This window comes from Ruditapes philippinarum, unplaced genomic scaffold (assembly GCF_026571515.1).
Source record: "Ruditapes philippinarum isolate M1 unplaced genomic scaffold, ASM2657151v2 ctg1018_1_1_1_1, whole genome shotgun sequence".
In the NCBI taxonomy this organism is placed as follows: Eukaryota; Metazoa; Mollusca; class Bivalvia; order Venerida; family Veneridae; genus Ruditapes; species Ruditapes philippinarum.
Genome location: NW_026857866.1, coordinates 1 through 207764, shown reverse-complemented (window position 1 = coordinate 207764; position 207764 = coordinate 1). Strand labels below are relative to the sequence as shown.

The window sequence follows — 207764 nt, the reverse complement described above, 5'->3', positions numbered from 1 at the left end:
AATTGAAATAAGATTACTCTGTGTCTAGACTATTAAACATTAAATTACATAATGTGCATTTTGTAATTAAAATTTGACCTAATAACTAATACTTTCATTTTTATTTTTTATGCCCCCACAGAGTGGGAGCATATAGCGTTGCACTTGTCCGTCCGAGTGTCCGTCCGTCCGTACGTCTGTCCGTACGTCCCGAAATCTTGTGAACGCAACTCCTCTTAAACCGGATGGCAGATTTTGCTTAAACTTCCAGGGATGAACAACCTTAATGTGTAGATGGTAGTAAAGGGAGGAATTTTTGCTGTGACCAAATTTAACAGAATTATGGCCCTTTGTTGATTTTTTCACTATATACTATGTAGAAATTTTGTGAACGCAACTCCTCTTAAACCGGATGGCAGATTTTGCTTAAACTTCCAGGGATGAACAACCTTAATGTGTAGATGGTAGTTAAGGGAGGAATTTTTGCTGCGACCAAATTTAACAGAATTATGGCCCTTTGTTGATTTTTTCACTATATACTATGTAGAAATTTTGTGAACGCAACTCCTCTTAAACCGGATGGCAGATTTTGCTTAAACTTCCAGGGATGAACAACCTTAATGTGTAGATGGAAGTAAAGGGAGGAATTTATGCTGTGACGAAATTTAACAGAATTATGGCCCTTTGTTGATTTTTTCACTATATACTATGTAGAAATTTTGTGAACGCAACTCCTCTTAAACCGGATGGCAGATTTTGCTTAAACTTCCAGGGATGAACAACCTTAATGTGTAGATGGTAGTTATGGGAGTAATTTTTGCTGCGACCAAATTTAACAGAATTATGGCCCATTGTTGATTTTTTCACTATATACTATGTAAAAATTTTGTGAACGCAACTCCTCTTAAACCGGATGGCAGATTTTGCTTAAACTTCCAGGGATGAACAACCTTAATGTGTAGATGGTAGTAAAGGAAGTAATTTTTGCTGCGACCAAATTTAATAGAATTATGGCCCTTTGTTGATTTTTAGTTTTCAACTTTTGGCACATGTAGTCCAAAAAATATTTGACCTAGAGTCATAAGATTGACAGAACAGTGGCGTTTGGGGGCATCCGTGTCCTATGGACACATTTCTAGTTTATTTTCAAATTTCGAGATTGTGTCTATAAGTTTTAAGTTTCCTACACAATCGAACAAAAACAAATTCTGTATGAACCAATTTTTTAATAACTTAACATATACTAATAAATTATTTATTAATTAATTTACCAATTATCCCTGGTATCAAGTGATGTGATATGTGGTAGCATATAAGTTATATCTGAGTTGAGGATTGAATCCTCCCTAAGCCGGTGCTAGGAAAGTATAAGAGATGTTACATTAATTAATTTTGATACTAAACATGCAAATAATGTCTTTTCTCAGTAACTGCTTTCTTTTGAAAATCAGTATTTATGACTTATAATTTTGACACTATATGAACGGTTGTTTGTATATAAAACCCTAGCAGAAAGACCATATAGTTGCTTGTCAAGAATCTTTATAACGGATTTATTTTAAAGCAAACTTCCTATATTAGACTCGGAAAAAGTGAAACTAGCCATTTCATAAATTGACAGCAGCAGCGAATATAGTTTATATAAAAGTCACGATTATCCAATGAAAAGTTACGTTTTCAAACGTGCAGTATTATAAATAAATAAATAATTATATATGATAAAAAAGCATTATCAGATGTCACAGAACGTAACTGGATGAGTTATTTATTTGTTATATGGATGAGTTATTTATTTGTTATGTATAGTTTGTAAAAGAAAGTATAAGTGTGTGTTAATATTACATCAGAACATTAAAACGTTAGTTCGCAGGAAAACACATTGCAAAAATAGCCAACAGTGTGACGTTTTCCGTCAAAATACACGTCAATTAAAATATACGTCAAGTAAATATGGTGATATATGAATATAAAAGTAAAAACAAATTAACATATCACAGATAAGTTTATAATCGTAAATGTCAACATGACACGTGTGACCTTGAGGCATATTTCAGCACACATAAAACATCATTGTATCGTTTTCACTTTTGATTGTTCTTATTTGCATCAGTCAGAACGCTACTTAAACTGTAACTGACCAATTCATTCCAGGTAGTCCTTTAGATTTGGTAAATACTTTCTATACTTGTATGTGTTTATTTCCTGTATAGCAACTGTGTTCTTTCATTTCCTCAGGGTTAATCTGAAATAAAAACAATATAAAGCAGAAAACATTGTAAAAGGCAAATTGTTTTATTATCATTTAAATTTGGATTCTTTTACACTTGTCTCGGTGAAAGAAAAAAATTAATATTTTGAAAAAGCATTTTTGTTATAGTTGAATAAGATTTTTGTTTTGCCTATTTGCACGGCTAAATAACGACACGTTAATTATAGCTATAGCTAGCGTGTAACTTATTCAGAATGGAAGCTGAGTAACGTCATTGTAAATGACTTATCTACGATCCGATGCAAAGTCTAAAATAAAACCAATAGAAAAAGAAGAAAAAATATTAGAAATGCAATGGAATATCGTTTTCCTAAACACTTTTTTTCTAACCGATAATTAGAAAATAAATTTAAAAACTTCGCTTGAAGTAGATTCTACACTGGTTTGGCAAAACACCAGTGTAACCGCACCCAGACTTTATGTAACATCGCCCTACCCAGTGCCGCCAAACCTACAGTAAAAAATGACGGATTCACATTTCGTGTTCTGTACTTTTCATCATAATAACTATTTAAGTAAATATCTACACTCTCTGCCCACAACATCACCGGAAAGGGACAATTGTGAAGTTAATGCCAAATCGTGAGAAGTATTGTGTGAAAGTGTAAAATGATCAGTAACCAATAACTTTTTCTGTGCAATGCAACCTTCATATAGTTCCCGATGGCTGAATTCAATATGCATCTATACTGTTATTGACAGACTTATTTTAAGCAGGAAATATCGCATATCTTTAAAATGTTAGTTTTCTTTACTTGCAGCGTCATGGGGAGCGGTCGCTGCGTCATGGGGAACGGTCGCAGCGTCTCGGGGAACGGTCGCAGCGTCACGGGATCGATCGCAGCGTCAGGGGGAACGGTCGCAATCACCAAAGAACATCAAGAACTAAGTTCACTGAGTACTACAAAAAAGAAAGACATATTAATCGCAATAAGCTACGAATTTTTAATATATTACCATCATTAAGGCAGACCTTTTTGCATCAAACTTTTGTACGTCATAATTCAGGGTCTATTCATGCAGCGTTTTTGTAAATTACATATATTAAATATTTGCTTTTACCATCAGAGTTGTTTTCCGTTAAAAGACAAAATCAAAGCAAATTACCAGTAGGGAGACCGGGACAAAGTATACGTCCCTCGTGACTTCCTTATATTTGAAAATATTTGATTGCCATACATTAACGTGGGAAAACACCAGCTACTTTCGAAAACGGGAGAAAATTGTACCTTTTATATTATTTATTTTGAAGCTCAATTTTTAAAGGATTTGAAAATCTTTAAAAACAAGAAATTATATAGTGATATCTCATATTAGAAATTGTTAGAAATAGTTTATACGCGGGAGATCAGAAACTTACTAGTGAATAATGAGTGAAGTATTTTATTAGTGAACTATCATAAGTTCATGTGACAGCAAAGGGCAAAGTGGATCAGCATGGTCGGGCAAACTTAAACAGTGTTTGACTTTGCCCCCGACATACTATTTAAATATAAAAACAATCGTTTTAGGATAAAAATGCGTAGTTTAACATAACTGATATTATCATCATTGATTATTTTATTTTTTTTGGTTTGGTGGTTCGAGCCAGTATTTCTACTAGGATATTGTTTAATTAACCTCAGCACACATGTTACCTGCTTTTTAGCTCACCTGAGCATATGCTCAGGGTGAGCTATTAGGATCACTCTTCGTCCGTCGTCTGTCGTCCGTCGTACGTTGTCCGTTGTCCGTTCACACTTTTAAAACGACATCTCCTCTGAAACCATAAGGCAGATCATAATGAAACTTCACAGGGATGTTCTTTGTGTGAAGCCTTAACAAAGTTGTTCAAAGAATTCCATTCCATGCAGAACTCTGGTTGCCATGGCAACTGAATGAAAAAACTTTATATATCTTCTTTTAAAAACCCATAAGAGCTAGAGCTTAGATATTTGGCATGAAACATCTTCTAGTGAGTGTCTACCAAGTTTGTTAAAAAAAGCCCTGGGGTCAAAATTGGCCCCGCCCCAGGGGGTCATTGATTTTCCCTATATGCATATAGTAAAAACTTTAAAAAATCTTCTTTTAAAGAACCCAAAGAGCTAGAGCTTAGATATTTAGCATGAAACATCTTCTTATGAGTGTCTACCAAGTTTGTTCAAATAAAAGCCCTGGGGTCAAAATTGGCCCCGCCCCAGAGGGTCATTGATTTTTCTCTATATGCATATAGTAAAAACTTAAAAATCTTCTTTTAAAGAACTCAAAGAGCTAGAGCTAAGATATTTAGCATGAAACATGTTCTAATGGGTGTCTACCAAGTTTGTTCAAATAAAAGCCCTGGGGTCAAAATTGGCCCCGGCCCGGGGGTCATTGATTTTCCTTATATGTGTATAGCAAAAACTTAAAAATGTTCTTTGAAAAAAACCCAAATAGCTAGAGTTTGAAATGAAGCATGAAACATCTTCTAGTAAGTGTCTACAAAGTTTGTTCAAATAAAAGCACTGGGGTCAAAACTGGCCCGCCCCAGGGGTGTCATTGTTATTTACTATATGTATATAGTAAAAACTTAAAAAATCTTCTTTTAAAAAACCCAATGAGCTAGAGCTTAGGTGTTAGGATGAAACATCTACCAAGTTTGTTCAAATAAAAGCCCTTGGGTTAAAATTGGCCCTGCCGGGGGGGGGGGAGCGAGGCGGAGGGAAGATCATTGTTTTTCATTATATGTGTGTATTAAAAACTTAACAGCATGAAACATCTTCTAATGGGTGTCTTCCAAGTTTGTTCAAATAAAAGCCATGGGGTTTAAACTGGCCCCAATCCGGGGGCCAATATACAGGTGAGCGACCTCAGGGCCATCATGGCCCTCTTGTTTAATTTGTCTTAAGTCGTTTCTGTGTGATATGCAGGCTTCATAACATCTGATCCCCTTTCAAAAGTCCATTTTGTTTAGTTCCGCCTATCGTTTTCACTGTTAGGGCATGCGTATATACCTAATGGCCATTTTTCGTGGAATGACACGGACGTGTCCATGTTATAAAACAACCTGCCAATGGTTGACTCTTGGCGAAAACTAACAAAATTGTTACTGAACATACCATTTTATAGGTAAATCTTACGGTAATATAAACAGGCCTGTCATCGTTTATTACATCGTTAATGTGTTAGTTGTACTGACAGATATAGAAACTATCCACTATTTGCTAAATAATTATCCATTATTCAAGTATTTGATCTTTTTATAAAATAAAAATATTGTTATTTTTTTAGTTCTAACAGATGTATGAATTTAATAGATAAAAATTTTCAAGTGCGGGACATAATCAAAAACTTGCACTGATATATAAAATTTACACATCTGCTACAAAAGTGTTTACATCTGTTACTTTAAGTACAAGAACCATTAGATTCTTAATTTGAAAATTTATGTTCCATATTATAGAGATGTTAATTTAATATTAATAGTAAGTAAGGTAAGTAAGGTAAGTAAGGTAAGTAAGTAAGGTAAGTAAGAAAGTAACTAACTTAGTAAGTAACTTAGTAAGTAAGTAAAGTAAAGTAAAGTAAAGTAAAGTAAAGTAAAGTAAAGTAAAGTAAATAAGTTGTTTATTTTTGATACATGTTCAAAGTCAGTCTTAAAATAAATAACAATAATATAATTGTGTACAATTAAAGCAAACCGTCCCAATGGGCATATAAGTCACACATTTGCATAATGCATCATATAAGATATAGAATGTAGAATTCATGAACAAATATAAAGTGAGGTGGTTCTAATTAATGGGAAAACAATATTTACAAAAGGCTACAGCTACAAACTTTTAATATATAGCTTTATGCAAAGTTGCGTTTATAATTATTATTATCATTATCATTTTGAGATACCACAGACATTTGTTCTGCTAAGAATAAATTCGTTTTCGTCTGCACATATAGGCAGGAACAAGATATTAAGACATTTTACATGAATATATTTTGTCATTAAGAGTTTGAGTTCGTGTTTGAACATTAGGTTTACAAATGTATTGTCTGTTAATAAATTGTCAAATGCAGTATTTCTCATATTATAAAATAAACTGTACTTTAGTAAGAAGTGCGTCTCTGTTTCCATGGCTCCGAAATCACACAGTGTACAGTGTCTATATTTTATTGAGATTATATTTCTCAAGACCTCAAGAGAACTTACGGAGGCGGTCTTCTGCAGATATGGAACACCTTGGCGTATTCAATTTAATTGCAAAATTGCTAACCACAACGCAAAGTTTATATCTGGTCTTGATGAAGCATGGTTTGTCAAAGTGTATAATCGATGGATGCCGTAGGAAATTATTTCGAGAAATGTTCAGTGACTGAACATTTGGTGTTGACGCCGGTAATCTTACGATAGATGTTGACGTCAGATTATTGTGGGAGTGAGTCCTTGTCACCAATATTTGTTAATGTAATTTTTATGATGTAAAGAGCTCTATAAAAATGATACTTTTGTGATTATCATTATATAATACTGTCTTAGTCGTGTTTAAATTTTAGATACACCTCTCAAATAGATTTAACAATATAAGAATGTCCAGGTAGTTTTGGATATCACCCCGAACATTAAACCAAGCACAATTTTCACGCATACATGTACATGTACTTTATTTTATGTTGTTCACATTATCCCTTAGAAACGAATGCAATCTTTTTTCTTTAGAAAGAGCAAACAGGAGTTTTATAACGTTTAAATAAATGGTTTTAGAGCATGTAAGATGTTTATTATCTGAAGAAAGTAGAAACGAATGTGAAATTATTTGTCATAAAAATAGTTAAATGTAAAGAAAGTAGTACTTTGAATTCCATACATAGAACTAAATCACTATTAATGTAATTGTAATTGGCAAAGATGAAACAGAAACAATTAAAGTACAGATAATTAGCCACTGGGTAATTATTTAAAAACTGTTACATATCACAAACTGAAAAAAAGATTTGAGAAATATAAATAAAAGAATTCCTGGATTATAATGGCGGGCTATCATGTCCTCTAAGTTGTGCTAGCCCGGGTAATTCTTCGGGAGAACAGTTCAGAAAGAACTGCACGGCATTTTTGATGAAGTCCCGCTTAAAGGCAGTACTTGCCTGTCGCCTTGTCAGACAGAGCACGTGCGACCTAGTTTCATGTTCACACACGTTCATGCTGTCGCATTCCTTTCTCAGAATCAAAAATCACACCAAAGGCCGTTTGGACACCTTTCTCGATGATAAATAAATAACTTCTGTCAGTAGCATCTTCGATAGGTAAACTGTTTAACATATGTGATTCTTTTATTACCTCGAACATTTCACGCGTTAGTTAAATATAATCAAGAACTTTAGCCTCTTTAAAAGGCAGCTGCATACTTTCCTAATAAAAGTGATGAAAGCATCTTACAATAGAGGGTAAGTGCACCTGTTTTAGTGCATTAACATCTGCAGAAGCATGAGATCGCATTTACAGCCCGTGCTCATGTAGTTTTATCCTCCGTTAATACATTTACGTTTTCTTCCCCGTTTATGTATACCTGCATGTACAGTTTTTATGCAAGAATCGGCGTTCCTACGTTGAGTAACAGTAGCGCTTTCGGCATGTTGTTCTTCAACTCTTTCAGATTCACTATCCGCTTGGTAACCGGCAGGAGGAGGAGAGGTATTTGACATCATCAACTCATCAACCACGGTATCGGTAATAGGTTCGGATCGGTAATGAAAAAAAGGTACAAAAAGTATGTGTCTACCGGAAAAAGTGAAGTATATAACATGCCTATCATTTACCTTCATCATTGTCCAAATCAACATCGTCGTGGTCTTCGTATGGGATGAGACGCCAATGAACACCTAATTAAGAAATTCCTTTTGGAAGAGGGGAGACAATTTTTATTTACAGACATGAACTAAATAGAAATAATATGTAACGATATATTGCCATTTATTACTATAATTTGCTTTGTTTATATAATGATTACAGATATGTATTTCTCTTTATTTCTTTTTCTATTTTATTACTAATATAAAAAATCCACACCTACTCATTATGTTTCCATTAAGCCAATAAAAAAGACCTTTAGTGAATGACCCCGGGTAATGTTGGTACAACTTTTGGTCCAACCTTTTTTGTATGTATCGTATTTATGCTTACGTTAATGATGTTAATTTATGTTAATATGTCATGTACAAAAACACAATGAAATATAATAAATCTTGAGTAAAATTCGTAAGAAAGCGGTCAATACTGTCATGCGAGTAGCTCCCGCCCTTTTCGTTAGTCTTCGAATTATGAATAATAGCCTGACAGTTCCCGCACAAAAATCGCAATCGAAACGTCAGCTTTTTGTCATGTAGAAATTATTTATATTCAAATATTTTTTGCTTTAAACGCATTTTGTTCAATTTCATCAACATGTTGCAAAACTAAAACCAAGGGCGTTCCGTATGGAACAATTTCATCACAACAGGTAGGTATCATAACGAGTAGGTATCACGGGTAGATATCATAAAAGTTAGATTTCATAACGGGATGGTTTCATATCGGGTAGTTTCATAACGTATAGGTATTATAGCGGCTATAGATATAATAACGGGTAGGTATCATCACGGGTAGATAACATAACGGGTAGATATCATAACGGGTAGCTTTCAAAGCGCCTAAAGATATCATAACGGGTAGATATCATAACGGTTAGATAGCATAACGGGTGGATATCATGAATGGTAGATATCACAACGGGTGGATATCATAACGGGTAGTTTTCATAACGGGTTGGTTTCATAACGGGTAGATATTATAGCGCGTAGGTATCGTAACAGGTAGATATCACAACGGGTGGATATCATAACGGGTAGTTTCATAACGGGTAGGTTTCATAACGGGTAGATGTCATAACGGGTAGATATCATTGGGTTTCATAACAGATTGGTAACATAGCGGCTTTAAATAGCAGGGCGTAGGTATGATATCATGCATAACAGGTAGATATCATAACAGGTAGATATCATAACAGGTAGGTATCATAGCGGCTAAAGATATCATAACGAGTAGATATCATTCCGCGTCGGTATCATTACTGGTAGATATCATTACGGGTAGGTATCATAATGGGCAGGTATCATAATGGGCAGGTATCCTAATGGAAAAGTACTATAAAAAGTAAGGACTATAACGCTTATTTTTCAATCAGGGTAGATATCATACAATGTAGGTATTATATCGTTTATGTACTAATGTACTATAAAATGTACGTACCTTAACGGATAGGTATGATAAAAGGTAGGTATCATAACGGGTAGATATTATAACGGGTGTTTATTATAACTGGTATGTATGATAACGGGAAGGTGTCATAACGGGTAGGAATCATAACGGGAAGGTATCATAACTGGTAGATATCATAAAGGGTAGATACCATAACAGGTAGGTTTCATAACGGGTTGGTTTCATAACTGGTAGATATCATTACAGGTAGTTAATAACGCTTAGGTATCGTAGCGGCTATAGATATCATAACGGATAGGTTTCATAACGGATAGATATCATAACGGATATGTTTCATAACGGGTAGGTATCATAGCGGCTAAAGAAATCTTAAGGTGAATGTGTCGTAACGGGTAGGTATCATAACGGCTAGATATTATAACAGATAGATATCAAAACATATATCATAGCAGCTAAAAATATAATTGGGGGTTGGTTTCATAACTGGTAGATATTATAACAGATAGATATCAAAACAGGTATCATAGCAGCTACAAATATAATTGGGGGTTGGTTTCATAACGGGTAGGTATCATAACGGGTAGGTATTATAGCGGGTAGATACCATAACGGGTAGGTTTCATAACGGGTAGGTTTCATAACTGGTAGGTTTCATAACGGGTAGGTATCTTAATGGCTATAGAAATCATAACGGGTTAGTTTCATAACGGGTAGTTATCATAACGTGTAGATATCATTGGGGTAGATATCATAACGGGTTGGTATCCATATGGGTAAGAATCATAAAGGGTAGATATCATAACAGGTAGGTATCGTAACGGGTAGTTTTTATAACGGGTTGATATCATAAAGGGTAGGTTTCATAACGGGTAGGTATAACAGTGGCTTAAGATATCATAAAAGGAAGGTATCATAACGGGAAGTCTCATAAAGGGTAGATATCATAACAGGTCGATATCATAACGGGTAGATATCATAAAGGCGATAGATATAATAACGGGTTGCTTTCATAACGGGTAGGAATCATAACGGGTAGATATCATAACGGGTAGGTATCCTAATGGGTTGATATCATAACGGGTAGGTATCCTAATGGGTAGGTACCATAAAAAGTAAGTACCATAACGGGCTGGTATCAATCAGGGTAGATATCATAGCCGGTAGGTATCATGAAAAGTAAGTATCATAACGGGTAGGAATAATAAAAGGTAGGTATCATAAAGGGTAGATATCATAACGGGAAGGTATCAAAACGGGTAGGTATCATAACGGGTAGGTATAATAAAATGTATGTTTCATATCGGTTAAGTACCAAAAGGGACAGGTATCACAAAAGGTAGATATCATGATAAGTAGTATCACAACGGGTAGGTGCTATAACGGTTAGGTATCATAATAGGTAGGTATCATAACGGGAAGGTATCATAACGGCTCGGTATCATAACAGGTAAGTATCAAAAATGTACGTATCATACCGGTAGAGTACCACAAAAAGTAGGTATCATAAAAGGAAGATATCATTTTGTGTAGGTATCATAACGGGTAGGTATAAAACGGGTAGATATCATAACGGATAGGTATCATAACGGGTAGATATCATATGTAACGGGTAGATAACATAACGGATAGGTATCAGAACATGTAGGATATCATAACGCGTAGATTTCATAACGGATAGAAATCATAATGGATACATATAACAGGTAGATTTCATAACGGGTTGATATCATAACGGTTAAATATCATAACGGGTTGATATCATAACTAGTACATATCATTATGGGTAGTTTCATAACGGGTAAGTATAATAACGTGTAGATATTGTAACTGGAAGGTATCATAACGTGTAGATATCATGAAGGGTAGATATCATAACGGGTATGGTATGATAAAATGTAGGTATCATAATATTGGATCACAATAATCTATGACTGTACGACCGCAAGTAGAAACACCACTGTACTTCACAATAGGTTATTCAACTGCACCTTTGAAATCAATTATCCTGTTTGGTTAAATTAATTAAGGCAAAAAATCCCGATTTTAAATATTCAAAGAAAACGTTGTTTAAAAATTATCACAGTCGGACTTATTATTTGACAGTTAAACGGTAGATCTTAACATATTCATAAAATACCTGTTTGAATAACTTAATAAAAATGTACATGCATGTATTAATTTAGGTATAATATGCCCCAAAACCTATTACAGAAAAAGTCGTATCTCTTATACTGACAACATGGTTTGGTATGTATTTTAATTTGACCTGTCTTGAGAAAACACAAAACGTGCCAATTGCCAGCATTCCATTGTCCAAACATATTAATCAAGTAAATTGACCATTGAATAAACTGACCATTTAATAAATGTGAATGGTCTATCTACATAATTTATGTAAACGAGACATAACTACTGACCATTCTCCCCAAAACTGATTTATATCACAGTAAATAGGTCAAACTGCCCTAGATAACAATGTAAATCATCGTTTACAGCTGATAATGCTAAAATATATTTTGCTGTGTCATCATTATTACCTATATGACCAACAGTTTAAAAAAATGAAAGAAAGAAATAACTCAGCAAAATTTTAATGCAAAATTTATTGAAATACTAAAAATCTGTACATCATTTTCATATCCATTTTGAACTCGTCGTTGTTGAATAACGCAAAGTGAGAGTTAGTTTTAGTACAATTAATTTTAAAGATAAACCATGCATTTTTGTACTACATTGCAATAATAAATTATTTATATATTTCTATTCTTGCTAACTTATGAATAGATAGAGATTTAATAAATATATATGTTTAAACTACATTTATTAAATTTGCAATAGAAAAGTGAAACCTGCGGCATATACATGTATAGCGTAATGGATTCTGAAATAAAGCCAAGATATAAAATATGTTTACGTGTAAATAAATTTCTTCATGTAAAATGAACGAACACCGCATACCTTATTTCTTTATAAAGATTATAATATATGTATTCATCAAATTTGTATACATTATATTTAAGGACATATATGTTGTCACAATAAAAGTTATATAATATGGCTGTCACAAACTAAATAAATTAAGCATTTAAAACAAACTAAAAAAATTAAGCATTTAAAACTGCTCAGGTATCGGTTCACCGCCATCGCCATGTCCGTTTCTGGTGGATAATGATTATAGACGTGGGGCCAGTGCATACCAATATCAACCGTCTAATCCGTGCCTCTTGCAATGTTAACTATTCAGTCAGTTCTTACTTAGTATCTTGAAATGTTTCCTAAAGTGGGGAATGGTTTTGTCCAGATTGAAAGATGGACAAGTCCATTTATGTGATTTAGCTATGTAAGAAGTAAATATTTTAAGATTTATTTTATTTATCATGAGAATAAATTAAATATGAATAATACATACTATTTTTATTTCAGTTGAGTATTTTTGTATATGTACACCTTATTATTTATATATAATCTTTATTATATACATATGTCCTAATTATAAGTGTCACTCTAGCTAAATGGGAATATTTCTATATGACATGCTATTGCAGTTACCTATTTCATACAAAAATAATAAATGTGATGTGTTAAGTCATTATATACATATTTATAATATATTAACATCACTGACATTTTTGCAACATAGGAGAATTGTTAAATCGTATATCACGTACGTAATAAAAACGCTGGATATAGAGAATTTTTACAGAGAAATCAGACGTATGTATATTATATTATTATATAATTATATTATACACATTTGTAAAAATCAATATGTACTGTATGTCTATGAACAGTAATTAAGTATTACTTACTTATTATTGATACTTATTTAATCAGAAGTGTGTATATTTAAAAAAAAAATACGGTTACCAAATTGATTGAAATAAATTTCTACAGAATGATATCTATGTTATCACTTATCGATAAAATTTCATGAAAATTTTTGCTAAAATTATAGATGATTGATTAAGGTTTTCACTTCAATTTTACATTATGCTGATAAACTTAAGTTCGATAAACTTTCAAGAAACCTGATATCTAGGAATATCTAAACGGATAGGGTTCGCCAAAAAGCAGTGTCTGTTTTTGTGAAAATCTTTAGGCTTATCAGATACGTGGGTCAGTTTAAAGCACTAACACGCAACCGCTCGTGCTTAAACAATGTCTTATTTTCAGGCAAAGTGGTGGCGTATTTATGCTTCCGTAATTTAGTGCTTAAATTTTTGTATACCTATAGTCAGTTTTAAATAAATAAATAAATAAATAAATTTTCTTCTCTCTAGATCTTAGTTAGTTTTAGAATAAGAGCTATAACAAAATGAATGAAGCGCTAAATCTAAATTATGCAAATAAACGAAAAATCGGCATATCATGTATGAAATGAGAAAGAAAAAAAATTAAGGACGGAAATTAAAAATAAATACATAAAGGTAATTGAATATAATTGAATTTTTATTGCATAAATATATAAAATGTAAATAAAAATAATTTAATTTAAATAAACTATTATTTAATATTCATGATATTTAATTGATACATAAAATATCATAACATGTGAATACAGTTTCTAGCATATAAATGACATTAATTGAGTTAAAATATACCATATTAAATAAACATAAACTATTGCATAGCCGCAAAAAAAATGCATATTGATAAAAAAAAGAAAAAAAAAAGAGTTTAATATTTACCATAAAACAAAGGGGATTGGGTTGGGGGCTACTGGTCCAAAAACACTCACCTAAGGAACTTTTCTCTGTAGTTATGAGTTGAACTAGAATTAAGTGGTCAAGGTCACTGACAACCTATCACCCCCCCCCCCAAAAAAAAAAGAAGAAATAAAATGAATTAAAGGTAATTAACGTGCATTTGTGTTATTATACAACTTTTCGTAATGCAGGCGTCACACTGTCCCGAAATTGACACAAGATGGGCATACGAATATGAAATTTTTAATTTCGTGCGAAGATAGCCCCGAAATTGGTCGACAGTCTTTGAACAGCCGAAACAAGTACGATTCCTACAGAAGGTCACGCAATCGTATCCGAGTCACACACGATTCCTACCGAAGGTCACGCGATCGCATCCGATACACACACGAAGTCACCTCAAAGATGCAATTTTGTACCAAGTAGTTTACCAGCAGGACACGCGAAGGTCACAGGATAGGTACACGACGTCGTATTTTGAGTACGATGCCTTCCTACGTGGTTACGAAGGAGTCAAGTGACCTTCACCTCCAGTTGGTATACAACCCACGGCCAACCGCGGCAAATTTCAGTTGCAGATAGTATCGGGAGCTAATTAAACTACATGTACGTTTAAACTTTATTTTGGCTCTTCATATTACTATCAAAAACTATTCTATTCACACAAAAATCTATGATAAAAGTGATGACTTTGACTATGGTATAGTAAACTATCCACATTTAGATGGAGACGCATGCAACATCTGACGGGGTATATGTATCTCAGTAAGTTAGATTCGCTAGAGCTTTTAGCAACGAGAAAGATTTTAACAAGCTAAATATTTTCATTACTAGCAAGCTATTCAAACAGGGCTACCGCTATTATAAATTACGTAAACATTTTACAAAATTTTACAATCGTAACTTTGATTTAATCTCGAAATTCAGTAGTGATTCAAAATGATTTTAATGGGGATGTCATTGTAATTTTTCTGTGGCCTTTACTAAAATTATTAAACGTTTAACCAAAAAAGGTTTTGACCCTACTTTTTAGATATACCGCATGTTTAGTGTTCAACACTTTAACAGTTGGTCCTTTCCTCTTTTGATTACATCTGACGGACCAACTATACCGCATGCTTAGTGTTCAACACTTTAACAGTTGGTCCTTTCCTCTTTGTATTACATCTGACGGACCAAGTGGGATCCTCTATGATGGACAGTTCTTAATGCCATTTTGGACTGAATTGCCTTAATGTTCGTCTTCTGCCTTGCTTCGTCGGGCCCTTGTAGGTGATTTTTTTGTTACTCTGTCTTCCTTTAAAATATTGAGTACTTTTGTTATGGTCATATGGGCACGTCTTTGTTATTTCATACTGTTTTGGTGACACTTTTGCCGGTGTCCCTTGTTGTTTTCTCGTCTACGATAAGTATTTTCCCTTTTGCCACTAGTTTTATTTATTTAATAAATCAAACATTTATTTGTTTTCTTTGATTTCCTTGTCGTTTACCATTATTTCGTCTTATGTATCATTTAAGTGATAAGCCTATCCGTGCTCTACCTTGCGCCCTGTCCGTTTTTCTAGGAGGGGGGGGGGGTCCTTTTGTGTTACTTGGTTCTTGTTGCTGGGTCGTTTGGTTGTTGCGTTCATTGAACGCTGCCTTTTCTTGTTGATCTTGTTTATCATATTTGATAAAACTTTATCATATCACCAAAGGAGGGCCTTTGGGCCTCATCATATTTTCTAAGGTGTCTTAAAAGTAGCAATGCTGCTGCTTTCTTTTTCTCGGTTGACTCATCACCAAAGCATGTAATTCTGCAGGAAATAAACTGAAAATAATTGTAAATTAATTGCAAATAATGGAAGCTTTTGATGTCTCTGTAGAGATGTGCAAGAGTGACAGATGAGGAAGATGGTCTAGCCGTTTATATGTCCACCATGATAAACATGCAACGCTTGAGCCATTAAAAATTGCTTTCTTCGGCCTCATCGTGGTCCCATCTCGATGACATCGTACCAAAATACGATGGTGACACGACGGTATTGCGGGGGCTTCACGTAGTCGTGTTCCCTTTTTAAGACTATCGGGAATCTTCGTGTTTACTTCGTATTGTCTTCTTGAGGCTAAAAATGCCAGATTGCACCGATGATCACAAGAAGAAAAGACGAAGACTACACGATTTGACAAGATGGCTTCACGACGGCCTTACGAAGGGCAAAATTGACATACGAATTCAAACCTTCGCAATGTCCTCGGGCAATTTTTTGGCATGCCAAAGATTTTGGAACCGCTCACGAAGTTACTGCCGGAGCTTGAAATAATTAGCCGGGGATCATACGATGGCAAAAGATGCCCTCACGAATGGCACGATGTTATTACGATCAGACCCGAATTTGAACATTTCCTTATTCGTGTGTCCATCTGATGCCAAATTCGGGACAGTGTGGCGCCTGCATTAGCCTCCGCTTTATCTAAAAAGAAATAACGTGAATTTAAAGGTTCAGCTTGTTGAAGCTAACCCCCCCCCCCTCTCCCATCCAAAAAAAAAAAATATAATAAAATAAAACCACGTGGTATGGGCACACTGATCATTGTGTACATGTATTAAAGATTCCGCTGTATTTTTAACCAGTTATACATAAAAATATAATAACCTTACATGTCTCACATGTAAATGTTGGCAGTTGTAAGCACTTTTAAGTGTTTTTGGCAGTTATATACTTATTTTTAGCAGACATTATATCTAGATTATAAGATATATACCTGCTATAAATCATCATAACACGAAAACTAACTAGTTAGTTAGTTAATTAACGTGACAATTAAAGTGTTTAACTATCGGCATAAATCTGCCACTACACTCCTTAGTTTAGAAAAGAGAGCAAAATTCAACGGCTGACTTCACAACAAAACCATTTTTGATACATGCAGTTTACTACTCACAGCCCCATTCCAACACGACTTTCACGTCATTTTTTTTTTTTGGTAATACAAACCGTAATGTATGGCAATGATTATTTTGATAGAGGGACAGTTTTGGCTCTATAAAGGGAAAACTATACATTAGGGGGAAATTATACTTTCCCGATTTCGGAAAAACTATCTATCAAAAAAGTATTACCTTACAGTTATGAAATACAACTTTTCCCTTAGCCCCCGCTTTATTAATTTCGTCATATCTTTCAACATTTGATTAATAAACAAATAGCATGTTCGTGGCAAATATTTTTCCAATGCAGATTTTTTACTCTCCATACATTTCCATCCCGCAAGTATAACGAGAGAAGTACATGATCGACAACGGAAAGTTATACAGCATTGAAACCTAGAACATGGTTTAATATGTTTATCATTCAAATATTGAAGGATAATGCTAAAAATAAACAAAAATCATTAGCTGATGCAAAACGTGTCGACAGGAAACTATACCATGATTTTACTTGTACAATATAGTGTGAATTGATATTAACAAGGCTTCAGTGCATGACAAAATGCGTTAAAAAACATTTTGATGGTATCAATTTTATCACAAAAATTAAACGAAGATTAACTTACTGGAAATTTCTATTCTAAACAGGGGCAATGCAATCATGTTGTCATAAATGACGCCTTTACAGTAACCTCATATCAATTACAAGTAAGGCAGCAATTGAAAAACTGCATTAGCATTTTTCTAGCGGCTCGGGTTTTACATGTATGCAAATAACCGTTTATATAGGGCCATATAACCTGTCAAAAATCTTAATAAGTAATACATGTTTATGTTTTCAATGAAATCTAAATATGGCTACAATCTTATACGAGTTTTAACGCAGAAAAGGTTTTCTATCAGAAAATAAGGTATATAAGATATATAAGTTCGACCTTTTTGTGCTTATCACGATACAATGGTTATTAATAAAAAATCGTATGAGATATTCTTATTTAGGGTAACATTAGACGGTATCCGGATAATATGACAGCATTCTTATTTATCTTCACACTTTAATAAAAAAAAAATATGGTTAATAGAAATCCTTCGCTTTTTTGTGGAGGAGGGGGGAGGGGGTGTAAAATAACACTTTCCATATTTCCGTGTTAACCGGATGTTCTTTTTCTAAAGCACACATACAACCATCATGTGGAGATACAACAAGTCCAAAACCCACCCTATTGTAAACTGTGCAACATTCATGTGTTAAATAAGTTTTAAATGGCGTATATACGCGAGTTAGTCTGTCACGTTTCTTTATTATAATAATGTTTTTGTAACATTATTTATTATTTACTAAGACTTTGATTCATATTGTGTTGATAAAAGTTGATAAAAGTGGAACTTGTTGTTATAAACATGTTGGGAATAATATAAAAACATCCGATTTTACAAGAAATATAGTCAGTCCAACAAATTTGACAAAGGCCCCAGCACGCCCAATTTTGGCCACTCCGCGATACTTTCCTTAGATGTCCCACACGTGAAGTATAGGATCGTTTTATTCACATGGATGAGAAGAATATGATTAGTGAAAAGATATGTTCGAACAGGTGGGATACAATACAACGTCTGAAGAACGCCTGAACGTACAAATTAAAGAAAGCCTTGTGTTTTTTTTTAGGTCGGGCGTGAACATGCCATTACTAAGTTTAACTTTAACTTTAATAGTTTGTCCAGGCACCCGTTTCTCCATCTCCATCGTTCAACCGCACTGCCTACTATATCTTATAATTATTATCTAAACTCTTGGTAACTCATAAATTTGGCTATTCTAGTAATGTTAATAAGTCGAAATTTCGAGTTAGTAAGTCGAAATTTCGAGATAAGTAAATCGAAATTTCGAGTTAGTAAGTCGAAATTTCGAGTTAGCAACTCGAAATTTCGAGTTAATAAAAAACATACACCTGGCACTAGTGCTCCTCCGTATAATTATATATGATATTAAGTACGGGTGGAGAAAATATCAGCTTTGGTAAAAGTTTGTAGTCAACATGATCATCAAATTTTTTGTCGGTACATTAAAGCCTGATAAGCCATAGAATAGATTGGTCTATAATAGAACTAGTATAGAAACGAATATAATAATACGTATAATATATATGTGAATATATAGCAAGAGATGTGTGGCACATGTGCGACATGTGTGATTCTAGGAAACTCGAACGCAAACATCACACCACGTGTAAATAATGTCTATCCGAAATTATATTTGTCAGACATGTGACATTCATTTTTATTTTCTAATTCGAAACGAAATTAAACGAAATTAATTAAACGAAAATAAATTATTTATTCTCTTTAAAAGCTATTAAGCATAATAAACAACGAGACATAATTAGGATTGGCCAATTGCATTTATTTTATTATATCAGAAATACAGAAATAAATTCAAATAAAAATCATGTATTGAACTTTGCCTCTTCTCACTTCATACTTGAATGAAAGCACCACCTGTTAAATATAACAGAAAATGTATTGCCATCGAAAAGAGCTTTTTTTCTTTACAACAATAGCCTGATATGATACCAGTGTATTCAATCAAATTTTAGGGGTGGGAGGGATGGGATAGGAAAATAGACATGCGAATAAAGCAATGCAACTACCTCGAGTGATTTGAAAACACCTTTCGATACTTTATATAGAAATCTGATGCACGAAAATCTCGTGCAACACAATCTTTACACAATTACTATATATTACAGCGTAACTTAATAGCTCTACCAAGAATAAATATATTTATCACACGAGTAACAAATATGAACCGTGCTAAATGTGCTCCTTCAGTATTCGTATAATGCTTAAAAAAAGCACAATCTGGATGGACTGGGACTGGATACAGGGAATCCTAATAATAATAATAATAATAATAATAATAATAATAATAATAATAATGATGATGATGATGATGATGATGATGATGATGATGATGATGATGATAATAATCCATAAACATTTTTATTGTTCATAAATAGAAACTAACAGATAACGCAATTTGTATGATCGGGTAGTTTTATATTTACATGACATCATTGACACATGTAGTTGTCATCATTTGTCAAAGAAAAAAATGACATGTAACTCGTCAAAATATAAAATTCAATTCAAATTTAAATTTAACTGTACATGTCCTTAATTGTAGGTCAGTTATGTCCCTCTTGGGCAAAAAAGTTAGTAAAATAATTCATTGATATTTAACAAAAAAAATACGCTTAAAACACTTGTTACTTATTAGGGCTGACTAATTTTTACCTACAAAAAAAACCGGCCCTTTTTACTGCAGGGCATTCTAAGGTTCTTTTAACTCCAGGGCAGATAACAGTACATGTACTTCCTATATCAATGTAGTTAACTGTACTTCCTAATAAAATGTAGTTAACTGTACTATTTAAAAAATGTAATTAACGGTACTTTCTAATATAATGTAGTTAACAGTACTTCCTAATAAAATATAGTTAACTGTACTATTTAAAAATGTAATTAACGGTACCTTCTAATATAATGTAGTTAATGGTACTTTCTAATATAATGTAATTAACGGTTCTTCTCAATATAATGTAGTTAACTGTACTTTCTAAAATAATGAAGATAACGGAACTTTTTAAAATAATGTTAGTTAATATGTAGTTAACGCAGTGCAGTTAACAGACCTAATAACATGTAGTTAACAGTACTTTCTAATGGTAACTCTTACTCACTGTTATCAACGATGCTATTAATTATACATAATGCAACTTTTGTTAATATCTTACAACATAGATTGTCAACGGTATTCTGTGTTGGAATGTTGTTTGCGGTAATATTCACTGCTAAGTTGTTAGGAGTTTCTATTGGATGGCAGTTAACAGTAGATAGATCGGCAAATGTGGATTTTTTATGTTCTTGTATTTTTCCCCCATCTATCCCAAACAAACTTTTACGGTTATAGTTTCGCGGTGCAGCTTCCTGTTCACACTAGAGTGAAAGCAACATGGTGTGCTTTTTATCATTCTACACTAGTGAATAAATGCAGCAAATTGAACTTGTGCAGGCGCTTTTAATCCATTTATGTGGAATATTTCTCCATTTCTGAACAACGGCTTTTTCGAGTTCAAGCAAATTGTGAGGGGCTACTGGTCGCTTTCTCACACGCCTGTTCAATTCATTCCACAATTTGCTGGAACTCGAGCAAGCCCTTGTTCAGGAATAGAGAATATTCCACAAGCCTTCATGAGAAACGTCATTTCTATAAAACAGGGTTGTTTACACGTTGTTATAGCCATGGGAGGACACACAAAGTATTAAAACTGGTTAACTTACAATACAGATTTAGCGGGATTCAGAGACTGTTCATTTTGTTACGATATTTACAGCCATTCTGTGATTTTTTTTCCATTTCAAAGTAGCCTATTTGTTTTACTTTTTTCTAATTTCTTGTCAATGAATTTTAAATAAAGTCTTAAGTAATAAGTAGGATAAGTTGGATTTTGCATGGTCCAAATTTGAACATAAATCGTCCACAAATAAGCAATTTACACCGAAAAAATGTAAGTGTCGGGTTATAAGTGCCTCTGAGTGTATATGCATCCATCTTTTTTTTTATTTTTACCTTTTAATAGTGCTCTTTTATCAAATGTGTTGCCGTTGTCAGATTTTACACTTGATATCATGTGATGTTATAATATTGCATTCTTTATATTTTATGTGAAATGTATTTGCATATATATGTTTATGTATTGATATATATATTTTATGTGTTTGTAATATAACAGATTATTGTTTTAATTGTAAAATATCTAAAGTTTCTTGTAATTCTACCTAAAGAATGGCTATGTACTGTTTATCCTTTATGCTGAAATGTCTGAATTATGTACAGATGTAACTATAATGAATAAATAAATAAATAAATAAATAAATCAATCAATCAATCAATCAATCAATCAATCAATCAATCAATCAATCAATCAATGATTATAAGAATGATTATATGAATGAATGAATGAATGAATGAATAGGTAAATAAATAAATATGTATCTGTTTTAATAAATATCTATTTTCAGACTGACATGCACGTTCATAGTACACTACAGGCCAAAAAAGTGTTAATAGGATACATTGTTAAATATCCTTAAAATGTGAAGTGGTTGGTCGCAAGATATGATATCGCCAAATTTAAAATAAGATGAAAGAATTACAGGAGGCGAATTCCTTATACGGGTCACTTAAATAAGGACATGTTTCACAGATTACAATTATTTTACACCTTGTTATACTAAAGCAATTAGTAGATCGCATAATGTTATCTGATTTATTGTGATATTTTAAATCATTAAAATCTGATCCACGCAAAACATATCCTGACTAGATTATTCAATACAACACGCAATGTGAATGCACAGTTACTGTTTTTAATTAAGAAACACAGCAATTTGCGGGAGAAAGAGAGAGAGATTGTTAAAATACCTTCCACCAACTACAGTGAGAAAGCGATTTTCATTGCGGAACAAAAACATTATCAATATGTTGAGTTTTGAGATCCGCCCAGGGGTATACTATTTAAAACGTATAAAGCTGTCGAAGTGTTCGCGTGGCTGTAATTGATACCCCGTTCTGTGATGACCGCTTCCTATATAAATCGTTAAGATAGCCTGCAGTGTATTCGAGAGTCATTACGAAAGCAAGTGTATCGAACAGCTGATTCTGACACGATAGCTTAAACTTTATTGAAGTGAACTAGGATATACAATGTTTTACATTAAATTAAACTAAATATATTAAAATTGGAAAATTATTAAACGCTTGCTTTACATTTGTAAAACCAAAATGAAATATCATTTATCAATAATTTGCATTTATTTATGTTTAACAATTGGCTCAATGGAAGATCTGAAAAGTGATATAAAAGTAACAGTTAAGTCTAAAGAGACGGAACCAAAAAAGGAAATTGAATCTCCAAAAGGAAACTTAGATGCTGACACAACGAAAGGGAACACAGGAACGCTAAGCCACTCGGAAACGAAACCAAAAGAAAAACTTAAAACAAAAGGAACTGAAGATAAAATAGAAAATGAATTGAAAGAAAAAGAAAATATGCAAGTGAAGAAAAAATCTGCCGCGAAGCCCAGAAAAAAATCATTTAAAACAAAATATGATATTCCACATGACTACTTAGAATATCTAAAGGAACATTACAACATCGTTGAAGATCCAGTAGGCGACTACGAGAGAATGATGGCTGAGGAATACGGCGACAAGTTCTTCGACTACGATTATGAAAATAACTACGACAAAATGCCAACTTATGATACATATTTGGACGAAGGTGATGACGAAGAACATACCAGTGAAGAAGAAATCTCTAATTCAACAGATTCACACAACGAAACGGACAGCGAGTGTAAAGTATGCAAAGTTATGGAATCGGACAAAAAGCTGCGATTAGCAACAATAAAATCTACAATACTCGACAAACTTGGATTTTCTAGTAACAATTTGCCAAATATGACTGGGAAGGCTATTCCAAAAATCCCTTCACTACGACATATGATTGAACAACAAGACATGCAGTCAGATGCTCCACACCAGCACTATGATGACTATCTCCCAGAGGACGAATTTTATGGCCAGGTGAAAAAGGCATATACGATCGCTCAAAAACGTAAGTTCTCTTTATTGTACTTACTTTATTATCAATGTTTAAACATTATAAGTATAGTTTATATATATTTATTAAAGTTTCTTGTTTTCTAAAGAGATAAAATATAACACTAGCGTCTTACCAAGTATTTTTTCAAGATTAAAAGAAACATTAAGAAAGATATTTGTTAAAGGTGTGGTAATATGCGCGATTCTATCCACCTTAACATGTTGTATCATTTTTAATATAATGAAAAGTCGTTTTTTAATTAAAGAAACATAGTTTGATATTTGAATAATACTATAAATGCGCAAAATTATAAGATTTCAAATTTAAAATTTGTATCAAAGTTTTATGAAAGTTAAATTATTTTTAACAAAATTATGACATTTGATCTTAAAAATCTGTTTAAAATATATGTTTAATGCTTTCATCAAAATCTAACTAAAATAAATAAGTTTGAATTAAACATCAATGAAACATCGACGGGCTCGCGCACATACACACAATAAATATAATTTGATGTATTGGACCGAACAATCTAACTATTCTAATATGTTTAAACAAATCTAAATACTCGAAACAATTTTATTATCCGTTTGCAAAATAATACAAGTTAATTTCTCGTAAATATTATGCAAAACAGTGGTACAGCTATTAAACAAACGTAAAACAAATGTTGATAAAGCCTGATCCCACGATTCTGTCAGAATACCTGTTTACATATAGTCACTTCTGGAAAGTATAACGCTTCAAAATAAGCATTGAATCTGTTGGCACGTAATCTGGCGTAGATTGATTGTTGCAAAATATCTGACATACTAACCCACTGCCTCATCTATGCTATGAAACACGATTGACCTTCGGATAGATACTAGTTTCCAGACATACTCCTGTTTAAACAAGCAGATCTGTTAAAGCAATATGCCTCCAGATCCATGAAAATTTTTATTAAATGTATTTAACAATAAAATATTGTAAAAGGAAATTACATATTGCAATCTACACTTGCAATCCACGTAATAGTGTGTAGTACAATTCACTTTGGGAAGTGATGATTTGACGTTGTCAAAACTTGTAAATTTTGATGCATTATAATGATGGACTGTCAAACAAACAAATTTGCCTGAAGGAACAGTGAAAAAATACAATAGTCCATTCTCACGAGAAATAAAACGCAAAACCTTTTTTTTGTAAATAAATGACGAAACCCGATTGTGAAAGCAAGGAGAATTTAATTTGAAAAAAAAAAAACCGTTCATCTCCTACAAAATATCGATACACCGTTTGTAAAAAATAAAAAAAGGAAAATATAAAAAGAGAGAAAAAAAAAAAAGAGTTAAAATCGTAATGTCGAATATCTGGAACCAACCTATAACATCCTGGTATTGGAGAGTTTTTGCTTTTTTCATGACAGTTATGACTGCCATGAAAATACATTAGAAAATTAGCCAAATACTATAATTTCCATTTGAATTGTGTCTGATGAACAGCATGAATAAAGAAACCGACAAATGCATGAATAATTTACTAACAATATTTTGTTAACTCTGTATGGAGATTACTATTACAAATTACTATGCAGAAAGCCTTTTTAATACGAGCTTTTTTGTTCAATAATTTAATGAAAACATGCCATAGCGCTTCTGAGTAATTTGAAAAAAAAATCTGTTTTTTTTTTTAAAAATAACAGCCAGTTTTTAACGATATGACAATAAATTCATTTTATTCAATAACTACAGCAAATGTTTTACAATATAAAGAACATTGTTGCCTATGTAACACTTTTGGCGGAAAGAAAATATACCCGTCCGTGCAGTATCGTCTGCGTCAATTCAGACTGTTCTTATTTTGAAATTTTCCATAAAAATGATAAATAGTTTAGTACAGACTGAAAGGCGGACGTGGTGTTTGTTACATGACAAGCAGTATATAAAGATGTGTGAACGATAGACATGATAGCGGAAATTTTAACATGATCAACGTATTTGTTAGAAAATATATTTAGGATCGGCAGAAATAACTCGATTCAACTATTATTCTCGTGTCGCGTGAAAATGCGTCATCGAGGAATCATCTTGATCAAACATGAAGTGTAATTATTTTCCTTGCATATCAGTCATGATTTTCTTCTGTTTATTCCGGTGTAATCGGGGCTTTTAATTACGTTTTTCCCGTGCGCATTTTATGAATAAAATGTGCTAGAATGACGTCATTTTGTAGTAACGTTCATACGCAACTATATGAAAAAAAGTGCTCGATGAAAATATTTTTTTTTTAATTTCTGCCCCCCCCCCCCCCGAAAGTACGATATATGTGATAATCAAACACTGGGTGCTGTCTCCAGCGTTCGGTAACTGTTCGAGCTAGATAACGGTAGTCGATGTGCCTATTTCTTTTTATTTTATGCCAACCTTTGAGCTAATGGGTTTTATCCGTGTGATAAAGTCCACATTACCCACAAGTTGACTGATATTGCTCTATCGAACTATTTTTGTAAAATAGTTGTATGTTTTTTCTTAATGATTCCGTAAATTAAAGTTAATTCATGCGTTTTGTTTTAACCGGCATATTTTTCATGTCATTATTGCAGAGTAACTCAAAACAATTTTAGAGAATTAATGAAATTGATCGAAAAATATGCTGGTCAGAACAAAAAGCAACAATTACACTGTATTGTACATCAATACAAACTTGAATTACTTTTTCTACGCAGCAGCGTTCGTGTAGCCGTTGAACATTTGAGGATGTCTTCTTTTTCCCGCGCTTTAATAAAAAGGTTACTTATTTGGCATAAAATAAAAAGAAAACGTGGGAGTGGGATATGTTTTATATCACACATGGAAGTATAGAATAATCATTCACAAGAAACACGTGTCTCTATATATTATACACGTGTTATATAACATCGGCGAATAAAGCGCGCCTTTGAATCATAATTTAAAATAAAAATCAATAATTTTGACATAAGCAGTCAATGTTATTTTAAAGTCAATGCCATACTTTAATTGTTCAAAATGCAGTTTTTGACATTATTTAAGTAGTTTTGTCTAAATATCTGTAACTAAATAACGAAGTTATCTCAATTTTAGCAAAGTTAAAAAAATAAGGTCAGTTAAAACTTGAAAAATTCAATTTTGTCAATTTTATTATTAGTGTTGTTTTGTCCAAATTTTAAGTCAAATTTATAAATTATGTAATAAGTCATCACAACTTTAATTTTTATCCTGCTTTTTCACAAGGAAATTAGGAATTTATATAGACAGACAGACAGACATTTTATTTCAATCAAAAAGGCTTATAAGCCCATGATGACATAATACAGCATATTTACAAGATAACGAACAGTGCATATGTTAAAATAAAAACATTATCACAATATAATTATGACTTTACAGGAGAAGGTCATAATAACAACTTATTCGTTAGAACGTAGAACAATGCAAATATTAATTTATGTTTGTCTTACACTCACGTACTTCTTATCTGTTAAAATGATTGCATGAATTAAATGTTCTGTTCTAGAAATGTTTAGCTACCCAAAATTAATATAATTTACCATGATGTTAATCTATGAAGTAGTGTCACAACAAACATAATTAATATTCACTACATTACATAAATCATTAAACTAAATTAGTTTATCTACATATCTTACCTCACTATTGAGCCAAGATACATAGATTATATTATATATAGATTCCTATTATGCTAATAATCCCATATTTAATCAGTCTTACCGAAACGAAACTGTAAGACCGATAGTATGGCATGCAAATATACATAATTATATAACATATGTTAGACATGTGTTTGAGATATATACTTATGCGAATATCAATACATTTCTTATTAAGATGCTTATTACAATACAATATATATTACATATCTATTTTACTTATGACTATACATCTAAAATATCAATATCTATTTAATAATTTATTTGAAAACTTTTAATTGGTATATAGAACCGAATTTCGAATATTAAAGGCATTATAGATATATATTCCAAGGTTTCGAAGAGTGTTCTTATTTTTGAATTTACAAGTTCAACCAATTTTCGCATACTAGGTCTTATCCAAAAGCGTCTATCAATATACTTTTTTCTTATATCAATAAATAACAAACATTCTAATATAAAATGATATTCGTCTTCGATTTTCCCACATCTTACACATATTCTTTCATTTAAAGGGGTCCTATGTGGCCTAGACCATCTACCAGCTTCTATCTGTAATCTATGAGAAGAGACACGTAAACGGGAAAACGCTTGACAAAATTTTTGAACATTAAAACATTCCAAATAAGGCTGAAATCTAAAAGATGATATTGTATTATAAAATAAAGCCCTACTGGATTGATTTAGTCTTGCATTCCAGTTTTGAATAAAATGATCATTTAACTTTTGTTTTGTTACAGACAAAAACATATCAACATTTCCTACTCCTTGGTAAATCCAAGCGTCAACAAATCCAAGTGAACATAATAGATTTTTCAATAATGAACACCAATTTACTTTACTAGGATACATGTCTAGATCTGATTTAAGTAAGTCGTAAACAATAACAATATATTTATTTTGTTTCGTTTGTAATATTCTTAGCCAAAATTTTATTGCTTTGTACATTTGTATAGTTTTAAAAGAAGTTCGACCTAATTTACCATAAATGAAGTCATTCTGTGTAGTTTTCTTTACACCTAATAGCTTTTTACAGAATTGTAAATGTACTCTCTCAATCGATAAATCATTAGCGAAACAGCATACCTCGGAACAATAATTTAATATTGGAGCTACAAGCTTATCAAACAATTCTAATTTATGTTTTGGGGGTATATAAGTAAACTTATACAAATATTTCTCTAATTTGAAAATAGCCTTCTGGGCTTGACCAGATAATGTTTTTTGTGCTGTACTTAATGATCCTCCTGTTGTAAACACAATACCTAAATAACAAAATGTTTTAACAATTTCGATTGGCTCATGATTAAAATAAAATACAGTATTACGAGAATTATAACCACCTTTCTTAAATATCATTACTTTAGTTTTCGAAACATTTACTTTGAGTTTCCATTGCATACAATAATCATACAATAAATTAATACTACGTTGCAAGGATTCAGCTGAATTTGCAAAAATAACAATGTCATCAGCATATAATAACATGAATATTTTAAACATATTTACATCAATTCCGTCCGCTTTATTATGAATAAATAAATCCTCTAAATCGTTGATAAACATAGAAAATAAAAATGGTGATAAACACTCACCCTGTCTTAAGCCTAGTGCGCATGCGTAGTCATCACTTAAGTTATTGCAAAACTTAACTCTAGATTTAACTGAATCGTAAATAGACTTTATTATGTTTAATATATTTCCTCTTAATCCTAAATGAATTAATTTATACCAAAGACTTTCTCTTACAACATAATCAAATGCTTTTGTGTAGTCAACAAATAAAGTAAAAAGTTGCTTCCCTTGATTAAGTACATGAGTAATTAAACCATTTAAAACAAAAATATTGTCAACTGTACTCATATTAGCCCGAAATCCCGCTTGCGCTTCAATATAAACATTATACTTTTCTGCCCATGATTTTAACCTATTATTAACTATTCGAGTGAAAAGTTTTCCTAAACAGCTTAATAACGTTATGCCCCGATAATTTTCCACATTATTAATGCTTCCTTTTTTGTGCAATGGAATAACATAACCTTCTGACCATCTTTCCGGAAAATAACCTATTTCAAAAATCTTATTAAATAATGCATAGAAAATATTATTCAAGGTGTGTTTACCTGTAATAAAAAATTGTTTAGTAAACAGTCCGGACCGCCTGATCTATTATTCTTCAGTTGTCCTATAGCGAGATTTATTTCATGAAAAGATATTCGTTCATTTAATTCCCTGAACATAATTTTGAATTCATCATTTTCATACTTATCTATAAAATGTAAAACATCTTCATCGGGTGCAAAAAAACGATCATTTGGATTATTGACAGCTTTAAAATATTTTTCAAATGTTGACAAAGATATGTTAGGTTGTTTTATGCCAGACGTTTCTTTAAGCATATTCCAATATAATCTAGCGTTTTCATGCCTACTACCTATTAATTTTTCAGTCTTTTCTTTATCATAATTATATCTACACTTACGCAGTAAAGACTTATATTCCGACCTTGCTTTTACCATATTGACCCTATTTGCCTCATTCTGGCATTTTCGATAAACATCAAGATATTTTAAAAATATACATTTCTTTTCATAACAATATTCAGTAAACCAGGGTTGTGAAGTTTCGCACTTTTTATCATTATTACTTTCAAAATTAGATCTCTTTACACAAGGCGATGCAATTTTACCGAACACATTTTCTAAATCACATATACATTCATCTATACCTTGGCTCGAAAGACTGGCCGCAATTTTACGTTCTAGCTCATCTAAACATAATAAATTATCTTCGTCTAGTAAATTTTCAACATACTGAGATTTCAACTCCGGTTTCCAAACATATTTAAATTTTTCACTATCAGATTTATTTACGGAAGAGTGACCATGTGTACTTTCAAGTAAGTTACATGTATCAAATACAAAAGAGACTGACATCAGGCAATGATCAGAAACAATATTAGGATCGTCAATTTCAAACATATCAATATTAAAAAACATAGAACTTTTACATAATAAATAATCAACAACACTACAACCTTGCCTATTTACAAAAGTGTGCTTCCCTACATTTTCATCTTTACCCTTTCTTCCATTCACTATCCGAAAACCAGTTTGTTTACAAAAATCAAGCAAATAGTGCCCATTGTTATTTACATGTCCTTTATCTTTAGAAAATCTCGACCATGCAATATCGGACTGATAATCTTCAGGCAACAAATCTATATTACAAAAATGTACAGTATCATTTTCTACAAAATCTGGCAACGTTGAAGTTCTAGAATTAAAATATAATATATATATAATATTAGATTGTACATGTATTCAGATAAGGACACTTAAAGCTAAGCATTTCAGTGCATGTGAAGTTTTTTTTTTAAATGCTCCCTAGTGTATTACTACAACCAAGCTTTTTTATTCTTTATTGTTATGTAATTCTTTTTCTACTCCCATCATACTAGTGAACTTAAAATCTTCAAAGATAGGCTTCTGCTTTATTATAAGGGTTAAATCAACATAAATAACAATTGAAACATGACTGTATTTGATATGTAACTCCTACTGAGTACATAAGTAGACACCTAACACAGCTGTATTTATCAACAGCTGGTGACAAGTCCCATGCATAGAGCTTCCAAAACCAAGGGGGTAATAAACTCTTTAAAACAAATATGCTATGTACACATTTATAACAATAAAATACTAGATGACATAAAAATCATAAGATGATTTAATGCGCAGCCTTTGTATTTTAAACTAACCAGGTTAAAAGGTTTTCTGCAGGGAAAAATCTCGAAAACTTTCAATCCAGTGTTATAATTTATGCCCCATGTTTTAATAAAACACAGATGTTAAATATACTACCCTGGTAATAAATTTTAAACAAGAGCCATATACTGACCTCAAATAAAAATAATTTTGGTTTGTAAATGATAAAAAAAAATCACAGTGCACATTGAGTACAGATAGGTAACAATCTGTATGATTCACTCACCACAGTAATTAACACAATCATGAATATGTCTTTTATCAAACAATGCTATCAGCTTAAAGGGACTCCACTGAGGTTTTTTTGACATGACGGGACTGGAAATATTTTTTTTGAGATTATTACTCCATTTGATGTCGATCTATACTGATAACTTATGTGCAAAATTTCAGATCATTAGCTCGCTCCGTTTTTCTACAATAGTTATTATAATAGTGAAAAATGACCCAAAATTGAAAAGCGTTTAAACGCTTTTCACTCAAATCGGACTGAGAATAGCACAAACATACAATTTTCAATGTATTTCATGTATATTTCTTAGCTATATTTTATTTATGTTTTCTGTTTAAAGTGCTCATGTTTATCTTTGTGAAAAATTAAAATGTTAAGTTTTAGGCCTATAAACCTCAGTGGAGTTCTTTAATAATCAAATTTGCACTATTTTAATAAATTACATATGTTATAAAAAGTTATAGTTATATTTTTCCAATCCCCCATTTTGATGAATATATTAGGTCATATCGCCTGGTCATGTTCAATCTAAAAAAGTATGTTTTTGAGAGAAAATTCCAAATTCAAAGGGAAAAAAGCAACAACATTATTTGTCATTTTATGACATCTTAAAGGGAGACACAGGCAAAATTTTCATTTCTTAGTTTTGATATTTTCATTCATTATTCTGTAAATGCCCTCAAAATAAATACATTAGATAGTCAAAGGAACAAAACTTTTCTCCATATAAAGAATAAAATGGTGGTTTCCTAACTTGACCCGCGTGGGTCAGGTTAGAGCGCTAGGATTTCACAATAGTTGTTTCAGTGAACTCGGGATAGGTTAAAAAACATGTCAAATAAATGACTTAGACTTGTTTCAATCATACAATATCCACAATATTTGTTTTTGTAACTTCAAAGGTTTGTTCGAGTTACATGACTTGTTTTAAAACTATTTGGTGATTCTATTAGTGTTTAATTTTTGTTCAACATAAATAGATATATTTACGCTTCAAACCCAAAATATATAGAACTTATACAGAAATTCATCCTGGAACTTTAAGAAATGTCATTATAGCAAGGTTTGAGTACATAAGATCATTTTAATATTTTTGTCATTATTTTGCCTGAATATCCCTTTAACTGCACTATGACACAGAATTTTTGCATTCCAAATATTGGACCATGCTTTATAAGTGAAATATAAATATAAAAGGACTTGATTGAACCAAATTATTTGTTTTATATATAATACAGTGACAGTTTTTCCAATTTTGTTTATAATAACACTAAAATAACCAATTCTGGATGTATTGTCATGAACCCAAAATGGTGAGAAAAACATTTCCATAAAAATATAATATTTCTCTTAAAATGCCACAGTGCATATTTTTCCCTTAGAAACAAATAAATTTTTACTTCTTTAGAAAGTGCAAAGATGAATTTGATAATGTTTAACTACTAATGGTTTTAGAGAATGTTAAATGCTTGTTACCAGGAAAAAGCAGTAAATGTGAAATAATTTGTCATAAATGTAGCAAAATGTAAACAAAGTAGTATTTTGACTTCCATACAAAAAAAATATTCACTGTAACTGTACTTATTGCAAAAAAGCAACAGATAAAAAAGATGGTTCAGGTAATTGGCCAATGAGTAACTTTTTGGATACTATAAAAGTACACTAAAATTAAAAGCTTTTAAGAAATAAAAATAATAGCATATCTACGGCATAATGGGCCTTTAACGGCAGGTAAAAGTAAAAGGCAGAGATCTGTTATTACAGATTGCCTCTGCTGTAAAATTGCGTGTTAAAATGTAATTCAATTGGAAAATTGATTGAATGCATGGCTATGTTGCATTTTCAGATATTGGTAAATGCTAGAACTTGTTGAATTCTTTTTTTTTTTTTACTAGTATATCATATAAAAGTCTACTTAAATTAAGTTAAAATTAGAAAGTACTTTATCTAAATTCTAATCATTTATTTTTGGAAAATCTAAAAGTACAAAATACCTATTGATGATAAAGTTATAAATGTGTCTCTGTGAATTCTGAAATTAGTTGTTGATATTATTTTTACAATCAAATATTCAAATATAGATTTTATTATTCAATGAATGTCAAACAAGCACTTTAGTTACACATTACAGGAAAATTACTCTATCTTTTTTTCCTACATGATAATGAATAATTGCCAAGATGTTACATTGGTTTCTAAAACATCACTGCAGTGGGCATCACCTTGCATGGTTTTAAACATAGGGACTTTACAATATTTCTAGTTTCTGAACCAAAAATTGAACCAATGATGTACTGTTGACATGTTAAATCCCACCATCTAATTTGATAACAGATAAGGTGATTCCCTATAAATCTCAAAAAGAAAATGCTTTCTACTGCAGGCTCTGACTCGTTTGCAAAAACCTGTTAATACTGATAAAATTTGTGAGAGGAGTAGTTCTGACAAGTTTTCTAACAGACAGACAGACAGATATGCTTACATTTGGATATACTAAGGTCACAAGTCAGGTGGCTACTCCATTTTTCTCCAATATGAGAAGTTATTTTAATTTCACCTGAACACTCACCATTTACTCTTTTTGTGGGCATACCACCACTTAAAGGGCTTTAAAAGACAACATAATTACTGTTTATAGAATTTAATTCAGGTTTCATATTTGACCTTGACAGTTAAGGTCATATACAGATCAAGGTCACTTTATACATATTTGAACATCTTATCCTTGGAGTTGTTGTGTCCAAGTATGAATATAATCCTTACATAAATAACAAAGGTTAAAGCAATTTATAGCAAAAAATAAAAACCAACAACAACAAGCATTTGATAGTATTGCGGGCAATACAGTAGTCCCCTACCGGTCCCTCAAAAAGTTCTTTAATTGTCATACACTCCTGTGTATTGCCAATATATAATGAATTTGAGGATGAAGTCTGTATTTGAAAATATCGACCACAAAACATAATAAAATAAGTTTGTCTATATCACAGTAATGTGTTAAGTTTCCATGCTTAGTAAGGAAATTATGTTTATACAACCTTGTCATATTATTACGATGTGGGATTTTAAAGTAAATCCTATAAGGAATGAAGAAGTTGGAGTGAAAATACCAGTTTCTCGAAAAAAATCTAAGTTCAAGGGGGACATAATTCTGGAAATAGTCTTGCTAGAGTATTTAACCTTCTCAAAAATGTTGAGTGATAATAAGAAACATATATATGTAGTTTGAAGTAGATACATTAGGAAATAAAGAAGTTATTTAAAAAAGACAACATTTTTTCCCCTAAAAAATCTAAGTTCAAGGGAGGTAATACTGATATTTTTTGTGCTGGAGTTATAAACCTTGTCACATATGATGTGGTTGATGACCAGAAACTTATATTTAAAGTTTGAAGTAAACACCTTAAGAAATAAAGAACATATAGTGAAAAAGCTGAAAAATTTAAATCAGAAATCTTGAAATTCAGGCTATTTGTTGCCATAGCAACCAGAATTTTCAACATAGGAAGAAAAGAAAAAGATGTGCCTAATCTCCAGACTGCCATCTACCCATTATTTTAAGTTTCATAAAAAATATTTTCAGTACTTTTTGAGTTATTACTGGATCCATTTTATGTTTTAAATTTGCCATATTATCAGACTATTAGTTGCCTTAGCAACCACAATTTTCAACATAGGAAGAAAAGAAAAAAACGTGCATAATCTCCATACTGCCATCTATCCATATATTAAGTTTCATAAAAATATTTTCAGTACTTTTTGCGCTATCGCGGGATCCAGTTTTGTGGACGGACGGACAGACAGACATACGGACAGACAGACGGACGGACAGACGGACGGAGGGTAAATCTAAAGTCCCCTCCGGTTAAACCGGTAGGGGACTAACAACAAAAAACAATCACTGAAGTCCTTCAAAAGCTATCCTGGGGAAATCAATAATTTTAGGGAAAATTTGTTTAAAAGTGGGCATACCTCTATCAATAATAAGTTGATTGCTGCAAAAATTGAACTTGATATAACATTATTATTTACATACCAATTAAGTATAAACATTAATTATCATGTGGAAACTAATGATTTCACAGACATTTTGGTTAAAAGGGTCATAGCTCTATCAATAACAAGTAGACTGCAGCGCAAATTGAACTTTACCTGTGTTTTGATATAACATACCTGTAACAAATACTTAAATGCCAAATATAATAACAATCAAAGTTATCCTGTGGAAACCAATTGTCTATGAACAGATTGATGGACAGCAAGCTATTCTTATCACTGTTTTTACTCATAACTTTAAGTTGTACGTGTAAACATCACTTTTATTACTGCAAGTTGTAAATGCACATATCACTGTTTTTCACCATCACTACAAGTTGTCCATGTACAAATTTAATAACTAGCATTACTTCAAATTGTTCCGACTTGTTCATGTACACATCACTTTTTTCCATCATCACTGTTGTATTAATGCACACCTCACTGTTTGTTATCATCACTTTAAAGTTGTCCATTGTACACATCACTTTAATCCATCATCACTGCAAGTTGTAAATGCACACCTCACTGTTATCATTATCATTACAAGTTGTCCCAAGTACATATCACTGTTTTCGAGCATCATAAAGTACATGATATTCTCTACAACAGTCAAATATCTCTGTGCTTCTGAACTAAGCGTTCTTCTTTTTAATTCCAGCACCGACCGACTTCAACATTCAAGTTCCAGGTGGCTGTTACTTCGAACTGACAGAGGCGGTGACATCTAGAAAAATAAAAGATGCCTCATTATGGATATATGTACAACCAGAGGCGTTCAAACAAAAATCTGTAGTTGAAATTTACATTTATGTTGTTCCCCAAAAAGCAAAGCCGGAGCATATACTGAAGGGGCCAGTACGATACAAGAAAACAACATCCCCTGGTTGGCTGGAATTCAAATTTGCTCATATCGTACACCACTGGATAAAACAACCTGGCGGGAACAGAGGGGTGATTATTCAAGCATTAGATGAAGAAGGGAATAATTATATCGTTACTCCTGACACAGATAGTGATGACACACTTGTAAGTTTTATTTATTAACATGAATAACCAGCTAACGTTGTTGGCTCTACTCAGGTGCCCGCTTGTGCATGAAATAATGGAAGGAAGGGCACCCAAGGTCTTCCTCCACCAGTAAAGCTTAAAAGTCTCCATATGACCTATGCTGTGAACTTGGTGCAATGTAAAACCCAACCAAATAAAAAAAAAAAGATTTCTAACATCTGCATCCTCTCAATTCCCTATACAATTCAATGTCACAAAACTGACCCTCGACCAGGAATATTTTCACCAAAGGGGCTATTTTACATTATTTTGTAGAAGATAACATAAAATAAACCCGACATGAATTTTGGATTTTGCTGCATTCTCTTAAGTATAAATTGAAAAAGACATTTTTCTACGCATTCTAATAGACATTTACAGGTATAAGATACAAATGCATATGCAGACAACTTTGAAAATTTACCAAAATGAAGAACTTTATCTCTGATCTGTATAAAGATTTAAACTGATAACTGTAGGGTATTGCTTATGAAACTCTTTGTCTAAAATGTTTCCCATTCACTTTTCCTTTCTATAAAGTACAAATATAACATATATATTTTCAGATTCCAATGTTAGAAATGTCCACAACGGAACATGGAAGTTACCAACACAGAAAAAAACGCTCATTAAGTAACATTTGTTCCGAACAGGAAAGAATAGACACTTGTTGTAGATATCCTTTAAGGGTGGACTTTGTTCAGTTTGGATGGGACTGGGTAATAGCGCCAACTGGCTATATGGCCAACTATTGTTCGGGAGAATGTAGATATAGACATATGGAGAATAATCCGCAAGCTTACTTAATTCAACAGACTCCTGATGGCAGCAGCGGGCCTTGCTGTACGCCTTCAAAGTTTTTTCCACTGGCTATGCTTTATTTTGATCATCAACACACAGTGTTATACACTTACATGCAGAAAATGATCGTCGTTAGATGCAGTTGTGCGTGAAAGTGTTCTTTCGTTAGTTTTTTTTTATTTTGATAATTAAATGTGGAAAAGTACTGCATATAGTGCAAAAACTGCATATGGAGAAATACGAAAAATACGTATGTGATATTTCAGCTCTTGGTGCATTACAAATGTTTGCCATTTATTAGTGTGTGTTCAACATAGATTCTGATCTCAACGAGTTTAAACTATTGAACGAGATCAGTCATGCTTTTAGAACTGCAATATCGACGAAAAGGCCAAACAACACAGAGAAAAGGGCCAAGAAGTAGATTCCTTAGAAAATTCATCGAGGACAGGATTATTTTCCTGTATATTGTTTCTCTGACAGACATTATATATAAACGAGCCTTCACAATGATACTTTTTTAACGTTTAAAGATTTTCAGAAAAAAAAACCCAAAAAACAAAACATTTAAAAAATATGAAAATACTATTCTGAAATATGTTTTTGATGTTATTATTATAATATGATTACAGAAAAATGATGAAAAGCAATATAATTTAAAGAAACCATAATTATCTCATAATATATTACATAATGTGGCAAGACAGTGACTTTTGGTCAGTGTTTTATATGTAAAGAAATGGTGCATAAGTTTAGGGGAAAGAAAATATGTTACTGAAAAATGTGCATACGTTAATATGTGGAGTATTTTAATGTACTTAAATATGGATCAAATCCATTTATTGTGATATGTAATAATTTTACAAGCTTTTTTTCTCGTAACTTGTAAAGAGAGTTCTACAGGTTGACCAAATTTTCACACTTTAATATAAGTTAGTGTTTCTATTTTATTTCAATTCAGGCAATAGAAAATAAATTCCTAGATTCCCATCCCACCAGCCTGGCAAAAATTGCTCTGCCTCAATGTATTTTATTTCGTAAAAAAAAAGTGTATTTTATAATCGATTTGTAAAGTCTAGTACCAAATGAAACAAAAACACTTTAGTGCCAATCAGCAATTCAGTCTGATAATTAAATCCTTATTGATTTTTGTATGTACACAAACCTCTTAAACCAATAAAAAAAATCCTGAAAAAAGCGTTTTAACTTTTTCAGCCATTACATATTCGACTGATATCAAAGTGATATTAATTGAGCCGCGTCACGACAAAACCAACACAGTGCGTTTGCGACCAGCATGGATCCAGACCAGCCTGCGCATCCACACAGTCTGGTCAGGATCCATGCTGTTCGCTAACCAACTCTATTACAAGTAAAGGAACTGATAGCGAACTTAATAATTCTCTAGTCATACTGAAAGATTTTGTTTTTTCTAGGTAGATATTTGTGTCTCTTTGGTGAAGTTATCAATTTGTGAGATATCAGAATATGAAAGGCTCCATAAAACATAACAATCAAATTAAAATATTTCTTTTTTTCTATATTATTCTTCATACATAGAATCTTTGCACAATTTGATACTTGCTTATAAAACTACAAATTCTTATATACATGTATTTCCTTTTTTGTATAAGTCTACATTGAGGATAAAAAGTAGAAAAGTAAAAAATAAGATTAACCCATCTACACTATTTCTTTAAAAAAAAAAAATTGGCTGAAAATCTAGTTATTTATTTTCTATTGCCTTATTTAGCCTACATTACTGAGTAATTTGACAGTTAAACTGTATTTGCAAGAATTGTATTTTTTATAGCATGTTTCTTAATTGTATGGCACTAAGTCTTGGTTGTCCATTTCCAAGACAAAGGTGTTTTGTTAAGTTTTTTAATAATATGTAATAGAGTTATTATATAAATGTTTTTATTTTTGCAAAAATAAGTGCGAGGTTTGATTGTGCGATTGTTTTGGTATGTATAGAGTGTAAAACAGTTATGATGTATATTACAATGAAAATCTGGTTAAAGTACTTTGCAGCAGTCAGTTATAATGAGCCGTATGTGAGGCACGTGGTTTTTTCGTGATTATAATGTCTGTTATGCCCTAAATCGTGGTATAAATTTTGGACAGTTCTCCAGTTACTGCATCATCGTGGTATAAATTTTGGACAGTTCTCAAGTTACTGCATCATCTCAGCTGTTGCATGATTTAACTTCTGTTTAACTGACACAGAATCAAAGCTAAATTGCAAAGCATTAACATTTTCGTCATTTTTTTTATAATTAACTTGTTTTAAATCATTTCTTTCATAATTTGTTGCATAATCATCACATTTACAAATATAACTTGGGGTGTCAAGATTAGCAAAAATGCTAATCGTTTAAATTGTAACATAATAACCGTGTTGACTGTATTAAACCGACCATACCAAAAGAAACTCTTAGATTTTATATATTAATTTTTTTCTTTATGACAACTATGACATTTAGTTAATATTTATTTTTATTGCGATGTGTTATAATTTTATAACTATTTTCTGTTCATGCAATAAGGAGGAAAAAAACAACAGGTCTGAACATCTCAATTAAAAACAAAATCCTGAATTTTGTCTTGATAAAACAAACTAATATATAAAATCATTTTTTGGCTATTGGTCTAATACTAACCTTGGTTACTTTTATGAATTATCTGGGCTTTTTGTTGTTGTTGCTAAAACCCAATCAAAACCCGTTTAAACGGATAAACATAACACCCCTTAATAGAATCTCAAGTAAAGGGCAATTTTTATCATCCGTAGTTTACTTTTGTCAATTTTAGAAGGTTTACGAGTAACGTGTAGGTGGGTAATGAACAGTTGTACTTCTCTTATTTACATGTATGAAAGAAACGAACACAGTTTGTCTAATTACTGGTATAATATGATTTTGGATGTCATTTGTTTATTTTAATTCGATAAAAATACAAGCATACCTTCTTTAGCACTCAAGTTCCTACATTATTGTTTTTGTTTAGACCAGTTATCAAAGTTATAGATATAGACCTGTTTGATTGATAATTGTTTGTTTATTTTTTCATGTTAACTGCTTTACTATTGGTTATAGATTTAAAATAATTTAGTTAATTGGTGCGAATGTTGACGCCATTTTGTTTATTTGTTTGTTCGATGAGTCACTATATTTTATCATATGATTTAATATTTCAAAATAAACAGAAGCAACTGTGTTCGTAGGGAGAGATTGATGGTGATTCAAGATAGCGATGAGCCTATTATTATGTTATAATAAGTGCACAAATGTGCTAAACATGTTGCTATAATTCTTATTGTTTATCATTTTATATACATTGCATTCCGAATTTTGTAAACATTTGCTTTCGGGCATAACGGTTTGTGTCTTTCAAAAATAAAGCCTGATTAAAATATCAATGTGTTATATTTTATTGAAATCAATCAATTTAAAGTGTATCAAGCTGGAACAATTTGAATTAAAAAAAAGAGCGATCAGTGATCACATGTGTTGCCTGATGATAGCCAATTGCATGTTGGAGCTACTGTGTAGCAGGAAACATTAACATCATTAACAGGCTAAAATTAAAAGCCATAACTTAGCCAAAACTATTCAACCGGAAAACCTGTTTCATATGCATAACTGCTTGAGGTATTGATTATATATATTATAGACATTTCTTTGTACAACTTTTTTTGAGACTCAAACATAGAATATGGAAACAAAATAAATATACTGTTGATTAACTTTATGAAAATATTGCATAAAATATAGCTCTATATCCTTAATGTAATTTGTTTTGTTGTATTATTTTATGATTGAGGCTATTGAAAATATCAATAATTCACACCTTTAAAATACCTATGGAAGCTTGCATTTTCTTTATAAACAAGAACATCAATACACAAAATTTCCTTCCAAGTCCAGTGCAATTTTGATTTTTAAGCTGCAAAGCACCTTTAAACATGTCACACATAAGCTTGATGCATCAAATATTTACACATACTTATTTAAAATCCATAGATGATTGACAGTAATGGACTGGACATTTCGATGTCTTTCAACATACCAGCCATGAACTTGCTATGAACTTGACCTTTTGGGTCTTGCTGGATCAAGGTAATTTAAAGTAGTAAGATTGTGGTGGCATAAAAATTCCTAGTATGACTTCTGACAGATGAGTGTGGCCTTGACCTTTGAGCTAGAGACCTAATTCTAAATGCTCACAGTCATGCTACCAAGCAGTGCCACTGGGGAAAAGTTGAAACCTTTGTTACTCGGAAAGACTTACAACCCAGATGCTTTAAAACATAGACATTGAAAAATGACTGAGAATCTGGAGAACAAATAGGAAATCTTGGGTGACATTGGACTGGATATTTAGTGTCAATTCAGAGATGCCCTTGACATTTATAATGAACAGAGTCTTTGGCCTTGACATTTATAATGAACAGAGTCTTTGGCCTTGACATTCATAATGAAAAGCATCTCTGGCCTTGTCATTCATAATGGACAGAGACTTTGACTTTAAATTTTTTAATGAACAAGGTCTTTGACCTTAACATTTATAATGAACTAAGTCTTTGCCCTTCACATTTATAATGAACAGAGTCTTTGGCCTTGACATTTATAATGAACAGAGTCTTTGACCTTGACATTTATAATGAACAGAGTCTTTGGCCTTGACATTTATAATGAACAGAGTCTTTGGCCTTGACATTTATAATGAACAGAGTCTTTGGCATTGACATTTCTAATGAACAGTCTTTGGCCTTGACATTCATAATGAAAAACATCTCTGGCCTTGACATTCATAATGAACAGAGTCCTTGACCTTGACATTCTTCAAGAACAGTCTTTGGCTTTGACATTTATAATGAACTTAGTCTTTGGCCTTGACATTTAAAATGAACAGAGTCTTTGGCCTTGACTTTTATAACGGACAAAGTCTTTTGCCTTGACATTTATAAAGAACAGAGTCTTTGACATTGACATTTATAATGAATAGAGCTTGACATTGACATTTATAATGGACAGTGTCTTTGGCTTAAAATTTATAATGAACAGGGTCTTTGGCCTTGACATTTATAACAAAAAAAAGTCTAAATGATGAAGTTGATGCTAAAATCTTGATTGCCATATTAGCTCAACACTCCTTGAAAGAAATACAAGTTAGCATTCTCTTCTACCGACATCAACAGTACAATTTATGATGATTGCATTGCAAAACAAAGTTGAAAGTGATAATGATGACATTGCTGATAATGATGATGAAAATGCTTTTAGAAATTGCTATAAACATAATATAACACTGTTGATGCTATGTTAGAACAAATTAAACATTTTGCCAAAGAAAAAATTGGGCAGATTTCTTGACTAGCCCAACAAGCAGTTTGCAACTTTGAATTTACCAGTTCGGCCACAGCTTCATGCCTGGGCATGCTGTCAAGCAGTTTACCAGTACTAGTTGCCTTCACTTTTGCAAGGAACTGATAACTTCTGTACATGCCAGAGCAGAGGTACAGTACGAATAACGGTAAAAAAGATTTCATGTTCAATCACAATGAAAGTGACCTGCACATCAAGGAATCAAACCAGGGTCACCTGATTCACAGTCTAACACTCTACCTATTGTGCTAACCGGATGGTGTCCTCTGGCTCAAAAAATTGTGTGCCAGGGCTTTTCATTATAATTTTATGATGGTTGCCTGTAAAGGCCGACATCTAAGCAATATCAGTTTGTATTATTTGGTCTGTCTTGCAGTTGAAATACTGAGACTAGGTCTAGACAAAATACACTGTATACTTAGGGAATAAGGGCAATACATTTTCAATATAATGAATTATGATTACTAAATCACATACACTACATTTTCTTTTCTCTTTTGTGTATATTTAATGTCAAGAGTTTTCTTTTTCTTGTTTGAAAACACCTTTTATCAATATTGAATTAAATGCCATCTATGACCTTTCACTGGTATACAATCCATTGTTAACACTTTTTACTAAAGTGACTTGAAGGTCATTTAATCCTTTCAAATGGTCCAAATTTAGAAGATTCATCATTTATTTTGTTAAAAGAGACAGACAACCTTGATCGCATGTCAAACCATTAAATATAGTTATAATGATGACTGTTTGTTTAATTTACTGGAGTAATGTGATAGGCTATTATAATGATAAACTTTTCACCTTGTCCACTCTGGTGTATATATCATCAAATCAGATGCAAGTATTGCCTATTTAACTTTTTGTGACCTAGTGACCTTAAATACGGGTAAATGTAAGCTTCTAATCACTTTTTGAATGCAGTATATCAAAGTGATCTATCAGCATGTTAGAATAACTACATGAATACTTGAAGTACATTTTACAGAAAACTAGGAAACACAGGGGCCTGAGTGGCCTCTAAGTAGCTCACATGACAGAATGGTATTTGTGTTTAAGCTTAAAACTAGTGTTAACTCTTACAAAGTCCTGCATAATTTTAAAGTTACCTGGACATTATAACTGTCATGTAAATAAAATTTACTATGACTGTTCAAATATCACAAATGTAAATGTTTATATGAAACTGATGACCCCAAGTTCAGCCAATTTTTTAGCTGTCAGAGGCCCAGTGACCATGGCCTTTGACCTATTGACCTCAAAATACTTCAAAGAATGAGCAACATTCAAACCAAATTTCAGGCAAGTTTGGCTTTACCTTTTGTCCAATAAATAAGGATCAGCTGCTAGTGTTAAATAATCTCCAAACCAAATCATTACACTGTGGGCAAGCGCTTTCTTTATGAAAATGCATTATTTTGACAATAAAGATAAAAGTCATTTGAAGATCAAAGAATGAACAAATACTGCATTTACTTTCCTGCAAACAAATTTTTAACCAAAGATACAAAGATTTCTACATGTATGTAAAAGCATATTAATTGTATGGCAGCAAAGTGGTTAACAAGTAAGGATCCCTAGCTATGCGCGTTCGAAACCTGTAAGGGGCAAGCCATTATTTCCTTGAGCAAGAAACTTACATTCATTGCCATGTACTGGTTGGTTCCAGGAACAGATTCGCAAGTTCGTTTATAAGCTATAAGCTTCCTACATTATCAGATTTAAATAAATTCTGTATAAGCTAAAGCAAATTATATTCTGTGTACAAAGGTTATCACAGACTTTAACCTGTATTGTCGATGCTTATGTCATCATTTTCATGGCTTTTCTGTGCATTTTCTCCTATAATGTATATTTCTATGTTCTTCTTATAAACCCAACAATGTTTCTTTAGCACACTGCTTGAGTTTTAACCATAATAATCTTGAAACCACTTGAAATTGGAGTCTACATTTAAATCACCCTATTTTGACCATGCTGAGCTGTTAATACACAAGAACTGTAATTAAAAGGACACAATGGCCCATATATTGTTGACCTGAATCAAGGCTCTCAATGACAAGGAACAATAAATATTGAGTTACTATGAATGAAAACCAGGTATTCAGTTAAATGATATCAAAGTTCAAATCTGCATCTGAAATAGCGTACATGTTAAAAGTCACTAAGGTTGCTATGGAAAAAATCTATTATTGGTATGGAAGTTACTGGTTGCTATAGAAAGTCACTGGTTGCTACTGCAGTCACTGGTTGGTAGGGAAAGTCACTGGTTAGTAAGCAAGTCAATGGTTTCTATGGCTGTCACTGGTTGCTATGGAAAATCAATAGTTGCATAATATTTGTTGCAAGAAGTTTATGGTTGCTATTAAAATCAGTAGTTACTATGGATGCAATTATTTGCCTCAGAAAGCCAATGGTTTCTATGGAAGTCACCAGTTACTATGGAAAGTCAATGAAAATCAATTGTTGCTATGGAAATCTTCTTGTAGGTATGGATTCTGGAGTCAAGTATGGATTCTGGAGTCAATGGTTGCTAACAGAAATCAATAGTTGCTATAGAAGTCAATGGTCCCTATAAAATGCATAGTTGCTATTGATATCAAGGTCACTACAAAAAAACACCGGTTGCTAAGAGATATCAGTGGTTGCTATGATATGTCAATTTTCGGTAAGTGAAGTCAATGGTTGTTAATTATGCCAGTGATTAATATGGAAAGTCAGTGATTGTAGTAGCAAATAGACGGTTTTAATGGCAAAACTGGTTGCTTAGAATTTACTTTTGCTATTGAAATCAATTGTAATCAAGTGTTGCTAAGGGAAGTCAGTGATTGCTATAATTGAAACCACTAGTTGGTATTAAAAAATGGTTGCTATAAAGTTGAGACTTATTAAACGATGCTTCATGCTAAATATCTAAGCTCTACACAATTTGGGCCTTTGGAGAAGATATTTAAAGCTTGCATATGACCCAAATATACAATGGATCAGCACCATCTGAACAAACTTTTTAAATTTCATTTAGAATGGCCTTGTGTTTACAGAGGAGATGACAATGAAAATAAATTTTTGTTTACAAGGGACTATTGGTCCTTAAAACAAACATGAACACAATAGGTGCACTCCGGTAAGCTAATAAGTGATGAAACAACAACAGATATAAATAAATTATGCATTTAATTTCATACTCATGAATATGCATAATTAATTTGCATTATGGATAAATAAAATTTATCTGCAAATTTTCCCTTTCTGTTTTTTAATAAAAATCATTTCAATTTCTAAACTGTTATTTCCACTTTAAGGATTTTGTTTTCAAAATCCAGCACTTTTTATATTCAAATTAAATATTCCTTGCAAAAAGCTCTAAATAGATAATTCAAAATGGTTCTGGTCCATTGCATATTTAGGTCAACAAGTTATAAAATTGAATTTCAAGGACACCCTCAAATCAGGACACAGATTGTTTCAAAGCATGTTTAACCTGAATAAAAAACAAAATTAAAGCCAATTTCTGCAAAACTGAATAACTTAAACATGAAGGTCAAGGTCATATTTTATGGGTCAAGGTCAAGTTCAGTTTAACCTACTTTAACCTATTTTTCAAAGGGTTCTAATGTCCAAGAAATACTACAATACATCCATTGATAGTAAAATTAAAGCCAACTAAGCAAAACCCTGATGGTCAAGGTCATTTATGTGTCTACTTCAATTTTTTTTAACAATGGGCAAAACTGGCTACATGTTTTTGGAGAATACAAACTTGGACAACAAGGACAACAGGACAGTCTTAAGCCAGAATTGCATGTCTGTTGTAAATAACAAGAACCGAATAGGTTTTGGACACAGAAAAGTATACCTCTTGTAGTTTCAGAGTTCTGGACAAAGTTCAAAGTGCAATAATTCCAAACATAGGACAAAGTTAAAAATGTAAATATATACAAAGGGCAATTATTAAACTCCAAAATTAGGCAAAGCAGAGTTACGTTTCTTGTGGAAAGCTCATCTACCAAATGAGATCTATCTACCTACAAAGTGTCTTGTTCATATCTATTATACTTTTAGAATTATGTCCGGGCAGGGTCTTTCAAATAGAATGGTCTGGAGACAGACCAATTTTACGAAAAATGCTGTCTCAGTTGAGTCACGTGATTGGGTTATCTACCGACCGTGATCTGGCATAGCACATCACCATTCAAAATCAAATTATAAGATAATGTTTTGTAAAATCAATCAAAAAATTACTAAAAACTATCTCTGACTACATTATATTATCAGTTTTTACTTTAAAAGTAACAATTTCATAGATTTGCAATGAAATTAGAAATATTTCGTTCCCGGTGTCAAGGTAAAAATCTACTGCTCATATTTGAAAATAGGTCCAAGTTTCATGAGCTTTTTTTAAATTTATGCATTGTTCTATGACAAAATAGAAATTGATTTATAGAGAAAAGATGTTATTTAATCGTATCATGTAAAAATATTATAATATTTCACGATGTTATTTGCAAATATTTGATGTTTAATTTGGTGCATTTTCAAAATGGCGCCGATTATCGGCAAATATTCTGAACAAACAATCTATGTTTTTTTTAACAAAGATGGCTTTAAAATACATCATTTCCTGAAATAGTTATCCTTTTTTCAAAAGTTTAAAGATTTTTTAATAACATCATGTCGTTAAAATTTCTATTTTTGCTCTTGTATTTAATATTCGCCCTTTTCTTGAACACTTACATAATTTGCTTATAGCAAACTATACCGATTTATACCGAGACATGTTTAATTGTGGTGAGAAGGGTTTACATAGCGTGTTTCCAGACCATTCTATTTGAAAGACCCTGGTCCGGGACAATGTTCAAAATGTGAAAATAAATAAAGGGCAGTAACTCCAAAATTAGGCAAAAGAGAGTTAAAGTTCTTTTGCACTGAACTTCTACCCAATGAGATCTATCTACCTACAAAGTTTCATGATGATATCTCTTATAGTTTCCGAAATATGTCCGAGACAAAGTTCAAAGTGTAAAAATAAACAAAGGGCAAAAACTCCAAAATTAGGCATAACAGTTATCAAGGTATCATTCTTTTGTACTGCAACTTTAACCCAATGAGATCTATCTACATACAAAGTTTCATGTTGATACCTCTTATAATTTCAGAGTTATGTCCCAGGCAAGAAAAGTGGACTGATGGACTTTGGGGAGCATAAAAAAAGTTTGTTTTATTATTGGTAAATTATTCCTTACCCTCATTAAAGTATGCCTCCTTTGACAGAAGTCCCATCATTTCACCAGAAAACTCTTTCAACTTTGGCATAACAATTGCAATATACCCATCACTCAGATGCTGAAAACATAAAGAAAATACCGGTTAAAATTTCACATTCTAATTCAATAAGGAGTCATAGCCTTTAAAACTTATTAATGCAAAAATAGCTTGAAAAGAATTATGTGTGTTTAAAGTTAAAATCTTTATCAAATAATTAATGTACATGACAGCTTTCAGGACTTCACTTGATTATTCAAATTGATTCAATTTAGTACATTTTGTGAACTGAATAAGAGCCCCTGTGAATTTTTATAATTTACCAGAGTTTGATTTTTTTTTCATATACAAGAGAGTCAAGATGGCCAAAGATCACTCACCTGATATCCATTGTTAGAAAAAGAGATAATTCTTTAAAGCAGAATTAGTAATTTGGTAAACTTTTTTTTTTGGTTATTGTTGGTAAGATTAACAAAATACATTATTGGATATTGCATATCTATAGATAGGCTATAGCAGATAATAATTTGTTCTTAAACAAAATATTATTATTGATCATTATACTAAATCACTTGCAATTCTTTTAATATTTTTTTAGAAAAGAATAATAAGAATATCTAAATGATACATTTCTTATGTGTGTGTGTGTGTGTGTGTGTTTTTTTTATATCAATATTTGAAATACCTACGGAAAATGTGCAAATTGTAGTAAATAAGTTGGATGCAGTAAATTTTTCAAAGTTTCTGTTTCCAATTAAAATCAAGGATGTATCATACATCATGAAAACAAATACAATGTTGAATAATAGAGACACCTTTATATCACAGATCAGATTGAACATTTAAATTTTTCACACATGAGTTGACCTTTGATGGATGCATAATTGTCTCTTCAAAGCTGTGCTGTGGCTTCCTTAACATAACCCACCAATTTCACATTGTTAAAACTGTAAGAATATTTTTTGTCACACTTTAAACATTTGCTCATGGATACATCAAGTAACAAAAAAAATAAAACATTTTTGCATTATCATTAAAATATTGATTTGTCATTATGGACTCGTTCATTAATTTATTTGTGAGAAAATATTTTTATCTTATATGTTTATTATGAAAAGTGTATTGTTTTTTTTATCAGTAAAATGATTTAATTAACATAATAAAGCATCAGGTTAAGATAAATATTTTCATATGTTGGATTTCACTTGCTAATAAAATGTATTCCATTTCTCTAGCATTTGATTTACCTTGACATCTTTATGCATTTGGAACTTAATATTTTTTCTTAAAAAAGAAAACTATTAAAATAAATTTTCTACAGGAGTAAATCAATAATGTTTTAATTCACATCAGTGGTGATATGCCCTGATCTGTTGCCATGGATTTTGTATTAAAATAATTTGCCCTGACAGTTGCCAGCGTTGGTGGCAACATACTATGCAGGTTTCTTCCATACAGTACTGTTTTAGCCAGTGGAAATTAACACTAAAACAGCAACATTCCATTTATCTTAATAATTTTTTATTTCTTGATTAACACCCCCGTTTAGATACTGTAGAACTGTACCTTAAAAAATCTAAACCTAAAAAAAAATCAAAAAAATTTAATCTTAGACATTACATTGTTAGCCCTTAAAATTTAAAATTACAAATTTACATCAACCATACTTGATGCTTCAAATCTCAAGGGTCACAGTCAAGGGATTAATCTAAGTTTATTTTTTGTCATCAAGAGTTGAACTCCATTTTTGCGGAAGAGCATTAGTGCCAGGTGTGTGTTTTTTATTAGCTTGAAATTTCGACTTACTAACTCAAAATGAGGGGAGCTAATAAGTGATTTTATAACATGTTACCTTTTCTATAAGGGTTGTAGGTGACTTCTTTAGGCTATCATTTGTTTCTAGCAACTGACACTTTAAACCACATGGTATATAAAACTTGCTACCATCTTCACACAACACCCTACACAATAGAGCATCTGCTGTCAAATTTTGGCCACCCTAAAATACAAAAATATAAAAATGTTGTAAGTAATATGAAAATTTTCCTATAAAATTATGAGGGAAGCAAGTAAGCACTTGCCAAGACAGATGGATCATGATGGTCTTGTTATATTTTGAAAGCAAAAACATTTTTTTCTATTATTAGAACAGTGATTGTCCCCTTGATCCTAGGTGGCCCAAAAGCAATTTCAAAATCAAAAGGGGTCATCTTTTGGCCTTGGGCAATTCCCCTCTCAAGAAAACTTAATTTATAATTATACTATGTTGTGAATGTAATGCAACCAGTTAATTACTGTATGAAGAATAGTTCTTTTTAACTATTTAGTAATACATCTGCTGTCATACTAAGGTTTCCATCAAGTTACCATTGTCATGCACTTCTTAGAAAACAGATAAAATAGTAAGTAAGTAAGTAAGTAAGTAAAGTAAGTAAAGTCTTTATTTAATGAGGCTACACATTTGGTTTCCCAATCTTCCATGTGGGCCTCAAAAACATAAATATACATAAAATACATGTATACATAATTTACATCATGGTTATACAGTGAAGTTTTCAAAATACATATACACATGAAAACACAAAATATAATAATATATTACTTTATGAAACAATAAATAATTAAAAACACAATACATATTCAAAATACATGTACAATGCATGAACATACATTACTTTACACTAAATCTATGTAAGATCAAGGTACTTGAGAGAGATTCCAACTGATATAGGATGCTTGAAATTTTCCAACAGTTTCAGATTTACGTATGGAGAGAGTTTTATTATTCCATAGTTTGGGGCCCGAGTAAGTCAGAGATTTTCTAAAAATTTCTTTTTTTGGTTTAGGTATAAATAAATCTGAATTTTTTGCTGACCTTAGGTTACGTTCATGTTTTTGGTGAATAAATTGAAATTTGTTTTTCATGTACTTTGGAAATGAAGCATTGTTTAATGATTTATACATAATGACAGCTTTCTTGTATCTTATTCTTTCATCAAATTTTATCCAATTTAATTCATTAAATAATTCAGTAGATGGGGCATCATAACTTTTGTCAAGAATGATTCTTGCAGCTCTTTTCTGAAATTTTATTATATCCATAATCTGTTCATTGCTACAGTTTCCCAGACTGTACAACAATAATCTAAATGTGGTAAGATATAAGCATTAAAGAACAGTTTTCTTGTATTTACATCAAGGTACTGTTTTATTCTTAGAAGAAGGTACAACTGAGTATTGCATTTCTTTAACGTCTTATCTACTTGGGTTTTCCACTTAAGGTTATTGTCAATATGAACACCTAATAACTTTTCAGTTTCAGTAAATTCAATTTCATGTTCTTGCAGGTGTAGTGGTTGTAATTGTTGTTTATTATTATTATTGGATGACAGGTTCATTGCTTTTGTTTTCTTTGCGTTTAGCATCATTGCATTCTGTTTGCACCACAGATTTACATTGTCAAGGTCAGCTTGGAGTTTATCATGTAAATCTTGTATAGAGAGACCTGCTGCTGTAAGAGTAGTGTCATCAGCAAAAAGATCTGCCTCTGAGGTTTTCAAATGGAGTAGTAGATCATTTATATATATGATGAAAAGCAAAGGTCCAAGGACAGATCCTTGAGGTACCCCTGATATAACTGATGCTGATTTTGATAGGTTGCCAGATACACTGACCTTCTGTGATCTATTTTCAAGATATGATGTAAACCAAGTAATTGCAGAAGAAGAAATTTGATAAAAATGAAGTTTTTGGATGAGTAACTTATGATTTACAAGGTCAAATGCCTTTGACAAGTCAAGAAAGATTGTGCCAACTAGCTTTCCATCATTTATTGCCTTGATCCAATTGTCAACAACATTTGTCAATGCAGTTTCACATGAATGTTTTGTTCTAAATCCTGATTGGGTGTTGAAAATGAAATTATACAATTCTAAGAATTGTTTTAAATGATCAGATACATGTTTTTCAAATATTTTAGAAAGTATAGGAAGAACAGATATAGGTCTATAATTATTTTTATCTGATTTGTGTCCTTTTTTGTAAAATGGTGTGACCTTAGACTGTTTAAATTTTTCAGGAAACTTACCTGTTTTGATACTCAAATTGATAATAGTAGAAATTGGTCTACATATAACAGGGGATGCAGTTTTAAAAATTTAAGCACTAATGCCATCAAGTCCAGTAGCCTTTGTAACATCTAGTGAATCTAATGCTTGTTTGAATTGGCTTGGATCTGTAGGTGGAATATCAAATTTTGGTGTATTTTGGTCAATTTTGCTGTTTAACATTTCTTTGAGTATATATTCATTTGTACTGGTTAGTGTTGTAATATTTTCTGTATTTTTGAATAAATTTGAAAAAAATGTATTAAATATTTCTGCTGTCTGTTTAGGGTCATAGACTGAATTCCATTGTCATCATTAATGTAACTAGTTTGGTGGTTTTCGGCTTTTCCACTCTTAGGTCTTTTAGATTTTTCCAAAGCTTTTTAGGGTTTTTGTTGTTTGAAGATATCTCTTGATTAAAGAATTCTTTTTTTGATCTGTGAGAAAGCACCTTGACTTGCGATCTCCAGTATTTGTATTCCTCAATGTTATTTTTCTTTTTTGCAAAATCTCGTTCCTTTATTGCATTAGCTATATCATCTGTGAACCAATCATTTTGATTTTTTCGTTTAACCCTTTTTTGTTTATATGGAGCGTGAGAATCTAAAACTTTTAATGACATAATTGGGAAAATATGATTATAAATTTCATTCTTTTAAATCTACTTTTAGGTCCTGTGACCAATTTATGAATCAAAATATCATTTTTCACAGGGACCACTTAAAGATTCCCTTAAATTTCAGTCAAAATGTACTTGGTTGGAAGAAAAATGCTGTTACAAGAAAAATTGTTGTTATCAGGGCTTCACTGAATGTTCACCTTTCAGAACTTTTCTGTTCAGGGAAGCAAATACAGAAATTGGACATTAAGTTTAACATTGCCCTAGATCTAAAACTCTGCTGCATGTGATCTGCTTCTAAATCTGGAATCATGATAAGCATGCATAATGAATGATAAAATGAGAAAAGTGATTCAAAACATGTGCCAAATTCCTTCATTAAGCCATTGATTCCAGAAAGGGTAAACAGTAAACAGATTTTCTCATATTAACACCTCGCAGGCAAACTTCCAGGTTTCATGAAACACAAGCCATATTTTTCTAAAATTGTTAGATTTTTCTGGAAATAAAGCTGTACAACTGTACTTTACAATCTGAAACATTAATATTTATCTACAAAATGAGTATGTGTATTAGTTCCTCTGGGTCAAAATATCACATGTACTAATAAATAATCTGGAAAAGGAGTAATCACTTGGAAGCATTAAAAGCAACAAAATTTAACATAAAAATTGCAGACTCGGTTTGATTCAGTCTTTACATTAGGGATATGAACTTTAACTGAGCCCCCTAGCACCTGCTTGAGCGGTACTCAATTTTCAACACTTAATGTGCCAGAATCAATGATTGTCGAACAAGTCCAAATAAACATCGCTCACCAGAAAAATCGAGTAATTTAGCGAAGCAGGCAGTTTAGCCCATACCTTGCTGGAGACAGCAGAATTACCTTATTACCCTTTTTGCACCTTTTTTTGTTTATAATGCACATGGACATATTTATTTTTCACTAGTTTATAGCATATGAGGTTTATATAAGTTCCCTAAAAGAACTCCACTGCATAAGGTCCAAAAGCCAAAAAACATAAAATTTGATTTTCTAACAGATCAGCTTGGACAGTTAACCCATTACTTCATGAGCATTTTGTGAAAAACGACTGTTTTCATTGAAAAGTCTCCCGTTACAAGTTCAAATTGCTTTAAAACTATAAAAACTGCTTCAAACTTGGGACAAATGTTGACTGGACCATTGCCTTTGTAACGACATGCTCAGTCTTAAAATTCCTGTTACCATGGCAACCAGGGGACATCTCAAAATTGCCAAAAATCATTATTTTGCGTTGATTTTTTCCATAAAAATTGTTTTCAAAGTGCTGTAACTGCTCAATGGATTGAGATAGAGTCAAAGGCTTTTCAGCATTGGTTACACATTACCTTATAATGGACCTGGTGTCATTTTTAGCCTCTCACAAGTCCAAAATTTTCTTAGCTATGAGGGGGACTACGGTTCTCTTCAAAAACCCTTAACACATCCCCCTTCTGGCAACCCCCTGAGGTATCTTTTGGATGAGGGGGATGGCGCCAAAAAAGTGGTCACTTTTTGAAGCAACATTTATCAAACAAAAACAAGTGTTGGGGGTCTAAATAAGGCATTTTTTCACCATTTCAGACAACAAACGGGGGGAAGGGGGGGTGAAACAGCGTTAAAAGGCGTGTTTATTAATATTAGGTAATGGGTTAAGCAAGATGTAAAAGATAATTTAACAAGAGCCCAGTTTGAGCCGGGTGATGCTCCCCGAATAGGTTTTGGATACAGGAAAGTATACCTCTTGTACTTTCAGAGTTATGTCCCTAGAAAAAGTTCAAAGTGCAATAATTCCAAAATTAGGCAAGACAGAGTTACTGTTCTTTGCACTGCACTTCTAATCAATGTGATTTATCAACCTACAAAGTTTCTTGTTGATATCTCTTATGGTTTCCGAGTTATGTCCCTGACAACTTCAAAAAGTAAAAATAAACAAAGGGCAATAACTCCAGAATAAGGCAAGGCAGAATTATGATTCTTGTGCACTGCACATCTACCCATTGAGATATATCTACCTACAAAGTTTCATGTTGATATCTCTTATAGTTTTACAGCTATGTCCTGGACAAGATTTTTCTAAAAGGGGAGATAATTCAAAAATGAGGCTTAACAGAGTTATGGTTCTTTTGCACTGCACTTCTACTCAATGAGATCTATCTACCTACAATGTTTCATCTTCATATCTCTTACAATTTTAGAGTTATGTTCCGGACAAAGTTTAAAGTGTTAAAATTAACAAAGGGCAATAACTCCAAAATTAGGACAAAAAGAGTTATTGTTCTTATGCACTGCACATCTACCCATTGAGATCTATTCACCTACAAAGTTTCATGTTGATATCTCTTATAGTTTTAGAGTTATGTACTGGACAAGATTTTTCTATAAGGGGAGATAATTCAAAAACCGGGCAAAATAGAGTTATTGTTCTTTGACACTGCACTCCCCCTCAATGCCCTCTACCACTGTATAAAGTTTAAACAAATTATCTCCAAGGGTTTTCAAGTTATGCTCTGGACAAGACAACAGACGGACGGACAACCTGGCGCCGACTATATGCTCCCCCGAAATTTTTCGGGGTGCATAAAAATGCATTCAGAAAGAAATTAAAAATAATATTTTTGTGTCAATATTTGACAAAATGAGTGAAAAGCATAATGCAACTCTTCAATTTTGGGCCATTCTTCACAATAAAAATAATTATTCTGAAAAACAGAATAAGCAAATGATCTGAAATTTTGCACACCAGATTTTGGGATGGACCAACATCAAATGGAACATTTATCTCGAAAAATTAGTTCTAATCCAAAGTAAAAAAGAACTCTTCAGTTATGTCTCTTTAATCATCATCTATATCAGAAGCTGTCACTGGCACGTTTGCAATATTTCAACAATATCAGTCAAAGGAAGTGTATTTTTTGGAACAGTGTTTGTTACAAAGGTCATGAGCACAAGAGAAAATGTTCTTAACTTTTCAATTAAAACAGATTACATACAACAGGTGTCCAAGTGGAAAGATTCCAAAATTAAATCAAATAGGAGATTCATTGTTTTACTATCTAAAACTAAACAAGACAAGTAAAATTTAATATATCAGAAATCAAGTGGGTTAGAGAAATGTGAAAAGAAGAATAGTTATTTTTTTTTCACAGAAAAGGTGTTTTTCACTACGATAATTCAGTAATTTAAACCAATTTACAGTAATTTTGTGTACCTAAATTAGATTAGGCTTTGTGGTTGATTTTAACCTGCCCAATAAATGACATGTATTTGAGTGTGAAGAATAAGGAATCTCTTTAAAAAAAATTTATATACAGAAAGGAGTCTGTTCTCTATATAATGCATCCAGTTATGAAACATGTTTCTTTTACATTTATTTTTCAAGCATTAGCAAATTTACCCATCAAATTTTACCATCAAAATTGACCATCAAATTTAAAATAAATTGTTTTAGTGTTTCACTCACCCTCTGCATATTTTCAATCACCATGTCATATAATTGTTTGGTAGAAATAAATTACGTTTTTGATTTTGTTTTCACTAAAAAACCACTTACATTTTTCTGGTTGCTTGGACCGAGTTTCAAACCCCAGACCCCTCACATGCTAACCTTAGACCACAGGCTGCCACTTTAACCAGTAGCTATAAGGAAAAGGTCAGAAGCAAACCAAATAATTTTAAATTTAAAATTCATGTTTGAGTTTGTATTTCATAAAAAAATTGCTGACAATAACTGAAAAAGAAAGGAAAATTGACACAGTGCCATTTCAAAAGTTCACTCCAGAGTTAATGGCTAATCATGTCATAATTATGAACATTTTACCCATAAAACCAGGGTGGGTAATTAATTTTTCATTTTTCCATTTGTGTCAGTCCCTTATCTGGGTGAAAATGAAAAATTTCTTGGAATTTGTGAAGAAAAAAATACTTCCACTAAAAAGACTAATAAAATCTGCTTTTTTTTACTGCCTGTCAATATCATATAAGGTCAATTTGACTGACAGTGACTTTTTAGTATTGTAAAAACAATGCATTATAGATAGTATACCTATCTATAAAACAAAACAAACAAGAGCCACCACCGAGCGGGGACAATGCTCAACTTTTTTACTTTTTCATTTAAAGCTAAAAGTCAAGGTCAGTTAAATCTTTTAGAAGGTCTTCTCCGAAAGGTTTCCTTGTCAAAGTATGAAGATAATCCATTAATTAATTACTAAGATACAGTCAATTATAGCAAAAATTCAGTGAAAATTCCATAATCTAAACTTCAAGGTCAAGATCATAAAAGAACCAAGGTCAATTTAAGTTTGATGTACATGAAAGCTTTACCCTAAAGAATATTCTGCTACAATATGGAGTCAATCAATTCAATAACAACAAAGTAATAGCCAGTTAAAGCAAAAAATGAAAATTTCAATAATTTGACCTTCTAGGTCAAGGTAATTTCTGAGTGAAGGTCAAGGTATGCCTGGTTATCTTGAAGGCCTATCCTAAAAGATTATTATGATCAAGTTTCAAAAATAACAAAGTTATAGCCAATTATAGCAAAAAATAAGCAAAATTTAGACATTTGACCTTAAAGGTCAAGGTCATTTATGAATAAAAGTCAAGGTTAGTTAGATCTACTAAAAGGTTTTGTCCAAAGGGTTCTTGTGGCCAAGTATAAAGAAAATACACCAATAACTTAAAAAGTTATGATCAAGGTACAAGTTTGTAGACGGCAACGGGAACGCTGACATGACTGTAACAATACCTTTATTTATTTTTCAAAAAAAAGTTGAGCTTAAAAGGGCAATTTTGATTGAAGTTTGAATGAATTATTGTTGGTAGTTTCTATGACACCTGACTATTTAGTAGTTTATCAGCTGTAGTTACTTTAATCATAAACATATATGATAATTATTGCATATTAAGACAATATTTAAAGATTTAAGTAAATGACACACTGATTTTGTAATTTCATGGTATCAATACCCTTACATGAGTACTGTCAACTTCAAATAATTTACGTCTTGTGAAAAAAAATCTCATGAGTTATTCCTGCATGTTAATGTATGCTTAAATTGACAAACAAATACAACAATGATCCCAGCAGAGCAGACCGACTTTCCAGCATGATCTCATTCATTGATTATATAATAAATTGAATAATTCATAACATGAGCAATATGGCTAAGAAGTGTGTCACATCAATAATATTATACAGAATGCAAACAAACGATCAATCAAACTCGTGATTAATTATTAACTTTGAAGGCAGAAAATAACACTGCGCAATATTTTGTTGTTAAAGAATGAAAACAGATTGAATGGTTTCTGAACAACTAGATGCAACTTGATTAAACCAAGGTCACAAATAAGAAAATGCCGCCGGGCGGCGTCTGTTTCTCCAAACAATCGCAATATCGGCCGGCGTCCGTCCGGCGGTAGTGACTATCGGACGGCAGCAGCTGAAAATTTTGCTCATCGGGCGGGCGCCTTCGAGTTTTAAGTAATACTTAAAAGCTAACGGCGGCCGGACGATAATTTTTGGGGTCACTGAGTATAAATATCATAGAGCGGACATCGTTCGGTCGCCGGGCGACGACCGGGCGATGATTTTTTTGATCGGGCGATTTTTTGTTCTACTGAAACAGCGTCCGATTTAAAAGGCGTCCGGGCGGACATCGGCCGGGCCCCGCCCGGTGCCTGAAAAGAGACAAGTAGTCAAACGATTATCGCCCGGTACCCGGACAATTCATGTACAGGCACCGGGCGGTCATCGTTTTGTTATCCGGCGACCGGGCTGCTTGTGTTTGTTGTAATTTTAGCTTGAAGAAGTTGTAATTGCCTCAAAAATATATTTTTGAATTTCTTTTGAATACTAGTAAACATGAATTTTTTCTTCAATGTCCATGCGAATGTCTGATTGATTTTCGTCTTCTACGGCCTCGATACTGGTCGTTGGTGACTCGTTGTCAACAACACGGACCAACTCCTTCGCCTTCCCCTTGGCTTTGGCAGCTGACTTCTTTGCTGGCATAATTACAACTAGCTGATTTATCTAGGATGTCATTAAATGTAAAGTCATTGTCGCCCGGCGCCCGCGCGGCAACCGTCCGATTCACTTTTAAATCGCACAGGCGCCGTACGGACATCGGGAGGCGACCGCCTGATCTGTTCAATTCTTTCTGTAAAATCTACTCGGCAAAAATCGCCCGACGACTATTTCATTCATGACCACGCAAATAATAAAATTTAAAATCGCCCGGCATCCACGACATCAAAAAATCTGCCGATTTTATAAAAATCGTTTAATCGGACGGCGCCCGTTTTATTTGTGACCTAGGCATATAACAAGTATTTAAAGTGCTATTTTGACCGTGACTGAAATGTCATCTGAAATCAAAAGAAGTCTCCAACTTTACTCAAATATTATAAGTTATAAAGATTTTTGACAAGTTATATGGCCCTATATAAACAGTTGTTTGTAAATATAACCCAAGCAATGGGGCTCACACTCGCAGGTCCTGAAAGGGCAGATGAACCCTGACATAAGCATTAAGTATTAAGACAAACTGAAGCGCCTCATGATTAAATCATATACAAACATATTATAAAGATATTTTAAACCTACTTACCTTTTTGCCTTTACCTGAGACCTTGTTACACAGTCTATTAACTTTGTCAAACTGGTAATCTACACTAATTACTGCTTTCTTGCCTTTTACGATAGGATGTGTCTCTGCCAAACAAATAATACATATTCTGAAAAATAAAGAAGAGAAATATCACTGAAGGTAATGTATGCTTCCTATATCATACGCTTTACTCATTTACATAATTATAGACAGCAGGCCGGAAAATAAGAGGTATCAAGGGGTTTCCTTATCGTTACTGTATATTATCGGTGATAAATTTCATTTTCCACCTTTATTCTTTTGATTTGACAGTTATATGAAACAATTTATCTAAAAATAACATATTTAACCTTTAAAAAAAGCTAATGGCCGCTTTAACGTTAACCACGTGAAACTGTTGAAAATAATTGGACAGTTTCGTAGATAACAATGAGTTTGATGAAACCTGACAGTCATGCTAAATCCATCAAATCAAGTCAATAAAATGAGCCGTGTCACGACAAAACCAACATAGTGCGTTTGCGACCAGCATGGATCCAGACCAGCCTGCGCATTCGTGCAGTCTGCTCAGGATCCATGCTGTTCGCTTACCAACTCTATTACAAGTAGAGAAACTGATAGCGAACAGCATGGATCCTGATCAGACTGCGCAGATGCGCAGGCTGGTCTGGATCCATGCTGGTCGCAAACCCATTATGTTGGTTTTGTCGTGACGCGGCTCACATAGTTTATTTCTGAGAACAGCAACATAATATTATACACTAACACTACAAAACTAAAGTCACAAATTAACCCAATCATATATTTTACATTCATCTTCCTTTTTCTCACATTACATATAATGTATAAAAATCTATCTGATTAGCTTCTATCTTGTAAACAACTAAAAAAAACACACTAATTCAAAATGAAAATAGGAGATATTAAGTTCATTAAACAAGTGTATCAAGTACCTTTTCACATATTTCATCATAAACAAGATTGCATTTATGAAAAATAAGCTAATTTTTGTCATCTCATTTATACAACACTAAATAGTAGGAACAGAACTAGATTTTTTTTGCTTCTATACAAATGAACTCTGCTATAGTGTCTAGTGAATTTGGGGGTCAAGATATATAACTTCACATTTGTCAGTGTTGAATTACTTCTGAGCTGCTGGCTTCTTGGCCGCAGGTTTCTTTGCAGCCGGCTAAATCTTAGCTGGAACCGCGGTCCAATTATTCCTTTGAAGTTTGATCAAAATCTACCTCATGGTTTAGGAGGAGAAGTTGTTTTAAGGAAGTGTGAATAAGGGCATGGCAGACAACCAACAACGAATGACAGACAATGACAAAATCAAACCTATGAGCCCTTTGTACTTCGACAGACTAATAAAAGCTGGATTTTTTTTTAAAATTCTAAAACTTAGCATAATTTGATTAGTGTTTAATTTCATACATTTACTAGACTTGGAATATAAATGTATCTTTTGATCCTGTTATGATAATTTGCAATTATAAGAATAACAACATCTATACATGTGTACAAATGGTCAAATCATTGTATACAACAGTCAAAGACATTTTATTTCATAATGTATGGAGCCTCAAAAACAAGATCAATTTGCAGTGTTTATGTCATTTCCCAAGTTACTTGTCAACTGAAGAAAATTAAAGAAGCAGAACCTGTAAAAAGTGAAACATGTCTTGATAAAATGTAACTTTTTCATATTTTTTTACAAATTCACTGATAAATCCATACCAATATGGAAATATTACTAAAGGAGGCATAGAAAAGTGTATAATTATTGAATTGATGAAAGGGAGACAATGCTAGTTGTACATGATACAGTACTAACATGGTTAATTGCACTTACTTATTGGAATGTACTAGTACACATAGGTCTTCACCGTCATCTTTTGTATCTGTAAAATTACAAACAGTTTTTTCATTCAACATACAATTAAGTTGGAGAGATAACTCCAACACTAAATTACACATTTTTTGTTAAATTCATAGTTTTATAAAAAAGTTAGTTAAATGTGATATACATTTTGTATATCTGTTCCATAAAATTTGAACCTTTCTTTTTTCATCAAATATGACACTGTAGAAAAAACAATTGACACTTACATGTAGCTAAAATGTTTGGAATAGATGTTATAGGGAACTCGGGCAAATGTGGGGTTTTCCCAGCTAATCTGTAGCTAAAAACAAACTTTCACCATTATAGCTTCACATTGCACTACCTGTCACAACCTTTTGCGCTTATTTTCAAAGCTGTAACTGTAAAAATTTGTTTGTTTATGATCTAAACCTGGCACAAATTATACTTTCCATCAGGCAATGTTAACCTTTGATCTCCAAGTGAGACCTTGACCTTTGAAGTAGGGGTCTGGATGTTGAGCATAGCACTTTTTTTTATGGTGAACATTTGTAACAAGTAATTTCCAAATCATTTGATATATGGAAAAGTTATAGACCAGACACTCAATAAACCCTTCATTACACAATCTTGACCTTAGTATGATATGCAATTGTGATCTTGACCTTGGAGGCAGATGTCTGGTTGTTTTGCATGACACATTGTACATTGTACTTTTATGGTGAACATGTGTGCAGTTATTTCAAGATCCCTTGCTGGCTAATAAAAGATATTGACCAGACATAAAATATCCTTTCCATAAGACAATGTTGACCTTTGATCTCCAAGTGTGACCTTGACCTTGGAGGTTGGGGTACCGTATTTTTTTTCACATGACATGTCATTTTAATTTATCCCTACATGGATGAACAAGAGCACCGCAAAAGCGGTGCAATAGATGCTAGAATGTAAATTTGTTTAAAACTAAAAATACATCATGCTCATTTTTTTCGGTGTCATGATGAGTGGACTTTGCAAAATATTCAACAATATTGACTATTATAAAGGTGATTGACCAATAATTGATAATAAAAAATGTTTATGACCCCAGGGTTATGATTAATACCAGTTATTTTTTGGTCCACAAAGTGATATTATATGCCAAATATCTAAGTTCAAAAGTTTCACATAATAAGTCTCAGATGTCATCAATCGTGTTCATCCAATATAACTTATAAGTTATAAGCCTATATAAATCAAGTGACCTCAAGGGACAATATTAAACCAAGGGGCATGCATGATTCATATCATTTTTGTAAAGGTCAATAAGGCAACATGCTAAATACCCAAACTCTTGAGATGGCAGTTTAACAGAATGAAACTTAAATGAGTGTGTTTTCCTTTACATGTACAAGTCTATACAAATCAAGTTATCCCCGGGGCGGGGCCAATTTTGATCTCAGGAAGCCCAAACTTGTGTTCTGCACATTGCTCATTAATATGAAAAAGGCAAAGCCTCAAAGCGAGCTTGATGTACTTTTTACGTGAAATAGTTGAAATAATCGCTCATTTTTATTTCAAATGCAGTGACGAGTGCGTGTGACGTCACACGTACTGTGTTAAATATGGCTCGTGAAATGAATAACGAGTTTTGAAAACGTTGATAAAACTTTGTTTATTTTATTTCACTCTATAATTTTCAAGCGAAATAAAGATTATTTAAAGTGAAATAAATGTGAAACTTAAAACGTTTGCGACATTAAAATAGCGTACTTGATTTGTTTGTTTTGCACGTGCTGTTTGGCGCTACATTGTGATGTCACGTAAACAATACTTTAAACGTCTGTACAGCGTTAACGACTGAATAAAAGATATTGGTGTTCGGATTCATTTTCTTAGTTAGACCATTTTCTTTCATTCTAGATAGTTTTCACCACAAAATTCAACAAAAAATTGTTTTTATTTATCAGATTTCAAACAAAATGGCGCCTTGGATTTTCATTTTTTATACACATCTTCCATTATTCTGGTTCCCTGTCCAATTTTGGTTCCCATAGGCGTACACGGATGACCAGTCTACACATCCGTTTTCAGTCAGAATTCCTCAGTTTTTATCGCTATCTTTAAATTTGAAAGGTTGCGATGTGTCCAATTCGGTACTTTGGACGAAAGTTTTCAAAACCATCACTTAGCAGGTACTCGCGTTACCGTAAAGCTCGCTTTGCGAGCAGTTCGGGCCAGCTCGTCGAGCTCGCTATAAGTTATATTTCTGTCAAAAATTTTAATTTTTTTCTATCGGTTCAAAAGATACAGAGCAGACAAGAAATTTTGAAATTGATAAAAAAAATTTCATGAATAAGGGTGACCTTGACGTTCCTCAGATCAAACCTATGCTCTGCACATCATCTCATTATGGTTACCATTTCTGCCAAGTAATTTCAATTTCCTTTCACCAGTTCAAAAGATATAGACTAAACATGAAGCTTGCTAACAGACTAATGGACATCTGGCTAAATCAGTAAATGAAATAAAGGGTCATTTCTTTTGTAACAATGTATTTTCTGTGGTTTAAAAGAGGGCCAATGGTCCCTTACTCTATTGTTATGAAATGAATTTTACTGTTTTCTGCTGTTCTACATGTATTTACTATTAGATGGCAACCTATCCCTATTTGGACTAGCGAATGGACGATCAGGTGCATAACATACATGTATGTACACCAAAAAAAATTTTGTGAGTATAAAAATTTATGGACAAGACACATATATTCAAATATATACTCTCCATCAGACAATATTGACCTGTGATCTATCAGTGTTACATAAACTTTAGAGTGATTTCTCATCACATGTTGTCTTATCATTGTGAACGTTTGTGCCAAGTTATTTCAAAATTCCTTGATAAATGGCCGAGTTATAGACAAGACAAAAGTGTGTAGGATGGACAGATGGACACCTAGTCTCAATATTTTGGCTGCAAGACCGACAGATTTTATAATCTGATTTTTCATAGATGTCTGTCTTTACGAAGGGCGACCATCGTCCATATAATAAAAAGCCCTAAAGCGCACAATTTGTTGGGCTATAGACTTCAGAGACAGCTATGGGTACAAGGAAATCTGGGAACCAGTCCCTAGCTCATATTGAATGGACCCCTTGGTTCTTTTTCATGTAAAGCACTGATACATGTGTAAGCCCAGTCAGTAGAGCCACAGTACGGTATTACGAGGGTCCCAGGTTCGAGTCCCGGTCTGGCTGCACATTTTTCTCATCCCCAACGTGGGGCCATGATTGCATTTGCATTGCTCTGTAACTGTGAAATTCGAGGATGAATTTCAATATAGCAGGGGAGTAGGTCACAGTTCAGAACTTTTTACAATAGGGGAGATGTGTAAACGGCCGGATGACTCAGTCGGTAGAGCCGGGGTACGGTATTCCGAGGGTCCCGGGTTCTAGTCCGGTCAGGTTGCACATTTTTCACCCTGTGACACATGCGAGGATTACCTGGATTTTTTACCTGTACACCTCTAGGTAGGTGAGAAACACTGGAAGTGTCTGAAAAATCCCAAGGGTGTTACCAAGGTTCGGACCCGGGACAGTGATGGTCAGTGAGTGGTCTAAACAACTGAGCTATCGCGACATCAATAAATAAATACAACAAGATCTTATGTGTCGGGCATATTATTTTCCTAGAAAAATCATATCTTTAACACAAAAGCTCAAATTTATGGTAGGTTCAGGGGGCATATTTTATCAGTTTATTATGCAAGTCTGTGGGAAAATCAATACAATAATCTGACCTAAATTGGTACGAGTATTTATGGGACGAATCGTCAGTTGTAAAACTTTACACAACTTTACTTAGATGTATTCTGCAGAAATAATACCACTGTAAATAAATCAAGATACATCTCTTACTTTCTCTTTATGACTTACTTTTATAATACTTCTGCGTGAAATATCTTTCAGTGACAGTCAAATATTTATCCATGTTATCCATTTTATGTTGAAGAGTAGCAAAGGGTAATAACTTTGACAATTCGGTCCAAATCGCAATTTGTCGGCCCTTTCCGTCAAACTCCGGGTAAGATGGTCGCTCCAAAAAAAAAAAAAAAAAAAAAAAAAAAGATAGGAATGAATCATTATAATAAATGATAAATAAATTTACAATTTATTCACAATTTATTATAGATGGAAATTACATGCAAATGAGCCAATGCATTATAAATAAATTGTGAATAAATCAGTTTTAAATGAGTTGGTAAAGAATTAGGTCCAGTTACCAACTGCATGATTATAAATTGTTGATAAATCAGGTTAATAAATGGGTAATGAATTTGATCCTTTTCTTAACTAAGTCAATGGATTGAAAACAAATCAGGTTAATCAATTGGCAATAAATTTGGTTCGCTGATCAACTGATTCATAAATTAATTTCAAATAAAAAAGGACTGTATTTTTTGGCTTAATGGCCTTGGCTTGTCCAACTTTTTGTTAAGTTGGCTCATATGGGACCTGCAGGGCTTTATATGAATTGGTCTGTAGGCATACTTAAGGGCCTTAAAGTGTCCAACCTCATATTATCCGTTAGCTCCTTCTTGCAAAATTAACAGTAAAATTTAAATTACAAGAAAAACATGTTATTTTGGGTTGTTTTCATCTAAAGAGTAAATTACATATACTTATTCCAAGTGATAAACTAGACTAACACAGTATCATGCTATAACATAGGAAAACAACAAGCTACTGAATGAATATGTACACAACTCATGATCCCGTGTCAGCCTTTACACCAAAATTAATGACTATTGCGTCTCGATCGATATCTGTCTGTTAGCCATCCTACATGTAGCTGGTGCATTGTTTCACTTTAAATATTTCTAAGTAAATTGAATTTGTTTTTGAGCTAATTACTGGTGAAATATTATTCAACAGTCTCCCAAGCATTATCAATATATTCTGCTTCTGAATTATCAAAGCTATGCCCCACCCCCCTTAGATAGTCTGGTATATCTTTTTATACGTGTTTATATAATAGAAAGAGCATCGAAACACGAGGCTATCTGATTTGTACGAGGGGGCGTATTAATCAGATTGCCGAGCGTTTTGATGTTCTTTCTATTTTGTATCATAGTCAAACATAAAAACTCGTCCCTATATTGTCACAATATGAAACTCCGGGGAAAAGTAACCAATGAACGAGCATCTGAATATGATATTTCTGTCAATTGCCCTTTGTCTTCCGTCACAATAAGTAAACCCCAGCAAAAATGAGCCAATCAATGGGCATGCTCTGGAGTGCGGGTAACTAATACCTGCACTCCAGTTAACGCACTGCACATGTGCATATATATGTATGCGATTTAACTCTGACACATTTTCAACAGAAAGGTCCCCAAACTATGATACAATTATTTCTTGGCTGCTCGCTATAGATAACTTCTGTATTTGTTTTAATTTGCTTTTAAATGCCAGTAATACACACAGACACTTGGGGTGTGGAGCTTAAAACGCCTTTAAAATCTAAATAAAATGTATATTTGTCAATCCCAGCACATGCACTGATGAAATATATAAAAAACTTAATGTAAGCCGTTTTGAAAAAAATCATATTTCAACGTCTATAGTATTATAGTACATTGTATATTAAGTTTTTTCTGCTATATATGATCAGTACATGTGCTGGGATTGACAAATATACATTGTATTTGGATTTTAAAGGTGTTTTAAGGTCCACGCCCACTTGTGTCTGTGGTAATACACGTATTCAAACTAATTTAGCGTTTTCTTTTTCTTTAACTGACAGTCATTTTTTCATTGTAATACTAATTAACTTCTAAATGGCTTCTGCATGTTTAAACGTAATCTTACATATTTGCTTTTTTTTATAATTTACATTAAAAAGTATTCTGTCACATATGTATGTGTAAATAGTACATGCTTTTCAGAGAGAAAGGAACCATGTAAATTCTCTTTCTTTCTTGTCCTGTACAGTTGTATGTAATAATTGTGTACATGTATCTTTAATGTGTGTTAATAATGAAAATTTTAATGGTATATCCTTTTTACATATATTCAGCTTTTCGAAACAGCTAGACCATATCAATTTTCGTACCAGCACAAAGGTGAGGTAAGTCGCCGACTTAAATTCAATTGCCCCTCTCCGCAGTGAGTTCGAATCCCGTTAGTCACCCATTTGGATTATTAAATGTGAGGAAGCAATTCAGCTTAGGAAATGTCGATAATTCTACTCAAATGCTCACTCGTGCTTTAAGTAATGCACAAAGGGGCTCATGCGGTCTTCCTCCACAAGTAAAGCTGGGAATTCATCATATGTTTGACCTTTATAGTGGCCGTGTCAAACTCAACAAAACAAACAAATAGAAATAATCGAACAAACAAAAGTGAGATTGAAGCCATTGGCTTGGGTAAAAAGCTTACACAGGTAAATCACTAGACGTTCGCTTTCTTTTATTTATGTCGGTACATCTTACACATTTTATAACTACGAAAGGCAGTATCTTCCATAAATTAGCCTGTATTCACCTATAACCAGAGTCTATATCTGGGTAAACATTCTATGTGAATAAAAGAAATTTAAGATAATGCTATAGCCCTTTTTAGAGATGTTTTATTATTATGCATCAATAAAGAGTTTGAAATTCAACGCAACATTCTATGTGAATAAAAGAAATTTAAGATAATGCTATAGCCCTTTTTAGAGATGTTTTATTATTATGCATCAATAAAGAGTTTGAAATTCAACGCAACAATACTTCAAAACGTCCGTCTGATGTGTCTCAGAAGCAATAAATATTAAAACGTAAAACATTATACAATGAACGTAATGTAATAAAAAGCAATCCTGTGTACCTCTTGCCTCTACCAAGAAAACGCTCCACCTGCCTTTAATCACTTAACCTTTGTAAAAACATATTTACTCTACAACACATTTTTTTTCAAGCACAAGCACAGTTCACATAGAATCTACATTTTAACATTTTATCAAGACTATAATTATACGCCATTACCTTCACGTACGTAGAGCCCGTTGACAGGAATTGTAGTGAGTTAGATTACCGTTATTTTTAAGCTGAACGACATTGTTATGTAAATATTTTACAACTTATACTAGAAAGTACATGATAATTAACAAATGAAATTAACCATTCATTTTAAGGAATACCTGTACTTTGTTTTGCGATACTGAAATTCTATCCGAACCTTAAAGCTAACAAAAGATGACAATCACAAATATATCAAAAACGTTAAATATGATATAGAAATATACATACCAGCTTAAAGTATATCTTATCATCACAAACATAAATCGAACAATATTACGTTCAGATTTCCTGCATGCCGTTTCTATTATTTCATAATTTTGTTCACTTTTCATTAATTTTTATAAAGATAGCAAATCTGACAATTATATCTACTGTAGTTTTTGTTGTCAAGAATCACGAATCATCTAAGAAGATTTACTTTGGGAAAAATTACTTCATACTTAATTGTATAATATTCTCAGCATATTGTCACTATCGGAGTCTAAATTTCAAACATATCTGAAAAGCTACATAACCGTCCATTGTATGTATGTAACTTTCAAGATTGAATGCATGCACCCGACCCCTGTGCACCTCGTGCCTTTGCTACAAATCGCGCCACCTGAAAAGCTGTACCAATACTATTTTTCGGTGTCGTTGAATCACATTTTTTGTCACCACTCACTTGACCAATACCTATCTGATGCCTTTGTCTACTTGGTATAGCCTTTAGAAACGATATATTCTCTTCATAAAACGGATCTGCAAGCGCAAGCACTGTCATACTTCCGTCTACACATCCGATAATTACGGACATTCCACCTGGACTACAAGTTAAAACTTTCACTTCTGCTTGCGCCTTGTATTTTGCAACCATTTTTCCATCACTTAGTCTGAACACACGTAGTGTCCTATGACCGGAATGATAGTAAACTACATGACGGTCATTTTTACTGAACATAACATCAACGCTAAACACACCCTCCGCAACTTTTTTAATCAAAGTTTTCACAGTTTTGCCATGCTTTAACTCGAGGTATTCTAAACCCCCTCTGCTAGGTGCATAAAGTCCGTTTTTTCCAGTTTTTGTGACTTGACCGTTCCATCGCGTAACTGACCGAACTAATGTTTTCTTTTTCAAATCTAAAATATTGCCCTTGTCTTCATCAATTAATGCAACCTGATTTGGGTCATGTGGCATCGGGATAAGTTTTATCAATGGCTTATAGGTAGCGTATTTCAACTGAAAGTTGTAGAAATGAGTTCCCGTTTTTGCGTGGTAAACTCCAATAACGTCTCCACTTTTATCAACTGCTGGAAGAGCAAGAAATGACCCGTCGCATGTGATTATTCCGTTTTTGAACACCCTAAGACCATACTCGAACTTGTATATTTGATCCCCCTCTGGCAAAGAATAGCATACAACAGATCCTTTAGTATCTCCAAGTTTTCCAATTGCAATGATACGCGTATCAAATTCGTTTCTTATAAGTTTTTGTGTATCTATTTGAGGAAGAGTTTTTACTTTTACTGCAGCATCTTTTGACACGTCCCACATGACAATATTTGCTGTTTCTGATGCACACACATAATTTCCATCGCCAGTGATAACAGCCTCAGTTATAACTGAGGTTGACGCAGTAGTTCCAAATGTCTTTAATAATTTTCCATTTTCTAGGTTCCATACACCAACACAGTTTCTACTGGTAGTTACACATATTGGAACCTCCGATGCTATATCTATTGTCTCTATCGGCTTTTCGAGTCTGTCAATTGAATGAACATCCTCTAAAATGTTATCAAAGTTCCAGACTTTAATAGTTTTGTCAATGGATGAGGATATTATTTTATTGCAACCATGGGTTACCGCTGTGAGAGCGATTATCCTGCCAAAATGAGCATCTAGTACTTTCACCATATTGCCTTGTTTCACATCCCAGACATAAAGATTTTTCCTGACAGCAGCTACAACAAAATGGTTATTTCTTGTTAGAGTCACTAATCCATTTAGAGTGTTCTTTGTAAGATTATTTCGTGTTCCGTGCGGTAATTTCAAAGGAACCATTACGTCTGTTTTCAAATTCCAGAGTTTGTACCCAAGAGCTATAGTTGCAACAAGGAACTTTTCATCTTCCGACAAATTTAAGGCAAGCACCATGTCAAAATTATCCCCTAAAGTTTTGTCGTACCTCCAAACAGCACCATCTCGTTTATAAACTGCCACAAAATTGTCACTTTTCTCTGTACACGTGTACATTATTTGTTTGTCTTTTGATATAGATATGGCACTGTGGAACTCAAATGGTTCGATAGAATTATCACTCATTTCCAATGTCATGTCATTGTCATTTGGTCCACCACTTTTTACCACAATGTAAAGCCTTCCATCGGGACCAAAGTCTGACGATATAATTGGCATGCTCATTTCTATGGTATGCCTTGAAAGGAACCTACCGCTTATAGTATACAAAAACCACTCATGTTCAGTCCATATCACTAAATGAGTATTATTCATTGTGGTACCCAACACTGTAGACTCCTTTTGCACTTTCAATGGGGGCATTATCTTGACATGCTCACCAGTCAGAATATTGCACACTATCACTTGATTATTGTTTGTAAACCCTGCAGCAAACTTATCATTTTCTGACACGACAAGACTTTGCATAATCCCTTCAATTCCCGGTGCTATTGTTCGGAAAACCTCTCCAGTTGAGAGATCAAATATTATGAATGTGTTTGAAACGGAGATAAGATATTTTGCGTTTGAAGTGACAACGATTCCAAACGGAGCTGATAAATGTCCTTCAAGAGAGAACTGCAACGGCCCACCAGGGGTGTGCAGGCAATGGTGAACTGGTACTAACGCACAACGGGTCAATCCGTCTGTATCACACTGTTGGATCAGACTTCGGATGTTTTCATTGATCGTGAAGTAAGGCAGAAGTCTACCGATTATCTGTGGACCGAGATTATCAGGACAATGACCGAGTATGGAGCTAGACAGCCTAATAACGTCGGCAATAAGTTTAACATCTTTCTGATAAACATGGTCAAGAAGATCTTCGAAATCAGATAAAACAGACTGAAGAGGCATAGAATTCAGTTTTGCATGCAACCAGTTGTAGTTGAAAATGACTTGGCAGTACAATTCTTCATATCTATGTGATCGTACTAAATGATATGGAAGTTCATTCAGTTTGCGAAGATTATGTCTCAGCTGGTTGCCGCTTTCGTCAGCGAAAAGGAGGGGCTGACTTGGTACCTTTCGATCCTTCTTACAACCTTTCTGTTCTAGGTGGAACATCTTTCTTTGACTTTCTGTGTATTCAAACGGCTTTGGTTTTCCTCCTCCCCACATTCCAAGGAAATATTCTGCAATGTTAGAGTGAATTTCACTGGCATAATTCAAATTTTTGAAGTATCTCTGTTTTGCAGCCTCAATAAACTGGCGATGGTACCAATTTACGACATTCGCCCCATCAGCTTCACGCTCGCTTAAGTATGAAGGTAGATCACTACGAATTCTGGTCCAAAGAAGGGGAGGTATTCTTCTCACAGGTGGAAGATGATATTGGTAGACGTCATTAAGAACCTTCTCATCCAATGATAGAAGATCTTCAAGCTCTGCCTCAGACAGTCCGCTCTTTGCCGCAGTTATGTATCCAAGTGCGTGTGACACAAGTGTTTTCCCGTGCTGAATCTCAATGCGTTCAAACAGTTTGTAAATACTGTCATGGATATTTAATGCAAGTGAAATATTTTGAAGCGCGGTGTAAGATTTCCAGCGACACACTTCATCAAACACGAGTTTAACATAGAGAGGTAAGTTGCACTTTGTGAATGCCTCGTTCACAAGTCCCCTCTGTTCCTCCGTAAGAGTACGGTTAGCGTTCTTCAGCCAAAATTTTAATATCGTAGCGCTGAGATTCTCTCCAAGGGGAAGTACTTCTATATAATTTTCAGGTATCTCAGTCATATTGCGCAGTGTATCCAGAATTCCATAATAGTTCGGTAATGTTGAAACAATTAGGCGAACGTTAGGCGGTAAAGTTGTAGGTAACCATGCCAATTGATGAGCCCCGTGAGCCCCAGATAACTGATCAAGAGAATCCAAAATTAAAACAAGTGGTTTCTCTTTAGACGCATATGTCAACAGTTTCTTAAAGTGTTGGACTAGTGGCGATAGTTCATCCGGTATGTATTCGTCAGGTATTTCATACAACCATGTAAGTTGCTGACACAGACTTTTTAGCAATGGGATGATGCTTGAACTGTTCGGTGTTGTACCGAGAAACCGAAGAACAAGAAACGGTGATGAATTCTTGCTAAACCATGACCGGGCCTGAAATAAAAGTAGTTATGTTAATTATTTCCAAAAAGAGGTTCATATAACACATATATCACTATGAAAATGGTCAACAGTCAATACCTAAAAGTAAACGGGCATTTACTTGTATTCGAAATTATTTCTAAAAATGATTGTTACTGGCATAAATGTTTTGAAGAGTAAAAATTACTTTGCCGTTTTTCAGTAATAATTATACTAATTTAACCATGGTTAGATAGATTCAAGCAATTGTGGAAATATTGATGAAAAACAAAACATAAGAGCTACCTGGCTTGAACCTTTTGCCATAAGTGAGGTTTTACCACAGCCGCTGTCGCCAAACAAAATAAGGGGCTTGTCAGATTTCCCTAATTTCCCTAACACATATTGTTGTATCATCGTAACTGGAAAATAATAATAAATAAAAGTTAATTGAAACCACCATTTGATTTTACCCCAATTGTTACATTTTTTATTTTGGACACATTAATAAATAACATAAGCTGTTCGAGGAGCAGCGCGCTCTTCTTTTCTCATTGCTGGATAGAAGGATAAAAGCAAAGAAGAATATTATTGTGACAAGTAGCAGTCATCAAGGTGCATTCGCAAATACAGTTTAAATGTAACAGGGTTGTAAGTATTGTAGTGAATGTCCATAAAAGAAACAATATAAACAGAAAAGGAAACCCACCGACGATATCGCCGCCTAGAGGGTCATCAGAACAACTCCGCCTTTTATTTAAAAAAAAGTGTGAAAAAACAGTTAAAGAAGATGGTTAGAACATACGTTTAACACACCTGTCTACTCTACACAGCACAATTAATGTTTCGTCAAAACTGGGTTGTATAATTAAAATTACATGTTTAATGGGCATAGTTCTTGGTTTGGCTTATTTACTTATGTGCACATAAGTACAAATCTTTAAATAATCTTTGACAGTATTGAAATTAATTGAAAAAACATCACAAAATCGTTTTCAATGAATAAGTAATGGGATCAAGGAAAATTCTCTAAATTGATGCAGATATTTGGAAATTTAACCTATGAGTTAAATGTCAATAAACATTTTATCTATTCGATTTTAAATCCATTCAATCTCAGTATATCTTATTAACTATTTATTAATTAACAAACATAAATTTATATGCTGCCTCTGATACACATACAAAAAAATCATGTCATGTATGGGGTCTAGTATTTTTCTTGTTATTAAACTGAAACAAATTTCTTATTCAAGGTCACTGTGACGTTAACGTTTTACCCATAAGTGCCAAAGCAATAAAGCTCTTCTACTCAGTGACAGTGATCATTCATTGAATTTGATGGATATGGTTTGAATGGTTCTCAAGTCAAGATCACTGTGACCTTTATTGACTGGCATAAAAAAGGCGTATTTTACTAAGTGAGGGTGACATCCTATTACTTAAATTTTTCTCTAGTTAATAAGTCCACGTGGTTTACAAATTCAATGTCACCGTGACCTTACCTTCACGTATCGGGACCCAAAAACAATAGGGCCATCATTCTGGCTCAGCGGAAATTGATGTCATTGTGACCTTTCTATTTGATAATGATAATCCTCCCATGAAAGTTTAAAATTAGAAAGAATGGTTTTTTAGATATTAAACGGGAACGGTTTTTACATTCAAGGATTCTGACAAAAAAGACCGACCAAAAATTTCAAACAATATACCCCATTTTCTTCGTTAGATTCATATAAAAACGTTTTCAGTAAGTTCTGTTACTCATTGCCAATCTCTTACTACCTTAATTTAAACATATTCTCTATCACTTATGATAAAGTGAAGAACTGTTTGAGAAACTATTTGCTGATTTCATATTTAACATTTACCCATGTCTTCTCTTCCCTGAAAAACTTTGCAAGAGTTGTAGCAAGCCTTCAGATGCTGTAGTACCTCTACATACACCGAATTCGTCGACAATTTTTCGTTCTTTGTCATAGCATCATCAACAAGCCGGAGCACGTTAGAATAGAAATGTTGGCAGAATGTCTCTATATACTCCTGTAACAGACTAGAATATTATTGAATATATCCACATTGAGATATTATCAAGTCTCTGTCACTAGTAAATATGCCCATAGGACACTTCGTCTTATGCCCCTTTAAAATTTGCTGTGACAGTTGCATATTTACATACCTACGCAATTTTCATCAAGGTCTAATGATATATTGATATGTTATACATAATATAATAGTATTTTAACTTATGACTGAATAGCTTTGACCTTTTAACCCAGAGTCAATGATGACCGGTTATAAGCCACCACGGCTTATTTCTTCTTAAATTGTTGGGTCATTCCAAACAATGTATACTCCTAATTTTTAAGTAGGGGCCATAAACACAATACAATTTTTAAGTGGGGGTCATTAACACAGTACCATTTTTGAAATATTTTGTTCAAACCTTCTCCCTGCCGCCTTTCTTTCGGTATAATGAATGTGCTTTCATGTTCTCATTATTGGTATCAGGAAATTCGAAGGGTTAAGGTGAAGCAACAAACAGTTGAGAGTGTGGTCAGACTGCACTAATTTATAGGGTGACATGATCTTTACAGATGATACATGTATATGCCTTTATTTATTGCAACAAACGTTCAAATTACTAACACATCTGTGAGCTCCATTAATTTAATAACGAAACTGATATAAGTGCATGTATATTGCTAATCAATATCAAAGTACTTCATTTGTGAAATTCAATCACATCACTTTGTTTAGCAAAAATAACAATCGGATCAAAAGTATGATTTGTATATAGTGGACAACATTTGGACGCTTGTGAGGAGAAAGAATTGAAGTGACCGATGAAAATTCTACTTAAATTCAGTTCTCCCCAGTAAATTTTTACAGAAAATAAAGTAGTTTGCAGACATCTCTAGCCGAAATGTTTTTTACTGTACAAAACTTTAATTTAAAACCGAAGTGTGTACATTCTACGTTTAGTATAGTTAATAAGCGTTGATAGGAAGTGCAGTGCAGAACATAATTGAGTTTTTTTTAACACGGTACAATTAAATTTTAACAAAAAACTTCAATATTGTAACGTCAGTATACATTTCTAGGAAGAAGCACACATTTCAGATTTTTAATTTAATTTTTAAAATATATTACCTTGTGTATTTTTATATCTATGCCTTCTTTTCCTCCCCATTCCACCTTGAATCTGACAATATTTGAATCTGGCATTTTGGCAGGAAGTTTATCATCACGTAATGTTTTTAACATTTTCTGTGCGTCACCATCGACATTCCTGTCAGAAATGTCGACAAACTTGATAAATTTCTCAGCAAATCGCAGCAAGGTGATATTGATGTTTTCTATTTCCCTCACATATGCCAAACAATGGTCCTTCACATTTTTTGCTTTAAGAATTCCTCGCGTAATTTCTCTTTCCGTAACTGTGAAAATATAAATTTTTGTTTCAGTCTTGTTATCATGATATTACAATAATATACATTGTATGTTGATAAACTGGCTGCCTTTTAAATTTTGCTTTTACGGTCACCTATGATCACTTGTAGTTTAAGAAAGTCAAACCTCGGGTAAAGTCCACCAGATAATGCTTGAAACTATCTAAGCGCTCATAGAAGAGGATTGAAAAAGTTATTACTTTATACAAACATGTAAAAAGAAAACTCTGACCCTGGAGCAGGGCAAATTTTATTATATTACATACTAGGAAAACCCATGAAGCCGCGGAACCAATTTTGACCTAAAAACTTTGAACAAACTTGGTAACGATAAAGTAGACAATATTTTCGTGTCAAATATCTAAGCTCGAGTATTTGTGGGTTCAGAGGAGCAGGTTTTTTTTTTTAGCAATTTTACAATATACATTCAAAAAACCATGACCCCCCAGGCGGGGCCAATTGTGACGCCAGGGCTTTAATTTGAAAATATTAATAGCGACCATATAGACACTGTCTCTCGCCAAATATTTAAGCTCCTGTCCCCAGATCATAATTTGGTCAAACTTGATATGGGTCTATTACAAATGTTTATTGAAAAATATCTAAGATCTAGCATTGTTAGAAAAATAAAAAACCCAATCTTATATACTGTATACATATAACGAAAACGTATGGCTCCTTGATTTGGGATATGAATGGCTGTAACTTGAACAAACTTGGTAGCGTTACATTAACACATATTTCATGTAAGGTATGTAAGATCTTGCCATTGTAGTTTTAGATGTAAAGATTATTTATGGTTTGATATATCCATATAAAGATCATGCCGGCAACTGTATCTACTCATGCTACAAGGGCAGATCAAGATAGGCCTGCACATCCGTGCCGTCTGATCATGGTCTGCAATGTTCGCTATTCATTTAGTTCTTATTTTGATTTAGATGACTGTTATATGCGCAGGAGTTCTGTAAAGGAATCGCAACTTCATGCAATTATAAATTGCTGAAAAGGGTATTTTGGTAACGGTAAACAAACAAAGGGTGGTAAGGTCATCTCGCCAACCTACAAGGGTATAAACACAACCCAACTAAATCAAAGAGCCTGCTCACTAATTTAAAATCAAACCAGTGGTTGTGACGAGTTCTTGTTACTCTGGTGAAATCGTCATTAATTCTTAGCTATTGCAATTAACTTACTATAAAATTGCAGGTAACTTATGCTGAAAATATTTGAATGAAGTTTTACTTTACCAGACATAAAATAGTTATGCATTTGTTCCCGGTCAAATTTCTTCGCAATAAACAGTACTTGTGCAGCCTTTCTCAAAATTCTCTGTAATCTACCCAGTATGTCCCACCATGTCTTCCGATCCGTTTCCATTAGGCGCTTCTTTCGCTGTAAAAATATAAAAGAACGTTTATTTATAACAATAGTTTTTTTAGGTCGCATCATAAGATGTCGCAAAAATGAAATAGAGTGGATTTTTTGCCAAGGATACAGCTACATTGAGATGACAGAGTGTTAGCAGTATCTGTAATCATCAAACAAGAAAGCACAAGGGTTGTGTTTCATAGAAAGTACTAAGTCTGAAACAAAGACAATTTTTCTTTTCAAGAAAATCTCATAACTTATGACTCCTATATGATGACTCATTCAATTTATAAATGTTTTCAATTTCTGAAGATGAACATTTACGCTGTGAATAAAATGCATGTTATTGTATTTCGTAAATGTTCTCAGGCGAAAAAAATTCTTTGACTACGGATAAAAATGTTTCTTTGAAACGGTCTTAAATAGCTATAAAATTGGTCTAAGGATATACGTAGGACTTCTAATAAAACGCAGCCCTATTAATGGTACACTGATTTGATTCAGAAATTTTACATTCTCCACTGATTGCCTAAAAATACATTAACTACTTTTGTTTAATGCTAAACTCGTTCTGTAGTAGGAAGACATGTTTTTGTTTTGTTTTTGTTTTACAGTAGTAGGAAGAAAGTTCTCAGCAAAGTCGTTGTGAAATAGTACAAAAACAAAGATGTTGTATTCTGTAACGGTTGAATATATTGATATTGGCACTCGGTTTGATTGTTGGTAGATCGAATGTTGTTCTTATTATGTTTTAGCCTTCTTTTTCATGTCACTGTTAAAAACATATCTCTTTGATGTAGCAAAATGTACATGATTTTTTTTTAAATTACAATAAAGAGAAAAGAGAACAGTCGTTTATAGGAAAAAGTTAACAATGGCTTTGACTTGATCATAAATAATCAATATGATTCGCTCTCGACAAACTAGAAATATGTCTATAGGAGACGGATGCCCTAACATTCTAGTTTTGTCAATAACTTGAGCATGTAAACATGGCATTCGATTATATTGGCAGTTTAACATAACGATAGACCAAACATGATTTGTTTTGAAGCCGAAGAGGTACTTCGTTTATTGTCCCCGTCATAGGTACTATTTCACCTTACAATTTATTGTACTATTATGAAAAACATAAGGGCATAATACATTTATATCATACATAATTTTATAATATATATACAATATACGTTTACGTTGTCTTGGGTTTCAGAGTATTTCATTTCCACAAAAACTGGATATAATATAATCAGACTGTCATATATAAGTACTTACCTTAAAAATATACTATCTATTTGCTATCATTCAAACTAATGAGTACATACATTTTTTAATTTTAGTATATCTAACTATTGTAGATGCTAGCTTTAAACTGCAGACGAGGCCTTGTATTGATGGTAATATCTCCCTCCTCTTGCACAAGAAAATATATCTTTTTAATTCTAGACAAAAATTGACATTGGTCACCTTTTTGATTACCTAAAATAAATGTCTTACAATTAACACTCCAATCAACATTATGACTTTTTAAAAGTTGTTGCACATCTGAAATAAAAGTTTTATAACAAAACAATTCCATACTAAATGAAGCAATGTCTATTTTTTCTTTGAAAAACGTGCATTTGTCAGATGGTGTCAATTTCATTTTAACATTAAATAGTTAGTTTCTAGAATTCTACGGGTAATTTTAGTTTGAAGCCATTGGAGGTTACTATCATTAGTTTCAGTGTGAACCTATTTACATAGACATTTCCACTCAGTATCATCAATGTTAAAGTAAGCATTCCATTTGATTTGCATGTAGGTATTTGACAATTGATATTTGCTCAAGCAGGGGCATAACTCTGCTAAACTCCAAAGGCATTGTGAAAAATTACAATGCGCATAAGCTTACACGATTATAGATGACAGAGCATTTATACTTCAGGAGTTACATGCAATACTACTATTACACTGTTATGTCGTTCTTATCAGGGGACATAACGATGCAGATCCCTGAAAAGTTTTAAATACCAAGGCACATCTATAAGTTCACATGCTGACTAGTATTTTTAAATATTTTGTTTCATTTCTCTAGCGGTAATACTTTTGTAGTCAGACGGACAAGAGCTGTCAGTAGGACAGCGCGATGGAGTATTCTCATCACTTTATAGGAAAACGAGATCCTGGACAATAAAAGAATTAATAAAAAAGATGATTTTATTAAAAATGTATTAAAAAATATACAAAAAAGTTATGAGTCTTCTATATTGACCAAAGAATTTGTCTTAGTTCACAAAGGGAAATATTTCACTATAAATAAAGCCAATAGTTATGGGCTTTGAAAGTGATAATGATTTCGGAGACGTATTTTACATTTCAAGTGAATACCTTTTGCATGTAAACCTTATCTATCCTAGAATGTTCACCAAGTTAATAATTGGACATAATGCTGCCAGAATATATGTCAGAGCTTTGGGCGTATGAAGGTGACCTCCAGTTATGTTCAGAAAGATAAGCATTAAGATTCAAGTGAATACCTTCGGTAGTTTTGACATAGATGTTGCATGCAACATTTAAACCAAAAAAATTCTAAATTCACAAGGGGTAATAATTTAGACAAAATCCATGTCTTAGTTAAACTAGTGTACAAAGTTTTATATTGCATCTATTTTGCATGCATACATTGATACGTCACATTGATATCTAGAAAACAAAAGCACCGCAGTTAAAAAAGGGCATCACTCCAAAATGTTGCATTCAGAATTATACCCCTTGTCTAACAACTGCACTTGACATGATAAGAAAGTATTGACAACTTTTAAAATGCTTGAATAATGGGCTACATAAAAGTGTTTGTACGACGACGACGACGACGCCTCAGCAATCAAATATAATAGCTCGACATTTTCTTCGAAACAGACAAGCTAAAAATAGAATGTTATATTTGGTGGAATTAGAGAGTACCTTATTGTTAAAGTTGGTAAGAATAGAGCTGATTGGTTGCAGAATGTACACCGCTGGTATTGTGTTATAGTCGCGTCGGTACCATACGTCTATTAACTCAAGCTCATCGGCTTCATTCTGGATACAGTCCCGCAGCATGTTAAATTCGTCAGCATCTATGTGGGTAGGAATAGGTCGATAGCCGTATTTCTGACCAAGGAACACCTATATTCATAAAATACACAATCAAAAATACATTGATATTCTATGCAAATGGAAAATGGACTGCATGAAAACATGAAATGTATTCCTTAACCTGAGGAAATATTTCGAATTTTTGCACTCTTTTATCAGAATTGGGTATATTACATTAACAATTTTGACGTACAATACAAAGACAAGTTCCATGCATACATGTAACCAACAGCGATATATATCGCTGTGATGCCAATAAATAATTGAATGAATTAAATGATGAAATTCAATGTAAAAAATACATCAAATGGAGAAAAACACTGGATATTCGCATTATATTGCGGTTTTACACAGATTAAGTAACATAAAACACACTTTGATCAGTAGAGGGGTGTTATTAAGTACCTTGTATGAAAGGGGTGTCCCCCAAGGAAATCCATGAATACTTCATGGATATACATTTACTTGGGATAGAGTCCCCTTCCTAAAGCACTGTGAAAAGATGGGCTGCTGAATTTAAGAGGGGCAGGGAGAGCATTGGAGATGATAAGCGGTCTAGGCGCCCAAAAGAGGCTACAAACGATGAAACTGCCGAAGCTGTGCACGATCTGGTCATGTGCAACAGAAGGCGAGACCTGCGAAGCCTTGCTAGGGAAGTGGTTATAAGCTTTGGTTCAGTTCAGGCAATTCTGACTGATGTCTATGGCATGTCAAACGTTTCCGCTACATTGGTCCCCAGACAGTTGACTGACGACCAGAAACGGATCAGGCTTGACATTTCAAGATATCTTTTGTCTATCTACTGATTTTATCTACCAGATCGTAACTCAGGATGAAACACGGGTCCATCACTTCGATCCAGAATCCAAAAAACAGAGCATGCAGTGGAAGCACCCTGGCTAACACCCTCCGAAGAAATTCAAGAGGGTGCCATCAGCAGGGAAGATGATTGCTTCAATTGTTTGGGATAGTCAGGGTATAATAAGGTCGTACCATAAACGGTACGTACTTTGCAGATGAATTGAGAAGTCTGCGTCAAGAAATCGCGCGTTAAAGGAGAGGCAAACTGATTCAATGCGTTCTACTCCTGCACGACAATTCGCAAGCACACACATCCCAAGTTGCAACTGACTGCGACTTCGAAATTCTCCCCCATCCCCCATATTCTCCGGACTTGGCCCCCTCTGACTTCTACCTGTTTTCGAAACTGAAAACCGAGCCTCGTGGTAGACGTTTTGGAAACAATGAAGGTTTCATGGATGCGGTTAATGAGTTCTTTGAGGTCAAAGTAGAGTGTTATATTTTGAAGGGTGAAACAAGTGCACAGGCGGGCAAAGTGCATTGATGTAGAGGGCGATTATATTGAAAAGTAAAACCATAAGTTGGCTTCCGGAAGTACATCGGGCCGAGAACTTTTTTTATTAATCCTCGTAAACGTTTTGTGTATCTTGAAAACAATAGCTTAAACAAATAGTCTTTTTATCTTTTTTAAGCTAGTTTGAAATTGGAAGTCATGTCAGAAGTTTTTTTAAAGATTTTTCTCACATACCAAAAAATCTCAGAAGATTACCGTTTCTGAGTTCTTTTCAGAATAACACGCGGGACCTTCATGTACATGGGATTTGATTTAGAATAAATTATAATATGTATCAATACTTACAATAAAATTTGGACCAATAGACAGTCGCTGACAATTATCAATTTCCTGCATACATAATGAAGTGGTCATGTGATCATCAGTAGCCTCGTCTCGAACACCCCATCTCATATCAACAACCTAAAACAAACTTACATATGTATACTCTCTTTTGGACCTCGTCTGGCAGATAAATAATAAAGCAGCATGCCTCCAGGCCCATGCAAATTTTCATGTATTTAAATATAAAATATGTGAAGTGAACACAGAAAACAATTAACACTTTACAAATGGCACTTACAATCAACGAAAATTACCAAATGACGTCACGTTTTATTATCATTTGGCGCGCTTTTTATTTAGTATTAGGTTAAAATGTCTTTTTAAACGTTTCCCTGCATATAATACAAAGAAATTTTGTTCAGTTTAGTGTAAGATCGGAATATATTTTACCTCGTGAACACCAAAAGTTGATATTTCACTCGTGGCTGCGCCACTCGTGAAATATACCTTTTGGTGCTCACTCGGTGAAATATATTCCGATCTTTCACTGAACTAAACAAATATTCTCTATCTTACCTGTTATCTCAATACTCATTTGCACGATTTATTTCTATAATAAACATAAGTAATTTAATATCTAATCAATACCGTTCCGTCATTAATAGCTAGTAATTAACCTAGTAATTTCATATTTCATTTCCTTTTTACAAACTGATTATTTAAGCGTTAACCAAGGCAAAAGAAAATGTTACAGGGCGAGTATGTGAAACGGCTTTGACTCAGCAATGTTAAACAAGCTGTTGAGCCTTGATTGTTAAAATGTTGCATATATTATGTTTTATAAACACAAACTTACAAAAGGATTAAAATATTGTAATGGTTATGTAATTGATAAATATTTACAATGTTTTAAATTGTTCTCAAATTGTTCAAAAACCATGTCCTTTGTTGTCAATTAGGATAAATAATCCTCATTTTGTTTGCTTTCATAGCTGCATTGAAATTTCAATTGATCATATTAGTTTATGGTATACAGAGTATATTTTATTTCGGTTGCGGTTGTGAATGAAGTATAAGCTCATATGCACACTTTCGAATCGTTCTTCAATTAAAATTAAGTTCGCGCAGAAAAAGAAAATGTTCCTGTATAAAGAAAACTCATACATTTAATTGTTCCTGTATTTATTAAGTTTTTCCTGCATATTAAAATAAAGTTCTTCCTGCATAAATAAAATTGTTCCTGCATAAATAAAGTATATGCAAATGAAAAATAATTTGTCCAATAAAGTTCCCTCAGAAATAAGGACCTAAGTGTTCTCTTGTTTCTTTGCATTTCAAGTCACAGCAACACTGTAATGGTCATACGATGACTTGCCTGGAAAGACCTTAGGTGCCCTTTCATGCATTATTTCAGGCACGATCGGGCACCTGAGTAGAACCACCAACCATCCGTAAACTTACTGGATAGCTTTCTCACATAAAACAATCCATCCCTAACAGGGCTAGAATCAACAGCGGTGTGAAGCAAGTGATTTGAAGTTGGCAATCTTAACCACTCAGCCCCTTCGCATTCTCTATAGTTATTGGTAGGACAAGCTGTCGTCTGCAGACTTTAAACGATCGCTATGCAAAGCAATAAATCCCTATTTCTCGAAAGAGGGTTGGGGCGGGGGTTAAGCGATGTGTTAAATTAGTACTTACGCCAAGATCTGAAAGCAATAAATGTTTGAGGAAATAAATTTAGTATAAAAACAGGTGTTATGTTTATCATAACGTAGTACTTATTTCACTTGGTCGTTTAAAACAAATCACAATTCGATTGTACTATTTATAGCCAAATATGTAAACAGCTTACCTGAAACTCGAGACCATATTTCTCTCGCAGACTGCTCTTCAACTTCGGATAAACATTTTCCATCAACGCATTTCTTTCCATTGTTGTGTCTGAAATAAAGATGATCAGATCGTGTTCGAAGGACATGTATATAGATGTACAATTATTAGTTGTTTAATGGCTGATTATGTGATACTAACGTGACTTAACCAATTGGGGTTCTTAAATTCTTGTTTGCGTTTGTTTATCCCTAAGTTTGATGATGGCAACTGAATGTGTCCTAAATGCGACCAGTGCAGATGGAAATCAACCGACACGTTCGTGTTCTGTGAGTATTCATTTTGGACATTTCCCTTGAATAATAAAAGGTAAATGTATGTACATAATGAAAGATAACAGGTAAATGCATCCTATGACAAGAATATTATGATTTCTACTAATCGTTTGAACATGATTCAAGAAATATTATTATCACATTGCAGTTAGTGAAAAACTGTCTTCTAGCTTGTATTTAAGGTTACGATTTTGAAACAAGAATATTTCAGAGCCATACTGATCTATGGCGCATGGTACCTCTCTTACACCCACACTTTTTCATTTTTGATAACTAGAACAGGACCGAATTAATTTAGGCTAATTTGACCATTTAACATCTAGAATAAAACAAATGTACCAATGTCCACTAACAAATAACGAATTTAAAGATAACATGATACATTTAAGGGAAAGTAATTTTTAAATTAACTTGATTATCATAATGAACGAGGGGATGTCTACCTTAATATCGGAAAAAGTAAACGGCAAGATGACTGTTTGTGAACATAACATAGAAAAATGCCATCATTGTCAAGAATTTACAAAATAAAAAAAATTAAAAAAAAAAAATAATAAGAAAAAGTTTATATGACCCTTAAATGATTATAATCTTATGATCTGAAGATCAATACTTGAAGGAGAATAATTTGAAAAAAAATCAGTAATGCAAAAAGATAATGCTTGATACAGTTTTTCGTTACGAAGGTTTGATACATTACATTTAGTACACAGAAAAAATCAATTTAATATGATATTTAAGTAACTAAGAACAGTTATCCTAGGACAACTATTGAAGTATAATTCATTCATTTGCCCTACATTGTTTTTGGTAAAATCTTTTCCTCGTTTGCCGTACTTTTTTGTCCTACCTTTTTAATGGGGTTACTTGTCAGTTATATTTGGAGATAAAGTGGAAATGCTGTCAAACTAGCAAGTATCCATTGATGAAAGGTGCGGTGGTGTAGATGGCAACACATTTCAACTGGTGAACATGAACAGGTAACAGGACTCAAGTAATCTTAACATGTTTGTTTGTTTTTCTGTTTTTATGCCGATTTAAACATATTTCGTCATTTTCTTGGTCATATAACAGCTGTCGATTCACCAAACTAGCTTCCCTGCATAACTAACCAGTTATTTCTTCGCAAATGACCGACTCCTTTTCCCAAATGTTCTCTGAATCGGCGATTTGTCATATTGCAAGTAACAGGATTTGTTGTACATAACTTTTACAAAACTTTTTTTTTCTGCGAATAAATCAAAAGGATGCTATAATATTTTCCGAATACACGAATCACAAATCAAATTGGTTAATAAACTCAAAATGAAAACTTCTTTTTTTTTACATAGCAAACTTGGGGAAACACACACATACAAATCTAACATTTGTGTTCATAAATTACAGAATGGAAGTTTAAAAAAAATTCAAAAAGCAAATTTTGATCAAAATTTATAAATAGTGAGTTTGAATATTTCAAAGCCCGTGATAATGATAAACTGAGAAAATCGATACAAGGTGGGAGAAAACTCAGTAATAAAATCCGGAACATCCGGCATCCGGGATCATACTAAACAAATATGGAAACGAATGAATTGCTTTAAATTTTTGTTTAGTTTTAGGTAATAAAAGTTATAAGTAGTTGATTATATAAGAATTTATGCGAGTAAAAAACGAATTTATTGTGATCTGGGATTTAAAGTCTCTCTGGCTGTGATTTACTATATTACATCACTAGATAAAAGGTTGTGGTTGTCGTCTTAACTGTCATACAAAGTTTAAATTTAATAAAATATTGAGTCATGTTCTTCTATCAGGGAAATGACAAAGGAGGAGAAAGAACTGTGCATCATGTCGTTATTGGCTGAGGGAAACGACGAGAAAACTAAACGCGGCAAAAAAAGCAGCGTTCAAGGAAGATATTTCGAGTGACAAAGGAACATTCATGTTGAGTTATGATATTACAAAAATATGCATTAGGGGCCATTGTTAAATATATCAGTCAACATGCCGTCACTGGCGCAGCATGGCAACGCAGGAAGAAAACCAAAGCACGCTATTACGTATGATGATGTCATGCGAGTTATTCATTTCATTTGAAATTACAACCTGCAGCCCCTCATTGGCTAGATAACATCCAACCAGTCTATCTGACGTCTGACACAACCAAAAATATATCCACCAATTTAACATACAGTCTTGTTCAGATCCCCCTGTGAGTTCACGTAATTCAAAGACATCTGGGACCGTTTTATCAACGTACTTGTAGCTCAAAGGATGTATGTGCCTATTGTGAGAAGCTGCGCAGACAGATATCAGGTACAGTGACCGAGGATGTGACACTAGCAACAAATTATTAATTAGTCTTATTTTTAAGCATAGTTTTATAACAGTAATTGATACGCAATACACTAAAGAATTAATAAGAATTAACTGTACCATATGTTACCTATTCAGGTGATATTATGATGTTTTTACCGTTAAAAAGATCGTTACTTTAAAAGGTTCAAATACGCTGTTTTTACCTTTATCTTAAAGTTACATTATGATCAATAATTTCGCTTTTGAGTTAAATTGACTATATATTTAAAAAGTTTGACTATTATTATGGTCATTGAACAATAATTGATTATGAAAAATGTTTGTTTGTTTGATTGGCTTTTACGTCACACAGGTCATATGGCCACGTTCCAGCTTTACTGGTAGATGAAAACCTCAGGTGCCCTTCCGTGCATTATTTCAGGCACGAACGGGTACCTTAGTAGAACCAACGACATTCTGTAAGCTAGCTGGATAGCTTCCTTACATAAAGGAATCCAAAGTCTCTGTCGGTATTCAAACCAACAGCCAGCGGTGAGGCGCAAGTGGTATGAAAAATGTCAAGGATAGAATAAAATAAATTACCTGAAATATAAACGGCTTGTCCCATTTTTTTATCAACGGAACATTAATGATATATTCCGTAGGATATCTATAGAATTTATTGTGATTCATGTGGGTTATTGATTATTCACATGGACTATTATCTTAATTATAAAATTGAAACATAATATGGAAAAACTTATTTTGACTTTGACCTTTTCACCCATAATTTATACTTGGATAGGCATAATGTCACTTTAATTTATGTTTTACAATGGATCTCTTTTTTTGTAATTTCATAGGAATGTGATCTATATAATGAGTGAATACTGGGTAGTATTGCCACACGTGACTCTGAAGAAAAGTCAGAACGTTAGTTTGCCAGATGGGTCCATTATGCTTTTTAACCCTGCGTAATATCCAGATGTTCTGGCAAGCTATACAAATGACGATGATTAAACCATAGGTCCAGATGGCAAAGGGACACACGGGCCTGACACTGTGCTGTCGATGGTAGACTGGACATTGCAGAATCACGTTAATCAGACTCCTTCTATGTCAATAAACTCGGTATTTTTATTTTTTATTTAATAGGAAACTATTTACAATGACATAAAGGACAAGCGTTAAACAATCGGAAATGCATCAGTACTAAGGGTATACTACTTTAATACCAGTACCAGTACTTGTCAACTTATGCGGTATCAGTACAAAACCAGTATTGTACCAGTAATTTTAGTTTGGAAGTAATTAAGTAGCAGTACTTTTACATTATCAATAAAATTTTGCATACAGACTGTCTAATTTAAAATTCCACAACATAGTTTTCTTAATATAAAAGATAAAAATAAATAGGATAATATATGTGATAAAAATTAACTCTTTCAATCTTTTATTTAAACCAAAGTAGTCCCTTATTAATACAGTACCAGTACCACATATTGAGACAGTAATTCAGTACCAGTACAAGAAACAGCAAATTTTGTGTGCGAGTAATTCAGTGACAGTACCAGTACAATACTTGCAAAATAAATATGCAGTACGTACTGAAGTACCAGTATCAGTATTGCATGTCTGTACACAATTAAAAATATCAGTCATTTAACTTGTTCTTACTTTTTTCTTCAAAATTAAAAGATTACTTTCAATATAGATCTTTAATTATAGCATAGTGAATAACTAACATGGAAATAATTGTACTCCGGGCAAAATAAGAACTGTTACAATATAGGTTATTTAATGTGGCGCTTCATGACAGGACAGAATGAAAAAAATTGAGTATCATATGCAAGTACAAGAAACCTTCATTACTTATATTCTTACTTATTTCTAGGTACTCGGCAATCTAAACTGATTTTGACAATCGTATCTTATTTTCCCATTGACAAAATATATATCATAAATACTGTAGTTTTGTTAAAAAGCACATATGTTGTTTCTTTTTTATCGTAGCAGATAAGGCTTTTACATATTTCAAAATAATTTTGATTTTCTTTTTAGGACATGCTCGGTGTTAAGTTGATGTGGGATTTGCACATCCAAGGATTAAATTCCGTAGGCATGATGTAGAAACACTTCAACAGCTGGCCAATGTTACAGAGAAATCGTCTACACTAACTTTAAACTCGGAGTTGCTATACCATAGAAAGAGAAAATATCTTATACATGAAAGTGTAAGGGTGTATTGTTTCTATTAATCGTTAACTAGTAACTTAAATTTTGCTTTGATTTACTTTACTTACATTTTTATTATATCATGAAGTAGAAAAATGTCAATACTGTATAATTAGAAGGTATTCATGGTCCTTACATGACATAAATTATATAATTCCTTCTATAATTAAATAAGATTTATGTGTTAGGGTGGTCTTATTTTTTATTCTTTTACAAACTGAAAGTAATAGTCTGTGAAAATTAGTCACGTGACCAAGTTTACGGTCATGCTCAGTAAGAGCTGTCCTTTTAACTTAGATATTTCTAAATGTGCACTGAATTATATTTAATTTTATTGATTTATAGAAGCATATTAGGAAATACGTTTGTGACAGTCATTACGGATATTATCGTTTTCTATTGATAGAAAAATCCAGCACATTCGGTTCCAGTCAGACCTACCAGATGCGGTGATGGCCAGAATAACACCTGAAAGCGAGAAACAGTTGATCCAAGTCTTGAAAGAACCAGGATTTCGGTTCAGTTCATGTGTCCGTCCAATATTTATTACGCCTGGAGAAAGTAATTCATTGATTGAAGTACACATATTGTAAAAACCATAAACATGGCCATATACAAACAGAATAATTACCCAATTTCATTTTATGTCAATATTTAATTGCAGGAGCGAGGTGATTTTCAATGACAATACAATTGTTCAACTGTAAACTTTAAATATTTATTTCATTGCCAATGTATAATACGATATATAACAAAATATCAATGAATGACATTTTAAAAAAATAATTATCTTTTAACGCGACAACATCAATACCATTTTTCTATCTTTAAGTTCATCATTTCAATTTTTGTTATAATATTTGTATAGGTACATGTAGTATGAACTATAACAAGGTCATTTTTGTGTCTAACGATGTAATCTAGTGAAATCTGTAGCAAACTCATATTAATTTTTTTTTCTGATATATAATTTATCAGTTATTCCTGATCACAAAGTGACTGATTAAGCATGTCGAATAAAATATTAAGCATTTCGGAAAAAAAAACATCCCCAAAGATTTAAGATGAAATAAAGTAAATAACGATATTAGAGTAAAAAAATCCAACAGAATAAATTTGTAAAGACGATTGGCATTTATCAGTGGCATCTTTAAGAGTGGCATTTGGCTAGCTTCTCAGCTGATCCACAATAAAAAAGATCAATTTAGTAAGAATATCACATGTATGAATGTTTGTTTTACCTGTAAAGGTTGAACTTGTGAAGATTCTGACAATCTTTGACCCCAGTGGTGGAAGGTCCTCCAACTCTCCAACTAAAACCCTTAATAATTTTTCCCTCTCTTCGTCCCGAAGTTCATCTTCTGTCTCAACTCCTTCCCCATCCTCCGAACCAACATCTCCGTTAACTCCATTTACACTTCCGTTATCTGTATTTTCTAATTTCTCATTCTTTTCCTTCGTTTTTGGTTGCTTTGTCTGCCTTCTCATTTTTTCAACTTTTTTTTCTTTCTTGTCAGTAGATTTTTCAGATTTATCACGGTTATCTTTCTTATCTGAAACTTTCTTCGGCTTGTCTGGTGACTCAGTCGTTTCCTCTGTCACACTTATCCATCTCCGTATACACTGTTCTGTCTGAACAGTAATGTTTGTGAAATCTCTTTTTAACTTACGTGTTCATATTAAATTAGTCATTATAGATATAAAGTGATCATATCTCCGCTCTTTCTTTAACTCTAAAATACACACATAATTATTGTAAAATATTCTCTTTTATGTCAGTTTTGTTTGGGCTAATACATTTTTAACGCTTATCTATATATTAGCTGCTTATCGTTATCTATAATTTTATTATTGATCAAATTTTCACAAATTTTGTTTGATTATCTTACGAATGACAGGCCTCAATCCTTCAGAAGATTTCATTAAACAAATAGAAAGATTATTATATCGGTTTTTATGGAAAAAAGGTCCAGATAAAATTAAAAGATCAGTTAAAGATAAAAATATAGAGGCAGGTGGTATTAAAATGGTAAATGTTAGAGCCTTTATGAACAATTTAAAGTAAAGTTGGATCAAACGTCTATTGAACGAAAATGGCGAAAGGGTTAACCTCTCTCGTTTGAATATATCCAAAATGGTAAAGCTTGGTCCTGTTTATGCATCAATTATATCTGAAAAAACTTTCAAACATTTTCTGGAAAGAAGTGTTGAAAACATGAACTAACTTTTGCAAAAGTGAACATTGAAAGTATCGAAGACATATTATATTCACCAGTATGGTTCAACACTAGATTCCGTAACACATATTTGTATTTTAACAATTGGATACATCATAATATAATATCTATTATTGATTTATACTACAATGACGGTAATATTTACAGTATTCAAAAATTGAAAGATATATATAAGATAAGAGGTACATTTTTAGATATTCAACAAGTCCTTGAGTCCATCCCTTTTTTATGGAGAGAAAATATTAGGAACAGTAGAGATGAAGTATTTTTATACAAGCAAAACATTTCATTAAATCCCTTTCTTAAATGTGTTATACATAACAGTAAGGGTTGCAGATTATTTTATGATATCCTTATTTAGTTATTCCTAACAAATGGGTAAATTATGTGGGGCCTATATCACAGAAGGAGTTTTTAAATTATTGTACAAGCTTAAATACTGTGAAAAGATTTTCAGTATAAGATTAATCAAAAACTTCTTGTGACAAATACATTTTTATATCGAATAGATATTTGAGATAATGATTTATGCTCATATTGTAACATTGATAGAGCAAAAATTGAACATTTATTCTATCAATGCCCGTACACCAATGCTTTTCATTTAGAACCGAAAGACTTGCTTAGAGATAAGTATTTTGTCGAATTTGATATTTCAGACATGAAAAGCATACTGTTCTCGTATTATGGAAACAATCTATTTTGAATTTTGTAACATTATTAGCAAAATACTATGTTAATAAAACAAAATTTAGAGAAAATTGTCAAAATTACTTAAATATAAATTTTTAATATGTAATATACTTAAAAGGATAATTAAAAAATCAAAAATATATAGCTTTGTTAAATGTAGATGTATTTTTTTTATATAAATTGTGGCAAAACCTTCTTGATGATGAGTAACCTTACATTTTATATCAGAATACCGCTTTCGAAATTATAGAAAAATATAAGATTTTTAAAATATAATCAGACAACCTAAATGAGAAACATACATACAGGCCTCTTATACGAACAATTTTGTTGTTGTTGTTGTTTTTTTTTTCAATCAATGTGAATTTATATTAATATATATCTTATATCATATATAAGTGATAAAACAATACTTCTGTGTACTTGATTATATTAATCATATCTATTAATCGTGTTTCATTATTATGTAGCATTTCATAATTTCATAGCCCATGAATTATTATAATTTACAATTTACATGTTTTGTTCTTGTTATATTGTAATTATATATATATTTGTTGGAAAACTTGTAAGGTGAAAAAGCCGTTGGATCCCCGACCCTACTTTACCTATGGCGGGGACAATAAACGAAGTTACCTGTTGGGCTTAAAAAAAACAACAACAAAAACTATCATTATGATAAAAGAAGCATTTTTTAAAATAAACAATTTAAAGAAAAAAAGACAGGCCTTAAAGTGTGCAAGAATGAAATAGGTGAAAAGATTTTTTTTGTAAACCTAATTCTGTTCATTATGTATTTACTGACTTATTTTTCGAGTTATTAAATATATCTTACGAATCTCTGCTTATACATGAAGGCCTTAATCGATAATTCAAACACTTATGTACATGGTTTGTAAAATAAATTCATTTTTCTCTAATCATAAACATATATTTTAAATATCAATATTTAATTGCAGGACTGAGGTGATTTTCAATGGCGATACAATTGTTCAACTGTAAACTTTAAATATTTCTTTCATTGCCAATATATTATACAATATATTAAAACATATCAATGAATGACATTTCAAAATGTAATATCTTCTAACGCGACAACATCAATTCTTTTTTTTTAATTTTAGATCGATTTTGATAAAAACATAGAATATGATCTGAACCATTCGAGTCCGGTTCTTGGAACAGAAGTACCGGTGTCGGAGTCCCGATCCCTGGTTTCAACATTTTGCTACATGTACTAGGGACAATTTCTACAATGTATTATTCTCACGTTAGTTTTTAATTAAATTAATTGACTACGAATAAAATTGAAGTTTGTCTATTTCTAAGTTTTAGTTTCAGTCTAAAATAATAATAAAAAATGTAATGAAATTGTCAAATAGTAAAAGACTTTTATTAAAACGTTCTCAAATGTTTTTTTTAAAATCATAATCGTTTAAGGTATTTTGTATTTAACAAGATTAAGGTATATGCAGAAATGAATTGAGTGTAAATGATACATCTTACTAACAAGGGCACCATTGTCGCAAAATACGCACGTCACAAAAACTTTTGTCAGAGATGTGGGCATTATAGATACAAATAGAAAATATGCTCTGGGCAATGTCCGGACAATATCTGGATATCTTATCATCTTTAGTGACCTTGACATGTTATATTGAAATCATTCTTTGCATGTAGAAAATTTGCTCCGGACAAGCGTTTTTCAATGACCTCTCAGTGTGACCTTGACCTTTGACCTAGTTACCTGGTTCATTTGCATGACACTGCTTCTCATAGTGGTGAATATTTCTATAGTTTCATTAGAATCCCTCCATATGTGTAGGTCAGAGTCCCAGTGCAAAAATGTGTTAACTGTGTAAAAATTGCACTCATAAGTATACTGAATTAATTAAGAATATAATAATGCATTTATTGTTGCAGTGTTTAAATATAAGCTTAATAAGACTGCATTTGACATGCATTTAGCTGGGAATAAAATTATACATTTATATATTTACAGTTATTTTTTGCCCCGCATTTAGAGGGGCGGGGGAGGGGACTGCGCGTTTCTCTTAAAAATGTAATCGTTCGCTATTCGTAATAAAAAAATTAACTCTTGAAGTAATAGATTTTTGTTCTAATTTTAATGGCATCTCTAGAATATTGAGCTTGGTGTTTAGACGTCATAATAGGGAGTCATGTGTTGTTGGAATGTCTGTGTACGACTTGGTCTAATCAAATAACTTTATTCAATATCATTCAAAATAAAAACGTAAGGTTTATCCAAATAAAAATACTCGAAAAACTTGGTTTATAAATAGCACTGAACGTTTTTTTATTCCTTTATAATTTAACTGTTATCAATATTCTGCTTCTGGATTACCAAACCTATGCCCCAGCTTACATCGTCTGGTATTTCTTTTTATACCAGTTATTCATTTCTTGGCTGCTCGCTTAAGTTAACTTCTGTATTTTTTTAATTTGCTTTCATATGCCATTCAATTCAATTTATCGTTTTCTTTTTCTTTATATTTAACAGATAGTCGTTTTTCATTGCAATACAATAATTAACTTCTAAATGACTTCTGCATATTTAAACGTAATCTTACACTATTGCTTTTCTTTATAATTTACATTAAAAACTATTCTGTCATATTCTGTATGTGTACATATCATATGTTTTTCAGAGGGAGGAAATTCTCTTTCGTTCTTGTCCTGTTTAGTTGTATTTAATAATTGTGTACATGCAAACTGTAACAAGAACCGGTTGAACCGGGTGATGCTCCCCGAGAAGGTTCTGGACACAGGAAAGTATAAAAAAAATGAACAAAGGGCAATAACTCCAAAATTAGACCAGGCTTTGTTTAGGTTCTTGAAGCGTTGCAGTTCTATCCAATTACATCTAGCTACCTACAAAGTTTCATGTTGATATCTCTAATAGTTTTAAAGTAATGTCCAGGACAAAAGTCAAAAAGTAAAAATAAACAAAGGGCAATTACTTCAAAATAAGGCAAGGCAGAGTAATGATTCTTAAGCACTGCACTTCCACCCAATGAGACCTATCTATCTACAAAGTTTCATGTTAATATCTCTTATAATTTTAGAGTAATGTCCCAGACAAAGTTCAAAGTGTCAAAATGAACAAAGGGCAATAACTCCAAAAGTAGGCAAGACATTTTTACAGTTCTTGTGCACTGCAAACTTACTCAATGAGATCTATCTACCTACAAAGTTTCATGTTGATATCTCTTATACATTAAGAAATATGTCCCGGACAAAGTTCAAAGTGTAAAAATAAACAAAGGGGGATAATTCAAAAATTAGGCAAGGCAGAGTTAAGGTTCTTGTTCACTGCACACCTACTCAATGAGATCTATCTACCTACAAAGTTTCATGTTGATACCTCTTATACTTTTAGAGTTATGTCCCGGACAAAGTTCAAAGTGTAAAATAAACAAAGGGGGATAATTCAAAAATTAGACAAGGCAGAGTTACGGGGTTCTTGTGCACTGCACACCTACTCAATGAGATCTATCTACCTACAAAGTTTCATGTTGATACATATTATTGTTTTAGAGTTATGTCCTGGATAAAGTTCAAAGTGTAAAATAAACAAAGGGGGATAATTCAAAAATTAGGCAAGGCAGAGTTACGGGGTTCTTGTGCACTGCACACCTACTCAATGAGATCTATCTACCTACAAAGTTTCATGTTGATACCTCTTATACTTTTAGAGTTATGTCCCGGACAAAGTTCAAAGTGTAAAATAAACAAAGGGGGATAATTAAAAAATTAGGCAAGGCAGAGTTACGGTTCTTGTGCACTGCACTTCTACTCAATGAGATCTATCTACCTACAAAGTTTCATGTTAATACCTCTTATACTTTTAGAGTTATGTCCCGGACAAATTTCAAAGTGTAAAATAAACAAAGGGGGGTAATTCAAAAATTAGGCAAGGCAGAGTTACGGTTCTTGTGCACTGCACTTCTACTCAATGAGATCTATCTACCTACAAAGTTTCATGTTGATACCTCTTATACTTTTAGAGTAATGTCCCGGACAAATTTCAAAGTGTAAAATAAACAAAGGGGGGTAATTCAAAAATTAGGCAAGGCAGAGTTACGGTTCTTGTGCACTGCACTTCTACTCAATGAGATCTATCTACCTACAAAGTTTCATGTTGATACCTCTTATACTTTTAGAGTTATGTCCCGGACAAAGTTCAAAGTGTAAAAATAAACAAAGGGGAATAATTCAAAAATTAGGCAAGGCAGAGTTACGGTTCTTGTGCACTGCACACCTACTTAATGAGATCTATCTACCTACAAAGTTTCATGTTGATACCTCTTGTTGTTTCAAAGTTATGTCCCGGACAAGAAAAGGGGACGGACGGACGGACGGACGGACGGACGGACGGAAAGACGGACGGACGGCCGGACGGACGGACGGACAAGGCGGCGACTATATGCTCCCCCGAAATATTTTCGGGGAGCATAAAAATTAATAAAATGTTGAAATAAATATGTTTAAACTAAATACATTTATAGTGACTTTTATGTGTGTATATTAATAAAATGATATATACATTTACTTTAAACGTATATTCAAATTGTCGAAACAGCTAGGCTATACCAATTTTCCTACCAGCACAAAGGCGAGGTAAGTGGCCGACTTAAATTCATTTGCCCATCACTGTAGTGACCACTACACGTACATTTTTTTATTTATGTCTGTACATCTTACACATTTTATAACAACGAAAGGCAGTATCTTACATACATTAGCCTATATTAACCTAAAATCAGAGTCTATATCTCGGTAAACATTCTATGTGGGTGGATAAAAAAAATAAGATAATGCTATAGCCCTTTTTAGAGATGTTTTATTATTATGCATCAATAAAGAGTTTCAATACAAGGCAACAATACTTCAAAACGTCCGTCGGATGTGAAGCAATAAATATTAAAATGTAAATCATTACAATGAACGTAATGTAATATTCTAACTTAACAAGCAATTATGTGTACCTGTAGCATCTACTAAGATAACGCGCCACCTGCCTTTAATCACTTAACCTTTGTAAAAACATATCTTCTCAAGCACAAGCACAGTTCATATACATTTTATCAAGGCTATACGTCATTACCTTCACGCAGAGCCCGGTGAAAGGAATTGTAAGGAGTTATTTTTAAGCTGAACAACATTGTTATGCAAATATTTTACAACTTATACTTGAAAACACATAATAATGTAACAAAAGATGACAATCACAAAAATAAAATATCAATAACGTTAAATATAACAAAGAAATATACAGACCAGCTTAAAGTATATCATATTATCACACACACACACAAATCGTACAATATTGCGTTCAGAGTTGTTATACCACTTTTCATAAATTGCATAAATATAGCAAATCAGACAATTATATCTGTCTTTTTGTCAAGAATCACGAATCATCTAAGAAGATTTACATTGGAAAAAGTTACTTTATACTTGGCTGTATAATAAACTCTGCATATTGTCACTATCAGAGTCTTAATTTCAGGCATATCTGAAAAACTACACAACCTTACATTGTATTTAGGTAACTCTCAAGACAGAATGCATGCACGCGATCTCTGTGCACCTCGTGCCTTTGCTACAAATCGCGCCACCTGTAAAGCTGTACCAATACTATTTTTCGGTGACGTTGAATCAGAATTTTCGTCTCCATTCACTTGACCATTACCTAACTGATGCCTTTGTCTACTTGGTATAGCCTGTAGAAACGATATATTCTCTTCATAAAACGGATCTGCAAGTGCAAGCACTGTCAGACTTCCGTCTACACATCCGATGATTACGGACATCCCACCTGGACTACAAGTCAAAACTTTCACTTCTGCTTGCGCCTTATATTTTGCAACCATTTTTCCATCACTTAGTCTGAACACACGTAGTGTCCTATGACCGGAATGATAGTAAACTACATGACGGTCATTTTTACTGAACATAACATCAACGCTAAACACACCCTCCGCAACTTTTGGAATCAAAGTTTTCACAGTTTTGCCATGCTTTAACTCGAGGTATTCTAAACCCCCTCTGCTAGGTGCATAAAGTCCGTTTTTTCCAGTTTTTGTGACTTGACCGTTCCATCGCGCAACAGACCGAACCAATGTTTTCTTTTTCAAATCTAAAATATTCCCCTTGTCCTCGTCAATTAATGCAACTTGATTTGGGTCATGTGGCATCGGGATTAGTTTTATTAATGGCTTATAGGTAGCGTATTTCAACTGAAGGTTGTAGAAGTGAGTTCCGGTTTTTGCGTGGTAAACTCCAATAACGTCCCCACTTTTATCAACTGCTGGGAGAGCAAGAAATGATCCGTCGCATGTGACTACTCCGTTTTTGAACACCCTAAGACCATACTCGAACTTGTATATTTGGTCCCCCTCTGGCAAAGAATAGCATACAACAGATCCTTTAGTACCTCCAAGTTTTCCAATTGCAATGATACGCGTATCAAATTCGTTTCTTATAAGTTTTTGTGTATCTCTTTGAGGAAGAGTTTTTACTGCAGCATCTTTTGACACGTCCCATATGACAATATTTGCTGTTTCTGCTGCACACACATAATTTCCATCGCCAGTGATAACAGCTTCAGTTATAACTGAGGTTGACGCAGTAGTTCCAAATGTCTTTAATAGTTTTCCATTTTCTAGGTTCCATACACCAACACAGTTTCTACTTGTAGTTACACAGAATGGAACCTCCGAAGCTAAATCTATTGTCTCTATCGGCTTTTCGAGTCTGTCAATTGAATGAACATCCTCTAGAATATTATCAAAGTTCCAGACTTTAATAGTTTTGTCAATCGATGAGGATATGATTTTATTGCAACCATGGGTTACCGCTGTAAGAGCGATTATCCTGCCAAAATGAGCATCTAGTACTTTCACCATATTGCCTTGTTTCACATCCCAGACATAAAGATTTTTTCTGACAGCAGCTACAACAAAATGGTTATTTCTTGTTAGAGTCACTAATCCATTTAGAGTGTTTTTTGTAGGAATATTTCGTGTTCCGTGCGGTAATTTCAAAGGAACCATTACGTCTGTTTTTAAATTCCAGAGTTTGTACCCAAGAGCTATAGTTGCAACAAGGAAATTTTCATCTTCCGAGAGATTTAAGGCAAACACCATGTCAAAGTTATCCCCTAAAGTTCTGTCATACCTCCAAACATCACCATCCCGTTTATAAACTGCCACAGCATTGTCACTTATCTCTATACACGTGTACATTATTTGTTTGTCTTTTGATATAGATATGGCACTGTGGAACTCGAATGGTTCGATAGAATTATCACTCATTTCCAATGTCATGTCATTGTCATTTGGTCCACCACTTTTTACAACAATGTAAAGCCTTCCATCGGGACCAAAGTCTGACGATATAATTGGCATGCTCATTTCTATGGTATGCCTTGATAGGAATGTACCGCTTATAGTATACAAAAACCACTCAAGTTCAGTCCATATCACTAAATGAGTATTATTCATTGTGGTACCCAACACTGTAGACTCCTTTTGCACTTTCAATGGAGGCATGATCTTTACATGCTCACCAGTCAGAATATTGCACACTACCACTTGATTATTGTTTGTAAACCCTGCAGCAAACTTATCATTTTCTGACACGACAAGACTTTGCATAATCCCTTCAATTCCCGGTGCTATTGTTCGGAAAACCTCTCCAGTTGAGAGATCAAATATTATAAATTTGTTCGAAACGGAGATAAGATATTTTGCGTTTGAAGTGACAGCGATTCCGAACGGAGCAAATAAATGTCCTTCAAGAGAGAACTGCAACGGCCCACCAGGGGTGTGCAGGCAATGGTGAACTGGTACTAAAGCACAACGGGTCAGTCCATCTGTATCACACTGTTGGATCAGACTTCGGATGTTTTCATTGATTGTGAAGTAAGGCAGAAGTCTTCCAATTATCTGTGGACCGAGATTATCAGGATAATGACCGAGTATGGAGCTTGACAGTCTAATAACGTCGGCAATAAGTTTAACATCTTTCTGATAAACATGGTCAAGAAGATCTTCGAAGTCAGATAAAACAGACTGAAGAGGCATAGAATTCAGTTTCGCATGCAACCAGTTGTAGTTGAAAATGACTTGGCAGTACAATTCTTCGTATCTATGTGATCGTACTAAATGATATGGAAGTTCATTCAGTTTCCGAAGATTATGTCTCAGCTGCTTACCGTTTTCGTCAACGAAAACAAGGGGCTGACTTGGTACCTTTCGATCACTCTCACCACCTTTCTGTTCTAGGTGGAACATCTTTCTTTGACTTTCTGTGTATTCAAAGGGCTTTGGTTTTCCTCCTCCCCAAATTCCAAGGAAATATTCTGCAATATTAGAGTGAATCTCACTGACATAATTCAAATTTTTGAAGTATCTCTCTTTTGCAGCCTCAATAAACTGGCGATGGTACCAATTTACGACATTAACCCCATCCGCTTCACGCTCGCTTAAGTATGAAGGTAGATCACTACGAATTCTAGTCCAAAGGAGGGGAGGTATTCTTCTCACCGGTGGAAGATGATATTGGTAGACATCATTAAGAACCTTCTCATCCAATGATAGTAGATCTTCAAGCTCTGCCTCAGACAGTCCGCTCTTTGCCGCAGTTATGTATCCAAAAGCGTGTGACACAAGTGTTTTCCCGTGCTGAATCTCAATGCGTTCAAACAGTTTGTAAATACTGTCATGGATACTGAACGCAAGTGAAATATTTTGAAGCGCGGTGTAAGATTTCCAGCGACACACTTCATCGAACACGAGCTTAACATAGAGAGGTAAGTTGCATTTTGTGAATGCCTCGTTCACAAGTCCCCTCTGTTCCTCCGTTAGAGTACGGTTAGCGTTCTTCAGCCAAAATTTTAATATCGTAGCGCTGAGATTCTCTCCAAGGGGAAGTACTGCTATATAATTTTCAGGTATCTCAATCATATTGCGCAGTGTGTCCAAAATTCCGTAATAGTTCGGTAACGTTGAAACAATTAGACGAACATTAGGTGGTAAAGTTGTAGGTAACCATGCCAATTGATGAGCCCCGTCAGCCCCAGATAACTGATCAAGAGAATCCAAAATCAAAACAAGTGGTTTCTCTTTAGATGCATATGTCAACAGTTTCTTAAAGTGTTGGACTAATGGCGATAGTTCATCAGGTATGTATTCGTCAGGTATTTCATACAACCAGGTTAGTTGTTGACACAGACTTGTAATCAATGGGATGATGCTTGAACTGTTCGGTGTTGTACCGAGAAACCGAAGAACAAGAAATGGTGATGAATTCTTGCTAAACCATGACCGAGTCTGAAATAAAAGAAGTATTGTTAATCTCATGTATTTCCAAAAAAAGTTCTAATGATACATATATCACTATCAAAATGATTGAAAGACAATACATAAAAGTAAACGGACAATTTTAAGATTTTTCTTTTTAAATGATTGTAACTTGGATAAATGCTTTGCAATAGTAAAGATTGCTTTGCCGTTTTTCAGAAATTGATATACTTATTTCACTATGTTAAGATGAATTCATAGTAATTATGGAAATTTTGGAAATATTGATGAAAAACAAAACGTAAGAGGTACCTGGCTTGACCCTTTTGCCATCAGTGATGTTTTACCACAGCCGCTGTCGCCAAATAAAATAAGTGGCTTGTCGGATTTCCCTAGCACATATTGTTGTATCATCGTAACTGGAAAATAACAAAAAAATCAAAGTTAATTTAAATCACTTTTTAATTTGATCTTAATTGTTTTATTTTTATTTAACACATTAACAGATGACCTAAAGCTGTCGCGGGGGAAGGCAGCGGGGCCCTACTTTATGAACTTTTTCAGATGGGCTTTGAATAGAAATGAATTAAAAGCCCAAGTGGTAGGGTTTAATATCTGAAAAAGGTGTCTTGGCAGAAACTGCCCTCAGTAGGTGAAGTATTACAAATTTTTTTACAAAGGGGAAACCACTTTTTCTTTTGAATTGAAAATTTTTGATGGTTTGACGGGATAGAAGTCAAATAAAGTTCAATGTAACAGGGTTGTCAGTATTGAAGTGAATGTCCATAAAAGAAACCTTATTAACAGAAAAAGGCAACCCATCGACGACAACGCAGCCTAGAGAGTCATGGCAACAACTCTGCTTTTTCTTCGAAAAATTGAGAAAACAACGTTTAAAGAAGAATTACATACTTTAAAAAAACCTGTCAACTTAACATTTTACTTTTTCGTCAAAGCTGGGTTGTAAAAAAAATTACTTGACAAATGGGCATAGTTCTTGGTTTGGCTTATTAACTTGTGTACAAACTGGTAAAAACTTCAAATAATCAGTATTGAAATAAATTGACTTTAACAAAAAAAACCATCCCAGAATCGCTTTCAGTGGTAAGTAAAGGTATCAAGAAAAATTATCTAAATTGATGCAGATATTTCGACATTTAAACTATGATTAAATAGTCAATAAGAATTTTACATATTATCTTATTAACTATTTATTAATTAACAAACAAATTTATATGCTGCCTCTGATACACATATGCAAAATTCATGTCATCCATGGGGTCGAATACGTTTCTTGTTATTGAGCTGAAACAAATTTCTCATTCAAGGTCACTTTGACATTTAAGTTTTAACATGAGTGCCAAAGCCAGGTTTGATGGATATGGTTTGAATGGTTCTCAAATATTTGAGCGGGAACGATTTTCACATTCAAGGTCACTATGACCTTTATGGACTGGCGCCAAAAAAGGCGTATTTTACTAAATGAGGGTGATCATTCTTCGAGGTTGAAAGCCAATTTCTTGAATTCTTCTCCAGTTATTGAGTCCACATGGTTTACATATTCAATGTCACCGTGACCTTAACCTTCATGTATCGGGACCAATAGGGTTATCATCCTATGGACTTTGAATTGTTCAGCGGAAATTGATGTCATTGTGACCTCGACATTCAGGCATCTGTTCCTAAGAACAATAGGCGCCTTCTGCTTGATAATGATAATCCTCCCATGAAAGTTTGAAAATAGAAAGAATGGTTTTCTAGTTATTAAGCGGGAACGGTTTTTACATTCAAGGACACTGGGACCTCAACGCGTCAGGCAACAAGGAGCTTTAACTCGAACAGTGTAATAGTCTAAGAAATTTGAAGGCTAGGAATCAAACAGATCTCTAATTAATTAAGTGGAAGTGAAGTGGTCTACCAACAGACCGTCTTACTGACAAAAAAATTCAAACAAAGTACCCTATTGTCTTCGTTAAATGCATATTAAGACATTTTCAATAAGTTGTGTTACTCATTGCCAATCTGTTACTAATTTAATTTAAACATATTCTCTATAACTTATGATAAAGTGAAGAACTTCCTAAATGGCGATTTTAATAGCCGAACATCAAACCAAATTGATTATTTATGTTTTGATAGGTATATTGACAGCGATCAGCTGTCAAATTTGACCCACGTACCACCGCGTGTAAGTAAAGATCACGTGACAGATGCTAACGGTACGAGATTATTAAGTTTATGTAAATCTTCAAATATGTTAATCGCTAATGGTAGGTTAAAGAAAGATGCGAATATAGGAAATTATACTTTCTACAACAGAAACGGTTATAGCGTCGTTGATTACTTAATCTTAAATATCAATGATTTTGATATCATCTCAGATTTCGAAATCCTTCCACCGAACGAGTTTTCCGATCATACACCCGTTAAAATAGTATTTGACATTTCAACTAAAACCTGTTTAAAACCCGACAGTGCGCACGAGAATAAACGTGTTATTTGGGACGAGACTTAAAGTCAAGTATTTACGGAGCGTCTAGCCGGGCAACAAAGTGTGATTCAGTTATTATGCGAAAACATAGAGACTAACGGTATTGACAATTCAGTAAGTCAATTCACTACTTTAATACAAGACACGGCATTTTCAGTATTTAGCAAACAATATCAACACACATCGAATTACAAAAAAACGCAGTATCTAAATCTCGATAGAAAAAAATGGTTTAAATCAGCGTGTTACGAAGCAAGGAAAAAATTCACAAAAGCAAGAAATCAGTTTGTAAAAAATAAAAATGATATGCGATTGCGAAATATTTATTTTGATTTAAAAAATGAATACAATAAAGTTAAATTCCGAGAAAAGAAAAAAATTAAGATAAACGAGGGAAGGAATATAGCAAATATCGCAAAATCTAAGCCAAAACAATTTTGGAAACATGTAAAAAAGCAATACAAGCCTCAAAATACTCGGACAGAAAATTTAAACATAAATGATCTCAGCCAGCATTTTCAGTCTTTATTTGGGGGTGAAAATATAAGTTTAAACAATTTAAACATACCCGAACAATATGATGCAGAGTTAGACGCAGACATTTCTTTACTAGAATTAAAGGAAGCCGTATTTTCCCAAAATGATGGAAAGAGCCCCGGGCTCGATAATTTGCCCTCGGAAATATTTAAAAATTCATTTAATATTATTAGCTCTTTTCTGCTTAAATTATATAACAGAATGTTTATGAATGCTGAATACCCGAAAACTTGGGGCGAAGGTATTATTATCCCAGTTTTCAAAAGTGCAAATGCGGATGATCCAAACAATTATAGAGGTATTACCCTTATTAATATCTTGGGGATTATTTATTCTCAAATCTTGTTAAATCGACTCACAAAATGGTCGAGAAAATACGAAAAGATTAACACTTACCAGTTTGGCTTTCAAAAGGGCAAGTCAACAGTAGACTGTATTTTTATTCTACATTCGTTAATTGCAAAAGTACTTAGTGAGCGTCAAAAGCTCTTTTGTATATTTATAGATTTTGAGAAATGTTATGATAAAATAGATAGGGTATTACTTTTAAACAAACTCTTACAACAAAACATTAGCTCCAGATTTGTTAGAACTATCAGATCTATGTATGAAACAGTAAAATTTTGTGTGCGTCACAAGACAACGTCCCACTTTTTCGAATCGGGGGTAGGATTGAAGCAGGGGGACCCGAGTTCCACTTTGCTATTTTTATTTTTCGTGAATGATCTAAAAGAAAACATAAACTCAAATTTAGACGGAGTAATTAGTGTTAATGAAATTCAGTTTTTCCTTATCATGTTTGCCGACGATACAGCACTTTTTGCCACAAACCCGATATCTTTGCAACTTATGCTAAATGACTTAGAAACATATTGTAATAGATGGGCGTTGAAAATAAATGCAAATAAAACGAAAGCGATGATTTTCGAAACAGGGAATAGGGGCTCAACGTACGATTTTTATTTAAATAGTATTTAGCTGGAACTTGTAACATCATTTAAATATCTAGGGGTATATTTTTTTAAGAACAATAACTGGAACCGAACTCAGAAAAGACTCGCGCAACACGCGTCTTTTTCACTGCACAATCTTTTATTGTATGCAATCAATTAGAACTGCCAGTGTCCCAAAAATGTAATCTTTTTGATAGTCTTGTAAGTTCTATCTTGAATTATAGCGCGGAGGTTTGGGGATATCATGAAGGTAAAGATATTGAAATGATTCATACCAAGTTTTGTAGAAAAGTCCTAGGGGTAAAAATATCAACTAACAGGGAATGTTTATATGGGGAGCTTGGACGATACCCGATGTATGTGCATAGAAAATTTATAATGATAAAATTCTGGATAAAAATTTTAAACCTACCAACAAATAGTGCTGTTTTTAGTGTATATAATATGTTACGGTCAGATGCAGATAATCGAAAAAATTATAATGGTTCTAACTGGGCATGTTATGTTAAACAAATACTTGATGAAATAGGAATGACAAATGTATGGTTAAGTCAAGCAAATATAAGTGTAAATTTTCAGTCCATTAAACAGCGTATCCTTGATATATACAAACAAGAATGGTATACAAGTATAAATAATTCAAGCCGACTTACATCATACGCGCTCTTTAAGCACGACTTTGTTTTTTGAAAATTATTTAAACTTTATAACCGATAAACGTTTCAGAATCGCATTATGTAGGTTTAGAACTTCATCTCATAGTCTACATATCGAAATTGGAAGGTATAACAACATAGATAGAATAAATAGATTATGTAATAATTGTACCATGCATAAATTAGAAGATGAATACCATTTTTTATTATTTTGCCCTAAATACAGACATCTAAGACATAAATACTTTAAAAGATTTTATTGCCATTGGCCAAGTATTTTTAAAGTTGAAAAGCTTATGTCAGAGCACCAAAAAAGTACAGTGAACAATGTTGCCAAATATATATACTTTGCGAACAATTTAAGAAACTAAAAGATGGATGATATCGTGTATACTTCTCTGACTATTCTGTATGTTTTGTTTTTTGTTTAGCTTCATTTCAAGTCCACATCAGTATATGATTGTAAATATTGGCTATATGCACCTTTCAGGTGTTTAATGCTTAATAAATGTTGTTGTTGTTGTTGTTTAAGAAACTATTTTCTGACTGAAAATTAACAATTACCTATGTCTTCTCTTCCCTGAAAAACTTTACAAGAGTTGTAGCAAGCCTTCAGATGCTGCAGTACCTCTACATACACCGAATTCGTCGACAATTTTTCGTTCTTTGCCATAGCATCATCAACAAGCCGGAGCACATTACAATAGAAATGTTGGCAGAATGTCTCTATATACTCCTGTAACGGAAGAATATTATTGAATATTTACATTAAGATAATATCTTAATATTATAATTAAGGCACTGGATACTATAGATCCACCAGAAATGGTCATTTTCCTTTTGAAAGTGGCATATTAACATTCTTATGTATATTTCATAAAGGTCAAGTGACAATATTGATAGGAACTTGTAATTCATGTAATTATAGTATTATAACTTATGACCGAGGAAACACTTGTTCTCGATAAGGCAATATTCCATGCGTCACTATAACCTTATCTAATGATCTCAAAATCAATAGGTTTCTCCTACAGGCGATAAACAATGCACCTACAATGTTAGTTGTTTATATGTTTTATTATTATGTTTTAGAATTTTGGAAACAAAGTGATTCCTCGGAAGCATTAATCACAACAAAATCACAAGAGAATTGCACAATTACAGTTTAACTCGTAGCTGCAGTATACATTTCTAGGAAGAAGTACACATTTAAGGTTTTATAAACAAATAACATATATAACCTTATGTGTTTCTATATCTATGCCTTCTTTTCCTCCCCATTCCACCTTGAATCTGACAATATTTGAATCTGGCATTTTGGCAGGAAGTTTATCGTCACGTAATGTTTTTAGCAATTTCTGGGCTTCACCATCGACATTCCTGGCAGCAAAGTCGACAAACTTGGAGGCAAATCGCAGCAAGGTGATATTGATGTTCTCTATTTCCCTCACATACGCCAAACAATGGTCCTTCACATTCTTTGCTTTCAGAATACCTCGTGTTATCTCTCTTTCCGTAACTGTAAAGATATGATTTTTTGTTTCATTCTGGCTGGTTATCATAATATCACAATAATATGTGCTAATTAACTAGTTGCCTTTTAAATTTTAACGATCACCTCAATGGTAGTTTAAACTAAATCAAAGAGCCTGCTCCCTTAAATTTAAAGTCTAGTAGTTGTGACGAGTCGTTAATAAGTCATTGCAATTTACTTATCATTAAATTGCAATAACATTATAAAATAAATGCAATTAACTTATTATATCATTGCAGGTAACTTAAGCTGAAAATATTTGTAAGAACTTGTACTTTACCAGACATAAAATAGTTATGCATTTGTTCCCGATCCAATTTCTTCGCAATAAACAGTACTTGCGCAGCCTTTCTCAAAATTCTCTGTAATCTACCCAGTGTGTCCCACCAGGTGGCCTGATCCGCTTCCATTAGACGCTTCTGTCGCTGTTAAAATATAAAAACGTTTATTTATATCATTAGTGCAAGTTTCTTTTCAGGTCACATTCAAATTAAAATACATGTATAAGATTTCGTACAGAGACAAAGGCGGAATGAAATAGAATTATGAATATAATTATTGCTTAATTTACAGATACATTTAGATGTTAAAGTGTTAGCAGTATACAAGAAAGCACCAGGGTTGTGTTTCATAGAAAATACTTAGTCTGAAATCAGTCTAAAGACCAAAACAAAACTAAGACAATTTTGCATTTGAAGAAAATATCCTAACTTATGACTCTTATGTTATAACTCCTTGAAATTTCTGAATACTTTCGATTTCTCAAGATGATCATTAATACAAAATCGATTAAAGTGCATGTATTCCATAACTTTTTTCAGGAGAATGAATTAAATTAAAGTCTAAAGTCTTTGACTACATATTTTTTGAAACGGTTTTAAAATAGTCCTTATGTTGGTCTTGGGATACACTTAGGACTTATATGAAACGCAGTTCAGCTGACGGTATACTGATTTGCACCAGAAATTTTACAAACGCCACTGTTGGCTAAACTAATTTTGTTTGATACTAAAATCATTCTGTAGAAGAGGAAAATCCAAGCAAAGTCGTTGTGAAAAAGGCAAACAAGAAAACTGATGATATATTCTATAATGGTTGAACATATTGATAATAGCTCTCTGTGTGATTGTTGGCAGATCGAACGTTGTTCTTAATAAGAATATTCTAGCCTTCTGTTTCATGTCACTGTGAACATCATATCTCTATGATGAAGCAAAATGCACATGATTCGATCTTTTTTAATTACAATAAAGAGAAAAGAGGCCTGTCGTTTATATCAAAAGGTTAACAATGCCTTTGTTGTGATCAGAAATAATCACTATATGATTCCTTCTCGACAAACAAGAAATATGCCTATAGGAGAGAGGTGCCCCAACATTCAACGCTAAACATGACGATATACTAAATATGAATTTTGCTCAAGCATGGGACATAACTCTGCTTATCTCCAATTACTCTGTGGAAAACTTCAAGGCGCATCGGCACTTGCATCATGAAAACTGGCATAACAATTAAACGTAATGTTTAGAGTGATATTAATATCATTTGATAGTAAAACGAAGCCTGGACAATGTAGGAATTATCAAAAAGGGGTTTAAATCAAGACACAAGCATGAGTCTTGTATAGAGACCAATTCATCTTTTTAAGTTCACAAAGGATTATGTTTCAATACAAGAGCGATCAGTAATCACATGTGTCGCCTCATGATGGCCAATTTTATGTTGGGACACATTTTGTGACAGACGGACAGACAGACGGACAGTGCACAACTAGACTTGGTACTGATCATTCCTGTAAAGTTTGGATAAAATTGCACCAGTAGTTTATGAGGAGTAGTCTGGACAAGCTTTTGCGTATCTGGCAACACACAGAAAAAAACACCTTTTTATCAAAGGGCCATAACTCGGCAGACAGACAGACGGACAGACAGACGACGGAGAAGTGATCCCTATATGTCGCCACTACTCCGGAGAGGCGACACAGAAATTCATGCCAAAAGTTACGGGCTATAATATTGACCTCCAATTATGATCCCGGAGACATGTTTTATGTTTCAAGTGAATAAGTTTTACATGTAAAACTTTAACCAAGAAATTTCATAAACTTCACAAAGGATAATAATATTAAAATCCATGCAAAACTTATAGCAGAATGATTTAATCGTTTTTGTAACGGCGCATATGATAATCATTCATGGATAGTTTCATCCAAATCTGTATCGTGGTTGAAGAGATGTCACTTTAAAACGTTTATTCTACTTTGCCGTCTTGTTAACCAGACTGAAACGGTTTAGCAACTTTTAAGAAGGACAACTATTTACAATGTATGCAAAAGTTTCCTCAATATATAAAGATGTCATTTTAATTTTTTTTTCTATTATTAAGCTCTGGTGCCTATTTTGCTTAGCAGACCGGACCGGAAGAATCTAAGGGTAATTTCTGTCGAGATTCATTATAATCTATCAAGGGACTGAAGATGAGATGTCATTAAAAGTTTATTTCTAGATATAGCTCTGATGGTCATCTTTATCAACAGACCAGAGCCAATTGAAACTTGTTTAGAGCCCAACATTCATTCCATTTATGTTCTATAAAAAACTACCCATCCATTGAGGACGAAATATCATTTCAAAGTTGTTCTATTTAAAGCTCTGGTGGCCTTTTTTTAACAGACTGGGGGCCGCTTTAGCGACCATCTAAGGATCATTTCTACAGACTGGGGAGGGGATAACATCGAATGGCTATCTTGCTCAAACAGACCAAAACAATTTATGCATTTTTTGTAAAGGCCTACCTAATAATCATTTCTTCTAAGTTTCAACAAAATCTACCAAGTTGTTGAAAAAGAGATGTTGTTTACAGATTGTTTCTATTTTCAGTTCTGTTCAGCAGACATTACAATTTGAGCACTTGTTATAGAGCCACTACATAATGATAATTTCTGTTCAGTTTCATCACAATTGGCCTAGCGGTTTAGGGGGAGATTTTATTTAAGTAAAACGGATAAAGACGGACACCACAATAACTATTGTTTTAGTTGTTATTTTCAAGAAACTGTGCAGCTGGCAGACGATGATGGGTCAATACTTTTTATCACCAATTTGTCTTTAATACAAATACTGAGACCTTTGATGGCTGTAGAACATCGTATACAGCTTTTATCTGATCGTGGCTGCAAAGCTTGCAGTAGGTGGATACTGCATGGGAATAACGAAACCAACTTAAACGTTGTTCATAACACATTGACGCACTATATGTACAACATATGTTTCAATGTTTCGCCAGTTTAAACCAGCAGAATCTGTATATTTTCTGCACCAATATCGGCAATTTTCATAACGTTTATAGTCAATAAGAATGTATTCTATCCGACTGTTCTGTCCAAATGAACATTTATTGCACGAATCTATCGATACATTTCACTGTGTAAAAAAGTTATAGCCTCAAATAAATTGTTTTATGTCATAGCTAACCCATCTTCTTGTGTCTATAAGAGACATTTTAAAGACCCCCCAAAAAAAAAAAAAAAAAAAAAAAAACTCGTACTGCATTTATTTTGCATGCATCGATTGATACGTCACAATAATACCATTAGCAAAGAAAAACAAGCGTACCGCAGTTTAAAAAGGGGCATAACTGCAAAAAATGTGCATTGGAAATTATGCCCCTTGTCTAACAACTGCACCTCTACATGATAACTTTTAAAATGTTTGAATAATGAAATGGGCTACATTAAAGTTTTTGCACAACGACTTTGACACCGCACAATCATATTATCTCGATATTTTTCGACTAGCTAAAAATAGAATTAATAATTGGTGGAATTAGAGAGTACCTTGTTGTTAAAGTTGGTGAGAATAGAGCTAATTGGTTGCAGTATGTACACCGCTGGTACCGTGTTATCGTCGCGTCGGTACCAAAGGTCCATTAACTCAAGCTCATCGGTTTCATTTTGGGTACAGTCCCGAAGCATGTTAAATTCGTCAGCATCTATATGGGTAGGAATAGGTCGATAGCCGTATTTCTGACCAAGAAACACCTATATTCATAAAACACACAATCAAAAATACATTGATATTCTATGTGAATGGAAAATACCGTAACTTTTGACTGCATGAAAAACATGTAATATACTCCTTAAACTAAGGAAATATTTCGATTTTTCGCGCTCATTTATCAGAATTAGATACATAATCTTAACAATTTTGACGTGCAATACAAAAACAAATTTTATGCATAGCCAACAACAATATATATCGCTGTAATGCCAATAAATAAATAAATTAATTAATGAAATTCAATGTAAAAATTACATCAAATGGAAAAAAGACCGGATATTCGAAAGTCCGGATAATTGCTGACAATTTTCCGAATACAAGAGTAATATTGATTGTAGTACGGATTAATCTGATTATATTGATCTGATAGGACTATGCTATTTAATGACGGCATAACATACACAACGTATCAAATTATATTTAGAGTAACTTCCTTTCATACTGAATACGAGTCGAAATAAGAAATTAATAAGTAGAAAAAATTATATTGTCAAAGTAGCATGCTACCAAAGTTCAACAGTTACTTAGTTTGTTTGTTGTGTTTTACGGCGCATAGGTCGATTGGCGTCGAAAAAGCAAAAATGAGCCGTGTCACGACAAAACCAACATAGTGCGTTTGCGACCAGCATGGATCCAGACCAGCCTGCGCACCCGCGCAGTCTGATCAGGATCCATGCTGTTCGCTATCAGTTTCTCTACTTGTAATAGAGTTGGTAAGCGAACAGCATGGATCCTGATCAGGCTGCGCGGATGCGCAGGCTGGTCTGGATCCATGCTGGTCGCAAACCCATTATGTTGGTTTTGTCGTGACACGGCTCAAATGATTTTGGCCTCGGTAGTTACAATCTTCCAAGCAACACCAGGGGTCAAAAACTGCTCAACTGCTGGAGCTAAGAGATGCATAGACTCCAGTTATTCGAACTCATATAGTCGCATTTTACGATTACGCAGGAATAAAAGGCGACTGTAATTCTTATGCCACAACCATTAAAGGTAACCCCTCAGCCACAATGAGATCAACAGTTAATAAACATGTGAGTGAGTAACTGACATACCTAACGATGATAAGATATCTCGTCAAAATCACTGTCAGTTACTCCCGCCTAGAATTCTGCACATCCTAGAATTTCGCGTAACAAATTGACTTAGAAAAACCAAGACTATATATAGTCTATATCGATTAAGCAAATAAGGGTAGCAGTTCCCTGAATCATTAGTTTTACAATCATTTATATTAATTGAGAATCTCACTCAGTGTAGTTATGCGCAGAATCATTTACAACCATTAATACAGTAGGTCCCACTTATATTTTACAAACCGACTGAACAATATATATATTCTGTCAGAGCGGTCATAAGAAAATTGATAAAGCCTATTTTAACTTGTTCCTTTTTGTGAAAACAGGAAGCTGACTCTTTTATTTATTGGCACTACTGTTGTATTTGAACATTTTCTTTGTATTACCGGTATTAGCATTTTATATGAAATGATTATCTGCAATTCGAATCATAACGACAGACAAAACTGATTTGTTTTTGGTGTTTTTTTACCATTAACTTTTTGTGTAGCTTGAAAACAATAGTTTAAACAAAAAAGTGTTTTTTAAATGTTTTTAAATAAAGCAAGTTCATTTTATAAATTTTTCAAAGATTTCTCTTAACATCCCGAAATATTTTATTAGATAAGAATAACACGCGAAACTTTCAGGTAAACTATATAATTTTACATAGAATTTGATTTAGAATGAATTTCTATATCTATCAATACTTACAATAAAGTTTGGACCAATGGACAGTCGCTGACAATTATCAATTTCCTGCATACATAATGAAGTGGTCATGTGATCATCCGTAGCCTCGTCTCGAACTCCCCATCTCATATCTACAACCTGAAACAAATATACATATGTATACCCTCTTTTTTGTACCTCGACTGGCAATTAATAAAACAGCATGCCTCCAGATTCATGCTTAGATACGTGAAAGTTTTCAAAATGTATTAAACTGTAAAACATTGTGAAGTGATCACAGAAAACAATTTACATATTGCAAATTGCACTTACAATCAACGTAAATTAATAAAGTAGAGGTCAAATATATAAATATACCCCTATCTGCGTTAGTCATGCAGTAGAAATATGGTGATAAATACTGCAAAATAGGTCATTAATCGTACAAAACATGTAAATTATTGCTTAAATATTGAATCTTTTCATTTTTTTAAATGTTAAAAGAACATTTTTTTGTAAGTTTGATTTTCTTGAAATAATCTGGCTCATCTAGACACATGCAATTTAAAACTCCCAACCCGTCAGATTATGGTGGTCTGTCCTATTTTCGTTAAATAACAAAAGCGCCTGTACATTGCCAGAACAATATTGTACAGAAATAAGGAGTCATTGTTAATGGCAATATGTGATAAATAACTCTCTTTTATCTGTTATCTCAATACACATTTGCATGATTTATTTCTATAATAAACAGAAGTAATTTAATATCTAATCAATACCGTACGGTCATTTATAGCTACAATTGTCCCATAACCTGGTTATTTCATATTTCATTTCCTTTTTACAAACTAATTATCTAAAGGGACTTCACCTTGACGAGACTGAAATATTTTTTCAGAGATTTTTGTACCATTTAATGTAGGTCTGGACCAATAACTTGTGTGCACATTTCCCGATTATTCCTTCACCCTGTTTTTCCAGACTTAAAACTTTCATTGTGCAGAATGACCCAAAATCGTCACAAAAACCGATATTCAATTTAATTTTGACTATATTCCTTCATTACTTTTTGCAGGGTTATCTAATTCCAGTGTTTCGCATGATCTATGTAAGAATTTTAAATTTTATGTTTTTAGGAGCGGCTTTAATACGATTGTTAAACCGGCTTAGTACCGTTTACAGTTGGAGAGTCCCGATTGTCAAAATGTTGCATATATTATGTTTTATAAACATAAACATGGAAAAGGATTAAAATGTCAGTATGGTTGGATAATTGATAAATATTTACAGTATTATAAATTGTTCTTAAATTGATCAAACGTCAGGCCTTTTGTTGTCAATAAAGATAAAGTGGTCCTCATTTTGTTTGTTTTCGTTGCTGTATTGAAATTTTAATTGATCATATTAGTTTAATGTATGCAGAGTATATTTTACTTCGACTTTGAATGAAGTATAAGCTTATAGGCACACTCTCGAATTTGTCCTTCAAATAAAAATTAAGTGCGCATAGAAAAAAGAAATGTTCCAGCAAAACAGAATTCATACATAAATTAAGTTGTTCATGCATAAATAAACGTGTTCCCGAAAGTTTAAGTTCCCGTTGAAATAGAGTTCCGAAAAATTAGTTGTTCCTGCGGAAATAAATTTTCCCGCAAAAAATAAAGATTATGTAAAAAAAAAATTGATGTGTTCAAGAAGAAATAATTTTCCCGAAGAAATAAAGTTGTAGATCCGCGGAACGGTATTCCGAGGGTCCCGGGTTCGAGTCCAAGTCAGGCTGCACATTTTTACTCACCCTGTGACACATACATGTGAAACTGGTTTGACAACAAAGTAATGAATTGATTTGATGAAATGATTTAATGATATACATAAACAGATAAGGTTTCGGTATCTATGATAATGTCAAGTGTGAATATTTAATTAAGAAATCTTATAAAGCCATTCCCCCCACGTTATCTTGCTTCTAAAATCCAGGTAGGACAGTTTCGTGATCTGTGGCTAGAGATATAATCGCCCCTTTATCGATATTTAACAAACATTGAATTATTTGAGAAAAAATGTTTCCCCCTACCCCAATGGAAACAAAATAATCATCATCCGAAAATCAATAGGGGTAATCTACTAGTCACGACCAACCAATTTTAGGGCTGTAGCCCAAGGCGTTTTCTTGTTTGTTTGCATTTTAAGGCACACCTACACTGTAGTTATCATACGGTGACTTAGCAGGAAAGACCATAGGTACCATTTCATGCATTATTTCAGGCACGAACGGGCACTCGAGTAGAACCACCAACCTTCCGTAAGCTAGCTGGATAGCTTCTTGACATGAAAAAATCCGAATTCTATAACAAAACTAGATTCTATATCGATGAGAGGCTTTGAAGTAGGTGATCTTAACCAATCAGCCTTCGAATTCACAATAGTTATTGGTAGGACAAGACTGACGAACGTTATGCAAAGCGATAAACCCATATTTCTCGAATGTGTGTGTTTGGGGAATATGAAAAACTAGCACATACTTCCAAAATCTGAAGGCAATGTTTGATTACAGGAAAAAATTAGGTGTTACATTTATCATAAAATTATAACGTAATTACTCTTGCATTTTCGTCGTTTAGAAACAAAAAAAAATCACAATTCGTTTGTACTATTTATAGCTAAACATGTGAATAGCTTACCTGAAACTCGAGACCATATTTCTCTCGCAGGCTGCTCTTCAACTTCGGATAAACCTTTTCCATCAACGCATTTCTTTCCAATGTTGTGTCTAAAATAAAAATGACCAAATTGTGTTCACAATAAGTCTTTGAACTACTTGTATATACATGTACAATAATAAGTTACTTTACGACTGATTATGCAATACTAATGGACAACCAATCAGGAATCTTGAATTATTGTTTGCGTTTATTTATCCCTAAGTCTGCTGATGCCACTAATGCGACCAGTGTAGAACAAAATCAACCGGTACATTAGTATTCTGTAAGCTTTCATTTTGAAAATTTCCCTAAAGTGATAAACAGTTTTTGTCCAGATTGAAATCAGAACAGCAGTCTAGTTTATATTGGTCGGATTGTCATCCACTGGTCAAAGGTAATATCCGTATTAAGTTACGTAAACAAGGGCTCATTCCTTCGGACAAGAAGGAGGTGATGCACGTAAGGACGTACGGACCGACACGATCACAGTATATGCTTGGGACCATGAAAAACTGCTGGATGTTAGGTTAATTACCATTGCCCCAATAATATATTTGGTGCCTAGTTTAGCTGTGGTAACAAATAACAATGTATCAGAACATATATCTGGATGGATACGGAGTTGCAGTAAATTCTTAACGCAGTACTAGCTCGCCGTGACAAGCCGGCATATTTCTACATATTTCTACATTCTTAACATCACTAAAATATTTGATGACAGGGAAATCTTACATTGTCGGCTCGTGACTTGTTCAGAATATAATTGACCTGATACCAAGTTAGATTAGGTTTCCGTGACATTAATCTATCGTTAAACTGTCGAATGTTTGTTTTAGAATAGAAAATCGAAATTTAAATCCGAGGTTTTGTTTGTGACAGAGTTCAGTAAAGACAACGACTTTAATAACGGTAAAATTTTAGAGGAGATTTACCGCATAATTTGTATAAGGCATTAACCGTTTAATCGTCTTCTAACAAAGATATACACATGCAAACTTACATGGATAATTCATACAAAATTTAATAATACCGAAGATCTTCGAATAAAGGCGCAAACGCATATCGGAAATAGGAAACTATTTCCCTTATCAAAAATTCGCATAAACAAAAGCACCGCCTGCGGTGTTATGGTTGCTGAATCAAGGGCAAAGTCTATGATTAAGACGTTTTGACAAACAATTTGTGTTTAAAGGGGGCATACAGGTCTGTTAAAATATAGCTTTCAGAATAATGCCCATTGTCAAATCATTTGTGCATTTTCAGGATAAACATTTACCCCAAGTTTCATGTTGACAACTTTCAAAGATTTAAAATCATTCTTTTTAATAGGCAATTTCAAAAAAAATCCAAGTTAGAAAAAAGGGCTTAACTCATTCAAAATAATTTCTCTTGTCTAAGAACTGCACCATGTCATGAGTAGAGCACTTATAATATATATACACAGAAAGATATTATGTAATTAGCAAATCACTATGCATATATCTAAATACATCATGTGACAAGAACGTATTAATTTCTACTTATAGCTTGAACTTAATTCAAGAAATATTATCATCACAATACAGTTGAAACACATGGGAAAGTAAAAAAAACTGTCCTCTAGCTAGCTTGTATTGAAGGTAACAGTTTCGAAACAAGAATATTTCAGAGTCATACCAGCCTATGGGGTATCTCCATACACATTTCTAATCACAAAAACAGGACCGAATATAAGCTTAATTGACCATTTAACATCTAGAATAAAAACATTGCACCGATATCCACTAATAAATAGCACATAAAAGATAACATGATAAATTTAAGGAAGGGTCCCCTTAATAGAATATGTTTCAAAACTCTTATTTTTCTAACTAATTTGATTATCGAGGTCTACTTTAATCTCGGAAAAGTAGATGGAAAAATGACTGCTTGTAAGAAAAACATAGGAAAATGCTATCATTGTCTAGAATTTACACAAAAAAATTATAAAAATTTCAAGTTGATATGACCCTTAAAAAATGCTGATAATCTGAAGATCAATGATCAATACTTGAAGGAGAAAAAAAATTGAAGAAAAAATACAGTTATACAAGTAGATATAGTTTGATACAGCTTTTAGTAATGGTCTGATACATTAAGTACACAGAAAAAAATCAATTTAATAGGGTAATTGATTAATGAGTAATTTCAAAAGTTAGTAAGAACAGCTATCCTGAACTCTGCCCTACATTGTTTTTGGTAATATCTATTCCTAGTTTGCCCTACTTTTTAATGGAGGATACTCGACAGCTCTTGTCAGTTATATTTGGAGATAAAGTGGAAATGCTGTCAACCTAGCAAGTATCTATTGATGAAAGGTGCTGTGATGAACCAATTGGAACATCTAGGTTAATATTGATAATGTTATACATAATTCTTATCCGAAGTTTGGCGGAAAGGCCGAGAAGTTGCGATTGGAACATGAACTGGTAACAGCAATCTTAACATGTTTGCTCGTTTTTCTGTTTTATTTTTTCCCGCCGATTTAAGCAAATTTTTGGTGATATCTCGGTCGTTTCTTTTCTGGATATCTAACCAGTAATTTGTCTGCAATATCAAATGACCGATTCCTTAGCCCACATGTTCTCTGAATCGGCGATTTGTCATATTGCGAATCACATAATTTTTGCAAAACCATTTTCTGCGAATAAATCAATGGAAACACGCTATAAATCATGATTTTATGATTTGAATGTAAACAAATCGTTAATAAACACAAAATAAAAACATTTTTTACAGAGAAAATGTGAAAACCACACATGCAAATCTGACATTTGTGTTCATAAATTATAGAATGGAAGTTTTTTTTTTTTAAAAAGATAGCCTTTTTAATCAAAATTGATAGTGAGTTTGGATATTTCAAAGTCCGTGATAATAATAAACTGTGAAAATCGATACAAGGTGGGAGAAAACTCAGTAATAAAAATAAAATCCGGAACATCCGGCATCCGGGATCATATTAAACAAATATGGAAACGAATAAATTGCTTTAAATTTTTGTTTAGTTTTATAATAAAAAGTAAAAGTAATAAGTAGTTGATTATATAAGAATTTATGCTAGTGAAAAAAAAATTTACTGTGACCTGGGATTAGACGTCTCCCCAGCTGTGATTCACTAGATATTTTGTCAAGTATGTTTTCTCACTTTTAAACTGCAGTTTTCGACCATTAATAAAAGTCCTATAGACCCTTTTACGACGCGGTCCGTTGCTACTGGAAATAGTATTTTCTCGCGCATACGCAATCTGCGTAGGGCAAAAAAGCGTTGCCCTACATAGAAATATAGTAGAAGTTCATAGATAATTCCGAGTTAGTTTAAGGTAAAAATTAGGAAATCATATAAAATAGCTTTTTACACAAACATGAAAGAAACATTTATAGCTTTGTGGCCAAATTGCCACAAAAAGGCATGGAAAAGACGAGTGTTTAAGAATTCCCCCTTACGATCACAGACATGACAATGAGATAATTGTTGTAAAAATGTCGAAATATATATATTATCAAATATCAATCATGCAGTTAATAATCATCTCCCCCCTTTTAACGATTAGGTGTATTATTGGCGGTAACGAATACAGTCGCAACTGTCTGGACGACCCCCTGAATTCAACGACTCTGTCTTATTTTCCATAAACTAAATTAGTTTATCGCGGTCTTAATTTTTGACAACTGCCTAACATGTAGATGAAATAATAATAGGGTGTGAAAAAGATCTAAATATTATAAGATCAATCAGAGGAAAAGAATGGGGGAATAACAAGAAATGTCTATATCGCATTTATGAAGCGTTAATATTAAAAAAATATGTGCCGTCTTAACATTCTTATAAAGAAATTAAGACATCGGTTATTTAAATGGTCATACTCGTACAAATTAACAATAATTTTCTCATATCCCGTTCACTTCCATATAACAGGCTATTGTTATTTTTTGGATCCACACTTTAAAGGTCATAGTGCGCCTTTCAAGTAAGACCTCGGGTGCACCTTTGTGCAGTATCAAGGGACGAGCGGATTCCCGAGTAGAACCAAAGATCTTCCGAATACTAGCTGGGCAGCTTCCTATCGTTAAAAAACCGAAGTTTCTGACGGGGTTCGAACCCGCGGGCAAGTGATTTGAAGTCGGTGACCTTATCCACCGGCCAAGGAGGCCGATTAACTGCTTTTTTTGTTATAACATAGTGTGTTGAGTAAAACATAAAGTTAAAATTTGTTTGGTTTCTTACTATTATTATTATTATTATCACTATTAACACATTTTTAACATTATAAGCACCTTAGAAGAACCATAGACCTTCAATAAGCTAGCTGGATAGCTTTTTCATAGTCCCCACGGTCACTCCCCACCCAAAACGTAAAGAGACAAGTAAGTGATTTGTCGCCAACTACCTACACCGCTTAGCGACGGAGGACCCTATAAACATGTAGTTAACAATAGCCAGCCCACCTGTTCTTCTTTTGTCTTTTCATATAGTTTTCCCCTTGATTTTTTAAGATTTACATTTTTTTCCAGTTTTATTAGCCATTATTATACATTCTTGCATTCTCTGGTGTGAAATGAGTGAAACTAGGGTAGTGAAAATAGAATTATTTTGACAACTTAAAAGTATGCATGATAAACTTTAGTCTACCTATTGTTTAAGTTCAGAATTAAATCTTCATAGCTATATTATTGGGGATAGAACGATGCCAAAATGACATATACCACAATCTGACGGGTTTCCGAACCCATCATTTTTCTCTTTGATCTAATTAAAACTGCCATAATATGATAATGTGATACTTGTTACAAAAAATCTTTATTTTCCCAGATATGTTTGTCTTATGTCAAAGGAAACATAAGTAAAACTTATTCTCATCAACGGGTGAAAACATATTTTGTTGTTGGTGTTTTTCTATATAACTAATAAGAGAGTATTTAAAATCGTTAACATTTTTTTTTTAAAAGATGGGTATTTTTGTACTTGTGTCGCGAAAATCAGTAAATTTAAAGTTTAAAATGACATTTGAGACATATATTGCCAATAACACATGCCATACTGGATTGGAAATTAATATTTAACAAAACTAATTAAAAACTTTCCGAAAATTAAATTTTATCAATCAAAGTTCAATATTGACAGAAAAATACGATCTTTGTTGTCAAGAATAAATACATTATTAATAAGAATCAAAATTGATAACGTGTCATCATTTATCATTTTTAATGCATTAATAAATATTTATTAATTTCATCTACATCTAGAACGGATTTAAATGATAAAATACATGCACGTGTATAGTATTAATTCTGCAAAAGGGCCTTCATGGCTGATTTGCTAAAAACACTTGCCGTTCACCACTGTGGGTCCGAATCGCATCAGGGACTTTGGACTTTTACATGTGAGAAAGCTATCCGGCTAGCTTACGGATTGTCGGTGGTTCTACTTAGGTGCCCGCTCGCACGTAAAAAAACGCTTGAAGACTTAGAGTAACGCTTGAAGACTTAGAATAACGCTTGATGACTTAGAATAACGTTTGGCGACTTAGAATAACGTTTGACGACTGAGAATAACGCTTGACGACTTAGAAAAACGCTTGAAGACTTAGAATAACGCTTGACGACTTAGAAAAACGATTGAAGACTTAGAATAACGCTTGACAACTTAGAATAACGCTTGTCGACTTAGAATAACGCTTGACGACTTAGAAAAACGCTTGAAGACTTAGAATAACGCTTGACGACTTAGAATAACGCTTGAAGACTTAGTATAACGCTTGAATGGGCATTTGTGGTCTTCTTCCACCAGTAATCAGGTGATATATATAACCTTAACAGTATCTGGAGACTTAAAACCCACCAAAACAAATAAACTAATTCTACCACTCTATAATCACTAAGGTCATAGCAAATTCCGTTTCGTGTAAATAAATCGTCAACAATATGGTGTTAATTGAATAGAAAAAGAATGTATTCGAACTAAGGTGAAAAAATACTTGATTGAAAGTAATTCATTGATTGAAGTACACATATTGTAAAAACCATAAACACGGCCATATACGAACAGAATAATTACCCAATTTCATTTTAAATGTCAATATTTAATTGCAGGAGCGAGGTGAATTTCAATGGCGATACAATTGTTCAACTGTAAACTTTATATATTTCTTTCATTGCCAATGTATTATACTATATATTACAAAATATCAATGAATGACATTTTAAAATGTATCGTCATCTAACATTAAAACTTTTTCTTCTCTAAAGTTCATCATTTCAATTTTCGTTTAATATATATAAATATAAATAAATAAATATTGATTAGGAAATAGTATATTGAAATATAACAAGATCAAGTTTTTATGTCTGTCATTCGTAAACCACGGTGATATTGTAGTCACAGCTAGCCCAACTCGTATATATACATGTATATTTTTCTGACTTATAATAAATCTGTTATTTCTGATAACCAATTAACTGATAAAGTGTTAAGAAAAAAACATCCTCAAATGAAGTAAATAAAGATATAGATAAAAATGCCAGCAGAATTATGTTGTGTAGGCATCTTTACGATTGGGGCATTTTCTGATCTTTACGAGTGGCATCTTTATGATTGGCATTAAGCTAGCTACCAAAATGGTCCGTATTGTATATTTATAAAGTACAAATTACTCATGTGTGTTCTAGTTATGATATGAATGTTTGTTTTACCTGTAAAGGTTGAACTTGTGAAGATTCTGACAATCTTTGACCCCAGTGGTGGAAGGTCCTCTAACTCTCCAACTAAAACCCTTAATAATTTTTCCCTCTCTTCGTCCCTGAGTTCATCTTCTGTCTCAACAACTTCCCCGTCCTCCGAACCAACATCTCCGTTAACTCCATTTACACTTCCATTTTCTGCCTTTTCTAATTTATCATTCTTCTCCTTCTTTTCCGTTGCTTTCTCTGCTTTGTCATTTTTCTCACTTTTTTGTGTCTTTTCTTTCTTGTCAGTAGATTTTTCAGATTTATCACTGTTATCTTTCTTATCTGAAACTTTCTCCGGCTTGTCTGGTGACTCGGTCGTTTCCTCTTTGTCGCCCTTATCCATCTCCGTATATACTATACTGTCAGAACAGTAATGTTTGTTAAAGGTCTCTTTTTTATCTACATGTTCATATTAAATTAGTCATCACAGATATACTGATATATGCCGATTCATTTCCAAAGCCAAAAAAGAAGGATAATGCTTAAATATAACTTTTAACGAAATTCCAAACACTGTGCACTGTGTAAACTTGTTACATGATCTTCACCAATCTGAACGGAGCAACATTTAACTCCATCACCAGCCCTAGAGCACACAGTCATGATAAAATCCTCTGAAACATAACACAGAAATAGTCTATGTATAAATTGATGTGTGTGTTATAAAATAGACATACGTTCAACTATACACCGTCCTAATCGAATTTCTTATTGATAAGGTATTTGAATAAATAGGAAACTAATCTTTACCCTCTATCCTGAGATTTTCATGTATTTTCCGATATCAAACGAATTTAATTCGAGTCCTATTACAATGCTATTATCAATTTATACGCCATTATGTTTAAACAAACAAGTGACGGCGAAAAGTGCCGTGTTTTGACAACCGATATGATAACAGCGTTCCGTGGTGTAATCATATCTCAGCCTTTTCTTTAATTCTAAAATACACAAATAATTATTGTAAAATATTCTCTATTATGTCAGTTTTGTTTGGGCAAAATAATCTTATTTTTATCGTTTATCTATATATTAGTTGCATATCGTTATCTTTAATTTTATAATTTGCCAAATATTCACAAATTTTGTTTGATTTACTAATAAATGGCACGTCTTGAAGTAGGATGAAATAGGTGAAAAAGATTTTGGAGTTATTAAGTATATAATACGAATCTCTGCTTATACATGATAATAATTATTCGATAATCTAAACACTTATGCACAGGGCTTATAAAATTACTTCATCTTTGTTAAAACATATTTATTTTAGACCTGAACCACTCGAATCCGGTTTTTGGGACTAATGTGCCGGTGCACTCACGATCCCTGGTTTTTCAACACTGTTTTACTAAATGTATATTATGTACACTTTCTACAATCTACAATTCTCGCGTAAGTTTTTAATTAAATGAATTAACTACGAATAAAATTGTGCATGTATTTTCAGTCTAAAATAAAAAAATAACGTAATGAAATTTTCAGCCAGTAAATGACTTTTAAAACGTTCTCAAATGTTTTTAATTATAATCTTTTAAAGTAGTTTGTACTTTACAAGATTAAAATATGCACAGAATTGAATTAAGTGTAAATGATACATATTACTAATTCTATCCGATTAAAAATAACAATAACAAGTAATGGGATTGAGAAGATGTATTTTTATAACCTTAATTGATATAGTAAAAGGCAATTTAACAAACAATATAGTAGAATTATCCACTGACTAAGCCATTTTAATACATAAAAGAGATAAGAAAAACACAAAGTATATAATCACTATAACAAATATAACTTTTGATGTATAATGTAAATGTTATATTTGTAAAATATATACATATAGAAAGTGTATTAAAGTACATGCCAAACTGACATGACGTGAAGTGGCTGCACACTTGGTTCAAGCGGGAAAATTGGTTGCAAACTTGACAAAATGTCTACCGAGTAACACTCCATCAGTATATATGCCCAAGAGTTGGCAATTTAGTCATAATCGCTCATAATTGTCTGACTCTCTGAATACTATTTAAAGCGATTGCCAAAAAAACAAAAAAAAAAAAAAAAAAAAAAAAAAAAAAAAACGAAATGCCAATCATAAATTGGTTCAACTTGTAATTTGAAGAAAAGACAATCTTATTTGGTGTATTTGACTTAATGTTTTTCGGGGAAGTTTCTTTCTTTTTTTTATATATCTAACAACTATATGCCATGTAGTATTGTAATTATTTAATTTTGTAGAAAAATGAGATATTCTTGTTTATTTCTTCTTCACCATTATATAATATTTTCAACATACAGAAGCAAAAATAACTTTCAATATTCCTTATTTATAATGTTTACATGTCCAGTCTAATTTACGCAGTTTCATTGCAATCATTCTCGGTAGCAGACGATATTTTTATGAATGAATATGTAAAAATATTTAAGATCTCAACTGTTAAAAGTTAATATCATGTGAGTGCCTCTGAATTCAGTGAAGACGAGTTAACCCGCGTTTTGTATACCACTAAACCATAAGATAACGAAACTTAAGAATCGAGGGTGTAGAATAGCGAATGTATTAAAGAAAGCAAAGCCTGTTTCTTTCTTCTTCTTTTTCCTTTTTAAAGTCTATTTCGGTACAATAAAGTTTGAAAGATATGCTAATTACCACGACCAATTTAAACATGTCAATTGACGAACAATTATAAGAAAATCCGAAATATCGTTAACAGGTAAACATTTGTACCTTCGGTTACTACAAACATAATAATAAGTATATAAATAATGTACTGTTTACTTTAATGCCTATATATTTACTTAATTAAAAAAAATATAGGTGGACTTTCGTACGATATAACTGAATAAAATTAGACGAGTTTCTGCATTTACTTACTACTGGTTGAAATCCGTTATGTCTTATCCCAAGATTGGCGGAAATAGCAGAACAGTTTCGTTTGTAAATTGTTGTTATTTCCTACGTAAATTGTATCTATACATGTATTTGAACTGCTGTATGTTGCATTACTTATAGCGCATTTTTGTTCGGTCATTACTAATATTTAATTAGAAGTTCACATCAAAAATAAATACAATGTTATACTCATGAAATATATGTTTTTATTCCTACAACTTTAAATAAAAAAATTCTAGTCTCCCATATTTACTGCATATGAAACGTTTAGAAACCTTAATGTTTTATTGACAGTCAGTACATGTTAACAACAATAAAACATTAAAATAAGTTGTTTTAAATTTGTATTTGAAAGGTACGGGATAACCTCTCGAAAAAATGGCACGCGGTTTTCTTTTTGTAAACAGTCATGTGATATCTTATGTCATTATAGAAATGTAGTTATGATGAAAGAAAATCAATTTTTAAAAGTCATCAAAATCTGTGACCTAAGTGTAAATATATATTATATATTTTTATGTAACATTTTATTTATTATAAAATAAAGAGTTTAAAGTCACACTAAGTCCCAGATATGACTACTTTATTTACTCTCTAGAAAAGGTAAACATTAATTATATTTCACCCATGGATTTATAACACGTAATATTCTAACCGCGTGGTGAAGTAGCAACGTAATATCATATCATAAATGTTCCAAAAAATTGTTGCTTTACCATCCAAATAAAATACTAAACGCTACATGTTTACTAATGGCCAAAAAGAGTTCAAGTTTCAAGTTTCAAGTTTCAAGAGTTTATTCAGCATAAACATACAATATGTTCATTGCCATACATATGATATAATGTGCATGTAATATGACAAGAAAACAAACAAACAAACAAACAACAAAAATAAAATACATTTGGTAACAATGAGAATAACCCAAACAAACACACACACACACACACACACAAAAATATTTTTGAGAAAAGTGTAAAGAAATAGTAATTATTCAATATGTATTTAAACAGTCAGATTTATTGATTATACGTATCTCGTTTACATGTAGCTAGGTATAAATACTTTGCCAGTTTATTTATAATACTTTTTTGGCAAGATGTCATAATATTTCTAAATTTCTGGATACTAGGCCAAGAACAGTAATAATTAGGAAGGCAACGATATCTTATTTCTCTATAAAAGGGACACACTAATAGAAAATGATACTCATTTTCAACAACATTCATGTTACAACGTAAACAGATTCGTTCAGATCTTGGAATATTCCGGTGTCTACCTTCCTCTATCAGTAATTTGTGAGCAGAACATCTAAATCGACATAAAGTAGTACGATAATTTAAATTACTAACACACAACAAATATTTTTCCGCAACATGTTCATTTTTAAATATGCAATAAGTTTCTAATTTAGGTAAACTGTTGATTTCACTTTGCCATTGTTGTAAGTATTGATCTTTTATTCGTGCTATTAAAATATTTAGTTGATCATTTGTAATATTTTGATTATTCCATAAAAACGGAAAACCTAACTCATTCAACAAATCTCGTACATCACTGGACCACTTGTTTAATAAAACATCATTATTATTTCTCATACTATAAATTCTATAAATAAGTTTGTCGTTATTCTTAAGAATTCTGTACCAAAATTTCAATATCCTTATCTTTCTATATACAATTAATGGAAATCTTCCTAATTCTCCATACACTGTTGTATTTACAGTTTGTTGCCTTACACCTAACAACTGTTTCAAAAATTTCAAATGTACTCTTTCAATGTCAGGGGCTTTATGTAGCCCCCATATTTTCTGATCCATAATTTAATATAGGTAATATCATGGTATCAAATAATTTTAATTTATCTGGTATCTCAAAATTAACTTTATCAAATAATGCATTTAAAGAAAACAAAGCTTTTAAAGCTTGATTAGCAAGCGATTTTTGTGCTTGATAAAAACGACCATTAGAAGAAAGCGTCACACCTAAGTATGTAAAAGTTCTCACAACTTCTAGTTTTTCACCATCATAGAATATATCATAATCTTGAGTTCTGTTTCCAGATTTACAAACCATGACTACAGTTTTATCAGTATTAACAGTAATATTCCATGCTTTACAATACATGTTCATGTTATTTAACACATTTTGTAGTCCTTCAACAGTATATGTAGGAAAATAAAACAGTGTCGTCAGCAAATAATAACAGACAGAACTGTATTTCATCTAGACTGAAAATATCATCAGATTGAGTCAACATACAATTATACATATCATTTATGAAAAATAAAAACATAAGAGGAGACAATGGCTCTCCTTGTTTCACGCCCATAAAAGTTTGGAAATCATCTGTCAAAGAACCATTCACCCTTATACATGATCTAACGTTGTCATACATAATTCGTAACATGTTGACTATTTTTGAAGAAGCTCCATTTGTTATAAGTTTATACCAAACACCGTCCCTGTAAACAACATCAAACGCCTTTTTAAAATCAATAAAAGCTAAAAACAGTTTCTTTTTTTCATTGTGTAATATTTTGTTTATGATAGAATTTAAAACAAAAATACAATCTATTGTACTTCTTCCTTTACGGAATCCAAATTGAACATCTGTCAATAAATTATTACTATCAGCCCATTTCCTTAATCTATTATCTAATAAAATTGAGAAAATTTTAGCAAAAACGCTTGTAAGTGTTATCCCTCTATAATTATTTACATCATTTAAGTTCAGCTACATAGCTAAGAGAAGTAACACCTAAGAAACTAAAACATAACACTGAAGATAAAAAACATTTAACCAATAGACTTAAAGGACCCTAAATATATTACGTTGCATACCTCATTATATTTTCCGACCATTTGAATCATTTGGTCTAGTCGGTTTATGATTGTACGTCTGCGATTACTGATTCAAGAGGTGAAGTTAGTAAACACCCCAGTCACAGTTTGTGACGGAAGCTGGCGTCAGGCGTTATCGAAAAGTAACCGTAATTATAGACTGAAAAATAATGAGAATTTGGGATATGTACGACAGTCACAACTCACAAGACTGTACGTGACTATATCCTAGTTGATGGAAATAGTGCGATATCAAAAGGTTATTACACATTAGTTTAGTACAATATGAATTATATTGTACGAGTACACAGAATAATGATGTAACACTAGCCTGATTCCTGAATGAGCGGTAAGAGACAATTAAACCATAAAACTCATTGATTTTTTGCATGAGTATTTTCAGGAAACTAAGGCACGATATGAAACATAAAAAAGTTTTTGAGAAATAAAAAATGTAGCATTTCTGAGACATAGTGGCATGGGCCTTTAAATTATCAGTGAATATATTCGAAAATCGCCTTTCATCATGTACATTATGCGTTGAGTTGGGTCTAAAATAAGCTTCGACAGTCAGTGAAACTTCAGTAAGAAATAGTTTTTAAAGCTGCACGCCTCCAGATGAGCAAAAATATTTTGATAAAATCAAACCTGAGAAAAATGTACTAAGATTTTAGGAAAGGTACAAAGATTCAAAATTCTAGTCAAAATTTACACGTTATATACGATTAATGACCGAATTTTTCAGTATGTATACTTATATTTCTACTGCGTTACTAACGCAGTAAGGGCTATTTTTGCATATTTTGACCTCTTTATAGTAATTTACATAGGTTGTAAGTGCCATTGATAATGTGTAAATTGCATTCGTTTAGTAACTTTACAATATTATACTGTTTAATACATTTTCAAATTTTTTAATGAAAATCAGCATGAATCTGGAGGTGTGCTGCTTCAAATCAATCACTTACAAATTTTCATTCCTTTTTTAAAAAACATAATTACTTACATGACAGGCTTCTTTTTGTTAATTTCCCGATTTTCAGCTCGCAATATCCAAATGAGATTCGGTTCGTGTTTAACTTTAATACTTCTCTTAAAAGTTATTTACAACAATTATGAATTTAACTTTGAACATGTTCATACTACATCAGAGAAGGTATGTGATGGGTTCAAAAAAAAAGAATCCGCACTAAAGTCGTAAAAGCGTAAACGTTTAGTAAATGAAAAACAACTTGTACTTAGAAATAGCGCAAATCTGGCTAATAAATAACGCAATACAATTAAACTAGCGTTACCGCGGTCGATTATCTAGTTTAAAGATAAATCTTGTTTAAACGTTACAGTAATTAATTGTACTGATCGGCGAACCTGAACATAGCCTTGTTCAGTGCCTTAATGGGACTCCACGTGACATAACAAAATTGGAAATATTTCTACGAGATTTATGTACCATTTGATGTGGTTCTGGAGCCAATAACTAGTGTGCAAAATTGCAAATCATTTGAGTCATTACCAAACATTAATTCATTTACACAGATTTTTTTTTCATTGTGTAAAATGACCAAAAGACGAAAAGCGTTCCTGTAAGATGAGAATATGTAAGTAATAATAAACAATTAAACAGCTCAAAAGGAGCGATGAAGAAGTGACTGTACATAGCTGTTTAAAACGTTTTGTTTTCCCCAATTAGCGTCTACATTAGTCGTTGACGGCACGTGTAGCGTTTACCCGGGTAGTAGCGACGTTTAATTAAATGATCAGTCTTAGCAAAAGATTGTAAGACATTTACTAATTTTAGATATTCTCATTGGTCAAAGTCTTAACGCTTTCATAAAATAGCATGAAAACCGATTTAAGATTTATTTGTGAGTGTTTTTCTTTTTAATGTTAAAATATTTTTCTGTTTTAAGTACCCTAATTGATCTTTAAAAGAATTCCAAATTTTATGTATTTAGGTTTTTGAACCTTAGTAGAGTTCCTTTAAACATATCAGTCATTTAATAAATTAACTACAATAATAAATTTAAAGACTTGAATATATATAATAGAAATCTAGTTCGTTTCCATACCTTGATTGAATTCCTTTCGTTAAAAGACTTCACATTTTTCTAAGAATTATACACAGCGAACTAAAACAATTAAAGTATTTTCACCGTCTTTAAAACTTTATCAATCATATCCTGATTAACAAAAAAATGAATAAAATAGTATAATAATACATGTACTAAGACAATTGATTACAACAAACTGATTAAACCTGGGTGTAATTACACAAAACACAAGTTATTTATCCAACATGCGTACCTGGTTGCTATAGGTTTTTTCAATACACAAGTTCCAACTTCACAAACTGTTGCATATCGGACAGTTGTCACAAATAAAATCGAAGTGTCTCTGTTTAGTTAACATTCACATATCGGTAAAATGCCCAGAACGCTGATACTAGATTTTACTCTGTCGATTATAGACCGACTGTGACATATACATGTTCACCTGTCCAATATATTCAATAATATCCCTGATAGTAAATTAATGTTTTGGGTTTGGCGGTCTTAGAGTACTCGAACAGAGGCGATCTAATAAAGTTTTGTCTTAAGGTAGGTAAGGGAGGGACATACTAAATTAAGTGTCTCAAAGAAATTTAGAAATAAGACTGCAAGAGGTACTGTCCATATCCGATTAATCAAATAAAGTACATGTAGTGTGTCATAAAAGGTGAAAATGGGAACAACATGCATTTTGTTTGCATAACACATTATAGCAATTGAAAGAGTGGCACGTGTATATTTTAAACCATGAAGTAATAAGAAAATTATCTATATGGAAAGATGAAAAATAACATTCACATTTAAACGTTTATTTTGAAACATCGATATTAGCTTGGATATAACGAGGCAAGCATCTACAAGGGTCTTTGGTATATCCACTAACAAACTCGTTTACATATATATTCAGACGGCACAATTGGCAGGACATAAAACACAACATTATAGTTTCTGTTTTACGTACGTTCCGCCACTTACGTTGCTTGCATTATATCAGGGATGATGGATTTTTTTGTCTAAATTGAAATTGAAACAAGCGTGGGTGCGGTGTTGAACAGCGATAGTGGCATACTTGCTTGACTTTACTACGCTCATCTTTGAGATTAATGATTTTATCGCAATAATTTATTGAAATTTTGGAAATTCTTAGTGAAAATGTTTAATTAGAATTAGAGAATTCACAAGATATCCAAGGGACATTGCGTTTAAGTGATCCTTTCTTTAAAAATAAATGCAAGCATTGTAATTTGTTGGGTTTTTAGGTGGGGTGTGTCTCAGGGTTTTTTTCCCAGTAATTTTTACTTTTAGGTCTCTAAGTTCATATCTTAATCATTCAACGTGTATTAGTATAAATCATTGTAATTTCAATAACGAACTATATAATTTAGTCATATTTGACTTTAGAGCATGGTCCTATGTGAATTATAAAATGTTGGATTTGTCATCAGTGCCTTTTAAAAAAAATGCCAAAGTACAAATTGAATCAATCAAAAACAATAAGTTTTCTCAATTTAATCAATTTAAATAATTTAAACTTGTCATACAGTTAAGGTTATTTAAGGTCTTGTTCAATGTTCAATATTTTTTGTTGTGTTTTTTATATCTTTTTGTCCCAGTCATAAATAAATAAGCAATGAGAATTATGCTTAAGGCAGCATGTCTCCAGATTTTCATTTTTAATTAAAAATGTTAAAGTGTCCGTCTCACGGTGAGAAAAATTGGCAGTCTGACCGGGACTCGAACCCGGGTACCCAGAATAGCACACTGCGGCTCCACAGATTGAGCTATCCAGTCGCTAACATACTATGTGCCTTTAATAGTAAACAATTCAGTACAGTGACATACTTCCTGTTGTTCAGAAATTTGTCCTCGAATTTCTTAATGGGTACAGGAGAACAATGTGAAATTGAACTCCGAGCTTTAAACAACCACAGCTCAAAGTTCGGCACCAAATGTTACAGGTTGAGAAAAATGTGCAGTCTGACTGAGACTCGAGCCCGAGATCTTCGGAATACGGCTCTTATAACTGAGCTATTCGACCGCTTGTACACGCTATCTTCTTTAATTAGTGAACAGTTCTGAATCATGACATGTAATTAAATCCAAAATATTGAATGATTCAATATGTAAAGTTTGTGGTTAAGTGATTGTCACAATATGAATAAAACTTCAATAAGATCAAAAATATGATAATGTAAGCGAAATTCAATAACTTGACCTTAAAGGTCAATGTCATTTCAAGTTCAATGTTATATTCAAGTTACACAACATGTCTGATAGCAGTTAACATTTTCATGTGCCTTTCAATTGGTTGACAGAGACACCTTCTTGATCAAAATGGTCAAAGAATTATTATCGAAATTCGGTTGATTGGCAAGTTTCTTAAACACACCTCTATGTGTATAGAGATATAGTTCAATATGGAGGTTCTTTCGTAAATCAATTTTGTCACAGCATCAAAAATCAAAGAAGTGATGACATTCCATGATATTCTTTTCAGAAAGAGCTTGCAGTGCAATAGCACTGATTTTTCTAAAAACTCGTTTGAGAACACCCACAACAAGTTTGTTTTATTTGAGCAGTTTTAAGATACAAAAATTATCTGATACTTCATCATTTCAGTTTTTAATGCGCATGATGTGTTACAGTGTTAGATCATCCTGCGCTAACTGACCTTCACTAAAATGCGGTTAATAGCTTTTTATATTAATCATTGATTTGACAGAGGACATGAAAACTGAACATTCTAAGACCCTAACAAATTTAGCGCCATCTGTGCTTTGATTTAATCTAGTTGTATAAAGCAAGGAAAGAGAGGTAACTCTGCAATGCATATTGGAAATCCTTACAGTATGAACTATGGAGTTGCCTCCCTTTCATTATGCTAGTTTTAATAAAGTGCCTGGTAACTCCGAATAGAAATGGTCGTACAAAAACAACTTTTATCTAGTACATTTATGTAATTGAACTAGTTTTATAAATTGTAAAGTATGAATGAGACTTTAATAAAGATGATTGTTAAAGTTTAAAATAAAAGTTAAACATGATCTATGACATATATTTTAAAACGTGTAAATTATTTCAAGGATTACACATCTGTACATTATTATCATACTGCTTTCATCATTTCTCAAAAAAAAGTTTTAAAAACTGTGTTACTTCAAAGTTCGTGACCAATGCTGGTTTCATGATTAGGATAACCCCATTGTAAGTTTCAGCGGATTTTAAGTGTGTTGATTTCATGACTCAACCGTATTAACATTGTTACATTTTGTAGTATTCCGAAGTGCATGTTGGATACATCAAAGTATAAATGTTTAATATTGCATTCAGAAAAGCATCACTTTCAATAAGAAATGAAATTCTTGCGCATACTTATAAAAGTTTACAATTCTATGAATACATGTTTCTGAAAGATAGGTAAGATGTAACATTTAATTTTGACCCCGCTGAAAAATGACCCATGGATATCAATTTTCAACGGATTTTGGTCAGTTTTGAAAACTGATCCCTTCTCGTTATTTAACGACCCACTCACGCGTAAAAAAGACTCACGTTGAAATATGATCAACTAAAGACAGGCTATTCCTATAGCAAAGCTATTCATAAAAGTGTCTTCTTACGGTGTCTCACATGGGCCAGTTAAATGACACAATTTGACATACAATATTTTTCTTCTTTAAGTCTTTTGTCGCCCTACTGTATCTTTATAGATAAAGCAGCGAGATTTTACATTCTCGAATAAAACATTTGGCGCCATTCAACGTTAATTTTTTTTCGCCACACGCTTAACTGGAGCTCCCATGGGACAGGAGAATGGTATGTGACGCCATACTGTCAATGCTTTGGTCGCGCTTATTTTTTTGTGCTATCGTAATATGAACGGCCAATTTTCGTCTTTCTCCGTTCAAATTACTGTCTGATTTAACTTTTTGTATAAAAAAGGTTAGATGAGTACATGTATACGAAAATTCCGGATTTGCAAAGTTATTCCGGAGGCTGTTTTAAAACTTAATCCTTGTGAAAAATAAAGTGTAAGAAAATATGCGATGATTTACCTTAACTCTGTCATATTTCTGTCGATTGCAGTATCAGTGACTATAGCAATAAGGCTATAAGCAGTTAGGTCATAAGGCGACGTTTCAGCTTTACTGCTGGAGGAAGACCCCAGGGGCACTTCCATGAATTTTTTAGGCACGAACGGGCACTTGAGTATAACCAAGGACGTTTCTTCAAATAGCAGAGTTAAAACAAGAGATTTAGCATAACAGGCGATATTTTAACTGCCTCAAACAGGACACCATAGATGGGCGGAAAGTTGAAGCGAAAAATAAATTGGATGGTCATTTCCAGCAACAAAGTGACTGTTGATTTCAGCATTATTGACTTTTTTCAGTTGTTCTTTAAAAGATGCTGAAACTCTATCATTTCTGTATAACGACTGACCTTTTATCAGAAAAAACAACAACAATAACATGTCCCCGTCACCAAACAAGTAAGGAAACTTACCAAAGTTGAGGTTGAAAAACGTTATTCATTTATCCATATATGCTTAGTGTTTGTTTCAATATTGATCGACATAATCAATTTGCTCTATTGAAGGCGGGCATTTTAACATTGTTTGTGAATGAAAGTGACTTTTGTCCGATTAAAATATGTGCACGAAATTTCGTGCAAATACAATTTGTCACACCTTGCATTGCCAAGTTTTTAGGCCGTGTACATATTTTAAAAGCTTTATATTTTAACAAGAACGTACATTATTTTCAATTATCTATTTATAATTAAATGCGGTAATCAATATAATATGTTTTAAATCGTCGTCCTTTACTTGTATTTTCTTCACAAGTGTCTTCTTACAGATGTGAAGAAGACAGTCCGCTAGGACAAACAACAAGTTTTTCTCGGCTTTGCCTCGGACAATTTGTTGTTTATCCTAGCAAACTGTCTTCTTACGTCTGTAAAAAGACACTTTCGAAGAAAATCTCGTACTGTATCCATTACTTAAACACTAATAATTGATAACATTGCCAAACATGCCTATATATGGCTATAGACATGAAACAGTAATACTTCTGCATTCCTTTCAGATTTTAAAGTGTTGAATATTTATTTATTTTATTCATGCGGTCTAGGTGCTAATAATAAATTTACTGATCCATCGACAATCACTGCTTTATGGTAAGTAGTGAACTATAATATATATTGCAATTAAAATAATAATGTATATTTATGCTTTTCCGCTATTAAAGGGAGTGGCCTGCTAGTATTAAAGTGACTGGCTTCTACTGTCAATATTAATGTTTAAAAGATATCACACTAGTTAAAATCCCATTTACCCTTATTTGAAAGGATTTACAAGAGCCATATATTTCAATTCTTATGGGGCGTCCGTGGCCGAGTGGTTAAGGTCGTTGACTTCAAATCACTTGCCCCTCACCTCTGTGGGTTCGAATCCCGACAGGGACTTTGGATTCTTTCATGTGAGGAAGCTATCCAGCTAGCTTACGGAACGTCAGTGGTTCTACTCAGGTACCCGTTCGTGCCTGAAATAATGCACGGAAGGGCACCTGAGGTCTTCCTCCACCAGTAAAGCTGGAACGTCGCGATATGACCTATACTGTGTCGATGTGACGTAAAACCCAAAACAAACAAAACAAAATTTCAATTCTTATAACTTTGTATTGATAAGAGGAAATAACCGCTACGCGAAGTGTAGTGTCAATTTCCACCGCAGTGATCTCCCTTGGGATAAAAAAAAACAACATTTTCGTCGATATGATTATTTTCAATTTTGATATTTATTTTAAAAAGTAAACATTGTTTTGCTAATGTTCCAAGACCGTTAGTTCGAAATATTAATTTCTCTCAATTACTGAATTTAAGTGTGCTTCAAAATTAAAAGTGAACGTTGTGAACTGTTTATATTTGCATAACAAGTGTGATAATAATTATCTAACATCCTTTGTTTAATTTCTAAAAATGTAGAATTACCATTCTCTTGATTTATCTATACATTTGAAAGTCCTCGGTTGTTTAACATTATTTATATTTTCTGAAAAGCCCAATTATTGGCATCGTTCTTACGCACGACATAATTTTATTTTTTCAAAGAGTTGTCTGATCCAATATCTTATCAAACTTATTTTTCTACAAATAATAATAGGAACTTTCGTTTTTCTCCGTAGTTATGGATGAAATGACTTTAATTTCCATGAACATATATCATATTGAGGTAAACCATTTTAAATATGCAAGAAAAAATATCTGACATATGTTTGCGGGAACCCGCCCATGTGGGCGGTAACTCGGCAAGCCTCCTAACCGCCCAATGGGCGGGCCCCTCGGGACAGATATTCCGGTCCGAACCGCAACATATGACAGATATTATTAATCTATGCAGATATGATTAATGCATTCAAATAAATTCATTGGCAAAACTGTCAATGTTATTATAGACGTTGACACAGCTTGTATGCAGCAAGTTACATTGTATATTAAAGATATGGCAGGCAAATATTGAACAATAATTATATTTATCACATAAGTGTAATAAAGCCATTTAATAATCAAAGCACAGAAGGCGCTGAATTTGTTTGGGTCTCAGAATGTCAGAAAGGTGAAGGTTGTGAGATTATACCCCAATTTGTTTTTGTATAGTGCCACCAATGCTTTCCAGTGTTTTAGCTGAAGAAAACTGGATATAAGACTAATTGCAAAAGTGATATTCAATTCAATGTTTATTTGACTTAAACAATTGAAAAAAAATTGAGTTGCTTTATCTGGGATTTGAACTCCAGACCTCTCGATTTCTAAGAGAGCGTGCAAACCCCTCGGCCACAGTGAAATTATACTTAAACGGCCTGAAGAAAACCATATCATTCTAAATTAGAGTTTGTAACATTTATTATTTCGACGCTAAACCTGTTGTTTAACACACATGTAAATAATCATGGAGCATACTATAAGCATGTATATCTATAAAGAATAAAACAATACTTAGTATTAGAAATCCTCGACCATTTGAGAACTATTTTGCTTGAAAATTAATGCGCCTGTCATTTGACATATAATGACATGTCATCTTTACGCAGTGATCTCCCCTGAATTTTTCGGCGTTAGTGTACATATAAAGGGAAGTAACCGCTTCAAAAAAGCGGACTACTTTCGGCATTTGCAATAAACAGCATCAGGGTCTGACATTTCGCTACCATTTTATGTTTGGTCTGACGACCCAAACAAATAAAAACGATATTATTAACCCTTAAAGTGCTGGACCCGAAAGTGTTAAGCCTTTACCGCCAGTATAGAGCCAGGCCAGCCTGCACTTCCATGCAGTCTGACCAGACTCTATACTGTTAGCTGACAAATTTTAAATATTCAAATTGATATCCCTAAAATTGATAATGGACAGTCCAAAAAATGGAAGTAGGACAAGTCCATTTAAAATAGTCAGCATGTTGAGGGTTAAAGCGCGCTAATGTTAGCGTTACACTATAGGCGCGTCATTAAAAAATTGCTCATTTTAACATTTTACTGTTCGTATCTTATATATGTGATAAATAGAATATTATATTCGTTTAGATTCAATACTAAATTTATTGAACTCGTTGAATAAAACAATATTATGCTCGCCAGAGGCTCGCATAATATGATTTTGTTAAACTCGTTCAATAAATTTAGTATTAAACTACACTCATTCAATATCCTCTATTTATATTTGTATCATAGTTTGGAGACCTTTCTGTTGAAAATGTGTCAGGGTGAAATCGTATACATATACATGAACAGTGCGTTAACTGGAGTGCGGGTATTAGTTACCCGCACTCCAGAGCATGCCCATTGATTGGCTCATTTTTGCTGGGGTTTACATATTGTGACGGCAGAGAAAGGGAAAGCGACAGAAATGTCATATTCAGATGTTCGTTCATTGGTTCATTTTTGCCGGGGTTTCATATTGCGACAACAGGGAACGTGCTACTATGTTTGACTATGATACAAAAGAGAAAGAACACCAAAACACTCGGCAATCTGATTAATACTCGGGGGCTACGCCCCCTCGTACAAATCAGATAGCCTCGTGTTTCGGTGCTCTTTCTATTACTATGATCGAAATTGGGATTTACAAATGAATTCTATGTAAAATTGTCTAGTAAGATATGTTTGTAAATGACTGATTTTATGTCATTTTTTTCAGCGTAAGTTATGGCTATTTAGTAGGTTCAAGTTTATTAGTGTTTGAAATTATTTTTGTCCAATAGGATTGCAGTATTTCAAATGAATCGTAACTTGTCAAAGGATGTGTATATAGGCCAATTCTTGTTATCGTAATTAGAAGATTATTATAATGCATGTTTGACCGTTCCATTTCCGTACTACCAACATAATTTCACTAACTTTAAGTTGTTATGCTGTTAACTTCAGGCTGCATAGTTAGTACCGATCATATATCTTTTTCAGCGTCCTATTGGTAAAGTTTACATATTTATATATATCATATTTGCTTGAAATAACCCTAGAAATTGATAACAAACCATTTTCGACAATATCAGTATATCTAGTATCACTTACTTTAGGGTTCTATAGGTTGCTGGGCTTCAAACCTCGGGCTGCTAGGCAACTGCACTGACATGCCCCTCAATGACATAATAGTATCTTTATTCCCGATCAGAGACAGACTTTTGTTATTCAAGCTTATTTCAAGCAAATAGCCTTGATGTTGTAGCAAAATAACAGACAAAACATTATAATATCATTTATTTTATACGACAAATAAACATATGGACGGAACATATGTAATTTTCTCTGTAAACAAATTTGTTTTGTTGTTTGTTTGGGGTGGGGTTTTTTTTGACAACTAATTTGTATAAAATCTAGGAAAATCACAATTATATAAACATTATCCGAGGCCATGCTTTAAATATTTGATACAATACATTAAATTTCAAACATAATATAAAAATAACTTTTTTCTACTATGCCGAATTTCATATTTTTTACATCAAAGTGTAAGATATCGGATATATATAATAGTGCACATATTTCCAAAAGGGAATTTAAGTGTTTTACTCGCCAAATTAGAAAGTATTGAAAATCTGATGCAATAATTTACCTTATGTCTTTGGTGAGGTTAGGCGAGGGGTGCGCTGTGACGTTTAGATGAATAAAACTTACAAACCATCAACTTACAAATTTAATGAAAAAAAAATCTATACGTATTCACATGGCTTGGCTCTGATGGATTAAGCCATGTATCCATCCGCGTTGAAGCAGCTCGATGGAATGCGGTTCTGTTCATTGTAGGAACTACTTGCAGCTTTTAGCAGGACTGTCAATCTATACGACACGCAATTATTTCAAGTCATTTCAAGCAAGAAATTTTTCTTCATTAGTTAGACAGATAGACCTTTAGCACATGATGCCTACCCAGCAAATGACCACGACGTCATCAACTACATAGTAAATGACAAAACCAACATAATGGGTTTGCGACCAGCATGGATCCTGATCAGACTGCGCGGATGCGCATCCGCGCAGTCTGATCAGGATCCATGCTGTTAGCTATCAGTTTCTCGTCTTGTTATATGGTTCATAAGCGAACCGCATGGATCCTGATCAGACTGCGCGGATGCGCAGGCTCGTCTGTATCCATGCTGGTCGCAAACCCATTATGTTGGTTTTGTCATGACGCGACTCAAATAAACAACGGCGTGTGTAGAATAGACCATAGTGACCATTTTATTTTACGTGCAGTTTTTTTTTTCAAAGAAATGTTTATTTCTCTCAAATATTTTGCAAGAACATGCTGAGCTATTTATGTATTTACAATCATGGTAATGTTCACATCATTTTTAAATAAACGTCTAAGACTGGAACGTCCCGCTGGCATGACAGGAAGCAAGCTTTAACCCTTTAACATGCTTATATCAAATACAAAATATTATACATATGTACATATATAATATTTTGTATTTGATATTAGCATGTTAAAGGGTTAAAGCTTGCTATATACTATATGGGTTACCAACAGTTCCGAACCTTTTCAGGCAGCACAATAGAACACTGATGTACAGACTGACATGCGGCGAACTGTCGCTCTGATTGACGGGGTCGAAAAAATGCAGTAGCACGACATTCGCTATTAATTTATTAAAGAGCTTAAAATATGCAGCTAGCTACATTGTCATATTAACTTTCTTAAACTTTACAAAGTACTACATACGCATATAACCGCTGCATTTCTTCTTTTTTGAGTGGCGTGCAAAATACACGAAGCTCGCACGACATTCAGCACGCCATGTGGCCAATTATTAACAACTATATTACATCTTGGATATATTTGCTACAGTTAATTAAAGATATTATTGATCTTTGAAAAGTACTGTTAGGAGCTTGTTGTGTATTGAATATCAATCTGCACTTTTATTAAGTATAGTTTTATTGGTTAACTTTTGATATAGGCGTGCCTTTGTGCGTGTGTTTGTGTGTGTTCGTGTGTGCATGCGCGTGCGTGTGTGTTTGGGAGCAGCTTAAATACACGATCACAATCGTTCTCTTCCTCTTATTTTGCTACTTCACTTGGAGAAATAAGATAAAATACAGGCCTAGGATATGAAGACTACTTTAGGATTCTTGTTGGTAAGATTAATTTATTTTCAAGTATATTTGTTTTAACATTTATAACATTAATAATATGGAGATTATGTCTTATTTTAACAATTTATATTAATAATAATAAGGTTCTTTAAGGATTCTTATTTTCTCTATTTTATCATTGAACTTAGACATTTTGTAAATGATGAATTAAATTAAATACTTTTGTGACACTAAACAATTGTATTGCAAAGACATGTTACATATTGTCGAAAGCTTTGTAGGCTGATTGTCATTAGTACAAAATGTCGTCTGCATAGTATTTTAATTTTATTCTGAGACTTATCATAAGTTCCAGTTTTATTTAAATTTCTTTAAAGCTGCATGCCTCCATGATGAGCCAAAACATTTCAAGAAAATCAAACTTAAGAAAATGTTCTAAGAATTTAAGAAAAGAAAATTATTCAAGAGTCAAGTTATGTATGTTATGTGGGATTAATGACCGATTCTGCAATGATACTGCGCGATTAATTTTTGCATATTTTTACATCTTTTTGTAATTTACTTATATCGTATGTGCAGTTTGCAATGTGTAAATAACGTACTTTGTTTATTTCACAATATTTTACTTTAAAATACATTTTCAAAATTTTCATGAAAATTAGCATTTATCTAAGGGGCATGCTGCTTTAAGTGAAAACAATTTAGGATGACTGTAAATTGCTTACAATAAGGTCTTCAGATGTCTCTGAAGAAATTCTTCGAGAGTTTATAAGAAATGACATTACGAACGAGTTTATTTAATGCAAATTTTGACTGATTCTTACTGACATTTTTTTCTTCTCCGCTACTAACGAAGGAATGACTTTTGGTTTGGCTGGCTAGATCTCCCTGTTGTCAACTGGGCAATCTGGTTTTACAAAAGTTTATTTTAGAAAAAAAAACAACAGCAAACAAAATGTCAGGCAAAAAAAGCGAATATGCAGCAATGCAAAATACGATAATGCAACAGTGCAATAAAGCGGATGAGTTACATGCAAAAAACGAAAATGTCGCGATGTGAAAAAAATGATAAAGTCCAACTTTGTCTTATCTCTGTGTCTAAACATTGTTGCATTCTTGAGTCGGAAAAGAGAAAAGACAACAAAATTATGGGGGAAAAACACACACACACAAACAAGGTGTTGTGTTTAGCGTTAAAACTGTTGCATCTTTACTTTTTGTGATGAGAGTGCAACAATGTGAATACAATATCCAGTTACAATTATAATCAATAAACTGTTTATATTTGAGGTAATTATTTCATATACTGTGGTATATGACATATGTGTAACATGCAATGTGGTTAAACTAAATTATTTTTCATGAAACTGAAAGCGATCTGCCATTAATAAAGGAGAAATTTATTTCAGATTTCACTATGCGTAGTAATGTTAACTGCTAGTCGTCAATTAATATGTTCACACGATGATGTAAGTAATTATTGAAATTATCTAAATCTAAATTGTTATTTGACACATTTCGATTGATATCACATCGGTTGAAACTATTTTATGACTACATGTAAAATTGTGCAAAATGTTTAAAAATAAAGTATTGCTTTGAATTATCGTGATAAAACATTAACGAGCCGCGCCATGACAAAACCAACATAGTGCGTTTGCGACCATCATGGAATCAGACCAGTCTGATCAGGAACCGTGCTGTCCGCTATCCGTTTCTCTTCTTGTAGATGTAATTTGGTTGGTTTTGTCATGGCGCAGCTCATTTATACTTGAACTCTTGGATGCATCTATTCACAATGTAATTATATGAGTAGCATTGGTCAACATCTTTAAATTTCTATTTTAAAATGTGAATGTGGTTTTAAATTGAAGACTAACTGAAATTTATTCAATATTTTATTTAAAATATTATGATAATAGGACTGCGAGTCTGACCAGTTATGCCGAATGATCCGTGAATGTGAAATACCCAAAAAATGTTTTCCGGGTAAGAAATTATGTTTGCTTACTTACATAATTGAAGAAGGTTACTATCTAGATCTAGTAATAAATGATGGAATAAAATACATTCAACAAGTGTTATTATCAATTTTACAGTTTTATCTTGATGGATATTTAACTTAAAACATTGTAAAAATGATAAATATATGTTACATTATGCTGGTATTATAAACCACTTTACAACTTAACCATTATGTTTTCTTTAGCGACAAATATTGGAAGTAGGTGTACAAGAAATTCCGACTGCTGGGATACAGATCCAATGTTTCCATGTGATGGTACTCGTTGTCGGTGTCAGGACAGGGTATGCACATGTGGAGAGTGTTTCACTGAAGTAGATCAACGTTGCGAACTAAATCAATCACGTGAGTTTATATATGTTATCTTTTAATTCGTTTATAAGTAAGTAAACTTGAATAAAAGATAAACTGATGTCTAAAATAGTAGAACTGATTGTTTTATTAAACAATATATATAATTTAAATAAGATCGAGGTAGCAGCAGTAAAAAGAAACAACGAAGATATACTAAAACAAACAAGAAAACTTATCCACACTATACAAGTATATCTATATTTACATAAATTTACATAATTATTGCAGAAGCAGGACGTACAGGAACCTCATTTCATACAGGGTATGAGTTCTCATTACAAACTGACTATGGCACCCAAAATTTGTATATTTTGAGTCCGAATGCAAACGTTAACATTACCGTTCCGTTTTTATCGATACTTGATGAACCACATGAGGTTATAAATTCAAAAGTTATCGAATTTCCCCCCACCCTTCAAGTGCAATCGGATGGAGTCCCTTCAAATAAAACCGTTTTCATAAAATCAGATACTCCAGTAACTGTCTACTGGCTAAATTATAAGAACGTTTCTGCGGATGGGGGACGCGTCTTATCGGACGAAGAGTTAGGAAAAGAATACATATTACCAAGTGGCCGACCTGGAAACACCAGACCAGACAGATTTGAGCAGTTTCTTATAGTAGCCTTACAAGATGGTACATCTGTACAAATTGAATATCCTGGCGGTTCTCAAGAAACTATTTCATTAGACGCAATGGAAGCTTTCAGAAAAAAAGGTACCGAATTTTCAGGCACCATTGTCACGTCAAACGAACTGATTGCTGTAAAGTCAGGTCATGAATGTTTTGTAGCTGATGGTGGACGTTGCGACCTTATGTCAGAACAAATTCCTCCAGTATCTTCTCTAGGTTGTATTCACATAATAGGATACATGAAGCCGTTCCTAACATCGTTCGTGAGAATTACTGTTCCTTTCGACGAAACAGATGTAACCATTTATGATGAGAATGGTACCGTGATTCAGAGCCTTGTAGGATTGTCCCGTGGTGACACCTTTATTACAAACTATTCAAATGTCGCATTATCAGTAATATCAACGGAAAGAGTTCTCGTTATCCAGTATGGGGATGATTATGAATTAAATCCTCCCCGAGAGTCTTCTATGATGCAGATCTTGTCAATTGACCGCTATGTTTCGACATATGACTTTTACGTCCCGGAAAATTTCGAGCAGGCCATATTAGAGATAATTATTGAATCCAGTTTAGACCATACTGGATTATTATTGGATGGCATGATGCTGATTGTAACAGAAATCGTCTCGGCAACACTACCTTGTTATGGAACGTATGATATAATCTACTCAAACGTTACTGTTGGAAGCCATACGCTAACCCATGCAGATGATGCCGTTTATACAGCATTTGTGTATGCAAGAAGAAGTGTGAGGGCTGAATATGCAATGGTGCTATAGAAATCGAAATTTGGTAACCGGATCGGAACTGACCTATGCGAAATCCTTTTAGTTATATGTATTATAGGGCTTAATGACAGCGGATGTTTTTTTTATATTTGACTTACCATTGTTACCATTATATATTGATCGTATTTTGATAAGTGGGTTAATGTCATATCTTGTCTTGTTGTTTGTTTTTTATTTATAATATTCATTTCATCCATTCTATCACTCATAGTAGGCCTACATGCATTGTTTGTTCAATCATATTTCATTCCAGTGGGAACTTTATAACTCTTAAACGGTTTGTTTACAAATTTATTTGGGATATTAACACAATAAAGGATCAGAAATAGTATTATGATTTGGTGTTGACTTCATGGCAAACCTGTTACAAATAATTCCACTGAAAAGTCAGACCTTATATCATCTAGTGTGTTTCTGTATACAAATAATAAAAAAAACTGACAAACATTTAACCCGAGAAAGTTATATTTGATAATATCAAAGTGAAAATTGTTCACACTTTTAAAAGACAAAAAAAAGCAAACAAATATCCTATATATATATTTTCCCCATGATGAAGGAACAAGTCCATATTTATCACATACCCGTGCCGCTTTTGCGACTCCGTAAAATGTTTTTGCACGGCCATGAATATTTTTTGACGTGATGTGATTTGCATATATCATTTGCGTATACACATGTATATAAAAACATACTGTAAAGATGCGCTAAATGTTAGGCGTTGAAAAAAAATATTCTTTCTCACATGTTGGTAGGTGATATTTAGAATTTTATATTCGTGTAGGTTCATTACTGATTACTTACACTCATATCCAATATCCTCTATTTATAACATGTACGAAGATTTAATATTTGAACGAGTTAAATAAAGTTATATTGGAGCCTATGATTGGAACATTATTATTCAATGAATTTAGTATTGAATCTTCACGAATATAATATTCTATTTACCACACATCAAAAAAAAGTTGTCACGTGACTATAGTGGGTAAACATACTTGTAAATAATAAGAGTGCACCACATTAATTACTAATAAGCCCAAGAATCAGATAGCATTGCAAAGCTATCTCTAAGTTGTAATTATCCTTAAATAATGTTCAGTTTGTTATTCAATACAGTAAATGTAATTTTAGCTGGCGTTCGATATCAAGTGTAAATAACAAAAAAAAAACCTAGTTTCTTTTAGTTGAGGATTGAAATCAATAAAAAGTTATTTTTACATTAAAGCAGCACGTCCCCAGATTCATTTAAATTTTCATGAAAATTTCCGAAATGTATTTCAAAGTTAAATAGTGTGAGATAAACAAATAAAGTAATTTACATATTGCAATCGGCCCCTACAATTCACGAAAATTAACTAAAAATTGGTCAAAATATGCAAAAACAGCCCTTACTGCGTTAGTAACGCAGTAGAAATATGGTGATAAAATACTACAAAATCAGTCTTAAACCGCACATAACATGTAAAATATAACTTGGATCTTGAATGTTTTATCTTTCTTAAAAGTTAAGTGCATTTTTCTCAATATTGATTTTCTTCAAATAGTTCGGATCATCTGGTGGCGTGCAGCTTTAAAGGAAAAGACAGAGCTTGTGATAAAGGGTTTGTTTTTTTACTTGAAGGCTACATATGGTTGATACAAATGAACATCAAGCATTTGCTTGGAAAACTGTAAAACACATTACAGGGACAATTCATAGGAATATCACAGCTACAACATGAGTGTAGGGAAAATATGCTGAATGTCACTCAATTTGGAGTTGAAAAAGTTAAAGTCAACCAAATCAAACATGTTTAAGCAAATTATTTTCCACAAAAGATCTGTTAACATTGACTACAATACCACATCGACAAGAAATATGACATAAAAAGATGACAAGAAAGGTAAGTCATATACTAGTAATAACTTGTACAAAACAGGTTTAATGGTTACATAAGAAAAAAAATTGTGGTTGTTTAGCAGCATCTCCTGGTGTAACATTCATTGAAAAATAACTTTGCTGAAATACCCAGATAAGTACAGAAACGACACTGTATGTGTGTTGCTTTATGTTTGGACAAAAGAGACAGCCAGGATTTTAATGACATTAGCTCATAAACTATAACTATGGTCAGATACTTATATCTAAAGAACTTATAACAAAAATATGTTTTAAACTTTCTGACCAGGGAAGGTGGCATTTTCTAAGTTCTGTAAATATGTATATCAGCACAAACACCTAACTTCAATAATTATATTTTTGAGATATAAAATCTTAACGGTAGAATAATTATGTAACTTCCCACAGCTATTGTGTGGATACATTTCTTATATGTTCAGTGATATTCATCTTAGACCAACTAATTGCACTTCGCGTTGAGATATTGTGCTATTTTGTGTATGGGCAATATCTCCCCATTCAGCGAGCTTCTGACCAGAACAAATAAATACTACAGAACATCAACATATTTTGACTATATACATATACCAGTACCGTTGGCCTAGTGATTAAAGCGTCAGCCTTCGGATCGTGAGGTCGAAGGTTCGAGCCCCACCGGGAGCGATAATTTAGGCAGGGACTCGTTCCGAAATGGCCGCTTCGTGAGCCGCGAGGTAGTTAAAATGAATGGTTAGTGCGATTTCTATCCGCCTGGCATAGCGGTAGGAGTTGGCAGGTACATGGTATGCAAGCAAAAGGTGTCTCATAAGTCAGAAATGGCTGGCCCTTTCAGTAGGGGTGACACTATAATAAACAAGACGTTTACCTTTTATATATAATGGGTTAGTAAGAACAAAGGAAAAGTTCCAAACCATGCGACAAGTGATTATATAGACATAATGGCATTCTGATAACTGCTATAGATGCGTAAATACATGTATTTGTTACATAAACGGCAAGTTTATCGTATTGTAGATACTTTATGTGAGCGTTTTCAATCCAAAAATACATACAATGTATATCAGAATTTCATTTCTGTATAAAATTATCTTTTTACATAGTGTCTATGTAAAAAGTATTGACTAATGGGGAAAAAAGCAACATGACATTCTATATAATCTTTATTTTAGTCTCATCTATGCATAACAACATAAAACAATTCATTTGCATTATTTTACAAAATAAAAGTTGTTTGTGTACGGCCATTCTATTTAGAATTACAAGAGACTGTAAAAGTAACAATGTAAGAGAGGCAACTCTGCAAAATTTTCAAATATAACTTACAGAGTTACCTCTCTTCTCATACCTTATTCTTATGCATATAACAATTAAAATATAAAGAAACTATTGCTAATCTTGTTCTAAAAGAATTTCTGGTACACTTGCTTTACATGATATTTATGATATACAAGGGAAAGCTATACAGGCATTCATTACCCGGCGTTGCTGGGACCGCCCAAGCATTTATTTTAGTATAATTGTGAAGGAAGCTATAAGTTTATACACACTTTCGAATCTGTTCCTGGAACCAACCAGTAATAAGCAATGAGTGTAAAGTTTCTTGCCAAAGGAAACAACGACTTGCCCCTTACGAGGTTTGAATTCATGCAGCTAGCGATCATTAGATTACTAGTCCCGATGATCCGTTAAACACTCGGCCATGCCGCCCAGCATTGAGTTCGGCCTTCACTAAGACCTCAAGATATAATAATAGCTATGAGGCATAATAATATCAACATTGTCGTCTGCTGTCTATTACGTCGTTTAACTAAAGTATATAGTACTACAGAATACTGCCTTAGCCGGTGCTAGGGTGCAGGAAATGTGTTGGCTTTTATATTATCCTGACTAAACTTCTTACTGATTAAATGTTGGTTAACGCAGGTTGCTTGGGATACTCTTTTTTAATAGCATTTTTTAAATTCATTTCTTAATTTAAAAACAAAAATATAGTAAAATCATCTTTAACTGGAAACTTTTTCTTTTTGGTGGAATTCAGCGATTCATATTTAAGAAAATGTATGATAATGAAATTATAATTCTGAAAGTAATCATTTTTTATCAAATGATATGACACTTTGTTTTATTTTTAACAAATAAAAGATTTTCTGGAAACAATATGAAATTATTTTCGTTTCGAACAATACAATACATTAATTAATGTACAAATGTACTGAAACCTGACCCAGTTTGTTTCTTGTGTTTCATAATTTCAATTCTTTTTATTATCTTTAACAAATGCATATTTATATCTAGGCATAATAAAATTTTATTAACTAATTCTTATTCAGAGAACGTCAATCAACTTCAAAATGCTGAATGAAATTTTCTATTACCCATTAATAACAAATTTAGAAAAGGAGTGTAATTGGCGCGCAGCTGTTCCACCCGCAATCAGCTATTCTACTCGCAGCAGGTTAACGGGGGTGATTTGGGAACCTAGTTTGTTTGTCGTAAAATTCTGGATCACCAAGTAAAAATGAAGAACAAATATGATGTCCAATCAAAAGGTATTATATTAAAATATTGATATTCAAAATAAATTTATCGATATCTATGTGAATAAAAACCAGCGTGTTGTTTTTGCTTTTTACCATATCGCCGCGCTGACGATTCGTCCCATAACGACTCGCCCCACTTTAAGCCCCTTGTAGGTCTCTGCAGTGGTGGTGGGTAGGGGGTTCAGGTGGCAAAAAAACACGATAATTTCACGGAAGGATTTGCCCCCCCCCCCGTCCAAAAAAAAGAATAATAAAAAAGAAAAAAAAGAGATGTTTGGTAAGTAACCATGATTTGTATCATCCTGGGTACAAAAAGTCGGGCAAGATCAGTGATAATCTTTCATTATAAGTAGTTGACAGGTTGATCTTTGTTTACTTAATTTTGACAGATTTATAATACAGATGTATAATACATGAATAGAATAAATTTAAGAAATTTCGTTTTGACGTATTTTTGTCTTACATAATATTTTCGTGATATTATATATATCTATGAGAAATTTTCAAAATGTCTACATTATTTTTTTCCATTTCATGAATTGAAAAAATAATATTTTTTTCAAGGACAAGTGTATTATAAAATTCCGGAAGATAATAATTCAAATCATATAAATGTACGTCGAACATATCCAGTCTTTAAAAATATGCACTGAACACTTACATGGGCCATTGAGCTAAATATATTTCTGTGAATAGGCATAGCATTGACTCACTGACTTATTATTTGGTGGGAGGGGGGAATCCCGGGATCGCCTATAGAAAAGCCGGGACCCGGGATAGTATTAAACATATAGTAATCCCGGGAATTGATCACCTACTCTCGGTGTATTTTGATTATGATTATGATTATGATTATTATTATTATTATTATTATTATTATTGTAGAGATTTCTGATTTGTAGTAGTTATAAAAAATCTTTAAAAATAACGTATTTTTTCACAGACAAAAGCGTTAATTAATTGACCTCAGAATGTCACATACACAAAATCTTATTTAATATTGTAAGTACATGTATTAAATGGCAATGGAAGTCGTTGTATACGAGCATCGTATTGGACATAAGGAGTATGCAATAAGAAAAAGTAAACACAAGTTGTCAATTAATTCAGCCAGAAAAGCCGGGATCGTATTAAGAAATATAGGGATCCCGGAAATTGACCAGTCTAAGAAGATATTTTTCAGATAAGCCGGGATCCTATTAAAACATATATAGGGATCCCGGGAATTGACCAGTTCAAGAATATAGTTTTCAGAAAAGCCGGGATCGTATTAAAACATATAGGGATCCCGGAAATTGGCCAGTTCAAGAATATAGTTTTCAGAAAAGCCGGGATCGTATTAAAATATATAGAGATCCCAGGAATTGGCCAGTTCAAGAATATAGTTTTCAGAAAAGCTGGGATCGTATTTAAACATGTACAGGGATTCCGGGATTTGGCCAATTCAAGAATATAGTCTTTATTTTTTTCTAATTAATTAGGCATATAATTATAAGTATTGTGATTGTTTGTTAATAAATAGCTCTAAATAAATTTATCATTTTCCATATACATCTTATAAAAATAAGCTATAGATCTAGTTAATTGCTAAATACAGGGTGCAAAAATAAAATTTATCAATTTATTAACTGCTTTAAACAAAATTTAAATTTCATTTTTTTAATTTTAAATGTATTTTTTACAGTTTTAATTCAATAAAATGTGGTTAATCATTCATGCAAAAGCTCTGTACCCTTCTTCTGCACTTACTGACACAGTAGCAGACATCTACATTTGAAGGGGAGATAACAATAACAACATCTGTCCCAATTTAAAATGTCAAAATTTAAAATAAAATTTAAATATTTCAAACCTGTCAGTTATCTTTTTTCATGACCTCCTGCCATCTCCAGCGAACCTATGCCGATGGGGACTAATCACAGACCCAACATGCAGTCTGTGCAAGAAACCAGGCACTCTGGAACATGTTTTACCTTCCTGCTCCACAGCACTGACACAGGGCAGATATCGCTGGCGACACGACAACGTCCTCAGAGAGGTTGCCGATTGGCTGGAAGGGGAGAAGAAGAAGCCACGCAGAAGTAACTCACAGGCAGGCCACATCAACTTTGTGAGACCGGGTGAAACTGCGAAGACAGAAGCTTCACAGAAGAAATCGATCCTTGACGGCGCCACAGGATGGAATATGTCAGTCGATCTAGGAAAGAAACTTGTGTTCCCGGGTATCGTCCAGACCAACTTGAGACCAGACATTGTACTGTGGTCCGAGACAGGGAAGAAGCTCGTTGTCATCGAGTTGACAGTACCTTGGGAGACGAGATGTGAAGAGGCCTATGAGAGGAAGAAGGCCAAGTACACTGAACTACTTGAGCAGTGCCGACACCGAGGTTGGCGGACTTGGCTATTCCCCATCGAAGTAGGCGCTAGACGGTTCTGTGCGCAATCTGTATGTAGATTGATGACAGCTGTTGGCACCACTGGCAGAGACAGGCGCCGGGCAATCCAGAAGCTGAGCCAGGCTGCTGAGCGGGCGTCTAGCTGGCTGTGGCTACGACGCGAGGAGACAAGCTGGATGCGATCAACCTCCACACCGTAAGACGGTGGGCCCACCCGCCATTACAGATGTACTTGGATAAGGGCCGAAACATCTGGCGGGCACCAAGCTGACGATGGAGGAAGATCCGCAGTCGAGAACCAGACCTCAGAAAGGTGCGTTTAAGACTGTATTATCCACAATTTTTTTCCTGATTTCTATGCATAAACACAGCACTGATGCAAAATTTCATCGATATCCATCAACCAGTACCCATTTTTCAAATTTCTCCTCTTGGTGTCGGCCTGGTGAATTTTCGTATTCTTTGTTCTATAGTAAATCAGTCACATTTGAGTTCCACTGTTCTTGATAAATTATATACTATCTTCAGCTTTAAACATCAACACTATCTAAGTCAAATGAGGCCCAAAATATAATAGGTTAGCCATCTACTTTTTTTCAGAAATCTTCATTCTGTTGTAACACAGTTTAAATTCACCACTTTAAAAACTCCTGACTGCTGGTTGGTGGTACATCTTTAATCCTTCCGCCAACAAATGAGTTCCTGGAGAATACACAAAAAACAACTTTTAAACTCATCATATAACACACAAAAACTACACACATGCAATAAATACACTTTAATTATGACCAATCTAACTAGAGATGACTTAAATTGGGCCACTTCAAAGTTTTAAAGAACTACTTTCTAATTCCGTACCGGGTTGAGACCTAATGCGATCCCGGATCCCGGGGCGAAGTTTAATAAATAAAACTTCGCCGCGCGCCGCCACTAATTAGCGTGTTTTCGTCCCGCGACCCCGCCAAGCGAAAAGTTGATTATTAACATGTTAAATGGCGGGGGCGCGGAGCGAAAACACGCTAATTAGCGAGGGCGCTAATTAGCGTATTTCGCTCCGCGCCCCCGCCGTTTTATTTCATAAATCTATTAAGCTCGGACTTTCCGCGTATTAACTTGACTTTGATTAGATTAAATTCTACGCAGGCATTGTTACATACTATTAAAACATGACTAAAACTGTAGTATCTGCAACCTAATTTATAAGAGGTCTAAACCATTTTTTGTAGTTTGCGTATGTAAAACATTTAGTATTATTCATCCTTGCCGTAAGGTGATCTACAAAATATTTAGTGATATTCATCCTGTTTTATCGTAAGTTGGTCTTTCGTTAGAAGGGAAGGACTTTAAACCAGTAAATTGCATGTCAGATACCACAAATATTCCTGTGCACCTCCTTGTTATCCACAACTTTTCATGCCAGTTGTAAGGAACTACTATTAAATTTATTTGTAATATTTTTAATTTTCTTTTTTTTTTGTTAAAAAAGACACCGGGATGGGGGAGGGGGTTAAACTGTGACATTGTGCAGTTGTGATTGAAGTACGTCTGCTGTCGTATGCCGTTGACCTGTATTTTCGGGGATTCAACGTTTAAATTAATAGTCTGTAAGATCCACAGCCCAAAATATGAAGCTTCAGCCTAGTCCAATATATTAGACGTTACAGGCTTGTTTATGTCGGTCAAGCCCGACGTCTAATAGGTATTGCTCAAAAATGCATAGCATCATAAAAAAATTCAAAAAATGTCTTTTGTCTTGCCTTTCAAGCTTTATTCAAAAGCTTATTTTCTTTTTCATTTTCATGCTCAATCATACACAAAAACTCTCAAACAATGTACTTATCAATTTAAAATAAAATATAAACATCAATCTATTTTTGTCTATCAGCCATACTGGTTAAGCAAGGTGCTTAACAGATTGATTCCAAATTTTTGAACGGAAAAATATATTCGAACACGCTGACGGTGCATTGGCAATTATTTCGTTAAAAAAATATTCCTTTAGATTGTTCTGACTCAGTTAAACGCTTGCATTTGAATAAGCCATTTAGATTTCGCGCACTTTATGGCCGCCATTTGTTTATCGGCTGTAAAAAGAATTGAAATACATGAGAGGATTTAATCATGATTTTTCGGATGTGACAGTTTAATTATTTTGACAAAAGGTATTTATTTTTTAGTTTTGTTCATAAATAGGTCAAAACTTATGTAAATACACGCTGTCTTCATTGTTTTTCATTCTGCCCGATTTTCTGGCGGAACATACTATGGGTTTTTGAGCAATTTCGTTTATCTCAAAGCGACGTCATATTTATAGGACTAGCTTCAGCCATGTAAGATGACTTCGAATTTTAAAAGATAATCAGTGATAATTCTAAAGATAATCACTCCGAAAGAATCGCTCATATTTATTGCCCCCTGCTTTTTGTGTCGCCTCTACAGAGTAGTGGCGACATATAGGGATCACTTCTCCGTCGTCTGTCTGTCCGTCTGTCTGTCTGTCCGTCCGTCCGTCACAAAACTTGTCCGGACTACTCCTCATAAACTACTGGTGCAATTTCATCCAAACTTTACAGGAATGATCAGTACCAAGTCTAGTTGTGCATATTGTCAGCATTTTCCGGTTCAATGATTTTTGTCAGAGTTATGGCCCTTTAATAATTTTTAATTTTAAAGTTTGTCCGGACTACTTCTCTTATACCACTAATGTAATTTCAATGAAACTTTACAGGATTGATCTGTAGCTCAAGTCCTTGCGCATATTGCACGGGTTTTCCGGTTGAATGATTTTTGGCCGAGTTATAGCCCTTTGATAAAAAGGTTTCTTTTTCTGTGTGTTGCCAGATACACAAAAGCTTGTCCGGACTACTCCTCATAGACTACAGGTGCAATTTCATCCAAACTTTACAGGAATGATCAGTACCAAGTCTAGTTGTGCATATTGTCAGCATTTTCCGGTTCAATGATTTTTGTTTGAGTTATGGCCCTTTAAAATTTTTTATATTTTAAAGTTTGTCCGGACTACTTCTCTTATACCACTAATGCAATTTCAATGAAACTTCACAGGATTGATCTGTAGCTCAAGTCCTTGCGCATATTGCACGGGTTTTCCGGTTGAATGATTTTTGGCTGAGTTATGGCCCTTTGATAAAAAGGTGTTTTTTTTCTGTGTGTTGCCAGATACGCAAAAGCTTGTCCGGACTTCTCCTCATAAACTACTGGTGCAATTTTATCCAAACTTTACAGGAATGATCAGTACCAAGTCTAGTTGTGCACTGTCCGCCTGTCTGTCCGTCTGTCACAAAATTTGTCCCAACATGAAATTGGCCATAATGAGGCGACACATGTGATTACTGATCGCTCTTGTTTGAAGAAAAAAGGGGGATTTAGAAATAGGTTCCATCCATCTGTTCATCTGTCTGGCTGTCCGTCCGTCACACTTTCGTGTCGGTCCATAAACTTCTTCATTTATCAAAGGGATTTGAAATAGCTTGGCACGTTTGTTATAATAAGGCAATGTCTCATGTGCATCAGACCCCTCCCTCAATGGTCAAGGTCGCACTTGCTCATTCAAGGTCAACATTATTTATTTGAGGGTATATGTTATGTCCAGTCCACAACTTTCTTATCTTTGAAGGGATTTTGTAAATACTTGCCACCACAATTGTTCGCAATAATGAGACAATATGTCATGCGCAAAAACCGGTCACCTACCTCCAAAGTCAAGGTCACATTTGGAGGTCAAAGATTAACATAGTCCATTTTAGGGCATATTTTGTGTCCGGTCCATAACTTTTTTTATAGATCAAAGGATCTTGAAAATACTTGGCACAAATAGTCACATTAACAAGACAAAGTGTCATGCACAACAACTGCATCCCTACCTCCAAGGTCAAGGTCACACTTAGAGGTCAAAAATTAACATAGTCTGTGATAGGGTATATTTTATGTCAGGTCTATAACTTTTTCATAGATAGATGGATTTTATAAATACTAGGCACAAATAGTCACAATAATAAGATGATGTTTCATGAACAACACCTGCACACCTCCCTCCAAGGTCAAGGTCACACTTAGAGGTCAAAGATTAACATAGTCTGTTATAGGGTATATTTTGTGTCCGATCTATAACTTCTTCATAGATCAAGGGATTTTGTAAATTCTTGGCACAAATGTTCACAATAATGAGATGTTGTGTTATGTGCAATAACCAGTGGCCTACACTTAGGTCAAGTACGGCAAAGATTAATATAGTCTGTTACAGTGTACATTATGGATTCAGTCTTACAAGGTCACATAAACAATTAAAAGATATCATAGTCTGTGTTTTTGTATCAAGAGAATAACTCGAAAAGTATTAGAGATAAACTCTGTATATGATAATTCTTCCCTGCCTTTTGGAAAAAAAAGGTGGATGTAGAAATGGACTCCATCTGTTTGTCCCATCAATGAATTTCAAAATAACTTAGCTAAAATGTTCTGTTTAGGCATAATTAGACAGCCTGCCTTACACAACTGTTGGATGCCCATCTCTGTTGTTGCATTTGAAGATCTAGCATTGATCAAAATTTGAAACTAAAAGTCCTGATCCATACCTCAATCATTTGAAATAGCACAATTTTATGCTTCAATAAATTTCATATAATACTTCCTTAATGCGGGTGACAAATTCTTGTTTATAAACTGGTTTTGGCCCCAATCACCTTTTTTAACAAATAAAATAAAAATCTGTCTAGGGACGAGTACAAAACTTTGACAGATCTAAGTTAGGTACCTGACCAGCATAACCATGTTTAAATTTTGCTCTTTTACTGTACAATGTACTTTTTAATTGGAATACAGTATAGGCCTGAATGTGACAACTTTTCATGTTTATTCAAAATTTCATAGCAGATTTACGGCCCTTTTTTATTTTGATTATAATTCAGTACCAGTAAAAAATGTTCTGATGATTGTATCAAAGAAATAGAACTACCCAACCTTTTCCACGTTTTCTGAAAAATAATATATTGTTCAAAAGTATTGATTTTCTTGGAAATTCAAACTTAAGTTTATCTTTAAATGTTACATGTTCTCTAAGGTAACTTTAAACAACAGACAAATCTTATAAACATAAATCACTGTATTATTTGACTGCTGTGTCAACAAATGTCTCTCTTTATGAAGAAACATAGATGCCCTGCTGGTAAAAATAGACCCTACTGGACAAAAATTATAAATGGCCGGAAAACTGCTAGGGGCCGAAAAATGCTGGGAAACCAGTACATGTAGATATAATCAGTCCATTCAACGATTCATTTGATTTACTTCTGTATTTTTAAAGGTTATGCAATGCAAGCTACAACCTTGGAAGAAAATTGTGTCTAGTGGTAGAAATATATAAAACTGTTTACCATGACAACAGTTTTCTGTGAGGCCGAGTTTGATGATCTACTATTCCTGGAGAAGGCAGGTGGAGGTACATTTGGGAGTGTATACAGAGCAATATGGAAACCATACGAGATGGAAGTTGCTGTGAAAAAATTACTTGTCCTTGATAAAGAGGTAAAACATTGTTTTTAACAGATCCTAAACAATTTGAAATATAGGTATATCTTAAGAAATCTATAATAATATTTGTAATATCTTAATTACAGTATTTCATAACAATGCATTCATTCAATCTATAGCTTTGTGACATTTTGATATTTGTAAATGGCAATTTAACAGGTAGGGTTAATTTGTCGTTGCGTGACTGTCTTTGGATTTTTTCATGTAAGAAAGTTATCCAGCTAGCTTACGTAATGTCAGTGGTTCTACTTAGGTGTCGGTTTGTGCCTGACATAATTCACAAAGGGGCACCTAAGGTATTCCTCCACCAGTAAAGCCAGAAAGATGCCATATGACCTATACTGGTGTTGGTGTTACGTAAAACTAAACAAAAAACACAACAAAACAGGTATATCTTAACAAATATTACAGTATTTCATAAGAATATATTCATTCAATCTATAACTTTGTGACATTATCATGAGTATGAATGATGATTCTTGGTAAATCAGATGTAAGTAGAGATAACTTATCTTTGTTGAAGATTTTCTAGATGAGATATTGACTTATAATGATATATTACAGGCACAGGTACTAAGTGTATTGTCTCATAGAAACATCATCAAGTTTTATGGAGCTGTGACAGAGGAGCCTAACTACTGTTTAATTACAGGTAGCTTATTTCTTGAATTCGATTGTTAAACATATACACCAAGTCTAAAGTTGTTGAAATGATGTAAAAGCAGCATGCCTGCAGATTTATGCTTATTAAAACTTTACAGAAATGATCCTAAGTTGGTCCTTTTCTAAAATTGCTTAAATTGTTCAGGATAGCAAAACAAGATGGCCACCAGAGTTAAGAATAGAAAAATCAACTTCGCGTCCTCAACCATGTGGAAGATTTGGATGAAACTGTATAGCAATTATCATTATTTAGGTTGTCCTATACAAAAATTGCTAAAAACAATCTGTTGAACAAGTCTTGTCCATGTCGAAAGAAATCCTCTGGTGAGCGATTAAGGGCCATTATGACCCTCTTGTCTTCGTTTGCAAGTGACTTCTGAACTGTACAAATTCCAAAGAAAAAAAAAGTTTTATATGGATGTGTATACAATTATTAAATATATTTGTATGATGTGAGGAAATTTGATAATTAGTTAACTAAAATAAGTGATATTTGCAGTCTGTTGTTAGAATATTACTTTGTTTCATACATACATGTACCACTAGTATCTTATCATGAAGGGTTTATTTCAAAAACTGTTACTGAATATATACATTTCAGAGTATGCCAGCAATGGATCACTTTACGCATATCTACAGAATCCAGAAAATCATCTAGATTTTGAACAGATTTTAAAATGGGGCAAAGAAATTGCTTTAGGTGAAAACATATTTACAGTATTTCTTTAGCTTATTTTAAGCAAAAGTTAAGGAAGAATTACAAAGATAGACTTGATAGTCCATTGACAGCTTTCATTGTTCATCAAAGGTTTCAGGCTTAAGTTTGCTTAACAGATGGTATCTTTCTGCCATTGTTTTTCTTTATTAAAGTTTTTCATCAATAATTTAGATACTTGAACGTTATGCTAAATGTCTTCGATTTTTATACCCCCAAAAACGAAGTCGGTCGGTTGGTCGGTCGGTCGGTCGGTCCAGCGGTCCGTTGCATTTTCCTTGTCCGGAGCATAACTTGAAGACTAATGGTTGGAATTCAATATAACTTCATACAATGGTCAAGCACATTGAGAGGAAGTGCAGTGCACAAGAACCATAACTCCATCTTGACTATTTACAGAGTTATTGCCCTTTGTTACTTTTCCTTGTCCGGAGCATAACTTGAAAACTACTGGTTAAAACTCGAAATAACTTCATACAATTGTCAAGCACAATAAGGGGAAGTGCAGTGCGCAAGAACCATAACTCTATCTAAAGTAATAACAGAGTTATTGCCCTTTGTTATTTTTCCATTGCTTTCTTTTGTCCGGACTATAACTTGAAGACTAACAGTTGGAATTCAATATAACTTCATACAATGGTTAAGCACATTGAGAGGAAGTGCAGTGTACAAGAACCATAACTCCATTTTTACTAATTACAGAGTTACTGCCCTTTGTTACTTTTCCTTGTCCGGAGCATAATTTGAAAACTACTGGTTGAAACTCGAAACAACTTCATACAATTGTCAAGCACAATAAGGGGAAGTGCAGTGCAAAAGAACCATAACTCTATCTAAAGTAATTACAGAGTTATTGCCCTTTGTTATTTTTCCATTGCTTTCTTTTGTCCGGACTCAAACTTGAAGACTAATTGTTGGAATTCAATATAACTTCATACAATGGTCAAGCACATTGAGAGGAAGTGCAGTGCATGAGAACCATAACTCCATTTTGACTAATTACAGAGTTACTGCCCCTTGTTACTTTTCCTTGTCCAGAGCATAACTTGAAAACTACTGGTTGGAATTCAAAACAACTTCATACAATGGCCAAGCACAATAAGGGGAAGTGCCATGCACAAGAACCATAACTCCATTATGACTAATTACAGAGTTATTGCCCTTTGTTACTTTTCAATTGCTTTTTTTTGTCTGGAGCATAACTTAAAGATTTCTAGTTTGAATTCAATATAACTTCATACAATGGTCAAGCACATTGAGAGGAAGTGCAGTGCATGAGAACCATAACTCCATCTTGACTAATTTCAGAGTTATTGCCCTTTGTTACTTTTCCTTGTCTGGAGCATAACTTGAAAACTACTGGTTGGAATTCAATACAACTTCATGCAGTTGTCAAGCACATTGAGAGGAAATGCAGTGCACAAGAATTATAACTCCATTTGACAAATTACAGAGTCATTGCCCTTTGATACTTTTCCTTGTCTGGAGCATAACTTAAAACATACTTGTTGGAATTTAAAACAACTTCATACAATGGTCAAGCACAATAAGAGAAAGTGCAGTGCACAAGAACCATAACTCCATTTTGAATAATTACAGAGTTACTGCCCCTTGTTACTTTTCCTTGTCCAGAGCATAACTTGAAAACTACTAGTTTGAATTCAAAAGTATTTCATACTATGGTCAAGTATATTGAGAGGAAGTGCAGTGCACAGAAAGCATAACTCTTTTTGACTAATTTAAAAGTTGTTGCCCTTTGTTACTTTTTATTGTCCAGTGCATAACTTGAAAATTAATGGTTGGAATTCAATGAAACTTTATACAATGGTCAAGGGCAGTGAGATGAAGTGCAGTGCACAAGAACAATAACTCTATTTGGACTAATAACAGTTATTGCTTTTGTTACTTTTTTGTCCAGTGCATAACTTGAAAACTAGTAGTTGGAATTCAATACAACTTCATACAATGGTCAAGTGCAATGAGAGGAAGTGCAGTGTACAATAGCCATAACTCAATCTTCAGTATTTATAGAGTTATTGCCCTTTGTTCCTTTTCCTTGTCTTTCTGGACTTCTTACAGAGTAATCCAATAAAACTTCATCAATGGCCAACCACATTCAAAGGAAATGCAACATACAAGAACCACAACTATCTGTAATTGCCCACAACCATAACTCTGTTTCAATTCTTTACAAGGTATTCTGTTACTAGTAACATCCTCATTTCCGAAGCAGTCTTGTGGGGGGTATTAATCACATTTAGTGATAGTTCTAGTTAATTTAAGAGTCTGGGTTGGTACCTATAAATTTATTATCATTTAAACTGTTGTTGAATGTTTTCTTTTCTCTATTTCAGGAATGAACTATTTACACAGGGAATCTCCAATCAAAGTCATTCATAGAGATCTCAAATCTAAAAATGGTAAGTAGTTACATAATCTGTCCTCCAGATATACTGTGATGGTATTGACATTCCTATATGATAGTTGGTCATGTGACATCAGGTGATAATGTCATGATGAAGACTGATCTATTTTAGTTGTTGTTCAAAGACAAACTATTTGAAATGTTCATTGTTTGTTATTGACAATAAAGTTTGGATGACAATAAAGTTGTTTTCATTGAAGAAATTACATTTTTTATTTTATGTAGTTAAGCAAATGCAGGTTTAATTAAGATAAGATTGTGTAGGAAGCTATAAGCCTAATGACATGCTCACACACTTATTTTTGGAACTAACGGCATACTGAGTGATGAGTGTAAAGTTTCTTTCTCCAGGAAATGTCAGCTTGTTCCTGTAGGGGGTTTGAACTCACATAACTGGTGATTCTTAATCAGACACAATAACTACTCAACTCTGCTGCCACTAACTAGAAGTTTTAATAAGAAGAACAGCAAAGTTTATCAGAATAGTTGATAAGTTTTAATCATAGACTAGATTCACTATTGTTTATTTTTTCAAAAATCTAGGTCATCAGGTGAAATCAAGTTTGTATACTCTCGAACTTATGAAACACTTGTTAAGTTGACAGAACTTCATGATACTTCAGTCAAATGTTTTTCATGATGTGAGGTAGCTGACATTCACACAAATTTGTAAAATACATATATCTGAAAGCGCAATGCTGTACATGTTATTTGACATCTTTATCACTATTTCTTTAAAATAAATGTATTTCTTTCTTAATATTACAGTGGTGATATCAGAAGATTGGATATGTAAAGTAAGTTCTTTACACATTATTCTAGTTTTCTTTACCAATATATTTATTGTCTTCATTATCATATATGAGGTGTTTCACTATCCGAGTGAAGTTACTGATTTTAAACCACTTGCCTCTCTCTACTCTGAGTTTGAATCCTGGCACAATCCTTGCATTCTTCCATGTGCAGGAGCTATCCAGCTAGCTGACAGAATTTGGTGGCTTTCCCAGGCCCCCATTTGTGTCTTAAATAATGCTTGTATTAGCACCTTAGGTCTTCCACTATCAGAAAGCTGTAATGCCACAGTATGATCTAAAATACATGTACAAGAGTGAAAATTATGTAGAAGACAGAGTATATTTATATACATGATAGAGTGAAAAATATGTACCAGATACAGTGAAATATATGTACAAGATAGAGTGAAATATATGTAAAAGATCGGAGTTGAAATATATGTACAAGATAGAGTGAAATATATGTAAAAGATCGGAGTTGAAATATATGTACCAGATAGAGTGAAATATATGTACCAGGCAGAGTGAAATGTATGTAAAAGCTAAAGTGAAATGAGTGTTTTGTTACAGATCAATAGTACAATATCAATTACATGTATATTACTATGAAGATATGTGCAGTATATAACAGACTAGCTCTGTTAAAGGAAATAATAGGTAATACATTAAGACTGTTAATACAAATATTATTTTGTTTGTATAGATTTGTGATTTTGGGGCATCAAAGTTCATGGGTGGAACAACAAAGATGTCCCTGGCAGGAACGTTTCCCTGGATGGCACCGGAGGTAAATCAATACTTTCTAAATTAGGAACAGAAACAATATTTTCTGCTTACATGATGGACAGTGTTCATTGTACAAATTCATCCTTCAGTAGTGGTCAGAATTTCTTCAAACCTGTATGTGGCATGGTTGTATGGCAAATTATTCCATTCTAGTAAAAAAAATAATTAATTGTTATCATTTTCTTTTTAAAGCCATTGTGGTGGTTAAATGGTTCCTCCCCACTCTTGTTATCAATACGTTTATGCATTCATTTTGGATGGATTTTTTGTAAGGTTGTTTCAAATATATTTGATGTGAGTCATAAGGGCTTTAGATAGAACACCATAAAACATTTTGTAATTCATAGATGATTAATAATTAAACTTGGACTTGATTTCCATTTTAACTTACATATTCTTGTTGACATATCAAGACTTGTATTTATTATTGCTCAAGTTTCTACATAAAGGAGCTTTTGTCACCATTCTTATAAATACATGTATCAACTTATGTGGTCCTTTTATTATGTCCCATATCCCACCAGAACTTTTTGATCCACAGGAAGGTCTAATTTATTATATTTTGTCAGATTTTTTGTCTTTTTAGATAATTTTATGAAAATAATAATTATTTGTTAAGAGGAGAAGACTCTTGTTATAAAAATTTTTTTTTCTGTCTTTTTGGTGTTGACAAATTATGAGTGATATTTTCAGGTTATACAGAGTCATCCAGTATCAGAAACATGTGACACATGGTCTTATGGAGTGGTATGTAACTTTTTTTAATTGAGTTAAACCTGTCACATTTGTTTTCATGTCAAAAGTAAAGGTCAATTGGACCTGTTATTAATTTAATATAAAACTTATCATTAAATCAAAGTGCATTGACCAATAAACTTCAAGCTTTGTATGTGGATACACGTTGATGAGTTCTACCTGTCCCACTCATTTTCGAGTGAAACGTCAAAGGTTAAGGTCACTTTTGTCCTTCAATAACAAAACATAAATCTGGCTATTAAAACATGTAACACTTGCCCAGGAACTTTAATGTTCTACCATTTTGTTTGTGAAATTGGTGACTTACTAGTGTTATAAAAGTTATTTAATGCCAATAATTAATTGATGGTTTCAATAAAATATCATGCACAATTAATTCCTGTTGTTATGTGTGTGTAAGCAAATATTTACAAATTTGTATTCTAGACAAGATCATTCACTGGTGATGAGCCTTGCTCTCTGGAAAATTTACCACACTGAAAACCAGATTTTACTGTTGAAAAGTACAACAATGTACTGAAAAATGCTTTTTGTCACATGGTTCACTAAAATAAGCAGTAAGAATAACTCCAGTTGGCTTATTGGAAATTAACATTATAATAAAAGTAATGGGTAATGATATCAATGACTATATTTCAAATTTTAATATTTGAATGTATTGGTTTCAGGTGTTATGGGAGTTGTTGACTCATGAAGTACCATTTAATGGTATAGAGGGATTTCAAGTAGCCTGGCTTGTTGTAGAAAGAGAAGAGGTAAACTACTGCAACTTTTATCACAAATATATCATTATTTTGTCATAAATTTGTGTCCATCTGTTTACTGAAGGGACATAATATGGTATTTCCCTTGTGACTTACTGTATTTTAATGGTACAAAGTGGTAGATCATTTGGTTTCTTTTCATTACAAGTTAATGTATTTATAACCTACATTGGTCATAAAAAAAACTTTCAGTATACAAACTTGTTAAGACTTGCCAAACTTGTTATATAATTTTGTTTCACAAGTGTGGTTTTGACAAATTCACAAATTCACAAAATTCCTTAAGGTAAAAAAGCGAAATTTAGTTCATGTGAATTTAAATCCCTTTACAAAGCTGAAAAAACAGCAGAACAATAAAGGGAGGAAAAACAGAAATGCTAAAATTTTTGTATGAATTTCATAGAGGCTGACAATACCAAGTGAATGTCCACCATGTTTTGCCAAGATTATGTCCCAATGTTGGGAACTAGATCCAAAGAGACGTCCATCTTTCCGACAGATCCTTAATAAACTTGATATTATATTGGAAGATGGTAACTATAGTTTGTTTAGTTTATTCGAATTATTTACTACTTATTGATTTATGTGATTGTGTAAAATTATTTATTCAGACTTTTGAATAGTTTATAGAAATGTACATATGTATATATAAGCCATAACGTCCTGGACGTCTTGGACTGTCCCGGAACAGGTGACTGTGATGGAGGTGTCCTGGAGATGGTTTATGTCACCACATAAAAATCAAAATCTGAGATTATCTTCTTTGCAGTAAGAAATTTTTATGCCCCCGCGCATGTAATGGCCGGGGCATAAAGTGTTACCCTGTTCCGTCATTCCGTCCTTCCGTCATTCCGTCATCATCAGTTTCCGTTCATTATCTTAAGAAGGGTTGCACACATTCAACTCAAATTTTACATATGAATATGTCATGAGAAAATACAGGTCAAGTTCGAATTTGGTCATGGTTCGATGATTTTTGGCAGAGTTATGCCCCTTTTACTTTGAAAATAATATGAAATTTCAGTTTCCGTTCATTATCTCCCCAACGGTACAACACATTCAACTCAAACTTGACATATGGATATGTCATGAGAAAATACAGGTCAAGTTCGAATTTGGTCATGGTTCGATGATTTTTGGCAGAGTTATGCCCCTTTTACTTTGAAAATAATATGAAATTTTCAGTTTCCGTTCATTATCTCCCCAACGGTACAACACATTCAATTCAAACTTGACATATGGATATTTGAAAATAATATGAAATTTTCAGTTTCCGTTCATTATCTCCCCAAAGGTACAACACATTCAACTCAAACTTGACATATGGATGCGTCAAAGGAATGCGCAGGTCAAGTTCAAATTTGGTCATGGTTCAATGATTTTTGGCAGAGTTATGCCCCTTTCACTTTGAAAGTAATATGAAATTTTCAGTTTCCGTTTATTATCTCCCCAATGGTACAACACATTCAACTCAAATTTGACATATGGATATGTTTTTGGAATGCCCAGGCCAAGTTCGAGTTTGGTCATGGTTCAATGATTTTTGGCAGAGTAATGCCCCTTTCACTTTGAAAATAATATGAAATTTACAGTTTCTGTTCATTATCTACCCAACAGTGTTACATATTCAACTTAAATTTGACATATGGATATGTCAAAGGAATGGGCAGGTCAAGTTGGAATTTGGTCATGGTTTGATGATTTTTTTGGCAGAGTTATGTCCCTTTCACTTTGAAAATGATATAGATACATCTTAGGAATAAGCAGTTTAAGTTTGAATTTGGTTGTAGTTCAATGATTTAAGACAAACTTATCTTTCCTGAATGTTGGAAAAATTTTGAACTTTCAGTTTCAGCACTCTTACTTTTAGCCATTATTTTGGCTACAAATATGCAATATGCTATTTTTTAAAAGGTTTAGACTGAACAATTTCAGTGCCTTGAACATTGTATGAAAATGGTTTGTGTTAACATTGAAAAGTTTTAAGGGCTTTGAACTTAAAATGAAAAAAATAATTAATGCACCATCTGAAATTTTGGCTGCATGCGGGGGCATCCGTGGCATGATGACACATTTCTAGTTTTTATATGCAATCGTGTTGTCAAGTTTATATTAACTATTCTAGAAACGATTATCCCCAGACAGTATAGCTGTATACAGGAAATGGATATATTCTATGCTGTTTATGTTTTTGTCTTGTATTTCAGAGGCTATGCAAGATGTTACCAATTCCTTCCTGGACCACAAGAACATCTGGCAGTATGTTGTTTAACTTTCATTGTAGACTAAGTATAGGTATAAGTGGGTTGATCTTAGTTGCATGTTGGCTCCCTAATTAATTAATATATAAAGCACTTAAGTGATTTACTTGTGTTTAACTACATCCTCGCCAAATATTGCAATAACTTACTGTCTAGCAAGCTAATCTCTCTAAAACAGATAAGTGTTAAGTGAAACTTTATTGTATATGCAGGGTCAAAAGCAAGATTTGCAGACCAAGTTCTACAACTCTTCATTGCATTCCATAAAAGTTGTGCCCCTTTTTGACTTGAAATTTCAATTGATAGATGAATATCTCTGAAACCAGAACTGTTATTCACTGTAGTATTTTACTGTAGAATGTGGTATATAAGGGTATACATTCATTAGCCCACCAGGACAACAAGTGCTCAAGTTGAGCTATTATTTTTTGGCGTGTGGCGTTACGATTTTTATTAAACATCTCTTCTAAAGCACTAGAGTAATAAGTATGTAATCATAAAGGCCCATTGAACAAAATGGCCACTAGAGATAAAAAAAAATAGAATAACATTTAACAACATCTCCTCAACTTCTTGGTAAATTTTGATGTAACTGTGTTACAATCATTATCAGAGGTCTTTACAAATATTGCTCACTGTTGAAAGAAATGGCCACAAGAGCTGAAAATGCAAATAAGCTTTTAAGCAACATTTTCTCCTAAATACACTTTGCCAAAAGTAATGAAACTATACAGGAATGATCCATCAATGGTCTTTCACTTAAATGGCTTAAATGATTCCAGTCAGTTAAATAAGATTGCCACCAAAGCTTATGACATGTTATGTGAACAAATATATTCAGTAAGATTACTTGACATTTGTAGTTTCTTTTACATACTTTTGTTTGTAGTACTATATTTTTTTAAAGTCATTAAAGTATCATTTGTAACAGTCAGTCTATGAAGCTAGATGTCCCTTATGGCTAAGGGGTTACCAAAATCATCTTTCCTGTTCCGGCGCCATATGACATATAAAACCAATCAAACTAAGCTAGATTTAGGGACCACCTGTTATTGATAAAAATGATTTTTCATAGTTAAAAATAAAATAAATAAGATCACCATATATATTACAGAAATGAAATAGAGTCAACACTGACGAGATTAAAGAAAGCAGAAAGTCAGCTGACTAATAAAGAACGGGAACTTAGAGAGAAGGAGATACAGCTGATGGCTAGAGAAAAGGATCTGCAGCAGCAACTCTATGTAGCTGTAAGGTTACTTACCTTTCTTAAAGATCCAAATTAATTCATTTGCTTAAAGACAGTTCCCAATTTTTACAATATTTACCTCCCTTGCCAAAATTGGCAGCCATTTTGGGGGTCAGTATTCTGTAGATCTAATATAATCGACAAAATATGAAGAAGAACAAATTAATATAAACAGCTGATTTGGGTGAAATGTAAATTTTTTTATACATATGAAGGAAAATATTATTAAAGCACCAATATGTAAAAAATTTTTATCAGTTTTCTTAAAGTTGATAGAATTATGACGGCCAGGGGAGATTATAATTGCTATGTGAAAAGCATAAATATTTGGAATGTAGCATTGTCTATTGAACATCTACCAATTTGCTTGTATCATGGTCATGGGGTCTGTGAATTTTGTACAGCAACTGTTGACAAGAACTCATTGAAACTTTTTAGAAAGTTTGTGATTCTACTCTGGTGCATTTAAGGTCTTCTTCTGCCAGTAATGTTTGAAAGTTGCCATATGATCTTTACAGATTTTGTGTGACTCAAGATCAAACAAAAATATTATGTTCTTCATTGTAGATTTAATGACAATTTCTAGTTATAGAATCTGGTGAGTGATCAAAGGCCATCATGACCCTCTTGCTATAAAATACATGATACAGGTGTTTGAACTTGAACTTTGCTGGCACATTGTGTAGATTATCAGACAGAATAAATTGAAATTTTACATTGTATTTTTAATTTACAGGCTTTGGATTCCCATGATGTAAATACATGGACAGAATATGATGTGGTAAGTGATGTTGATTTTTTTATGTTCTGGGGTGTAATGTAATTGAACCATCCATCTGTCTGTATACACTCGGGTGACATTACAGGATGAATGTTTGGGCATTCTATACAGACTATACTTGTGGGGGGAAAAGCCCCAAATAGAGTACAAATGCTGAACAAGGTTTCAGAGATCAAAGACATAACAGTAACCATATAACATTAACTCAGGAAGGACATTCATCCATTTGTACAAATATATGCATGCTGAGGTTGCTATAGAAAACAATAGGAAACAGTAATCTCCCTGTGATGCTAAATCATGCTATTCATTTATTAAGTTCTTATGTGGCATTGTGTAAATAAACAAATAATTTGCTCAGACCTTTAAATTAGTCTTTTAAATTTATATAGATAGAGTGGATTTTCAAAATATTTACAGGAAGTAAAGTATGTGGTGAAGAGATTAGTTGCCAGGCATGAATAGCAAAGTTATTCATGTAAGCATAAAGGAATATTGAATAAATTAATGTTAATTTCATAGTAATTTCATTGTAATTTCAATACATTTGTTTTATTTCAAATTAAAAATAATAATGTTTGATTTTTCAGCATCAGTGGATAAAACAGATGGCTCAGGGTATGTATAGTTATGTGCATCAATCTGATCTTCAAACTGCTTGCCACTCACCGGCCAGGGACTATGGATTCTTTTATTTGTGGAAGCCATGCAGCTAGCTTGCAAAACATCGGTTGCTATACTTAAGTGTCTGTTTGTGCCTGTTATTTTACATGAAAGGACAACAAGGTCTTCCAGTAATTTAGCTGTAAAGTTGCCATATGACCTCTACTGTGTAATGTAAAACCCAACCAAAAACATAAGAAAAAAAAACTCTTAATCCAATAATGAAACTTGCAAAATGATCAATGAAAAGGTTACTATATTTTCTAAAATAATACCTAAAAAATTGTACATTCATTGAACTAGTACAGTTAAACTTCGTTCGCTCGAACTCGGATTGCTCAAATACCTCCTTTCGCTCAAAATCATCGTCCAGTCCTGGCAAAATTCCTATATAATATATATTGTTCTACCTCGGATGGCTCGACACCCATCTCTCGAACTTTCGAACCTGATCTCTGGTCCCTTCGGCAGAAATATAGTCCTTTTTGGTCGAACACAAACAGACAACAAAAGTTGCAGGTCGACATGTTCTAAATAATTGACAGTCGGTGACACATGTTTTTAACACCTCGTGATCGTGACAAGGGCAATTAGGGTTAATTGATACAAAATAAAAGGTGTTGAAACCGATTTGTTTGTTATGATAAAATTGTATATTTGCCGTCTTTAGTAACGATAAAAAGAAAACAACTCCTGAAATGCGCAAAAGTCAATAAATAAATGACGTTTACCTGGACGGCTTTAATTACAACCGTGGTTCATGTATCATGAATTGTCAGTGTAATCTATTTATAGAATGATACTTGTACGTGTTTATTTTAGTAAATGACTACAAATATATGCGGCTGTAAAATGTTATTTCTTATATTTAATTAATTCATTGTTTAAAATAAAATTAATTCCATAATAGACATATAAATATATTTTGAACATTGTTCACAGTTTGGATAATGATCGCCCAATCGAACTCAATCAATTACAATATGCATAAATATAGATTAACACAGTGTACCGTTAATAATTCTTAATATGACGTATTCGACAAACAGATGTTCTAACAACAATTATATTGACGTATTTATCATTTGACCTATGTAAGCTGGAAAACCTTTAGATATGTGTTCTATGTAATAATAGTTCAACCTCGGTTGGCTCGAACTACCGATCTCTCGAACAAATTTTCACAGACCCTCCGAGTTCGAGCGAACGAAGTTCGACTGTAAACTGCAATACAGAATGCTTGTTTATCTATTTTAAAGGTAATACAGTAAAACATGTGTATGCTGACACTCTATGGGACTAATTAGTGATAAGAATAAAAAAAATTAAAATATTGAAACTTTATTACACTGTAAATTTTTTTTCTTTCTGTTTTAAGATTAAACATTCCGCTTTTAAAATTGCAAGTTTTAACTATTAAATACTGGACTTGAGCAGTATATGATTTGGTCTGTATGGAGATAAAAACTGACCTAGATCTATAGTGAAAAAGTCAGACTGCTGCTAGTTCTTAATTTTAAGGGTTAACATTGTATATTTCAGGTCACAATGTAGACCTGTTAGATTATGCAACACTATTTTTACACCACCATGTCACAGGCAAAGTTTTGCTGAATCTTACACAAGATGATCTCAGTAATATGGGAATACAGTCTCTTGGTCATAGATATGAACTCTTTGTAAGTGTAAATTAATATACATATATAATTATTATATGATCTAAAAAAAGCTGCTATGGTTAAGCTTTTATCTTACATTGTATTTTTTGATTTTTATGGTTTTCGTATAGAATTATAATACTTATGATGGTTTTAGTGCTAGAACTAATTGTATAATTCAAAATTGGCTATTTTTTTCAGCATAATTTCATCATTATGATAAGGGATCTTATATTATAAATATATATTTTGAGTAACATTTAAGACTAGTGACATTCCTTAGTTAAACAATAGTAACAATGTTAATATTTCTCTTGTAAGGAGTAATCACAATTTATTATTTGTCTTCTTTATTTTTATTTGCAGACAGAAATTGAACTTCTCAAGGCACATAACTATAGACTTCTCAATTTTCCTCCTCTGGCACAGGTAACCTCCCTTTGCTGTTAGTTGAATGATTCTGTCAATTTGATAATGCAGAAATTGGTTGCAGATGTGAGAAAATTGAATAATTGAGGTTGAAAGACTATTATTATTGTTGTTAAACTAAAGGCAATTACCAGTTTCTAGAAATATTGTTTCACTTCACGAACCTGTTTTTGTGTGTTGCTGGCATTTTCTTGTCTGTGTACTTAGCTAGAAAGAAGGGAGAAAAAAAAAATCTTAATGAAATGATTGTTAATTTTAACCAAAGTTTATTATTAGATTCGTGCATTTTAGGGACATGTTGTCCATTGAAGGTTTTGAGATAAGAGACATTTTGTTAAAAATTCAGGACTGCTGGTGATTGTAACACTGTAAATTTAAGCAGTAGCTATTAATAAAATATTTTCTAAATAGTACTAAGAAAATTATTATTTTTACAGCATGGGAACACATAAAAGAAATTTCTAGGAAAAGTTGTTTAAAACCCATCTCTGATCAAAGTACTCAATGCATGTCTATTGCTAGCCACAATTTCTTCCAACAACATCGCTCAAACAACTGGGTGGATTTTGACCAAACTTTACACAAAAGTTAACTGATAATTGTACATCACTATCTAAAACATTATAGCTTAGATTTTCATCTAACTACATTTATTCCTTATTGTGACTTCCCTTGCATGGCTCTTATTTTGCTCATGTTTTACAATCAAGCATTGACAATACTTGAGCCTCCTGTTCAAAGAGAGAATTGAGATTGATTGCTGGTGAATGTTTTGTAATATGCATTAAGATAAAGTCAACAAGAACTAAATCTATGGACTCCAATCCTGATTAGTGGTACCTAAAAGGAAAAGTCATTCCTTGTCTTCAGGACATTTATTCATTTTTACAAAAAAAGAAATAAATAAACCGTATGTTCATGAGTTATGGCATTTGAGGTGAACAATTTATGCACCAATCAATTATAACTTTAGCCTCTCAGCTTCTGGGGCAGTGCAGTGTTTTTGTTATGACATTAAAATTACTAGCATTGCAGGGGCATTTGGGGGGTAATTTAATTGTCTTGTTGTTCCTGCAGTGTAGGGCTGTTACCAGGGTTTTGATATTCAAAAGCCGATACTAGGTCCCAGCAATTTTCCATGGATGTGTGGATCAGGATTACAATTGACTCCTTATAAGGGCCACCTTGATATAAAGGACACTTAAAGGAACATTTTCTGAATAACTTGCATCATGTTCAAGCAGTATCTGTGTGGATCTAAATCTTATCAGTCAAGTTTGTCATGGTGTGAAATTATTTTGGTTGAAAATTAATTGATTTTTTTCACTGTTATAAACATATAAATTACAGGGGTGAATGATTGTTATGGATATTTATACAGGGTTTCTTCTAGCTATTACGTTATAAACAAAGATTTTAATATAAGATAAACGAGAAAAATTCACACTTGGAAGAAGTGTTGCTTATAATTGAGTTTTTGCTGTTTTTGAGTTATTAAGAAGAATCAAGTATAAATAAATGTTTTTATTACAGAAGTTTGGTTCCGAGGAGACACCAGAAAAAGATTGTCGTGTAGTGAAAGTTACCATGATATTTGGTCATCACCTGAGGCTTGGACAGTCAAACAAGGTAAGTTATCAACATCTCCTTTCATTTTAAAGCATTCTGCGTACCTTCAACATAAAATAACATGACTGCATTGTTGTGATTATTCTAGATAATAGTTTATTGTATATAAATTATATAGTAAAATCATATGATCAATGACTGGCCATTTTTCTTCAACCACAATTGTTTCAAATTGCATTTTTTTGCTCACCTTTTTGTACTCTTGTTGAGATAAGCCATTGTGATGGAAATGTAACCACTGTTTGTCGTTATCAAAAATTTCTGTAAACCACCAGAAATGATGAAAAAAATGTATTATCCAATATGCTGTTTCTGTATGTAGAGAAATGTTTATAATTCCAAAAAGGTCACAAGTGTCATTACCCAGTAATTAAACACTTGTCGCATTAGGTTTATATTTATAGCAGCATATTTAGAGGATATTTGAGTTTTTTCTATAAATACAGGATTTATTTTCATCAAGTAGTATGAAAATATATATGATAGTTTTCAGATTGTAAGATGAATAAAAATCCTATATTTATAGAAAAAACTTGAATTTTCAGTTTATTTTTATACTTTTCACTTTTTCTCTTTTTGACCATACAATTCTTAAGACTTCTACTTTAATTTGTGTGTATTGGCTTAAGCAAGAAGAAAGTAATCTGGCAAGACACCAGTGAAAATATAGAAAATATGTAAATACATAATGTTTTATTGCTATGGAAAAATTTTTTTACAGTGAAATGCGGAAAATGAAAATATGCATTTTCTTCAATATTTCTCAATGTTTATAAGTACAAATGTATGTAATAAATATGATTTACCATTCTTCACGTTGTAACATTCTAAAAGCATAGCAATATATAAAAAAACAACACGGCATCATAAAAGGCACTCAACTCTAAAGTCCATGTTGATATCTTAAAACAAACATTAAAAAGTCTTGTTTGCATTAAATCGTGAAGATTTTAGTGATAAGTTGGGAAATACAAACTATATTGTTTGAGAGTACTTTTACCACTAACAACCATCTAAAGCTTTTACTCCTCTTATCAAATAACTCATTTTATATTTGTTTTATGTCAGTTTGATTTCAAATGTTACTTTACTGGACAATTCTTGATAACAGTGTTCTGTTATGTTTTAGAATGCGTTAAGATTATTACTCTACTATGTTACATCATGTTGTTGTGTCATACAAACAATTGTATGATCATGTTAACATTTTGTATACATGAGTATCTGTTATCATTTCATTGTACCCATTTTACTGATGATTTATCAGACAAATATATTTCAAATTTTATTAAAAGAAACAAATATGAAATATAAATATGATAGTGTTCAGAGTCAGGGGCGTCTGTGACTGAGTGGTTAAGGTCATTGACTTCAAACCACTATTCCCTCACTGCTGTGGGTTCGAATCCGGACAGGGACTTTGGATTCTTTCATGTGAGGAAGCTATCCAAGAACGTTTGTGGTTCTACTCAGATGTCCGTTTGTGCATTAAATAATGCACGGAAGGGCTAAAATAATGCACGGAAGGGCACCTGAGGTCTTCCTCTTAAAACTCATATTTAATTTTATGTAATAGTCATTATCTATCACTAATCGTTCTGAAAATATATGGAATTTTGTCATGTGTGGTGAAAATATATTCACTGAAATAAAATAATGTCCTTATTCCGTAAAAGATAACTATAGACTAAAATGGGTATAACTATGTGAAAGGTTAATTATCTCCTGTTTTAATATGTTTCATATTATGTTCTTTCATTTCAGGAACATAAGTGGAAAATGTACATGGAAATTGATGATGATGATGAAGATGATGATGGTGGTGATGACAGTGATTTTAATATCTTAACATGTATTAAAGATGTCACTTTTACAGCTAAAGGTCAACAAAAATCTTTCAAGCTTGTCCATCCACCCTATATAATGGAGAAATGGAGTGTTGGAATAGAAAAAGATATGCAAATAGAATGTACAGTTAATTTTGAGGTAAGTTTTTGTGAAAAATTTTTTTTTTTCAATCACCAGAATGGAAGCTTTTTTGAAGTCATTGAAATGGTGAAAATAATAATGTCCTTGAAAAGGGCATTTGGAAACATTGTTCATCATAACATTGAATATGCTTGTTTTTTCCTTGCATGCTCACTTGTTTTTTCCTTGCATGCTCACTTGTTTTTTCCTTGCATGCTCACTATGTACAAAGTTTTTACAGTCAGCCATTAATATCACTTCCAATTTGCGGTACATGTATGTTGTATGTAATGAATTTGTTCTCTTTTTTGAGTGGTACCACTTTGCTATTATAATTACATATAGTTTATTTATTTTCTTTATCATATTTCTAATCGGCCACTATACAAAATATGATATTTTGTGTAGTACTTCAAAAAATTTATAGTATGGTTATTGGAGTATTGTTCACAATTTCCTATTCATAAAATGAAAGGAAATATGTATTCACATTCAAAATTGACCATACGGAAGAGCAAATGCATAAATAGAATATGGTTATTTCTTATGGTTTCATTCTCCTTGTGGTTAAGGGGTGGCCTTTAATGGTTGAGGCATAAGAATTGCAGCCACCGTTTATATTTTAGAGGTAAAACCAAACCAAACCAAATTTCAGGGACCATAAGTGTATTATTAATTATAATCATTATGTGGTTGCCCAGCAACAGTGTTAGATGTTATCACTTTAAGAAAATAGCACTGAATGTGAAATTATTTGTCATAAAGTAGCAAAATGTAAACAAAGAAAGTTTTTTTGAAAACTTTAACAGGATACCAAAAATAATAAAAGCTTTTGAGAAATAAAATAAAGCATAATGAGCCTTTTATTACCTTGAAGAAGATGGAGATAATGAAAGTTCAAGTTATATATTCAGATGTAAAATGATGGGTCAATAAAATTGGGAAATTAGCTCATACATATGTATAAACATCAATAGACATCAATTCATTTGAGTAAAAGTTTCCTGTTGGGCAGACACTATGTACCGTTTTTCCATTTATTCTGTGATTATAGTTTAGGAAATAATTAATTGCAATGGAAATCAGAAAAGACATTGCTTCATACTTTCCTACCACCATGTTTATCCAAATTGATTGCAACTGTACGTTCTGGATATATGAATATGTATATTGTATATAGATAATTATTTACAGAAAGAACACATTAAGTTAAAGGTCTAAAATGAAATATTTAAAATGCTTGCTTGCAGAATAAAGTGAAGAAACCAAAGTCTAGTCGTTACATTCATCAGCTTAGTACTAGTGGTGCTAATTCATATCAAAAGGTCATAAACTTGACCTTAACCAAAGTCATGGAGAAATCTACTCCAACTGTACAAATTACCAAAAATGAAGTTAAGTCAGTACAAAGTTCACCACAATTACAAGGTGCCTGGGTTAACAGAAATACATTCACTCCTGTTACAACTCCAGAAAAGAAAGGTAAGTCTTATATGTTTGTGCTGTTACATATAATTTGTAGATAATCTTGTCAATGTAAATTTCATTAATAGGCTGGTGGTAGAGTCTATTTGCATGCAGAATGTTGATATTCAGACTGGCCCTCAAGTTATGTTAGGATGTTAATACCCAGACTGGTCCTCAAGTTATGTCAACATGTTGATACCCAGGCTGGTCCTCAAGTTAGTCAGGAAGTTAATATTCAGACTGGTCCTCAAGTTATATCAGGATGTTAATACCAAGACTGGTCCTCAAGTTATGTCAAGATGTTAATACTAAGGCTGGTCCTCAAGTTATGTCAAGATGTTAATACTAAGGCTGGTCCTCAAGTTATGTCAAGATGTTAATACCCAGACTGGGCCTCGAGTTATGTCAGAATGTTATTATCTAGACTGGCCCTCAAGTTTTGTAAGAATGTTAATAACCAGACTGGTCCTCAAGTTATGTCAGGATGTTAATATCCAGACTGGGACTCAGGTTATGTCAGAATGTTAATACCCAGACTGGTCCTCAAGTTATGTAAGAATGTTAATAACCAGAATGGTCCTCAAGTTATGTAACAATGTTAATAACCAGACTGGTCCTCAAGTTATGTCAGAATGTTTATACCCATACTCGTTTTAGGTCAGTAGTATCTCTGTATAGTCATAAATTAAGATTACTGAAAGAACTTTGGTTTTATTCTTTAGAACTTGCTATAGCTGAAAATAGAAATACATTAAAACTTCTTTTCCTAGTGATTGTATGAATGAGTCATAAAATTTGTCTGTAGTATCTTTTAGATGATTTCTATTCAATTTGCTAAAGTAAATTTGCCACTTAAGCTAAGAATTAAGAATGGCAATGATTAACTGGATAACTGAGTCCTGGATCAAACATTTGAGGCAAGCATCTGTTCTCTTCATTTTTCTTCATTTCTGTCATAAATGTATAGTGAAACAAAGTAATATAAAAATTCTCAGAGCAAATTTAATTTTCTCTAAAGAAACATTAAAGCATCAATCAAAAGTCTGAATATTTTGTGGCACAAAATAATTAGACCCCATTCAACATTTAAAAGAATGGGTACTTCACTCTCATGCATTATTCTGTGTAAAGTGTATCAAAATAGGATTTTAAGGACTGGAGAGGCTTACATTGAAATATTGCCCAGCCTTGCTGTGGGTTTGAATCTAGACAAGCATTTTGGATTAAATCAACTGATGAAGCTATCCCCAGCTAGCTAGCTAGGTCTGTCAACAGTTCATTTCATCATTGCGCATGCCAAGGATTTCAGCAGTTCATTAAAACAGTTGTGGATATGGAATTAGTATTTACAGAAGGCATTAGGTAATAACATAAGATACCTGATACTGAGGGACAACAGTTTACTTTGGGACAACAGTTCTGACTGTTTCACAAATACCCATGAAATTACTGTATACTAACCAGTGTACAGTTTTCTCACTTCTCTGTGTGACATAAAGTATATTCACTCAAAACAAATAAATATCCTTTATATATTTATAGTTTAAGAATTGTATGAATGTATGTGAAAGAATGAATGTATATGGTGACAATAAGACAGAATTAAACATTTTTATTACCAAAATTTTACTAAGGGTGTAAGAGAAATTTCAGCATCATTTTACAAATAAGATTATTTACACAATGTACAATAGTTAGTGCCCACTTAAAGCAGCATTCCTCAAAGTTTATTGAATGTAGTCACATGTCACAACAGAGGTTGGACAAAATCTAAGAATTTGGTATGCCATGTATCCAGGGTGATATTTCAAGTTAGTTAATGTGTAGCCAGCCTTTAATTTTAAATCAATATACTGGTCACTTTAATTTTAGTCAATGTATAACTTTACATTACCACAAATTATGACAAATATCAAAGCAGTTTTTTCGTTTCCCTTTTAAGTTTAAAGGAACTCCACTGAGGGTCAAATGAGGTTCAATTTTGTGTCATTTTTCACAACTAGTATAATTATGCTGAATAAACAGAGTGAGTGAATGATCTGAAATTTTTCACACAAGTTATTGGTCTAGACTTACATCAATGGAACATTAACCTCAAAAGATTGTTTCCAATCAAGTCATGTCATAAAACTTGATATGAGTGCCTTGGGTCCCTATCATAATCTGAATGAAAGAAATCTGTAATATATTTCAAGAAGGTACAAATGTATATTTCTTTGGCAGAAAAGCAGACTACATGTATCTTTTTTAAAAGCAAACATATTAAATATCTATGTTTTAAAGAAATGTTTTGAATTCTTTCAACTGTTGTGTATTTGTTCTCTCAACTGTTTTATGTATTTGAAGAGGTATTTTGAATTGTTAGAACAAGACTAGTTTAGATTTTCTGTTCTCTTCTGGTGGCATGTTGCTTTAATTCATTCATCTTCGACAGATTTTATTAATCATTATAACAATTTTAAGTTTTCATGAAAATTAACACAAAAATGTTTGAGTGCTTTTGTGTCATCACAGTCTTTTTGCATCTCTGTTGAACTGTCTAAGAATCAACTGGTTATTTATAGATCCAGTTTTCATCTTCATTTATGATTGACACAACATGCACACAAAACATCGGATAAAAATGTTCCTAAGATGTTTAATTACTGTCAATATCTTTTGGTAGTCTTTTCTAAGTGAAATATTACTCTGGTGTCCTGAAACAAATTTGCATTTTGGCATATATTTTTTTTACAAATTATACATTAGCTTATTACAGCAGTTTTGAAGTTTGTTTATAGATTGATACATAAGTCAGGGGAATTTATTTGATGGTAGAAGTTTAGAGAGAAGGTTACCTTAGTTTACAGTGTTTTCAGTAGATATAATAAGAACATGCTCGAGCACCAGGGGAGGCAAAGATAAGGTAAATGTTTGGCAGACGGATGATTTATATGTAACCTTGAAATCAAATCTTTTCATCACTAAGCTTTGTTTAACTCCATGTGGTAAGGTCAAACAATCACAATATTCTTTTATAACTACTTGTTTTAGGGGTAAAAGGTATGTTAATCAGGGAATTCATTATAACATTCATGTTTTGTGGCTAGTTTTGAGTATGGATTTTCATATTGTGATGCAAGTTGGGTTTTTTCTTGGCTTACCTGAGCAGCAAATTCCTGTTCAGTGATTTTGTCAGAGTTATAGCCCTTTATTTTTTTTAGCTCACCTGTCACAAAGTGACATGGTGAACTTTTGTGATAGCTTTTCGTCCGCCGTCCGTCTGTCTGGCGTCCGTCCGTAAACTTTTAATTTAAACGACATCTCCTCATAAACAGCTTAGAAGCCAAACTTCACAGTAATGTTCCTTTGGTAGTCAACTTTAAAAATTGTTCAAAGAATTTAATTCCAAGCAGAACTTGGCAACCGAAAGAAAAAATTTAAAATATCTTCTTTTAGAAAACCAAAAGAGGTAGAGCTTAAATATTTGGTATGAAACATCATCTAGTCAGTGTCTACCAAAAAATTGTTCAAATAAATGCCCTGGGGTCAAAATTGGCCTGGGGATCATTGATTTTCCTTATATGTTTATAGTAAAAACTATAGAAATTTCTTTTTAAAAAAAACCCAAAGAGCTGGAGTTTAGATATTAAGCATGAACTATCTTTTAGTGAGTGACTACCAAGTTTGTTCAAATAAAAGCCCCTGGGTTAAAATTGGCCCGGCCCCGGGGGGCTTATATACAGGTGAGCGATTTCAGGGCCATCATGGCACTCTTGTTTTATTTTTTAAAGTTTTGTGTGGACTCGATTGTAGCATTGTCTTCTGATTTCTGGGAAATTTGATTAAACCATAACATAACATCAAAAAATCATACACCAATTATCAATAGTGGCACTGCATGTGGATGATGCACTTATTTCAGATTATCGAGGTTTTCACCAGAGTTTGGAAAATTTGGCATCATGAAATTGTTTAAATTGGGAAAATTATTTGGTATCTTTTAAAACCTCCTTTCAGGCTCTTTTGGCATAGTATTTTGAATTGTGTGACATATAATCAACACAAATATCAACTGAGGAGTAACAAATACAATAAAATTTGATAATAAAATGTGAGAAAACATCTGTCTGTTAATATGATTCAAGAATGAATTTTAGCAAATTTATCAGTTTGAATATCGGTAATTTCAGTTTGATTTGGGATTTTTTTTAAAGATAGAGAATGGGTTTTAAAATAGGAAAAGGACACTGGGAAAAGGAACACAGATATAATAATAAAATTTAAAAAAGGCTTGTCTGATATTGTTAAATTGAAAGATATTTGGTATTCATGTAGCCTTTACAGATTTGATATCAGTCATGCTCCTGGCTAGAGGTCAGTGATAATCTGGTCCCTGGGAGTTGCTTTGATTAAATACAACTGTATAGGAAATTTTTTTTTTATAAATCTTCCCTGAAAAAAGATCGGCACTTTGTTTGTAACATTGTTACATTGTATAGTTTACTTCTAAAAAAGTTATATGAAAAAATGTTTGTGCCCATGTGTACTTTTCATCTATTTACACATGTGAGCATTTAGGCCAACTTGGCATTTTGTTCATCTTATCCCAAAAAAGATTGCTCTTATAGTTTAATTTTTAATTGATAAATTGAAATACATAAATGCTTACATTATTTTTTGTTTAATTCTAAAAAAAAGAAAATATATAAATAAAAAAACAACAACAACATAAAGAAGAAGACAAAACAACATAAAGAAGACAAATTAAGAAGTGGAGGTTGGCAAAAATAGAAATAATACTTTTCATTGTTGAACTTTAATTTAATGATTACAGCATCTAGTTTAAGATAGATGAGATTATTTTAGTTGTATGTTGTTTGTTCTAGATATATACTTCAGAACTCACCATAATTGTTTCATTTATTTGAAGCATTCACGAGATACAGAGATACCTAGAGATAACTTGTATACGGAGAATAAAGCTCCAGTAATCTCCCTACAGTGCTACCACTTAAAATATAAAGTCATAAAGTCTGTGTGTAAGTGGGCTGTAGCAGAGAGTAGCTTCTAGCTGGCAGGATTTATGTCTGTTACCAGCATCTTGAATATGTCTTCACTAATTCAGGCAGATTAAAGCAGAGGGGTTCCTACAAACTATGACTTTATGTTTCATACACAGTATTATAATATACATCATATATAGATTAGAAGGGCTATACAGTTTTTCAAATATAATAAGGTTCACAGAAACCTGAGATATTAACATTATTTATTTCAAAAGTTCGTGTAATATCCTATTTATTTGAGTAAGATTAAAGAAAAGTTAAAGTAATATCCTATAAGTTTTTCTAACATTTTGATTCTGAAAATGGTTATAGCTATGGCATAGACAAGGCCACTCATGGGGTGGGTAGAAATTCTGGAAGATACATGTTTCTAAATTCATCATATGATACCCAATTATATTACAGTTAATGAATAATACAACAACAAAACACTTTCTTTAAAAAGGCATCTATAAGGAAAAGCAGTAAGTAAGCACTGTTTGATATGAATTTAGAAAACATTATCATGTATTGTTTGGCAACCATGGAAAGGGTATTTCACATTTATTTATAACTGTTACTGGGCATGGCTCTGGTCTAAGCTTTATTCCATAAAGAAAAGATAAAGATATTTAAGTTCTAATCATTTCTTTATATTAAAATGATGTTTATTACATTGTAAATTTAGAAAGTACCTTACTAATACCTTTCAAAATATATTTTTAACTAAATGTAAATATCTCGACTCTTTGAAAATGATGCCAAAACATTTTGTTTTGATTTCAATGATTTTGTTTATGTTTGGCATAATATTATAAGTGAAAATGTTAAAGCAAAACTCTTATTAAGTTCAATTTTTGCTGCATGATTCATATTTATTAATGCTCAAGTTATGCCACTTTTTTAGCTAAATATTGTTTGTACATAGGATAACTTTTAAAGGATTATAATGAGTGTGTTAAAATTTGGCATGTAAGAATGTTATATTAAATTTTATACCGAATTCCTTAAATTGCTTATTCTGAGGTATATAATGCTAAAATCAAGTGATTTGAATCATTTCTTTGGGGATATCAGTTAAACATATTTTGATTTTGTTCATCTTCGCTGGTATCATATGGCCAAGTTTTGTTTTCAGCAAATATTGATTGCAATTTTATGTTTGGCTTGTATTGAGAATGAGTTAAGTTTATATATTTCATGACTGTTCTTTTGTTGTGATTTTCTCGTGATTGGAGTAATGGAATCTCAGCTGCAGTTACTGTTGTTATATCTTTGACTATTCAAAGAATAGTTGGGCTATCTTTCTCAACTTTACAGGGGATTTTAGGCTTCAGTATTTGTGAATCACTTTGGTAAAGTTTTACATGCAAAACTACTGATGGTATCCTCTTGAAATGTCTTTGTAATCATAATTTTTGGTCACTGTCCCTAGGATTGTATTTTTAGTGAAATATTGCCCTTTGTGATCAAACTCTTTATAAAATATAACTAGTCATATATTTTTTGCTGATCCCTGGGAGATGCTTTGGTAGTTCAGCGCGGAGGAAGGTAGTCTAGTACTGGTGTAACTCTCCAGGAACGATGGTTAGGGAACTACTCGCCTATATGACTGAAATACTGTTGGGAAAAGGCATAAAATCAAACAAACAAACAATATATTTTTTGGAATGAAATTTTCCTACATAAAATCTTCCTACATCAGCATGGCTTCTAGCTCTCCAGCACTGAATATATCAAGTGATCTGACATACATTACTGAAAGCTCTTGTTTCTTGTTCTAATTAGGTTCTCAGCATAATTTGTTTCTTTATGGTCAATGTGATTTGCTGGTAAACTGATATGCTCACAAATTTAAGTTAGATGAAGATTAGATTTTCTTCAGGTCAATAAATGCAATAGAACCAATGAGATTTCGACAGCCTCTTTGTCAGGATAAATCTCTAAACCAATTTATAAGATTATAAAAGATAGTGCTTTAACTCATAGCAGACAAGGGTAACCTGCTACCTTATCAGTGAGCAAAATATTCCTCAATAACGTTTTTATTTCAAGTTTATTAATAGTGGATCCTGCAGTGAAGATTTTATAGGCTGAACAGAAATCGTAGAATGACTGTAGGGGGTACATGCTGAGTGCGGATCAACCATGAACCTATTTTCTAAGATTATTATTTTTGTAATTTGACATATCTTTGAATATGAACATGATGACATGATTAATTAAAACTATCATCCATTTTTCAGTTACTAAGGATATCTGGTTTCAATTGGTTTTAACCAAATTAATGACAAAGTAATTGATGTGGTATTTCCTGATTGTATACAAAAAAGCAGTATTATGGCAATAGTTTATATTTTTAGTATAACTGAAATTTAAAGTGTAGGTAAGTGTTTTGTTTATGCAGTATAATTACTGATGTTTTACAGAGACTTGAAAATGTTGCAGTTTTTAGCTTGACTATTCAAAGAATAGGGAGAGCTATAATTGTACTCACCCAGGTGCAGCATCTGCTTCACACTTTGGTTAAGTTTTCATGGTATGTCCAAAACTACTGAAAGGAATAGGTTGAAACTTCACACACTCTTTTAAGAGCTCAAGAAGAGGTCAATATCCAAGGCTCATAACTCTAACAGTGATTTTGACAGAATTATGGCCCTTTTTAAACTCACAAAATTCTACATTATCAAAGCCAATTCTTGACTGAGAATAGTCTAGCACCCTCACAGTCCTGCCAACACCTCTTGTATTTATATATAAGAATTAGTTATATGAAAAATTTAATATGAAAAGAATATTTTGACAGTTGTATATTAGTCTGAAAGAACATGTTTTGACAGTTACTGATGATGGGCGTTCTTAGAGATATCTGAAACCTAAAGGGAGTTTTTTTGACAGTAAAAAGAAACTGAAAAGGAGAATTTGACAGTTTCATGAAACTGAAGGGGAGAATTATGATTATTATAACTGTACATACATTTAACTGATGAATAGGGAGACATATTGTACTATTATATTGTACTGATATATAAACACCTTCATTAGATTGTATGTATATATATTTCAGGACACCCAGATGTTTGGGCGAGTGTTGTAGCAGGTAGACGTCCATCTTTCCCAGATAAACCTAAACCTAGGCATGTTCCAGGTACCACAATGACACTACATGCTCCACATCATGATCAGCTCTCATGGCAACACAGTCTGTCAGGGCAAACTGGGCATGTTCCATCTCCGGCAACCATGACAAAGTCACCATCATCTCCAGCTTCTATTGGTAGCAAACATTCCAACCCATCACCTGGTCAGGTATCTCCAGGGCAACATGTGATATACCCATGGTTTCAAGGATGTCATTCAAGTGCAAGTGATGGTAATCTTTTACAAGGCCAAAATTTAGGGTATTTATCCCCGGGACAGTTATCTTTTTCCAGTCATTCACCTCTCCCAGTTTTACCTAATGTCGAGGAAGATGACATTTATCACAATGTAAATTCTGAAATATCAGATATTGCTCAAGGTCAAACATCAAAGGTCACTTTTTCTCTAACAGATTCATCTTCATCTAAAAGTACAGAGAGTGGGTTTAGTGAGCATGTTGCTAAACAGACATATGCGTCAGTGTGCACAAAATGTAAAGATACGTTTGATGAAACAGACAAGCATAGAAACAGGGAAGAAAGGCCAGGGACTATAAGTGTGTCAGAGGTTAGTGAAAGAGGTCCAGGTCACAGTGAAAGAGGTCGAGGTCACAGGGGTCAGATATATAGACAAGAACATGACAACAGGGGATATGAAAATAGAAATAGAATAGGTAGGTGGAATACTGGTAATAGGGGTAATTTTAGAGGAAATAAATCAAACAAAAGTAATTTTCAACAATTTTCTCAGGAAAGAAGTGATAATTATCAGAGAGGTGGCAGACCAGGTCGTTATAGAAGAGGTCATAGAGGTAATTTCCAGGGTAACAGAAATAATAGAAACTATTTGGATAGTGAGAGCAAAGGTGTCAGTAGTGAGCCTGTTCTTGAAAAGGAAGTTACTCAGTCTAATATGCCAGTGCGGAGAACTGTGAGTTCCCCTGACAAAACTAGAGATAAAGACATAACACATTTCACTTATGATACTGAAGATAAAAAGGTATCTTCAGATAAACATGAAGCCTGTGATAATAATCTTAATCAGTTATGCTCTAATTTAACATCAGATTTAGTAATTAATGACAAAAAAGGGCATTTAGAAGAGAGTGAAAATAATGTATTTGGTAACATCTCGGACAGCCCCAACCAATCAACTGGACGAGAGTGGACCAGTGTTAATAAGAAGAAAAAACACAACACTAATGCTAAAGACTTCCATTATTCTGTAAGAAGGGATAATAACAGTTCTGATTTAAGCAGGGGTAGGAGATATAGTAAAAAGTCAGGAAACCATTTTAAACAATTTGAAAGGGACCAAATATCTGAAAGGGGAAGAGAACATCATGGTGCAAGGTTCTAAAAGCCTCTATCATGTATAGTCATCAAATTTTGCATTTTATCAAATAAAATTTTGTAACTTAGCAAAAGGAGGCTTGTAATTCATCCAACTGTCTATCCATATGTCAGTTTACTTACAAAGCAATCGGTACAGTACTAGTCCGACATGTTAACCATGCTGTCTCAACCATTTATTGTCTTTCATGATAAAAATTCTGGGTCAGATTTTGATATTATGTAATTTCTTCGAAATGATTGAAAAGTTGATACAATTATGTTAAGGTGGTTTCAGGGAACAATAAGTAACAGTAAATCATGATTTTGTTGCTCTTTTGTGGCTATAAATTATCAAAGTTGACTAAGGTCAGCATCCTGTGTTTTTTGCCAAAACTATGTTATGCATATGTTCAGTGTAAAAATTACTAATTCAGATGAAATTTCAAATTTATTTAATATCTTTTATAAAACTGTTTATGATAAATTATATTTATTTTTAGTTTTTTTTTTATTAATTTTATAAATAACTTGTTGATGAACATTGAATAAATCATGGACAAAACTATTGGCTCTTTATTCTTTTGAGCTAAGCAACTTAATAATGAGCACTGCAATGCTTGCATAATATACTACTCCTCTGGTTTTGAAAGAATTAAATGAGGGAAAATGACTTGTTTGTATTTACCATAAATGTGTTCATATTAACAGTTTGCTCCTTTTTGAGACCAACAAAACTGAAATGCAAAAGAAGCCTTTAAGGCACATCTTCTAGGAATTAATGGGTGGCACATCCACAAACTTGATTGGTCCTTTCAGAATTGTAGTATTTGATTGGTAGTTAATGTAGGAAACTCGGAGCTTAATTAAGAAATACCTTATAATAATCAATTTATTTGAACTTGTATGTATGAATTGTCGTCCAACATGGTTTGGTGCATCCCAAGATGGTTTTCTATTACATTTAATGTGTTGCTATGGCTAAAAACACCTCAATCTGTCCTATTGACCTATCTAATATGTCCTCACAAAATCAATGAACTGACCAAAAGACAAGCGAGAGTTATAAATAGAAGCACTTAAGCATTATATTTTCATTGACCAATGGATGTATTGTTATAAAACTTACTCTTTTGTATCCTCAGTCATTTATACATGTAGCCCTTGATGAGTTATTGTGGTCACCTTGTGTTCATCATCAACATGTTACTTTAAACCTCAATTCCTAAACTGTTGTTCAATACTGACCAGACTATAGTATATCATTCACAGACCTGTGAAGAGCAATTACCTCTTCAAAACAACAATTTCAGTTATTTCCAAAGTACATGTAAGACATCACAATAAATTAAATTTCTTTAAGGCATCACCGCTGCAACAATCGGAATCTTTGTCTCTCAAAGGTGGTTGCTCTGCAGAGATCTTACTGTATAATGGAATAATCATTGGGTGGTCCTTTATAAAGAAATAATAAAAGCGTTCCACTCTGAAAGTGAAGAGCCATCAAATGTCAGGAATGATCATAAGGAGGTGCTTTTTGTGTCACCTCTATGGAGTAGTGGCGACATATAGGGATCACTTCTCCGTCGTCTGTCTGGACGTCTGTCCGTCCGTCACAAAACTTGTCCGGACTACTCCTCATAAACTACTGGTGCAATTTCATCCAAACTTTACAGGAATGATCAGTACCAAGTCTAGTTGTGCATATTGTCAGCATTTTCCAGTTCAATGATTTTTGTAAGAGTTATGGCCCTTTCATAATTTTTATTTTTAAAGTTTGTCCGGACTACTTCTTCGTATACCACTAATGCAATTTCAATGAAACTTTACAGGATTGATCTGTAGCTAAAGTCCTTGCGCATATTGCACGGGTTTTCCGGTTGAATGATTTTTGGCCGAGTTATGGCCCTTTGATAAAAAGGTGTTTTTAACCAGGTTTTCCGAAGGAAAAAACTGGTTATTAGATTGAGGTATGTCGGCGGGCGGGCGGGCGTAAACAATTTCTTCTGTGCGCAACTCCTTCTACATTTCTCAACGGATTTTGACCAAACTTTCACAGAAGCTTTGTCATCAAGTGCCCTGGCGCATATTGTCGGGGTTTTGCGATTGGATAATATTTGACCTAATTATGGCCCTTTGTTTTTGCGTAAACAATTTCTTCTGTGCGCAACTCCTTCTACAGTTCTCAACGGATTTTGACCAAACTTTCACAGAATCTTTGTCATCAAGTGCCCTGGCGCAAATTGTCGGGGTTTTGGGATTGGATAATATTTGACCTAATTATGGCCCTTTGTTTTTTTTCCTTATATAGAATATATAGTGAACAATTTCTTCTGTGCGCAACTCCTCCTATATTTCTCAACGGATTTTGACCAAACTTTCACAGAAGCTTTGTCATCAAGTGCCCTGGGGCATATTGTCGGGGTTTTGCGATTGGATAATATTTGACCTAATTACGGCCCTTTGTTTTTTTTCCTTATAAAGAATATATAGTGAACAATTTCTTCTGTGCGCAACTCCTCCTACATTTCTCCACGGATTTTGACCAAACTTTCACAGAACCTTTGTCACCAAGTGCCCTGGGGCATATTGTCGGGGTTTTGCGATTGGATAATATTTGACCTAATTATTGCCCTTTGTTTTTTTTCCTTATATAGAATATATAGTGAACAATTTCTTCTGTGCTGAACTCCCTCTACAATTCTCAACGGATTTTGTTCAAACTTACAAAGCTTTCACAGAAGCTTTGTCATCAAGTGCCCTGGCGCATATTGTCAGGGTTTTGTGATTGGATAATATTTGACCTAATTATGGCCCTTTGTTTTTTTTTCCTTATACAAAATATATAGTGAACAATTTCTATCTTGCGCAACTTCTCCTACATTTCTCAACGGATTTTGACCAAACTTTCACAGAAGCTTTGTTATCAAGTGCCCTGGCGCATATTGTCGGGGTTTTGTGATTGGATAATATTTGACCTAATTATGGCCCTTTGTGTTTTTTCCTTATACAGAATTATTAATATATAGTGAACAAATTCTTCTGTGCTGAACTCGTCCAACATTTCTCAACGGATTTTGTTCAAACTTTCACAGAAGCTTTGTCATCAAGTGCCCTGGCACATAGTTTCGGGGTTTTGTGATTGGATAATTTTTGACCTAATTATGGCCCTTTGTTTTTTTCCTTATACAGAATATATAGTGAAAACTTCTTCAGTGGCAATTCCTCCTACATTATTCATGTTTTACATTGCACATAGTTACATTGTTTGTTGCTTGTATTCGTATTTCAAATACAACATATTTATCTACAATGGTGATAATTGAAAACCTGGTTTCATGGCATTGCCATGTTTCTTGTTTTCTGTGTGTTGCCAGATACACAAAAGTTTGTCCGGACTACTCCTCATAAACTACTGGTGCAATTTTATCCAAACTTTACTGGAATGATCAGTACCAAGGCTAGTTGTGCTGTCTGTCTGTCCGTCTGTCACAAAACTTGTCCCCACTACTCCTCATAAACTACTGGGGCAATTTCATCCTAACTTTACAGGAATTTATGTGGCCACTACTCCGATCACTTCTCCGTCTGTCTCAAAACTTGTCCCAACATGAAATTGGCCATCATGAGGCGACACATGTGATCACTGATCGCTCTTGTATACTTAAAGGCCCATTAAGCCCCAAAAATGATATTTCTTTTATTTGTCAAAAAGTTACTTTTGTGATCACTTTACGTCCGGCGTCTGTCCGTCGTCCGTAAACTTTTACTTTAAATGACATCTCCTCATAAACCACTAAGCCAATTTCATCCAAACTTCACAGGAATGTTCCTTTGGTGGTCACCTTTGAAAATTGTTCAAAGAATTTAATTCCATGCAGAACTCTGGTTGCCATGGAAACCAAAAGAAAAAACTTTAAATATCTTCTTCTAAAAAACCAAAAGAGCTAGAGCTTAGATTTTTGGCACGAAACATCTTCTAGTGAGTGTCTACCAAGTTTGTTCAAATAAAAGCCCTTGGGGTCAAAATTGGCCCCGCCCCAGGGGATCATTGATTTTCTCTTTATGCATATAGTAAACACTTAAAAAATCTTCTTTTAAAGAACCCAAAGAGCTAGAGATAAGATATTTGGCATGAAACATCTTCAAATGGGTGTCTACCAAGTTTGTTCAAATAAAAGCCCTGGGGTCAAAATTGGCCACGCCCCAGGGGGTCATTGATTTTCCCTATATGCATATAGTAAAAACTTAAAAATCTTCTTTTAAAGAACCCAAAGAGCTAGAGCTACGATATTAAGCATGAAACATGTTCTAATGGATGTCTACCAAGTTTGTTCAAATAAGAGCCCTGGGGTCAAAATTGGCCCCGCCCTGGGGGTCATTGATTTTCCTTATATGTGTATAGCAAAAGCTTAAAAAAATAAATCTTCTTTGGAAAAAACCAAATAACTAGAGTTTAGATACTAAGCATGAAACATCTGCTAGTGAGTGTCTACCAAGTTTGTTCAAATAAAAGCCCTGGGGTCAAAATTGGCCCCGCCCCGGGGGTCATTCTTTTTCCTTATATGTGTATAGCAAAAACTTAAAAAAATCTTCTTTGAAAAAACTGAAATAGCTAGAGTTTAGATATTAGGCACGAAGCATCTTCTAGTGAGTGTCTACAAAGTTTGTTCAAATAAAAGGCCTGGGGTCAAAATTGGCCCCGCCCCTGGGGACATTGATTTTCCTTACATGTGTATTATAAACAAAAACTTAAAAATATTCTTTGAAAAAAACCGAATAGCTAGAGTTTAGATATTAAGCATGACACATTTTCTAGTAAGTGTCTACAAAGATTGTTCAAATAAAAGCCCTGGGGTCAAAACTGGCCTTGCCCCAGGTGTGTCATTGTTTTTAACTATATGTGTAAAGGAAAAACTTTAAAAAAAAATCTTTTAAAAAACCCAACGAGCTAGACCTTAGATGTTTAGCATGAAACATCTTCTAATGGGTGTCTACCAAGTTTGTTCAAATAAAAGCCCCGGGGTTTAAACTGGTCCCACTTGGGGCCTATATACAGGTGAGCGACTTCAGGGCCATCATGGCCCTCTTGTTTGTTTCCTGTTACAGTTTCCAAGAAGTTACTTTATCACGATATTGCTAGCCATTCTTTATATTTTGGAATTTAGTGCAGTTATAATATTTAAGTTCCGTATTTTGTACGGAAGTCAAAATACTACTTTGTTTACATTGTGAAAACACATGGAAAAAAATGTTCTAATATCTGAGGGTTAATGTTTCTTTAAATGTTGATGTCAATGATGCTTTATATATGTTACAGTCATGATTTGCTGAATTACCCGTCATTTTCTTGTTAGCTTGACTTTTTCAAAGAAAACAAGGAGCTATTGCTACAGTTATTCCTTTTGCTGTCCCAAAATTTTAACATTGGCCAAACAAATTTTGGGCATATTATGTTATACCCCCTGACATCTGTCAGTTAGCAATTTGGTTTCCGGAGCATAACTTTAGGTCCATTTTGCCCACAATATTCAAACTTCATAGGATGATTGTCCATATTTGGTAATAGACCCCTATTGATTTTGGGCTTGCAAGGTCAAGGTCACTAATACCCTAAAACTGAAAACAGTTTCCTCTCAATAACTTAAGCATTAATCAACCTACAGCTGTAAAATTTTATAGGATGAATAGCCATGTCCAATACATGACCCCTATTTATTTCAGGGTCATAAAGTCAAAGGTCAGGGCCACAATGATCTTTACACTGAAAATTGTGGTTTCTGGAGCATAACTTAAGTTCCATGTGGCCCACAGTGTTCAAACTTCATGGGATGATTGTCAATATTGAGTAGAAGACCCCTATTAATATTTTGGTCACAAGGTCAAAGGTCAAGGTCACTATTATCGTAAAACTGACTTAATAACTTAACCTACAGCTGCAAAATTTTATAGGATGAACAGCCTTTATAGGATGAACAGCCCAAGGCCGTCGTCCATGGTCCGGCCGGTCGGTCCGGCCTTGGCCGGACCAATATTTTGGCCAAAAATGGTTAAAAAAAACAACAACAAAAACACGCATTGCTGATTAGCAATTTGACACTTAAATGGCCCCTAATGCAATGCGCAGTAATATACAAGCATGGCGCGAAGAAACAAATGGACACTGTTAATTGACCAGGTATATGTAGGGGTCCTACGAAGTTAAGTGTGAAGTTAATTGACATGGACGTACATGTATTCAATTTTTAGCTCACCTGTCACAAAGTGACAGGGTGAGCTTTTGTGATCGCTTTTCGTGCGGCGTCCGTCCGTCCGTAAACTTTTGCTTTAAATGACATCTCCTCATAAACCACTAAGCCAATTTCATCCAAACTTCACAGGAATGTTCCTTTGGTGGTCACCTTTAAAAATTGTTCAAAGAATTTAATTCCATGCAGAACTCTGGTTGCCATGGCAACCAAAAGAAAAAACTTTAAATATCTTCTTTTAAAAAACCATAAGAGCTAGAGCTTAGATATTTGGCATGAAACATCTTCTAGTGAGTGTCTACCAAGTTTGTTCAAATAAAAGCCCTGGGGTCAAAATTGGCCCCGCCCCAGGGGGTCATTGATTTTCCCTATATGCATATAGTAAAAACTTAAAAAATCTTCTTTTAACCCATTACTTCATGAGCATTTTGTGAAAAATGGCTGTTTTCATTGAAAAGTCTCCCGTTACAAGTTCAAATTGCTATAATACTATAAAAACTGCTTCAACACTAATCAAACTTGGCACAAATGTTGACTGGACCATTGCCCTTGCAACAACATGCTCAGGCTTAAATTTTCTGTTACCATGGCAACGAGGGGACATCTCAAAATTGCCAAAAATCACTATTTTGCGTTGATTTTTTCCATCATAATTGATTTCAAAGTGCTGCAACTTCTCAATGGATTGAGATAGAGTCAAATGCTTTTCAGCGTTGGTTACACGTTACCTTATGATCAATCTGAGGTCATTTATAGCCTCTCACAAGTCCAAAATTTTCTTGGCGATAAGGGGGACTTCCGCCCCCCTTCAAACCCCCCAAACAGAAGGGGGCACATCCCCCTTCTGGCAACCCCCTGATGTATCTTTTAGTTGGGGGGCCGCGCCGAAAAACTGGTCACTTTTTTAACAACATTTCTCAAAAACAAAAACAAGTGTTGGGGGCCTAAATAAGGCATTTTCACCATTTGAGACAACAAAAAAGGGGGGGTCGAAAAAGGCCGTTTAAAGGCTGTATGACAAGTATATGGGTTTAACAGAAAATGATGAAAATACTTGAAATTTACCCTTAAATCGCGTTTTTTCCATCGTTTAAACATGCCTGTCATATAAATTTGAAGAAAATTTGTTGTTTTGTAGATTTTTTTATTTTTTTTTAACCCATTACTTCATGAGCATTCTTGTGAAAAAAATGCGTTTTTTCATTGAAAAAGTCTCCCGTTTACAAGTTTCAAATTGCTATAATACTATAAAAAATGCTTCAACACTAATCAAACTTGCACAAAATGTTGACTGGACCATTGCCCTGTGCAACAACATTGCTCAGGCTTTAAATTTTCTGTTACCATGTCAACAGGGACATCTCAAAATTGCCAAAAATCACTATTTTGCAGTTGATTTTTTCCATCATAAATTGATTTCAAAGTCCTGCAACTTTCTCAATGGATTGAGATAGAGTCAAATGCTTTTCAGCGTTGGTTACACGTTACCTTATGATCAATCTGAGGTCATCTATAGCCTCTCACAAGTCCAAAATTTTCTTGGCGATGAGGGGTCTCCGCCCCCTTCAAACCCCCCAAACAAAAGGGGCACATCCCCCTTCTGGCAACCCCCTGATGTATCTTTTAGTTGGGGGGCCGCGCCGAAAAACTGGTCACTTTTTTTAACAACATTTCTCAAAAAAAACAAGTGTTGGGGGCCTAAATAAGGCATTTTTTACACCATTTGAGACAAACAAAAAGGGGGGGGGGGGGTGAAAAAGGCGTTAAAAGGCGTGTATATGAAGTAATGGTTAAAGAACCCAAAGAGCTAGAGCTTAAAGATATTGGGTATGAAACATCTTCTAGTGAGTGTCTACCAAGTTTGTTCAAATAAAAGCCTTGGGTCAAAAATTGGCCCCGCCCCTGGGGTCATTGATTTCCCTATATGCATATAGTAAAAACTTAAAAAATCTTCTTTTTAAAAAACCGTAAGAGCTAGAGCTTAGATATTTGGCATGAAACATGTTCTAGTGAATGTCTACCAAGTTTGTTCAAATAAAAGCTCTGGGTCAAAATTGGCCCCGCCCCAGGGGGTCATAGATTTTCCCTATATGCATTAAAGTAAAAAACTTTTAAAAATCTTCTTTTAAGAACCCAAAGAGCTAGAGCTAAGATATTTAACATGAAACATCTTCTAATGAGTGTCTACCAAGTTTGTTTCAAACATAAAAGCCCTGGGCGTCAAAATGGCCCCGCCCCAGGGTGGATCATTTGATTTTCCCTATATGCATATAGTAAAAAACTTAAAAATCTTCCTTTAAAGAACTCAAAGAGCTAGAGCTAAGATATTTAGCATGAAACATGTTCTAATGGGTGTCTTCCAAGTATGTTCAAATAAAAGCCCTGGGGTCAAAACTGGCCCCGCCGGGGGGTCATTGATTTTCCTTATATGTGTATAGCAAAAACTTAAAAATCTTCTTTGAAAAACCCAAATAGCTAGAGTTTAGATATTAAGCATGAAACATCTCTAAGTAAATATCTACAAAAGTTTGTTAAAATAAACGCCCGGGGGTCAAAACTGGCCTGCCCAGGGGGTGTCATTGTTTTTAACTATATGTGTATAGTAAAAACTTTAAAAATCTTCTTTTAAAAAAGCCAATGAGCTAGAACTTAGATGTTTAGCATGAAACATCTTCTTATGGGTGTCTTCCAAGTCTGTTCAAATAAACAAATAAAAGCCCTTGGGTAAAAATTGGCCCGGGGGTGGGGGCCTATATACAGGTGAGCGACCTCAGGGCCATCATGGCCCTCTTGTTTATGTACACTTGCCCATCCGTTACTTACGACACACTTAAATCTGTAAAAAATCGATGAAATATTACTATAACATGTACTAGCGACAGGCTGTAAACTGTACCAAATATACGGGAAAACGCCCCTGAGAGCATCCTAGAATAAAAAATTTCCGGGGGAGCATGCTCCCGTACCCCCCTAGTTCTGCCTTAAACTTACCAAATTAGCCTCACAAATCATAAAATCGTGACGACGGGCCTGCTGAGCCATGTCCAATACATGACCCCTGATGATTTTAGGATCATAAGATCAAAGGTCAGGGTCACAATGACCTTAACACTGAAAATTGTGGTTTCTGGAGCATAACACAAGTTCCATTTGGCTTACAGTGTTCAAACTGTATAGGATGATTGCCTATATTGAATAAAAGATCCATATCTATATTGGGGTCACAAGACCAAAGGTTAATATCAAATGACCTCAATATTGTTTACAGTTTAACAACTGTAACACTTAATTAGAGGATCACTTATATTGAGAACATTAATTATATGCCCTAAAAATTTGCTCATATTATGTTATACCCCTGGCGTCTTTCAGTCCATCCGTCGTAGCATTTTTCCTTACAAGATAACAACTTGATGTTGGTGCTTTGGAAACAGCAACTGTATATATATAAAGGTTCTTCAGCTATAAAGGAGGATTGCTTTTTGAAGGAGGTAATACTTTATTTAATTCCCATGTCTTGCAAATGCTTTATCCTTACTTTAGGAATAAGAAAGAGTCGAGCTTGGTCCCCGCTAGGCGGTGGCTCTTGTTTACATTACACACCATATTACTGGCGGCAGTGATACACACCATATTACTGTGTTGGCAGAAATCTAAAATTTACAAATGACAACAGATAAGTTTTAAATTTGGTTGGCATATTTATATTTCGCAATCGAGCCATAAACCTCCTGTCAGTTGACTTGTCATACTGTCGGGTAATTTTGGACTGTATGCTCACAATCTGACTAATGTTCAGATCTACTTATCTCGTAATGCGTAGCGTTATTTAGGAGCTGATTTCAATCGGATTTGTATGCTCATTTCGGTTCGAGTGGATTAAAAGTAACATCTTCGTAAAATGCGTGCAAAGGATTGTTTTTGGTCAATGTATCTCGAGATTGAAATAAAGAGATTTCGTGTTATACGTATAAACATTCACCGCCACTTATATAGATACAATGTATATTCTTGAGAATGTAACAGGCGTCCAAACCTGCAAACTAGCCCGGTCGAAGAGAAACACAAATGTATTTGAAACACTCTGTAAGATCACACTTTTATTATTTTCTGCATTGTTAGCGTACTTTTTTCCAAGATTTGTAATATTGTCAGTAAAAATATACCAACCAATTTTATAACCTACCTGTATTAGATTTTAGATTTCTTCCATCAATGTGTCATCACTGGCGCCGGTTATACAGTGTGCATAACGAAAAAAGCTTTAATACACCCTTTCTTTCTTCATCACAACGAAACGAGCGCCGAAAAACAAAACTATTAATTTAATGCTATTCATCATAACTGATGTAACAGAGAAGTAATAAAATCTTTTGATATGAAAAAGAAAATTTCCCTGGAGACAGAGGGTTGAGAGTTTTATTGAATTTACATTCATACAATTATGTAATAATATGCAGTTGATAACTGGTAATACATCATACACGCAATCAGATGTTTCCGCAAATGGCGTATACACAAAACAGTTGTTTCGAGGTAATTTCTTATTAAATCCTTGGTAAAAAATACAGAAATAAATGCCCCTTAGAAAGGGTAGCCATTCTTTTCAATTTTCCATTTCCTGCAACTTGTAAGTTTTACTCACTGTTCAAATATATTTCCGTTACCATGGTAATTTCAAAGACATATTTGTCCGCCCATGGATATCATAACTAGTATTCATATCCTGATTTTGAAAGGGCTTAATGCAATCAAATATCTCTTTAGAGAAGATGTTATTACAGGACAGATCGGCAGATCGCATGCAGGTCGTGTCTTATGAATGAATCATATGATCCAAGAACTCATTTCGTAAGGATCATTTTCCCATTATTTATGAATCAACACAAGAGCTTTTATATCGTGATACAGTATGCCATTACTGCAGTTAAGTACAATATGCTATGATATTATATGCACTTAGTTATGATAGAGTCGACTTTCTGATTTGTAGGGAACAAATTTGAAGTTTGGCATCACTTTGGCTTATAATAATAATACATTTAATTAAAAGGTTATATTTGATTAAACGACAAGAAAGTAATGAAAATTTTATCAGTCTATATTTCATTTTTACTTAGTGGTAACAAAAAGTCAATTGTTAAAAGGTCAAAATAGCGGACGCCATTCTAATAAATGAATTTATTGAGCGTCTTACATGGTGATATAACTCGACCTTTTCCGGAGGAGAAAAATCAAGTTATTCCTACAGTCGTGGTGTTCTCACCGATGCAGTTTCCTTTCGAAAACTTAACTCTTATATTTGTTCAAATGGGTTGCCTTCATAATTCCTGATTACTTTGTTTTATTCTTTACAAATTTTATTCAACAACCACTTATTAATTAGTGACCTCGATCTGTAAATGACCATAAATGTGAAGGTCAAATATGAAATTTGATCAAATTCTGTTTAGGAGATGTTTCTTTGAAATCCATTGCTACAATGCTTTTCATTTGATGTGTTTGCTTTAATACAAATAGAAAAATCTCTGATGTGGTTCCGCTTGGCGGTGGTTATTGTTTGGACATACGTTCGTTAGATCGAAAGACCGTGGTGTTAAAGCCACAATTTCTAAATCGTGCAATCCAGAAATGTTTGTCGAAACCAAGGATCGTCCATGTAGTTCCAATCGGAACTACTTTTACAGAATTCCTGCACATGCTTGTTTGCCGTAATTAGCGTAATTAGGCTATGGGCGTCTGGTAGAATGCGTTATGGATCTTCATGGACTAGCTAATTAACATTCAGAAGACTGTCTACCGGGTTGTTTATTTAAGTATTAGAATTATGTTCAAGACAGGTAAAATACCTCAAAGCTTTTGACATTAGATTTTGTCAGTCTTGCAAGTAAGATATTATGTATTTTCCGCCTGTTTATATTATTAAAACTTGAGAGAATAAAGAAATATTAATTGTCGTTAAATGCTATATATCTATAGATTGATTTAATTTGTAAGAACATACACTATAAAAACGAATGCTATTACTCTTTTGATTAGTTTTTGTTAGAGGCATGAAACATTTTGTTTATTTTCACCACGTAGGTTTAAAACCCCATTTCGTTTGACTTCCTCGATTTACCAAAAACAACAACAACAAGAACAAAACAAAAGAAGCAATATTGAGATTATGAATAGTTGTCAGTATATATAATACAAAAACTTTCCAATATTGTATTGGAATTTAGATCATATATGAATAATGTCATAGAGTTTTCATACTTAATGACATGTTTCCAGAATGTTACCAAAATGAAAACTTATAGTTGTCGTACGTAGACCAAATTTCCCGCATTCCCATTCATTTCCTGAAAATAGTTTTAACTGACTGTATTTACTGTTAGTAATAAAGAAATATATGGCATTGATTAAGCAAAGACTTACAATACGTAATATGAAAGTAAGTAATAGCACTAGCAAAACCATCTGTATTTCTATACTATCTGGTTATTGTTTTTACTACTGAGTATACTGTAAGTCTGCACAGAACTATTACAATATTAATCAAGATATGGTTAAAATCCCTCGTATATAATACCAAATAATCTTCTTCAGATTAATGATACGGTAAAAGAACAATATTATTATGTTGTCTTGTCTGAAAGCATAATCTTGTAAATAAAACACAATTAAGCCTAGTTACTTATGCCTCTTCACATAGCTTTACAATTAAAGCGTTTGTCGGGGAGATGACCATGCACACATTTTTGGACTAGGAACGCTTCGGCCTATTGTAAACGTTCTTTGAACTATTGTATGTGTACATGTAGTGGATAAGGTAAGGTCGTCAATTGTCAAGTTCACCATGGTCTCGACTAGAAAAAGCTTGTATGACCAATAACTAGAGAACATTTCCAATAGCCTTCAGTCCTTATTTTGTGTGGATGATTTCCGAGTCATAACACGTTGATGACCCATATTGAGGTCAGATAGTCAAAGGTTAAGGTCAGATTGGCCTTGACCACAAAAAAGTAACAAGAAAAGAGTCTTTGGCGTAACTGATGTACTGCAGAAGTTCTGTTACTTTGTACTTGAGTGCAAAGATCTTGTTATTGCTGTTGACCACAAACCTCTACTCTACTCACGAACAACAATGCTCATACGACTTGCTTGTTACCACAAGTTTGGGATTATTTTAGTCGGCAATACAAACATTTATGTCTACGTAGTGGCACTGTGTATTGCAAATTTCTTAGAATGATGGTAAATGGGGTTTGCTAAAAAATAATAATCGTCACTTAATTACATCGTAATACATTGATTATTGTTTTGATTGTGGTGGTGATGATGATGTTTAACGGGGCTAGTTCATTAAATCTCTCACAAAATATAGTTGTTTGTAACCAGTTTGACGGACATTACCCATTTATTTGTACAGCTTACTGTATTTATTAAAAGACGGAATTTCTAAGCAGAACGTGCATGCACGCTTTCAATGGCTTTAACTTTGTTATCATTAGTTTATTATTGGTGTATTTGACGCCAGGATAATTCAATTTAAACATTGATGCACAATTTGCTCGTACATCCACTTAATAATACATAATATACGAGGTTGTATAAAATGGCAATCTGCACATGCCATTTTCTACATTATTTACACGTATATATCAATGTAAGAATTAAAAAAAAAGGAACATAGATACGACTTTGCAGGAAATGATCCATTTGTTTTTCCGGATATTGTACTTAAAATATCGCCTTACGTTGATGAGAATGTTTTCTGGAATGGGTGCAGAAACGTAATAAGGAAGTATTCAAAATAACGTGTGCGAAAATTCCGCGGATAATTACCATGACCGGACTAATACATTTCTCAGTCGTTACCGACACAATGCATCCATCGAAACGTCGATAGGTAGGTTAGATAAGGAAACCGGGATATAGCGATGCTATTTTCTGTCTCATCGTATCATTTTGTAAACTTCTTTATCGGGACACTCGCGGCAATAACTCTTCATTATAAAAGATTTGGATGAAGAAAGAATGACAACAATTACTTGAACACAGCCAGAATTTTAGTGATTTGAATCTTGCCTGTCTATTCCCTAGAATTTGAAAATGTATCACAGTCATAGATTAAATCAAGCAGGCTTGCTGATTAGTTAATTGGACTAGAGTGTATGGTATAAATTTGCTGAAAGTGAAAAATAACAATGACGTCGTAAAACCTTCATACAACAGTGTTTTGAATAGTTCCATGTCTCTTCTCATTAATTACCCCTCCAGTAAATGTGTGTCTGTAAGTAACTGAAACTTTATAATAATGGAAAACCACAAGGTTCGCTACACAAACACGGATATTTCTAATGCTAATTAAATGTGCAAAATCAATGTCGGCAATAACATGTTTTATTCTTTGATAGACAAAAAAAAATGTTTTCACCGTCAAATCCGAATAAGGACGTAGAACACAATTGTCAGAATACGGTATTTTGGTACAATAATTTAATACATTATTAGTCATATTTCGGGGGTCATTCCTGAAAACTATACCCAAGGAACCGTCTACTTATCCCACATCATATCTTAATCAGCGGTAAAGTAAATAAATATTAAGTAAACTGCGAGGTATAATGAGTTAAGTTATTCTATTGTATGTAAATTGTAAGTAAGTGCGAGAATATGTTGAGTTAGATTATTTTTATTATATTAGATTATTATTATTATTATTTCATAGTGAGTGATTGCTTTAAAGTTATATAAATAAAACGTAGATTATTTACCAAATTATTAGAGAACCATTATGTGTTTTTTACAGACGTAACTTACAAATGTCCTATCTGTTTTAGTTTAATCGTATTTCAAACTGTATTATAAAATTGATTCTGAGATATTTTCAATCATAACACCTATATACTAAAATACATTTCAAGCTCGACATCAAAAAGTAAGATATGCATATAGAGTAATATATTGCGGGTTAGAAGTTAAAAAAAAAGAAATATATTGTGGACTCAACATTTAGAAGTTAGATATACACCATAAAGTAAACATCATAGAGTATATATATTGTGAACTCGACATTAAAGGTAAGATAAGCATCAAAGAGTAAATTTATTGCGATCTCGACATTAAGAATTTAGCTATTGCATCATAGCATAAATATTTCGCGAGCTCGACATTTAGAAGTTAGCTATGCATCATAGCATAAGTATTTCGCGAGCTCGACATTTAGAAGTTAGCTATGCATCATAGCATAAATATTTTGCAAGCTCGACATTTAGTAGTTAGCTATGAATCATAGCATTAGTATTTGCGAGCTCGACATTTTGAAGTTAGATATACATCATAGCATAAGTATTTGCGAGCTCGACATTTAGAAGTTAGCTAATGCATCATAGCATAAGTATTTCGCGAGCTCGACATTTAGAAGTTAGCTATGCATCATAGCATAAATATTTTGCAAGCTCGACATTTAGTAGTTAGCTATGAATCATAGCATAAGTATTTGCGAGCTCGACATTTTGAAGTTAGATATACATCATAGCATAAGTATTTGCGAGCTCGACATTTAGAAGTTAGCTATGCATCATAGCATAAATATTTTGCAAGTTCGACATTTAGCAGTTAGCTATGCATCATAGCATAAGTATTTTAAGAGTTCGACATTTAGAAGTTCAATTAACACATAGGGTAAATAGATATACAACATAGAGTAAATGTATTGCGAGCTTGAAGTTTAGAAGTTTGATAAAAACAAATAAGGTAAAGACATACTAGTATCACGGAGTAATATATGCAAGCTCGACATTTAGTATTTAGATATGTGTCACAGGGTTATATGTTGCAAGCTACACATTATGAAGTTAGACATTGAGGCGCTTGACTTTATTGTAGAGTAACATATTGCAAGCTCGACTTTTAAAAGTTACATTCGTACATATTTCTTATTTCAATATATTTCGAGATCGACATGCTTATTATGGTGGCTGATGTATACCATGTCGTATGTTTGCTCCGCAGGGCGCCAGACAAAAACACGATAATACGACATTCACCATTTAAGCCTTGAGTACCGTGGAGCGAAAGTACGACAAACTGTTGACATTCTCATATTGTCGTGTTTTTGCCTTTGCGCCCGCGGAGCTAAAGTATGACAAAATGGTGACATTGTCGTATTGTCGTGTTTTTGCCTGGCGCCCCGCGGAGCTAAAAAAACAACATGGCACAAATCAGCCACCATACAATACTAGAGAAAATCTATTGAAAGTTCGACATTAAAATGTTAGATACTAATCATTTCTGTACCTTGTACAACTCGGATCAGTAGATTCAGCAGATATGACAAACTCGGAAAAGCACTTTTCCTTAGTTCATGGCAAATGTCACCATATATTATATATAATTAGTTGTCGTGTACATTATATATTGCCGGTAATTAAGATATAATCGTTAAATCTGTCAGTTTGACGAATTTTTCGGGTAAAAGGTATAATTTGTCAAATTATACGTTATCAGTTTACATCATTATACTTTTAGTCGGTGCATATTTTTGTATTTTGTCATTCTAATTACAAAGTACTTTTTCTTTTTGAGAAAATAATAATGTTTTTATTTTCGTGTAAATACCATATGGATAACTTCATTTTTCATAAATAACAAAAAATGGCACTTAAGATGACACTAGAAGGTTTTTAGAGTTTTGAAAAAGTCTTCGATCCTTTGAAAATGGCGAATCAACAAATATATCACTAGTAATGGGCAACGGTTTATAAAATAAATAAATGAATAAAAACATTGACTGGAATTTAACTAATATATTTTTTATATTGGTGGTAATAAAAAGTTGAACAGGTTATATGACTTTATATAAACAGTTGTAAGTTAATATAACCTGAGCCACATGGCCTTTTAATAATAATAGCATTATATATCGTTCCTTTTAAACATATATCTTTCATATCTTCTTAAAACACACGGTGCATGACATCAAAATGGTATATAGGGATTTTTTGTTTCTTTCAACCGCACAAAAGTTCTCTTGTTTCAAAACCTCTAATTGTACTGGATATGACCTTCAGTGGCGTAGCTTCCTTTAGGCACTGTAGGCACGTGCCTACACTTTTTCCGCAGAAATGAAAAATGAAATGATTACAAAAATGCAATAATAATTTAAGGGTAAGGGCGGTAGATGTGTAGGTCCTAATTTTAGAAAAAGAACTGTCACCTTATTTGAAAATATATCGAGTTTTATTTCATAACGAAAGTGTTGCCGTGCTATAAAGTTGTTATGTGGTAAAACCTATCAGAGACGCCACGGATAAAGTTTTTAACAATATTAAAGTTTTTGAGCGCTTCGATTCAAAATATAAATATTACAAGTACAGCTAATTTCTATCTCAGTATGCACGACCAGGATAATTATTCCATATCTAGATATCGGTAGTACTAGCTTTATACAACTGATGAGGAAACTAAGTGATATCTTTCGAATGAAGCCTTGACATCTTGTCTTTTATATTCTCTTCCATTCTTAAGATATTCATGATTAAATTATGTGTACGTTATTCTGTTCAAACTGCATCTCCGTCAAATCTTGAGCACAAAACACAAAGTAGAATTGAAACCTGGCAAGTTCATAAAGTCGCTTTGAAGTAAACGTGAAACATAATCTGTGTTACGATAAGTTTTTTAAAATGTATTTTAATGATATATACAAGTTATGTGTTCGAATACACATCAAATTCTGCATTAATTAGCGTAGTGGTGGAGAGTATGCTTTTAAAGCTAGCGATGTAATTCTTTTTTTTTAAATTTATACTTAGTTGAAACTTTATTTATTCATTAAATTGCACATAAAGTAACATTTACAAATATTTCTCAACAATGTAATCCAGACAAGTAAAACAATACCTCTCCAGCTAAAGTAGATACAAAAATGTTGCGGATAGATGTAAGCTCTTTGAAATAGAGAAAATAAGACTCCCTAAAGAAAGCCCAACACGGCAAAATTGAAAATGTTGCAGGCTCGGTTTTATGAAAGTACAATTAAAAATAAGAGAATAATTGGTTGTTGAATTATCACTATATAGAGAGACTTAGGTAACTTATGGAGAAATATTAGAAGAAATGAAGCATGTAAGGAAAAACATGATTGAAAATATCCGATTTTTTAGTTCTTAAAATAAACATGTAAATTAATATGAGCGTTCTGACATGCCAAGTTCATTTACACTGATAGTAATTCTTTTTCTTTCATTACTGTTGGTAACGTACTTATTGAATTACTGGAGGTGTAAGTTTGCTTTGTCTTTACTTTCTTTATATGTTTTACTCACGTAAACAGTCATATTCTATGTTCTATATATGTTTCACCATAAACAATAAAAAGAGACTTTCATTTATGAATTATGGGAGCATAAAATCTTATTGAGAAAATGTATCCGATGCTGTTTGTGTGACATTAGATATTTCATCATCAATTGGTATTTAAATACCGATTTTCCGGTGTTAGGGGTGCTTTGGCATTCGATCTTCTTGATCATTGTTTTATTATTTTTTAATTATATATTTAGACAACCTTATTTTGAATTTTTAAATTTTGATATTTGCTTTAAAATTTGCATAAATTTGTTCTTTTTAAATGTATAGTTCTGGATTGCGTATTACCCAAAGGTATTTACGGAAAAAAGCTTCTTTTTGCCAAAATGTCACAGTGGCTTTGCGTTGAGTTAGTGATATAAGTATTGTCATCTTTATATTGATGTATCGAAAATGCAGCAAAATTATGAATACTCTTCCTTCAGAACATGCCTTAACATACCCCAGAATGCAGCTATGGCAATGTAGATTTTCAAAAAAATTTTCGGGGGGAGCATGCCCCGGACCCCCCCTAACACAAGTGCCTACACACTGGTTCTTTCAAACCTACGCCCCTGAATCCACGCTTCTCCATTGTTTAATAATTGTTAGTAATCTTTTTACACAACATTATCATTAAATAAGCGCTTGACGACTGGTGTCAGATAATGAAGGACGAATAATAACTCAGCACGAAGGTTTCTAACTGATACACAATCTTTAAGATTTACCAAAAATCTCGTGTTTGGATTTGAAGATAAACAACGGCAACATTATCGTTAAGTTAATAACTCTGACATAATTGTAACAATATAATACAATAAATACACCAATAGGTTGACATTAAGTACATGTTTTATCTGATATAATCGACAACATATCATGGTTAAAGTTATTATCCACCATGACGAAATTATACTGAAAAGGATAGTTATGAAAAGTGTCAGATATGGGTCAGTTTTTGAAAAATTAACAAAGACACATTTTTTGACACACTAGACATTAGTGAATTCGGTGCTTTTTTTGGGGTTAAAATCTGCTATAAGATTGCGGTGAACGAAATTGTACCTTTAACAGTTACAATTATCAGAAAATTAAAGTAGAACCAGATTTTATTATGTACTATGTGTATTTCAAAATTTTCAAATCCTTGTTTTTAAATTCCACATGTGACAATAGTGGCCCATCTATGGTGGCTGATTTGCGCCATGTATTTTTGCTCCGCGGGACGCTAGAAGGGACCACTTTTTCTAATCAGATGGGGTGATGACCTCTACTGAAAAGCCTTTTAAAGTGGCCACAAAACATCTTTCTAAGTGACATGTTCATGGTGATCATTGAATAAGTGACAAATGCTCATGTTTATGATGTTATCAGTTTCATGTTCGCGACGGCATTAGTAATGTTCACTGAAAAATGTCTAAGGCGAACTTTCTTGAGTTCACGTAATAATTTTCATAGCTCGCTGAACAATAGTGTGACATCAGTTGAGTTTGTGGGGGCTTCAGGTGAGGTAAGTGGTCGTCATTAGCTGTAGAATGACCCTCAGTTGATACTGAAAACAGATAGCTCAAGTTTTTCAATTTGCTAACAAGAAGAACAGTACATGTGCACTAAAAGTCTTTTGGTATTGTTTATAGTGTGATAAAATTTTGAAGAAATTCAGGAAAGCTTAAATCAATATTTACCCAATATTTACCCATTTTTGTATCGGGTTTTGTACGCAGTCCTCGTCGAGATATTCTTTCCGTCGTGGTTTCTGGTGTGTCCAAAAGCATGCAATACATTTTAAGAAAATGTCACTAAACGGACGCAGAATACAGATTTCCACGATGTCTCACCGAACGATGCTAAATATTCAAACAAATTCTTATTGAAACATTATTGAGATTTGGCTAACAGCATAGGAATTGCCTGTCAAAATTCCAGTTGAGCACCATATGTGCTGAAGAGATCCATATACAGGTGATATAGAACATCATCATCATAATTACGGATCACTTCCATGATACATTCAATCTAATGAGCAATAGAGGGTTTATTAGTTTCTGTTGAAAATCAGTTTGTAAAATTAGTGCGTTTGATAAATAAATAATACCTTATTAATAGTGCTAGCACTAGAAATACTGAAAAATACCGAGTACATAAAAATGTTGATACTACTCGTATAATTAATAATTTCCCTCTGAGGATACGTAACTTAGAGGCAAACCAAACTGTTATATATTAAACAGTTGACAAATAAAAGTGAGGAATAAATTGTACCATATATTTTTTCCATACAATTAATTAAATTCACACAGATAATCATCATTTCAAGACTCCACAAGTGTATTAAATAGCATTTTACTCACATGCACAAGTATTTACTTTTTGATTGTCATGTAGTGAAATGCAAGTAAACCTCCTTATAAAAGCTGTCTGCAAAAGAAATATTCTTCTCTTGTTTGAAAGTTGTTTCAGAGTAAACGACGCGACATCAAACGAATATCGGTATGAAATAATGGTAAATGAAGAATCTTGAACTTAAATCTATTAATAATGTTGACAGATAACTATTATTGTTACATAATCATAGGTGTTTAATCAACACAGCAAGATATCGATAAGATAGGCTATTATTTGTAGTGATTTATATTGACATTTACGGAAGCTTATCAGTGCCTCCACTTATCTAAAGGTTTCACGTCATGTCAACTTGTTTCTTCTCGTTTTGACCAGAAACATTCCATGAAGACGTTATGATTAATTCGTAATACATAAAACATTCCATGAAGACGTTATGATAAAATACGTAATAAGTAGAAAGTTTCAATCATTGCAAAAATACTTTGTTGAATTACGTGAGCTATTTGTCAATGCGAGTAACGTCTTTGCGTCTTACTAAATATTTCAGCAAAGTCGTGAAATCAAGAAGTTTCGACAGTTTTTTTGTCGGAGAGTCAAAAGCTTCAAGCATATCGAGAAAAATCAGTTGCAATGACTAAAAGCTTCTCATCTTTGTCAGTAAATTTTATTGAGAAATGCAAAAACATCTTATCAATGCGAATAAAAATTAGTCGACTTAGCGCAAAACATCTCACCAACTGTAGGCCCTGATACGCTTCCGTAGACATTGGGTGTGTTATTGAAGATTGTTCTACTAGTTGATTTTCTGTCCGTTTTTATTTGATTTTTTGTGAATGGTATTCACTTGTTATATTTACAAAATAAATGTATTCTTGCGACAACAATCCATACCAAATACTAATGTAATTGGAAATAATTTTAGTGAAACAAGTGCCAAGGGTTTTTCTTTTTCTTCCTCAACATTCTGTTTTACTTAACGTCAGTATAAGTGACGATATAGAAAGTCCCATACGTGTATGTTTAAAATAAACATGGACTTCCCCACTATATAATCAATACCTTTAGTACGCTGAATATCTCTTTCATTATGGATGATATGTTATTCAAGCTCGGCTTGGGGAAATCTGTCTATTTCGGACATTAGTTTAAATTACAGAATGATACACAAAAGAATAAAACACAAACTGCTTTATTAACGTGAGCCGTAATTATAATGATGGTTTTTATAGCATGCACATATGGATTTCCTCAGCACATATGAAGCTCACATGAAATATTGAACGGCGATTCCTTCGTTTGAAGCCAAAGCTCAGTTTTGACATCTATATAAGAGAATA

General features: G+C 33.2%; 6 protein-coding genes across 7 annotated transcripts; 3 read left to right on the top strand and 3 right to left on the bottom strand.

The window, feature by feature from the left end:
* Positions 1-22536: 22536 nt before the first annotated feature.
* LOC132751293 (growth/differentiation factor 8-like) lies at positions 22537-40712 on the top strand. The gene is made up of 3 exons (XM_060741455.1): positions 22537-23752; positions 36106-36473; positions 37061-40712. Exons 1-3 carry the CDS (start codon positions 22918-22920, stop codon positions 37445-37447), a joined length of 1590 nt encoding a protein of 529 aa, XP_060597438.1. The 5' UTR covers positions 22537-22917; the 3' UTR covers positions 37448-40712.
* Positions 35276-65224, bottom strand: LOC132751295 (protein Abitram-like). Its single transcript, XM_060741456.1, has 6 exons — positions 65093-65224; positions 61170-61218; positions 59312-59438; positions 49800-49946; positions 47929-48028; positions 35276-36171 (listed from the first exon to the last, which is right to left on the bottom strand). The coding sequence occupies exons 1-6, from the start codon at positions 65154-65156 to the stop codon at positions 36143-36145; spliced, it is 516 nt and encodes a 171-aa protein (XP_060597439.1). The 5' UTR covers positions 65157-65224; the 3' UTR covers positions 35276-36142.
* Positions 65225-67778: 2554 nt separating this feature from the next.
* On the bottom strand, positions 67779-90534 carry LOC132751292 (NACHT and WD repeat domain-containing protein 2-like). The gene is made up of 9 exons (XM_060741454.1): positions 90018-90534; positions 83949-84037; positions 82115-82231; positions 80281-80484; positions 77217-77361; positions 75668-75954; positions 74386-74557; positions 72821-72936; positions 67779-72547 (listed from the first exon to the last, which is right to left on the bottom strand). The coding sequence occupies exons 1-9, from the start codon at positions 90262-90264 to the stop codon at positions 68762-68764; spliced, it is 5163 nt and encodes a 1720-aa protein (XP_060597437.1). The 5' UTR covers positions 90265-90534; the 3' UTR covers positions 67779-68761.
* A 6018-nt stretch (positions 90535-96552) lies between these two features.
* On the bottom strand, positions 96553-123178 carry LOC132751291 (NACHT and WD repeat domain-containing protein 2-like). Its single transcript, XM_060741453.1, has 9 exons — positions 122405-123178; positions 115676-115764; positions 113037-113153; positions 111042-111245; positions 107487-107631; positions 106914-107191; positions 106237-106408; positions 101348-101454; positions 96553-101065 (listed from the first exon to the last, which is right to left on the bottom strand). Exons 1-9 carry the CDS (start codon positions 122781-122783, stop codon positions 97286-97288), a joined length of 5271 nt encoding a protein of 1756 aa, XP_060597436.1. The 5' UTR covers positions 122784-123178; the 3' UTR covers positions 96553-97285.
* Positions 123179-140519: 17341 nt separating this feature from the next.
* LOC132751290 (uncharacterized) lies at positions 140520-144947 on the top strand. The gene is made up of 5 exons (XM_060741452.1): positions 140520-140857; positions 142225-142284; positions 142738-142804; positions 143025-143183; positions 143421-144947. Exons 1-5 carry the CDS (start codon positions 140831-140833, stop codon positions 144605-144607), a joined length of 1500 nt encoding a protein of 499 aa, XP_060597435.1. The 5' UTR covers positions 140520-140830; the 3' UTR covers positions 144608-144947.
* Positions 144948-152737: 7790 nt separating this feature from the next.
* LOC132751289 (uncharacterized) lies at positions 152738-186060 on the top strand. 2 transcript variants are annotated; one of them, XM_060741451.1, is made up of 20 exons: positions 152738-152856; positions 156755-156975; positions 157546-157633; positions 158246-158344; positions 160714-160779; positions 161553-161581; positions 162282-162365; positions 163058-163111; positions 163789-163875; positions 164288-164417; positions 166092-166143; positions 167260-167395; positions 168131-168175; positions 168766-168793; positions 170381-170517; positions 170863-170925; positions 172459-172554; positions 174319-174540; positions 175773-176004; positions 184084-186060. In XM_060741451.1, the coding sequence occupies exons 2-20, from the start codon at positions 156826-156828 to the stop codon at positions 185514-185516; spliced, it is 3231 nt and encodes a 1076-aa protein (XP_060597434.1). In that variant the 5' UTR covers positions 152738-152856; positions 156755-156825; the 3' UTR covers positions 185517-186060. The 2 variants fall into 2 exon arrangements, with proteins under 2 accessions (XP_060597434.1, XP_060597433.1); XM_060741450.1 differs by having other exon boundaries at positions 152744-152882.
* The last annotated feature ends 21704 nt before the right edge of the window (positions 186061-207764 follow it).

What these genes read in the sequence shown, in the direction of transcription:
- LOC132751289 (XM_060741451.1), top strand. Translation starts at nt 156,826, where the DNA reads ATGACAACAGTTTTCTGTGAGGCCGAGTTTGATGATCTACTATTCCTG. An exon ending in GACCACAAGAACATCTGGCA is followed by an intron (nt 166,144 to 167,259) that starts GTATGTTGTTTA and finishes TATATATTACAG; the next exon opens with AAATGAAATAGAGTCAACAC. An exon ending in TACAACTCCAGAAAAGAAAG is followed by an intron (nt 176,005 to 184,083) that starts GTAAGTCTTATA and finishes TATATATTTCAG; the next exon opens with GACACCCAGATGTTTGGGCG.
- LOC132751290 (XM_060741452.1), top strand. Translation starts at nt 140,831, where the DNA reads ATGAAGACTACTTTAGGATTCTTGTTG. An exon ending in TAATATGTTCACACGATGAT is followed by an intron (nt 142,285 to 142,737) that starts GTAAGTAATTAT and finishes TTATGATAATAG; the next exon opens with GACTGCGAGTCTGACCAGTT. An exon ending in TTGCGAACTAAATCAATCAC is followed by an intron (nt 143,184 to 143,420) that starts GTGAGTTTATAT and finishes TAATTATTGCAG; the next exon opens with AAGCAGGACGTACAGGAACC.
- LOC132751295 (XM_060741456.1), bottom strand. Translation starts at nt 65,156, where the DNA reads ATGGATAACATGGATAAATATTTGACTGTCACTGAAAGATATTTCACG. An exon ending in TCTCAGGTAAAGGCAAAAAG is followed by an intron (nt 49,947 to 59,311) that starts GTAAGTAGGTTT and finishes TTTGTATTTTAG; the next exon opens with GGTGGCCAAAATTTGACAGC. An exon ending in CTACAACCCTTATAGAAAAG is followed by an intron (nt 48,029 to 49,799) that starts GTAACATGTTAT and finishes TTATGTTTTCAG; the next exon opens with CATCTGAGTGATGGGTATAT.
- LOC132751293 (XM_060741455.1), top strand. Translation starts at nt 22,918, where the DNA reads ATGAAATATCATTTATCAATAATTTGCATTTATTTATGTTTAACAATT. An exon ending in ATATACGATCGCTCAAAAAC is followed by an intron (nt 23,753 to 36,105) that starts GTAAGTTCTCTT and finishes TTTTAATTCCAG; the next exon opens with CACCGACCGACTTCAACATT. An exon ending in CAGATAGTGATGACACACTT is followed by an intron (nt 36,474 to 37,060) that starts GTAAGTTTTATT and finishes ATATATTTTCAG; the next exon opens with ATTCCAATGTTAGAAATGTC.
- LOC132751291 (XM_060741453.1), bottom strand. Translation starts at nt 122,783, where the DNA reads ATGGATAAGGGCGACAAAGAGGAAACGACCGAGTCACCAGACAAGCCG. An exon ending in CCATTGGTCCAAACTTTATT is followed by an intron (nt 111,246 to 113,036) that starts GTAAGTATTGAT and finishes TTATGAATATAG; the next exon opens with GTGTTTCTTGGTCAGAAATA. An exon ending in TGGCAAAAGGGTCAAGCCAG is followed by an intron (nt 101,066 to 101,347) that starts GTACCTCTTACG and finishes CTTTTATTTCAG; the next exon opens with ACTCGGTCATGGTTTAGCAA.
- LOC132751292 (XM_060741454.1), bottom strand. Translation starts at nt 90,264, where the DNA reads ATGAGAAGGCAGACAAAGCAACCAAAAACGAAGGAAAAGAATGAGAAA. An exon ending in CACAAGTTCAACCTTTACAG is followed by an intron (nt 84,038 to 90,017) that starts GTAAAACAAACA and finishes TCTTTATTTCAG; the next exon opens with ACACAACAATGGAAAGAAAT. An exon ending in TGGCAAAAGGTTCAAGCCAG is followed by an intron (nt 72,548 to 72,820) that starts GTAGCTCTTATG and finishes CTTTTATTTCAG; the next exon opens with GCCCGGTCATGGTTTAGCAA.